The sequence below is a fragment of the Hyla sarda genome, chromosome 5 (assembly GCF_029499605.1).
Source record: "Hyla sarda isolate aHylSar1 chromosome 5, aHylSar1.hap1, whole genome shotgun sequence".
In the NCBI taxonomy this organism is placed as follows: domain Eukaryota; kingdom Metazoa; phylum Chordata; class Amphibia; order Anura; family Hylidae; genus Hyla; species Hyla sarda.
In genome coordinates, this window is record NC_079193.1 from 268,120,058 (window position 1) to 268,408,415 (window position 288,358).

General features: G+C 44.1%; 2 protein-coding genes, 1 long non-coding RNA gene and 1 pseudogene across 11 annotated transcripts in view; 2 read left to right on the top strand and 2 right to left on the bottom strand.

The window, feature by feature from the left end:
* Window positions 1–25,771: 25,771 nt before the first annotated feature.
* ROCK1 (Rho associated coiled-coil containing protein kinase 1) lies at window positions 25,772–178,784 on the bottom strand. 3 transcript variants are annotated; one of them, XM_056521689.1, is made up of 33 exons: window positions 178,286–178,782; window positions 127,450–127,531; window positions 123,726–123,826; window positions 122,297–122,434; window positions 119,881–120,056; window positions 119,001–119,085; window positions 116,863–117,007; window positions 115,801–115,939; window positions 101,907–101,998; window positions 100,596–100,755; window positions 100,416–100,482; window positions 90,128–90,216; window positions 82,025–82,073; window positions 81,706–81,841; window positions 80,924–81,015; window positions 80,085–80,331; window positions 79,320–79,426; window positions 68,846–68,996; window positions 67,782–67,942; window positions 64,915–65,099; window positions 58,980–59,049; window positions 58,060–58,163; window positions 56,142–56,307; window positions 53,300–53,393; window positions 51,976–52,061; window positions 46,731–46,919; window positions 44,845–45,010; window positions 37,642–37,718; window positions 36,860–36,948; window positions 36,596–36,674; window positions 29,790–30,051; window positions 28,722–28,926; window positions 25,772–27,609 (listed from the first exon to the last, which is right to left on the bottom strand). In XM_056521689.1, exons 1-33 carry the CDS (start codon window positions 178,376–178,378, stop codon window positions 27,606–27,608), a joined length of 4,086 nt encoding a protein of 1,361 aa, XP_056377664.1. In that variant the 5' UTR covers window positions 178,379–178,782; the 3' UTR covers window positions 25,772–27,605. The 3 variants fall into 3 exon arrangements, 1 of the variants encoding a protein (XP_056377664.1); XR_008844196.1 differs by lacking the exons at window positions 25,772–27,609; window positions 28,722–28,926; window positions 29,790–30,051 and adding an exon at window positions 38,103–38,151 and having other exon boundaries at window positions 36,615–36,674; window positions 36,860–37,718; window positions 178,286–178,784; XR_008844197.1 differs by lacking the exons at window positions 25,772–27,609; window positions 28,722–28,926; window positions 29,790–30,051; window positions 36,596–36,674 and adding an exon at window positions 38,103–38,151 and having other exon boundaries at window positions 178,286–178,784.
* Window positions 94,224–94,399, bottom strand: LOC130274707 (U2 spliceosomal RNA; annotated as a pseudogene).
* Window positions 178,785–178,993: 209 nt separating the features above from the next.
* LOC130274000 (uncharacterized) lies at window positions 178,994–224,985 on the top strand. Its single transcript, XR_008844198.1, has 3 exons — window positions 178,994–179,454; window positions 189,353–189,491; window positions 224,794–224,985. It is a non-coding gene; the product is annotated as an uncharacterized LOC130274000 (long non-coding RNA).
* Window positions 224,986–275,738: 50,753 nt separating this feature from the next.
* GREB1L (GREB1 like retinoic acid receptor coactivator) overlaps window positions 275,739–288,358 on the top strand; it is a 134,748-nt gene continuing 122,128 nt past the window's right edge. For 2 of the 7 annotated variants that reach the window (XM_056521684.1, XM_056521688.1), the window contains exon 1: window positions 275,740–275,993. The gene's annotated coding sequence lies outside the window, so the exon portion shown is untranslated. Of the gene's footprint in view, window positions 275,994–284,854; window positions 285,041–288,358 lie in introns of all 7 variants that reach the window. The other 5 variants (XM_056521683.1, XM_056521682.1, XM_056521681.1 and 2 more) reach the window with 5 other exon arrangements.

Sequence of the window (288,358 nt, forward strand, 5' to 3'; positions counted from 1 at the left end):
AGACCCCGGGAGACGGCCGGAGCAAGGTGAGGGGACCTCCGGCTGCCATGCTGGATGATCGGATCGCCGCGGCAGCGCTGCGGGTGATCCGATCATCCATTCAAAGTACCGCACTGCCGCAGATGCCGTGATCTGTATTGATCACGGCATCTGAGGGGTTAATGACGGACATCCGCGCGATCGCAGATGTCGGCCATTACGGGCGGGTCCCTGGCTGCTGCTAGCAGCCGGAACCTGCAATGTATGATGCGAGCACCGTTCCAATGCTCGCGGTCATACACAGGACGTAATTGTACATCCTGGTGCGGGAAGTACTGCCAAACCAGGAAGTACATTTACGTATGTGGTCGTTAAGGGGTTAATAACAGCATAATTCTGCCACAAATACATAGACTCCAATTAAACATTCATTAGGACCTCTACTTGATCAACCAAGTCATCATCCAAACATATAGTTCTCCAATGTAAAGGCGTGTCTGCCCCGTCCTGATGCTGCTCAAATGTTGGCAGATCCGTCTTCTAAATTCTCGCATGGTTTTACCCGCAAATTTTTGGGCACCCACAGCAGGCAATGTATATGATGTTCTTAGACTTACAGTTTATAAACTGTCTGATTTAAAATTCACGATGGTCCACCGGTTTTATGAATTTCTTTATTTTGAGTAAGTATGGACAGAAACTACATTGTCCACAACTATAAGAACCAGTTGTTTGGCTTCTCAGCCAGCTTTTAGGTTCACTTTTTTGTGATAAGTGACTCCTCACAAGTAATTCTTTCAGATTGGGTCTCTGACTGAATGTGACATTTGTTTTTTTGCCTACTGCATTTATTAACTCAGGATCCCCTGAGAGCAAATGCCTGTGGCGACGTAGAATCTTCATAATGACATCTGTATGGCCATCAAAGGTGCCAATAGAGGGCGTGGCTTGGCGCCGACGGTGATGGCCGCACATTAGGAGGGCTCCTGCTCTGCTGGCCATAAAGGAGCTTTAAATCCACAAAGGTGACCCTGCTTTCAGATGGGGAAGAATTCCCGACGTGCACGAAACTCCTCCGCACCCGCCCGGCTGACTTTATCTACCTCCGGAGGCATACCACGCTACTTTCAGCCGTCCCCGGCCTCAGCTTCTTCCTCCCTCACCGCCATTACGGGACCTGCGCTGGGCCTGCGCTCCCGTTCCGGCGCTCACCCAGTGCTACCCACGGAGGATCTCTCTGCTTACCACCTGCCGAAGACACCAGGGACGCCTGTGCTCCTACTGCCGGTGACTGCAGCTGCTGTGACTGAGCCTGTGACCTCGCTTCAGCCGTCGGGGAGCAGCGCTACTGACCCTGCTCCGGATCTCCTGCCTGCTGCTGCGGCCCCTGTTGTGGGCTCTTCTCCTACTCTGGAACTGTTGCCTGTGGCGGTGAGTGCTGCTGGGGGACCTGTATTAACAGCAGATTCCCCCCCTAACCCCGCTCTGCAGCTGTCCCTGGTGGGCTCCTCTCCCTTGTCGCTGGGTGGACCTGCTGGGGCTCCATCTTGGGCCTCCTTGGTGGGGGGCCGGCCTTCTCCAGCAAGTTCTCTGCCGTGCTCAGCTACTCACTACTGCTCGGCCTCCCACTCCCCTACACAGGTGGGACCTGCCTCTGTTCCCCCGGCCCATTCTCCTATTACCCCTCTGGACCCTCTAGCTGCCTGCTATACCCCCTCACGTTCCCCTAAGCCACAGAGGTCCAGGCAAGCTGCCATGCAGACCTCCATACCAGCTTCTGGGGCACTCCATCTGTCTCCTAAGGGGACCCCTCGCTCTCAACCTGGGCCGGTAGCACCACCGGGGCCGACCCCAGCCCTCCTGTCCTGGGACTTGGCATCTGACTCTGATTTACCCTGCTCGGGCCTGTCTGTGCATTCCTCTGCTCTCCCTGATTTGAGCCAGCTCCTTTCCCAAATTCCTACTAAGGAGGACTTCCGCTCTCTTATTGCTGAGGTTAAGGAAGCCTGCCGAGCGGAGATCTCCTCTATGCGACAGGACCTCCAGCATGTCTCTGACCGAGTGGATGGATTGGAAGATGCTCATGATCACACCAGAGAGTATATCACCCAGCTCCACTCTACCATTGCTTCTCAGAAGGACTTCCTTGGGGATCTCCATGCCCATGTTGAGGATCTGGACAATAGAGGGAGGCGTAACAACATTAGGGTGCGAGGGCTGCCGGAAGCTGCACGTGAGGAGGACCTTTTTGCCACCCTGGAAACCATTTTTAACCTGATACTTGGCGAACCCCCCTCCCATAGGATCAAACTGGACAGAGCTCACAGGGCGCTTCGTCCTAAATCTGCCTCGGGCGCTCCACGGGATGTTATTTCCTGTGTGCATGATTTCCAAGTTAAAGAAGCTATAATGGCTAAGGCTAGGTCCCTGAGACATTTTGACTTCAATGGGGCTCCTCTTCAACTTTTTCAGGACTTGTCCTGGTTAACCCTCAGGAAGCGACGACTGCTCCAACCCCTCCTGGAGGTCCTACGCTCTCATCAGGTGCCGTATAGGTGGAATTTTCCATTTGGGCTCCATGCCCGCAGAGATGGACGCTCCGCTGTTTTACGCTCCTTTTCTGACCTTCAAGCCTTCTGCTCCACCTTGGAATTGCCTGTGCCTCAGTTGGAAGATTGGGACCTGATGTCTCCCCCTCCACCTTTGCCTCCTGTGTGGCAACCAGTCCGAGCTCGCCGGTCTGGTTCTCAGCGGAAGTCTTCACCACCCGCCCTGGGGGCCCCGACTCGGGCTCCCCCCTGAGTTTCTGACTGGGACGTTGTATTTTTTCCTCAATACTTTTTGCTTGGGGGTTCTTGCTGGACTCTGACTGTCCCCTGATTGACGGAGATTATCCCCTCTGAGCGGTTGACATTTGTTCTAGTTTTATATTGTCCCCATCATTATAGTACAGTTGCATTTTTTGGTCACCTGTGGTTCTTATTCATATGTGTTTTTTCTGCAATGGCCTCAGAGTTGGGCACCTACCTTTTTGGTGGTGGTTTTCCAGTTGGCTCCTTCCATTTCCCCTCCTGAGGCCATAGTTATGGATCGCTCATGCTTTGGTTCATGGTCCACATTGATGGTCCTGGCCTCCGCATTGGCTTCCTGGTCAATGGTTTATTTTACTATTATCTGTTGTACTTTATTTGTTTGTTTGTTTATCTGGTATCTGTTTGGTCTTTCGTCGGTTTGTTTGTCTTTGTGTTTTCTCTTGATTTGGTGTTGTTTTCTGTTGGTCTTCTGTTGTCTTGTGTGTCCTTTTCCCTTTTTTTCTCCCGCCTTAGATTCCCTTCTCCTGTCCGTACAGTTGCTGGTCCCTGCTCTTTTCCAGTCCCCATTGAGGTTTTGGTGCTGCCCGGTGTATCCTACCAGGTTGTTCTTGTGAGTATGCTTCTTTTTGGCTGTTTCTTTTTCTTCACTCACCCGCCATGGTCAGGTGTGTCTCCCTGAATGTTAAGGGGCTTAATTCCCCCACTAAGCGACGCCTACTTCAAAGGGAGTTGGTTGGTTTACATGCTGATATAGTTTTCCTTCAGGAGACGCACTTCGACCATTCTTGGTCCTTCCAATTTCTTCAACACCTGTTCCCCCAGTCTTACTCAGCTACCACGAGTAGGAAAACAGCGGGGGTGGCTATTCTGGTCTCTAGGTCCTGCTCGCTTCAAGTTTCTTCCTCTCTCTCTGACCCTATGGGACGATACGTAATCTTAGAGGGTACTCTGGGAGGGGTCCCCCTTTTGCTCTGTAATGTCTATGCGCCTAACACTTCGCAAATCCCTTTCCTGCATAGGGTTTTTGCTAAACTCCAGAGGTACCCCCCATCTGCATGGTTAGTGGGCGGTGACTTCAACCTCATTTTTTCCCCATCCTTGGACCGCCATTCTGTTACTAGTGCTCCCCCTGCACCTGCGCAGCTGCGCCTGGCTTCGCTTTTTCGACGTCTCATACGTAACTCCTCGCTCTACGATTTGTGGCGGATTGGCCATCCGACGGAGCGCTCTTTTAGTTTTTACTCACATCCCCACAAATTGCATACTCGTATTGATTATTTTTTTGGGAATCTCCCTATGGTGCGCATGCTCTCTGATACTTCTCTAGATCCTATCTCCTGGTCTGACCACTGTCCAGTTCTTCTCTCTTTTTCTTCTACCCCTTCCTCTCTGAGATCCTGTCATTGGAGGATGAATGACTCTCTTCTTAAAACCTTACCTTCCCGTGAATCGATTCAGCAGTGTATTTCCGACTACTTTACCACTAATGACGGCTCTGTATCCTCTCAGGCTATCCTTTGGGAAGCTCACAAATCGGTGATCCGGGGCCATTGCATTGCTCTGGGCGCCGGTCTCAAGCGGAGCGCTCTGAATCGATCTCGGGAACTTCGTATGGAGATTGCTCGACTGGAGGCTCTCTTGTTGTGTTCTCCTTCTGTTTCGACTCTGAGGGGCTTGGTGGCGGCTCGGGCACGCTTAAGCGACCTGGCTCTCCATAAAGTTGAGAGGCAATTGCTTTATGCTAGGCAGCGTTTCTATGAGAAGGGTAACAAGGCCCACACTATGCTGGCGAGACGGTTGCGTGACCGGGCTGCTGCTCAATCCCCCTCAGCCTTGAAGGACCCTGCTGGGGTACTTCATTACCACCCTGCTGATATCTCTCGTCTGTTTGTTGACTATTACACTAATCTTTACTCACTTCCTTCCCAGTTGCCATCCGACCCGGGGGAGAGAGTGGCGGCCCTAGATGCCTATCTTTCTCAATGTGGATTGCCCACTCTTTCAGGGGCAGACCGGGATGCTCTTAATGCTCCTATTACTGGAGAGGAGATCTCTGAGGTCCTTAAATCTCTCCCCTCTGGTCGCTCCCCTGGGCCGGATGGCTTCCCTTACCTGTACTATAAAACATTTTCATCTTTGTTAGTGCCTAAACTTGTCCCCCTTTTCAATTCCTTTCTAGACGGAGAAACGATCCCGCAGTCTTTCTTGCACTCCCTTATCACCCTCATACCCAAGCCTGGTAAGGATCCTCACGATTGTTCGAGTTACCGGCCCATTGCCCTCCTTAACTCTGACCTTAAGCTTTTTTCTAAGGTTTTGGCAGTTAGACTATGCTCCTTCCTCCCGGCCCTTGTTCATAAGGACCAGGTTGGATTTATCCCTTGTCGCCAGGGTGGAGACAACACTAGGAGGGTAGTGGACCTGATTGATTTGATCAATCGTAGATCTGAACAGGCATTAATTCTTAGTCTTGATGCTGAGAAGGCTTTTGATAGGCTTGGGTGGCCGTTCCTTTTTGCTACCTTACAGAAATTTGGGATTTCGGGGAAGTTTTTGACTGCACTGCGGGGTCTCTACTCCTCCCCTACAGCTTCACTTAAACTTCCTCACTCGCCATCTCCTACTTTTTCTTTGTTTAATGGGACTCGTCAGGGTTGCCCGTTATCCCCGCTGATCTTTGCACTCTGTATTGAACCCTTGGCTGCCATGATCAGGGGCGATCCGGACATAACTGGTATTTCCTTACATGATAGGGAGTTCAAGGTTTGTTTATTTGCTGATGATGTCCTTCTTACGCTTTCTCGACCTCTACTGTCTCTTCCTTCTCTCTATAGGGTCCTGCATGACTATGGGGTGGTTTCTGGCTACAAGGTAAATCTTTCTAAGTCAGAGGCTCTTCCTCTTAACCTTCCCCCTCATCTTTCTACTCTTTTACGCTCTAACTTTTCTTTTCGGTGGTCTCCCTCTGCTATTAAATACCTTGGGGTCTGGATCTCCTCTCACTATTCCTCACTATACTCTACCAACTATCTCCCCCTATTCAGGGATCTCCGTGCCCTTATGGAAAAATGGCGCTCGCAATATATTTCTTTTTTTGGCCGCATTGCCGCGGTGAAAATGACTGTTCTTCCGAAACTCCTCTACTTTTTTGAAACCCTGCCAGTTCGGGTCCCGCTGTCGGCCCTGCGCTCCCTACAGGTGGCTATTTTTCGGTTCATTTGGGACGGTAAAAGGCATCGGCTACCGATGTCCGTGATGTTGGCTGGGCGGGCGTTTGGGGGTCTGGCGGTCCCGGATGTAGTGAAGTATTACTGGGCTGCCCATTTGCGCCATCTCGCGGCGTGGTCCACCTATCATGCCTACAGCCGCTGGATGGAAATAGAGAAGCTGTGGTTAGCGCCTGTCCACCCTAACGCTCTCCTTTGGACTCTTCCTGCCTCTGCTCCTACTCTCTCCCCTCTCCTGGGTCCTATGGCAGTATCTAAATATGTGTGGAATTACTGTTCTGTCAAATTTAAATTACTGTCTCCCTCTTCCCCTCTTCAATCTTTCCTTTATCATCCTAGTTTTCCCCCTGGCCCGACCTCTCTTATGGTAAGGGAATGGGGGTCTAGAGGCCTTTTTTGCTGGGCGGATGTAGTTGACCCTTTGATGCGTACCCTCTTGCCTTCTCTCAGTTACAGTCTCGTTGGGATCTCCCCTCGTCTGAGCGTTTTCATTATTCACAGCTACAACACTTTATGTCCTCCATGCTGGGTGCGCTAGTGGTGTTTTCCCCTACGGGGTTTGAACGGCTGTGTTGTGGTGGACCTCAGACGAGGGGGCTTCTCTCCGATATTTATTCCTTGCTAAACCAACCTCAGGAGGGAGTCCTGGTATCTCATCGCTATATGTCTCGCTGGGAGGAGGCGCTTAATACTACTATCACTCTCCCTCAATGGAAGATAATATGGGAGCGGGCCTCTAGGGCATCTATATGTACGGCTTATAAGGAGACTCAATATAAACTACTTATGGGTTGGTACCATACTCCAGAGTTATTGAATAGGCTGAATCCCGATATCCCCCCCCAGTGCTGGCGTTGTGGGGTGGGTTTGGGCACACTGTTTCATGTTTTCTGGTCCTGCCCTCTTATCACGGGGTACTGGGAGTTAGTGAGTCGTTTGGTATCAGATGTTCTTGGAGTCTCGGTCCCTCCTGACCCTCAGGTCTACCTCTTGCACCTTTCACACTCTGCTCTGCCCAAGAAACTGTTTAAACTGGCTATGCATATGTTCTTGGCAGCTAAGACACTTGTTGCTAAATGCTGGAAGAGGACTCTTCCTCCCTCTGAATCGGACCTACTCTCCCAAATACGTGATATACGCTCTTTAGAATACCTCACTGCCTCTTTGAATAATACTATCCCTGCCTTTCTTTCAGTTTGGGAACCATGGGACCGTTTCTCTGACAGGCAACCTCCCTGAGGCGGTACTGACATCTTCCTCCCCCCCCCCTCCTTGTTCCCCCTCCCCCCCCCCTTTTTTTTTTTTTTTTATTTGTTGTCTGTTTGTTTGTTTGTTTTTGTTTGTTGTTTGTTCGAGGTTCTGTTGTCCTTGTCTCCTTTTTGTCTTTGTTTCTGTCTTCTCTCTTTGTCTTCGTGTTGTAGAGTCTTAGTTCTCTCTTTGAGTATTTGGCTATAAACCTATGTTCATTCACTACAGTCTTTATGGTTTATCTGGGGTTGGGGCTAGTTGTATTGGACTACAACTGTTTCTGAATGCTCTGGTTTCTATCTTAGCTTGTCATTTGCCCTGATGTGATCGCTCTGGGCATTGCCCCAGATTATGCTTTGATTGTGTTTTACTAACTTTGTTTTTTATGTGAAAATCTTTAATAAAAATTACAGTTGAAAAAAAAAACAAAGGTGCCAATAGAATGTATCTTCGGCTGATGAGATGTACTTTTCAGTCTTTGTTCTTGTTGATGTTCACCAAGAAGGTCACTTTTCTCACTAGTATCCGCACTATGATATGCTGATTTCAAATGCTTCTTCGGGTACCCTCTGTCAGAAACTTTCTGAAATGATATGTCTTCAGAGCAGTTTCGTTTGGCTCTCAAATATTGGCCGACTGGTATGCTCTTTTTCAAGGACCCCGGATGCCAGCTCTCCCAATGCATTAGAGAGTTCACTGATGTCGGTTTTCTGGAAAAATTGTTCCCTGTAGTTTGTGATTACCATCAACATATATATGGAGATCCAGAAAATTGATTGCCTCACCACCAATCTCTATCTCATTATTAAGTGCTGCTACGAACTCAGAAAATAAATACCTCTCACATCCCACAAAATGAGGACGTAATCATATATAACGTCCCTAAAATAAAACGTGCTCTGTGTAAGAACTAAGTGTCACCAAAAACGATAGTGTCCTCCCACCACCCCAAAAATAAATTAGCGTAATTAGGTGCACACGAAGCCCCCATGGAGGTGCCTTGTGTCTGGTGATAGTGCTTGCCATCAAAAATCAACACAAAATCCAAAAGTGCATAAATAAATTCATTGTGCTCCATGAAATAAGTGCTCAAAAAAATGCTTGACTGCTGTAAGACCTAGCTCGTGACGGATGTTGCTACATAAACTTTCAACATCTAGGCTGGCCAAAATCATTGAATCTGTAAAAGTGATATCCTGAATTTTCGTCAGTAGCTTTAGAGTCACATAAATGTGAGGGTAGTGAGGTGACAAAGGGTGCAAAAACCAAATACACACTTGCCCCTAAACCTAAATTCTTGTTCTGAGATCAGTGATTTCTCTCTGGCTTCACTCAATTTTCTGAATGTCTTCATGTAGATTCTTGTAGGATCTGATGACCGTACCTCATATTTTTCTCTGAGAGAAGTGTCATCACCATGTCTACATATTGTCTTCTGTCCATTACTACAACATTCCCTTTATCTGAGGGCTTGATCACTATTGAGTCATCAGCCCTCAGACTCTCTAGAGCCTGTTGTTCATCTGATGATAAATTAAACCCCTCCATGTTCTTCTTAATACGAGTGCTCTCTATAGCTCGAGTCACTAATTCCACAAACATCTCAATGTTCGGGAATTGTGAAAATTGAGGGGTCATTTGTGACCTTGATTTTAGGTCACTAAAGGGGGCTGCAAATAATAATTGATGACCTTCACTCTCCAACCAAAATTCATGAAGATTATTACGCGTTTCCCCATCCCTCTGTAGAAGGGATCGGACATCAGAGTCCCGTTGTGTAGTCATGAAGTATGACCTTCCTCGCAAACATATTCACATCTTTTTATCAAGTATATGTGTCAAATTTAAGTACTGGTGCAAAAGATAGGCCTCGACACAAGCACCATATGCCTCACAAACTCACCACCCGTGAGAAAAGATTATGTCCAGTGTGAAGTTTCCACAGTCTGTTTATTTGGGGATCCATGTCATCTGCTGGTGTTGGTCCATTGTGCTTCATTAATTCCAGGGTCAACGCATCCATCTACCAGGAGATTTTGGAGCACTTCATGCTTCCTTCCGCAGACGAGCTTTATGGTGAGGCTGACCTCATTTTCCAGCAGAACTTTGCACCTGCCTACACTACCAAAAGCACCAAAACCTTGTTCAATGACCATGGGATTACGGTGCTTGATTGGCCAGCAAACTCGCCTGATCTGAACCCCATAGAGAATCTATAGGGCATTGCCAAGAGAAAGATGAGACATGAGACCAAACAATGCAGAAGAGCTGAAGGCCGCTATGAAGCATCCTGGTCTTCCATAACACCTCAGCAGTGCCACAGGCTGATAGCTTCCGTGCCACGCCGCATTGAGGCAGCAATTACTGCAAAAGGGGCCCAAACCAAGTACTGAGTACATATGCATGCTTATACTTGTCAGAGGTCAGATATTGTTCTATGTACAATCCTTGTTTTCCTGATTGCATGTAATATTCAAATTTTCTGAGATTGTGGATTTGGGGTTTTTATGAGTTGTAAGCCATAATCGTCACAATTATGACAAATCATGGCTTGAACTATCTTGCTTTGCATGTAATGAGTCTCTCTCTTATTAGTCACATTTTAAGTTGCATTACTGAAATAAATTAACTGCATATTTTTGGTCACTTTGTATACTCTAAAAAAAATTATAAAAACTGATCAAAAAGTCCGATCAAAACAATCATTGTACCGATCAAAACTTCAGATCACGGCGCAAAAAATGAGCCCTCATACCACCCCATATACCAAAAAATTAAAAAGTTATAGGGGTCAGAAAAGGACAATTTTAAACATGCTAATTTTGGTGCATGTGGTTATAATTTTTTTTAAGCAGTAGAATAAAACCTATATAAATTGTGCATCATTGTAACCATATGGACCTACAGAATAAATATATGGTGTCATTTTTACTGAAAGGTGCACTGCATAGAATTGGAAGCACCGCAAAAGTTACAAAATGGCTTTTTTTTTTCAATTTTGCCCCACAAATATATTTTTTTTTTATGGGTTCGCCGCCAGATTCTTGTCAAGAATGTCATGCTAAATTTGCCCATTCATCTCTCCTTCAATCATGTAAAGTTTGCCAGTACCATTTGCTGAAAAGCAGCCCCACCCTATATTGTTCCCACCTCCAAACTTCCTGATTGTATGCCGTTCTTGGGGCGATGTGCAATGTCCTTTTTCCTCCAAACATAGTGGCCCTCATTTACTATCGCCAAACCGACAGCATTTGTCGGGTTTATGTTGTCGCACATTGTCTGCGCCATGGCGCAGACAATGTGCGACATGTTGCGACACTAATTCCCAAACCACCAGACTCGGCTTGCTGAAAAGCCTAAAAAGGGGCGTTCCCCGACAAAAACCTTACTTTCACACACATTTACCAATTTTCCCGACCACATTACTCGGGTTTTGTGTTGTTTTTTGACCGACAGCTGCAAGCTGTTGCAGAAAACGTGTTCAAGTTTGTGCAAACTATTTCCCAACCAGGGTGCCTCCAGTTGTTGCAAAACTACACCTCTCACCATGCCCGAACCGGCAAAGGCTGTCCGGGCATGCTGGGAGCAGTAGTTTCAAAACAGCTGGAGGCACCCTGCTTGAAAAACAATGAGCAAAGTGTGCAGGGAGAAAAATAAAACATAAAAATTTTGCTCACCTAGTCCCGGTCCCTGCAGATTCGTCTCCGTGTGTTCTGGAGTTTCCTCTATTCTTGGTACAGTAGGACCTTTCCCTTTTCAGCCAATCACTGGCCGCAGTGGTGTCACGTGTCAAGCCAGTGATTGGCTGATGGGGAGAGGTCTTGTTCTGCAGCAATACACTAGGTTTCCCAGGTCCCGTGGAAGATTTGAAATCCGCCCGGGAATTAAACCCAGTGTATTACTACAGTACAAGAATGTGACAGGAGGGGGAGAGGAATGTGACAGGAGGGGAATGTGACAAGGGGGGAAATGTGACAGGACGGAGGGGGGAGAGGGGAATGTGACAAGGGGGAAATGTGACAGGACGGAGGGGGGAGAGGGGAATGTGACAGGACGGAGGGGGGAGAGGGGAAGTGACAAGGGGGGAATGTGACAGGACGGAGGGGGGAGAGGGGAATGTGACAAGGGGGAAATGTGACAGGACGGAGGGGGGAGAGGGGAATGTGACAAGGGGGAAATGTGACAGGACGGAGAGGGGAATGTGACAGGACGGAGGGGAGAGAGGGGAAGTGACAAGGGGGAATGTGACAGGACGGAGGGGGGAGAGGGGAATGTGACAAGGGGGGAAGTGTGACAGGACGGAGGGGGGAGAGGGGAATGTGACAGGACGGAGGGGGGAGAGGGGAATGTGACAAAGGGGGAATGTGACAGGACGGAGGGGGGAGAGGGGAATGTGACAAGGGGGGAAATGTGACAGGACGGAGGGGAGAGAGGGGAAGTGACAAGGGGGAATGTGACAGGACGGAGGGGGGAGAGGGGAATGTGACAAGGGGGGAAATGTGACAGGACGGAGGGGGGAGAGGGGAATGTGACAGGACGGAGGGGGGAGAGGGGAATGTGACAAGGGGGGAATGTGACAGGACGGAGGGGGGAGAGGGGAATGTGACAAGGGGGGAATGTGACAGGACGGAGGGGGTTTGGGAATGTGCTTTCTGTTTGCTGCAGCCATAATCTCCAGCAAACAGAAAGCAGTTCTTTTCTCACACTCCAGCGCTTCTGAGTGGAATGAATTCTGACAGGAATCTTGTCAGAATCCGAGAGGGATTCTGCTGCGACACTATAACTCATATGCGACATTGTGCGGCACTCACATGCGACACATTAGTAAATATGTGTGAAAAGCCCTAGCTATCAGTGGGAAAAAAGAAAAAATACAACCCGGAAAACTTAATAAATGAGGGCCAGTGTGTATTTTGGAGTCCAAAAAGTTCTCCCATTTTTCAAATGTTGTGCAGCAAACTTTAACCCCTTAAGGACGCAGGGTTTTTCCACTTCCGTTTTTTCCTCATCACCTTCTTAAAATCATAACGCTTTCAATTTTGCACCTACAGACCCATATGAGGGCTTTCTTTTGCGCCTCCATTTGTACTTTATAATGACATCAATCATGTCACCACAATTTTAGGCGAATCCAGATAAAAAAATATTTGTGGGACAAAATTGTGGAAAACAAAAAATGCCATTTTGTAAGTTTTGGGGGCCTCCCGATTCTATGCAGAGCACTTTTCGGTAAAAATGACACCATCTCTTTATTCTGTAGATCCATACGGTTACAAGTATACCTAATTTATATAGGTTTTATTTTACTACTAAAAAAATCATAACTACATGCACCAAAATTAGTATGTGTAAAATTGTCATCTTCTGACCCCTATAATTTTTTTTTTCCCATACAGGGATGTATGAGGGCTAATTTTTTGAGCCGTGATATGAAGTTTTTATCAGTACCATTTTTTGTTTTGATGGGACTTTTTAATCGCTTTTCACCGATCAGAGCTCCAGTCTCCAGGTGGTGAGGATTATGAATTGTGAGCAACATATACAGAAGCCTGGAGCCGGCGGCAGTGAAGCCGCATGTGCCACCGGCTTTTTCAGTTAATAAATGTGGATCGCAGCGGGTCTCTAGAGAATGACCTGTTGCGATCTGTCCTTCAGTCACAGGACTACAACTCCCATCATGGAGAGAGTCTGTCCTTGATGGGAGTAGTAGTCCTAACAGTCCCAACAGAGTCCCTCAGCACTGCGGTACAACTACTCCCGTCATGGGACACAATGTCCCATGATGGGAGTATTAGTCCAAAGGCAGAGGGACAGATCGCAGGGGGTCTCACTCTTGAGACCCCCTGCACTTTTACTACTCCGCCCAAGTGATTACATCAGGGGGCAGAGCTGCACAGTTCAGGTGTGAAGCCAGGGTGGTAATAATGGCTCTTTCTAGCAGTATGTTCCCAAATAGGGAGACTCCAGTTGTTGTTTGAGTACAGCCCCCATAATGGGAGATATAGTTAAGCAACAAATGGAGGCTCCCTGTTTAGGAACACACTGCATTGTGTGCACTCTCCCATTAACTCATTTTTCGTGTTTTTCTTTTCTTCTCATTTCAGATACGTGAATGCGGAGGACTATATCAGATTCGGTGGACTGCAATGATGACCAGCGTTTTTTTTTAATATCAATAAAAGTTAACGAGGGCTGTGGGGGAATGTTTTTTTTTTTTTCAATGTATTTTATATAATTGAATTTTCAGGCTTAGTAGTAGAAGTCGTCTTGTAGACTGAATCCATTACTAAGCTGGCCTTCACGTTAGCCCCAAAAACTGCTAGCGCTAACCCCCAATTATTACCCTGGTGCCCAGGAAGAGCCGGTACCAACAGGCCCGGAGCGTCAAAAATAGCACTACTGGGCCAAGGTGCTAACAGGCTGGCGTTATTTAGGCTGGAGAGGGCCAGTAACAATGGTCCTCGCGCCCACCCTGGTAACGTCAGGCTATTGCTGCTGGGTTGGTATCTGGCCGAGAATGAAAATATGGGGAACCCTATGAGTTTTTCTTTTTAAATAAATAAATGAATTAAGTGTGCGGTTCCCCATTTTTTCAGTACCATTCAGACACCAACCAAGCATGAACAGCCTGACGTTACCAGGGTGGGCGAGAACTAGGAATCGACCGATTATCGGCCTATAATCACGATTTTGGGCATTATCAGTATCGGCAATTACCTTGCCGATAATGCCCCGCCCCCCGCACCGCGACCGACCCACCGCACCGCGTCACACCCCTCACCGTAGTGCTGCGCGGTATACCGGTATGAACCGGATACCAGTTTTTTTTTTTCTCCCACGGTATTGATTTTTGCCCATACCGCTATACCGGTCGGGCCCCTCCCCCACCCTCCGAGTCAATAAATAAAAAATAACTTTCCCGTAATGGTGGTGGTCCGGGTAATTCATCCTTCCTGTAGTGTCCGGCGGCATTCCGGGTGGAGGGTGAACCGGTCCGGGCTGTCCTTCGGGGGTCATCTTCTCCACTCCGGGCAGGCTTCGGCCTAGTATGCTGCCGCTACGCCGTGACGTCAGGTGCGTCGCTGCGTACGGGCGTCACTGCGCAGCGTCGTCTATGCTGCGTTACTAGGCCGGAGCCTGTCCGGAGTGGAGAAGAGGACCCCGGAGAAGAAGTACAGCCCGGACTGGTTTACCCTCCACCCGGAATGCCGCCAGACACTACAGGAAGGATGGATGGCCCGGACCACCCTGACAGGTAGGGGGAGAGAAGCGGGTGGTGGAGGCGGCCTATGGCACAGCAAAAGCCACTGCAGTGCATTGACTTAAAGCGCCCGCTTTAAATCAATGATCTGCAGCGGTGTTGCGGGGGAATAAATAGCCGATAACTTATACTGATATTCCGGTATAAGTTATCGGCTATCGGCCCTAACCTCCACCGATTATCGGTATTGTCCCTAAAAAAACGATATCGGTCAATCCCTAGCGACAACCATTGTTACTGGCCCTCTCCAGCCTAAATAATGCCAGCCTGTTACTGCCTAGGCCCAGGAGCGCTATTTTTGATGCGCCAAGCCTATTGGTACTGACTCTTCCTGGCACTCCCCCCCCCCCCCCAGCCCTCATTTCTTTACTTAAAAAAAAAAAAACGCTGGTCATAGTCGCATTCCACCGAATTTGACATGGTCCTCCACATTCAAGAAAAAAAAAAAAAGTTAGGACATTTTTGGCACTCTCCCCTGGGGAGTGCGCCCATACTGCAGTGTGTAACAGGGAGCCTCAAACTGTTGATGTCTGCCTACTGTATCCTGTATTTACAGACATTTATAGATGGTTGTATATACAGGATAGCACACAAAGAACTGCCCAGAACTGCTCAGCAGCAGCGTGGGTTAACTCTTTACTTGCTGGGCTCCTGTATAGTATACATGGGTACACTATGCACCCCAGTATACTATACAGCCGGTGGAGGTAAGTAGTGATGCTCTGCACCCTGTATATGTATACGCTATACATCCCTCCTTACGTCCTTACACTGTGGGCCGGGCGCTCTGCATCTGACCCACAGAGCAGTACCTGAAGGTAGTGAAAGAAAAAAATAAATAATAATCACCACAGGGTACAAAAATGATTGTTTCGACACACCAGCAAAAATGCAAGAAAAAAAAACAAACAAGAAAAACTGCCAAAATGTAGGAAAAAGCTGTGACAGTTTTTCTGGCGTTTTTGCTGGTGGACAAAAAAACCTCAATGGAATCCGAGCCTCATAGCAATAGAACAAGATCCGTGTGTCCACTTTTCCTGTGAGGTGTGGATCAAGAGTACAAATAAAAATGTGTGGAGATTTAGGCTCTGCATACATATCCTCCTGTATAATGTATAGATGTGGCTGGCCGCTCTTCTATGGTCCCCTGCACTGATGTATATATACACCCATTCATATTTCCCACAGAGAGCTGTGATTGGCTGGAACAATCTGGCCAATCACAGCTCTCTGCGGGAAATTTGAATAGGTGTATATATACGGCAGTGCAGGGGACCATAGAAGAGCGTCCGGCCGCATCTATACATTATACAGGAGGATCGCAACAGGTGATCTGTCAATTAGTACAGGTACTACTACTCCCATCATGGAACAGTGAGTTCCATGCTGGGAGTATTAGTACTACCTAAAAAAATAAGAAAAAAAGTGAAAAACACACTACAATTTTATTATTTTTGGCTACATTTTTAGGTCCCCGCCCGCTCGCATAAATTGATCTCGGTTTTAAAAATAATTTTTTAATAAAAAAAAGATACATTTCGTTAGATACAATTTTTTCCATCACTATTGTATCTTTTTTTTTTAATGGTACCCTACGAAATTTTATTTAAAAAAAAAAAAAAAGGTTTCTCCATCACTTTTTTGGATCGCTAAAGTCCAAAAGAGAATAAAAACTTAGCCTTAAAACTTTGCACAAAATTTATCATCATGTGCCTTGCACAAGTATGGTATATTTGGTGCAATTGCACCAAATTTAGACCAACCAAATTGATCTACTAAAAACTTCTACCTACTCTAACATTGATACATGTCCCCCCATGGTCTTTCCACTTTCACACTATGGCCATGATTTATCGTTGCCTTTACACAATTTTTTGTGTCTAGAAAAGGCACAAAAAAGGCGCAAGCAGGGTTTATTTGTGCCTTTTGGTTTCTGCTGATTATGAGTTGCAATCCACAGATTTTGGCAATACACATGATATGGAAGGGATTTATGAACTGCGCCTTTTTGTGACAAGTTGCAAAAAAGGCGCAAAGCCACTGAAAAGTCTCTAAAACTACACCAGCCCAGACTTAGCTTAGCTTTTTGGTGTATGGGAGTAATTTCAGAAAACGTGACCTGCACAAAATTTATCAAATGCTCTGTGACCATTTAATAAATGTGGTGCTCCTACACATTACCAGCATATATAAAAAAATGTGTAGAAAAATGCTTCACTTACACCTACAATGATAAATGCTGTCCTGTGACTCCAACAGTGCACACTGGAACATTTGTAGGTCATCAGTTGGGACTGAACCATCTGATATGACATGGGTCTGGATTGCTTTTTAATTACTGATCGATTCTTTGTATGTATGAATTACTAGGGTTGTTATTTTAGGTCCATTTAATGTCAATAGCATGTTTGGAAAAATGTATAGTGAGAAAAATGGCGACATGTTTAACCCACAGTAAGTGTATATACCCATGATCTTTTTACCTACATTACTCTACAGAATCCATCTACACTCCCCCATCTTGCCCGATTTGCTGTATGAATTTCTATTCTTTCTCTAGGGGCCGGCGGCTGTTGCAGAGGCACTGGATTGAGAAAGTCATGCAGAACCTACAGAACCTGTGTAGAAGTAGAAAAGGAAAGGCACCTTGTGCATTACCCTAATAAAGCATTATTAAAGGGGTACTCCAGTGAAAATATATATATATTTTTTTTTAAATCAACTGGTGCCAGAAAGTTAAACATATTTATAAATTACTTCTATTAAAAAATCTTTACCCTTTAAGTACTTATTAGCAGCTGTATATTACAGAAGAACTTTTCTGTCTTTCCACAGTGCTCTCTGCCGACACCTGATGCCCGTATCAGGAACTGCCCAGATGAGAAAATCCCCATAGCAAACCTATGCTGCTCTGGACAGTTCATTGACATGGACAGAGGTGTCAGAAGAGAGCACTGTGGACAAGACAAAGAAATTCAAAAAGAAAATAAATTGCCTCTGTATTATATAGCAGCTAATAAGTACTGAAAGGATTAAGATTTTTAAATAGAAGTAAATTTACTAATCTGTTTAACTTTCTGGCACCAGTTCATAAAAAATTAAAAGTTTTCCACCGGAGTAACCCTTTAAAGTTGACCCCACAGAGTAGTGGATGAAGAGAGGACTCTATAAATTGGCCAGTAACCTTAAAGGGAACCAATCATCAGATTTTACCCTGTATAACTCTTGGTAAAGCGTTATATAGGGTAAAATCATAATTTTCACCATTCCCGGGGAAACTCCTGCCCCCAGGGATGGTGAAGATATGAAGTTATAAACTAGTCACCGCCGCAAGTAGTCACCTGGGCAGGGAGCTCTTCTCACCAACTCCCATTCTTCGGCCAGGAGCGACGCCCCCTCCGCTTGATTGACGGGCCGCGTCATCACTCTGCTCCATCTGTTCAGTGAGCGGAACGATGACGCTGCCCATCAATCAAGCGGAGGGGGCGTCGCTGCCGGCCGGAGAACGGGAGTAGGGGAGAAGAGCTCACCGCCCAGGTGACTACTTACCGCGGCGGCGGTGACTAGTTTATAACTTCATATCTTCACCATCCCTGGGGGCAGCAGCATCCCCCGGGAATGACGAAAATAAAGATTTTACCCTATATAACGCTTTGCCAAGCGTTATATAGGGTAAAATCTGATTGGTTCCCTTTAAACATTTAGGAAATACGCATGTAACCTCATACAGAGGTGCAATAGTAGTAAATCCCGTGCAGGCCTAGAGGTCTCAGGAAGAATCCAAAGGAAGTACTGAGGTCGAACTTGTTAGGAAGGGGAAAATGACTAGGGATCGTCCGATTATCAGTTTGGCAGATATCGGCAGATATTCACGATCTTGGACGTTATCGGCAATTACCTTGCCGATAATCCGCTAATGCCCCCCCCTCCCACCACCGCTGCCCCATTGCCTCCCCTTCCACGGTTTTATAATTATCTGTTCCCGGGGCCCGTGCTACTTCTGGCTCCTGCGGCGTCCTGTGCGCTGCGCAATGACGAGTGACGTCCTCAACGGGACTTCACAGTCAGTGCGCAGAGTGACAGCTCCGGACACCGTCGGAGGCAGAAGTAGAGCAGACCCCGGGAACAGGTAATAAAAAAACGGGGATGAGGGAGGCAATGGGGAAGCAGCGGTGGTTGGACTAAGGACCGGCAGGGGGAGAGAAGCGACGGCGGCAGTCTCTGGCCACAGGATGGGGGGGGGTGTTGGACTCAGGAGGACCCCAGGACAGGCAGGCAGGGGGAGAGTATGCTCACTGATAAACAAAAATGGTGGTAGGGTCAGGGGCCAAAGTTGCACAGAGAAGACAATGGGGGAAATAGAAGTATAAAATCGCAAACATACATATGAGAGACATGAGGTATATTAAAATGCTTTACTTCAGTAGGAGAAAAGAAAAATGCACATACAAGTAAACAAAAATCACAGAAACTGCAATAATTAGATTCCATCTCCATCCAGAGTAGCTGAGATGGAGGCTTGGTGCACACACACTGACAAAACCTCTGTGCACTCCACGGAGTGTAAACAAAGCGTGCCGCAGCATATGAAAAGCCCACTTGTTTGTGCTACTGTATATACCTGTCAATCTGAAGGAGTTGTTTCACCCTGAAAAGTTATTATTGCTGCTTCCAATAAAACAAGAAACTTGAATTCCACTTCCATGACCTGGTTGTGATACTTTCCTGGATCTTCAAGCGCCTTGTGTTGAGGCCATTTTCCCCTGCCTAACAAATGCACTCTACAGAGACATGAGCACCTTCAGCAGCAGCTATACTCAATTTCTTACACAGATGAGCTGTGTGACGATTAATAATACTGATGCCCATGCACTGATCTATGTGAAGGAGCCTCTGATTCCGAGAAGTGTAATCCCCACACTGCTGACATATTTTTAAACAGTTATCGGCAGCAGCATCTGCAGGGGGCAGGATGATTGTTATAGGTCACTTAATCCTTTCTGCACCCTGGGCACCTGGTCTTACAGTACTGATGAGCAAGGGGAACAAGCCTAGAACCGATTGGTCCAGGCTAAGGCTGGGTTCACACCACGTTTTTGCAATACAGTTCCTGTATCAGGTTTTTGATGAAAAACGGATTCCTCAAAACCTGACTAAACTGTATTAAAACGTGTGTACAAATTTAAACCTGTTTACGGTTTGAAAAATGATGTCCGGTTGCATCCGTTTTTTTAAAGAAAAAAAAACGGTAAACGTATAACTCCATTATGAATAAAGTTTCACTTGTTTGATTGAAATTCTAAGAAAAAAAAAACTCAGTGTGCACTGCACAGGTGCAAAGTCAAAAAACCGTATGGTGCAAACCAGATGGAACTGTATGCACATACGGTTCCCATCGTCTCCCATGTTAAAAAAAAAACCTGTATACAGTTTCAATACGGTTTTACACCCGGATCGAAAACCGTGGTAGATGCAAAACGGACACAGCTGGATCCATCATTTGGCAAACGGTTTTCAATGGAGAGTCAATGCATACTGTTTTCATATTGAAAACGTATGCAGGAACTGTATGGCAAATACGTGGTGTGAACCCAGCCTAAGCCAACCACCTTTGTCATCCAGCTTTTCCGCTCAGCAGCTGCTGGCTAGTTCCCAGTGATTTGCAGTTTGCCACTTATCAGCCCTTTGCGAGTCCTGAGACATTGACAGCAACACCTGCCTCGCTTTTCTTGTCATGTTACAGCCCTGCTTGGAAAAACCTAGCGCTGATTGTTGTTCACATTGTATCACTTTTTTCCTACTCTGCCACATGTTCCATCTAGTGTACATGCTCTGCAGAATAGGGCAAGCAGGAGAGACAATAGTGGAGATTTATCCAAACCTCTGAAAAAGAAAAATTGCCCAACGCAACCAGATAGTTTCTTTAATTTTCTTAAAAGCCTCTGAAAATAAAAGAAGCACTCTGATTGGTTGCAGTGGGCAACTGCCCAACGTTTCCTCTGCACAGGTTTTAATAATTCTTCCCAAATATGTAAGTCGAGCAGGCCTATAGTGCCAGGTGCACTTAGAACCAAAAGCCCCTGCAAAGTGAAGAATAAGGATCTGTGAAAGCCTGCTATTAGATGTCCACATCTAAGGGGGTAAAGAAGAAAGCGGACACTACTGGGCTTCTGGCTGGGTCTGGTATCCTTGTAGCTGTTGCGTTACACCCTACATTGTCTGTGAACCACAAAGTACATTGCAGAGGATACATTTTGAGTACCTCACCTGGGTTTGAACCCTGCAGACAGCCAACTATTGAAACACGCCTTCGCAAACAGTGGTCTGTGGGTTATATTCAGGAATCTAGGAAAGACTTGAACAAAGCAGAAGATTCTACCACAAACTACAATAAGCGCTCCCCTAGTCCAGCTGACCAACACCAAGTATTGGAACACTTGTGTGAAACGGTGCTTATGCTTTAATTTTACTACCATGCGTCTGATCTCCACTTCTCACATCAGGGCTGCCCAACTTCCAACCCAGATGATACTATATCAGGCTGTGCCCCAGGAAATCTTCACAAAAACCATCAGTGTAGCTAGTTGGAGCAGCCCACAGAGCACGGGATAACTGGCAGAGCCTTTGAGGCACCTATGACTGGCTGTTCCAGCAATAACTTCATATCTTAACATAAAATTGAAACGCTTTGGGGAAGATTTATCAAAACCGGTACAGAAGAAAATCTGACCAGTTGTCCATAGCAACCTGATTACTGCTTTCATTTTTGAAAAGGCCTCTAAAAATGAAAGAAGCGATCTGATTGGTTGCTATGGGCAACTGGTCAACTTTTCCTCTGGACAGGCTGATAAATCTCTCCCTTTTTATTTATAATACTAATTAAAATCATGGGGGAGATATTTATCAAAACCTGTACAGAGGAAAAGCTGTTCATAGCAACCAATCAGATTGCTTCTTTCATTCTTAACCCCTTAAGGACGCAGGACGTTAATGTACGTCCTGGTGAGGTGGTACTTAACGCACCAGGACGTACATTTACGTCCTGTGCATAACCGCGGGCATCGGAGCGATGCCCGTGTCATGCGCGGCTGATCCCGGCTGCTGATCGCAGCCAGGGACCCGCCGGCAATGGCCGACGCCCGCGATCTCGCGGGCGTCCGCCATTAACCCCTCAGGTGCCGGGATCAATACAGATCCCGGCATCTGCGGCAGTGCGCGATTTGAATGAATGATCGGATCGCCCGCAGCGCTGCTGCGGGGATCCGATCATTCAGAACGCCGCACGGAGGTCCCCTCTCCTGCCTCCGTCCGGCTCCCGGCGTCTCCTGCTCTGGTCTGAGATCGAGCAGACCAGAGCAGAAGATCACCGAAAACACTGATCTGTTCTGTGTCCTATACATAGAACAGATCAGTATTAGCAATCATGGTATTGCTATGAATAGTCCCCTATGGGGACTATTCAAGTGTAAAAAAAAAATGTAAAAAAATTTAAAAGTAAAAAAAAAAAAGTGAAAAATCCCCTCCCCCAATAAAAAAGTAAAACGTCCGTTTTTTCCTATTTTACCCCCAAAAAGCGTAAAAATTTTTTTATAGACATATTTGGTATCGCCGCGTGCGTAAATGTCCGAACTATTAAAATAAAATGTTAATGATCCCGTACGGTGAACGGCGTGAACAAAAAAAAAAAGTCCAAAATTCCTACTTTTTTTATTTTTTATTACATTTTATTAAAAAAATTTTATAAAAAATGTATTAAAAGTTTTTTATATGCAAATGTGGTATCAAAAAAAAGTACAGATCATGGCGCAAAAAATTAGCCCCATACCGCCGCTTATACGGAAAAATAAAAAAGTTAGAGGTCATCAAAATAAAGGGATTATAAACGTACTAATTTGGTTAAAAAGTTTGTGAATTTTTTTAAGCGCAACAATAATATAAAAGTATGTAATAATGGGTATCATTTTAATTGTATTGACCCTCAGAATAAAGAACACACGTCATTTTTACCATAAATTGTACGGCGTGAAAACGAAACCTTCCAAAATTAGCAAAATTGCGTTTTTCATTTTAATTTCCCCACAAAAATAGTGTTTTTTGGTTGCGCCATACATTTTATGATATAATGAGTGATGTCATTACGACAACTGGTCGCGCAAAAAACAAGCCCTCATACTAGTCTGTGGATGAAAATATAAAAGAGTTATGATTTTTAGAAGGCGAGGATGAAAAAATGAAAACGTAAAAATTAAATTGTCTTAGTCCTTAAGGCCAAAATGGGCTGAGTCCTTAAGGGGTTAAAAAGGCCTCTGAAAAAATGAAAGAAGGGATCTGATTAGTTGCTATGGGCAACTCAGCAACTTTCCCTCTGGAAAGTTTTTGAGATATCTCCCAGATGGTGTGCACAGCATTTGCACTGGAGCAATGTATTTCTTCCTTCAGTGAGTTATCTGATAACTGGATCAGTACCTCCACCCACTGAAATGATGTAGGCACATAGCAGAAGGTCCAGACAGCCTTCAGGCTCTGTCCAACAATTTCCCAAAATGACAAAATGCAAACCATGACTCCTACAAATGGATGATGTATCATTGTCACTGGTATTCTAGTTACACCAAAATTCTGACATTAGGCGCCAGTGAATCCATGGAAACAGGTCTTTGACAACTGTAAAAGCAAATACTTAAAATCTTGATCAGATAGAATAGTATGAATTAAAGAAAGCAGTCCTGTATTACTAGCTCACATTATGTAAAAGGAGTGGTTACCCTGAACCTTATTTAAGCAGTTTTTAAAATGATGAAGCTAAATAGTGTTGTGTACTTTTAGAACCTGACAGTTATTGGGATATGGAACTTCAGCATTTTTTGTGTCAAAATGAAGGTTTATATTTAAGACTACTAAAGAACTTGTAATCTGCAGAGGTTGCACTACAGCCTTACCAGGACCATTCACACATGGATGTCAGTGTTTGGCATGTGGCTGCATGAGGCGAACAAAAACATTGCATGTTGACTGGCAAAGTTACCAAGTTCAGAATATTAACCAGGTCACTAGCAGCCTCATCATCAGGACCTTCACTATGACACTGGTTGCTAAGGAGTTACAAAGAAGGAGAAATATATTTACCAAACAACTGAACTCTAAACAGAAAGACCTTTTAATCTACTGTACAACTCAAAAGTACCAGGAAGTTTATTGTTTGGTAATTAGCAGCGCCACTTGCTTTCCTATCAACACACAGGAAGCAAATGCTTAGTCCAGTGGTCTCAAATGGTGGCCCTTCCAGATGTTGCCAAACTTGAACTCCCACGATGCCTGCAGCCAACAGCATGCTGGGAGTTGAAGTTTTGCCACATCTGGAGGGCCACAGTTTGAGACCACTGGCTTAGCCAATCACTGGTAGAGGCAGGTCACTGCTGAGGTCAGCGATTGGTGAACTTCCTGCATGTGAATAGGAAAATGCACAAAGTGCTGTTCAACTTTGATTTCTTTTATGATGTTAGGAAACTTCTACTTTAAGCACCAATTTTTTACATTTTCCAAAACAGATTTTAAATTGGTGCATAAAATAAAAATATTAGTGTCTTTAATAAGCCTATATATTAAAAACCCTTCACAAATCCCACCATTTAAAAACTGTACCTTTTTAAAGATGGCATTTAGGAAGTTTGTTATTCCTTTAGATGTTTCATAGAAATAAAGACCACATGGAAGAATTAAAAATGCCATTCTATTTTAATGCATGTTTTCCAGGAACACGAGGTGTTTTACTAAATACATCAGCCATCCTCCCTGGTCTGCGCCTCTTTCCCCTTTACTTCAGAACGGTCTGTGCCTCAGATGATATACAGGAACACAGCACTGCCCAAACAACTCAATCAGATGTAACACAGGCTGGCACATGCCAGCACGTTTCCCCATCATGTTATTTGGCTGTGTATGTGCGCCCTGCTTCTGCTTAAAGGAGTACTCTGCCCCTAGACCCTCTTATCCCCTATCCAAAGGATGTTCAGTGCCAGATGACTGGCGATGCGGAGGCTTGTGACATCACGGTCACACCCGGCTCGTGACGTCACGGTCACACCCCGCTCGTGACATCACGGCCATGCCTCCTCAATGCAAGTCTATGGGAGGGGGCGTGACGGATGTCACGCCCCCTACCCTAGACTTGCATTGAGGGGGCATGGCCGTGACGTCACGAGCCTCTGGTGCTGCACCCGATGTTCTAAATGAACGCCGGGAGCAGCAGGGAGACCGCGGGGCTCACCAGCGGCAGGACCCCCGTGATCACACATCTTATCCCCTAAGGGATAAGATGTCAATGGGTGGGGTACCCCTTTAAGTGCATGTAATGGGCTAATAACTAACAAAGCAGGGATAATGGCTGACGTCAAACCCATTCCCTGCCATGAGGCAATATGTCCTACTGTGTGTTTGATAGGAGGAGCCCTATTTGGCATGAATTTTGCTAGAATGTTTTTTTATTTCAGGCAACATATACATTTGCTGAGGCCCTGTGATGCCAGTATAAAGAACATTTCCAACAGTCTAATTTATAAAATGAACCCCTCGAGAAATTCATCAAGAGGTGTTGTGAGCATTTTAACTTCACCTGTCTGTCATGGCTTTTTTTTATCGCAGACCTGTGAAAATGAAAGGATTAATTTCTTCCAACAATATGAAGATCTTGTTTAATCATCACAAGCAACCCAGAAATTTGAAGTACTCCTTTAGGGTGCGTTCCCACAGGGCGTATACACAGCGCATTTGACGCTGCGCAAATTTTACGGCAGCAGCGGGAAATACGCTGCGTATCCCTTGCTCATTATACACACAGGGCTTTCCGGCGGCAGCCCTATGCGTGTAGCGAGTTTTGGAGGCGGGGCCATGTGTCGGCGTGTCTGACACGCGGCCCCACCTCCAAAACTCACTACACACATAGGGCTGCCGCCGGAAAGCCCTGTGTGTATAGTGAGCAAGGGATACGCAGCGTATTTCCCGCTGCTGCCGTAAAATTTACGCAGCGTCAAATACGCTGCGTATACGCCCTGTGGGAACGCACCCTAACTGAGAATGGCTTGAGTTGGGGTGTTGAGTGAGGCACGCTTCTTTCTGACTCAAAAAAAATAAAAATAAAATAAAAAAGGGTAGGACTCCTTGATGCATCAAACTTCCCAGATAAATACCTGAAGATGGGTGGAACAGTAGCAGCATATTCCACAAGAATAAATAGAAAACTAAAGTTCTATAAATAATTTTTTATTTCTTTTCAAAATGATCACACAGTCATTAGCATATTAATAACAGATATGTTTATTATTACATATCCATCAGTGCGGATTCAATACCACTTGTAACATGCAAGTCACCTTCAGACAAACTAGGGTTCCAGTGCTTTTTTTTTTTCTATTTTTGTTTAAGAAATGAAACTGCAAAGCCATTATAAATTATTGAGGAGGTATTTGGTAAAAAAAAAAAAAAAAAAAAATACAAATAAACCATTATTGCCCATATCTTAATCTGTTTCTGCTAATAAGCAGAAACATTTACATTAGAATCCATATATTATCAAGAGTTTATAAAAACGTGAAACACTATTTTAATGCTTTCAAGCTTGTATGCTCAGCATATTTTAAAACAAACCATAGCAGGTAGTTTAGCTCAGTGATTGTTCAGAAACCACATGATATGTCTTCTCAAAAACCAAGAAAGAAAGCAGACTAAAGAATAGCAGAAAATATCTTCCAAGCAATAACGTTCAATGATTGTAATTGTAAGGAATGGGCAGGTCAATGGAACCAGCTGCAACTCCTTGTGTACCTGCTCAAGGCCTGGCCTTTAAGGTCTATTGCTGGACAGCAACAGGATAGTCCTGACACATTACTAGATGGTTGCTGGCTAAAATATTGATTAGCTCCAATATGGAGCTAACCAGAGCTTTAAAACCCTAGAAATAATGGGTTAATCTACTAGGAATGTAAAACGGACATCTAAAAATAAAATAAAAATAAAATTAAAATCAACATTTGTATCTAAACCCATTTGCAAATGGCATTTCTATCTCCCTCCATTAAAAGCAGTGTGAAATGACACTGATGAAACCTGTTAACTGGAAAGGGTATTTTTTCAGTATATACGTTTTGTGCCCATAAAATGAAGAGAAAACATGGCAGTAAAATAAATGACATAAGGCACTAAAAAGGGAAAACAAAAGCAATACCCAATAAAGTGTTCTAACAAATAATTTACAAGTCCACACAGTGCATACATATTTTATATGTCCGTTAACTTAACGTTCTTTATCTTTAAAAAGTGTAAGGCAAAAAAAAACAATACAAAATGAACAAAAACAATGTATTCAAAACACACATAAAACTTGGATTGTACTGTTAGTTTCTAATGCCTCTATGTATTAAACACATTTCAATATGGCTTGGCAAAAAAAACAAAATAATAAAAGAAATAAAATGCATAGATAAAATTATAGGTTGACCTTTCACTTTGATGAACGGCTGTGATATATACGCAAAGCACATAACAGACGCCGTCCTCCTGCGAGTGCTTTTGCCATAAGGCTACCAACAGCCTAAAAGTGAAGGCACTAAAGTTCAAGTGGTCACTTTTTGCAAGAATTTGTAGTCTTCAGGAAGATGGAGATAATATACAGGAACATCTGTACTCATTGAGACATATTCCTCTGCTATACACGTGTGGCGAAGTTGCTCCAATCCTCAACTGTGCATACGCTTGCTTTCCATTATAACCAACAGGCTTTCATAGATATCCAAAGAACATCTTTACATTGATTTGAATAATATAAATATATATATGAAAATAAACATAGCTAAGCTTTAACAACTGGCATTACATAGTAATAATCCATCTATTCTATCTTTAGACAAGCCCACAAGAAAAGACCCTCATTCACACTTTCTGTGCTTTAGCAATGGGAAGAGGAAGAAAAAGTCACCCTGAAAGCCTGTTACTCTGTTGCTGATATATATACTGTAGCAGCTTCTTTGCACCAGTCTGTAATGTGGAAGACCAGCTTCATGAATGCACAGTAACCATCTAAGATTAGCTGGAAGAGAGAAGTCGTGAAAAAAAATTACATAACGGATTTTATTTAGACAGTTTTAGCAAATATGTATTGTACATATCACCTCTCTAGGACCTTTCACGCAGTTTAGCAGTTCACTGGGGTTTGAATCAAAATAAACTCATGCTACGTGTCTGAGAGGTAGGAAAAAACTTGGACGGTCCAGGCCCGGAAACCAAGCAGCCTTCTACATCATGAACCTCAAGAGGACAAATACATCCTGCTTTTTAATTAAAAAGTTTGAAAACTCTGTATAACAATGGGCTGAATGGATCTCACCTCCTGTGCTTAAAAGAGTACCTGCCATCATGTTACCTACCTATTTTTAGTCTCCTCCTAGGTCCCTCTCTTGCTTACATGTCTCCCATATTCTTTTTTTTGTCCAATTTTAAGTACTTTTTTTTTAAGCTTGCTTACTCCCTGTAAGCTTTGGCTAGCTTGAGGGGGCGTTACCCAGCAGGCACCTGCCGGATAAGACTTCCGCCCTTCACACAGCAGGCAGACTGATTCCTCCCAGACTTTTGGGCTTGTGCCAGTCCAGCACAAGTACAAAGCCTGTGCGGAGAGTGCAAGCGGGCGTAGAAGTTTGACGCCTAGTTGTCAAAAATTCAAATGCGGATAAATCATAAAAAAGTGGGTTTTGAAACCGAACATACATTAGAAAGATTAGTAGTTTCACACCAGGAACATCATATTAAAAGTTTTCTTTGATGACAGATACTCTTAAAAGGTGTGCTAAAGTCCTTTCTACAGTAACATACTGGAGCATGAAATGGAATTCCTTTGATACTGTGGAAAACCCAAAGTTGTGGCAAGTGCCACTGATCATTTCCTACAACTTCAGAAAATATACAGAATGAAGATGGGCCATAGACTGGAATCTCAATCAAGGCCATCTTAATTCTCGGAAAAGCAGGCTGTAGTGGATGGAGTACAGCAGTAGAAAGGACCTTGCAGTCTTTTTAATGACCTGTCACAAGTTTTATGAAATTATAGAACTGAAGCATTTACAAATAGTCCTGTACAGGAAATCAACGTGAACATAGTAATGCACATAGTTTATGCACAACATCTAGTTTTACAGAAACACTTACCTAGCTTTTCCTGAACCAGTTTTTGTAGGCTTCCGGAAGGACTGGTTTGTTGACCTAGTAGACATACTCCTTGGGGAGACACGAACAAAATTTGATGGTGGCGTTTTGGGTATTTTCTTCAGTAAATGAGTGACCCATTTTTTCTGTTCATCCTGAGTGCATGCCAACAGCAGCATATCTCTTGCACTTGTAACATCATAACTCACTATGAAATTCAGAAGAGGAGATCATTTAGGAAAAATAAACATAAGTACATTTGTGAATACAGGAAGTTCATAGCTCTCTGAGTTACAGAAATAGTGTGGGCCTCAAAGGGCTACACAAATTGCATAATTTTTATTTTTTGCTCACTGACCATCCAAGGTCACTGCTAACATACCAAAAGGTGGCTGAGGCTCATAGGCAAACACAATTAACAAAAGTGAATGCAACTCTAAAGACTAGTGCAGATTGTAAAGCACCAACAACAACTACGTTACAATTAAGACAATAAAGTATAGACTTAAGGCAGTTCCCTTATGCTTTAATAAACTGGCCACTGCACTTTGCCTGTAAATCTTCTGCAGCACAGCATTTTCAAAATAACCAACTAACTCCTAGTGCCCAGTAAGTAGGCAGGGGTCTGGAGCTGCAGCGGCATGTAGTCATACTGTAACCACCCTCCTACTAGCCACTGAGGCTTGATTGATAACCGAGTGCTGGAAACTGCATGGAAACCATCACTTAGGGCAGTGATTCCCAACCAAGGTGCCTCCGGATGTTGCAAAACTACAACTCCCTACATGCCTGGACAGTCAAAGGCTGTTCAGGCATGCTAGGAGTTGTAGTTTTCCAACACCTGGAATCACCCCGGTTGGGAATCACTGACTTAGGGTGTCAATTAAGCCTGAGTGGCTGGGAGGAAGGTAGAGGCAGTGTAACTAAATGTCACTGGAACCGCGCTCCCATGCCTACGTTAATTATTTTTAAAATGCTGCATGAGACTCACGGACACAGCATCTGAATTCTGTAGCTGATTGGTCCCCTTAAAAAAATAAATAAAAAAAAATAAAATAAAACTCTACTGACCTTTACATGGGGCTATGAGCTCCTCCTTTTTATCCAGGTGGTCCCTATGGCACTTAACATGGCACCTTCTGCATTCCAGTGCTGGAGGCGGTTTGAAAACATGCCACAAAGGTTTAGAGCAAGCTTCACAATTTGCTGGGAAATGATAGAGTGTAGGGATAAACTCATGCCCTTTGTGGTTGAGGAAACTGGTCTTCTCCACTTGCTGCACTGGATCCAATTCCAAATCTTTCCTGCACTCTCCTTCATTGGCATAAAGTATCTGACAGGATGAAGAATATATAATGTAAACTTATATTAAAGGGAACATATCACCAATTTTTTTCTGATTAGGAGACGGAAACAGGTTCTTTTTTCTAATCTGTTTCTGTTTTCTAATAGTATTTTTTTTTTTATTTCATATATTTTACATTATTACAGAGGTTGCCTGAGCTGTTTTTAACAGTATTTTGAGATCGGTTTAACAGCAGAACCCATGGACCATAGACAAAAATAGACAGGACCTGCCCAATTCACATGAATTCTATAAGGTTGGCTAAAACTTTAAACTAGACTATCAGTGCTTTTTATGTTCAATATATCAAATCACATAAGGAAACCTCCAAGTACCAATAGATAATTGTCCTAAAAGCCTCCTATCAGGTCAACAGTGGGTAATTTCTTAAGGGAACAACTCTTATATTGAGTGCAAAACATTAAATTGAAAGTAAGTAACAAGATGAAAAAGAGGCAGATAAAAGTAGATTTTTTATGCTTACCGTAAAATCTCTTTCTCGGAGGAACCGTGGGTTTATCTTGCTGACAGTAGGCAACATTCAAAAAAGAAGTCAGCCCCTCCTGGTAGGATATAGGAGAGGACCGAAAGGAGAAACAAAAGGTTGTCTGAGGGATCCCACAACTAAAAAAACAACCCCATGAAACCCCCCGACAGACAACCGAACCGAAGTCAATGACAACAAATGGGTGGGTGCTGTGTCTCCCAATGGATCGTCCGAGAAAGATTTTATGGCAAGCATAAAAAAAAAAATCTACTTTTCTCAGTCGGCTCCATTGGGGGACACAGGAACCGTGGGATGTACCAAAGCAGGTCATGGTGCGGGATAGAACCCAAACCAAAAGAGTCAGGCGGAAGGCTGAGCAACCGCCACCTGCAACACCTTGTGACCCAAACTGGCGTCAGCAGATGCAACTGTGCGCACCTGGTAGAACTTTGTAAACATGTGCAAGGCCGACCACGTGGCAGCCTTACAGACTTGCAAGGCTGAGGCACTGTCAGAGAGCCCAGGAGGCCCCAATGGAACAAGTAGAATGAGCTGTGACCCGAAAGGGTGGAGTCTTCCCTTTGCAGCGGTAGGCTTCTGAGATGGCAGAACATATCCACCGCGAGATGGTCGCTTTGCGACGACCCTCCGGAAGAACAAAGAAGGAGTCATACTGACGGAAAGATGAGGTGACAAAGGAAAGTCCGAACAGACCAAACCACATCAAGACAATGGAGCGAGCGCTCCTTAGGATGGGACGGAGCTGGGAAAAAGAGGGAAGAACAATAAGATTGTTCAGGTGAAAGGAGGAGACCACCTTGGACAAAAAGGAAGGAACTGGCCGGAAAACGACCTTTTCCTGATGCAGAACCATATAGGGGGAATGGCAGGAGAGAGCTGCCAACTCAGAAACCCTCCGGATGGAAGTGACCGCAATGAGGAAAGCCACTTTCCAGGAAAGGATGCGAAGAGGAATGCCCCGGAGAAGTTCAAAAGGAGCCCCCTGTAAAGGCAACAAGTGCAAGGTTCAGATCCCATGGTGGAGTGGGGGGACCTCTACGGCGGAGACTCATAAGCTCCGCCCCGCAGAAAGGTGCAGATGTAAGAGTTGGATGCCAGGGGGCGCTGGAAGAGGATGGAAAGAGCCGACACTTGACCCTTAAGAGAACTGAGGGCCAAACGCTGTTCAAGGCCAGACTGCTAAAAGGAAAGAGGACGCGGAAGGGAAAAAACGACTGATGAGAATGACAGACTCACACCATAGAAAAAAAAAAAGACTCCTCCCCAACTGCCGAGGCTCGCATCTGTTGTGATGAGTGGAGCCACCAGAGGAGAGACTGGCAAAGACTGGTGGGGGTAGAAGAATCCTGTGGTCAAGGGAAAGCAGAGACTTGTCCCACTGTGACAGAAGGGCCAGCTGAAGAAGTTGACAATGAAACTGGGCGAAGGGGACGGCTTCCATGGCCGCCACCATCCAACCCAGGACTTCCATGCATGAGCAAATGGGAATCAGAGCAGGATGGCGGAGAAAAAAAAGATGCCTGGTGGGTGACAGATTGGACTTCTCCCAGTTGATCACCCAGCCAAAACGGGACAAGGTTTGCATTGTGAGATGGAGACTCCTAATTCTGGGCACGGGATGGAGCCTTGACCAGGAGATCGGCCAGGTATGGGATCACTGACACACTCCGAGCACAAAGGATGGCAATCACCGACGCCATGACCTTGGTGAAAACCCTGGGGGCTGTGGCCAGGCCGAAGGGAAGAGCCACAAACTGAAAATGGCCCTCGGTACAGCGAAGCGGAAATACCGCCGATGAGCCAGAAAAATGGGGATGTAAAAATATGCGTCCCAGATATCTACGGAGGAAAGATACTCCCCCCTGATCCATGGACGCCAGAATGGAGAGACTCCAATGTGAAATGCAGCAGGAGCAAGTGGCGGTTGAGGAGCTTCAGATCCAGGATAGGGCGGACAGAGCCCCCCTTCTTGGGGACAAGGAAAAGATTTGAGTAGAACCCTGAAAAATGCTCCTTGGGAGGAACTGGGATTATCACTCCCTGAGCGAGAAGGGTCTGCAATGCGACCCGAAAGGCTGCCGCAAAAGAGGGGGAACAAGGAGGGTGGGATCGAAAGAAGCGATCCCGAGGATCCGATAACCGTCTGAAACAATGTCTCGGACCCAGGAATTCTGTATCTGAGCTAACCAAATGTCCTGGGAACAGGAACAGACGACCTTCCATCCAAGAAGAAGGTACGGGTGGGGTCATCCCTTCAGGTGGAGGGAGGTTTGCAGTTACCAAACTTTGCTGCGAAGCGGCCGGGATGGCCATCCGACTTTCAGGAAGGGCGCACCTTAAAGTAAGGAGCCTTCCAATCTTGTGAGGTCGCCGGCTTGACTGAACGACCTGAGGCAAAGGACCAAAAGGAGGTTAACTTTCGTCAGGAATCGGTGTGGCGAGGTCTATTTGGTGGCAGCTCTTACCTTCAGTAGCCTCTGAGATAATCTCATCCAGGCGTTTCCCGAAGAGCTGGGTACCGGAGAAGGGTAGTTCCAGAAAAGACTTCTTCGAAGCGGCATCAGCATCCCAGGCTTTCAGCCACATGGAGCAACGAATCGCCACCAGGTCACTGGTATTAAAGGCTACACAGCGGACGGATTCCAGGGAAGCAGAGCATAGGTCGTCTCCAGCGTTGGAGAGTTGAAGTGCGAGATCTGACAAATGTTCAGGAGGGGCACCAGACAAAATGCCCTGGCGGAGTTGGGAAGCCCAAACAGATAAAGCCTTGGATACCCAAGCAGAAGCAAAGGCAGGGAGCAAAGATGAGCCTGCTGCTTCAAAGGCGAATTTGGCCTGTACGTTGCAAGTAGTAGAGAATATCTTGCGAGGAGGGGGGGGGGGGGGGGGGGAGGAGGAACTCTTCCCTCCCCCACAAGGTCATATGCCCAGTATAATATGAGTGGAACTAAGGATATTATCAGTGAGAGGGGACTTTGATCGATGAGGCCCTTTTATCTCTCAAGGCTTGCGCCAACATCCTACCGACTTTGTTCAGATTTTCAATCTTCTTGTCCCCAGGATCCTTAAAGGACACCGTATCCGCCAATGCTAGAGTAGTAGATTTCGACAAGCTGGAAAACGGAGGATCTACGGCAGGTGGCATTGTCCACTCCAATAAAGTCTTGAGAAAACGGAAACTGCACCTGAATTTTCTTGGTCCCCTGGAAGCACTTGCAAGGTGCTTCCAAGCTGCATCCAGTAAGGAATCAAATTCAGTATGAGAACTGAAAACCTTGGGAGAGCAGCGGGGGGAAACTACCGGAGATGGGTCCGACGTTCCGGGGGTCCTCTAGGCGAAAGGTGTCCCTGATGGCTGACACCAAGCTGTCCACCATGTCAGACACGCTGGCCCAGTCCTCTGGATCAGAGGCAGAATCAGACACCACATCCTGCAGTTCCCCAGGAAATTGGGAACATGCGGAGGTAGCCTTAGACGTAGGCGAGGTGGATCTGGACGGAGAGCCGGAGACCTTGGACAGCAACCTGGAGAGCGGCCACTAGAGTGAGGACGCTGCTGAGGGGCTGGAGAAGAGGAGCAAGGCCCATGAGGGGGAGGGGGCATCCAGAGCTCAGGACTTCGGCGAAGAGCCAGAGGGCAACACTTAGGGTGCTTGTGAGAGCGCTTTAAAGGGTGATCAGGTGAGACTGAGTGAGCCTCCCTGGAGAGCAGACGTAAGGAAGACCGTTCCAAGGCAGTAACCACGGATTGGGAGACCTGTGCCAGATCGGAAATAGACTGTGAAAGGAAGGAGGCCCACTCCGGAGGGGGAGCAGAAACCCCACGATCCGGGGGAACATCCTGAGTGTGCACAGAAAGACTGGGGCATGCGGAGAGCAGGCGGGACAGGTGGACTAAGCAGAACCACCAGGCATTTTGGTTTTCCTGCCCCTGCAAGAGTAATAAGGGACTAGGGCTGCGGTCATGTGTCGGGGTGGGGGGTGGCTGGGGCGGGGGCGGTTCAGTGAGAGTTGGGTCTGGGGTCAGACAAAGGAATAAATAAATAAAAAATAAAATAAAAAAGAAGTCAGCAGAGAAAATGGAGCAATCTCACCCAGGTCCTGTGTCCCGCAGATGGAGAGGAGAGACAAGCTGCAGCTGTGAGGAGCAAGGACTCGGTCCAGGCAGAGAGGAAGAGAGAGGAGCTGGTCCACACATAAGAAGGGGAGTGTAGCTACATGAGCAGCATGGCCACCCAAGACGCCTATTGGAGGAGAAGGTGGAGGCACCTGGTACCCCCCCACCCCCAAGCGCGCTCATAGGAGAAACAGTGACCCCTGATGCACCAGCTAACATGTCACAGGCCAGTGGGGGAGAAGGGGACAGGAGTGCCATCAGAATGCCCAACAGACAGGGAGTGGGCGGAGCTAAAGTCCAGCGAGTAGGCCAAAGCCGTAGCACCATGCTCCTGAACCCCCACCTGAAAACAGAAACAAAAGGGAGGAAAAAACCTACATAGACGGCCCTAGCTAGAAAACAAAAAAGCAAAAGACCAGTCTGGAGAACTCCAGACCTGTGTCTGCCTCCTACTAACACTAGGCTAAAACGGATTAGCTCACGGTCAGAAGGCAAGGTATATCCTGTCAGGAGGGGCCGACTTTTGTTTATGTTGTTTAGTGTCAGCCTCCTAGGGGCAGCAAGATATACCCGACCGAGAAAAAAAAAGGTCTTAGTGATACAGTGTAAACTTAGACTAGGTCAATGTATAACTGTGGCTCAGAATTTGTCACATCATTAGACTGTGCAGTGTATTAGTTTTGCTTATTTATTAGTTTTGCTTATTTCTTTACCAAGAACGTGCACAAAATTTGATGCATTTTTGTTTAAAGGGGTACTCCGGTGGAAAACTTTTTATTTTTATTTTTTTTTAAATCAACTTGTGCCAGAAAATTAAACAGATTTGTAAATTACTTTATTAAAAAAATCTTAATCCTTCCAGCACTTATTAGCTGCTGAATACTACAGAGGAAATTATTTTCTTTTTGGAACACAGAGCTCTCTGCTGATATCTCTGTCCATTTTAAGAACTGTCCAGAGTAGGAGAAAATCCCCATAGCAAACATATGCTGCTCTGGACAGTTACTAAAATGAACAGAGATGTCAGCAGAGAGCACTGTGTTCTAAAAAGAAAAGAATATCCTCTGTAGTATTCAGCAGCTAATAAGTACTGGAAGAATTAAGATTTTTTAATATAAGTAATTTACAAATCTGTTTAACTTTCTGGCACCAGTTGATTTTTATAAAAATAAAATAGTTTTCCACCGGAGTACCCTCAGGAGGAGAACTCCAGAATAGAAAAATTGTCATCCATACTGCCGGCAGTAAAAAAAATAGATACATACCTTCCTGCGCTCTACAGGTGCCAATCACCGGCCGCAGCGAAGTCCCGTCTCGGCCGGCGATAGGCTGAGCGGCAATGTGACGTTTTCGGCCTCGGCAGAAAATGTCACACTGCCGCTCAGCCTATCGCCGACTGAGTCGGGACTTCGCTGAGGCCGGTGATTGACTGAGTGCAGTATGACTCGCTGACCACCAGCAAAAAGAGGATTGCGGCGGAGACCGAAGTGGGTTACCGGAGGAGCGAAGGTAGGTATGTATCTATTTTTTTACTGCCGGCAGTATGGAGGACAATTTTTCTATTCTGGAGTTCTCCTTTAAGGTGGCTCACTCAGTCCATATCCCTGCCCTGTGCAAATGTGTCTACTTTAAACTAAGCCCCACCTCCTTATAACGTTATGCAACCAGACATATTTTTGGCACAAAGTTTTACTTATCTCTGCTGTAGTGTTTTTTATATATTTACTAGGCCCACAAAAAATACTTGCTGGGCAATGTGTGGTTGCCCAGGCTACTGTGCTGTGTAACATGCAGATCTGTATTTTAGTTGATGTCAGATCCAGTGAGAAAGTATATCTCTTGAGGCATAAGATCATGATAGTGTCATACTATTACAGTCTCCAGGAAGTGTTAAATGAGAAACTTACCTGGAATATCTTCGGGATCTCTTCGGTATTGGCTCGATAAACATCTCCTTGTGTAACTGGGCGGACGTGGAAGAGCTTACTATATATAAAAAAAAATATTTAAAAAAAAACATGTTATTACTGTAAATTCTCTAGATGCAGTTTAGCTTTTGTGACATTCTATAGGATATAATACAATTGGTCATCTTCAAATAACATTTGGGTAAACCTTTAACATTTATTAATGAATGTAAGGGAAAAGAAAACTAGTTGTGTAATACTTACTCTATATCTAGTACCATGGATGGGTTGGACTGTTCCTTATTCAGCTCATCATTGTAAAACAGTATCTTCTTACTGCTAACCACAACATACTGTATGGAAGAGTGAACATTTCGTAATTAAATGTATTTGATGTGGAAAAAAAATTTACTACCTCACGAGTGAAATTTGTTTTGTTTTTTTTACGAATGAAATGCACAACTACATAATTTTGTCCTCATAATAGTATGAGGAAACCAGAAATAAAAACTTGGTTGTCTGTGGAATGTTTTAATTTAGAATTGCCTTCAGACTGCTTAATAAAATATTAGAAAAAGTTTAACCCGCCTTCCTTCGATTCCTCGTAGCTTTGGTATCAGGACGTTGGGTCTCTGCTGACAGTCTGCTTCACTGGTCAGAGCTGTAAACATGACATCACAGTGCCGCAGCATATCACCACGGCTGGTGATTGGCGAACAGCACTGTCAAAACCCCCCAAGCTCTAAACAATACGCTCTGCAGCTTAAAAGGAAATAAGTGTCACTGGCTAAGAACATTGTACTATGATACAGGAGCCACAGGACAGGAAGGTTAAAATGTTGACATGTGAACTGTGGGTGTAGGAAAAAAGTACTGCTTCTTTAATCTAAACATTTAATTCAAAATCCTGTACTTTGAAAAAGCAGTGCATCCACTGTTTGGGGAAAAAAAGGGATAAACCTGATCACAAGAAGTTTCTGAATGTGACTACATCAAAATGTGCCTACAGTTCTCCACTGCTAAACGCTCCATATAAGTGTTTATACCTGTTTCTTCCAGCCATGTCTTTTAATATTCCCTCTGTTTGGAATGGAAAGCCAGCCTTCAATTCTTGATTCGGATTCTGAAATGGGGGCAAACATGAAATAAAGCTATCTGTACTAATAAATCACCAGTTACAGAACAGCGCAAGACATGGAAACATGCAGCACGAAAATGCACGGCAGGAAAGGGAGCCAAAAATGAAGACTCAGCTGTCAACACTTCATGCCTACAAAACAGAAATATAACTTGCAGTACCAAACGCAAGTTGAACATGAAGAGTATATAACAAGATCAAGACAAACATGGAAATGAAAAACAAGAATGAAAATAGCATAATACAAAATGAAGGCGGCTTTATCAAGGACTCCAAGACGAGAAATCATATAGGAAAGATAAAGTGCAATAAACTAACTGAAAACAATGGCCACCAATAACAGGCAGATGTGTGTTCCCATTTACTCACAGAAGACAAGAATAGGAGAGAAAGAAATAAGGAATGCAGGTAGACTCGACTAAATGGAGAATAAAAGACAAACATTTTATTTAGTGGGAAGAAGAGACTCAAGCCATTTGAAATTTGTTCTGTGCCAGAGCCAAGCATATAAACCATTTATTATTAACAATATGCCTAGTTCTGCCACTAGCTTATTCCCATAAATATTCTTAAAAGCTTCAAGAAAATAGATTAACTGCACGAAAACAAACGTTATTCATCTGCTAAATTCCCCATCACTTTAACAGTGATGCTCTGGAGTTCCCAACAGTCTTTATTTCCCCGAGGCACTGCTATACATTCACATGACTTCTGCTGCCACTGATTTCAGTGTCTTGTGCCGTACATGCTAGTATCACCACTGAAGCCAATGACTGACTGCTACAGTCAGGTAAATTTAAGTCACCTCATTGCTGCAGCAGGAAAATAAAGATGTGCAGGGACCAGCCAGGTATCAGTGCTGAAGGTGTGGAGAGGTTTAACAGGATTTTTCCCCTTTTAGAAGATTTTCAGCTGCTAGTTTAATTTCTTAAACTTTTCAACAACCCCATTAAAGGCTACGGACACCTTTGCACCAATTAAATTTTTACTGAATGGAAGGTGAAACAACTTTCTATATAGCCTTCATTAAAAATGCCCTACTATTTACCTACAACTCAGAGAAAGATATTAAGTCTGTCAGACCAACTTTCTGCTTTCTCAATGTTTGAGCTGATGTGTAACCCCCTCCCTGCTGGGGGAGGGAGGGAATACTTGGAGGGGCAGAGAATACGAACAAGTATTCTCCCACAGGCTGGAGAGAGATAAAAGAGCACCCAAAAGGCAGCTTGCAGGGGAGAATTACTTACATTGTGTACCAGTATAGAGATAAAAAAAAAAGCTTATACAGCACATTGCAAAGGCTGTAGAAGCAAAATTAAGCTAAATGTTCTGTATTTATCTATGGAAAAAATGTTTTACAACCATAATAAGAACAAAACAAGAATATAAAAGCTTTTTATAAAAGGTGTTCATAGCCTTTAACTGCTTCTTCCCAAGGTACAATAGACACACTGCAATGACACACACACCTACGAAATGATGATCCACCAACAGCACTGAATGCTAGCAAAACGAAATACATTATTTCGGCATACTTGTAACAATAATATGACAAAACATATATTGCTAACATTCGCATCAATGTACCACAATTAATGCTGTTGGCTTACAATATACACATCTTTGATATGTTTATATATGCATTAGCATTAAAGTTCATGTATCACCTGTATTTAGTTTTTTTCTCTAATCAAACATTCACATTTTTTCCCCCCAAATGTAAATTTTTTTTGACGTTCGTTTAAAAAAACATAAATAAATAATTAAAATACAAACTTATGCAGCCATCCTGCCTGATGAGCAGATCTGGCATGTTAACAGAAGTGCAGAGATAGGCTTTACAGAAGCTCCATTGGCTATAAGAAGCTGGTGCCAAGAGCATGCTCTGAGACCTGTGCAGAAGTCACTGTGCAGAAAGTGGGTAAGATGTCACCACCTATTATTCTATGGTCACCCTATGTTATCTACCCTCAGCTTTATAACAGAATTTTACTATTGATTGCAATACTGCCTGTGATAATAATGATCGGACAGTGGAAAAGTTCTCTCTACAGAACAGGAAAAGGCAGATTATTATTAAACTAAGTAAAGTAAAAAAGGGAAAACTGCAAGATTTTAGGATTTTTTTTTAATTACTTTTATATATAGATATTGACATGCAGAATTAAAAACAAGATTATTTTCTGAGGACACATCCTTTTTAGGGTATATTCACATGGTTGGATGTTTTGTGAATTTTAACTGCATCATTTTCCACAATAGATTATGCAGTAGAATATGCTGCAGACTTTCTGCGGTGGAAACGTGTTGTGGCTGAAAATGTCATGAAAATGCAAAGGGTGACATTTCAGTTAACCTTTATCAAGCACGATCACCTATAAATGGGTGCACAGAGGGAGGTCTAAAAGCAAAAAGTTTGACACACCCCGTAAATCTGAAGGTTTGGTGTGTGGTGGACTTACAGAAAGATTTATTCAGAGGTTGAAAAGCCAGTCTAACTTGGGCACCGACCACATAAATTTCTGTGCGTGGAACCACTCTATACCATATACTGTGGATATGCTATGAATATCCAGAAGATAAGTGTCACCGGCTGCTCCCGTCCCTGTATCGCCCAGTTTGCTCTGTGCAGTAATGACAGCATGGTGCTGCAGCTGAGATCCCAGGGTCCTCAGCGGCGGGACCCTCGCGACCAGCCATCTTATCCCCTATCCTTTGGATATGTCTAGGGAAGGAGTACCCCTTTAAGGACCAGGCCAATTTTATTTTTGCATTTTCATATTCCTCCGCACCTTCTAAAAATCATAAATTTTATATTTTTATCCACAGACTAGTATGAGGGCTTGTTTTTTGCACGACCAGTTGTCCTGCTTAATGACATCACTCATTTTACCATAAAATGTTAGGTTTCATATTTTTATACTTAGGATATTTCTTGGTCTCTCAGACCATTTGGTGGTGTTTGGCACCCCCTTGAGGCAAATACTTGGATTGCAATTTTATTTCTATTGCAGCGTTAACCGGCCTTATCTTTTCTAATCCGGCATTGTGGCTCCCTGTCGTGGCACATATGAACACCGCTGTGGCGGGTTGTTACCAGGGTTTCAAGTCTCCTTGGAACCTGGGGGTCATTTTCCAGCACTATGTTCCCTTCTACCACTGAGTGCCATACTATGAGCAAGTTCTTTTGCGTTTCTGCCAGACGCTCAGGTTTAAGATTCCTCATCTGTCTGGTCTGAAGGCCATCCATCTTAGGGGGGTTTTCTTGGCATGTCATGCTATGGGATTCCCTTCTCCACTGGCTATTGCATCCGCGGATAGTTCTACGGATCCCCTCATCCTGCGCACGGCCCTCGGGAATATTCCTGTGTGGGCATGGATTAGGACTGACATTATTATGCCAGACAGTAGTCTCTCCTGTAACTCATTTCATGGCGGCCGCGGCTCACACTCGGTACCCCAATGCTAGTGCGAGGTGCCCAATGGTGTGACCCATAGTATACTATGGACCCTTACCAGTAAACCACACTGTCTGCATGGTTTCTCACTACAGTCAGGCACACATCACAGGGTTGACGTATCTGCGACTGGAGTCCGGTACTTCACTACTCTCTGAGGTTCCCAATAGAGTGTCCCGTTGTCTCCTAGGGACCCATACCAGTAAGCCAGACAGTGGTCCGCGTGGTTGCCTACACCGCCTGTCATACATCAAGCGGCTGATGTATCTACAGCTGGTTTCCGGTACCTCACTACTGTGCGAGGTGTCCGACGAGATGAATTGTTGTCTACTTGGACCCATACCAGTAAGCCAGAGAGTGGTCTGCATGGTTGCCTACACCGCCTGTCATACCTCAAGCGACTGATGTATCTACGGCTGGAGTTCAGGTACCTCACTGCTGTGCGAGGGCCGACGATATGACTCATTGTCTTCTATGGACCCATACCAGTAAGCCAGACAGTGGTCTGCATCGTTTCCTACACCACCTGTCACACGTCTCATGGCTGATGTATCTGCAACTGGACTTCCACTACCTCACTACCGTGCGAGGTGCAGACGAAATGACTCTGTCCAGTATGGATCCATACCAGTAAGCCAGACAACGGTCTGTATGGTTTACTACACTGCCGTCACACATCTCATGGCTGTTGTGTCTGCGGCTGGAGTTCCGGTGCCTCACCGCTGTGCAGGGTGCCGACTGTGTGACTCGCTGTCCACTGTGGATCCATGCCGGTAAACCAGACAGTTGTCTGCATGTTTTCTTCTGCCGCCTGTCACACATCGTACGGCTGATGTATTTGGGGCTGGAGTTCCGGTACCCCACTGTTGTGTCCGGTATACGTAGAACTGATCCAGCGTGACCCACAGACACTATACGAGATGTCAGGGATGCATTCCACGGCTCCTCTGCCTCCCTCTATCTAGCAGAGAGTGGGGTTTCTTGGCCTCCACAGGGGCACAGTTATCGCCAGTCCGACTTCCAAACACCTGGGGGTGTTCTTGTTCAGCCAGACTGTTGTCTACACTGTTTCCGCTGCCATCAGTCCCTGAACTCTAGGCTGCCACGGACATAGTCAGGTTTCCTGTACCCCACAGCTAGGTGAGGGATCTGAAGTAGGGTCCCTACAGGTATACGGGATTGATACCAGTCGGACAATCCTTCTGTTGGGGTTTTTCTACTCCACCAGGTTGCCCGTTTGATAGGCTGCACTCTAGTAGCCCGCTTCCTGTGGGAGGTTGAATGGAGTGACCCTGGGTGCTCAGGAATCCTATGCCTGCCGGCTAGACGGTTTTCCGCATGGCTTACTACTATGTCAGGTCAACTACCATACACTTTCACTTCGTGGACGGTAGTTCAGGTTACCCACTGCAACACATACTGGTTTACAGGGATACCTTCTTGGCCAGGTCCCTCTCTGCATGCCTTCTACTCTGTCTACAGGCTGGTATCTCACTTCACTGTGTCTTCCGTATGCGGGACTCGGCGTGTCCACGGCCCTTTGCCATATGGCTAGACTGTGTCTGCATGGTGTTCTAATTCATCTGGTCGCCTTCCCATTTTTTTGCCGAGGCTGTGGCTGCAGTCTCGTGTCTCTCTCTTCCAGGTGCAGTTCCGCAGTGTGTGTACCTGTGTGTTCTAGGGACCCTTTCTACCTGTAAGTCACACTGTCTACATTTTACCTGCTCCACATTCGTTCTTCATCTCCTGAGTCTGCTTCTGCAGCCTTGGTGTCTGGCACCATTAGGAGAAGGGGTGTGGGCTTTTTTTCTGCAGGTCCCAGGGACTTTCTCAGCAACAGCAGCATTACTCTGTTCTCATTTCTTAGGTTAAACTGTTGGTCTGCTAGGGTGCTCATGTCTGTGTTCCAACGTATGCTAAGACCGCTCCGTAGGTGTAGAACCCACCTTTCCCTTTGTTCGGTGGGGTGAGCCTCGAGGCTTCTGGTGATTTTGTTGCCACAGTTCTGCGGTGGTTGAGAACTTCTGTTCTGACATGGGGCCTGCTGTGGCAACGGTCAGTTCAGCTCTTCTCTATGCTTGCTGCTCCTTCTTCCTTCGGGGTCCATGTCTTCCCAGGTTGGAGGGCGTTCAGGTTCTCTGCATTACACCAGTACGGCTATTGTCGCCTTCTGGGTGTTCATGGTGGGCCCCTGGGACAAGGGTCTTTGGGTCTACGACTGTGCAGGTCTTCGCTCTCATGCACCGGACCCATCCCCCCCCCCCCCATAGCAGAATTCCATCTTTTTTCCGGTGGTGTCTTGGGTCTCTACAGAGGATGGCCCTTTCCTTTGGCGTCCTAGTCTATCTCCTTGGACAGGAGATCTTCTGGGAGCTCAATTTCTGGGTTTAGTGTGTCGCCAACCTTGGGGCTCGTCAGCAGGTCTTGTACACACATGAGTTCAGTCTCGGGACTGATGCCTTTTCTCTGGTGATTGTTTTTCCTACCCTAGGGGACTGCTTTGGTACGTCCCATCTGTAAGGAGTCCCCCAATGAAGAAGCGACCGAGATATGTACTCTCCGTAAAATCTCTTTCTCGTAGCCTTCATTGGGGGACACAGCACCCACCCATGTCTTCGTCTTTTTCGGACTGTTTTTCCGGTTCTTGGATTGTTTATCTGGGATTCCTTTCTAGGGTCCTTTGGACTTATGTCTTTGTTGGCTTCTCCTACTGCTATGTGACAAAACTGATTGTGACTTTTTTTTCCCCTAGTGTCAGCGCATATACCCATCTGTAAGGTGTCCCCCAATGAAGGCTACGAGAAAGATCTGTACTTTTTATTGATACCACATTTGTGTATATTAAAAACTTTTAAAAAACTTTTAAATAAAATCTGACAACAAAGCTGAAATTTGGGATTTTTTTTTTTTTTTTTTAATGTTCACACCATTCACCGTACGGGATCATTAGCATTATATTTTAATAGTCCAGACATTTTCGCACACTGCAATACCAAATATGTTTATTAATTCATTTTTTTCCACTTTTTGGGGGTAAAATGGGAAAAAGGGACATTTTACATTTTTATTGGGGGAGGGGCTTTTCACATTTTTCCATTTTTTTTTTACACTTATGTCCCCTTAGGGGACTATTTACAGAAATCATTGCATGCTTGCTAATACTGTTCATTGCTATGCATAGGGCACAGCACTGATCAGTGTTATCAGCTATCTTCTGCTGTGGTCTGCTTGATCTCAGACCAGAGCAGAAGCAGCCGGGAAGGTGGCGGAGGCAGGTGAGGGGACCTCTCCATGTTAGCTGATCTGATCCCTGCTGCCGTGCCGCGGGCAATCAGATCAGCAAAAAATTTATCTGAAGGGTTAATGGCAGACACCCGCACAATTCCATTACTGGCGGGTCACTGGCTGCTATCAGCAACCGGGACCTGCCGCACATGACCCGATCATGGCTCCGATGCTCGCGGTTACGTACAGGACGTATATGTACGTCCTGGTGCGCTAAGTACCGCTGCACCAGGACATACATTTATGTCCTTGGTCGTTAAGGGGTTAATAGAGTCAAAGTACCCAAAATTTGGGCCACCATAAACAAATTGATTTGGAGTTTATCAAATTATTATGGCAATCTAGACAAATGTCTAATACATTCTTACCACCAATCGTTCCATCTGCTTCATCTGGCTGCAGACTGGCAACACTTGTAGAGTCCATACGTAGCTGCAACTCTGCCAGCCTGGCACGCAGTTGCTCAATATCACTTTCTTTACTGGCCAGTTGCATCTGAAGTTCATTCCTGGTATTGCTTTCTTCAGTTAATTGCTAAAAAAAAAAAATCAAACAAACACAGTCAAATCTCTAACAGCTTAACCCCTTCACGATCCAGCTAGTTTTGGCCTTCATGACCCAGTCCATTTTTTTAAATCTGACATGTGTCTCTTTAAGTGGTAATAACTTTGAACAGCTTTTACCTGGCAAAGTGATTCAGAGATTGTTTTTTCGAGACATATTGTACTTTATATAGTGGTACATTTTTGTTGATACATGAAGCGATTTTTGTAAAAAAAACTCTAAAATATTGTGAAAAATTGGAAACATTTGCATTTCTCTATGTTTCAACTATGTCTATGTCTCTACTTGTAAGAGAAATAGTAATGCCAAATAAATTTTGTTATTAATTCACATCCTCAACATGTCTACTTTATGCTGGCAACATTTGTTAAATATTCTTTTACTTTTTTACGACATTAGAAGGCTTATATTATGAGCATTTTCTAAAATTTTCAACAAAAGTTCAAAATCATATTTTTTTGGGGAACAACAACATGTCTGTGGGGAACACACACACACATAAATATAATATATACACACACACACAAATATAATATATACACACACAATATATACACACATAAATATAATATATACATACACACACACAAATATATACACACACTAGGGATCGACCGATATCGTTTTTTTTAGGGCCGATACCGATACTCTGTGGAGGTTAGGGCCTATAGCCGATAACCTACCAATATTCCGGTATAAGTTAATGGCTATTTATCCCCCATCCCCTCCCCCGGCGACACCGCTGCAGATCATTGCTTTAAAGCGGGCGCTTTAAATCAATGAACTGCGCAGCGGCTTTTGGGGTGCCAGAGACCGCCACCGCCACCCACTTCTCTCACCCGGGGTAGGCAATGGGGCAGCGGCGGCGATCTCTTGCCGGGGCGGTGGGGGGGTGCGGCGCGGTGGTGATGGGTGCGGTGGTGGGGGGTGTGGTGGGGGCGGGGCATTATCGGATTATCGGCAAGGTAATTGTGAATATCGAACGATAATATCGGCCAAACCGATAATCGGTCGATCCCTAATACACACACAAATATAATATATATAAAAAAAAAATATATATATATATATATATATATATATATACACACATACATACACATATATACACACACACACACACACACACAAAACCTTCCCAGTCATGACGTACATGTATGTCATGGGTCGAGAAAGGGTTAAAGGGGTACTCCGGTGCTTAGACATCTTATCCCCTATCCAAAGGAAAGGAGATAAGATGCCTGATTGTGGGAGTCCCGCTGCTGGGGACCCCCGTGATCTTGCATGCGGCACCCCGTTTGTAATCAGTCCCCGGAGCCTGTTCGCTCAGGAACTGATTACCGGCGACTACAGGGCGGGCGGCGTGTGACGTCACGCCCCCGCCCCCGTGTGATGTCACGCTCCGCCCCTCAATGCAAGCCTACGGGAGGGGGCGTGACAGCTAAGCTTCAAAAACATTCTGAGTGAATGATGCCAAAATGTAGCAGTTAGCACACAAGCTATTTACCTTTATGAGTGCTGCTACACTGGAGGGAATGACTATTTTCACTTCAATAATGTAAAGAAATCATAGTAACAAAATATAAAAAAAAAAATAATAAGTTCAGACTAATGCACAATATCTAGCAGTTTATCTTGCTTCTTAGGAACTAAGAATACAATTTGTCGCTTTTTTTTACTCAACACTTACCATTAACATATCTTCCATCTCTTTCTGAAATTTGGTAACCATCTGGTTATATTTCTCCTTCTCCTGGTTAAGATCCAACTGAAGCTTTCGGTTTTCCTTTTCTTTCTTTCTCAAGTCTTGCGTGTTAGCTTTCTTCCTGTCCAATTTGAAATCTTTCCTATTCATAATCTCAGCCAGTTTGTTCACAGCCTAGTTGAAAGACATAGCAAAAAGGATTTTTTTTTTGTGCTCACTGTAAAAGGCAGGATTAACAAAAATCATTAAATTTGGTGACTTTCTTTTCAATGAATTACACCATGCGAGATAATTAATGTCATCATTTTATAACCAAATACTTCTGTTTCTTTTTCTAATTCCTTCCATTTATGGAAAGAATAGGAAAAGGAGATTTTTTGTACTCACCGTAAAATCTCTCTCCCGTAGCCTTCATTGGGGGACACCTATACTAATGGGTATATGCTCTTGCCACTAGGAGGCGCTGATTCTATCCTGGAAAGAAGGTAGAAAACCGACACCCAGAAACACAGAACCGGACAGAGGGCCAGCCCGGTTAGAAAATAAAAATAGAAAGGGGTCCGACAAGAGAACCCTAGCCAGAGAATCAACCAATTCAAGAAAGCATGGCGAAAAATGCCAGGGAGAGTAGCGCACGCCTGAGAAGAAGGAAAGCACAGTAAAGGTGGAGACCAGAGTCTCAGGAAAAAAAAGGGACGGAAACCGGCTCTAGAAAGGCACGATGCATAAGATCGATGACCCGAACTTGAAAATCTGCAGGCTCCAAAACCAAAGTCCCAGGGGAACGCCACGAGCACCTGGGCGGAAACGGACAGAGTCTGACACAGTGCCAGAACAGCGGTAAACAGCGAGACGAGAAAAGCACGTCCACGTAGATGCCAAATTGGCCCGATCCGGCTGACCGGAACGCACTCCCAGGAATACATGGACCCCAAAGGAGGAGACGGAAGGTAACAAACGGCCTAAAAAAGTAATGGAAGGCCCTGAGAAGGAGCAGCTCGGAATACCAGTGCGGCCAACATAGGAACAGAAGTTCCAGAGTCTCCTAGAAGAATTGCAAACTCAGCACAGCGAAACGCTCCAGGAGACATATCTGGGCAGGAATGCTACCACGCCCGAGACTGCAACCATCACTAAGGCCCTAAGAACTAGAAGGGCCAAGCTAGATAATCAGGCCAACCACAGCAGCCTAAGAGGTCACCCAATACAAGGAGACTCCCCAGTACTCGAAGAGGGAATGGTCATGGAAAACCAGCCTTGAACCCCCTGGTCTGAGCGGACCAGAGTATTCCAAAGCAACAAGCCGTCAGGATGGGAACAGAGAGGGAAACAAAGTGAACCCAGTCGGGACTCTCAGGATCTGAGTACATGAAGGTTACTCCAGAAGACTGTTGTGTCAGTAGAGCAACTGACACTGTCAAAGGGAAGGATGAACACTGGCAGAGCAATGGCAGGGCCCAAACAACAGACGGTGGCTAGACTGGCTTACGCTGAGCCATACATGATTGCATTAACTCCACCAACAGAGGAGAGTGTGTGAGCAGTAGGAAAAACCTAGAAACAGGAAGAAAGCCAGGTTGCAACAGTGGGCAGTAAGCACACAGGCATAGCTGGTGCAAAGCTCTTCAAATACTCTCAGCAAAACCAAGGGCCCAGCCAGGTACCCCACCTATGTAGGGGGAAAGAAGAAGATGACTCCACATGGCCAGTAGAAGCGCTCAGCGAAACCGTCCCCCAGGTGGAGGGGAAAACAAGGGGTGGTGAGAGGAAACTCAGGTACTGACCGTGCTGAGCTCCCTGATCCCCACACCCCCTGCAGAAGGAAATAGCCAAAGTACGAAAGGTACTGTAGGAACAGGGAACACAGCCCTGCAGCAACGGGTCAAAGTACTGCAACATAGCGAGGCATGGAGGAGCCATGTGTGTCCCTGGAGAGATCTGAATCCAGAACACTGGTGCTGGGTACAGAGAATGCAAGTAAGAAGCACACGTAGCAACCAATAGTGTGTGTGAGGAACCTCCATTGGGATGAAACCCTGGTCCCTGCAAAAAAAAGAGGAGGGGACAGACTGTGTGATCACAGAGCCAATCTGGTTGCTGACTAAGGCAGTAGAGCAGACGACTGAGCCACCGTGAAAACTGGAACCCAGGAGAGATACCTGGAGGCATAGGGGGGCTGTTGAAAAGTCTGTGTTGCCCTATCAGGCCCAATGTTAGAACAGATGTGCTCAACCACAGCAGACCTGTGGAAACAAGATCACAGAAAGGCCCGAGATACACCCCCCACTGAAAGGGAGGGGAGGTGAGCTCTATAAGTGCAGAGCATCCATAGCATATGTAGGGACACAGACATTGTTACCGCACGATAGTAGTGGGGCACCAAGACAGAAGCCACGAAGAAACCGCAGACATCCAGATTGCCGGCAGTATGGAAAACAGGCGCAGCACCTAACGGTGTGTCCTAACCATGCCTGTAGCAGACCGACGTAGGGGGAACAGAGAGTGTGCTGTAGCTGCAAAGGTCCATGGAATCTGCAGGAAAAGCCTACACCCCGTCTACGAATGGTGATAGACACAGGTATAAGGAAGAGAGAATATCCAATGAAACCACAGTCACGTTTTTGGAAACTCACAATGAAAGTGAGTCACCAGAATGCAGCTGCAGAAGCGGCAGAAAGGAGGGAGGTGACCTGGTGGATTAGAAACCCATGCAGACACAGTCTGGCTAATGGGCACAGGGACCATAGAACACGCCAGAAAACCGCATTCAGAACCACACACTGAAATTGGGTTGCCAGCCGTCAGCTGCTAGTGTGGCAGGCATGTGGACAGGGACCCGGTAGAATAGGGAACCCTGCAAACCACATGTGGTGCATGGTATAGGGCCCATGGAATGACCTGGGCTCACTCATTCAGAACCTCGCCTGGCAGTGGGTTACTGAACTTCCACCACAGTGCGGGATGTATGGCAGGTGACCCGACACAGTAGGAAACCATACAGACAACCATCTGGATGACTGCCATAGGATCTTTGAATGTGCAGGGTCACTCCTTCAAAGTCCCCCCATAGAAGTGGGGTACTGGAGTGAGGCCGATCTGATGGGACCTGGTGGTGTAAAAGACTATGCACGAATGTCTGGCTGACTGGCATCAGTCCCTAGCACCTGCAGGGGCCGTGCATGCGGCAGTCCTGTGATAGGAGACCAACAGCAGTGGAAACCCTGCAGACCACAGTCAGGCTTAAAAGGGACACCTCCAGGTGCTGGCCTGCGGCGATAAGGAGACAACAGCACTGTTAGGAGAGCACTGTGCCCCTTTGATGCATGCGGGAGGGAAAGGAAGCCCAGGAGCCACGGATAGTATCCCCGCCATTCCGGAGATCGGGGGGAGGCGGAGGAGCCGTGGATTGTATCCCTGTTGCCCCATATAGGGTCCATAGGACACGCCGGGTCACAGATACATCACTGTGCGATGAGTGACAGGCAGAGGAGGAACCACGCAGACCACTGTCTGGCTTGCTGGTATAGGGTCCACCCTGGATCACTTCTTCGGACACCGCACACTAGTAGTGAGGTACCAGAACTCCAGCGGCAGATATATCACTGTGTGATGAGTGACAGGTGGCGGAAAAGCCACGCAGACCACTGTCCGGCTTACTGGCATAGGGTCCATAGTATACATTGGGTCATTCCTCCGAACACCTCGCACTAGTAGTGGGGTAACGGAATTCCAGCTGCGGATACAGCAGCACTGAGATGAATGACAGGCGGTAGAGGAAACCATGCCGACCATCGTGACCCCTCAATGTACAAGTCCAATAGATGTCCCCGCAGGGCTACATCCGTGGAACCCTCACACACACTAAAGATGGGAATCTGGATCTCCATCTGCAGATGCAGAAGACTTGAGAGGAGAAGAAAAACAGGCAGATGACTGTCTAGCTTACTGGTATAGGGACTATTGCACACGCAGGGTCATTCCTCCGGCAACCCCCTAGTTATGGGGAAAAATACGGCTACATTAGACAGGTGACCGGCGGTGGAGGAAACCACAGCAGATAGGTTTCCAAATGCCCTCCCGGGAATGAAAGGCCACGTGGCGGACTTTGGAATCGTCCATTGGCGAGGCAAACAGGACCTGGCAACAGTCAGCAGGGGAAACCGCATAACGTGTATCCCCAGGATTATGTAAGGAAATATGCATCCTCAGTAATGACCAGCCAGAGCTGGTCTCATAAGTCCTGTGTGAAGGGCTGAGATGGAGTGACTGCAGGGATGTAGGCCAGAAGGTTGCCATCAGAGGGAGCTTGTTGGTAAGCATACAACCAAGAGCAAAGATTCAGCAAACGGACACAAGGGGGGGCCTGGGGGTGGCAACGTGTGTAACACCTGATTTAATTTATTTATTCATAAGTGTATTTTTTATTTTTTTAAAGATGGACTCTATAGCCACCAGGTCAAAGGGAGGGAGGAGGATCCGTGCTGGACGACTCCTCCCCTAAGCACTCCCCACTCGCCCCGCAACTGAAGAGTGCGTGACGGGGCTGAGACCCTGTAGCGCACGCACAACTGCAAGAGTACCAGCGGGGGACAGAAAAGAGTCCCCGAATCCGCGCTGCGGAAGAAGGAAGGGGGTGGAGCTGTGTACCTAATCCCCCTCAGCCATTTTAAATGCCCGCCGGCTGGGAGGGGGAAAAGGAAGAAGCTTCCCCGGGCTGCTGAAGCGGGGGAGCAGGGCGGACCCCAGCAAGAAAGAGGCCGCCGGCTTGCAGCGCAAGCTGTGGCGTCAGAGACAGCGTGGAAAAAAGAACAATAATGTCCCCAGCTGCCGAAGTGGGGGAGGAGGGCAGAGCTAAGCCCTGACTCCCCCGGGTGAAATAAAGAGACCGTCGGCTTACAGCGTAAGCTATATAAGATAAGTCCAGAGTCTGCATCACAGCGACTCTCCTGGTGCGAAGAAGTACCATGAGAGTAGCTGGGACCTTGGTAAAGACCCTTGGAGCTATGGCCAAATGAAAGGCTAGGAAGACACGCTGAAAATGCTGAGAACCCACCCACCACAAAGCGAAAGAAACATGGTAAAGTTTCTATTATCTGACACCTACAAGCCAGATGGCAGCTATGCCAGGTTGCTGGATATATAGGAACACAACCTTATGAATCAAAATAATTAGAAAAATTCTCAAATAACCTGAAAAACAGACACCCAAGATAGCGGATCACTTGATTACCTGAGTTTTGAGCGTCCTTTCAGTATTTATATTCTTCTCATATGTGATTTTCAGATTACTAATTTCTTCTTGTTTCAATTTAAACTCTGCAAAAGCCAGATATAGTTATTACCGTTTAAGTAAAATAAGTGCAAACATCATTGACAGTCTTGTGTGTGGTTGCCTGGGCTTCCTCCCCGGTATTATGGGCCTTATTTGTGCCCTACAGTCCAATATCATCTCTGTACCTGTGATGTAAATGGTGTTTGAGGTGGTTAACCTAGATTCCATAAAGTTTGCTTGCCATTTGGCCCAGATGTCCAACATTGTGGTTTATAATTTTGTTTATCTTTGTTATTTTCTTATGTTTGATTTTGTTCTCATTTGTTTTCAAGACAAAAAAAATCAAAGCCTTTAAAAAGGAAAAAAACTAAAAAGCAAAACAAAAAAAAAAAACAACACGCTAAGGCTGGGTTCGCACCACGTTTTTTGCAATACAGTTCCCGTATTAAGTTTTGGATGAAAAACAGATTCTTCAGAACCGGACTAAACTGTATCAAAACGTGTGTACAAATTTTAACCCGTATACAGTTGAAAACCGTATACAGTTTGAAAAAGTGATGTCCGGTTGCATCCAGTTTTATAAGAAAAAAAAAACGTAGAAGTTTTTAACTTTTCACTCCATTATGAATAAAGTTTCACTTGTTTGATTGAAATTCCAAGAAAAAAAACTTTCCATGTGCACTGCGCATGTGCAAAGTCAAAAACCGTATGATGCAAACCAGATGGAATCGTACACACAGACGGTTCTGTACGGTAAAACCTATATGGTTTCAATACGGTTTTTCACCTGGACCAAACACAGTGGCAGGCTACAGATTTGGGCACGGGGGGAAAAAAAAAAAAACTTAACAGAACCGTACAAGATGCAAAACGGACACAACCGGATGTATCGTTTGGCATACGGTTTTCAATGGAGTCAATGCATACGGTTTTCAATAAGGTTCCATACCATTTTCAAATTGAAAACGTATGCTGGAACTGTATTGCAAAAACATGGTGTGAACCCAGCCTAACACACTGACAGTTAGGCTGTATTCACATCACATTTTGCCCCTACAGCTGTCGAGTACGGCTGGGAAATTTCAAAACCAGGTGCTCACATATCCCAGCCGGACCGGCGCCAAATCTTATTCCCTAAAATGAGATAGTGACTTTGGTCGGCTCATTTCTGCCCCATATCCGGTTTTGTGACCGGACTTAAAACAGTAGTATACACCATTCAGACCTGAAACACAGGTTCAATTCCTACTAATAATTTTTATATTTTATAAAGGAGAGATACCTTCTTCCAGAGCATTAATCTTTTCATTCCTTTCTGTATTTTCTTTGGTTAATTCTTGAACATCTTTGGTCAATGTATGGTTTGCTTCTTCCAACTGCCAAAATAATTTTGTAAAGTGGAAAACTTAATTTAAAGAATTAATGTAATTCTTAAGGAAAAAAAAAAAAACTTAAATCAGTGTAGTAATGTGCCCTGAGACCTGTATGCATATTAATATGAATGTGTTATTCTGTAAAATACCTTTTGATCTATGTAATACTGTGATGAGTCTTTCTGAATTTCTCAGGGAGGCTGAGGGTGTTTCCCCTGGAGTATGATGAGCTCCTTTCCTCCCCCTCCCCCTCTCCTGTCATGAGGTCTGCCCAAACATTTCTACATTTGCAAAACTTTCTACCTAAGTGCATGCTCTATATAACTGTAATGCAGCCATGTAAAACTATGTGGTGCAAGGACAGAAGAAAACCTGCATTTTGTGCAAAAAAGAAAGATTTTTACATTTTCACAGCTTTGTAACCCAAAATGTATGCTTTTTCTAACCCTAAAGCAGCCATGTGGAACCTAAATATGTTGCAAATACACAAGAAATAAGTTCATAAAATGACCAAAGAGAAACCATTTTGCATATAAATCATAGTTTAGCACCTTGTATTGCTAGTCACTGTGCATGGAAATGCTCTTCTTTAAGACTGCAATTTGTCTGCATCCTGTCTGTGCTCTGTGGCTCAGAATGTAGATAACCACACCTCTCTCTCCCCTCAGATATTTTGGTCCTTTTTTTAACCCCTTAAAGGACCAAGCCCATTTTGGCCTTAAAGACTGGGAAAATTTTCATTTTTTTCCCTCTTTTAAAATACATAATTCTTTATTTTTTCACCTACATCTTTCTTTTAACCATCAAATGTACAGCGCAACCAAAAAATATTTTTTGCAGGCAGAAATTTATAAGAATAGGTTAATTAAATTTTTTGTAAAATAGGAAAATAAGGGAGACTTGACTTTTTTTATTAGGGGAGGTTTTTTTTTTTATATAATTCTGGAAACTTTATTTCATTTTACACTTTTCCCCCATAGAGGACTTTTATATGCAATCATTAGATTGCATTTGCTGTATAATGCTGTGACTATAATAATAGGTTAATGTGATTAAAACAATACTCAATTTATACAGTTTTACTATTGTACCATTTAAAAAAAAATTGTTAACTTTTTTTTTAAACAATTGAAAATGCATAAAATTGTAAATTTGACCCCTATAACTTTTTTACAGCTAATTTTTTGCACCGTGATCTGTAGTTTTTATCTGTACAATTTTTGTTTTGATGGGACTTTTTGATTGCTTTTTATTAATTTTTTCCAATACACGTTGTGATTAAAAAAATCTGTATTTTTTGAGTTTGGTATTTTTCTACGTTTACCATCCAATGTTCCATCCAAGTGAATCCTTCTTTCATTTGTAAAATAGGAAAATAAGGGGGGGGGGGGGGATGGATTTTCTATTAGGGGGCGGGGTTTTATGTAATTTTAGAAACACTTTTTTTATTTAACATCTTCAAGTCTCCATAGAGGACTTTTATATGCAATCAAGATTGCATTTACTGTGTAATGCTGTGCCTATGGCTACATCACTGAATTGGAGATCGTGCAGTAGGAGGCAGGTAAGGGGACCCTCCTCCGCCATTTTGGCTAACAAAGTTGGCTAACTTTTTGGATCACATCACAGGGGTTCCGTGAACTCCACTTAACTGCTGGCATCTTTCTTTTTTTTAATCAAATATTTTTATTAAACATTTTACAGTTTACAAACGACAAAACAAAACTATAAACCCCAACCCCCCATCCACATAAGGCACCCCCCCCCCCCCCCCCCAGCCCCAAGTCCCGTGTCACACCCTCATAGAAGAATAAAATATAAAACTCCAAAATATAAAAATAGCGCAGTATCTGTCCATTGGGTGCATATATTCAATACAATCCGAACAGAAGAGGAAGAAAAAGGGTAGGGAAAAAAGTGGAGACACAAAGGCAAAGGGAGGTGCTGGCATCTTTCACTTTAGACTCCATTGCCCCATGACCTCTGAGGACATCACGTTTAGTGATGAAACATGTTAAGGGGGGCATTGTGATTGTTTTTTTAAGTTCAGCACAAGCACTTATTCTAGGCACACACTGCAGGTGATAAGGTATGCTAAAAATTGACCAAGTACAAGAAGTATACTAATGTGCTGGATTTTTTACTTTCACTTTTTTTGCTAACTATTATCAGTTTGAATTAAAAGTTAAGTTTTAACATTCATTCTTAGTGAGGGATATAAGGACCTTTTAACTCTCTTCATGGCTTATTTGGTTTGCAAGGGACATAGTTTTACCTATGCATAAATCATTAGTCAGTCAACACATGGAGTATTGTGTACAATTTAGGGCACCTGTATATAAGAAGGACATGGCTGAACTGGAGAAGGTGCAGAGGAGGGCAACAAAGATTATTAATGGTATGGGTGAATTAGAGTACCAAAACAGGTTAACAGGCTTGGGGTTATTTCGTTTGGAGAAAAGACGTCTTAGGGGGCGATCTGATCACAATGTACAAATATATGAATAAACAGTACAGAGATCTTTCTAGTTATCTTTTTATACCTAGGCCAGTAACCATGACAACGAGGCATCCTCTACGTGTAGAGGAAAGAAGGTTTCACCATCATCATAATGTTGTTATGTCTGACAAACAAGTTTTTCCTCTGTCATGGGGCAATTGGCATCTGCCTCAAAGGGGTTTTTGCCTTCCTCTAATCTTACAAACTAAGTAACCTGTTGACTGAAACAGTGACAAAATTAGATATTCTACCTTGCGGATGGTATGATCCTTGTCTACAACGTCTTGTCTGGTTCTTGTGGACAGCTTTTTATTCTCTTGGGTCAATTCAAAGCATTGCTCTTCCAGGAGTGCTCTAGCCAGCTGTTCCGATTCTGCTTTCGTCACAGCCAGATCCAACTGTGCAGCTAGAGTTTCTCTGTAAAATTATGGTTATAGCTTAGTTACTGCCAGCACACACACGTCAATATTTTAATTTATTTCTTTATTATTTTTAAAAGGAAAAAGGTCACCCGTTCACCCACACTTAACACAATAAACCAGGTTATAGTGCGGGTGAACAGGAGACCAATGAGGGCTCTCTGACTAATATACATAATACCTGCAGTCCAGCACCCGGTCCCTCTGGAGATCAGCTTCTTTCAACACTGAAATGCGTGCTGGAGGCGGGCCTGCCAACTGGATTTGAATATTCTCAGTCTCTGGTCACGTTAGCGCTCAGTAGACACAAGTGCTCACGTGACCAGCGACCATGAATATTCAAATCCAGCCGGCGGGCCCATCTCCAGAGTGCAATTCAGCCAGCTCAGTCTCCTGTTGACCTACACTATAACCCAGTGTATTGGGTTTAGTGTGGCCGTTTTTCTTTAAATATGAACTTATTTCATATAAGGTGGTGAAAATTGGCTTATTTACATACTCCCACATTATAAATAGCCACCCAAAGCACATGTTAAGAGCCTCTATCTAGAAGTAGATTAGGATTCATGACAGCAAGAATAGTGCTGCATTTATCACTTTTTTACCTGTCACTAAAGATTAAATACCACCAGATACCATTAAAAGTCAATGAGAAAGCAATGAACAAGGCAAATTTTCAATAAATGATTACATCTTATGGCTTAAAATGTTTATGCCAATAGCCTAATATATGGCGCAGTATGCATGCTATCCACATAACATAATAGGATGTTGCATGCCCAACTCCATGTGACTGTGAAATCAATTTCCTGCAATGGACAAGTAATACCCATCTATAGGTTTGGTAATAAATATAGACTGGGAGCCCTTCCCATCACAAGACCGGGGTTCTGAGTCCCCTGTTCCTTCTCATAGCATGATTGCAGTAAAGAGATGAGGTAAAGCCTGAATAGAGTGATGGGCATGCATGTGGGCTACCATTTTATTTAAAATCTATAAGACTGGAGGAAACATTAATTGCTATAGATGATCCTATAGACCCCCAAAAGACTCAGCACTGAGAATGCTCAACCAGTGCTCCTCTTAAAGTCCTCTTTACTGCAGTTAGGGATAGCTGTTCCAGTGATCAGTGGATCCCAATGTGGGAAAATCCAGTTTAAGAGTATCTGTCACCAGTGTCACTCATACTAACCTGTATGTACAAGCAAATCGTTTATTCCAATGTTATTGAGAAGAAAAAAAATAAATAAGGGCACTGTATCAAAGTTATGCATGAAAATGTTAATATGTAAATGAGCTGCTTTGGTGCACTGGAGGGGTGTTGACAGCCCCTTGGTTCACTACTATTTCCCCCTAGCTCATCCTTGTACAACACCCCACTATTATTTGTTGTTTTTTTATCTATTTTAATCATCTCTAGTAAAAGCTATGTTTTAACAAGGCACCTCTGTCCAAGATTGGACATTAGTTTTTTCCTAAAAGCACAGAGCCAATAAATGCTTTGAGAGCTCCTGCCGCTTTCACTCAACTCCCGGAATCTGTGAGCAGAGCGATTTTACAACAGATTAGGGTAAATGGAAAGCTGTGTTTGAATTCTAGTCCGCAGACATAAGGGAATCTGTGATTGCGTTTTTTTATGGACAATCTACCCTGGTGTGAATGAAATCTTAGGCACATGAACCATATAAAATGAACAAGAGAACAGACATTCACACAACATTATGTCAGTATTGCAAGTAAAGAAACAAACCTTTCATTGTGCAGTTCATGTAATTTCTTATCCAGTTCTTGGCTTATCTTTGTCTTCTCCTCAACTTCTTCTTTAAGTTCTTTAACCTGAGTTTTGTATAGTGTCTGGAGGACAATAATAAAGAGGTTAGGCTGATGGAAACTGATGGGCAAATTTATTTGGAGTTGTAATGATAGCGCTGAGTGACGGGGATTTATCAAAACCTGTCCAGAGGCAAGTTGCCCAGTTGCCCATAGCAACCAATCAGTTTGCTTCTTTAATTTTGCAGAGGCCTTGTTAAAAATGAAAGCAGCGATCTGATGAGCAACTTTTCCTCTGCACAGGTTTTGATAAATCTGCCACAGTGTGACTAACACAAACCAAATGCTTGAAAAATACCAGAACCAGCTTGTAATCTCCTGTGTAGGGCCCTGGCTTATTATCCCTCCTGAGCACACTCCTGCCAACAACTTCCTGGTTGAGCGAATGACGGCCTTCTCACCCTAACACCGGCTGTGGAGGGTATGGATAGCTTTAGCCAATCGATTGTAGACTGTCATGTGTAAAGAAATTGCCTGTGCTTTTTTCATGAACACATACTAAAGCATGTTTTCAGAAAGAAAGTTATTCTTTCAACCAGTGTCACTGATTATATATGGCCAGTCTGAACAACTGAAAGGGACAACGTGGAATAAAATGTCTACAGATGCCTTTGCAAAGCAAATGGCCACCAGACAACTGTTCACTTAATGGTTGTTTAGCCTACTTTTAGCTAACATGTATGGTCACCTTACCATAAAGTATGGTGTAAATAAAGGAAGGCTGTATATGTCCACAACAAGCATGAAATATTCCATTTTTAAATAAATACATAAAGAAAAGAAAAAGGAAGAGCTGTCTTCCCCCTGTTCATTGCCAGTCATCCATGAAACATAACTTACTGAAAAGTACTGCTCAGCTTCAAGTTGATCCTGAAGTTCCCTCATTTGCCCCTCATTGCCTCTGTACTGCCTGATGGGGCAAAAAAAAAAAAAGGTGAAGATTAAAACCAGCTTATTTTTAAGGATTGTCCAAACATAATCACACTGTGCAGCCTTCACGACTAAAGAGGTACCACAGCACAATTCACTCTCAGTTCAAGTAAAAAGCTGTATTAAGTCACGAGAACCAACAAACATCTGCAATAATTAAATTAGTTGGTAGATAACACCAAAAACACAATCTAAATCAAGCTAATGGTTACCATACCTATACAGTGGTCTGCTGACAATGTTTTTTTAATTTTTTTCTGTTTTCTAAAGCCACCTAGATTAGAGCTAACAGATAGGAAAACTGCCACCTATGCACATTAGACGAAAATCTCAGGTTGTGAAAAACAAAAAGGGAATCTGTCAGTCACCCCCGTTAATACTAAATGATCTGGAAGAGGGTCATAGTACGATACTCTAGTACTGCACCCGCTAAAAAGCACCATGCTTTCATTGGAGACTATTTAAAAGCACACACCAGAGGATAATCATGGTGGCATTATATAGACAATCACTCAGACTTGCCAACATTTGGCTCTGTAAACAACAAGTTTGAGCATTCAGTTAGCTATACTGAGAGACATACAGGGCCATAAATTGCCCAAAAAGGTGGGTAAGCCATCTCCACCTCCGTTATGCACATCGGAGCAATAGGAAGGAATAAACACCCATAACTACTACAGCGATTAATGTAAGTACCCTCTCTTTTTAAAGCTGTTCACCTGGACTATAACCCATTATATTGGGTTTATTGTGGGTGAAAAGGCTACTAGTTTCTTCACTCTGCCCTGGACACTTTCCACTAACAATTGGGAAGAAAAGGTTTTTTTTTTGAAAAGGGTTTCATATCTGAAGCTCTACTTTGGTGCCGCACATATTAAAAGCATTACTAAAGTGTAACTTGATGTGTGCTGGCCAATCAAACAGATAAGATTAAGGAGAATGAGCGCTGAAAAACAAGAATTAGGAAGACTGGCATATCTTTAACATTTTGCCAAGAACACCCATTTCTACTGAGGTACAAACCAAGTAAGCAGAATATAGTGCATGCCAAGAATGCAGAGAATTATTGGAGCTGTACAGCTCTCTGCACGAGTTTACATTTCCAGCATGGAGAATGAAAGCTAACTGCAATAGAAAATACTAAAACCAAGGCCATCTTAGGCTGCCAAACACAATTGATTGGGACTATTCTGGGGTTCTCGTGACTTTTTGATATTTACTTAATTTTTTGTGGAAGTATCAATAGAAATATCAATTCTGCCATTGTTTTTCATTTTTATGGTGTTCTCTGTGCGGTATACATTACATTCAACTTCATGCTGTGGGTTGGTATTGCAATACCGAATTTTATTAAATTTTTTTCATGGTTTACTACTTTTACATAGTAAAAACAATTACCGTATTTAGCAGCGTATAACACGCACTTTTTAGGCTAAAATTTTTAGCCTAAAGTCTATGTGCGCGTTATACGCCGATACACCCCCAGGAAAGGCAGGGGGAGAGAGGCCGTTGCTGCCCGCTTCTCTCCCCCTGCCTTTCCTGGGAGTCTAGAGCCCTTCTGCCGGCCCTTCTCTCGCCCCTGGCTAACGGCGCCGCTGCCCGTTCTGTCCCCCTGATGTGCCGATAGCCAGGGGGAGAGAAGCGGCGCCGACAGCCAGGGGGAGAGAAGGGACAGCGGCACCCACTGCCGGCGCCGCTGCCTCATTGCCTCCCCGGTGGCATAATTACCTGGGTCGGGTCCACGCTGCTGCAGGCCTCCGGCGTGCGTCCCCGGCGTCGTTGCTATGCGCTGCACGGCGCGGCGCCGTGCATAGCAACGTCAGTGCGCCGCGCCGTGCATAGCAACGACGCAGGGGACGCGCGCCGGAGGCCTGCAGCAGCGCGGACCCAGGTAATTATGCCACCGGGGATGGGGGGAGGCAACGGGGCAGCGGCGCCACTGCCCCTTCTCTCCCCCTGGCTGTCGGCGCCGCTTCTCTCCCCCTGGCTATCGGCGCCGGCACCGATAGTCAGGGGGACAGAACGGGCAGCGGCGCCGATAGCCAGGGGAGAGAGAAGGGCCGGCAGCAGGGGGAGAGAAGCGGGCAGCGACGGCCTCTCTCCCCCTGCCTTTCCTGGGGATGTATCGGGGTATACACGCGCACACACGCAACCTCATTTTACCATGGATATTTGGGTAAAAAACTTTTTTTTACCCAAATATCCTTGGTAAAATGAGGGTGCGTGTTATAGGCCGGTGCGTGGTATACCCCGATAAATACGGTATCTGTAATTAAAAAAATTAATTTAATCATTTTGGGTGTCGCCGTACCGAGTCATAATGAGTCATTATTCCCCAACAAAGTTGTGTAAGGGCTTTTTTTTTTTTTTTTTGAGTTGATGTTTTTAGTAGTACCATTTTTGACATATGATATTTTTAGCACTTTTTGTTTTTATGGCAGTAAAGTTAACAAAAAAAAAACAGTAATTTGCTTGACTTTTTAATCACTTTTTGTTTAGTTTTTATATGGGTAGGATTAACGAAAATCATTAAATTTTGTGACTTTCTTTTTGATGAATTACACCATGTGAGAAATAATATCATTTTATAACCAAATACATATGTTTCTTTTTCCAAACATGTATTTTTTTCTAAATACGTATGTTGTTTTTACGTGTCCCCCCTCGTAGCTAGAGATGAGCGAACTTACAGTAAATTCAATTCGTCACGAACTTCTCAGCTCGGCGGTTGCTTACTTTTCCTGCATAAATTAGTTCAGCTTTCCGGTTCTCCGGTGGGCTGGAAAAGGTGGATACAGTCCTAAGAAAGTCTCCTAGGACTGTATCCACCTTTTCCAGCCCACGGGAGCACCTGAAGGCTGAACTAATTTATGCAGGAAAAGTCATCAACCGCCGAGCCGAGAAGTTCGTGATGAATCAAATTTACTGTAAGTTCGCTCATCTCTACTCATAGCCTTCACTGGGGGACACCTCTGTCCATGTCAGGAACTGTCCAGAGTAGGAGTAAATCCCCATAGCAAACCTCTCCACTCTGGACAGTTCTTGACATGGACAGAGGTGTCAGCAGAGACCACTGTGGTCAGACAGAAAAGAAATTCAAAAAGAAAATAATCTGTGGAGCATACAGCAGCTGATAAGTACTGGAAGGATTAAGATTTTTAAATAGAAGTAATTTACAAATCTGTTTAACTTTCTGGAACCAGTTGATTCAATGGGAAAAGGAGATTTTTTTTTTGTACTCACCGTAAAATCTCTCTCTCATATCCTTCACTGGAGGACACAGATAATAATGGGTATATGCTCTTGCCACTAGGAGGCACTGACACTAGGAAACAAAAGTCAGCTCCTCCCTGGCAGGATATACCCACCCACTGGATGTGGGGTAATTAGTTTTCTCACAAAGCAGTAGGAGAAGCCAATAAAGAAATATGTCCTAAGGACCCGAGAAAAGAATCCCGGATAAAAAGCCAAAGAACCGGAAAAGATTATCCGGACAAAAAATAAATAAAGAAATGGGTGGGTGCGGTGTTCCCCAATGAAGGCTACGAGAAAGAGATTTTATGGTGAGTATAAAAAAGAAAAAAAAATCTACTTTTCCCAGTCGCAATGCCCCCATTGCACAGATAATACACTGCAGTACAGATCTGTACTGCAGTATATTATGTCTGTCGGATTTACTGGTCTTACTCGGCATCAGACAGATCCTAAACTGCTTCTGTTACTGGAGACCAGAGGCAGTTTTGAGGCCTCAGGCTGTCATCAGTACACCGTGATCACACCACAGTGTGCCAATATGGGATAGAGTGAGCCCACTACCTCTGTTGACCACCTAAATTCACATGATCAATATTGGCTATGGGATTTTAGGGGTTAAAAGGCTTGGAATTAAGGAAGAGTCAGTCTTGGCCAATGCAGTCAACTTCCTGCTGCTCCTGTGCTTCTGAGGTGCTAACAACGCTGGAGGTGGGACCAAGGGATCAGGAAGGGGTTAAATCAGCATTAGATAATCAGCACTGTGGCCCACTATTCTCAGGATTGGCCAGAGGTCAGACCACCACAGCTTAATGAACTCAGAGTGAGGGGAGGGGGGACTCCTCTGTCTGGCTGGGTTCACATTTTTCCCCCTACAGGGTTTTTCCCCATACGGCTGGGGGGGAACTAGAAACTTGCGCTCCCGTATCCCTGCCATTTGCTGCCCCGTATGTAATTAATTTCAATGAGCCAACCGGAGTGAACCGGTCGGCTCATTTTTCACCGTACGCGGTTTTCTACCGGACTTAAAACCGTAGTCAACCACGGTTTTAGGTCCGGTAGAAAACCGTATACGGGGAAAAATGAGCCGACCGGTTCACTCCGGTTGGCTCATTGAAATGAATTACATACGGGCGGCATAGGGCAGGGATACGGGAGCGCAAGTTTTTAGCTCCCCCCAGCCGTATGCACTCCCGTATGGGGAAAAACGTTATGTGAACCCAGCCTAACACCTTTAATGCCTTAGTCACTGTCAAGATCAGAGTTCTCTAATCTAAAGAGTTCCTTAAAGGGTTACTCCGGTGGAAAACTTTTTTTTTTTTTTCCAAATCAACTGGTGCCAGAAAATTAAACATATTTGTTAATTACTTCTTAATCCTTCCAGTATTTATCAGATTCTGTATGCTTCACAGGAAGTTGTACAGTTATTTTCTGTCTGACCACATTGCTCTCTGTCCACATTGCTGACACGTCTGTCCATGCCAGAGACTGTCCAGAGTAGGAGTAAATCCCCATAGCAAACCTCTCCACTCTGGACAGTTCCTGACATGGACAGAGGTGTGAGCAGAGAGCACTGTGGTCAGACAGAAAAGAAATTCTAAAACAAAAGAATCTGTGGAGCATACAGCACCTGAAAAGTACTGGAAGGATTAAGATTTTTAAATAGAAGTAATTTACCAATCTGTTTAACTTTCTGGAACCAGTTGATTTAAAAAAAAATATATAAAAAAAATAAAAAAATAATTATATATTATAATTATATATATATATATATATATATATATATATATATATATATATATATTCCACTGGAGTACCCCTTTAAGCAAAAGCACAGCTGAGTATAAAAGCTGCGCACAAGGCCGATCTCACAGGTACAGTGACAGTGTCAGTGTCAACAAGAACACTGTAAGGTATACAGCTATCACATTGTAAAGAGGCACTCACCTATGATGGATATGTATATCTGACAAAGTTAATGGCCTGATTTACTACTGTGAACACGACCTACTTTTGCCTGGTTGTGCACCACAAAAATGTGTCTGCAACAGAATCTGTGACTCAATGGGGGAGATTTATCAAAACCTGTCAAGAGGAAAAGGGGTGCAGTTGCCCATAGCAACCAGATTGCTTCTTTCATTTTTAAATAGGCCTGGGAAACGAAAGAAGCAATCTAATTGGTTGCTATGGGCAACTGCACCACTCTTCCTCTAGACCGGTTTTGATACATCACCCCCCAATGTGGCAAAATAAATCTTCAAAAGGAAGAACGGCACAGGTGGCAAGAAATGGTGTGGACTGCTGGGAAAAGGGGCGTCTTCTCACAACCAACATATTTACCATTAAATTCACACACAATCATGTGAATAAATGGCTAGAAATTCCCACCAATAAAAACTGGCCAATGTTTTCTGTGTCCCCAATCGTGTGGAATCATGCAACACTGGTAGTAAACAAGCCACTGTGTTATTTAGAATATGAACCTTCTGTTCCAGAATCACAGTTATCTACAACTCCCTGGTACACATTTATCATATAATCATAGATTATAGAAATCCTTCCGAAAGCATTAACATACACAATATATACCTACTTTGTTAACTGCACCAGCTCAAACTCCAACAACCTTTTTGCTTCCAACAATGTATTTATTTCCTGCTTCAGATGTTTTTCAGATCCCTTCAGGTTATCTGCCTCAAAGGCGTGCACCTTCAGTTCATTCTGCACAACTATTCTCTTCTTTGTCTCATGCTCCAGCTGCAGTGTCAGCTGTTTCACCTATACAACACAAACATGGTTGGTTTTTGTGTTATTCTTAATAAGGGAAGCATTAACAATTCAGGAGTAACAGCAAATCAACCAAAGTCAATAAAAAATATATAATATCCCCTTAAACCCATTACTTTTTATAGTGCATAATTGAATCTTTAAACTTACTAAAATTTACACATTAAGGTAAATTTTATGGAAGATCTATCTTTTCACTACAGTGGACACATGTAATAATTCACAACTTTAAATGATTGCTGTGGCTAGACTGTAAGGCTATGTTCACATCTCCAAACGGAAAATCTGGACAAAGTTCATTCTCACTGCAGACATGAAAACCGGGATTTCTGTGCCAGAAACATCTATCGCGGATATTCTGCTGTGTGCACAGTGCAGCAAAATTCTGTTGAATTCCAAGGGACTCTGCTGCAGCCCAGGCTTGAAATGCTCCTGTGCATTGCATTACTCCAATAAAGCTTTCCATTATCCTTATCTACAATTGACTTAGGGTCATCATCTGGGTGAGGAAGCGCAGCCGGAGAAATTTTAGTTTTTCTCTTTTTTCCCATTGCGAATATTTTAAAGTAATCCTTTAATCTTGCCGTTTTTTATTACTAAGCCTAATAAAAATCTGACCTGTTCTGTAGAGAAAAGCAGATGCGATCACTCCATCAGCCCCTGTACTACTAACCCCAACATGAAACAGACTGTTCCATGATGGGAGTAGTAGTACAAGCGCTAATTTAGTCTCCACAGCCACCCACAGTCATGGGAACTACTACTCCTATGATGAAAAATAGTTTTTTCCATGATCAGAGGAGTAGTAGTACCGCAGCATTGCAAGATTCCCAGGTGGCTGCGGAATAAAATGTAAAAAAATTAAAAAGTACAGAACAGTGCACAAAAGCGTGATAGACTATGATTTTGCGCACAGAAGAAGATAAATAAAATATCTATACACATACACAAACTTACACAACCGGATACATCTAGTTGTATGAGTTTTTGTATGGTAGATTAATGTGTACTTTTTTTCTACATGGTTGCATACGGTTTTCAAAATGAAAACATACTGCAACCGTATAGCAAAATCGTGATGTGAATGCATACTTACTCAGCCGACCAAAATTTTTAGACACTTGTACAAGATTTGGCTAATAATCCCCCTATGTAAATAGGGCCTTATCAATAATTAGCATCTTAACATTTCATTCCTTCAACAACTAAGTGCATCAGTTGACTCTACTGTGACTTTACTGGCATCTGGATCACAGAGATTTTTTGGTCTCTTGAATTCTGATAAATAAGTGAACACATGCAAGCAGTCATATTGACAAGCATGAAGTTTGAACATCTTGTATTAAGGAGGTATTGTACATCTCAAACTCTGGTGGTCCTATTACTAGCAAGTCAAAAGTTAGACCCACAAGTTTATTTAATAATAAATTATGTTTTATTTACTTACAGTGGCCATTTTTTTACATTTTAAAAATACGATGTGCTGTCATAGTAGTTGCCTTTTTTATTTAGCTTCTAAAACTGACAGTGCTTTTTACTGAGAAGCCAATAAAAAAAGGTAAATGTAAAAATAAAACAAACTATACAGTGTGTACGGCAACATTAATTAAGGGTAAGCATACACTAGATCATTGCTGTGAAATTGTGTGGGGAAGCTATAACACTGTAGGATCCAGACAATGTAAGAATAGGGACCTTTTTTGTTGCCTAGTGTAAGCCGCCTCGTGGTAGAGCATATACCCATGGTCTGTGTCCCCCAATAAAGTGGCAGAGAAAGGGTTTTTCCTTTAACTCACCTGGTATGACAACAATTTAATTTGAGATTTATGCTGCGTCCACAAAAGCTGCCAAAAGCATGCAACCGAAACGATGCCAGTGTGCATTGTCCTATGGCTGTGCAATGTTGCCAGGGATTATCGGCAATATGGTAGGGATCGACCGATATTTTTTTAGGGCAGATACCGATAATCGGTAGAGGTTAGGGCCGATAGCCAATAACTTATACCGATATTCCGGTATAAGTTATCGGCTATTTATCCCCCCTCGACACCGCTGCAGAGCATTGATTTAAAGCGGGAGCTTTAAATCAATGCGGGCTGTCCTTCTCCGGGGGTCTTCTTCTCCACTCCGGGCAGGCTCCGGCCTAGTACTCCGCATAGACGCCGCTGCGCAGTGACGCCCGTGCGCAGCGACGCACCTGACGTCACGGCATAGCGGCGTCTATGCAGCATACTAGGCCGGAGCCTGCCCGGAGTGGAGAAGATGACCCCAGGAGAAGGACAGCCCAAACCGGTTCATCCTCCGGAGGGTGGGGGAGGGGCCCGACCGGTATAGCGGTATGGGCAAAAATCCATACCGGTATACCGCCCAGCACTACGGGGGGAGGGGCGGTCGCGGTGCGGTGGGGGCGGTGCGGGGGGCGAGGCATTATCGGCTTATCGGCAAGGTAATTGCCGATACCGATAATGCCCAAAATCGTAATTATCGACCGATAATATCGGCCATACCAATAATCGGTCGATCCCTACAATATGGAACAGTTACTGGCCACTACATGCTGACATGCTGTGGCCAGTGGATATCTATAGTTGGCAGCTTGCGTGGAAGGCAGCCACACAGTTACTTTATGTGCAGTTAATCACTGATTGAATGTCATCCTCTTAACACTCATACCTCCTCTTCCAGCCTCTCTTTTTGCTGAAACAAGTGCTCTAATTTCTGATGTGACTGTTTGAGGTCAAAATCCAGCATTGAACACTGCTTCTCTATCTCCATCCTCCGACTCTCTGCTTTCTCCTTCGCTGCCCTTTCTGCTTTCACTTTCAATTCCATTTCTAAGACGAAATACAATATTGTAAGTGGCATATAACATCCAGTGACAAGAATAGTGTTGTGATTTCTAGTAACACACTGCAGCATTAGAAAGGTCTTTATTTACCTTATACTTTTTCAGGGACATTACTCTGTCTTATATAGCATCACACATACATTCAAGTAAGAATGGGCTCAGACATGTTCATAGTGGAGATACCATCGAGTCCCAGTCCTGAAACCTGCTGCAATCACAAGTCACAGCTGGATGAAGTGCGCGGCAGTGCTCGCCTCACTTCCTGGCTCTAAATCAAACCAGACTCTTTTACTGCATAAGTATATGGAATGAAAAGGCCGGGTTTGCTGGCCATCAAGTGAAGTGCGCACTTCACCGGCTTCTAAAACTCAATCCCAGCGGGTCTCAAAACTAGTGCAACTTTAACTTTTGACATGTATGAGCAATATGTCAAACGTTTTTCTAAACGACAATGACACTTCAAAAAGGTATTATTCCAAAAAATCATTCTCAAAGTAAAACCAACAGAGATGATGTTGCTAGGTGTCCTAAATTTGCAGGACTCCCAAGGAGTCAGCAATGTATCTCCAGGTCCAGTGTGTCTTCCTCCCCGCCACCAACAATCTTATATTGCCCTAAAACAGGTAGAATACAAAAAAAACTGACAGATAATATGGCTGCAGGCTGCACCTATATTTAAATGGGCACTGTCATTAAATCTATAATTTGATATTTTGTTTCTCTTCTAATAATTTGAGATAAGGTAAAAAAAAAAAAATTAAGAAAAAAAAATAATTGAGGAAGGAGGGGGATGAATATGGAGAGAGGGGGTTAAAAATGTTGATAATGACAGGTACTCTGCAGATTATGTCAGGACTATCAGCTTTTAGAAAAAACAGAGAATACTCACCACACATAGCAACTGACTTTTCTTCCTCAAATGACTGGTGTTTGTCACTCAGTCTTGCCTTTGTCACCTTATGTTCATTGATCTCTAGATCCAACCGCTGTTGCAAAGATTTTAGCTGATAGTCCAGCTCAATTTCTACATTGTTTTTTTCCTAGTTCAAGTAAAAACGTTAAGGTTAAAAATGAATAAAAATTCACAAAAAGCTACCTTACACTTCTAGACAGCGGGGGAGATTTATCAAAACCTGTGTAGAGGAAAAGTTGACCAGTTGCTCATAGCAACCAATCAGATCACTTTTTTCATTTTTCAGGCCTTTTCAATAATGAAAGAAGCGATCTCATTGGGTGCTATGGGCAACTGGTCAACTTTTGATAAATCTCCCCCGGTATTTTTTTTTATTTGTTTATTTTTTTTTACTAGCACCATTTGCAGGCTGTGTCCAACCTATACACACTGACCGATGCTAGTAAAGTGGATCAGTGGACTCCTGGAATAGTAAATCCCTTTATTACCCATAAAAAAATTTTTTTTTTAAACTATGAAACATGCTTTCTTATAGTTCTGTGTTGTGCCATTTATTAACCTGTTGGGGACGAAGGGCGTATCCATACGCCCGTGGGAATTTCGGTCCCCGCCGCGTGCAAATGCCCAGGAGGGTCATTAGACACCCCCCCCCCATGTCGGCGATCGGCGCAAATGACAAGTGAATTTCCACTTGCGATTTGCGCCGATTCGGGGACATAGGGGTCTATGGTGACCCGGAATATAAGGGGGATTGCGGTTGTCTAAGACACCTACGATCCCCCTGAAGGGATAGGAGTGAGGTGGCTCCTATCCCTGCTATTGATCGCCAGAAGCGACGTCCAATAGCCGATCAGGGGCGGGGGGGGGGGGGAGGGGAGTTATAATTTTCATTTTCCCCGTCCTGCCCACCCACAATAGGTGGGGCAGAACGGGGAACCAAGGGGGACCGGGTGCCGAAGATCCACTTGCCCATCCGGAGGCTGCGGGCGACGGAGATTGGCGGGCGGCGATGTCGTACTGAAGAAGAGGACGGCTCCCTGGAACCTAAGTAAGCCGGTAAGTTGCCTAGCAACATCTGGAGGGGTACAGTCTGAGACCACTATACAGTGGTCTCTAAACTGTATCCCTCCAGATCATGCAAAACTACAACTCCTAGCATGCCCAAACAGTTCTTTGCTGTCTGGGCATGCTGGGATATGTAGTTTTGCAACATCTGGAGGGTCACAGTTTGGAGATCACTTTGCAGTGTTCTCTAAAACTGTAGCCCTCCAGATGTTGCAAAACTGCAAATCCCAGCATGGTGTAACAGCAAACAGCTGTCTCGGCATGCTGGGAGTTGTAGTTGCGTAGCCTCCATATGTTGCATAACTACATCTCCCAGAATGCCCTTCGGCGATCAGTACAAGCTGGGAGTTGTAGTTTTGCAACAGCTGGAGGCACACTGGTTGGAAAATACTGAGTTAGGTAACAGAACCTAACTGAAGTTTTTCCAACCAGTGTGCCTCCAGCTGTTGCAAAAGTAAAACTCTGACAGTACATGCTGGGAGTTGTAGTTTTGAAACAGCTGCAGTTTTGCACCCCCCCCCCCCCCCATGTGAATGTACAGGGTACATTCACACAGGCAGGTTTACAGTAAGTTTACTGCTTCAAGTTTGGGCTGCGGCGCAAACTCCTAGCGGGAAACTCACCGTAACACGCCAGTGCGAATGTACCCTAAAAATGTACACTACACTAACACAAAATAAAAGGGTAAAACATTACATATACACCCCCTTACACTGCCCCCCCCCCCCCCCAATAAAAATGAAAAACGTATTGTACGGTAGTGTTTCCTAAAACGGAGCCTCCAGCTGTTGCAAAACAACAATTCCCAGCATTTCTGGACAGCCACTGACTGTCCAGGCATGCTGGGAGTTTAGCAACAGCTGGAGGCACCCTGTTTGGGAATCACTGGCGTAGAATACCCCTATATCCACCCCTATGCAATCCCTAATTTTGTCCTCAAATGCGCATGGCGCTCTCTCGTTTCGGAGCCCTGTCGTATTTCAAGGAAACAGTTTAGTACCACAAATGGGGTATTTCCATAATCAGGAGAAATTGTGTTACAAGTTGTGGGGGGGGGGGCTTTTTCTCCTTTTACCCCTTATGAAAAGGAAAATTTGTGGGCTACACCAGCCTGTTAGTGTAAACATTTTTATTTTTTTACACTAACAGGCTGGTGTTGCCCCATACTTTTTATTTTCACAAGCAGTAAAAAGAGAATTTGTAACGCAATTTCTCCTGAGTACGGAAATAAAATGCTCTGCGGGCGCACAACAAGGCTCACGAGTGAGAGCGCACCATGTACATTTGAGGCCTAAATTGGTGATTTTACAGCGGTTCTGACATAAACGCAAAAACATAAATACCCACATATGACCCCATTTTGGAAACTACACCCCCCACGGAACGTAACAAGGGGTATAGTGAGCTTTAACACCCCACAGGTGTTTGACAAATTTTCATTAAAGTTGGATGGGAAAATGAAAAAAAAAAAAATGTTTCCACAAAAATGCTGGGGGTACCCTAAATTTTTCATTTTCACAAGGGAAAATAGGGAAAAAAAGCCCCACAAAAATTGTAACCCCATTTCTTCTGAGAACATACCCCATATGTGGATGTAAAGTGCTCTGCTGGCGCACTACAATGCTAAGAAGAGAAGGAGCGCCATTGGGATTTTGAAGAGAAAATTTGACCGGAATTGAAGGCCACATGGGTTTACAAAGCCCCCATAGTGCCAGAACAATGGACCCCCCCCCCACGTGACCCCATTTTAGAAACTACATCCCTCATGTAATGTATTAAGGGGTGCAGTGAGCATTTACGCCCCACAGGTGTCTGACAGATTTTTGGAACAGTGGTCCGTGAAAATGTAAAATTTTATTTTTCATTTGCACAGTCCACTGTTCCGAAGATCTGTCCAATGCCAGTGGGGTGCAAATACTCCCTGCACCCCTTATTAAATTCTGTGAGGGGTGTAGTTTCCAAAATGGGGTCACATGTGTGTGTGTGTGGGGGGGTCCACTGTTCTGGCACCACAGGGGGCTTTGTAAACGCACATGGCCCCTGACTACCATTCCAAACGAATTCCCTTTCCAAAAGCTCAATGGCGCTCCTTCTCTTCTGAGCATTGTAGTTCGCCCGCAGAGCATTTTACGTCCTAACATGGAGTATTTCCATACTCAGAAGAGATGGGGTTACAAATTTTGGGGGGCATTTTCAACCATTACGCTTTGTGAAAATGGTAAATTTGGGGAAAAAACTGCACTTTTAACGAAAAGTCGTCAAACACCTGTGGGGTGTTAAGGCTCACTGGACCCCTTGTTACGTGCCTTGAGGGGTGTAGTTTCCAAAATGGTATGCCATGTGGGGTTTTCTGCTGTTCTGGCACCATAGGGGCTTTCTAAATGTGACATGCCCCCCAAAAACCATTTCCGCAAAATTCACTCTCCAAAATCCCATTGTTGCTCCTCCCTTCTGAGTCCTCTACTGCGCCCGCCGAACACTTGACATACACGAGGTATTTCCTTACTCGAGACAAATTGGGTTAGAAATTTTGGGGGGCTTTTTCTCCTATTACCACTTGTAAAAATTCAAAAACTTGGTCTACAAGAACATGCGAGTGTAAAAAAATGAAGATTTTGAATTTTCTCCTTCACTTTGCTGCTATTCCTGTGAAACACCTAAAGGGTTAACAAACTTACTGAATGTCATTTTGGATACTTTGAGAGGTGCAGTTTTTATAATTGGGTCATTTGTGGGGTATTTCTCATTTGAAGGCCCTTCAAATCCCCTTCAAAACTGAACTGGTCTCTGAAAAACTCTGATTTTGAAAATTGTGTGAAAAATTGGAAAATTGCTGCTGAACTTTGAAGCCATCTGATGTCTTCCAAAAGTAAAAACATGTCAACTTTATGATGCAAATATAAAGTAGACATATTGTATATGTGAATCAATATATAATTTATTTGGAATTTCTATTTTCCTTACAAGCAGAGAGCTTCAAATTTCGAAAAATGCTAAATTTTCAAATTTTTCAAATTTTTCATTTTTCACCAAGAAATTATGCAAGTATAGACGAAAATTTACCATTACCATAAAGTAGAATATGTCACGAAAAAACAATCTCTGAATCAAATTTATAAGTAAAAGCATCCCAGAGTTATTAATGCTTAAAGTGACAGTGGTCAGATTTGCAAAAAATGCTCCCATCCTTTGGGTCATAATGGGCTCCGTCCCCAAGGGGTTAAATATCCTTACTAGAAATTTATGGCTAAATAACCAACTGAGTGTTACTTGTTGGGGACTAGCCAATCTGACACTCCCCCTTTCCCAAATGATACTACCCGGATGGTTATTTAGTCCGATTTTTAGTAAGACTAAGGTTAGGTTCAAAACCAAATGTTTCGTTAGGATATTGAAAAGGAGATTTTTTGTACTCACCGTAAAATCTTTCATTGGGGGACATGGGTATTATGCTGCTGTCCACTGGCAGGCTGACACTAGGCAAAAAAAAAAAAGTTGGCTCCTCCCAGCAGAATCTACCCGCCCACAAGCACTGAGCTAATCAGTTGTGTCACAAAGCAGTAGGAGAAGCCAAACCACAAAAGGAGAAAATGTCCGAAGGACATCAAAAGTGATTAACAGGCAACAAACAACCTAACCAGGTAACCGTAAATGAGTGGCTGCTGTGTAACCCAATGAAGGCTATGAGAAAGAAAAGAAAGTACAAAAAAAAAATCTCCTTTTCTCAGATGCCTCATTGGGGCGACACAGAGACCATGGGACGTACCAAAGCAGTCCCTGGGTTGGGAAAACCAACTGCCAGAGAAGGGAAGGTCAGGCCAAAGACTGAGTCACAACCAGTCGCCCAAGACAGTGGACAAGGTCCAAAGGAAACCGGAACCCGGCAACCAAACACCCGTAAGCCCCCGCAAAACATGAGGGGCGAGGCAGGGCCCAAAAGGAAGGAGCTGTGCAGAGACTGGGGTCCAACAGCCGACCAAATAAGACAACAAATTGTCACCTTGGAGGCCTGCCAGGCCAAACCCATCCTGGCAGGAGAGCAGAAAACCCTTCCGATAAAAAGACATAAGACACAAGACCACCGAGACCTGGCCCAAACATGGTAGAGAGGTAAGAGAACCCCTAAATGCAGAGATTCGTCTAAGCAAGGCAAACATGGTGAGGAAACACCGCTTCCTGAAGAGAACATGGTGGGGAGGCATGAAAGGAGAGTCCTGACAGGAGGCCAACAGCAACCATAGGACAGAGGGAGAGAGAATGGCAGTAGAAAAGCAGCTGAGCATGCTCAGCAAGAAGCAAGACTCGGAACGTGGATACCAGAGCCACTAGAATGGGACGAAGAGAGAAACCAAGAACACCACATGTACAGTCCCGAGCGCATGAAGAAACTGGACAGGAAGGCGACCAGCGCAAGCAGCACCCGCCGACCACCCAAACTGAGAGGTCCAGACATAAATCCTCAATCCTAAAGCCCCCCTGTGAAAAACTGGGTTGAAGATAACCCAAGAGTACGCCACATAGCCAAGAGAGCGGGGAAAAACATGCAACAAGGCAGACTACGCCTGTTGAAGACACATGAAATGGCCAGGCTGGGCAACCTGAACGACCGGAAGGCCCACACCCTAAAACCCTACTATCCAAAATGCAGCCAGGCACAATGTGTGGCAAGGGGATATAGGCCAGGGGGGGTGGGGTGGGGTGGGAGAGAACCACCAAACCGTACACTCCATGTGGCGCAGAGGCCATGAGGGGACCGGCCAGCACAGCCACGTGTAATGGAGGCTGTGCACAATAGAGAAGGGGGACCCCTGGGATTAGCACAAGGGAGAGAGGGGGAGGGAGAGGAAGTTCATACTCACCCTCGGACTACCATCTTCCAATATTCACCCAGAATAACAAAGGGAAAAAAGAAAAAACTAACTAGACATCCCTAGCTAGAAAATTAACAGAAAAGACCAGGTCTGGAGAGAGCTCCAGACCTGCGTCTGCCTCCTACTGACACTAAATTAAAACTGATTAGGTCAGTGCCTGTGGGTGGGTATATCCTGCTGGGAGGAGCCGGCTTCTTTTTTTGCCTTGTGTCAGCCTTCTAGTGGACAGCAGAATAATACCCATGGTCTCTGTGTCCCCCAATGAGGCGTCCGAGACAGGTCCTTTTTGTCTCTTAAAGGGGTAGTTCAGTGGATAACTTTTTTTTTCGCTTTGCCAAAATCAACTGGTTCAAGAAAGTTAAGATTTGTAAATTACTTCTATTAAAAAAAATCTTAGTCCTTCCAGTACTTATCAGCGGATGAATGTTCCAGAGGAAGTTGAGTTGTTCATTTCTGTCTGACGAATGTGCTCTCTGCTTACACCTCTGTCCGTGTCAGAAACGGTCAAGAACAAAAGAGGTTTGCTATGGGGATTTGCTCCTGCGCAGGACAGTTCCTGACATTAACAGAGGTGTCAGCAGAGAGCACTGTGGTCAGAATGAAATTAACAAATCAGCTTCCTCTGTAGTATACAGCAGCTGATACTGGAAGGATTAAGAATTTTTTAATAGAAGTTATTTACAAATCTGTTTAACTTTCTGGAACCAGTTGATATGGAAAAAAAAAATTATAGTTTTCCACCAGAGAACCCCTTTTAAGCAAATTTACCAATGGCAACAGGATAGTACCTTTTTAAATCTTGGAAAATGAACAGCACCTTTCAAAAGGAGACAAAAGCATTGTGTTAAAGGGCCTAACAGTGGAGCAGCACAACATTATACAAATAGATGTTCCAGATTTATTTAATAAAAATATTAACCCCCTGGGGACGGAGCCCATTAAGACCCTAAGGATGGGAGAATTTCTCTCAAATCTGACCACTGTCACTTCATGCATTAACAACTATGGGATGCTTTTACTTATAAATTTGATTTCGAGATAGTTTTTTCGTGACATATTCTACTTTATGTTAGTGGTAAATTTTCGTCGATACTTGCATAATTTCTTGGTGAATTTTGCATTTTTCTAACTTTGAAGCTCTCTGCTTGTAAGAAAAAGGGACATGTGAAATAAATTACACATTTATTCACATATACAATATGTTAACTTTATGTCTGCATCATAAAGTTGACACGTTTTTACCAATTTTCCACAAAAATTTCTAAATCAGAATTTTTAAGGAACCAGTTAAGTTTAGAAGTGTATTTGAGGGTCTTTATGTTGCAAATTCCCTATGATGGACCCAATTATGAAAACTGCACCCCTCAAAGTACTCAAAATGACATTCAAAAAGTTTGTTAACCCTTTAGGTGTTTCACAGGAATAGCAGCAAAATGGAGGACAAAAATCTAAATCTCCATTTTTTACACTAACATGTTATTGTAGCCCCATTTTTTTCATTTTAACAAGGGGTAAAAGGTAAAAAGGCCCCCCCCCAAACTTGTAATTCATTCTCTCTCGAGTAAGGAAATACCTCATATGTGGATGTAAAGTGCTCTGTGTGCACAGTAGAGGGCTCAGAAGGGAAGGAGCGACAATGGCATTTTGGAGAGCGAATTTTGCTGAAATGGTTTTTGGGGGGCATGTCGCATTTAGGAAGCCACTAGTATTGATTCAAACACAAATTTGGACCTAGGTGTGCACATAAAGGGTGGCTTCCCAATGTCTGTCTCAGGGCTCCATCACCTGAGCATATTCAACCGTATTAATCACAAAAAAGACATAGCCGGGAATTGCACTTTAAAGTTCCTTTTTATCTCAATTTTCATTCTATACAAAAATGTAGTGAGAATTAGAACTTATTCACCCATAGAAACTGTCCAGAGATCTATCATACGGTGTCTTCAGAACTATCCATCCGGAGCTTGCTGTCTGTAGGACGGTATGTTCCTGGCCGCATGACCGCTGATTCTGAGGGGGTGAAGACAAGCAAGCAAACTCTGGATGGATAGTTCTGAAGACACCGTATGATCGATCTCTGGACAGTTTCTATGGGTGAATATGTTCTAATTCTCACTACATTTTTGTATTGAATGAAAAGTGAGATAAAAAGGAACTTTTAAGTGTAATTCCCGGCTATATGTCTTTTTTGTGATTAATACGGTTGCATTTAGGAAGCCCTCATGATGCCAGAACAGTAAAAAAAAAAAACTCCCCACATGGCACAGTATTTTGGAAACTACACCCCTCAAAGAAAGTAACAAGGGGCAAATTGAGTCTTTATACCCCAAAGTTGATTGACGAACTTTCGTTAAAATGGGACGTGAAAATGAAAAATTAGATTTTTAAAACACTAAAATGCTGGTATTACCCCAAACTTTTCACTTTCACGAGGAGTAATAGGAGAAAATGACCCCCAAAATGTGTAACCCCATTTCTCTTGAGTAAGGAAATACTTCATGTGTGGATGTAAAGTGCTCTGTGGGTGCACTAGGCCTCAGAAGGGAAGGAGCGACATTGGGCTTTTGGAGAGCGAATTTTGCGTAAATAGTTTTTGGGCGGCATATCGCATTTAGGAAGCCCCCATGATGCTAGAACAGTAAAAAAAAAAAAAAACAACACATGGCACACCATTTTGGAAACTACACCCCTTCAAGGAATGTAACAAGGGGTAAAGTGAGCCTTAACACCTCACAGGTGATTGACGAACTTTCGTTAAAGTGGGACGTAAAAATAAAGAAATTATTTTTTTCAATAAAATGCTGGTGTTACCCTTTGTGAAAATGTAAAAATTTGGGGTTATAGGGGAAAAAAAAGCCCCCCAAAAACACAATTTCTTCTGAGTATGGAAATACCTCATATGTGGATATAAAGTGCTCTGCGGGCGAACTACAATGCTTAGTGCTCTGCGGGCGAACTACAATGCTCAGAAGAGAAGAAACGCCATTGGGCTTTTGGAGAGAGAATTTGGTTGGAATGGAAGTCGGGGGCCATGTGCGTTTACAAAGCCCCCATGGTGCCAAAACAGTGGACCTCCCCCCGCCCACATGTGACCCCATTTTGGAAACTACACCCCTCACGGAATGTAACAAGGCATACTGTGAAGATTTACACCCCTCTGGCGTTTGACAGATCTTTGCAACAGTGTGCTGTGCAAACAAAAAAACAACATTTTTCATTTTTACGGACGACTGTTTAAAAAAAGCTGTTGGCCACCTGTGGGGTGTAAATGCTCACTGTACCCCTTATTACATTACATGAGGGGTGTAGTTTCCAAAATGCGGTCACATGTGGGGAGGGTCCACTGTTCTGGCACTATGGGGGCACATGGCCTTCAATTCCAGTCTAATTCTTTCTCAAAGCCCAAAGGCCCTCCTTTCTCTTCTGAGCATTGTAGCTCGCCCGCAGAGCACTTTACATCCACATATAGGGCTACAAATTTTGGGAGGCTTTTTTCCTATTACCCCTTGTGAAAATGAAAGAATTGGGGTAACACCAGCATTTCAGTGTATGTTAAATTTTCACGTCCAACTTTTATGAATATTTGTCAAAGACCTGTAGGGTGTTACAGCTCACTATAACGCTTGTTACATTCCTTGAGGGGTGTAGTTTCCAAAATAGAGTCACATGTTCATGTTTTTTTTTGCGTTTATGTCAGAACTGCTGTAACCAGCAGCCACCCCAGGACAAATTACCAATTTAGGCCTCAAATGTACATGGCTCTCTCTCACTCCTGAGCCCAATTGTGCACCTGCAGAGGATTTTACATCCACATATGGGGTATTTCCGTACTCAGGAGAAATTGCATTACAAATTTTTGGGATCTTTTTTTCCTTTTACCTCTTGTGAAAATGAAAAGTATGGAGCAACACCAGCATATTAGAGTAAAAAAAATTTACACTAACATGCTGGTGTAGAGCTGGGGAAGAACAGTTTGGAGACCGCTAAGTAGTGGTTTCCAAACTGTAGCCCTCCAGATGTTGCACAACTACAACTCCAAGCATGCCCAGTCTGCCAAGGCATACTGGGAATTGTACTTCTGCAACATCTGAAGGGACAGATATTGCTGAACTACACTGCCCAGCATCCCTGACTGTCTGGGCATGCTGGGAATTGTAGTTTTACAACATCTGGAGTGCTTCAGTTTGGAGACCCCCATATAGTGGTCTCCAAACTGTTTCACTTCAGAGGTTGCAAAACTACAACTCCCAGCATGCCCAGACGAGAGGCGGTGATTGGAAATAAGGAGAGCGTACACATACGCCTTCTGTCTTTAAGTATCAGGACGAGAGGACGTACCTGTACGCCCTCTGTCCCCAACAGATTAAAATAGGCCAGGAGGGGCAACAGGCCCTCTTTAAAAATAATCCTGTCCATTATAAGAGGTTTTACTGTTTTCCTCACACTTCAATTTCCAACAGGTATATACTTTTTTCACTTTAAATTATTTTATCAGGGGTTGAGTAGTTGCTCACTTTTTCCGACTTGTTCAGAAGATCCAATGCCTCTTTTCTGTCCATTTCTGCCCTTTCAAGGTTATGTTTGAGATGCTTCAATTCTTCTTGCAAAGAGGACATTCTTGCTGTTTCAAGACATTAGAGTGTAAAAGTCAAACTACTTGACATCAGAATTGTATTTACAGCAAATAAATATTTATATAATATTTACCAGAATATCACCTAATACTTATAAGGAATCTATGATTTTTATAGGTTAACAGTGTTTTGTATGTTTTCTTTCCATCTTGAGTTTTTTTTTAATTAAATGAAAGCTGCTTTAGACAGTACATAAGTGTTCCTACCCAATGTGTATCCTAGTAACATACCCCCCCAAAAACTAAGGAACATGAGTGGTGAACAATGATCTGTTTGATGCCAATACCACGAGCTACCCATAAGACTGCAGTTAACAGTGCCTCTGAGTAGATGTTACACATTTAGTTTTCATCTACTGCAGTGAATTATACAATGACTGGTTTTCTGTCTTTCCTTTATTCAGCTTCATCATATTTGTGAAATGCAAGAAAGACTGAAAGTCCGCTCCTTGCATTCTAGACAAGTACCCTATTGCAGAACGTCATTCAAGGTTATCATTTGCAGCTATTTTATTTTGCCATTGCCTAAGATCTAATGTTACAGAGGCATTAAAGTCATTTTATCTTATACGTATTCTTAAGAAGAAAAAAAATAAAAATAAAAAAACATGTGTTGACAAAGTAGTATAACCACACAATAGTTCACCTTGTAAATCCCCAATAAGTTCTGATCCTTGACTCCTGTCCCTCCTCTCTGAATCCAAGGCCACCTGTAACTGAAATAAATCCTTTTCCACTTGCAATTTGGCACTTTCCAATAGCCGACACCTATCTTGCAATTCCCGATTAAGTGCTTCCAATTGTGAAATAGTTTTGCTCATCTCATTTTGACTTTTCCTCAATCTTACAGCAGTGTCTGACTCCGATCTTAAGAAGTCATTGGCTTCCTCCAACTAGAAAGAAGAGAGATTTTTCATCAATCCTATAAGCCATATTTATAAGAATAATGATAAGTTGAGAATCTACAGTAAGATTTGCCTAACCCAAACCCAACAAATCAACCATTGTTTCATTTAGTCTTGTAAATGCTGCTTACTCTGTTCAAGTATTCTGATTCCCCAGAGAAGTCTGGAATGAGACAGTCTAGAGTAGCATTCCAAACATATCCTGGGAATCGCAACACTTTGAAGGATGAATCATTTTAACAAGACTAAACAAAGCAGTGGATTCATTAGATTTGCTCAACTATAAAGATGAATATGAGAAAAATAATTAAAAGAAATATCTATTTGACTAGAAAGGATTGACAGGTGATCACAACTCTGATCAGGAGTCAATAAAGTGACAAGAAGAAAGAGACCTTTAAAAGATGTATAGAGCACTTATAAACCCTCAAAATGTTATCTGGGAATAGCAAAGTCTGATGATTTTTTTTGTTTGTTTCAATTGGTCTTTCATGGGCCAAACAAGTAGAGAGTTGAGGGGGAAAACAAAAAAAGATTAAACGATTGACAAGTATCTACACAGAGTAAAGGGAATACTTACTTGCTTTTGTAACTGTGCTATTTTTTCATTAGTCAACTGAGAATTCTGACTTATTTTCCTTAAGTCTTCCAACTGGTCTTTTAATGTTGATACTGTAAAAAGTAAAAATAAACATATTGACTGCAATTCTTCACTCTAAAACACTACTGGCTATTCAAAAGGGTATGTCAAGATTCATCTTTGTCAATGTAAACAGTTTTGGTTAGCCTCTTTTGCAAGCACAGCTTCATTTCCGCTTAAACTATATACATAATAGTGTGGCAATTTGCCATAGCATATCATGATCATTTAAACAGCAAGGCAAAAACAGTAATAAAGCAACTAAAATGTCCTAAGGAACAGTTTTATTCCAGTCAATTCTCCACTACCAAAAACTATCTATGTCTATGGGCAAAAATATCAGTACCCATAGTCAATAGTTCAGCACAGAACATATGTAATACTTTAATTCCAATGATTACTGATTACTGGTGGATGAGGAGGGAAGACACAACCATACATGCATCCCTTATGCTAAGTAAAAAACAATTTGGAATTTCATATCCTGTCCTATAAAAATCTTGCATTCCGGGTAATCTACGATCAGTCTTCATTGATGTACTGGAGATTAAAATGACTGGTTGAACTTTGACTTTTTTAAGCCGTAATCAAGTCTAAATTGGATTACACAATACCTCCATCCACTATATTAACTCCAAGGTGCCAAATCCAAAACACACATTCCCAAGGTGGACCACATGCCCACCGACATTAGGCTGAGGAACAATCGACCGTTAACTTGCCTTCGTTTTCTACATTCCTACGTTTTTCACTCTCTTGCTCTGCCTTTCTTTGGTACTCATTCATTCGGTGCTGTAACATCATCTTTTCCTTCTCAATTTGAGACACGACCGATTCCAAGTTTTTTCTTTGATTGCCCTGAAGTGATAAAGTGTGAATGATAGCCCCTTACATCCTTTTTTTTTTTTTTTTTTTTTTCTTTTTGCTGGTTTAAGTATATTTCTGCAACTTCCAGTCAGAAGAACAATGAAAAACATGAAAATAACATAGCTGTGCATGTTAAGTTTTAAACATTCAAAAAAATAAAATAAAAAATCTTACTTCTTCATCCAGTTCCTTCATAATCTTGTCTAGTTTAATGTTGGACATTCTTCATCATTGGGGGGGGAAAAAAATGTATATAAATATAAAGCATTCTATGTAAGAAATCTGTATACAATTGTTTATTCAACTAAGCACGCATGTGATCTCTAGCTAGCTAGATAAATAACTAGCTGACTACACGGTGCTGCCCGGTTTTTCCTTCCAAATCCTTGTGGGTGAGGGAAAGCAACAAAGGTGGAAGCTTTTGTCCCCCCATATCCCGACCTCAGGTGGGGCTGAGTTGTGATAAAGAGATTGTAGGCCGAAGTTAGAAGGAGGCATGACTTGCAAGCTAGACCAATGCACAAAAAAGGGTAGGAAAAAGGGGTGTGGCTTAAATGGTGGGTGTAGCTTTGAGAGATGGTATGTGGCATGCAGGAGGGGTGTGGCCGTACTACCGCACTCCCCAGGAGATGCAGAGCGGAGCCTGTGGAGTAAGGTACTGGAAGACCTATGTACTTGCATGAGACTAAAGACAAAACCTCCATGCACAAAAGGTGGTAGGTAAGGGTTAATTTAATTATCATATTTATTTGATATAAAAGTTACATGTGTACTAAGTTTCATCAAAATATCTCCAACCATTTGGAAGTTATGCTTCAACATATACTTCCCATAGAATTGCATGGGACTTTAAACGAAAACACCGACCCTTGCAAATGGGGGTGGGTTAGGGTTAATTTATGTAATTATGTTTGTAGTTGACATATTAGTAACATATGTACCAAGTTTTATCGAAATATCTTCAGCTATTTGCAAGTGATGCTGGAACATACTCACATACATACATACAGTTTTATATATATAGATGGAGAGAAAGCCACTGTCAGACTCCACACCAAACGATCATGCCCCTGAATGAAGCAGCAAGAACACTCTCAGAAGTCCCTTGATCCCCTGCTATGTAGTGCTACAGTCCGCTATCTTCAGGATTTCCATAGTAAGTTAATGTGGTTAATGATACACACCACCATTCCTATTCAGGGATCCCTATTTTTGTGATCTAAGCGGGCTCCAGCGGCCAGACCCCTACAATCAGACACTAATTTTTGATACTGTAAATAAGCAATAAGTTTTAATCTTGGGATATATGGTACTTTGAACCTGTTTGAATATCTAAGGTTGAACCGTATACCTCAAGAGAATGCATAGAACCCCACCTAATTTGTCTTGGCTTAGCCATGAATAATTAAAATTTTTTATCAAATCTATAATCTATGTAAAAAGGGTATAGGTATTTAATGCACAAAGTGGAAATGCTGTGGATTTTCCATGTGGAATTTCTAAGCAAATTACAATACCATGCATATGAATGGGATTTTACAAAGTTCATCTACACGTAGCAGATGTTTTTCTGCACAGAAATTGACCTGTGGTTCAGATTCTTTAATCTGCAGTATGTCAATTCCTGTTGCAGATTTTCACTGCAGATTTTACTCTTTTCAACCTTCGTAAATCTACACGATTACACCTGGATTCTGCTGTGTATTCACAGCACAATCAGCGGCTGATCTTTGAGTATGTGCACCGACCTTAATAATAAACAAAAGAAAAGCAAGACAAACTTCAATGGCTTTATGTAACAAGACTAAAAAATATTAGACAATCCATGATTTAACTCATCTCAACTTCGTGTCTTCAGAGGACTAAGCACATAGGGGGAGATTTATCAAAACCTGTGCAGAGGAAACGTTGCTGAGTTGCCCATAGCAACCAATCAGATCTCTTCTTTCACTTTTCACAGGCCTTTTTAAAAGTGAAAGAAGCAATCTGATTGGTTGCTATGGGCAACTCGGCAACTTTTCCTCATGACAGCTCTTGATAAATCTCCCCCATAGTCCTTAACACCCCTTAAGGGAACTGCCCATTTGGGCCAATTTTATTTTTGCATTTTCATTTTTTCCTCCTCTCCTTCTACAAATCATAACAGTTATATTTTTATCCACAGACCAATATGAGGGCTTGTTTTCTGCATGACCAATTGTTCTTTGTAATGACAGCACTCATTTTACCATAAAATATTAAAAAAAAAAAAAAAAAAAAAAAAAAAAATATTTCTGTGGGGAAATTTTAAAGAAAACCGCAATTTTGCTAAATTTGGAAGGTTTTGTTTTCATACTGTATACTTTACGGTAAAAGTAACATTTTCTTTATTCTGTGGGTCAATACGATTGAAATGATACCCATGGTTACATGCTTTGCCATTACTGAAATGCTTAAAAAAAACACTAACAAAATTAGTATGTTTAAAATCACTATTTTGACCACCTATAACTTTCCAATTTTTCCGTTTATGGGGTAATATGAGGGCTCATTTTTTGCAATGTGTTCTGTATTTTTTATCGGTACCACTTTTGCATGTATGTCACTTTTAAATCGCTTTTTCAAAAAAAAATTTTAAATGGGATGTTCCCAAAAAGCAGTAATTTTATTTATTTATTTACACGTTTACGCCGTTCATCGTACCGGGATCATTAACATTATATTTTGATAGTTTGGACATTTACGTACGAGGAGACACTAAATGTTTATTATTTTTCTTTACACTTTCGTCATAAAATGGGGAGATTTCACTATACATATATATTTTTTTCCTCATGTCCCCATAGGGGACTATTTATAGCGATCAATATTATCGGCGATCTTCTCCGGTCTGCTCGATATCAGACCAAAGGAGAGAACCCCGGGATAAGGGGACCTCTGGCCGCCATGTTGGATGATCGGATCCCAGCGGCAGCGCCAGTCTATTCGATTATCAATTCAAACGTCTGCAATGCTGCTGAAACCGTGATCTGTACTGATCACAGCATCTGAGGGGTTAATGCCGAACATCAGAGCGATCGCTGATGTCCGCTATTACCATCAGGTCCCTAGCAGCTGTTAGCAGCGGGGACCTGCCGTGCACGATGCGAGCACCACTCTGGTGCTTGCGTCATGTACAGGACGTAAACGTACACCATGGTGCGTTAAGAACCAGGACATACATTTACGTCCTATGTTACAGTAAAACTGACATGTTCTCTATTTTGTAGATTTTTGTTTTGATGGGACATTTTGATCACTATTTATAAAAAAAATTTTTTGACTTATGTGACCAAAAATCAGCACTTTAAAATATTTTTTTTATGTTTACGCCATCCATCATGTAAGATCATAAACATTGTATTTTAATAGTTTAGACATTTCTGCATCCGACAGTACAATTTTTTTTATAAAATTTTTTTTTAAATACATTTTAGAAAACACAGGCTGCCATTGGCACGCATTAGAAACATCCCCCCAACTCCCCTCTGGCCCCTCCATCGCAATGTGGGTATCCCTATTAACATCTGACATTTTCTCTATAGATCGGATGCCCAGATACTGGACAAATGTAAATTGAAAACAACAGACTAAAATATGTGGTCTAGGGGGCGCATGCGCGCGGCTCACTGAGACAGACGCAGCTCATGTGAGCTCCGTGCCGGCTGTGCATTAATCGCCACTATCAGCGCCGAATTTCGGCTCCTTTGCTCAGGAATTCCTGCTGGACCTACTATGAATACTCCCCGCTCCTCTAGGAGAAAGATCCAACTACTAACTCAAGGTTTTTCACAGTCCATTCCAGACTTGTTCCGGACCGGGCCTAAATCAAAGATGGCCGCCGCGAGCTCACGCAGATCGGAGGACAACTCAGAGGCTGAAGCTCCGCTGAATAAGGAGGATCTTACCCCGGCGGCTATGTTCCGCAACATCCAGTCACTCTTTCGTGACCACGTTTACCTCGCAGATCCAGGAACTTACTCAGAGGGTGTCGGATAATGAGGCCAAACTTGATGAGTTGGAGAACGCTATGGACTCAGACAGGCGGGTAAGGTGGCGGCCCTGGAACTCAAGCTAGAGGACCTCGAAAATAGATCGCGGAGGGCGAACCTACGCCTAAGAGGTCTGCCGGAGTCCTTCACCGACCTGAACAAGGTACTTACGGATCTTTTTTATGAACTGGCCCCTCATTTGGAGCCGGAGATGCTTAGATTTGACCGCATACATAGGGCCTTGGCTAGGCCTAAAAATAAGGAGCTCCCGAGGGACGTTGTCCTTAAATTACATTACGCGGAGGTCCGTGATGTTCTTTTGCTTGCTGCCCGTGATCTACCAGCCCTGCCCCCCTCCGCAAAGCTGTACTCAGATGTGGCTCCTACTACCCTGGCCAGACGCAGGGAGTTCAGGCCCATCACGCTAGCCCTCATCCAGCAAAAAGTGAAATATAGATGGGGCTTCCCATTTTCTTTATCTTTTACACTCCATGGCCATACTTACCTTGTCCGCACTCTGAAGGAGGCTCTGGAGGCTATGAAAGCAGAAAAGCTGGCACCGGTTGATCTGCTGCCGCAGAGAGTGAGTCGTCCGCAACGTACGTGGACGACTGTGTCTCACCGGGATAAAGCGCAGAACCGTACCTGAACTTGATGACTGTTTCGGTGGTCTGTCTGCCTATGTTACCGAGATGACTGTTCTCCGACTGAACTGTTTCCTACTGGCCAGCATATTCCTGTATGCATTATTTCGGGGTGCTACTGATTTGTGACTATGCCAATGATTCCTTGTCCTGATTGGAACACACAATGTCTTCTGACTGGCGATGCACTGCCCAGATTAGTGTGTCCTCACTTCCCAGAAGGGGATAGGGAAGAATGATGGGTTTTGGAGGAAGCCGAGCCGTCTTTCCTTACTTGGATTGCTATTTTGTGTTTTTTGTTTTTGGTGTGTTTTGTTGTTTCCTATTTTTTTTCTGTTTCGTGTTCCTACAGGTCATCATTGACTGCTAGCTCCTTTGCAGTGGACTTTCCATGTTCAGTCTAGTGTAGTATTATACCGTTCATCTATGTTGCACTCCCCCTACCGTTATTGCTTAATTGCAGCTTGTGTGAAGTAATAACATGTGTAAGCTATTGTCTCATAATGTGAGGGGCTTTAACTCCCCCCTCAAAAGGAGTAAATCGTTCAGGGATTATGCCAAACAGCACCCTGACATCATCTGTATACAGGAGTCCCATTTCACCCCCCCGTCTCACCCTAAATTTTTTCATAGGTTATATAGGCATTTTTATTTTTCTACATATGGTTCTAAAAGTAGAGGGGTTTTGACGCTTTTGCATGATTCTTTCCCTTTTTCTGTAGAACATACCCTGATAGCCGCTATGTTATATTGGTGGGGATGTTGCATGATAAAACACTTTGTATACTTAACTCTTATGCACCAACCGATGCTCCGCTTTCCTTTTCTACCAGTCTATGCTCGAAACTGGCCTCCCTCACCTACGATTGGTTGATTTGGGCTGGAGACTTTAATTTTGTTTATCATAGCGAATTGGATCGGTCTCATCCCGCCCCACTTCTTAGATCTGGGACCCAGCAACGTAAGGTACAGGGGTTATTTAAGGATTGTAATGTAGCTGATGTGTGGTGAGAGCATAATGGTCATACTAGGGGGTATACTTACTTCTCTCCGTCACAGCGCACATACTCACGTATTGATTGGATATTGGCTAACACGGTCATGCTTCCGTTTCTCCTCTACGCCCGCCACGTGCCATGTGTGTGGTCGGATCATGATATGGTATTGGCTGCATTCCACCTAGCTAGGCATACTGTGATTCCCTTTCGTTGGAGATTGAACGAGTCACTGCTCACAATCCCACGCATACGTTCTCAACTGGAATCGGATCTATCTGAATATTTTCTTCACAACACTACCAGTAGCTCACCGTGTTGGCTGTGGCTAGCCCATAAGTCGTACCTGAGTCGGACGGATTATATCTCTGGCCTCTGGTGTCAAGAGGGATCGCCCAGCCACCAAGGTTGCGTTGGAAGCCAAATTGATCCGCCTTACTGTAGCTCATCAACAAAAGCAGTCTGTGTACCTTTATAGTGAGGTCAGACGTACTAGACTTCAATTGGATGCGTTGCTGTCCACGGAGGTTGAGAAGGCGGTCCGCCTCCTAGCTAATATGCTCCGCAATACCACCTCATATAATAAGGTACATACCATCCAACTGCGACCCGGTGTACTTACCTCTAACCCTGACCACATTTACACAGCCTTTCATACCTATTATTCTTCTCTCTATGCTGCCCCGCCCCAGAATTCTCCCTCATCCTTGTCTATATCCTCTTTTTTCTCATCCCTACACCTACCTACTCTTGACTGAGGCTCTGGAGGCACTGAATGACCCGTTTACAGAGGATGAGGTAACAGAGGCAATTAAGAGACTTAAAAAACGGCAAATCCCCAGGGCCAGACGGCTTCTCTGCCGCGTACTATAAAAAGTTTGCTTCCCTTCTGGTCCCACATCTGACGTCCTTGTTTAATGCCCTTAACGACTGCTGACCCTCTCCCCAGTGAATTTTTGGATGCCCACATAACAGTGATCCCGAAACCTAATAAAGATCATTTGCACCCGGCTAATTATTGCCCTATCACATTGCTAAATATTGACACTAAATTGCTCACCTCTATACTTGCAGTCCGCCTTAATCGTTCACTTCCCTCCCTGGTGCAGGCGGATCAGGCAGGATTCGTTCCTGGCCGACAAGTTCCCGACAATGTGCGGAAAATACTTAACCTTATCCAATGGTCCAATACTACAAATACCCCCATGTTAGCGTTGGCAGTCGATATAGAAAAAGCTTTTGATAGTGTTACCTGGCCGTATAGGTTTGCGGTATTGCGCGAATTTGGTTTTGGGGGCTCTTTTATGACGATATTGCACCATCTGTACTCTACTCCCAGGGCTTTCCTTAAGCTGTCCTCCACCACACCAGTGCCCCTGAACATCATGCGAGGGACTAGACAGGGCTGCCCTTTGTCGCCGGCCTTGTTTGCTCTTGTCATGGAGCCCTTGGTGGCTTTAATTAGGTGTGATGCAAATATTAGGGGAGTCGGTGTGGGGAATCGGGAATATAAGTGCAATTTGTTTGTGGATGATTTTTTATTAACGATCACTAAGCCGCTTACTTCCCTCCCTAATTTGCTTAGGGTTTTAGGGACCTTTGAGCATATGTCCGGGCTGCGAGTTAACACTAATAAATCTGAGGTCCTCTACTGTAATGTCCCGGATAAGATACAGCAACTTGTAGCCCTAAATTTTGGATACAGGGAGTCTTCCAGGGGTCTTCCTTACCTGGGGGTCCAGTTGACCCCGTCATTGGATTCTTTGTACCAGGCCAATTATGTGCCTATGTATAGATCCTTGAGAGCCGACCTAGTGAAGTGGGACTATCCTTATATCTCGTGGGAGAGTTAATGTAGTCAGAATGGTGATCCTGCCGCGTTTTCTGTACCTATTTAGGACTCTACCCATACCCATTTTAAAGGGCGAACTGCTCGCCTTTCAGAAATATATATTTAGGTACATCTGGTCTAAAAAACCTCCGAGAATTAACAGAACCCTTATGTATTATCATAAAAGGCTGGGAGGGGTATCTGTACCAAATTTATTAAAATATTATTACGATGCTCGTATAGCACATTTAGCCCAGGTCAACATCCGCAAGGGGGCCCCTAGGTGGGTTGAGCTGGAGGGGTCCTTGACTTCTCCCTATTCCCTGACTTCGCTAATGTGGACCACGTCACCCATTGCTGCCCTGTTACCCTCCTCCGCTCGAGTGACGCTATATGCACTCTCCTTGAGGCGCCAAGTTCGCTTTAAGTTTCTCTTGCAGTCAGTGCCTTCTCCTCTTTTACCCTTTTTCCTTAATCCTTCTTTTTCCTAACAATTGCACATGGGAGGAGAGAGCATTCAATTTCCATGTCTCACCGTTTACATATGTATCCTCTGCTGCCCATGGAAAGCTTTATGATGCACTGCAAACATGTAAGTGATCTTTGTTTTCTACATGACTAAATTGTGACCTGACTGTTTTTGATTCCAGTTGGTCTTCGGATCGAATGTTTCTGTTCTTTATGCTGTTATTGTATGCTACCTTTTTTTATGGATCAATAAAGCTTCCTTGTTTGACGGTTAAAATATGTGGTCTAAACTATAGGTAAAAGGTTTCAAACAAGAAATAGATGTTTACCTGCACTTCTGTTCCATCTCATCCTTTAACTGCATCTCATTGTGTAACTGCTCCTCCAGCTGATATATGCTCTTCTGCAAGTTCTCCACCTAAGCAGAAACCAATGTTTATCAGTAACAATATATCAAAAACTGTAGGCAGAGAATTCTTGCTGACAACAGGAGTAGGAACTAAAAAAAAAAAAAAACAGACTGTACAAGGACATCCTAACTTTACACTCAAAAAAAGGAGATTTTTTTGTACTCACCGTAAACTCTCTCTCTCTCGGAGCCTTCATTGGAGGACACAGGAGACCATGGGTATTAAGCTGCTATCCACTAGGAGGCTGACAATAGGCAAAAAAAAAAAGAAGTCTGCTCCTCCCAGCAGCATATACCCGCCCACAGGCACTGAGCTAATCAGTTGTGTCACAAAGCAGTAGGAGAAGCCAAACCACAAAAGGAGAAAACGTCCGGAGGACATCAAAAGTAAGAACAGGCAACAAACAACCTGACAAGGTAACAGTAAACGGGTGTGTGCTGTGTCCCCTTAATGAAGTCTACGAGAAAGATTTTACGGCAAGTACAAAAAAAAAATATTCTCACGGTCGCCTTATTGGCGGGACACAGACCATGGGACGTCCCAAAGCAGTCCCTGGGGTGGGAGAACCAACCGCCAGAGAAGGGAAGGTCAGGCCAGAGACAGAGCCATAACCATTCGCCCAAGAAAGTGGACAAAGCTAAGGAGGAAACCAGAATACGGCAACCAACAACCCGAAAGCACCAGCAAAACATGAGGGGTGAGCCAGGACCCAAAAGGAAGGAACTAAGCTGAGACTGGAGCCCGACAGCTGACCAAAAAGAACCCGTCCAGTCAGGAGAGTAGAAAACACCTCTGAGGAAAAGACAGAAGTCTCAGGACCATCGAGGCCTGGCCAAAACGCAGAAGCAAGAGATAAGAGAACCCCTAATGCAGGGATCCGTCCAAGCAAGGTAAAAAGGGTGAGGAAACGCCACTCCCAGAAGAAAAACTCATGGAAGCATAGCCCTTACAGGAGTCCAACCCCAACCACAGGACAGAGGCTGAGGAGAGAGAACGACAAGAAAAAACACTGGAGGGAGAAGAAGAAATGCAAACAGGCTGGAGAGGAAAGCAGAGCCATCAGGAACACCAACGCCCCTTTCCAGAGAAACAGAGATTCCCAGATCCAGGAAGAACTGGAGGGACCCTGTAGTCTGAAGCCAGGAGATGCAGAGAACCTCTACTTGGAGGGAACACTCCAAGCTGGCGAGCACCTAGGTCGGGGCAGAACATGGAGCGGCGAAGACCACCTCTCGTAGGGAAAAAGACTGAGAAGAGCGGGACCGGAACCCTGCCAAGGCTAGAGACAAGAATCCCCGTAAGGGTGGAAGCAACAGTAAAACCACCGCGGAGAACAAGGCACAGAGAGGCCACATGGAAGAAAGCCCAAGGCAAGAAGGGCCTGAAAGGCAGAATTACGAGGGAGAGGGACATTAACGAACCGGGGGCTGCCAGGAAAGAATGAAATTACCCAAGGGGAAAATAGCGGCCAAGATAATTAGGCACCGCTACGCCAGAGGCCACCATGCTGCCCAGCACTCGCAGACAAAAGAAACCAGTGGATAGACAAGGCTGATCAAGCAGGGGATCCCAATGGTCTGAATGGACTAGATGACAGAATAAAATCCCAGAAAGCCCAGTCACCGAGAGGAAGACAAAGGGGACCCAGAGAAATGTAAACCCAGCTGAAGCCACAAGGCGAGATAGCAGAAGACATGACCAGGGCGCAGGAGGGCGCCCACCCAGCCTGGCGGCAAACACGGTGCAAATGACACACTCCAGAAAAGGAGGGGTGACTTGCCACAGCCGAGACTGTCGAGGAACCCCAGGGAGCCAAGGCAGCCCGAACAGAAGGGCCACCAGAGGAAGGACGAGAGACAATCCAAGCTGAAAGACCGCTGGAGAGTAAGAGCAGAGAACAACAGAGAGCCTTTACATCCAGAAGGAAGTACACGGACTGCCAGGATGACTGCAAAGCAAGACATACCCCAACAGGGAGAGAGGGCAGCACAAGGAGCTGGAGAAGTCAAAAAGGGAGAGAATGAGGGCAGGAACGAACAAAGAAACCCTCCAAGACTGGGAGGCTAAAAGGACAACGGCTGCAAAAGGCAGGAGCCGTACAAGGACCACAGAGTCCTATAGTAGACCCCCACTAAGCTCTCCAAAGCTGGGAGCGGAAGGGGGTCAACGAGATGGCTTAACCATCCACAGGGAAAAATATAGAAAACTGACAGCACTTTGCCTAGAAGAAGAGAAATACAAATTCGCCCCAACTCCGGCGCGAGCCAAGACTACATGAGCAATGATAGGTATCCAATAGTAGGCAACAGTTGTGAGAAGCTGGACCACTAATACTCCCTTTCCATAGAAGGAAGAAGGAGATGGATAAGATAGCCAGAGCAGAAGATCTGCCAAGCCCACCAAGCGCCTCCCCGGGGGAGGGAAAAGTAAATCTTGGACGAGTCAGAGTATGAACCAACCAAACCCTGACATGAGTGTAAGGCTGGGTTCACACTACGTTTTCTCCCATACGGGAGCGCATACGGCAGGGGGGAGCTAAAACCTCGCGCTCCCGTATGCGCTCCCGTATGTAATTCATTTCAATGAGCCGGCCGGAGTGAAACGTTCGGTCCGGTCGGCTCATTTTTGCACCGTATGCGCTTTTACGACCGGACCTCAAACCGTGGTTGACCACAGTTTTAGGTCCGGTTGTAAAAGCGCATACGGCGCAAAAATTAGCCGACCGGACCGAACGTTTCACTCCGGCCGGCTCATTGAAATGAATGACATACGGGAGCGCATACGAAGGCATACGGGAGCGCGAGGTTTTAGCTCCCCCCTGCCGTATGCGCTCCCATATGGGAGAAAACGTAGTGTGAACCCAGCCTTACACAACAAAGGCAGAGACACTGCAAACAACTCCCCCATGAAAGAGGGAAGGCAACAGCTGTACTGGCCAGAGTTGGCTCCCCACCACGACCCCTCGAATAGGGATAATGTGCTGGGTAAACTACAGTAGGGAACACACAAATCACTGGCACTGGAAGGACATAGATCAACACAACCCCCCCATATTTGTAGGGGGGGGGAGGGAAGTGGATGCCACCACCATCGAGCGCCCTAGGAATGCGCAGGGTCGACCACTGGCTCCCTCACACTAGAGGCCCATACCACTTCACATCAATGGGACATCACCCATGTAAGTGACTATACACGCAGACACAATGTTTTGTTGCCTTCGACCGGGTAGCAGGGGTCCGTAATTCAGTTACAGATGTGGCAGAGCACGCCCCCATGGACGTTGGGGAAAACTGTGCATGGAGGGACACCCTCCCGGCAACACCCACATGCCGTGATGCACCAGGGCTGCAGCCGTGAGCGTGGTAGACAAAGGCATTGCAGAGGTCCAAGAACAACAGGCAACTTTGACATAGCAAGGTACCAGAGTCACAGACGTCACAACCTCCATGGATTGAGTAGAGAGCCCATGGTACACCGGTCAACTCTCACCCACAGTGGAGTACTGGAATAGTAGCTGTGGCAGATGGCACGTCCTTCATGGGCGGTGGCCACTTCACAGAACCACCCACGAGGAGGCTGCACAGAGTCCATTACCCACACAGGTGCACCCCTTCGGTCATTTCACACAGTAAGTGTGGCACTGGGACTGCAGTAGCGGACACAGCGGACTATGTAAGGGTAGGTAGTAGGTGGTGAAGGAAACACGCAGGAAAGGGCAGTGTGGCGAGCAATGCTGGTTACTACACAATAGAAAAGCTTGCACTGAACAAAAAGTGCCATAATAAAAAACAACATGAAAAATCTGTATATAAGTAGACAACGCTGGTTACTGTCCCGAAGACTGAACTTCTGGCAAAACTGCATAGTTCAGAAAAAGTGACCAATGGGGAGCAAGGAAAGCAAAGGAACAGGGACTAAAAGCACCTAGTGGGGACTCTAGGTCTGCGGCATATGTGAGCATAATGGAACAATGCACATGGGCTTGTGTCTGACCAAAAGTTAAGCATTCCAAAATGTGGGATGCACCGAACCAGCAGAACTGCCCTATCAGTGCAACGCTTAGGGCGACAGAAGCAAGCTTCAAAATCGCCCCCCCGTTCTGAAAAACCCAATCAACATATGGTTCTCGAATAGGGAACGTATAGGATAGTAACTGATAGGAACATATACTACACCAACAGGCCGAAAAATCTATAAGAATGCCCTAAAGGCATACTAGGAAGGCAGGGGACCTGAGGGGAAAAAACTCCCAACTAGGAAGGGCCAAAGAAAAAACTATGTAGCTGTAATAACTACTTTAGACCACTAGAGGGGAGCCTTACACACTCAAAGAGAAAACAGTGCTGACAACAATGCAGTATTCAGCCATTGGAGGGTGCAGAGTACCTGAGAGAAGCCATGTATTTTATTTTATCACACTACTTTCCCCTCAGAGCGCACGGCTCCCGGAAGAAAACACGCGTTATAGAAAACACGCCCCCAATGACGCCCTAAAGTAAATGATGAAGCCGCACGGACGGGGGAATGGCCACGCGAATGGAGCACCGGCCGCCTGGAAAAATTAAGGCGCGCCTCTCCCCAGCAGCTGCTTCAGAGACCAGGCCGGGGACGGATGTATGCTGCGGCCGGTCTCGTCCCCCATTGCTGCCCGGCCCAGCCACGCGGGAGCGAAGACCCTCTGCTAAAGAGGGTCCGCCAAAAGGTAAAAACACTTTGCCAGCTCACTGAGCCTGGCCGTAATATGGTCTGACAGGTGCAGCATGAGAGGGGGTGTTGGGGAGTAATTGTAGATAACCCCCCTGGCGTATACAACTAGCCAGCCAGGATCGCGTCAGACACACGGGGGAGCGGAGACCCGCTGCCCTATAGACCCTGGGGCAGCAGACAAAGTCTTTGGTCAGCAAATAAGAAACACGCTGACAGGACACTGAGCCTGGCCGCAAAACAAGTGCAGAAAGGGTTAGATTAACAGACCACAGGACTGTCCCCTTCACGTGGTGGCAGAAGCCATGAGAGGACCGGCCCAGCACAGCCACGTGTAATGACTGATAAGGAGCTGTGCACTATAAGAAGGGGGGACCCCTGGGATGAGCACAAGGGAGAAGGGGGGGGGGGGAATGAAGTTCATACTCACCCACGGATTCCATCTTCCAATACTCACCCAAAAATCTTCAGTCAGCTAAGGCCGCGCTGCATCACGCCAAGTTGCTATAGCAAAGCGGGCAGGGGCAAGTGGGGGACCCGGCGTGCTACCGTCAGGTGCTGACCGCTTGAGAGAAGGGGTTGACGGCCCATACTTCTATGCACCGTGCCCTTTTGTCACATGTGGAAAAAAAACTCAACTAGACATCCCTAGCAAGAAAATAAACAGAAAAGACCAGGTATGGAGAGAGCTCCAGACCTGTGTCTACCTCCTATTGACAATAAGCTAAAACTGATTAGCCCTGTGCCTGTGGGAAGGTATATCCTGCTGGGAAGAGCCACCTTCTTTTTTTGCCTTGTGTCAGCAGCATATACCCATGGTCTGTGTCCCCCAATAAGGCACCCAAGAAATAGCTTTGAGTTTAGAAAGTTCTGTGGCATCATTCAGTGTAAAACCCTTTTTCTACTCCTCCTCCCAGCTGAAGCTTTATCAGTCATCTTTTACAAGGAACACAACAAGAGGACAATGCACAGTAGTATTGTCATTACAAGCAGAATAAGGGGTCAGGTCACATTCTTCAACCGTCCAGGAAAACAATGTTCGATTACCACCAACACAGACACTGATAGGGAATCGCACTGTAAAACTACTGCTTTTGTAATCTCCCTAAAGATTAATACATACAAAATTAAGAATAAACCTGACCAATTAATGACCAGACTAATCTTCATTTTGTAGTTTTTATAACTGCTAGAGATGAGTGAACTTACAGTAAATTCGATTCGTCACGAACTTCTCGGCTTGGCAATTGATGACTTATCCTGCATAAATTAGCTCAGCTTTCAGGTGCTCCGGTGGGCTGGAAAAGGTGGATACAGTCTTAGGAAAGATTCTCCTAGGACTGTATACCACCTTTTCCAGCCCACCGGAGCACCTGAAAGCTGAGCTAATTTATGCAGGATAAGTCATCAAATGCCAAGCCGAGAAGTTAGTGACAAAATCGAATTTACTGTAAGTTCGCTCATCTCTAATAACTGCATAAGACTGGAGTTACCAGGTTCAACACAATAGTAAACAGAAAATTGCAACACAGCAAGCTGATGAAATCCATAGTGGCGATTTATTCCATGATGTAGAGACCAAACAATTGTGTACACACACATATACAACCATGGCCGTAAATGTTGGCACCCCTGAAATTTTTCTAGAAAATGAAGTATTTCTCACAGAAAAGGATTGCAGTAACATGTTTTGCTATACACATGTTTATTCCCTTTGTGTGTATTGGAACTAAACCAAAAAAGGGTGGGAAAAAAAAAAAAGTAAATTGGACATAATGTCACACCAAACTCCAAAAATGGGCTGGACAAAAGTATTGGCACCCTTAACTTAACCGGTTGCCAACTTAGGGTGCTTTCACACTGTAAAACAAGTTCCGTTATGAACGCCCGTTATGAAATCTGCAGTAATACGGCCGGTACTAAATCACTAACGGCCGTTAGAAAATCCATTTATAGTCTATGGGATTTTTCTAATAGCTGTTTTAACCTGTTATCACCCGTTATTAATAACGGCTGTTAATTTGTGACGGGCGAATGAACGGGAGAAATAGTGCATGCAATAATTCTTCCGTTACTATCGTCCGTCACAAACTAAAGGCCGTTATTAATAACGGTCGATAACAGGTTAAAAAGGTTATTAGAAAAATCCCATAGACTATAATGGGATTTTCAAACGGCCGTTAGTGATTTAGTACCGGCCGTATAACTGCAGATTTCATAACGGGCGTTCATAACAGAACTTGTCTTACAGTGTGAAAGCACTCTAAGGATGAGACGGCTCGTTCTGAGGCGGCAAGCGGTGTATGACACGAGCTCTCGATTCATGCCCGCGCCCTACCCAGCTGGCCTCTGTATCTAGGGGCCGGCATTAATAGCAGACATGCGGTGATCGACACGGCCGGCTATTAACCCTTTAGATCTAAAAAGTGCCTTTCTCTCGTCTCTGGTGGTCGCGGGGAGGCGATCCACTTCTGATGTAGCCTGGGGGTTTACCTCTCCTTCACTGCCAGCTCCTGCGCTGAGAATGATAAAGCCTGAGAGCAGACAGATCAATGTGGTTCTATAAAACCACATTGACCTGTATGGGGAAATAAAATAAAACCCCTAAAAAGGGGACTAAAAGTGTAAAAAAAAAGTTGAAGTAAAAAAATTTAAAAAAAACACCCATTAACTCCTTCCTTATTAAAAGTTTAAAATCACCCCCCTTTTCCAAAATTCCATATAAAAAAATATGTAGCCATAATAAAAACAAACATGTGGTATCGCCGCGTGCGTAAATGTCCGAACTATAAAAATAGATCATTAATTAAACCACACGGTCAATGTCATACGTGCAAAAAAAGTTACAAAGTCCAAAATAGCATACTTTTGGTCACTTTTTAGATCATGAAAAAATGAATAAAAAGCAATCAAAAAGTCCGATCAATACAAAAATTTTACCGATAAAAACTTCAGATCACGGCGCAAAAAGTGAATGCTCATACCGCCCCGTACGCGGAAAAATAAAGTTATAGGGGTAAACATAAATTTTTGTGCATGTTATGATTTTTTTTTCAGACGACAAAATCAAGCCTATGGTATATAAGTAGGGTATAATTTTAATCATATGGACCTACAGAATAAAGGTGTAATTTTTACTTAAAATTGTACTGCGTAGAAACGGAAGCCCCCAAAATTTAAAATGGTGTTTTCTACAGTTTTGTCGCACAATGATTTTTTTTTTTTTTTTTTGTTTCGCCGTAGATTTTTGGATAAAATGTCTGATGTCATTACAAAGTATAATCGGTGGCGCAAAAAATAAGCCATCATATGGATTTTTAGGTGCAAAATTGAAAGGGTTATAATTTTTAAAAAGTAAAGAGGAAAAATCAAAAGTGCAAAAATGGAAAAACCTTGCGTCCTTAAGGGGTTAATATTTGGTTGCACATCCTTTGGAAGGGCGTCTTTTCCTAACGGCAATTTTAATATCTCTCCACAGGTGTTCAATGGGATTAAGATCTGTACCGATTGCCGACCACTTCAGAACTCTCCGGCTCTTTGTAGCCATCCATTACTGGGTGCTTTTTTTTTTACTTATGTTTGGGGTCATTGTCCTGCTGGAAGACCCAAGATTTCCAACACTGGGCTGTACAGTGCGACCCAAAATCCATTGGTAATCCTCAAATTTCATGACGCCTTGCACACATTCAAAGCACCCCGTGCCAGAGTCAGCAAAACAGCCCCAAATCATTATTGAACCTCCCCCATATTTCACTGTAGGTACTGTGTTCTTTTCTTTGTAGGCCTCATTCCTTTTTCACACTGACACAGATGTTCCCTGAGCCTGCAGGACAGCTTGAATAACTTTGGAACTTGTTTGGGGCTGCTTATCCACCATCTGGACTATCCCGCGTTGGACACCTTTCATAAATTTTTCTCTTCCACCCACGCTCAGGGAGAGTAGCTACAGTGCCATGGGTTGCAAACTTCTTGATAATGTTGCGCACTGTGGACAAAGGCAAATCTAGTACTCTGGAGATGGACTTGTAACCTTGAGATTGTTTATATTTTTCCACAATTTTGGTTCTCAAGTCCTCAGACAGTTCTCTTCTCTTTCTGTTGTCCATGTTTAGTGTGGTGCACACAGACACACAATGCAAAGACTAAGTGAACTTCTCTCTTTTTATCTGCTTTCAGATGTGATTTTTATATTGGCCACACCTGTTACTTGCCTCAGGTTAGTTTAAAGGAGCATCACATACTTGAAACAATCTTATTTTTCCACAATTTTGAAAGGGTGCCAATAATTTTGTCCAGTCCATTTTTGCAGTTTGGTGTGACATTATGTCCAATTTGCTTTTTTCCCCTCCTTTTTTGGTTTAGTTCCCATACACACAAAGGTAATAAACATGTGTATAACAAAACATGTATTACTGCAATCCTTTTCTGTGAGAAATATTTCATTTTCTAGAAAAATATCAGGGGTGCCAACATTTACGGCCATGATTGTGCATATGTATGTTTATATATTATATACATGTGTGTGGGATAAACACCACATTTTAATTGTTCAGTCATTTCCACAAGCAGAGATACCAATTATGTTTTCCATTACATTTTTTTTATCCCCATCAAGGACTTGCCTTTGTTTTTGTGATTGCTTTTATAGTACATTTAATACATATTTAGTGCTGTAGATTTTCCTTTCATAGTTACCACAGGGAATTTTAGAAGGCAATCTAAGACAAACTGGATAATTCCTCAGTACGAGAGCATACAAGTCCAGGTTAGATGCAAAAATTGCTTATACAGTGGGCTCCAAACTATTATGCAAAGTATTAATAGGATTTCAGTAAAATACACTTAGTTTTTCAAATAGTGTGTTTTTTTCTCATATGTTCTTAGTTAACTGGTATCAATCTCAGACATATTTCTTAATTGGTTTGCCTGGTAACCCTGATGAGTACAATATGTTTAGTTCCTAAAAGCATTTTTGACCATAGTATAAAAAGAAGAAGTGTGTCATCAGTGTACCTCAAAACAGTAGTACTAGGAGGCAAAACTGGCACCCTTAAAGAAAATAGAAGTATCAACTATGCATGGACTGACAGGTTCGATGGATAAGAGAGTAGTAAAAGCCATCTCAAAGAGGGGCTCACACATCAATATAAATATTTTTTATTTAAATTGTATTTTAAATATTTTCCGAAACTGTATTCTGCATAATAATTTGGAACAAAAGCTTTTTCTAAAGACTAACACTTTAATCTTAGAAATAATCATATGTAGAGATTAAACCACCCAGCAACTAGACATGCTGGAAAAAAAAGCTAAGTGTGGAAAACTGGGTATGCTTATTAAAATCTGCATTAACGTTGCAAGAAGAATTTCTGTTCAGGACTTCTACACTTACAGTCTATTTTCGGTATGCTTTAAAGTGAACATTGCTAAAAACAGAACATGCCAACATGATGAAGTAGCAATTCTATCTGGAGGTCACTCACATACAAGTATAAAGACATACCAGGTTTTTATCAACTTTGGAACTGGATCTATTGTCATCAGCATTTGAAGCAGGGTCAGATAAATACCTGAAAAACAAAAGCAACAATGTGCTGACACTAAAAAGGATGGAAACTTTACATATGTCTCCAGAGGTATTTTATTTCACACAAATTCTGCCAGAAGGGCAATATTAACTTACTGTCTGTTACTGTAATATGTGAATCCTACAAATGGAAGCTGGTTCCCCACAAATGCTTTCGGTATTGGGAATGTTTCTTCCTCTCCTTTATCTTCCTCCAGATCATCAAAATTACTTGTATCAATGTCACTTGTTAAATCCGGTACTACAGGGGCTACAGCTATAAAAAAAAAAAAAAAAAAAAAAAAAAAAAAACAGAAATCAGAATGGGCACTGTGGCTAAGGAAATGGACATTGCTTTATATTACAGAAATGTATGACCCCTGCAACCTCTTGAAAATTGTGGTCCCCGGGTCCTCTGTGCATTAGTGTGACTGCCGCTCCATTCACAGGCGACCGCCATTCTTGAGGTGGCTGGAAGTCATGGAGGTTGGACCCAGCACACTCACACATTTATAACCCATCATGTGGATAGGTGAAATAATTTTAGTGGAAAAATCTGTCTAATTTTGCTTTCTCAAGTTGATAAAGGCCTCTGTATTCTTTCTAGCATCCAATAATTTTCCATGTTTGGCACCTTACAAGCAACAACATTTTGTTTCCCTTTCTTTTCTGAGTTGCTATTTCTGTATACAAGTACGTCCTGAAGTTAGGCCCTGCTCACATTAGTATTAGAAACACAACATTGTGACATTGTTAAACAGGAGAGCCAGAATATAATCAGCAAAACTGCATTTCATACAACTCTCTGGGGAAGTGGAACACCCATGACTCCGGTTCTGGGATGTTAGGCAAGGTCCACATTGACGTTCGCTTCTGATCGTTTTTTTCAATCTTATTTTTTTTTATAGCCAATCGAACTCTAAAACAGGTCGGATGCAAACTGCTATTATCGGGTCCCAACGGAACCCATTCACTTGTATGGGGTACGTCGTGCTTCAGTAATTTTACAGGTATTTTACAGGAAGCTGAGAAAGAAAAATAGGGCTTACACTATTTTTTTTTCTCCACTAAACTCCCGTCCTTCTGGCCGGATTGCTGATTAAACTCTGAATAGCGGAGTCCGACGTCAATATTAATGAGGCCTTACAGCTACATTATATTCAATATATATACAGTTACTGCTATAAATAAGGACATTTTAAAGGATTAGAATATTTAACAAAAACTACTTGAGAACACATGGAAACATTTTCTGGCATCTCTTCATCTGGTAAGAGGGATAAAAAAGGAAACAAATACAATGAGTAAGGCTAGCCACACAGACAGCTGTCAGCTTAACACCCAATCGGCCACTAGTTATTTTACCCATAAACACACACATGCTCAGGTGAGCATGCATGCAATATTTTTAAAGATAAAAGAACTTACTGTCTCTAAGAGTCTCCCATGCCCATTGGTCATTTTTGAAGAAAAGATGTCTCTTAATTTCTTCAACCCCATTCCGCCCCAACCGGACTTCCCTGGTAAGGGAAAAAATTAAAACAAAAACAATCCATGTCAATGTTAAATGATCTAATTTAAAACAGTCCATAACATTATTAATGAACAAAATATAGTTTGAAAACAGAATCTAAGTCTGAAGGAGTAGACAACACGTGGATTAAATTAGGCTAGGGCTCAATTATTACTACTTTGGGGACATGCCCCTCAGGGACCACCCTAAACTAGAGACTCCCCAAAACAAAAATAAAACTTAACTTTTATTCCCACTGTAGTTAAAAAAAAAAAAAAAATAATTGTTGTTTATCAGTGCTTATTTAAACCACAATGTGGCAGAAGAGTTTTAAAAATATGTACACTATGTATATTCCTCCTTTGACAAAGCCAGGGAACTGTCGAAACGTTAGGGAGGGTAGTGTTTAAGTTTCAGGTCTTATTTACAATTGGTCACTACCGTGACCACTAGAATCCTCAATTTACCAACCACTTAATAGTAAAACTTAACTTTTAGTGCCTCTCCGTGCTCTGTATACGGTGCAAGATGTCAACTTGCTACATTACTGTAATTTCATTGAGGTGGCGTGGCTGCAGCCCGCACACTACCTATCTATATTGAGAGCATTGGTGGAGATATTAAAATCATTGACGCAAGTACCTGTCCAACATTTCACGACATCAGTGGCTTTGTCAAGGACTAAGGCCACTGTTTAAAACATTTCTGCCACATTGTGGTTTAAATAAACACTGCTAACTATAGTGGGAATTAAAGCAAAGTTTAATTTTTGTTATGGGGAGTCTTTAGTTTAGGGTATTCCCTGAGGGGAATGTCCCCAAAGTAGTACTGATTTCATGTTTGTCCTGAGACTTCTAGGCAATTTTTTTGTGATAGGGCTCAATTATGACTAAATAATAGACCTACATGTAGTAAGTTAGACTGACAGGTGCACAAGAGCCAAAAATGCTATCAGGCAATGCACCTCCAAAAGAATAATGGAAGTGACTACAAAACAGCAATATCCACGAGCCAAAGGGTACTCATGTAAATGGAAATACATTTAACTTCACTAAACAAATTTCAGAAGCAGAAAAATGTATATACCATAGAAGTATGTATTTCATTGTTCCACGGTAAAACAACAACAGGGATATAAATGTGTAGGAGGTAAAGTGAACACGCAATTGTAAAACTGGTTGGTCGTACAGAATCAAACAAATTTTAAATAAGCACTGTCACCAACCCTTTTTTGATATGTTGTAGCACTTGTGTACTGCAACATATCTCTAATATATATCCATTTTTATTTTTTGTTTAAAATATTTTATTTTACATTTGAAAACCGGCCAATAGGGGGTCGCCTGATGTGACGTCACGACTGAATTAGGATCGAAGCCGGCCAGACAATCTGTCCTAATTCAGTCAGCCTGCGCTCGCTCCCTGCCTGTCAATCAGACAGGCGGGAGCGAGCCCTGTGAACGCCAGTGCTGCGCGCATTGGCTCACTAGCCTCACGCGCAGCCTGTCGCCCCGTCACTCGCCCCCGGCAGGGATATCTTGCACGGCAGGTTGGTGATTCTTCTATACTCCTCCTCCCTGGGTAGCACATGATCTGCTAAACAGGGAGGAGAAGATCCCGGAGCAGCCTGCCGTGCTATTGGCCGCTCATCTATGCGGGCTCCCAACAGGAGCGCAGCATAGATTAGGGTGGAAGTCGGCGCCCAGCAGGCGTCAGTGACGTCACGCCTGCTGGGGAAGTCTGCTTCCGGCAGAGCTACAGCCGGCAGCAGAAGACAAGACATTTTTTAAAAGGCATGGAGGGGGTTAGGGATATATTAGCAATAGGTAGGGACAAAAAAAAAAATTTAAGATGGTGGGAGCTACTCTTTAAAAGGGTAGTCCAGTGCTGAAAAACTCATCCCCTATCCTAAGGATAGGGGATAAGTTTCAGATGGCAGGGGTCCGAACACTGGGGCCCCCCGTGATCTCCTGTACGGGGCCCCGACACGCTGACCAGATAGTGGGTGTCGACCACCGCACGAAGCAGCGGCTGACACGCCCCATCAATAAAACTCTATGGCAGAGCCGGAGATTTCCGAAGGCATCGCTCCGTCTCTGCCATAGAGTTGTATTGAGGGAGCTTGTCAGCAGTCGCTTCGTGTGGTGGTCAACACGCCCCCTTCCCGCGGCCGGGGGCCCCATACAGGAGATCGCGGGGGCCCCAGCGGACGGACCCCCAACGATCTTAGACTTATCCCCTATCCTTAGTTTTTCAGCACTGGATATCTCCTTTAAGGCTAATTTATAACATATATATGTTATCTATGAAGAGTGTTGTGTCACAATATCTTATCACAGGTCACTGGCACCCAATATTTAACCATTTCTGGGCTTGACACATCATAACGTAAACTGTCAAGAATGAGTAGTAGGAAAAAGAACTGGAAACAAAACACGGTTGGATAGGTGGGGACTACTGGGGCCTCCATCAATAAAGAAAATCGGGGTCCCAGAACCTCCCACGGTTGAAAGAAGTGTCAAGGACAACTATCTTCAAGAAGGGAGTGACAGTGCTTTAATAAAAAATTTTATACTCTATGATTTTATCCTATTTGCCACCATCTGCATGAGTTATAGTAAACCATTTTGGACATTAAAATTACCCACAAACAAATGTTCAATTAACCAGCAGTTATCCCTCCATACACAAAGTTTGGCTCGGCTGATCGTTAACGTGTTCTGGATGGAGAGAGGAGGGGAAAGCAGTGGTTAGACTACTCTTGGCGGTGGTTTCTTTCTTTAAACAAAAGGATCAGGCAGATTAATTTCAACATGCTGATCCTTCTCTCATCAGACGCCTTCTGCGTATGGTGGCCTCCTGACTCTCCCCAATAGATAACCAGAAGGTGTTTGTGTATGGGGCAGTTATGTATGAGAAAGACCTAACAGGAGGTAAATAAAAGAGTAAGGAGCAGAAAATAGGAATTAGTGTAGCGCTGGATTCGGTCCAAAAGGAGATGACTTGCAGCATCAGACAGTACATAACTTTATTTATTAAAGGCACAACGCATTTCTGGCTCGGATCGGGCCCTTCCTCAGGATAAGAGTGCATAATAAAAAGGTTTACAGTTATATACTTTCTGACGGCACAAGTAATTTCATCTTGGACTGGATCCAGCGCTACACTAGTTCCTATTTTTTGCTCCTTACTCTTATCTACCATACTAGGCCAGGTGATTCTGGGACCGGGTGGAACGTAGCTGCAGGACTTGACACGATATTATTCCATATACTCACAGACGTTGTGCTCTTAGCGCAACTTGGCAGGGCGAGTGTACCTATCATGTATCCATTTTATTGGTGTAATTTACGTATTTCACTAGGGGCGCATGCCTTTTTGTTTTTTCTTTCCTTCGTTTAACAGGAGGTAAAGGCGGTTCACAAAGGAGGAACCAGAGTGCTGAGATCAGTCCCAACTAAGATTGGGGTTACTTTATTTGCAAGATATCTTAGTGGTGACCTATTTTCCAAGTATAGGTAAGTTCACACATACAGAATCCTGAGCAGATTTGATGCGAAGAAGCAGAAAATCCTATGCATCAAATCTGCGTACATGTGAACGTACCCTTTATGTTTAATTCATGCCCTTTTATATACTCAGAACTATAAATGTAATAACATAACTATGTCTAGAGTAGGGGGATGTAAAATTCTGGTCCTATGGAACTCAAAGCAGTTAATGGATTATATTCAGAGACTGTCATTTTAGGAGACACCTCTAAAGATAAGAAAAATTAGCTAAAAGCATCTTGTGATAAAAAGACCTGTCTTTTTCCACTCATGTTACAAAATCTTTAAGCAGAATATAACAAAAAAAATGTTTTATATATATATATATATATATATATATATATATATATATATATATAAAAATATACACACACACACAAATATATATACAAACATATATAGCTTGACAAGACTGAGATCCATTTGCCTTTTCCACAGACCAGTCTGGAATGATACTAGCGAAAGTGACATATATACAAACTGCACACAAAGAATCTACGATACAGTGAAGAAACAGGCCAGACTTTGTAGTTCTTCAGTTCCATTCATTTCCTTCTGCACTGATTAATTCAATGAAATTCCATCACATAACCCTTTTTCATACACAACCGTGGTCTGCAAACATTTCCTTACAAAGGCACTTGTCAGATCTTTCTCATCGCTTACATATACTCACAACTTTCTTTATTTAGATAAAAAATGACAGAACAAGGCCGTGATTTCCAATGCATTCAATGTTGCTTGCAAACCCAAGTATATATATGATTTTATCTGCCTCCTGAAGTCATCGGCCTGCTGCCTTATAAGGCTTTCCATTACAGTACTAGGAACACTGATGATTTCTATATTTCATTTCCTAGAATTGGTAATTTAGGGCTTCAAGAACAACTAAGGGTTTATCCCGGGACATGTTTATTATTCAACAAATAATTTTCTTTTTATTCTTACGTTCTCAAAGACCTCTTTTATGCAGCAAAAAAACTGCTAAAACTTTTACACACAGACCCAAAGGGACCAGATACACCACATACTGCTGTTTGTGTTTTACAGTTTACATCAGTGTTTCTCAACCAGTGTGCCTCCAGCTGTTGCAAAACTACAACTCCCAACATGCCCGGACAGCCAAAGGCCGTTTAGCAGTATAGAGTTCAGCATAGGAAAACTATCCTCAGGCTACTAGATTGATTTACAAGCTGTTCTGCAGCAAAACTACCCCTAAAAGAGTGAACAACTCCTGCTTAGTTTGCTACAATTCTGCACATACCCAGAAAATGCTGAAATGTGTATTCTGCTTACTGGAGACCCTGTATGCCTTGTCTATATGCTAGGAAGAGTACATAGAATAGTATACCTCCTGTCAGAAACTTTGTGAACAGCCCTCACAAAAGAAAGAAAATCCTCCACCAGGACAGACCATAGATGTGCTAAGAAATACCAGCCTAGTCCAAGGCCTGTGGGTCCTTTTAAATCAACAATTAGATTAGGATGATTAGATATTCTTGCCAGAACACATAACCGCACCCTGAACAGATGTTTGAGTGACTACATTTTTTTCTTAGGGCATCTATAGATGAAGGAGAGATAGGTAAACACATACAATTCATTAGTTCAACTAATCTCTGATGACAATGATCTGATGCTGTAATAAAATAATTAGGATCATGACCATGATTCTTTAACCCCTTTGTGACCCATGCTAGCTCTAACCCACTGTAAAGTTATCTAGAGGTTTACCTCACCTTCCATTACTGCCCGAAATATCCTATTGAGCAGATTACACAGATCAATGTAGTTTAAGTAAAGTGAATTGATCTGTATGAGAAACCTAATGATTCCTCCTAAATGTCCCCTTTAACCCCTTAACGACCACGGATGTATATTTACATCGGTGTCCGACTCCCGATCTGTGAAGCGTGCTCAGAAGCTTTCAGCCACCAGGACCCGCGGCTAATACCAGACATCACTGATCGGGCTGATGTTCGGTATTAACCCTTTAGATGCAGCGATCAAAGCTGATTGCGGCATCTAAAACGGGAGAAACCCATACAGGCTAGCTCAGCGGACCTGTTCGGGACCGCCACAGTCAAATCGCGGCATTTGATTGCTCCAAGCCTGAAATCCAGCCTTGAGCAACCAAGCGCAGAAAACACTGATCAATGGATTCCTATGGCAATGCATTGAACAGTGCCTGCAATCATTGTATGCAATGTTACAGTCCCTAGAGGGGGCTGTAACACTGAAAAAAAAAAGGGAATACATTTTATTTAACCCCTTCCCTAATAAAAAATCACCCCCCCCCCTTTTCCCCCATTTAAAAAAAAAAAAATGTGTAAATAGAAACAAACATGTGGTATCGCCGCATGCGTAAATGTCCAAACCATAAAAATATATAGTTAATTAAACCGCACGGTCAATGGCGTACGTGCAAAAAAAAAGCGATCAAAAAGTCCCATAAAAAAAAAATGGTACAGATAAAAACTTCAGATCACGGCGCAAAAAAAGTGAGCCCTCATACCGCCCCATACGTGGAAAAATAAAAAAAAGTTATAGGTGTCTGAAGAGATTAAACGTATACATTTTCCTGTATGTAGTTATGATTTTTTCCAGAAGTATGACAAAATCAAACCTATATAAGTAGGGTATCATTTTAACCATATGGACCTAATAAAGATAAGGTGTCATTTTTACTGAAAAATGCACTGTGTAGAAACCATAACATAGTTACAAAATTGCGTTTTTTCTTCAATTTTGTCGCACAATGATTTATTTCCCTTTTCGCCGTAGATTTTGAGGTAAAATCACTGATGTCATTACAAAGTAAAATTTGTGGCACAAAAAAAATAAAAAAAAGCAATCATTTGGATTTTTAGGTGCAAAATTCAAAGGGTTATGATTTTTAAAGTGTAAGGGGGAAAAAACGAAAGTGCAAATACTGAAAACCGCTTGCTCCTTAAGGGGTTAAAGGGGACTAAAAGTGTAAAAAAGTTTAATAAAACGTACATCAAACACTTTCATATTAAAAGTTTAAAATACAGAGCAGATGAGTCATCACAGTGAGGGAGAGAGATGGACATGCCCCCTTCATAAGGCAAGCACAAAAAAGAAAGTGAGCAACATATAAATGTTATTTGTTATATAGGTCCTGGACACAAATGTGATATGTACATGATCAGGATTAGATGCTGAGTAACCTATCACTTTTTTTTTTTTTTTTTTTGCAGTATGACAGGTACGCTTTAAGTCTAGATCAATACCCCCAATGGTATTGATAAAAATGGGCCCTTATAGACCTCAGTATACAAAGAAATAAAGTTAAAGGGGTTCGACAGTGGCAATTAAAAAAAAAGTATTATAGTAATTACATGTAAAGCATGACAAAAACGATACAAATTTAGTATTGTGTTAATTGCGTTGAGCTAAAGTATCAAAGTAAGCGGCATAGTAAATAGCGTAAAAAAAAGAAACCTAACCTAAATAAGCTTTTTTTTTATTTCACCTCACAGTGTAAATTTTTATTAGTTTCGGAGCATATGTTAAGGCAAAATAAAGGAAGTACTTACAAAGTACAATCAATCCCGCAAAAAAACAAGCCATATTTTTTAAACAAAATAAGTATGCTTAAAATTGCTAGAATTATTTTTGTTTTTATGGGGCTTTTGGATCACTTTTTACTTACCGTATATACGAGTATAAGCCGGCCCAAATATAAGCCGAGGCACCTATTTTAACCATAAGAAACTGGGAAAACATGTTGACTTGAGTATAAACCTAGAGTGGGAAATGCAGACATAGGCTATACCAGGGGATTCTGGGTGTTGCAGTTACTAACTACAATGCCCAGCATGCCCTGATACAGCTGACCCAAATGGTTTGAGTCAGCTGCATGGGCTGAATCAGGGCATGCTGGGCATTGTAGTTACTGACTGCAACACCCAGCATTTCCTGATACAGCCTATGGCTCTGCAGCTGACATGTTACAATGCCTAACATGTTGCACTATATAGTATTACAGAATAGGTTATGGTGCAACATGCTGGGAGTTGTAGTTTTGGGTCACCTGCAGAGCTATAGGCTGTATTAGGGCATGCTGGGCATTGCAGTTTCTAACTACAACGCCCAGCATGCCCTGATACAGCCTATGCAGTTGGCCCAAACCTGTAAATCACGTTGTGAATAACCAGAGGACCGGCTCAATACACCTCATGTGAGCCGTACAGTGTATCAATCCTCTATTTACATCAGAGATTTAATGAAGGGCAATCGTGCTTAATTGTGCATACTTCAGAGTGACTCCAAGGAGGTTATTGAACTTGTACGGACATTGCTATAAATTACCATCGCTCCAAAGACAGTTTTTTGCGTATTTGCACAGGAACTTTTATTTGCACACAATTAAATGTGCTATTAATTATCTATTGTACCTAATTCCTTATGGTTTATTTGAATGTAATATTTTATACTATTTTATTTTATCAGCTATTTGCAAGTGCCCTGCTGGTGCATACGAGTTCTGCTACTATTGGATCTTTTAATACATTTTGTTTATCAATGTATGTGATTTGTCCCGTATCTATTAGATCTTGGGCACTAGTTTTTTTTCCTTATACACGAGTATATACAGTATTTTTATTCTGATGAGACCAGATATTAGCATTTCTGGCACTTTTTTTTTTTTTACTTTTACACTATTCCCCATGCAAGATCATAAGCATTATAATTTAAACTGGTTCTGGACAATTCCGCCAGCAGTGATAAATATATTTAATTTTTATTAGGGGAAGGGTTTGTATAATGATAATTTCTTTATTATAAATGTTAAGTGACTATTATATGCAATCAATTGATTGCATTCACTGTACAATGCTATGATTGCATTGTACAGGGAGTTCAGCTGTATGACATATGTAATGATCTGGCAGAAGTAGGATCCATCAGAGACCGGTTGCTACCCTTTTAACTGATCAGAACACCACAATAACGCTGCAGGGGTCCAATACGCATAATGAACTCACTGGCACATGTCTTGTCTTTATTTAGAATTAGTTCTTGGCCTTAATCACGGTGTCCAAGGGGTAAATGACAGACATTTATGGGATCACCTATGTCCGTCATTATTCCCTTTACTCAACAGCCTGTTTTGACCTTCATGACCACTTAATGACCTTAATGTTCAAAATCTGACATGCATCCACTTATTTGGTAATAACTTTGGAACGCTTATGCAAGCGATTCTGAGACTGTTTTTTCGTGACATACTGTACTTTACATTGGTGGTAAATTTTGACTGATATATTTAGCAATTTTTGTAAAAATTTGCATTTTTCAAGATATTATATTTTCTGCTCGTACGATAAATAGCCATGCCGCACAAAATTAATGATTAATTCACATCTACAATATGTCTACTTTATGTTCCCATTATTTAACATTCTTTTACTTTTTATTTAGAATGTTAGAGGGTTTATAAGTTTAGTAGAAATTTTCCAGATTTTCAAAAAAAAATTGCAAAATCAGATTTTTCAGGGACCAGATCACCCCATTTTATAAACTGCACCCCTTAAAGTAGTCAGACTGACATTAAAGAAGTGTATTAACCCTTCAGGCATTTCACAGAAATAAAAGCAGAGTGGAGGAAGAACTTTAAAATTTCATTTTTATGGAGATTTTTCAATCAATTTTTTCCCCCTGTAACACAGTAGGTGTTGACAAAGAAATAAAACTCAAGATGTATTCCCCGAATTCTGAGATACTTAGAAATATCCCATATCTGGCCTTCGTGCGTTACGTGTATCTCACACAGGCCTTAGACATGAAGGCGTGCTGTGTGGATTCTGGGGCATCCTTTTAGTTTAGGATATTTTCTTGGCATCATATAAAACTACAGGGGCCTTGGGGTGCAAAAATATTTTTGGGAAACAAGTTGTCGCTTTCATTTGTACCATTCTGGGGTACATGTGATGCGGATTGTTTTTTATTTTATTTTTTATGAGGCAGTATATTCAGTGGTTGATTTTTATTTCAATTTTTTAGGTTATCCGTCATGCGGTGTAAATGACATTAACGTTACACTGCAGGTTGATACGATTACAGCGATACCAAATTTATATATTTTTTTATATTTTAGTTCATTTATGGGATAAAAACTATTTAAAAAAAAAAATCATGTCCGTAAGTCGCCGTATTCTGTTAGTTGTAACTTTTTGATTTTTTCAATGACGCAATTGTGTGAGGACTCTTTTTGCAGGCAGCGGGACATGTTGATTTATTTGGGGGGACTATATTTGGGGGTGTATTATACACTTACATAATTTATTTTACTATTTTCTATATTTTTATCACTTTTTTTATAGTTCCACTTTTTCTTTTACTATTATACACAATTCAATGGAGTACACATCTGTACTCCACTGAATTATGCCACTGTGTCAGTACTGACAGGCATAGGATCAGTCCCTACCTTAGGCCACTGTCAGTCCTCTGGTTGCCATGGCAACCATCGGTGCTCTGCTTTCACTTCGCAGTGCGCCGATAAGTGACCGAGGGAGCTCCTTCCCGCTGTTGACCTAATAGACGTTGCGGTCTTCGTGACCACAGCGTCTACAGGGTTAACCATGGATCAGAGTGCAGCTCTGATCCTGAGTGCCCGCGGGTGGCCTCCTCCAATGGGTCCCCCACTCACCACCGATAGTTTCACACAGTGAAGCAACGGAGGAGAGGGGGAAGGAGGAGACCCACACCAGATCCCTGCTTATGTTTAGTTTGTACGGACGGGCCAATAGCAGCGCTTGCCAGCTGGGGAACACTGCGATTGGTCCCTGGCCGGCTTCAGGAAGGCTCGGCTGTGCAGCACAGCCGAGCTCAAGAAACGGTCACAGCACCCGACGGCTCTGTGACAGTTTAATCTCATCAGGTACATGTACATGGCGTTGCGGGAAGTTGTCCCTAATCACCACACACATGTACCCGATTTTGCGGGAAGGGGTTAAAGGAGTATCGAACTGCAGAAAGAAGCCATCATTCACTGCCTATGAAGTAAATGCAGCTTCTGCACTCTTCGTAGACCCTAAACGCAGCAGGGCAGACAAGCATGCCCAGTGTCTTCTAGAGGTTAAATCAAGAAGCTCAAGCAAGCTCACGTAATTTTTTCCCCTTACATCTCAGGTATATATATCACCATAGTGTCAAAAAAGATGTCAACATAAACCATAGTATACTGACAGTGGCCCCATTTATTTAGATGTCTGGAAATAGTCAACTAGTGACTACATTTGTGGGACTTAAAAGCGTGGTCTGTGGAAAACACATTTACTACACCAATTGATCACAGCATTAACACCTAATAATGGGCTGGTACAACTTTTTTAGTGTCAAAAGAAACACCACCACAGACTGCAAGGAAAATGCTCACCCAAACGATAAATAATGGTAAAGACATTCTATGTATTTATTGAAAAAGCCATCGCATATAAAACAAACATTTAAAAGTATCCCATAAGAGAGGACAACAAAAACAAACTTGGGGGGGGGGGGGGGGGTTGACACTCTCCCTCCTGGAGCACTGGAATATAACAATCCAAAGCCACAATATACACTGTTCATGTAGTAACCACACTTCTATATGTGGGAAAAGATTACAATATACAATATCTAGCACATCCTAAAACATAACATGAATAAGTGAAGCATACAATATGCAAAGTGTCTGATGCCTAGTGCAAAAAGCAGGTAAAAATGTAACAACAAAGTAACCTTCCTACATAGCAGCCATCAATGATCCCTAAACCTGCACAGAGCGGCAAGTAATCGTAAGTCTGTGCCCCACAAGACCCCACGTGTTCCGTTGCTCTGGGCAACTTCTCCAGGGGAGTGATCATTACTTGCAGACATCAAGGAACAAATTCCACTAGGTGGCAAACATTCTCCATACTCAATCTTATGCCCCCTGTTGGTGCACATGTTATAGAAGGAATAGGAGCAATTCTCACAGCCTGCTCAGCATATCACAACACTTTCAATGGTGTTACAGTGCCATAAGTTTGTGAGCCAAGATAGTGTGGAGAATTCATAGTAATGTTCCTCCAGCCACCCCCTAGTGATCTGAGCCTGATGGCAGAGAGCCCCGTTCTGTTGAAAGATAGCCTGTGGTCTAGGAATACTTCAGCAAGTAATGGGACTGGCCACTCCAGATGACCTTATGGCAGGTGTCTAAGGTCCAGTGATTTCTTTCCTTCGCCACGCAATGAAGCTGGGTTGTCAAGGGAAGTCGTCTGTCATTAGCTACTGAACCACAAGCTAACCAAGGCACGGTTATGGACGGTTGTCTTAACCACTTAAGGACGCAGGGAGTAGTTGTACGCCCAGTGCCCACGATATAACGCGTCATATCAGGTCGGTCACAGCGGCAAACGGTAGCCAGGACCCGGGGCTAATACCGGACATCACCGATCGAGGTGATGTCTGGTATTAACCCTTTAGACGTGGCATTAGAGTTGGCTGCCACGTCTAAAGTAAAAGAAAAAACACATTCCTGACTGCTCAGTTGGGCTGATCAGGACCAACGCGGTGTCCCGATCAGCTAGGACGCACGAGGAGGGTCCCTTACCTGCCTCCTCCACGTCCAATCGATGATTGCTCCAAGCCTGAGATCCAGGTTTGAGCAATCCACCACCGATAACACTGATCAATGAAATGCTATGGCATAGCATTGATCGGTGTGAGAGATCAGTGTATTGCATGTTATAGCCCCCTATGGGGTCTATAACATTGCAAAAAAAAAAAAAAAAAAGTGTTCAAAAAAAGTTGATAAATGTGATTTAACCCCTTCCCTAATAAAAGTTTGAATCAACCCCCTTTCCCCATAAAAAAACAACTATTTAAATAATATAAAAATATGTGGTATCGCCGCGTAAGTAAAATGCCCGTACTATAAAAATATATAATTTATTAAACCGCACAAGTCCAAAATAGAGTATTTTTAGTCAATTTTTATACCATAAAAAAAATGTACAAAAACGGTACCGACAAAAACTTCAGATCAAGGCGCAAAAAATTAGCCCTCATACATCCCTGTATATGCAAAAAGTTATAGGGCTCAGAAGAGGACATTTTTAAACACATTCATTTTCCGTGCATGTAGTTAAAATCAAACGTATAAGTAGGGTATAATTTTAATCGTATAGACCTACAGAAGATAAGGTGTCATTTTTACTGTAAAATGTACTGCGTAGAAACGGAAGCCACCAAAATTTACAAAACGACGTGTTTGTTTTCCCCCCCCCCAATTTTGTCGCACAATTTTTTTTGTTTTGCCGTAGAACTTTGGGTAAAATGACTGATGTCATTATTAGCTTCGGAATACTACAGAGTATTCTTTTCTTTTTGGAACACAGAGCTCTCTGCTGACATCATGACCACAGTGCTCTCTGCTGACATCTCTGTCCATTTTAAGAACTGTCCAGAGTAGGAGAAAATCCCCATAGCAAACATATGCTGCTCTGGATAGTTCCTAAAATGGACAGAGGTGTCAGCAGAGAGCACTGTGCTCGTGATGTCAGCAAAGAGCACTGTGTTCCAAAAAGAAAATAATTTCCTCTGTAGCATTTAGCAGCTAAGCACTGGAAGGATTAAGATTTTTTAATAGAAGTAATTTACAAATATGTTTCACTTTGTGGCACCTGTTGATTTAAAAATAAATAAATAAATAAATAAAACAAGTTTTCCACCAGATGAACCCCTTTAAAGGGGTTGATTGCCCATGGCTGTACTGCTGGATCAGTTGGTCCACTGTGTTATACTCGTTGCTTGCCTCCGATCAACCACACGTGGCCTGCTACTGTGTTATCTTCTGTCAGATGTCTGTCCACGGTTCATCTAGTCTTGGTACACTTTCGATAAGGTGATTCAGAAACAGCCAATAAATACAGATGTTTATTAAAAGACCAGCCTAAATAATCCACCTGTGGCCACAGACACTCTAACCCCTACATTTACCCACCACTGAAAATTGTTGCCTTAAGCTGTGCATAAGAGAGGTCAACACATTATCAGAGTGGATCATGATGCTGCCACCAACTGCTATCAAACTAAAAGGTCGGGCACTTAGTGTTTTTAATACACTGAACAATTACTGTATACATTAGCATGAAACGCCATGATAGCAATGGCTCCATGTCCAATGGTCTGACTATTCCTTCCCTATTTGGAAATATAGGCTCTGGGAAAATTACATTTTACAAAACATTAATTAAGAAAACATTACCTGTCTGTGAGGAATGCACATATCAAGTTTTTTGCCTCTTTTGAAATGTCACTGTCTTCTGGGAATGTAAGAGAGTTTTTGTGATTCATAATCTTGCTATATGTACCAACCAGAGAGTCTGCATAGAAGGGAGTGTCTCCTGCAAAAGAGAAAACATGCTACACTGTTAAATGCACCTAAGCAGAAACAATACAAAGACTTTGGGCTTGTTCACATTAACGTCTGTCCCTGTTAATTCATGCCTGTTCTCAAACCCCCCGACCCCTGCTGCACATTTCCAAGGGCAATCACAGTCAGGTACGGGGATGAGCAGTGGGGAATGGAGTGCTTTGTCCCCGCTGTGATTGCGTTCGGAGATGCGGAGCGGGTGTTGGGTACAGGATGAGCAGCAGTGAGGAAAGAAGTAAAATGTCACTGCTGCAAAAAATTGCCCTCGGATATGTGGGGCGAGGGTAGGGGAAAATGAAATGAGTACAAGCACTACTGTAGTCTCCCCAGCCGTCCGTAAACTCCCGCAGCCGGGGGAACTACTACTTCCATCATGGAAATTAGTCTTTTTCCATGATGGAAGTAGTAATACTGCTGCGGGAGTCTGTAGGCAGCTGACTTTTCATAGTAACAGAGGAAAAATGGATGCAAAAGGATAAGTATCCCTATGCATCCATTAGTAGTATGGTCCGTTTATGCAGGGGCATTCTCATCAAAAGTTCTGTCCACAGGAGAAGGTGAAAACGGCAGATTGGTGGAGATTCCCAACTGTTCTCCAAATTAATGGAGTGGCAGCACATATGCTGAACATTGCTGAGCACCATCAATGCCCATGTATGGAAGGACCAAGTGGAAGTAAGCATGTTAGACAAGACTGGACTACCTTTTTTTATCTTAATTTTTTTTAGATGTTTTTAACTTTGTATGACATTTTAAGCCAAAGCAAAAGGTAAATGACATTCTTAACATATTATGAAAAAAATACATGCCATGTGCATTCTAAGTAATTTAACCAAATTACCCAATAGCCACTGTTATCTGCATACCTTTTTCTGATATTATAAAGCAACTTACCTACAAGCATTTCATAAAGGAACACTCCGACAGACCACCAATCACATTCTCGTCCATAGTAACCATCACCTCCCTGTGATTTTAATACTTCAGGGGAAATGTAGTCAGGAGTTCCTACAGCAGTGTCACATCGTACCATTCCTTCCTATAAGCCAGAGATCAAACATTTTACTGGATCATAACAAAACCCAAAATAACCATTTAGATTAGTTGAATCACATTTAGTTTCCCCCCCCCCCCCCCCTGAAGTTAATTAAGAAAAAATGCAACAAATCTGTGGCAAATTTAAAGAGCAGTCCAGTGCTGAAAAACCTATCCCTATCCTAAGTATAGGGGATAAGTTTCAGATCGCGGGGGTCCGACCGCTGGGACCCCCGCAATCTTCTGTACGGGGACCCGACAGCCCGCGGGAAGGGGGCGTGTTGACCACAGCATGAAGCAGTGGCTGACACGCCCTCTCAATGCAACTCTATGGCAGAGCCAGAGCGCTGCCTTCAGCAATCTCCGGCTCTGCCATAGAGTTGTATTGAGGGGGCGTGTCGGCCACCACTTCGTGTCGGCCACCACTATCTGGCCAGCGGGCCCCGTACAGGAGATCGCGGGGGGCCCCAGCGGTCGGACCCCCACGATCTGAAACTTATCCCCTATCCTTAGGATAGGGGGATAAGGTTTTCACCACTGGACTACCTCTTTAACCCCTTATTTTTGTACTTTTGTTTTTCCTCCTCACCTTTTAATAGTCATTGGGAGACATCATTGCATTTAGAGCTGTTTTGTTTATTTTTGGACACATTGGCCAACATTTATCATTGTCTTTAGACTGTTTGCAATCCACTAAGTTGCAATCCACTGATTTTGGCAATACACATGATATGGAAGGGTTTTATGAACGGTGCCTTTTTGTGTAAAGGCGCAAAGCCACTGAAAAGTCTCTAAAACTACACCAGCCCAGACTTAGCTTAGCTTTTTGGTGTATATGAAGAGAGAAATTCCTGAAAATGTGACCTGCACAAAATTTATCAAATGCTCTGCGACAATTAAATACATTTGGTGTTCCTACACATTACAAAACACAAACAAAAAAAAAAAAAGGTGCAGAAAAATGCTTCCCTTAAACCTACAATGATAAATGCCAGCCATTTTTATTTATTTTTTTATAACTTTTTTGCAACTTCTCAAATAGACATTCTTCACAATGTTGACTTGCAGTACACCCTTTATGCTTTTCACTATGCAGTGGTCATGTACACTGCTCAAAAAAAATTAAGGGAACACTAAGATAACACATCCTAGATCTAAATGAATGAACTAATCGTATGAAATACTTTCGTCCTTACATAGTTGAATGTGCTGACAAAAAAAAATAAAAAAATCACACAATTATCAATGGAAATCAAATTTATCAACTCATGGGGGCCTGAATATAGAGTCACACTCCAAATCAAAGTGGAAAACCACTCTACAGGCTGATCCAACTTTGATGTAATGTCCTTAAAACAAGTCAAAATGAGGCTCAGTAGTGTGTGTGGCCTCCATGTGCCCGTATGACCTCCCTACAATGCCTGGGCATGCTCCTGATGAGGTGGCGGATGGTCTCCTGAGGGATGTCCTCCCAGACCTGGACTAAAGCATCCGCCAACTCCTGGACAGTCTATGGTGCAATGTGGCGTTGGTGGCTAGAGCGAGCCATGATGTCCCAGATGTGCCAAAAAGGGCTGTTTGCTCAACAAAGAGCAGTGCCTAGTAAGTTTCTCAGCTCCCATCGCAAGTAGTACACAGTGTACAGACAGACAATACATGAATCCATACACCACTTATGTTGCTCTAAAACAGTATTTTCCAACCAGGGTGCCTCCAGCTGTTGCAAAACTACAACTCCCAGAATGCCCGGACAGCCAATGGCTGTCTGGGCATGCTGGGAGTTGTAGTTTTGCAACAGCTGGAGGCACCCTGGTTGGGAAATACTGCTGTAAAAGAAGGGGCAAAGGAAATAGGGAACAATATATGCGCTACTGTTCCTTCATTTTATAAATAGTCTCCCCACCAATCGAAATGTCTGATACGTCAACATGGATAGGTATCCTTTAAAGTAGAACAGATATACATTCACCTTGAGCATGTCTCATTGGCTGACTTACCGCGTTCATCTTCATACAAGTACCAAAATCTGCAAGTTTTAAATGACCAGATTTGTCAAGCAGCATATTGTCAGGCTTCACATCCCTGCAAGACAATAATCCTTCATGAACAATCTTTAAATAATACAAAATCATTTTTTTTTCTTCAAGTTTTGGAACATAAAATAACAAACATTACTAACCTCTTCAATCCCCCACAAAACCAACACTGATGCTACAGAGGTCCCTGCCAGTCCTTGAGGTCATTAATTGGCTAAAGCGGCTGAGGCCGCAAACAAGGCCGGAGGAAGTATGGCCCAGATTTATCAAACTGAGTTAAAAAAAAAAAAGTGGAGTGATCTTTCCATAGCTCAGCTTTCACTTTACCAGAGCTTGTTAGCTGAGCTGTGATTGGTCGCTGTGGGGAAATCACTCCACTTTTTCTCTCTCAGTTTAAAAAATCTCATCTTATGTCTCTACATACGAAACAGCTATTGCCTCTGAGTCAGTGGCGTTCTTCTACTCTCCCAATGTGATTTGGTTATCGCTCTCATGCAGTACTACTAGTATTAAGGTTTAGTACTGAACGCTGATGCTAGTGGTACAATACATGATCACTGGAGCTACTGACTGTTCACTAGCTGCCAGAACATTACTACTGCAGCATTAGCATATGATGCAAATACAATTTTTAGTCTTTTATTGTATAACATGGATGGCTCCTTTTTTATCTGTTTAGAAAACTGGATGCTTACAGCCAAGCTCAAGTGTACCAGCAGTAGCCTCTCACTAAAAATACTTTCCACTCTAACTTATATGTACAGTAAGCTACATAGTTTTACATTTCCTAATTCTTATGTAGTACCCTCAATGCGACAGTGCAGAGCTTACAAAAACTTACCTATGAATGAAGCCCATTGAATGAATGGCGTCTAAGGATAAAACTACTTCAGCTGTATAGAAACGTGCCCATTTCTCAGGTACGTCATAGTTGCTCATTAAATTTACTAAGTCTCCTCCCGGCATGTACTCCATCACCATGTAAAGATACCGATCATCTTGAAAAGCATAGAATAGCTGCATACAGAACAAAATAAGGGTTATCTTCTTACTATAGAAGCTTAGGGGAAAAAGTCCAGAAGGTGCAGATACTTAACATATGCAGTCAAAACAAACTAAACTTAAAAAATACATTCTGATCCCATTTGTCTATAGACCTGGATTAACAAGTGGTAACAAACCGAAAAGACAAATCAATTAAGTGGATTTCAATTGAAGGTAGAATTACGTTGTAGACAAAATTGGACCACTGTGCAGCACCTTGCCCACAATATGACAAATTTGTTTAAAAAATTAGGTTAGGCTTCTGTAGCATGCCAGTCACAAGGTTACATGTAGTGCGCCACGCTGGTTTACTGCCTGTTACTCATACTATTAAATCGTAAAAGGCGGCGCAGCACATTATAAGTGCAGCCACAAAGTGCTCCTCCAACGACAAAGATATTGTATACCGTATTTATCGGTGTATAACACAAATTTTTTATGCTAAAATTTTTAGCCTAAGGTCTATCTGCGTGTTATACACCGATAGACTGTTTGTGACCATGCAAAAGCCGCTGCAGTTCAATGATTTAAAGCGGGCACTTTAAATCATTGAACTGCAGCAGTTTCTGCCTGGCCATAGTCCCACTGCCACTGCCTGGTTCTCTCCCCGTCCCCGGTTTTATAGTTACATGTGCCCTGGGAACTGCGGTCCTTCATGCTCCAGCGGTCTCCTGATCTGTCACTGTGCGCTGCGTAATGACGAGTGACGTCCTCAACACGACGTCAGTCAGTGCGCAGCGCTCAGTGACAGATCAGGAGACCGCTGGAGCATGAAGGACCGCAGTCCCCAGGGCACATGTAACTATAAAACCAGGGACAGGGAGGGAATTGGGCCGATATACTACAGATACTGGAAGCCTGTGCTAGCATTTCTCCTGCGGTGTTGCTATTAGTGTGTGAAGAGTGGGAGAAGAGGGTTGCATTGACAATCCAACACAATGGGCCGCACATTGAACACATTTTATAAGTGGTCAGAAACTTGTAAATAACTCATGAAAGAATAAAGTTATGTTAAAACCAAGCACATCATTGTTTTTCTTGTGAAATTCCCAATAAGTTTGATGTGTCACATGACCCTCTTCCTATTGAAAAAACAAAAGTTGGATTAAAAATGACCGACTTCAAAATGGCCGCCATGTTCAACAGCCATCTTGAAAAGTTTCCCCCCTCACATATACTAATGTGCCAAAAACAGGAAGTTAATATCACCAACTATTCCCATTTTATTAAGGTGTATCCATATAAATGGCCCACCGTGTGTGTGTGTATATGTGTATATATATATATGGCAGAAGAAGAATCAAGAACAAAAGGACAACGTTTCAGCTGCTAGCAAGCAGCTGTTCTCCTTGCTTGCTAACAGCTGAAACGTCGCCTTCTTTTCTTGATTGAATAAATGATACCCACAATCTTTGAAGTGCCTATGTTAACTTGGAACTTTGTGACCTGGGAACCTCTACTAATTTGCACCCAACTGCAACTTGTACTTATTAGGTGTGCTTTTACCTTTTTTCATACATATTAGAATTTTTTTTTTATTGCCATTTTTTATAAGTTCAGATTTTTTTATTTATTTAGTTAAACATGACGGAAACTATACAAATCTGGTATTGCCAAAATAACATGTTCGCTCAGTTACAAGGTAAATGACGTAGAAAAGAAAACCACCAAATTTGCTAAATTATCATTTACTATTACAATTTGACTTCACCGATAATATAAAAAAAATATATATATAAAAAAAATATATATATAAAAAAAAAATATATATATATTTATTTATTTATATAATATTTTTTTAGGGTTCAGAGAATAAGTTATTGAAAAATTAAAAGGTATCATAGTAGTAAGTTATGCTATTATAGGGCGAGGAGGAAAAAACGAGTGTAAAAGCGAAAATTGGCGGGGGCAAGTGGATCGTCATGAGGGACAAGTAGATTTTGCTCCCGTTTAGTTCCATGGAAAAGTAGGTTTTTTTAAAAATAAATTTCCACAACCCTGTGTGTGTGTGTGTGTGTATGTATGTATGTATATGTGTGTGTGTGTGTGTGTATGTTTATGTGTGTGTGTGTGTGTGTTTGTATGTATGTATGTGTGTATGTGTGCGTGCGTGCTTATATAATATACACACACACACACACACACACACACACACACACACATACACACACACACACCCCTATACATATGCAAAATAAAATTCTCCAACATACCTGCACAACCCAAGGACTGTTGGCAAAGGCCATAATATCTCTTTCTTCCCAGAAGAATGCAGAGTCTGACCTCTTTATCATCTCCAGCTTACTTAGAAGCTTCATGGCATACACCTTTCTGGAAGATTTGTGCCTTACCTTTTAAAACAAAGTGGCATTCCATCAAGAACCAATTACATTGATTTACTTTTCTAAATAAACTCTTTACAACAAGTATAACAAAGATCATGGTAACTGGACAGAAAAGTAGCTACTAGACTTGGAGCAGCTTCTGTTTGTGGCATAAATACCACAGGTATTCAAACAAGTGTCCTATAACTATACATGAGATATGTTAACCATACATGCATATTTTACAGCAAAAACAAATTATCAGCAATCCGTCTTGCTACTGGTGGAAAGTCACCAAAACACCCAACATATGATACACATTCATAGTTCCTTGCAGGAATACTCTAAACCTTGATCTAAAATCCTGGCTTTGTTTAAAGACAAATTTCATAATTACAGGAAAGCACTTCTCAGAGAAGGCGACCGCTGGGACTCCTTGCCATCTCAAGAATGGGGATCCAAGTCTTCTGTGAGAAAGAAGCAGAGGGAAACATGTATATTGCTGCTCAATTCATTCTCTATTGGAGCCATGGAGAAAGCTGAATCCTGCTCTCCAATCTGACACAAAACTGGGGTCCCCATTCTTAAGAGTGTGGGGTCCCAACAGTAGAAAAAAAAAATTTCCTTAAAAGGCTGGGTTCAAAAGTTAAAGCTAAAAGGCAACAGAATACCAAGCAACTATGAACTGCACAGCAAATTTAAGAGAAGCATTTAGCTGTAGTGCTTTACCTGTAGCTGATGCAAAACAAACATTTAATAAAACAAATCCACTACCTCACCAGAGCCTAAATGTGTAAAGCCAGCTCTAAAAGGGATGTCCAAGAACTGCGAAACAAGACTGAATTTTTTCTTTAGCAGCACAACAGTAACCTCGCTATATTTAGGTGAATGAGCTGAAATGCAATACTACACAAAACATGTAGATAGGTGTGGGGCTATTTGTGGAGGGAAGAAGCCTCAATCTTCCTGCTTTCGAGACAAGTGTTTGTTGCAGGAGATGCAACAAGGGCTGGTCTTGGAAGGAGGAAGAAGAAATCAGAGGGGGGAACAATGCAAAACGGAAACTGTGTGTGGTTGACTATGGTTTGAAGTGCTGCATAGGGGAGGGAAGAAACAATACATTCGGAAAATGTGCGAAATGTAGTCACTAGAATAAAGCATTCAGGTCCTTGACCTTATTAAGACATTGTGGCACAAGTCAACATACTTTGTTTGTAAGCATCCTCATGTATACAAGCAATGTATGTCCAGAACACATGATATGAATGGGGCCCAAAACAAATACCATTTTTCTATATTGCAGACTTAAGCAACCTACCAGCTGGACTTCACCAAAAGCTCCTCTGCCAATGACCTTAACTACTTCGTAATCTTCAGCTTTCATTCGCAAATCACGAATTTTACTTATTGTGTCTTTATCTAGAATCATAAAAAGGAAAAAAAAAAAACAAGAAAAAGGTTCAGTCACTACACGTTATTAAAGAGGATGACGACAACAACGCTGGAAGAAGGACATAGAATTGGCAAAGTATGCCTCTTTTTATGACTGAATCCTAGGCTCTAATGTACAACATGCAATGGGAATAACTAATTATTTGTATAAACCTGTCACTCTATAAACCAGAATCCACGTACAGAATCCCAGTGGGCAGATATTTCAGCTCCAAATTTGGTCATGGCTGAAAAAGGCTATTTTAATCCACTGGGGTCAACACTGGCATGAGATTGCATGGAAAAAGTTCAGAACGTTAGTGTTCACCAAACAGAGCACTATTAAACTGAACCGCTGGAGCTTTAGAAAATATGAACATCACTATTCATATCCAGGGATTTTATTTTTAACAAAAATATGCTACCTCTCAGAATTGTAAGGACTTGCTCCATCAACTCAGTCTTGCAAAGTGTTCGAGGAATTCTCAGTATCTGCCAAAGCAACACATTAAAGCTGATCTGTTTCTGCAGTTATGATGGGAGTGAGTTAAAGGGGTATACCCAGCATATAAAGTAATGTCATATGGCACCAAGTTATAACTGGAAGGGGTCTGACCTCTTGGACACCCAGTGATCCAGAGAATTAAAGGGGTACTCCAGCGTTTAGACATCTTATCCCCTATGGGAGGGGGCGTGATAGCTGTCACGCCCCCTCCCATAGGCTTGCATTGAGGGGCGGAGCGTGATGTCACACGAGGGCAGAGGCGTGACGTCACATGCCGCCGGCCCTGTGGTCGCCGGTAATCAGAATCGGAGCGAATGTGTTCCGGGGAATGATTTTAACTGGGCAGCTGCGTGCAAGATCACTGGGGTCCCCAGTGGCGGGAGCCCCGCGATCAGGCATCTTATCCCCCTATCCTTTGGATGCTGCGCACTAGTAGTGGGGTACCAGAACTCCAGCCACAGAGACATCAAGCATGTGAGAAATGACAGGCGGCGGAGGAACCATGCAGACCACTGTCTGGCTTACTGGTATGGGTCCATAGTATGCAACAGGTCACTCCATCGGACACCTCGCACTAGCCGTTGGGTACCGGAATGTCAACCGCGGATGCGGCAGATATGAGATTGGTGACCTGTGGAGGAGGGAATCATAGTATATACACACGCCAATAACCCTCCCCTGATGAAAGACCATCGGAGGAAGAACCCTGAAAAGGCCCTAGGCGTCCGCCAGGAACGCAAAAGCTCTGTAAGGCACCGGACTAGAGGGGTGCCCTGATAGGGAGGGATTAGGACCGGCCTGTGGGCACAGTAAACCATGCATGGTACGCAGCATAAGGGGAAACCAGGCACTAAATGAATCCCCGGGATCTCCAGGGACCGCCTAACGGCCCGTGTAACGGTTCGCATATGCTTTCTCATAGAGAGAGAACTCTGCAGAATTAGGTATGGCAGAGGCATAAGGCAAAAAACATTGTGCCGATAGAGCTATCTGGAAAAAAAGGTGGACCCCATATACAGTCCCTGAAAAGGACCCAGCAGATATTAATCAGATAAAAAACAATATTACGGGCAAAAAACTAATAGCTATGAGCTGCCACAGAAGGAGCCACAAAAAACAATACCATTAACAGCCGCTAGAGGGAGTTTTCCAGGAAAAAAGACCAGACGAAGACAATTTATTTATTTTTTTAATTAAAAAGCTGCGACACTGTGCCGGTGCCTAAGTAGTAAATGGCACGCCCCGGCAAGTCACCGCTCAGCTGCACTAAGCCAGCAGCTGTATACAGCGGTGATTGTGAGTGCAGGTAGCCACAAACTAAACAGGAGTTGTGATGCAGCGTGCTGTAGGAGCGCTTGCCGCTCCTTGGCTTGGGGGGGGGGGGGGGGGGGGTTAGGGGGTTTAGACAGTGGTGCCCGGCTAGGCAGGCTTCTGCTGAGCTGGAGGAGAAATGGCCCTGAACCAGGGAGTCAGGAGGGAGACAGCCTCTGACATCCCTGGTAGCGTGAACAACTACTGCAGCGCCCTAAGCCTGGAGGGATCGCTGCGGGAGGAGGGGCGTAGCTATGCTCCATTCATGCGAGGCGCTGAAAGGCGCTAGGCTTTTCCTTTACGGCGCGTCCAAGAGAGCGCCGAGAGGGGGAGAAAGTCTTCCTTTAGTTAGTCTCCAGATTCCTGTGCATGGGGAGAAGGGGGGCGGAGCTACCTGCCGCCATTATGGGTCCCGCTGGCCAGCAAGCACCAGAGGTGATCCGACCAACTGAAGTAAAGAAAATCAGCGGTCGCTGAAAGTACAGGGAGCCGCTGCAAAAGCCGTCGGCTGCCCTGAGACAGAAATGGCTGCTGTAACTTTGAGACCACTGGCGGGCAGGTGGAGGGAATGATATACCCACCCAAACTGCTTCAACCAGCTTATGGCCACACTGCATCATACCAGGCTAAGATAGCAGGGCGAGCAGGAGCATTGGGGGACCCGGACCCAGAGAACAACCTCCAGGCGCTGGCGAGAAGGGGTTAACAGTACATACTCTATGTATGTGCCCCTTTGTCGTATATGAGGGAACAGGTAGCGCCATGCTCCTAAACCCCCACCTGAAAATGAGAAACAAAAGGGAGGAATAAAGCTAACTAAACAGCCCTTACTAAAAAATAATAATAAAAAAAAAGACCATGTCTGGGGAGCTCCAAGACCTGTGTCTTTCCCTCCTACTGACACTAGCTAAAACAGATTACCTCACTTCCAGTGGGCGGGTATATCCTGCCAGGGAGGAGCAGACTTTTTTCCCCCAGTGTCAGCACCTCCTAGTGGCAAGAGCATATACCATGTTCTCTGTGTCCCCCAATGAAGAGCGACCGAGAAACAAGCCCTCACATGGGTCTGTGGATGTAAATATAAAAGAGTTATGATTTTTAGAAGATGAGGAAGAAAAAAAACGCAAAAATAAAATTGGCTGTGTCCTTAAGGGGTTACTAAACTATTAGATTTTTTTAAGGTTACATGTTTTTATTTGTAAACCATTTTGATTTGTTGTTTTAATATCATGCGCACTATACAGGCCTATGATTCTAGTCCCACCTTATCCATGATTAAGGCCCGGTAGGGCGGAAACTAGTCAGAGTGGTGTGGTGTCTGTCGGTCATCTGTTTGCACCAAGTTAGGCTTTACCTGTATGATTTTACTTGGAGATTTAAAAAAGTCAAGTTTTAAAGGATAGTGTGTCATATTCTTAAATTTTTCTAACATTTTATAAAGAGCCACACTTATACCCCCATTTGAAAGCCTGAACTAGACTGAAGTGAAGCTAGTGAAGAGTTAACACAGTTTCCGAGACGTGTCATTTATCTTCAGTGTATTTACCTAGTTACTCATGAATTACCACACCTTAAGCAACACTAGAAGGCCAGCTTTACCTAGGGAGCAATATCCACAAGTTGGTGTTTTATCTATTCCGTAAGAGAAAGATATACATATTTTATACGTATATACACACACACAAATGGAATTATACACATATACACAAAAAGAATGGAATTATTCTGCAAGGCACTATAAAGAGCTCTGTAAACCCGGTCTCCTCTCACAAAGTCACAACTTGAAAATTCTTACATCGATTTAAGAAGTTGTCAATGTTCTTGTTTTTCCTCATCGCGGGGAAGTCCAAATCATACACCATTGCGTCCAAGCCATCCTGCAAGACAAAAAAATAACAAAAGATTAGGAGATACTGTAATGATATTGTCAGAAAATGTGAAACTCTTCAGGGTATGATGGTAAAGAGGATAGCCTTCATTTGCTTAGGGCAGAGTTTGTTAAACCAGGGTGCCTCCAGCTGTTGCAAAACTACAACTCCCAGCATGCCCGGACAGCCGTTGGCTGTCTGGGCATGCTGGGAATTGTAGTTTTTCAACAGCTGGAGGCACATTGGTTGAACAACACTGGCTTAGGGCTTACAAACTATACTTCACCAAACACATAGCATGGCTCCAACTAGGTTTCTTTTCATAGGAAGTAACCAATACGCACTTGGATATAAAAGAAAATCTTCATTTCCAATGGAGTGGAGAGTATGAAAAAAAAAAAATCTAATTTGTACCACCACCCCATGCCCATGAGCAAACCAAAGGGAATCGGTCAGCTGCATTTGCTGCTAAGAGCTTCAGACAGAGCTGAAAAGAGTCTGATCACACTCAGAATTTTCTACAGCAAAAATTATCCAGAAGCGGCACGCGGAGATCAGTCTCTGTTTGGCATGCAGATAGCGGGAGATTTAAATCTCATGGCGATGTCAAGTAGCAGCCAGAGCTGAAATGGGAGCGATTGCAGAATCTCTACCACCATCATCTTGCGCTGGGCCTCCTCTGGAGGATTCTGCCTGAAAATCAAACATGTCAATCTTTCAGCAGAATTCTATTTTGTACTGGAAGTTCCACTAAAGAACTTCTGTAGTGTGAACTTCACAATGGAAATTCATTGCAAAAATTCTGTAGTGTGAATAGGCTTTTGGGGTTAACAAAAGTCTTGCTCCCCGATGCCAGGACCGGTCAGGCATTGCCAGTCATTATAGCCTGCAATGCATTTTGCCAAAAGAATAAACCTCATTCTTCTGGCGCGTAATTCCAGCAGCGGAAAGCTCCACCTCTGAAATTCTGTTGTGTGCGCTTTGCAGTGGAAATCCATTGTAATTAAGTGTGGCTCACCCCCGGGTGTCTGTCCTGCTACTCCCTTAACAAGTATAACATTTTAAATAAATATAACAACTCAGGACGACTCCTCTAGACACTACAATATAAGATGATAAATGTGTATATGGATATAAATATATAGAATCGGGTTTGAAGTAAAAAAAATAAAAAATAAAAAAAGGGAGGAAGAGGAAACAAAACGAGATATATCTCCTTTTTTTTCTCTTTGCCTTTTCTTCCCTCTTTTTTTTAAATACAGCTTTTGCCTCTATACAGACTTAACCAACACCTGCTATATGATTAAAGCACAAATGTCTATCAAATTAAAATACAGTGAAATAATTAGCTTTGCATGGGATCCCTATGCATATGCTTAAATAGTGATCATATACTTCATAAAATAATAGGTGAATAGTAAAACTGGAAACACTAGAAACCGCATTTCAACATTTAAAAACAGGCAAAACCGCATAGAGTCATAGCCATAAATGTTGGCACCCCTGAAATTTTTCTAGAAAATGAAGTATTTCTCACAGAAAATTATTGCAGTAACACATGTTTTGCTATACATATGTTTATTCCCGTTGTGTGTATTGGAACTAAACCAAAAAAGGGAGGAAAAAAAGCAAATTAGACAATGTCACACCAAACTCCAAAAATGGGCTGGACAAAATTATATCCAGAATATAAAAATTGTCCCCCATACTGTCGGCAGCAAAAAAATAAACAGGTACATACCTTCCTCCGCTCCCCCGGTAACCGGCTCCGGTCTCCGACAGGATTCTCTTCCTGGTTGCCGGTGGTCGGCGAGTCATACTGCACTCAGCCAATCACCGGCCGCAGTGAAGTCTCGACTCGGCCGGCGAGCGGCAGTGTGAGAACGCTTCAGGACACAAAATTCTTCACTACACCGGCACCTGCTGTCAGGACTTCGCTGCGGGCAGTGATTGGCTGAGTGCAGTATGACTCGCCGACCACCAGCAACCTGGAAGAGGATCGTGGCGGCGATCGTAGCCGGTTACCGGAGGAAGGTATGTACATTAGGGATCGGCAGATAATCACGATTTTGGGCATTATCGGTATCGGCAATTACCTTGCCGATAAGCCGATAATGCACCGCACCGCCCCCCCACCCCCCCCCCGACCCACCGCACCGCGACCGCCCCGCCCCTCCCCCACCCCCCCCCCCCACCCACCGTGTCGCACCCCCCACCGTAGCGCTGGGCGGTATACCGGTATGGATTTTTGTCCATACCGCTATACCGGTCGGGCCCCTCCCCCACCCTCAGAGTCAATAAAAAATAAAAAAAATAAACTTACCCGTAATGGGGGTGGTCCGGGCCATCAATCCTTCCTGTAGTGTCCGACACCATTCCGGGTGGAGGGTGAACCGGTCCGGGCTGTCCTTCTCCGGGGGTCCTCTTCTCCACTCCGGGCAGGCTCCGGCCTAGTACGCTGCATAGACGCCGCTACGCCGTGACGTCAGGTGCGTCGCTGCGCACGGGCGTCACTGCGCAGCGGCGTCTATGCAGCGCTACTAGGCCGGAGCCTGCCCGGAGTGGAGAAGAGGACCCCCGGAGAAGAAGGACAGCCCGGACCGGTGCACCCTCCACCCGGAATGCCGCCGGACACTACAGGAAGGATGGATGGATGGCCCGGACCACCCTGACAGGTAGGAGAGAGAAGCGGGTGGTGGCAGCGGCGGCCTATGGCACCGCAAAAGCCACTGCAGTGCATTGATTTAAAGCGCCCGCTTTAAATCAATGCTCTGCAGCGGTGTTGAGGGGGGATAAATAGCCGATAACTTATACCGGAATATCGGTATAAGTTATCGGCTATTGGCCCTAACCTCCACCGATTATCGGTATCGGCCCTAAAAAAACGATCTCGGCCCTAAAAAAACGATATCGGTCGATCCCTAATGTACATCCATTTTTGGGGGACAATTTTTATATTCTGGAGTTCTCCTTTAACTTAATATTTGGTTGCACACCCTTTGGAAAAAAATCACTGAAATCAGACGCTTCCTATAACCATCAATAAGCTTCTTACACCTCTCAGCCGGAATGTTGGACATTTCTTCCTTTGCAAACTGCTTAAGGTCTGTCTTATTGGAAGGCGCCTTTTCCCAAACAGATATTTTAAGATCTCTCCACAGGTGTTCAATGGGATTTAGATCTGGACTCCTTGCTGGCCACTTCAGAACTCTCCAGCGCTTTGTTGCCATCCATTTCTGGGGGCTTTTTGACATATATTTGGGGTCATTGTCCTGCTGGAAGACCCAAGATCTCGTACACAAACCCAGCTTTCTGACACTGGGCTGTACAGTGCAACACAAAATCCGTTGGTAATCCTCAGATTTCATGATGCCTTGCACACATTCAAGGCACCCAGTGCCAGAGACAGCAAAACAGCCCCAAAACATCATTGAACCTCCGCCATATTTCACTGTAGGTACTGTGTTCTTTTCTTTGTAAGCCTCATTCCATTTTCGGTAAACAGTAGAATGATGTGCTTTACCATAAAAGCTCTATCTTGGTCTCATCTGTCCACAAGACGTTTTCCCAGAAGGATTTTGGCTTACCCAAGTTCATTTTGGCAAAATGTAGTCTTGCTTTTTTATGTGTCTGTCAGCAGTGGGGTCCTCCTGGGTCTCCTGCCATAGCATTTCATTTTCAGTTAGAAATTTTTACCAGAATATCGATAAGTTATCGGCTATGGGTCTGAAAGTTAACAGATTATCCGAATCGGCCCTAAAAAAAAAAATCAGTATCGGTCGATCCCTAGTCTCTGTAGATGGAAATATAAAAGTTATGGATTTTAGAAGGCGGAGGAGGAAAAAAAAATGAGGAAAAATTGGCTTGGTCCTTAAATGGTAACTCTCATTAAAACTAAAATTTTGCTATTGCACTCATTATGGTAAATAAAAAATATTTCTAATATACTTTGTTTAAAAAATAAAAAATAAATGAAATTTTCTATGTTTTATTTGTGCTTAACCCCTTGGGGATGGAGGGTTTTCCAGTTTTTGCACTTTCATTTTTTCCTCCTTACCTAAAATCATAACCCTTTCAATTTTGCAGCTAAAAATCCATATGAGGGCTTAATTTTTGCGCCACCAATTCTACTTTGCAGTGACAGTCATTTTACCCAAAAATCTACAGCAAAATGGAAAAAAAAAACATTGTGCGACAAAATTGAAGAACAACGCCATTTTGTAAATGTTGGGGCTTCCGTTTCTACGCAGTACACTGTTCGGTAAAAATTGCACCTTATCTTTCCTCTGTAGGTCCATACGATTAAAATGGTACCCTACTTATATAGGTTTGATTTTGGCGTTCTGGAAAAAAATCTTTTCATGCAGGAAAATGTATACATTTAAAATTGTCATCTACTGATCCCTATAATTTTTTTTTATTTTTCCGAGTACGGGGTGGTAACTGTATGAGGGCTAATTTTTTGTGCCGTGATCTGCAGTTTTTAGCGTTACCATTTATGTATTAATCTGACTTTTTGATCACTTATTTTTCATGATCTAAATAGTGACCAAAAATACGCTATTTTGGACTTTGGAATTTTTTGGAGATAACACCACTGACCGTGCGTTTTAATTAACAATATATTTTTACAATTCGGACATTTCCGCACACAGCGATACCACATGTTTATTTTTAATTTACACAGTTTTTTTTTTTTTTTTATGGGGAAAAGGGGGGGTGATTCAAACTTATTAGGGAAGGGGTTAAATAATCCTTTTTCACTTTTTTTTGCAGTGTTACAGCTCCCAAAGGGACCTAGAACACTGCACACACTGATCAATGTTTTTTTCATAGGAAACCACTGATCAATGATTCTGCCGCTTGACTGCTCATGCCTGGATCTCAGGCACTGAGCAGTCATTCGACGATCGGACAGCATGGAGGAAGGTAAGCTGTTCGGGATGCCGCGATTTCCCCACAGCGATCCCGAACAGCTCCCTGAGCTAACCGGCAGTGCTTTACTTTCACTTTAGATGCTGCGTTCAACTTTAAACGCTGCGTCTAAATGGTTAATAGCGTACGGCACCGTGATCAGTGCCGCACGCCATTAGCCACGGGTTATTAGCCAGCCGTTGTTAGAGGCCGGGCCCGACCCACTATGATGCAGGACCATGGCGTGGCCCCGCGTTATAGAAAGGGAGTGGGCTGAGGGCGTATAGGTACGCCCTCCGTCCCCAAGGAGTTAAAGCTCAATCGCACATTTTCCCCCATCTCATACACAGACTTTGGACCAAAGCCCGAACACAGGAAGTGCAGCCTGGAGTGATGGGGGGGGGGGGGGGTGTCCAACCAACAGCATATGGCAGTTAAGTGTGAGAGGAGCTATGATTGGATGAGGATGGACACAACCCCCTCAGCACTCCAGGCTGCACTTCCTGTGTTTGGTCTTCGGTCCAAAGTCTCTGTATGAGATGGGGGAAAATGTGCTTTGAGCTTTTTTAAGCACAAATAAAACATAGAAAACTTCATTTTTTTTTAAACTAAGTATATTAGAAATATTTTTTATTTAACATAAAGGAGTGCAATAGCAAAAACATTTAACGAGAGAGACCATTTTAGGTCAAAATGGGCTTGGTCCTTAAAGGGTTAAGATAGTTTGATATTATTCATGCTCTTGTGTAAATAAGACTGACTCCTGCTGGCTTGGCGGTAATTGATACAAATGTTTGTAAATCTGCATGCTCTGCATTGGTGATAATCATGCAGCACTTTGTGGTGTACCACTTGTGTGGTTTGATGTTTTTCTTGGACCTCTTTAGGATCCAGTTTTCGTGATCATTAATAAATGTTATCTTTTAGTGTTTCAGTGATTTTGTTAGACAGTACACTATTGTTTTTGCATCTTTGGATGTTGATTTGCCAGTTATGGCTTTGCAGCAAAAATCCCAAATGGACACCAATTTCTTGATGACTGGCTGTCTGACAGCACAGCTTCAGAAGCAGGGTAGACAAATTTGTCCTTTTTAACCCCTTAAGGACTTAGGTAATTTTGTCCTTAACTCAGGAAATTTTGATTTTTGCATTGATGTTTTTTTCCTCCTTTCCTTTTAAAATTCATAATTTTTTCTTTTTTCACCTACAGACCCATATGAGGGCTTTTTTTTGCATGATCATTTGTACTTTGTAATGACACCTTACATTTTAACATTAAATCTACTGCAAAACCAAATTAATATTATTTGTGGGTGGAAATTTATAAGAAAAATTGGTATTCATAAAATTGCCCTTTCCTGACTCCTGTAACTCCCCCAAACTCCCCCCACAAAAAAATAATTTTTTTTAGTGAGGAAATTTAAATGAAAATCACAATTTTTCACATTTTGGAGGGGTTTCATTTTCAAACTGTAAAATGTATGGTAGAAATTACATGTGTTCTTTATTCTGTGGGTCAATCCGATTAAAATGATACCCATGGCCAGATACTTTTATATTTTTGTACCGCTTAAAAAAAAAAAAATCTAAAAAACTTTTTGTACAAAATTAGTAACCTAAAATCGCCCTATTTTGACCACCTATATAACTTTTTCACACAAGCCAGGCTTTGTAACTGTAACCGCTCACCATGACTGTACGGCCAGTTAGGGCCGGTAGCAATATAACTTGGCTGAAATCAGCACTGCATGCTGTTGTTCTCCTGACCCGTCAGGTCACAGGGTCTGTGTATGATGCCCTAGTGACAAGACAGACTCCCTTTAATCTGGAGGATCTACTTATACAACTCTGTAATATATTCTTTAAAAGTAGCTTAGACGTAAAGTCACAACTTCAAACAAGGCACAAGTTGGTGTGGCAGGAATCACATATGCATTGTGATATACAGTAAGAGCATAAAAGAATTGCTCAAAAATTATCAAAAAGGTGAAAGCTCTCACTTCATAACATGCAGGTGCTAACATTTCCATTACTGTGTATAAAAACACGGTGCCTGGTCCCAAATGTCTTTTACAGACATCAATCGCAGCAGGGACTGTAGCAAGCTAAAAATAGGTGAGGTGCTCCATTATGGGAAAAATACATTCTTGGAAGGCACACAATATTAAAATGAAGTAAATGTACACAACAATAAAGGTTACCTGTGACAATAAGAAGACAATAGAGTTCCTTTATCTGGGGAACAATCAATATGCACATGGGGTGGATAAACCCACGAATATTTTTACATCTATAAACTGCTTTTACTCTGAAATTCGAGAAAGGTTTCTGGACTTCCAAAGAAAACAAAATTCCTACAAGTGAAGGATTGCAGTAAAGAGCTGAATGTTGCACCAAGTATGCATCAATTCTTCTCTGCTAAAAAAAAAAAAAAAAAAGGAGGAAAAAAAATCCTGCAAAGCTAGAAACTAAGCAAGAGGGGCCTCTGAAAACGCCACCACATTATGTAATGGTAGTCATACATGAACAGCCTGTGACTAAGAATACAGATCTGCCATAGGACACCTACAAGGAATTGTTGTACATTTCTTTTATCTCTATATTGTTATTAGAAGCAGGCATTCTATACTGTAAGGATTTGATAGACACGGCACCATAACAAAAGACATGGTCGCATGTTGATCTATTGCTACTACATCTGATTCAGTAGCTTAAAATAGCATAGTGCCGGATGGCAACCACCACCGAGGAAAATCCCAGTGGTCTGTAAGCTCCACTACTAGCCCGCAGTGATACAACGTATGACAGATAACCAACATTGCCTGTGATTGACTGGAACCATATTGTATGTTATAATGGGAATAGGAATCAAAATGGGCCCACGAAAGCAAAGAGCACTAACAATACTACCAAACTTAGAGCAGCTGTCACTTCGGTGACTCTTCAGGATAGGCTGTCCTGGGTATCTGCATGAAGAGTAGCACTATTTCTGGCCATTATATAACATGTATATGGCTTTTTTTTAACCAGTTTAGCCCTTTTTAGTCCCATTCATGACAGACTGGGGCCCCGTTGTGGAGGTCAAATAGATCCTGTGGATACGTAATTTTAACAGTGAATACCCCTTTATCCCTGAAAATGTCTGTTGCCAATAGCAACAACAGTGCAGCATTTTATGTGAAATGGAGCTCTGATTACTCTCTGATTGCTCTGGTTACTATGGCAACCAAGACAGTTACAAATTCTGTTAATTTTCTAAGATTTATCAAAATGATCTAGCAGTGCGGCACTGTTAAAGAAGTCACTGTGGCAGTGGACTGTTAGAGGGTTCAGTGATGCAGCTTCATGTCTGCTCAGTACTCTGAACGCCATTGCCTTATCTTATCTCCTTCGCCTGCTGATACGACAGGTGTATTTACTGTCCCATTTGATTTTTTTTTTGGGGGGGGTCCAGCTTAAATGTAATGGAATTTGTCCTGAGGATAATAAAGCCACAAGGACTTTCAACACAGAGTTGAAGATCTTTTGTAACATTGTGATGAACATTAGTAAAACAGTTTAACCACTCCGTATTTATTTGTAAACTCACCATTGTTCAGCCGAGTGTCTTGGCAGCGCACCATTGTTTCCAGAAACCACTTTAATGCAGCTATCTCTTAGGCTGGGTTCACACCACGTTTTTGCAATATAGTTTTTTTTATCAGGTTTTTGATTTAAAAAAAAAAAAAAAAGCAATTCCTCAAAACCTGACTAAACTGTGTAAAAAACGTGTGTACAAAGTTTTATCTGTATACGGTTGACAACCGTATACAGTTTGAAAAATGATGTCCGGTTGCATCCGTTTTTAAAGGAAAAAAAAGGTATAAGTTTTGAACTTTTCACTCCATTAGGAATAAAGTTTCACTTGTTTGATTGAAATTCCAAGAAAAAAACTGTGCAAAGTCAAAAACCGTATGGTGAAAACTGGATGGAAAAGTATACACATACAGGTCTGTAGGGTTCCCATTGACTCCCATGTTAAAAAAAAAACCATATACGGGTCAATACGGTTTTTCACCTGGACCAAAAACCGTGGTAGGCCACAGTTTTCTGGCCAGTAAAAAAAAAGTTAAAAACTGTGTGGTGTGATAAACGGAGACAACCGTATACAATATGGTACATACGGTTTTGAATGGAAAGTCTATGGCCACGGTTTGCTGTACGGTTGCATACGGTTTAAAAAAAAAAAAAAAACTATAGAAAATCATGGTGTGAACCCACACTTAAAGGTGTACTCCGGTGAAAAACATTTATTTATTTTTTTTAAATCAACTGGTGCCAGAAAGTTAAACAGATTTGTAAATTACTTCTATTAAAAAAATCTTTACCCTTCCAGCACTTTTTAGCAGCTGTATGCTACAGAGGAAATTCTTTTAATTTCTTTTTTGAGTTGTCCACAGTGCTCTCTGCTGACACCTGATGCCCGTATCAGGAACTGCAGAACAGGAGAAAATCCCATAGCAAACCTATGCTGCTCTGGACAGTTCCTGACAAGGACAAAGGTGTCAACAGAGAGCACTGTGGTCAAGACAAAAAAGAAATTAAGAAAAGAAAAGAATTTCCTCTGTAGCATACAGCTGCTAAAAATTACTGGAAGGGTAAAGATTTTTTTTTTTAATAGAAGTCATTTACAAATCTGTTTAAAAGAGGATATCCAGGAAAAAACTTTTTTGTTATACAGCAACTGGCTCCACAAAGTTAAACAGATTTTTAAATTACTTCTATTAAAAAATCTTAATCCTAACAGTACTTATGAGCTTCTGAAGTTAAGGTTGTTCTTTTCTGTCTAAGTGCTCTCTGATGAGACATGCTAAGTTTAGAAGAGGTTTGCTATGGGGATTTGCTTCAAAACTGGGCAGTTCCCAAGACACGTGTCATCAGAGAACACTTAGACAGAAAAGAACAACCTTAACTTCAGAAGCTCATAAGTACTGAAAGGATTAAGATTTTTTTTAATAGAAGTAATTTACAAATTTGTTTAACTCTCTGGAGCCAGTTGATATATAAAAATAAAAAAGTTTTTTCCTGGATAACCCCTTTAAGCTAAGTGGGTTAAGGGAAGGAAAGGCTCTATTTTTTTCTCCACACAACTCCCGTCCATCCAGCAGCATTCAGCAGTTTGGCACCGCCTCCAGGACACCTTAGCCAGGTGTGTAATCCATTTGTTTTGAGTTGCCACAAATCCATCAACCAAGACACAGCTATCTTTTCATAAGAAGAAGCTGGCAGATTCAACACATTTTAAGGGTAGATAAATGCATAAGGTGATACAAATTGCCCTCCATTATCTGTCCAAGCATGGACGATGGTGGTTGCTACTTGGGTGCCTTTATTTCTCAGCCAAGTGTTAAGGAAATGGAGACTAGCTGCTCAAGTGCCACAGTCTGGCACACCTCCTCACTCACCCTCACCTCCTGCACCTACTTTTATGTTAGTCAAGAGGGATCTGGAAGGTGAGGAGGCATGCCAGACCTCCTTAGACCTCCTTACAACTTGGTTGAGATTTCATAAGTATAACAACCACCATTGGCTACAGGAAAAAGAAGAGCTGAAAGACTTCCTTTAAATACATCAAAGAAACTCTACATGTGCATAATATGCCATAGTGTGAATCGTGTTTTTCCCCACGAACCAATAAAATGTTTGGGTGTACCTAGAAACAGGGTTTTGTGCCTTTTAAATATTTTACCAAGTGTTGGTTAATTCCACATATTTTATCAATTTAGGGCTTTGTAGTTTTAGTAGCATTCCACCTAATCCCTATAAGCGGTTGAATCATTTATAACATTGCAGGCTGGAAAGCGTTCCAAAGCAATGTATCCAATTCCTGAAATTCCATAATGTAAGGTTTTCAAGTTTAAAAAGAATCATAAAACCACAAAGAGGAGTTCTGCTACGTTACATGGATTCAGCACCATTTAGTGATGAAAATAAAGGTTTAACATAAAATTCTGCTGCTCTTGGTGACCAGGGCAGTACTGATCCTGCTACCCATAAAACCCAGTGACCACCATAAGCACTTAAAGGGAGGACCAGTCAGCTCTCCTTGTAGATGGTTTAGTAAATACTTATATCCAACTAAATAATTGTAAAGAATCTTACAGCTGTAGATCAGTTATTCCTCCAATAAACATGTCAATTAATTTACAGTCAATTTTTTTATGTTCTGATAAATAGCAAAGAAGAAGCTTAAGTATAGGAATTTTTTTTTCCACCCCATAGAATTAGGGTGCTACACAAGTTCTGAGATTAATTTCCACAAAAAAGTTCAGCACAGATTCTGCTTGCAGAAGCTCCTATTGGGAGTCTACTTCACACAGCAGAATTTGTTACAAAACGTCCACGGTTGACCAGTTTTCGCAAGCAAAGTCAAAATAATCAATAAGCTAGTTCTGCCTCTATATTTTGGCTGCAAATTTAGCATAGAAAAAAAAATTTGAATAACGTAGATCCACTGGGGAAATTTAGCAATAAATATCAAAGGTGATCATATGTTTTACTGCATATTAGTAAGTATATACAGTATATGAACATTAACAACTTCCAATAACGCCTGTGCCATTTATTCCATTCTGCTATGGTCAGTGAAGCAGAACAGGAGATTTATATTTATATCTGATAAAACAAGCAATCTGATTGGAAGCTATGGCCAACTCAGCAAATCTCCCCCTTTGTTCATATCGGTGTTGTTCAAATCAGTAATGATGTGTCCATTATTGACACTTAACTGAGGTTGTTCCTAATGGATATGAATCTGATTACAGAAGTCAAATATTTTGTAAAACTTGCATATAAAATAACGGACCGTTAACAACATCATGTCCATCACCAATTACTTCTATTAAAAAATCTTACTCCTTCCAATAATTATCAGCTGCTGAAGTTGAGTTGCTCTTTTCTGTCTGGCAACGGTGCTCTCTGCTGACATCTCTGCTTGTCTCAGAAACTGCACAGAGTAGAAGAGGTTTGCTATGGGGATTTGCTTCTACTCTGGACAGTTCCCAAGACACGTTTCATCAGGGAGCACTTAGACAAAAGAACAACTCAACTTCAGCAGCTCATAAGTACTGAAAAGATTAAGATTTTTTTTAATAGAAGTTGATATATAAAAAAAATATAAGTTTTTTCCTGGATAACCCCTTTAAATTACTACATCTGTTAAGTTATGATGGGAAAAAAATCCTGCATGCACGTCTATTTTTCATTTCTGTTGCTCGTTTCAATTATGGAGATGAGCAATGAAAATGAGAAGATCTCCGTGTGTGTTTTGATTATATATATATATATATATATATATATATATATATATATATATAAATAAATATAAAAAAAAACACAGGTGGATATACTCATATAGATCTTCTCATCTTCATTGCTCATCTCCGTAATTGAAATGAGCAACAGAAAAGAAAAATAAAGACGTGCATGCAGGATTTTTTTTCCCCATCATAGTTAACAGATGTAATAATGGATGTAGTAATTTAAAGGGGTACTCCGGTGAAAACTTTTTTTCTTTTAAATCAACTGGTGGCAGAAAGTTAAACATATTTGTAAATTACTTCTATTAAAAAATCTTAATCCTTCCAGTACTTATTAGCTGCTGAATGCTACAGAGTAAATTCCTTTCTTTTTGTAACACTAATGACATCACGAGCACAGTGCTCTCTGCTGACATCTCTGTCCATTTTAGCAACCATGCATAGCAGATGCATATCAGATGTATGCTATGGGCAGCATGGTGGCTTAGTGGTTAGCACTGCTGCCTTGCAGTGCTGGGGACTTGGGTTCAAATCCCACTAAGGACAATAAATAAAGCATTGTCATTATTATTATAATAACGTCAGCAGAGAGAACTGTGCTCGTGATGTCATCAGAGAGCATTCCAAAAAGAAAAGAATTTCCTCTGTAGTATTCAGCAGCTAATAAGTACAGGAAGGATTAAGATTTTTTTAATAGAAGTCATTTACAAATATGTTTAACTTTCTGCCACCAGTTGATTTAAAAGAAAAAAGGTTTTCACCGGAGTACCCCTTTAACCCCTTAAGGACGCAGGACGTAAATGTACGTCCTGGTGAGGTGGTACTTAACGCACCAGGACGTACATTTACGTCCTAAGCATAACCGCGGGCATCGGAGCGATGCCCGTGTCATGCGCGGCTGATCCCGGCTGCTGATCGCAGCCAGGAACCCGCCGGCAATGGCCGACGCCCGCGATCTCGCGGGCGTCCGCCATTAACCCCTCAGGTGCCAGGATCAATGCAGATCCTGGCATCTGCGGCAGTTCGCGATTTAAATGAACGATCGGATCGCCCGCAGCGCTGCTCCGATCATTCATTACGCCGCACGGAGGTCCCCTCACCTTCCGGCTCCCGGCGTCTCCTGCTCTGGTCTGAGATCGAGCAGACCAGAGCAGGAGATGACCGATAATACTGATCTGTTCTATGTCCTATACATAGAACAGATCAGTATTAGCAATCATGGTATTGCTATGAATAGTCCCCTATGGGGACTATTCAAGTGTAAAAAAAAAAATGTAAAAAAATGTAAAAGTAAAAAAAAAGTGAAAAATCCCCTCCCCCAATAAAAAAGTAAAACGTCCGTTTTTTCCTATTTTACCCCCAAAAAGCGTAAAAAACATTTTTTATAGACATATTTGGTATCGCCGCATGCGTAAAAGTCCGAACTATAAAAATAAAATGTTAATGATCCCGTACGGTGAACTGCGTGAACGAAAAAAAATAAAAAAAAGTCCAAAATTCCTACTTTTTTAATACATTTTATTAAAAAAAAATTATTAAAAATGTATTAAAAGTTTTTTATATGCAAATGTGGTATAAAAAAAAAGTACAGATCATGGCGCAAAAAATGAGCCCCCATACCACCACTTATACGGAAAAATAAAAAAGTTAGAGGTCATCAAAATTAGGGATTAGGGATTATAAACGTACTAATTTGGTTAAAAAGTTTGTGATTTTTTTTAAGCGCAACAATAATATAAAAGTATATAATAATGGGTATCATTTTAATCGTATTGACCCTCAGAATAAAGAACACATGTCATTTTTACCATAAATTGTACGGCGTGAAAACAAAACCTTCCAAAATTAGCAAAATTGCGTTTTTCGTTTTAATTTCCCCACAAAAATAGTGTTTTTTGGTTGCGCCATACATTTTATGATATAATGAGTGATGTCATTACAAAGGACAACTGGTCGCGCAAAAAACAAGCCCTCATACTAGTCTGTGGATGAAAATATAAAAGAGTTATGATTTTTAGAAGGCGAGGAGGAAAAAATGAAAACGTAAAAATTAAATTGTCTGAGTCCTTAAGGCCAAAAAGGGCTGAGTCCTTAAGGGGTTAACATTGAAGTCTATGGTGACACAAGCTACTATGTTATCCATTATTTTTAGCAGTTTTTGCTACTGCGCACAATAAAAAGAAAAGGGTACAAAATAACTGACATTAACGGACATAAAAGGATGTTAATGGTCCGTTATTTTATATGCAAGTTTATCAAAATATTTGACTTCTGTAATCAGATTCATATCCATTAGGAGTGACCTCAGTTAAGTGTCAATAATGGACACATCATTACTGATTTGAACACTGATATGAACATAGGGGGAGATTTGCTGAGTTGGTCATAGCTTCCAATCAGATTGCTTGTTTTATCAGAAATGATAGAGGCTATAAAGCAACTTTTCCTCTAGACAGGTTTTGATAAATCTCCCCCATATTCTTATATAGCTTTTAGCATTTACGGCAGCATGATCAACAATTTTGTTCTGTATTTGACAGAACTTGTGAGGGAGGCTCCTAATGGAGGAATTGCTGCAGGTAAGAACTCCACCACAACTAGAAGTGTGTGTTTGTCTCTTTAAAGGAGCAACTAGTATGTGGTTACAACATTACAGGAAGTTGATACATAAATCCTGGTAAAGCTGGTACTCCCTACCAACCCCACAACGCACCAATATATTGTACAGTATATCATGGGGAAGATTTATCAAAATCTATCCAGAGGAAAGTTGCTGAGTTGCCCATAGCAACCAGTCAGACAGCTTTCATTTTTTGAAAAGGCCTCTTAAAAATCAAAGCGGCGATCTGATTGGTTGCTATGGGCAACTCAGCAACATTTCTTCTGGGCAGATTTTGCCAAGTCTCCCCCTATACCTTTACAAGTATGGAGAACTAAAGGAAAACAATATTTTCCAAACCTAGTTAATGTATAAGCTAAATGCTGTTACTGAAGTATCTAATGCAGTTTTCTGCGGCCCTGCCGGAACAAATAATGCAACTAGTAGTTAAAGAGGAGTTCAAAAACAAATAAAATAAGAACACCAGCGCTTACAATGAACAAAAACTTTGTGAGATGGTTTATTTTACATAAGCACTTCTGTCACATCGGTTATGGGAAGAACCGCCTGCTGCTCAGGAGCTTCAAAAGGATAACTACCCCTTATTACCTCCATTATATTGTTTTTATGTACATATAACAGACTATGACAACACCTCAGCTTTCTGTCACAAGCTTCTTTATCGCTGTACTGGGCTCCTCACATGGTGACAACAAACAAAATTGGCCCCAATTAACATTATCCTCCATGTGTAGGACCATCTAAACAACTATAAACAGTCAACACAGGGAAAATCTTTAACCCCTTAACGACAATGGACGTAAATGTACATCATGGTGACGTGGTACATTTACGCGCCGCCATGATCGCGAGCACCGGAGCGGTGCTTGCGTCTTGCCCGGCAGGTCCCGGCTGCCATCAGCAGCCTAGGACCCGCCGGTAATGGCGGACATCCGCGATCGCGCGGATGTCCGCCATTAACCCCTCAGATGCTGTGATCAATACAGATCACGGTATCTGCGGCAGTGCAGTTTTTTGAATAAATGATCGGATCGCCCGCAGTGCTGCCGCAAGGATCCGATCATCCAGCATGGCGGCCGGAGGTCCCCTCACCTGTGGTCTTGCTGGGAGTTGTAGTTTTGCAACATCTGGAGGTCCGCAGGTTGGTGACCACTGCTGTACGCTGTATCCCTATGCCTGGGCTCCAAAAGTTAAAATAAACTTTTCCTCACCTTCCCCGTTGGTCAGGACCAGCTACCTGAAGACGGGAACGTCGGACAGCCATCAGCCTATCACCGGCCGCAGCACTGTTCAGCCTAGGCTGGTGATAGGTTGACGTCTCTCCGACGTTCCCATCCCCAGCGTAAGGCCGATGTAGGAACATGCGTTAGTTTATTTTGTTTACCTTTTGCAGCTCGGCATAGGGATACCGCACAGTATAAAAGGTCAGAGCCGGCGGCCTCAACAAACAGGACGAGGAGGGCATCGCTTGCAGTTGATATGTGAGTATTTACCTCGATGGGGACATCGCAGTGTCGGGCTAGATTTTGGGAATGCCATTATATACCGTGGAACCGCCATAAGACACATAAATACCGTGATACACATATTTGGTCATACCGCCCAGCGCTAACATGAATGGGATTTTTTGAAGGCCGTAGTAGGGCTTTGACATGGTAGTTAATGCCGGGAGTTTTTGCAGGGTGACAACTGTAGTGTGAAAGGGGCCTAACACTCACAGCCATTTCCTATAGTTCAATCCAAATGTTGTGGCACTTATCTTCATCAGAAACGCCGTGGAGGAGTCTGAACAACTCAATGACACGTGCCACAAACAAATAAATGGCACTATAAGGCCCTGAGCAGTATATACACTGCCCTAGGATAAGCTGAAAGTGGTTTATATATGTCTCTCATATTAGATGTTGCTTACTCCCTTTGTATATTCTAGCAACATTTTAATCCCTTAAAGGGGTACTCCGCCCCTAGACATCTTATCCCCTATCCAAAGGATAGGGGATAAGATGTCAGATCACCGGGGTCCTGCTGCTGGGGACCCCCGGGATCGCCGCTGCGGCACCGCACTCTCATTACTGCACAGAGCGGATTCGCTCTGTGCGTAATGACGGGTGATACAGGGGTCGGAGCAGCATGACGCCATGGCTCCGCCCCTCGTGACATCACAGCCTGCCCCGTTAATGCAAGTCTATGGCAGGGGGGCGCGACGACCGCACGCCACCTCCCATAGACTTGTATTGAGGGGGCGGGCCGTGACGTTCCAAGAGGTGGTGCCGTGATGTAACGATGCTCCGACCCCTGTATTGTCATTACGCGCACAGCGAACTCGATCTGTGCAGTAATGATAGCGCGGTGCCGCAGCGGCAATCACGGGGGTCCCCAGCAGCTGGATTGCGGCTTATCTGACATCTTATCCCCCCCATCCTTTGGACCAAGCATTTTTTTATTTTTGCAGTTTTGATTTTTTCTCCAAACATTTAAAAAATCATTGAGGATTTTTTTTTGCACCACCAATTCTACCTTGTAATGACATCAGTCATTTTACCCAAAAATCTACGGAGAAATGGGAAAAAAAATACTTGTGTGACAAAAATGAAGAAAAAGAAAAACGCCATTTTGCAAGTTTTGTGGGCTTCCGTTTCTACGCAGTAAATTTTTTCAGAAAAATGACACCTTATCTTTATTCTGTAGGTCCATACGATTAAAATGATACCCTACTTATATGGGTTTGATTTTGTCGTACTTCTGAAAAAAATCATAACTACATGCACAAAAATTAATGTTTAAAATTGTCATTTTAGGACTCCTATTTAGGGATGTCCTGATACCGATACTGGTAACGGGGCCGATACTAGCCATTTGCATGGTATCGGGGACTCGTTTAATGTCCCCGATACCATGCCCGATACCTGATGCCGCTCCGCAGTCCCGTTCTTCCATCCTCCTGTCCGCATCATAGTGATCCATGGAGGAGCATGTGACTCACGTCACTCCGCCTCCTCCCCTGCGCCCAGCGTAACGCTACGCAGGAAGCAGAGTGACTTATATGTCACAGGCTCCTCCATAGGACGACATGATGCGGACGGGAGAACGGGGCAGCAGAGCGGCAGCACCAGCACCCGACCCGAGGAGGTTAGCTGCCTGCAAGGAGGGGGCTGCTGCTGTTTAAAGGGGGGGGGGGAGGCTAATGCTGTTTAAATGGGGGCCCACTGTCTACAGGGGGGGCTGTGGTCTACAAGAGGGACTGCTGTCTACAAGGGGGGGGGGGGCTGCTACAAATGACTGCCAGGGGGCTGCTGCTAATGTCTGCAGGGGGATACTACCTACTATTAAAGGCAATCTTACAGTCACCTGCACTAACTTGAATTTATGGGTAGATAGTGCAGGCGACCCGGTTTCTACCGCTGTTTAACATGTGAACGTCAACGCAATCGTGCTGAAGACATCGGTCTCACCGCCAATCCAAATTCCCAGTTCTGTCCAATGTAGAAGAGAGAAATCTTGGCTCATACTACAGCAGCCGCCTCAATTGTACACAACAAGGAACCACATATCAGCACGGTAAGCAGCGCCAGAAACCGCGTCACCCTGCTGTCAGATTACCTATAAAAATATAAGTACTCGTACTTGGTATCGGCAAGTACTAGAATTAAAGTATCGGTGCTCGTACTCTGTCTTAATACATTTTTAATAGGGACATCCCTAGTCCTATTACTTTTATTTTTCCACTAACGGGGCTGTATGAGGGCTAATTTTTTGCGCCGTGATCTGAAGTTTTTATCGGTACCATTTTTTTTTTGATCAGACTTTAATTGCTTTTTATCGTATAAAAAGTGACCAAAAATACGCCATTTTGGATTTTTTTTGCTTGTATCCTATTAACCATTGGCTATTGGGGTCCTCCTGAGTCCAACCAACACCGCCACCGGGGTCCACGCTACTTCTGGCTCCGGCGGCATCCTGAGCTGTCACTGTGCGCACTGACTGTGACGTCGCGTTGAGGACGTCACTCATCATTACATAGCAATAACGCAGGATGGCGCAGGAGCCAGAAGTAGCGCAGACCCCGGGAACAGTTAATTATAAAACCAGGGATGGGGGAGGCAATGGGGCAGCAGCGGCGGCTGTCTCTGGCCGTGGCGCTGCATTGTCAGCATATCGGCAAGGTAATTGCCGATACCGATAACGTCCAAAATCGTGAATATCGGCTAAACCGATAATCGGTCGATCCCTAGTTCGGACATTTAAGCACGCGGCGATACCACGCTTGTTTTTATTTGTGAAGGCATAAGAAAAAAGAAAACTGCACTCACCCTTCAGTGATTAAAAATTTCTTTACTGTAGTCAGTAAGGCATGAACAGTACGAAAGTGACTGCAAGGAGGGGGCTGCTACTAATGTCTATACCGGGGGCATACAGAACTGTTTCGCACGCTAAGCGTGCTTCCACTAGCCGACACAGAGGTCAGCACATACAAGTGATCGTCTAATTATCGCCATGCTGAGTCAGTGCCGGTTCATTCATTTCTTCTTGTGAACTTGTTTTTATTTTTATTTACACACTTTTTTAAATGGGAAAAGGGGGATGATTCTGATTTTTTAATTTTTTTTATTTTATTAGGGAAGGGGTTATATCACATTTTTTACGCAGTGTTTTAGCCCCCTCTAGGCACTGTTCAATGCATTGCCAAAGGATTGCATTGATCAGTTTTTTTTCTGTGCTTGATTGCTCAAGCCTGGATTTCAGGCTTTGAGCAATCAAATGCCGATCGGACAGCCGGGAAGAAGGTAAGACACCTCCCGCTGTCCACTCAGGTGTTCGGGACACCACGATTTCACCGCGGTGGTCCCCAACAGCTCCACTGAGTTTATGGGCAGTATATTCTCCCATTTTAGACACCGCAATCAACTTTGATTGTGGCGTCTCAAGGGTTCATACCGGACATAAGCCAATCGACGATGTCCGGTATTAGCAGTGGGTCCTGGTTGCTGATAGCAACCGGGACCCCGCAGATATGAAGCAGATCAGGAGCCAGCCACAGATGTAAATATACGTCCGTGGTCGTTAAGGGGTTAAAGAGTTTAATAAAGTTTTATTAGCAGCATTTAAGGTCCCGTGTGTTGACTTTTTTTTATTTGCACAGGTAGAAAAAAAGATAGGTCCACTGGAATTGGAAATATAAGGTGCTGTAACAATATACATCCTAATAGGCTTAGTAAGCCACTAGGAAGTGTGTAAAAAGGAGTTATTCACAGGGGGGATAGTTATCAAAATCTGTGTAGAGGAATAGTGGTGCAGTTGCCCATAGACAGCTTTTAATTTTCACAGGCCTCTTTAGAAATGAAAGCAGCAATCTAATTGGTTGCTATGGAGCAACTGCACCACTCTTCGTCCACACAGGTTTTAATACATCTCCCCCATGGATCCTCGCAGCGTTAAGCTCTGTTCTGCCCATGCAAGGAGGGAATATTGTGGTTATCAGGGATTTTTCTTCCTGGCTAGAAACAATGCCTTTCATAATGTTAAAAAACTCTCTCTCTCTCTATCCATCCAAAATCTACTTTATATAACCTCTGCAGGATCAGAGAATTTTTATACATTTGATCCTGCAGAGGTTTTATTTTGTTTGTGATCCAGATAAGGCTAATGCTACACAATGACTTTCTGCACAACACTGGTCACACGGCCAATGATAGTCAGATCACGCTGCTGCATCACAGCTAAAGAAAGTGACCGCAACCTGACAGTGATAGTGGTGGGTGCGTTCACTGGTACCCCTGCAATCTCCATAATGGGGCCCCGCTGTGGATTGCACGCGCATCATTCATTGGTATGGGAATTTCAGAGATGCCCTATTGCTGTATTCTGGCCTCTCTGGCGCTCCATTAAAATTGGATTTCCAGAGATCAGATACTTATAACCTATTCTGTGGATAGGAGATATGTTTTGTTGGAGAACCCCTTTAATCTAATACCCTAGTATATAGCAAGGGGGAGGTAAAGCAAATCTGTCACCAGTTTTGCACAGCAGGTGGTGGCAGCACTAAATAGCCATCGGGAAGGGGAAGGCAGACGTACCTTTGAATGTCCCAGCCGCAGCTACTGAACAGTCGGAGAGGCCGACTCTTCTCCCGAGCTCACAGAGGATTGGCAGCTGTAAATGTGAGACACAGTGTCGGAAACACTTCCATTACAGAGAATAGTGAATGTGTGGAACCATGTGCTTGGAAGTACATATGAGAATCAAAATATTTTGATTTACCAGAAAGACATACTAAACGAACTGCTATAAGATCACAAATAAATATGGAGGCAAAACACATATGTGCTTTATTATCACCACTTGCAAAATCTGTTCGCAATACATGAAATTGTAAGATACGTTAGGCAGCTATGTTCACATGCAGATACATTCATCAACACACTGTAAAGGGGGGGGGGGGGTAACCCACTGTAAAGTCTGGAAAAAAAATATATAAGATTTTCTATATAAAACCCTCACCGCTCATACAATCTGCAGTAGATTTTTCTTCAACTGCATGTAAATAGGGTTTAATAATCTGATTAGCTGTACTGTGTAAAAAACACAAACATGCCACATGTGAACACAGCTTTAAAGGGGTACTCCGGTGAAAACCTTTTTTCTTTTAAATCAACTGGTGTCAGAAAGTTAAACATATTTGTAAATTACTTCTATTAAAAAAAATCTTAATCCTTCCAGTACTTAATAGCTGTTGAATGCTACAAAGGAAATTCCTTTCTTTTTGGAACACTGATGACATCACGAGCACAGTGCTCTCTGCTGACCTCTCTGTCCATTTTAGCAAACATGCATAGCAGATGTATGCTAAGGGCAGCATGGTGGCTCAGTGGTTAGCACTGCTGCCTCACAGTGCTGGGGACTTGGGTTCAAATCCCACTAAGGACAACAATAAATAAAGCGTTATTATAATAACGTCAGCAGAGAACTGTGCTCGTGATGTCATCAGAGAGCATTCCAAAAAGAAAAGAATTTCCTCTGTAGTATTCAGCTGCTAATAAGTACAGGAAGGATGAAGATTTTTTTTTAATAAAAGTAATTTACAAATATGTTTAACTTTCTGCCACCAGTTGATTTAAAAGAAAAAAGGGTTTCACCGGAGTACCCCTTTAAAGGGGAACTCCGGCCCCAAGACATCTTACTCTCTATCCAAAGGACAGGGGATAATATGTCTTATTGCAGGGGTCCCACCACTGGAGACCTCCACAATCTCTCATGCAGCACCCACCTAAGTCAGCTGCACAGAGTGATGATCGCTCCGTGTCTGAAGGGTCACGACTGCAGGGCCAGAGTATCATGACGTCACGACCCCCCCCCCCCCCCCCCCCCCACCTCAAAGCAAGCCTATGGGAGGGGGTGCAATGGCCAGTGACATCACAAGGGGGCGGAGTTTTGACGTCACAATACTCCGGCCCCATAGTCGTGACCCTTCAGCTGCACGAGAGATTGCGGTGGTCCCCAGCGATCAGACATCTTATCCCCTGTCCTTTGGATAAGGGATAAGATGTCTTAGGACTGGAGTACCCCTTTGAAGTCATTGTGCCATAAGACATTTTTTGGTATACTCACAGGCGATAATATAAGTGTCCAATAGGTGGGGATCTTCAATTGAGGCACCTTACCTATTAACTTTGCAAGTTTTGGAGACTACTAGAATGTCTATAGCGCAGAAACCCCTACCCCTGTACAGCAGCATATAGTTTCATACTATAGACTGCAGAACAGTCGCATCTGATTACTATAACACTTACTGCCCATGGCTTCGAGAGTACAACTGCTTGCTGACTGCAGACTTCAAAGTGTCAAATGGGTGTAATTGTTTAGGTGCAAAGTCCTTATTATAGCAAATCGGGCAGATCCTTAAATTGTAGGACCTTATCCATGAACAGACTTGCAACAATTGTGCTGATTCACAAAGGTTGACAAAGTCTACAGCTATGGAAAGTACTGTCAGATGATTTGACAGACAGACCTCAAAGGGTATGGGGCTCTGAGTGTTCTTCAGCCTAAGGCATGACATTTCTATAATTCCTACAAAAGGTGAGAAATTACATGAGACAGATTTTCCCACAAATCTCCAACTGGTATATCTCTGGTTCTATCTGACCAAAAATGTAGATTTTTAGACAAGCAAAACAACACATTTCAGTATCTTAAAACGTGAAAGCTGGAATGTGCCTCATCAGTTTCATACAAAGTTTGGAAAAAGGTATTTTATGCTAAAAGATACCAACCTAAATGATGCACATGCATGCCTGCCATTAACTTATATGGTAAACTTAACGGCAAAGAGGCAGTCGCACAATTAAACATTACAACATATAATTTATTCCATGCTATGGCTACTTATCTATTTAGAGAAAAAAATGTACGAACATTTGAGTACCTGGCGGGCGTTAGGGCCTCTCAGAAATGCTCCATCTCATAGACAGCAATGCATTTCCTTGCAGTACTGCAGAAAGAATAGAGTGGTCTATGCTTTTTGTGGCCCCAGAATATTAATTTTTGCACAAGAAACATCTGGGATGGAATATCTGCCGTGTAAACTGTGCAGCAGAAATCCATTGAAATCAATAGGACTCTGCTGTTTATTAATAATCCACCCAGACATTCTGCAGTGTAAACATATCCTAAAGGTATTTCACATTACACAACTCTGGTTCACTTAAACAGAGTGAAGGATTTCAGAAATTGTTTATGTAAATAGTAATAACTATAAAATAAAAAAATAAAGTGACCCGATACATTGTCTTACACTTCATAATCTATGAACAAACACTAAAATCTGATTTCATGCACACTGTGAAGTTTATAACTTCTCGTCCATCAGCCACATCCTGTGCCGTCATACCCTGTTAGCAAATCAAAAGAGGTTTCTTCATATACCACCCATACATTAACCCTTAAGGACTCAGCCCATTTGGGCCTTAAGGACTCAGACAATTTTATTTTTACATTTTCGCTTTTTTTCCTCCTCGCCTTCAAAAAATCATAACTCTTTTATATTTTCATCCACAGACTAGTCTGAGGGCTTCTTTTTTGCACAACCAGTAGTCCATTGTAATGCCATCACTCACTTTACCATAAAATGTATGGCGCAACCAAAAAAATACTATTTGTGTGGGGAAATTAAAAAGAAAACCGCAATTTTGCAAATTTTGGAAGGTTTTGTTTTTACGCAATACAATTTACGGTAAAAATGACATGTGTTCTTTATTCTTTGGGTCAATAAGATTAAAATGATACCCATGATAACATACTTTTCTATTACTGTTGAACTTAAATAAATAAAAAATTTCGCAAACTTTTTAACCAAATTAGTACGTTTAAAATTCCCCTATTTTGAAGACCTATAACTTTTTCATTTTTGTACTTTTTATTGATACCATATGATACCACTGCTGCCCTGGATGTCGCCCTTCATTGCTGTCGTCGGTCCCCGTGGTGTCCCCGCCGCTCCGGACCGTCTCTGCTGCCTTGGATTGTCGCTCTCCATCGCAGTCATCACGTCGCTGCGCACGTGATGACGAAGGAGAGTGACGGCGATGCAGGGGATCCTAAAGAGAACGGTCCGGAGCGCCAGGGACAGGTGAGTGACCATCACCAGAGCAAACGGGGGACCTTAAACGGCTATCCAATTTCTAATACTGTTCAGTGCCATTTTTGTGACCGTGATGCTGCAGATGCCGTGATCTGTATTGATCACGGCATCTGATGGGTTAATGGCTGACAAATTGCACTGAACAAGCATGAACTTTTAGGCTAATTATTTACGCAGCCCACTACTATAGATCCTAACACACGTGTTTTTTGCAAGGTGCATTGTGGCCAGAAACAGCAGGGCAGCAAGGAAAAGATTACCCTAAGTACTAAATAGGTTGGCACTGTGCTTGGGTCTATTTAAACACTACACTACGTTAGATGGCATGTGAAGATGGAAGGGGTTATTGATGCATTGGGTTTGTCAAGTGCTATAAGCAGAAAAGAAATAACAGCAAAGCAATAAAAGGATTACACCAAGTACTGCTGCTGGGATGAGAGGGAAGCCTTGATTTACTTTGCATGGACAGCACAGAGATGTAGGTACACAGTACTCTCTCCAGCACATAATGGAAACCCTTCAGTGGCTAAGACTTTAGAGCAGTTTAACTGGGGTATTTTAGTCATTTTTACAAATATGTTAGGAATCACATGGGCCATCACAAGGAGTGAATTTGTTTGAAACTACATGCATTTAGTGGCAGATTTGTGCCCAAAGGTCTAGACATAAGCACAATAGGTAAATCTCCAGCTCCAAATTCAACTTACACCCCAGATGACAGGCTGTTTCTGCAGCGGCTCTCCATTACCACCAAGAGAAGTTGGTCAGACACATTCAGAGTGGCAGACATTAGTCGCCAAAGTTGAAAAGTGGAGAAAGTACTTTGAAGCTGAACACAGTCAGAAAGCTTCCACCCAGCAAATCAAAAGACACAACCTGTCTGAACACAACCTTACACCAAACAATTACCAGATACTAGCAGATTACACGTTGTCCACACTCACTGACTCTATGGCTGTGTCTGCTTGCAGGACAATGTAAGAAAACAAATATCAACCAGATGTAATTCATGCAATTCCCATTATGTTATTAATAACCCCATACAAGTCTCTAGAGAGGGCTTACTGTTCTTGGCAAGCGGACCTTAGAAGCTGGCCATTTAACTCCTTAAGACACTTTAGTCATGGAAACAGCATATCTAGTCAACAAGCCTTTTCTGCTCCTGATAAAACATACTTGTGCATGCAATAATGAATTATTCTTGCCACCGACAAGCCTTCTGGAAGAAGATAAGCCCATTACATAAGCACCATACCACTGCCAAGTAAGATAGAATCACTTTCATGCCCCAGAAAGGGCACAGTGGAGCCAGGCACTGACGTTGGCGCAAAATGGGAGAGCTAAGGGGTTAATCTAGTAACAATATGGGATGACAGCCATGCAGCTCAGGACTGGAATGAGAAGCAGCTATTTTGAGCATGGCATGTGGGAGAGACACTTCATGTTGTCATGGTTACAGGCCACATATGAAGCTGAAGATCTGCCTTGTGCAGCTGTATACAGAGCACTAGGTGTTCTAACACATGATCACTCCAAGGATCAAGGTCTAGTCAGGGACTAATAATACAGAACATAATAGTCTCTCCATCTTACTATACATATACCTCAGGCATCTATGGGGAGTACCTGGGCACAGGAAATGCTGACCAGTTGCCAATAGCAACCAGATTGCTTAAATTTTAAAAGGCCTCTGAATAATAAAAAAAAAAAAAAAAGCAACATGATCGGTTGCTGTTGGCAACTGCTCGACAAATCCTATGCACAGGTTTTTATAAATAGTAGGTAGGGTAAGGCATGTCATCCCAGTATTCTATTGCAGGGACGTGGAATTTCGATCACCCGACGCCCGGGACTAGCAGTTTTGGGCAACGGGCAGGTGAATTTGTCCGGCCCTTAGCCCAGCTTCGGGCAAGCAGGGCCGGACCTGACAAGTGTGGTCGCGATCTGCAGTCTGTATGGAGCGGGCTGCCGACTCCTGCCTGCTCCATACTCTGCAGCATGTGTCCTCCGAAGCACAGCAAGGGAGATGAGTAGCTGTGTATTTGTCTTCTTTCCCCTGCTCTGCAGACGTGCGGGGGGAGATGAGGGGGCGTGGCTTCTTGCTCTGCAGACATGCGGGGGGAGATGAGGGGGCGTGGCTTCTTGCTCTGCAGACGTGCGGGGGGGGGGAGATGAGGGGGCGTGGCTTCTTGCTCTGCAGATGTGCGGGGGGAGATGAGGGGGTGTGGCTTCTTGCTCCCCGTGTAGACCTGCGTCCTCTGCCTTCACTCCCCCCAGCTGTAGCTTCGGAGAGCTGAGGGGAGGAGGCGCGTCTGTATGGGGAGACGCATGCAGCGCTCACAGGGGAGTATGAAGCGGGCTCGGGATTACTGCCCGCTCCATACTCTGCAGCCCCCGGCTGTTCTCAGTAGCCGGGGGCCGCCGCTAATAGCCAGCATGCGGCGATCGCCGCGGCTGGCTATTAACCCTTTAGATCACCGCTGTCAAAGCTGACAGCGGCATCTAAAAGGGGCATGTGAATGCTCCCTGGTAGGCTAGTGGCGCAGCGCGATAGCGGGGGGCGATCCACTATGGAGGTAGCCGGAGGGCTTACCTCTGTTCCCTGCTGTCCCGCTCTGTCATTGATAGAGCCTGGCTGGACCAGGCTCTATCAATGGATCACAGAGCACACAGATTAGTTGAGTTCAATAGAACTCTATTCATCTGTCTGAGGAATCTAATGATTCCTCCTATAAGTGTAATAAAGTGTAAAAAAAAAAAGTTTTAATAAAAGTTTGAAAGACACATTAACCCAGTGGTCTTCAAACTGTGCCCCTCCAGATGTTACAAAACTACAATTCTCAGCATGCCAGGACAGCTGTTGGCTGTCCGGGCATGCCGGGAGTTGTAGTTTTGCAACATCTGGAGGGCCACAGTTTGAAGACCGCTGCATTAACCGCTTCCATGTTAAAAGTTCAAATCACCCCCTTTTCCTATATAAAAACATGCAAACATAATAAAAATAAACATATTTGGTATCGCTTCATGCGTAATTGTACAACCTATTAAAATATAACATTATGTATCCCGTACGGTAAATGTAAAAAAATACCAAACCACATAATTGCAATTTTTATAATATCCCAGGAAAAAAGTTTTAAAGCGATTAAAAAGTCAGATCAATACCAAAATGGTGCCGATACAAAAAAACAGATTATGGTGCAAAAAATTAGCCCTAATAGAGCCTGGTATATTAAAAAAAAATAAAGCTACAGGGGTTAAAAAATGGCAATTAAAAAAATTAGAAAAAGTTCAGAATTAGTAAAACATGATGAAAACGATACAAATCTGGTATCGCTGTAATCAGCCGCCTAAAGTATAAAACTAACATGTTACCTCAACCACAAGGTAAATGGCGCAGAAAAGAAAAACACCAAATCTGCAAAATTATCTTACTATTTCAATTTCACTTCCCTTAATATAAATATATATTTATTTTATTTATTTTTCTTTTTTTTGGTTCAGAGAATATGTTCTTGAAAAATTAAAAGGTATCCTTATAGTAGGTAGTTATGGCTATTATAGGGCAAGGAGGAAAAAAATTAGAGCGTAAAAGCGAAAATTGGCCCAGACAATTGGATCGTCATGAGTGACAAGTAGATTTTGCTCCATTTTAGCCCCGTGGACAAGTTTTTTATAAAATTTCCACACCCCTGTATTGTCATGTCTACCTAGAGCCCATTAAAAGCCACAAATATTGTTTGACAGCATACACAACATTTCCTACAAGGAGACATTATTATTATACAGTATCAATTGATCAGAGTAGTAGAGAAGTCAGTGGCACTCACTAACCTGTAAAATATAGGCTTTGTTTTCATTTATACGAGTGTATAAGGTGTGCTATACATGGACTGTGCCTGGCTTTTCAGTTTTATTTTTGCATTTATTTTTGCTATTTTAGTTTGTCGGGGGGGGGGGGGGGGGGGAGTCAAACATCTCAAATTGATCAGCAGGGGGGTGGCTGAAGGGAGTTTGGGGGGGGAAATTCTCCTTTTGGGGTAATTTTTGCAACTTTTTAACAAAAAAGTTGTATATCTTGAAATATATAAAGCACATTTGGCAAAAAAGGCAGAAGTTAAAAAGTCACTGTTTTTGTGCAAATTGCAACAAATGTACACAGAAAAGTTGTGTAAATACAATGATATGTGTGTAGGTTTCTGGAGAGTGGAGTTCTTTTCTGAATGATAAATGGTAGTTATTGTGAAGAGCCCGCCCACCAAAAGGGCCCCGGCTGGAAGTTGTGGTTACCAGTGCCGGTATGTCACCATGTACTGAATTCACGTGCACAGCACATCAGTATCAGAAGCTTTAGAGCCAGACATGGCCAGCGCTCTCCCCCCACACTAACTCAATCCTTCCCTGGTCACAGTTTACTCGCATGGAGGCAGCACCAAGAAGCATGGGAGCAAAAAAAAAAAAAGAAATGCCGTAAAAAGCCATGTGGGTGAAGCACTGGCATTTTTCCACATTTCTTCAGTATAAAACCCTTAAGTCACAAGATGAAAGAATCACAAACTTATGATAAAGATGCGGGGTCAAAAAATTGCCAGAAAAAAAAAAAGAAAAAGGCTGTTTGGAGAGGAAACTTACATCTTCAAGGAGCCCCACTCACATGGTACCAATCTGGGCTACCTGAAGCCCAGATCTATTTGCTAGGATGTAATGGGTGACAACTCCTCAGGCTCCCTATCCATAGGAATGGGTGTGGAAAGGGAAAGTCTTTGTTTTATCTTCTCAAGTTTCCTGTCCAGCAGTGGGATTACCTCTCCAGGGGTAAACCAGAGGTGGGTGTGGAGAGGAAACTAAAAAAGACACAACCCACACACACCTATTTTGTTCTACATATTTTACAGGCAGTGGTACATATTTTTTGCACCCAAAAATGCTTTTGCAGGAGAGGTTTGCTATGGGCACATGCTTGTACTCTGGACAGTTTCTGACACAGACAGAGGTGTCAGCAGAGAGCACTGTGGTCAAACTGGAAACGTCACAACTTCCTCTGGAGCATACAGCAGCTGATAAGTACTGGAAGGATTGAGAAGTTTTTAATAGAAGTCATTTACAAATCTGTCTAACTTTTTGGCACCAAGTGATTTGAAAATATTTGTTTTCCACCAGAGTACCCCTTTACAATGGACACAGATAAAAATACGCTACCCCATATGCTGTCAGGAGCACAACTAGTAGCAAGTTTTCTAACATTTTATAAGCTCTTGTGTTTCAAAATTATGAAATCCACCTCATTTGAGAAAAACCTTATAGGTAATACTATAAAAAAATATTGTACTAGAAAAGAAAAACTTCAGAGAACTCCTTACGTCTATATGGCTTTACTATAAGCAACCTCTGTCACCTAAAACTACACAATCACAGACACCCAGTTTTATCACTACAATTATAGTCCCAAACATTATTCCCACAAATAGCCACCCTCTGCTTCCACCACTTGTAAGACTGACTGCTGAATGGTCGCTGCTTATCTCTATTGTACAGAGCATACAGAAACTTTCCACTGAGAACATTTCCAGGTCCCGCTTATCAAACAAGGTTTGTAAACTGCTAAGGATTTTTTTTTTTTTAACTCTGCATGCACTAATAGTATCCCAGAAGCACAGTGTGGCAATACATTAAAGGGGTTCTCCCTTGTTTATACTGTTTTTTGTTATGTTTGTGTGTTATGTGTGTATAAGTATGTGTTTTTTTATGTGTGTTGTGAATATGTATATATGCATTTTCTTACCTTTTGTGAAGATCCTGAAGCTGGCCCCTTTTTCTTCCAGTGGGTTCCTGTGTACCTCGGCCTCCGCCATGTTGTGTTCGGTAAGTAGGATGTCGGGGGGTGTGTTCTTGCTTCTGTCCTTCCTATCTTCTGATGTCCGAGGCAAATCTTTTCTTCCTGTTTCTTGCGTGGCTCAGCGACGAATCTGCGGCCTCTTCCAGGCATTGCGCAGGTATTTTTTTTTTTTTTTTACCAATGTATTTTTTGTCTAATTGACAAACTGTCTGTGCATGCACGAGTACGCAAGTGCTACGCTAACAGCGTAGCGTACGTTAGGTGTACGCTAATAGCGTAGCTTCACGCAAGCGCAGATAATTTGTCAATTAGACAAAAAAAACTTTATTGGTAAAAAAAAAAAAAAACTACCTGTGCATGCGCCGGAAGAGGTCGCAGATTCGTCGCTGAGCCACGGAGGAAACAGGAAGAAAAGATTTGCCTCGGACGTCAGAAGATAGGAAGGACAGAAGCAAGAACACCCCCCCCCCCCCCCGACATCCCACTTACCGAACACAACATGGCAGAGGCCAAGGTACACAGCAAGCCGCTGGAAGATAAAGGGGCCAGCTTCAGGATCTTCACAAAAAGTAAGAAAATACATATATACATAATCACAACACACATAAAAAAACACATACTTATACACACACAACACACAAAAATAATCACACATACACAAAAAACAGTATAAACAACGGAGAACCCCTTTAAAGCTGCAGTTACCCAGCACAGCCACTACACAATGTACCGGGCAGTTCAAACTGGTGCGGTGCTATGTGGCAACCATTGCTGCCCCGGCGCAGTGTCTGTGGGGAGGTGTGGCCTGGGGACTGGTTTGAGTGGCATTGGGGCTGCTCTGCCAGTGGGTCATTCCCCCTGTGGGCACTGGTGTTCGGGTGGTTGTTGTCACCACTTAGTGCTGCTCCATTCTATGCTAGGGATGTTGGGGACCCATTACTTACAGGTGGCCGTGACGTGGCTAGCGGGCTTGCACTTCATGATCATAAAGTTAGTGTAATAATTGTTGCTGAAAAGCATTAGATCATAGGTGCATGTTGTGGATGTGCGACCAGGTCTGTTTATTTTTCTCTAGTTGAATAAACAATGTACCGAGCAGTCTGCTACTGAGTATTCACCACAACTATGGTTCCTCAATGCAACGATATAGGTGACACATCATAACAATAGGTCCTCAATAAATTTATCCCAGGAGTAACGTAGGTGGTGGGGGTTGACAATTGGGTAGATTCAATACCGCTTACCAGATCAGGTTGTGCAACTACATACACAACAATGGGAAAGGTGTGTAGTAAAATAAATTCCGTCTGCAGCCTTCCTGAGCACATAAAGAGTAAAATCAAAAGGAAGCTTTGTTTGGAGCAGGATAGTGGCGCTGACCGGAACAGAGGATCAAGCGCATTTCGCTGCACATGCGCAGCTTCTTCAGGCATGCTTCTTCCCATGCCTGAAGAAGCTGCGCATGCGCAGCGAAACGCGTTGCATTATTGGAAATAAACCAGATGGATTTTATCCTGGCTCCTTGATCCTCTGTTCCGGTCAGCGCCACTAGCCTGCACCAAACGAAGCTTCCTTTTGATTGTACTCTATCTGGACTTTTATAAGCTTAGACAACCCATTTAATTACTTTATGATGTTTACTCCTGACTGAAAAGGGTGAAACTATAGTAAACATTAGAAAATTTCACACAGTGCCTAACACTTAGATTAGGTTTCCACTGTTTTATTTTCTGGCACATTTATTTTTTTCACCAAAAACCCCAGAAAAACTGCCACAGATTTTCCCTGTGTTTTTCCCTTTGAGTGGAAATTGCATTTTTTGCCCCTTTTTCAAAATTTGTTCAGTACAAAAAAAAAAGCCGGATGGTGGCAGCCAATCCCCGCTCTCTGAGTAAAATATGAATGGTGAGTGGCCGGCCGGAGTACAGAGCAGAGATGCGAGCGCAGGAGAAAGCCGCTCTGCATCCCAGGGATTAAGGATGATTGCAGCGGGTATCAGTAGTGACATACACTGTGATCTGTCCTTAACTGCAGGTACTACTGCTGCCAACATGAAACACACTCTGCTCCATGATGGGAGCTGTAGTACCTGCAATAATAAACAGATCACAGCGAGTGTCACTCCTGAAACCCGCTGTGATCCTACTGTATAATGTATAGATGCAGGCGGCCGCTCTTCTATGGTCCCCTGCACTGCCATATATACACATATTACTATTTCCCACAGAGCGCTGTGATTGGCTGGAACCATCTGGCCAATCACAGCTCTCTGCGGGAAATATGAATAGGTGTATATATACGGCAGTGCAGGGGACCAAAGAAGAGCAGCCGGAAGCATCTATACATTATACTGAAGGATCGCAACGGGTGTCACAGGAAATCTGTCAATTAGTACAGATACTACTACTCATCATTGAACAGTGTGTTGCATGCTGTGACTAGTAGTACTACCTAAAAAAAAAGAAAACTAAAAAAGTGAAAGACACACAAACACACTACATTTTTATTATTGTCGGCTACATTTTTAGTTCCCTGCCCGCACACACAAATGGATCCCTGTTTAAAAATTAACCCCTTAAGGACACAGCTCATTTTCACCTTAAGAACGCAGGCCTTTTTTGCAAATCTGAACACTGTCACTTTAAACATTAATAACTCTGGAATGCTTTTACTTATCATTCTGATTCCGAGACAGTTTTTTCATGACATATTCTACTTTAACATAGTGGTATAATTTTGTGGTAACTTGCATCCTTTCTTGGTGAAAAAAATCAAAAAATTTGATGAAAAAAATGAAAATTTTGCATTTTTCTAACTTTGAAGCTCTCTGCTTGTAAGGAAAATGGATATTCAAAATAAATTATATTTTTTTATTCACATATACAATATGTCTACTTTATGTTTGCATCATAAAATGTATGAGTTTTTACTTTTGGAAGACACCAGAGGGCTTCAACGTTCAGCAGCAATTTTCCACAAAATTTTCAAACTCGATATTTTTCAGGGACCAGTTCAGTTTTGAAGTGGATTTGAAGGGTCTTCATATTAGAAATACCCCATAAATGACCCCATTATAAAATCTACACCCCCCAAAGTATTCAAAATGACATTCAGTCAGCGTTTTAACCCTTTAGGTGTTTCACAGGAATAGCAGCAAAGTGAAGGAGAAAATTCAAAATCTTCATTTTTTACACTCTCATGTTCTTGTAGACCCAATTTTAGAATTTTTGCAAGTGGTAAAAGGAAAGAAATGTTACTTGTATTTGTAGCCCAATTTCTCTCGAGTAAGCACATACCTCATATGTCTGTCTATGTTAAGTGTTCGGCGAGCGCAGTAGAGGGCTCAGAAGCGACAAGGGGATTTTGGAGAGAACATTTTTCTGAGATGGTTTTTGGGGGGCATGTCACCTTTAAGAAGCCCCTAGGGTGTCAAAACAGCAAAAAATAAATAAAAATAAATAATAAACACACATGGCATATCATTTTGGAAACTAGACCCCTCGGGGAATGTAACATGGGATAAAGTGAGCATTAATACCCCACAGGTGTTTCATGACTTTTGCAAAAGTATAAAAAAAAAAATGTTTTACCTAAAATGCTTGTTTTACCAAAAAGGTTAAATTTTTAAAAAGGGTAATAGCAGAAAATACCCCCCAAAATTTGAAGCCCAATTTCTCCCGATTCAGAAAACACCCCATATGGGGGTGAAAAGTGCTCTGCTGGCGCACTACAGGTCTCAGAAGAGGAGTAGTCACATTTGGCTTTTTGGAAGCAAATTTTGCTCTGGGGGCATGCCGCATTTAGGAAGCCCCTATGGTGCTAGGACAGCAAAAAAAAAAAAACACATGGCATCACATTTTGGAAACTAGACCCCTTGGGGAACGTAACAAGGGGTAAAGTGAACCTTAATACCCCACAGGGGTTTCACGACTTTTGCATATGTAAAAAAAATAATAATAATAATAAAAAAATGCTTCGTTTCCCACAAATTTTACATTTTTACAAAGGGTTAAAGCAGAAAATACCCCCCATAATTTGAAGCCCAATTTCATAGGTGGATGTTAAGTGCTCTGCTGGTGCACTACAGGTCTCAGAAGAGAAGGAGCAAAATTTGGCTTTGTGAAATTGTTTTGGGGGGCATGTTGCATTTAGCATGTCCCCAGGGTGCCAGAACAGCAAAAAACCCAACATGGCATAATATTTTGGAAACTAGACCCCTCAATGAACATAACAAGGGGTATAGTGAGACTTAACTCCTCACAGGTGTTTGACGACTTTGTGTTGAAGTTGGAAATGACAAATTTGATTTTTAAACACTAAAATGATAATGTTACCCCCAATTTTCATTTTTGACAGGAGGTAATAGGTGGAAATGGACCCCAAAATTTGAAGCCCAATTTCTCCTGCTTAAGAAAACACCCAATAGGTGGACATTTAGTGCTCTGCTGGCGCACTTCATGTCTCCGAACAGAAGGATATATAGAAAATAATTTGTGGCACACTACCAAATAAATGGTTTTGTGGTACAATGAAAAAAATTTGCAGCACACTGTACCACATTTTGCTGGAATGGTTTTGGGGTAAAAAGAAAAATAATAAGTGGCACACTAGGCCACAGATTCTAATAAAATGGGGGGGGGGGGGGGGGGAGTAAAATTAAGAAAAAACAGTGGCATGTGATGCGATACACGGGGGCTAAGATGGATCAAATTAAAATTGCAGGGATGTGCGATACATTTTAAAACATGGGATGCACAGTCCCGGCTGAGTGGGGCAGGTCTCGCACTGGTACGTAGTGTCCCGGTGGATCCCTCTTTTATAGCAGACCCTGCACTTCTTTTGGGTCCTCCCCTTCTTCCCAGTGTGGGGGATTTCACTGGGGAAATGCTGCTCTGGCACAATCCGTAAGGACTCGGAAGTGCTGGGGCCTGCACCTTCCTGGTCCCCAAATATCAGGTTCCTTATGACCACCTCCTGAAACTCCAAGAACGTCCCACTCTGGCTGGCATGTCGGTACAGGACAAAGGCGTTATATAAGGCCATTTGTACCATATACACAGCCAGTTTCTTATACCACACCCTTGTCTTTCTCATGGCGCTGTATGGCTTTAGCACCTGGTCAGACAAGTCCACCCCTCCCATGAACTTATTTTAAGCCAGGATGCAGTCTGGCTTATGGATTTCTGTAGGGGCCCCACGTACAGAAACAGGGGTGGTGGCGTGACCATGTATTGTGGCGAGAACAAGGACCTATGATCCAACTGCGGACCAATATATGGAGGGTTATTTAAACCAATTCACCAAAAGATCACCGAAGTGATCCACTAAATCCCTATATTTCCCATATATTTGTTGAAAGGTATAATCTTTATTAATTTCAAAACACCAACAAAAAAGGAGTTAAAATTGCAGTGTATCTCTCCTCCTGAATTATTAATTATCTGTGCCAGCCAGGCATCACTTATCTACCTGTGTGTACCTGCAGTGTACACACGGTTAGTGGAGGAGTCTACACTGTATATTAAAAAAACCTATCCTATGCCCCCCTCGACATGTTTCGCCGCAAGACGCGGCTTTGTCAGTGCCCCTAAGCCTCTTGACAAAGCCGCGTCTTGCGGCGAAACATGTCGAGGGGGGCATAGGATAGGTTTTTTAATATACAGTGTAGACTCCTCCACTAACCGTGTGTACACTGCAGGTACACACAGGTAGATAATAAGTGATGCCTGGCTGGCACAGATAATTAATAATACAGGAGGAGAGATACACTGCAATTTTAACTCCTTTTTTGTTGGTGTTTTGAAATTAATAAAGATTATACCTTTCAACAAATATATGGGAAATATAGGGATTTAGTGGATCACTTCGGTGATCTTTTGGTGAATTGAGAACAAGGACCTCTCTCTTGTCCTTGTATCTGACACAAAGTATGCGATCGCTGCACAGTGGAGCAGCAGAGGTTTGGGATTCTCTGTTTTTTACGGACAGTGCCACATGCTACTGTCCCACATGCAGTGAGGCACTTGAATAGGGGGACGCTGGTGTAGAAATTGTCCAGGTAGATGTGGTATCCCTGGTCTAGTATGGGGTGCACCAAATCCCATACTATCTTGCCTGTAAATCCCAGGACAGGGGGGCACAATTGACGAGTCTTTCCCCTCATATACACGAAACTGGTACATGTATCCTGATGCACTTTCACAGAGCTTGTACATCTTTACCCCATACCGTGCCCTTTTGCTGGGCAGGTACTGGCGGAATTGTAGCCTGCCCTTGAAGTGCACCAGGGACTCGTCAATTGATATTTCCCTTTCTGGGACATATGCCGCCTGGAACACGGCATTTAGGTGGTCTATAAGCGGACAAATTTTATATAGCCGGTCATAGCTAGGGTGGTCTCTAGGTGGACAAGTGGCATTATCATTATAATGCAGAAACCTCATTATCTGCTCAAAACGTGTCCTGCTCATCGCCATGTGGTATATATTGGTTGGCGTAGAGGTTTGTTTGCGCAACCAAATGCTCTGGCAGCTCATCGATGAAAAAGAGCTTAAAGTATTTTTCTGCCAACCCAGCAAATGGGAATTGCATCCCTGCATTCCCTGTAAACCCAGGAACTCGCCCCTTGTCCTCCTGTGGTGTAACCTGGTCTGGGTCTACCCATGTGGAGTCAGAGGGCTCCGAAAGCCCAGATGGGCCTGGTAACCCAGCGGGCGCTGCAGTGGCCTGCCTGCGTCACCTCCTTGGGGGTGGCACGTCCGAGTCGGATGAGGATGAAAACGAGGATGAGATTAGGAATGTAGGGTCCCCATCATCGCTCACAGACTCCATCTCTGAGGCCAAAAATTCATAGGCCTCCTCCAGCTAATACATCCGCTGTGATGTGCCTGACATGTTGTACACTTAGGTATACATAACACAAAAAACAGGGGGTGACAGGAAAGGTTTTGTTTATTTTTTAACTTCTATAACAAAGGGATGACAACAGGATCAGTGACAAAGGGCGACGATCACAGGTGACAGCAGACAGAAAACACAGGTGACACAGGGGCGACGGACGGTGATAGTGGACGGCTGATTTATATTGAAAAATACTAATCAGCATGCCACAGCTACCACCGGGGACAGGGGGAGACTGTCTCAGGGGGTGATCACTGGAGGGTGATCAAAGGACAGGTGAATGGGTGGTTTCAAGCTCTTTTTTTGACTTTTTAATTTATTTTTTTTTACTTTTTGGAACAGTGACAAGGGGCGACGAACGGTGATAGCGGACGGCTGATTTATATTGAAAAATAATAATCAGCATGCCACAGCTACCACAGGGGACAGGGGGCGACGGTCTCTGGTGACAATGGGGCGACGATCACAGGGGGACAAGGGGGCGAAGATCTCAGGGGGTAATGAGGGGCGAAGAGAGCTGATGAGGGGCTGATGAGGGGGGTGAGCACAGGTGGGGGGGTACTTTATGGTGATGGAAGGGGAGGTGGTGTGCTGAGGGGGATAATGTGTGTGTGTTTTACTGAAAACGGCAGATCAGACCGCAGCACGTCCTGACTCCTCGCTCTTCTCTGACAGACTGACTGTCAGAAGCGCGATCACAGAGCCAGAAACAGTCCGGTCACGTGATCTGCGCTCTGATTGGCCAGTCTGTCAGTGAACAGCCAATCAGAGCGATCACACAGCGGGACCACTCTGATTGGTCCCTGTATATGTCATAGTGATCTCCGCTGCTGATAGCAGCGGAGATCACCGGCAGCTTCACTATGCAGAGCCACACAGTGAAGCCAGGCTCTGATCGCAGAGAGTGTCAGGGAAAAAGCCAGTCAGAGCGATCGCACAGCGGGATCGCACTGACTGGTCCCTGAACATGTCACAGTGATCCCCTGCTGCCGATAGCATCGGAGATCGCCGGCGGCTTCACCGGGCAGAGCCGCACAGTGAAGCTATTAATACAGGACGTATGCATACGTCCAGTTGCACAAACCTGTCAGCAGCTGGGACGTATGCATATGTCCTGTAGCAGGAAGGGGTTAAAGGGGTATTCCAGGAAATAACTTTTTTTTTTATATCAACTGGCTCCAGAAAGTTAAAAAGATTTGTAAATTACTTCTATTAAAAATCTTAATCCTTTCAATAATAAATGAAGTTAAGTTGTTTTCTGTCTGGCAACAGTGCTCTCTGCTGACAACTCTGCTTGTCTCGGGAACTGCACAAAGTAGAAGAGGTTTGCTATGGGGATTTGCTTCTAAACTGGGCGGTTCCTGAGACACGTGTCATCAGAGAGCACTTAGACAGAAAAGAACAACTTAAACTTCTTCAGCTCATAAGTAATTAAAGGATTAAAAAAAATTGAATAGAAATAATTTACAAATTACTGTATTACTTTCTGGAGCCAGTTGATCTATATAAAAAAATATTTTTTTTTTTAAATAGGTTTTTCCTGGATAACCCCTTTAATAAAAATTTTGTTCTAAAATTTTTTTTCGTTCAATACAATTTTTTCCCATCACTACTATCTTTTATTTTTTAATGGTACAATACAAAATTTTAATAAAAAGGGTATCTCCATCACTTTTTTGGATCGCTTAAGTCCAAAAAAAGAATAAAATCGCATGCAGAAATGCCAAAGTTAAAACTCACATGGCATTTTTCTTGGCATTTTTCCCTCCCATAGAATTCTATGGGAGGAAAATGCCAAGATTTTCACGAAAAAAATGCCAAAGTCTCAACAAGACGTCGTTTTGGAAAAACGACCCAAAATAGCAGAAAACACCAAAAGGATTAAAATAACGTCAAACTGAAAAACGCCAAGTGGATATGGCATTTTGCAGTTCCCTATTGACTTGCAGCTAACATCTGCCATGCGGCACAATGGGTGTTTTTATTGGCGTTTTTGACAACAACAAAAAACAAGAGAAAACCTAGCCTTAGGGTCTATTCACACGACAGAATTTCCACATGCAGAATTCCGCACAGATTCCACCTCAAATTAAATTCCAATAGACTTCTATGGGATTCCGCACTCCCATTCACACTTATGAATTTCGGCATGTGGATTCCGCACCAATTCCGCACAAGCCAGAAACCACCCAAATGAATGCGAAAGCGGAATTGGTGCAGATGTGCGGAAATTCTGCCTTGTGAATAGACCCTAAAAGTGATAAACCAGATTACTCCTAGATCATGTCAACATCTTAAAGGGAAGCAAGCATTAGATTTTACCATATATAAATGCTTGGCAAAGCATTACATATGGTGACATTTTTATCCTCACCTTCTCCGGGAGACGTTTTCACCCTGAGAGATGGTGAGTGAGGATATGAAGTTTTTAAGTCCACCCTGCTGCCCCGTAAGTAGCCTTAGCTAGATGAATATCACAGATCACAGCAGTGGCTGATGTTAATTCATATGTCTTTGCCTGGAAATGCTTTCCTTGTCTTCCTTGCTGACCCAGCATGTGGTTTAAAGGGGTTCTCCGGTGCTTAGACATCTTATCCCCTATCCAATAGGATAGGGGATAAGATGCCTGATCGCGGGAGTCCCGCCGCTGGCAACCCCTGTGATCTTTCACGCGGCACCCCGTTTATAATCAGTCTGATTACCGGCGACCACAGGGTCGACGGCGTGTGACCTCACGCCTTCGCCCCCGTGTGACGTCACACTCCACCCCTCAATGCAAGCCTATGGGAGGGGGCGTGATAGCTGTCACACCCCCTCCCATAGGCTTGCATTGAGGGGTGGAGCGTGACGTCACACGGGGGCGGAGGTGTGACGTCACACGCCGTCGGCCCTGTTGTTGCCGGTAATCAGTTCCGGAGCGAACACGCTACGGGGACTGATTACAAACGGGGTGCCGCGTGCAAGATCACGAGGTCCCCAGCAGCGGGACTCCAGCGATCAGGCATCTTGTCCCCTATCCTTTGGATAGGGGATAAGATGTCTAAGCACCAGAGAACCCCTTTAATCATGGTCTACCTATGCCAAGAAGCACATTTTATACAGCAATTTGTATAACTCCAGATAAAACCAAAAACAAGATTTGTTATGGCCACAAAAATAAATAAAAATTTGATCAATTTCTGCCCACATCTCAGACACAAAAGACAGGACAGAGTGACTGAAGACAGGTATCTGCAAAAAAGCTCAAGTCGATGTTTAGCTGTCAGGTAAAGACCTCGCCAAATGACAGAACTGCATTCCATCAATAAAAACCCAGACCAGGCCACCGAGCACAGCAGAAATAGACTGCGCGTATTCATTTTCAGTAAAGAAAGGAAATAAAGAGGCGTGTTCCTAGTGTAATACTGTTGGTAATTATGATGAGCAAGTGCAAGTTAAGTGGCAACTAAGTGGCTGCCTCTGAGTCCTTAACCGTGACTGGCAGGTCCGGTAAAACATAAGTGGACTTTGTAGAAAATTTGGACGAGACACGGCGCCTTCTTGTAGTAGATGGGTGGAAATAAAAGATGGATGGCTGGACTGGATATTTTAATTTGCCGCCACCTCTGTTTGTAATTCACTTGCCTGATGAAGAACCCGGTCCAGGTTCGAAACTTTTAAGTTGCACCCTGAATAAAAATAGCCTTTTTGGTATTACCTGGGCTAGTTTTAATCTTTTATTTCCACCCATCAACTACAAGAAGGCGCCGTGTCTCGTCCAAATTTTCTACAAAGTCCACTTATTCATTTTCAAGCCTAAAGCCAGTGTCTTGGTGGGAGCAGAGGATTGGCATGTTAGATTCTAACCACAAAAAGGTGTCTGCCACAAATTACCCTTTCCTCCCTCCATTCAGTGCACATGAATTCTTGGCCCACCATTCAAGTGTACTAAGGGATCAGGAGAGAAAGCTATATCCAAAACAAACATGTAGCTACTTTTACAGATCTGTGCTGCTGTTTAAAAGGGGTTATGCAGGTTTTATTAACTTTGTACTATTGTGCCCGTGATGCCAAGTTATGTCTTCAGTACATTAACTTGCCTTCCATGTTTGAAATGGATCAACCCAATTTTTGTGATTTCATGGTCCACCCAGGTTCCTCTGCTGTCTGGGTGACTTCTGTCTCAAACCTTTCCCAGAATTCTGTTCGGCTTGAGACAACAGCTGATCACAGGGGCGGTGGCACATACAGCTGGACCATACACGTCATCAAGAGGCTGGCTTGTCAGGGAAGACAAAAAGAAGCCAACACATGTAAGGCAAGAAAAGCACTTAAGACATAACTTGGCATCACAGGCACAAATGAAAAGTTAAAACTTGGATAACCCATTTAAGGCATTTTCGGACTGAAAATTTCTGTGCAAATTTCTGCGGACGCTAGGACCGCACAAAAATGTGCCATCTCAGACAGCAATGCATTTCTGTGCGGACTCTGCAGAAAAGAATTTACATGACTACTCTTTCTGGGGATGCCAGAATCTGAATTTACACGTCAGAAACATCTGGCCTGAAAATTCTGCCATGTGAACTGTAAAGCAGAATGCTACTGAAATGAATGGGGCTAATGTGGAATGTCCGTGCAGAACTTTGCTGCGGGATTCCGCACAGAAATTCCATTGTGTGAACAAAGCCTAACAGGTGCTTGCAGTGCTGTAAAGGGCTTGATCCAGTGGTCTTCAAACTGTGGCCCTCCAGATGTTGCAAAATTACAATTCCCTGCATGCCCGGACAGCCAACGGCTGTCCGGGCATGCTGGGAGTTGTAGTTTTGCAACATCTGGAGGGCCACAGTTTTAAGACCACTGGCTTAATCTGTCCAGTTTTTCCCAACCAGGGTGCCTCCAGCTGTTGAAAAACTACAACTCCCAGCATGCCTGGACAGCCTTCAGCTGTCCAGGCATGCTGGGCGTTGCATTTTTGCAACAGTTGGAGGCATTCTGGTTGGGAAACACTGGTGTAGTCACTGATTAATTTCTCATTAGAAAATGGTTTGGCAGGGTTGAACAGAACTACATTAAAGGGGTATTCCAGGAATTTGACTATGCTACAGGGGCTGTAAAGTTAGTGTAGTTCATAATATAGTGTCTGTACCTGTGTGTGACGGCTTTCTCACAATTCTTATGTGATTTTCACTCCAATATTTATTTTTACCAGCATACAAAATGACTGCTGTCTCGGATTTTTCCCAGATTGCAATGCGGTCGAGACCTGACTCACTAGTCAGCTGATGACAGGGCACCTGTCTGCTTCAATGGGTAGAGAGAGCAATCTGCAAGTAATGCAACAGCTGGAGTTATCCTGATTGAAAACCACAGGTCTGCAGCTCATTTATGTTTCAATGGGTGGGGTAGCTGATGTGTGGGATGGAGGAAAATGGTATCATGGGCTTTGTAGGCCAACAAGAAAACTGAAAACAGGAAATACAACTGCACAGAAAGCTAGCCACAGTATTATGGTAACTTCACAGCATAGCCATTTAGCCCAAGACAAGCACAGATCCTTCCTAAGCATGTCCATTACTGTCTGCCAGGTACATACTAAAATCACCTTATGGTGGATAACCCCTTTAATACTAAGGCATATAAAAGTTTGGGACCATGTAGTAGATCACATCCTATGTTCCAATGCATACCCCATCACAGAAAACCTCAAGTGGAGAGGACAGTGACATTAAAAAGCACCAGGATGAGGTGAATTGGCACAGCTCTGCTGTACATACAAGCCCTGAGAAGAGGAAAGTGTCATGGCTGCAATGTTTCTTCATGTCACTGCAGCCAGCACAGGACCCGCTGTGTCAGCCAGTGTAAGGTTTCTCCAAACTGCAGCCCAGATCTCACCTAGTTCACTGCTTCAAAAAATAGGACATTTGATGTTGTCTGCAGGGCTTGGCTTCTTAAGAATCCAGTGTTAGCTTAAATCTATCAAACCCACTATGAAACGTCCCAAATATTTTCTAGTTACTTAGCAATGCCTCACACGCCCCGCAGTCTGAAGTGGAGCTGCCATTTGTTTCTATAATAATGAGCCTGGGAATGTGACTCTCCCAACAAGGTCTCATTCTGGTGTAGTAAGTGATAGTAGGGCCCGAGCACAAGAACAAGTTTTTTCAGATGGCTGTGGGTGGTGGAAATCAAACTTTAACATTTTCCCTTTCACACTAATCTACTTCCTTTTTTCTTAGGACAGACACTTCATTGTTGGGTTTCTTCAAGATATTTTACTCTACATATTAATGAGCCTTAAAGACAATAAACAAAGCATTATAAAAGCAATATTCTGAGGCAGGGCTTTACGTGGGACTGCATATTAGCATATCACAAGCAGCCTGAGAGAGGAGACCTTCCCAGGAGCCAGTGCAACCTGTAGTAGAACTGCACTCCCAACATATGACAACATATAACCGGCTGGGATTCCCAGGTTTACTGGATTATTAACACACTGTTTTTCTAATCCTTGACTCCTTGCACTTTTGGTGCAGCGCAGGAGGAGCGGAGATTTACCTCATTGAGCAGGAGGTTCTGTTTGCGAACCTTTCATCACCAGGTAAACAATTCCTAGTCCGATAAGAAATGGAAGTCTTTCCAGCTCTGAAAAGCTAGATAACCCTTCACTAACACACACACACATTGGATATATATATCTGCGTACATTCATGTACAGTGATCCCTCAACTTACAATGGCCTCAACATACAATGGTCTTTTCTGGACCATTGCAACTTGAAACCAGACTCAACATACAATGCTATGGAATCTGCGAAAAGTGTCAAGGGCTGGAAGAACCGACCAATCAGAATGGACATTTCACTGATAAAACCCCTGTATTCCTAAAGTACATGCACTGACTGGTGTCTGGTAGCGCCTCCCTACAGTACAGGGAGGTATTACATGTTCCAGTGCCACATTGGCTTCTCCTTTGGACATCAGGTGGGGGCGGCTCCATTTTTTTTTTGGGATATTGCGTGTTCTGTACAGGACCCTGAAGAAGCTTCTTTCCTCTACATAGACCAGTGTCTCCCAAAGAGGGTGCCTCCAGCTGTTGCAAAACTACAACTCCCAGTATGCCCGGACAGCCGAAGGCTGTCCGGGCATGCTGGGAGTTGTAGTTTTGCAACAGCTGGAGGCACCCTCTTTGGGAAACACTGAAATAGACAGTGATTTACAGCTCCCAGCAGCTCTTTCTTACTTTTATATTTAAGGATTTGCTTTATCTATATTAGTTATCTACTTAGTTATCTTTAATCCTCACTTATTCCTATTTTTGGATGACATTTTGGTGGCTTCAGAACCAATTACCAGGTTTCCATAGAGTTATGGTCTCAACAAACAATGGTCTCAACATATAATGGTCGTCCTGGAACCAATTAATATTTTAACTTGAGGGACCACTGTATATTGTATTGGGCTTCTTCTTGAACATTGAATTCAGTCCCATTACCACATGGGTAAAAAAAATCCAGCACCTACCAAAGCAATCGCTTTTACAAACATGTGAGGGAATGGATCGTTCTGAAGAGATCACTGAACTCCAGCATAGAAAAGTGAAAGGGTATGTTTATACAGGCGGAACATCCACACAGAATATTCCACACGGACATTCCGTTGCAGCAGAGTCCTATCGATTTCAATAGGATTTTGCTGCACTGCTCACATAGCAGAATTTCCGCACCAGATGTTTCCGCCACGGAAATTCTGATCTCGGCACCCACATAAAGAATGGACAAGTCTATTCTTTCTGCAGAGTCCGCAAGGAAATGCACTGCCATCTGCGAGAAGGCACATTTCCCAGTAGTCCTAGAGCCCGTCGGATTAGTCAAATGTGTGGAACGTCCACACGTTTCTTTCTTTTTGGACATTCGTCACATTTTCCGAACGTGTGAACCCGGCCAAAGGGTTTAGGGAATTACAACAACTAAGCCACAAAGTGGAGACCACGTAAAGTTACAGAGCAGGGTCGCCGAGTGCAGAGGATAAAGGAAGGTTTTTCAAAGCCTGTGCAAAGGAAAAGTGGTGCAGATGCCAATAGCAACCAACCAGATTCCAACTTCAATTTTCAGAGGCCGTTTTGAACATATAACAAATAATCTGGTTGCTATTGGCAACTACTCCACTTTTCCTCTGCACAGGTTTTGATAATTCTTCCCAACAATGAATAAGCGTCATCAACACTGGTATTAAAATCAGCACAAATTTTTTTTTTTAAATGTGCAGCTGCATCAAGCGCAACATCAAGCGCAACATCAAGCGCAACATCAAGCGCAACATCAAGCGCAACATCAAGCGCAACATCAAGCGCAACATCAAGCGCAACATCAAGCGCAACATCAAGCGCAGGGTGCAGTTGTGTAAAGCAGCAGCTGAATAGTGAAAGTTTTCTATGGAGTGAGGAATCACACTAGAGCTGGACAATCCATTGCACGATGGACCCAGCCACCTCCATTTCTTATGTTTTGCAGGACTTGAGTGGGGAAAAAGAAACTGATCTGCAGCATTTTTTTTCTCTGTTCACATCCCACTATTATGACGGATTCAGTAAACTGAGCTCCAGCACTGATGTGAACAAGGCCTTACCCTTTGTAGTTTAACTTGTGACTCGCACAAGATAGTTGTCAGCCGACAGTTTTCACTCCGAGCTGTCCCATAAACATTAACTGACATATTGGGCAGGCATATAGGTTTATGCCGACATCGGACTATGACCAGCATGCTGATTCCAGACAATTTTCTAAAAATCCCTCCTGAAAAACCCTTTAAAGGGGTACCCCACCGCAAAACATCTTATCTTCTATCCAAAGGATAGGGGGAAAAGATGTCTTATCACAGGGGATGCAGCCGCTGGGACCCACCGCGATCTGAGGGCCAGCGCCATGGCGTTCTGAACATGGAAGCTTGGAGTTTCCGTGTTTGTGACGCCACCTCTATTCATGTCTATAGGAGGGGGTGGGACGGCTAGTACATAGTGACGGTGGTGGTTGTCTGTCATGCGGAATGGAGCTGAGTTCCCTCCATGAACTGTACACTGTACACCGAGGGCAAGCGGGGCACACTGATCAGTGGTACAGTGAACGCCGACATGGCGCTGCTGCATTTAGACGTGAGGTCACCCCCATGGTGACGTGACCTCACGTCTAAGCACAGCAGCGCCACACCGGAGTTCAAAGCGCCTCTCCCAGGCAGCCACTGCGGTTCTCTTACAGGGCTACCGTGGCTGTGTGGGAGATGCAAAAAAGCAGGGCCCGGGTGTCGCGGGCAAGATGCATTATCGGCAAGGTTAGATGCCGATACCGATAACAAAATCGCGAATATCGGCCGATAATAATATTGGTCAAACCGATAATCCGTCGATCCCTAATGTGGCCCTACAATTCTGACTGGGATTTCAAACAAATTTACTTGTTGTGTTTTCAGCCCATCTGTACTGACGGGGCATTCCCAAATAATTTACAACCCTAAAAGGATTGCTTATTCAGGGCCCAGAAGATTTAACAGCAGTTCTATATGACTATTTTAGCTCTGATGGAACATGTAACACGCTTTGCAAGTTGCAGCCCCTCAGGGAACTATTCCCTACTACCCGTGATATAAATCTTTCGGAAACAGCAGGAAGCACAACCTGCAGGGCTGAGGCCACAGGGACACCGAGTACCTACAAATATCCCCATTCCTATCTGAGTAACTGCTCTTAGCTGGAAGATAGGATCATTCTTAGTTACATCTCCTGTATACATGATTAGTTCATGACCCAACCACTGTATCCCCGATGCTCCCTAGAACTAAGGTGTTCCGAAAGGTGTGGAGTACGTATGTGGAAAAATCCTTCTGAACTATACACAGAGACCCTTCATGCATGGTGACACATATATATTCTTACCACCCATGAGAGAAAAAGTGAGGGGCTACAACCTAAACTACACATCCGATGGATGGCACAAGAGTTGTTCATAGGCAAGATGCCAACGTTTACAGTGCCACAATCTCGCCGCGATGTCTGATGTGGGGTGGGAGGCCTAAAACCTATGATGTTCAGACAGGTGTACACTTGTTTTTCTCTTTGTTGCTCTCCGATCAACAGATCATGTTGGATTCTACAGATTTCTGAGGCTGAACACTGCCAATAGTTGTCACCAGTTCCATCTTAATCCACTTTTTACTTAAATAGTAGCTCCCACCATCTTTTTTTCTGTCCCTGCCTATAGCCCATCTGTCCCCAACCCCCTTACTGCCTTTAAATTTTTATTTACTATCTGAGAAATGCCCTTTAGTCTGCCTGGTAGTGCGCTCACTTACCAGGCAGACTTCCCCAGCAGGCGCGATGTCACTGATGCCTGCTGGAGGGCCAACTTCTGACCTTATCTCATCTACACAGGGTGCCTCCAGTTGTTTCATCACTAAAACTCCCAGCTAGCCCTGACATTTATTGGGGCTGTCAGGGCATGCTGGGAGCTGTAGTGGTGAAACAACTGGAGGCACCCTGGGTTGAAAGCAATAGCTTTGTTATGGCCATGGCGCTACCCCGAATCCCGCTCTCCCCCTCCCCCCGAAAAAGACATACCCAAGTGCAGGGCAGACATGAGGCGGCAGCAGCAGCGTATATGCCAGGAGGCAGGGCTGGCATGTGAGGGAGCCAATACGCACATCCTCGGTGTTCTCAGCGCTTGCTCCTGCCTGTCTGATTGACAGGCAAGGAGCGAGCGCAGGCTGACTGAATTAGGGCCAATTGCCCGGCTGGCATTGGTCCTAATTCAGTCATGACATCACGGCAGGCTGCAGCCGGTTTTCAAATATAAAATACAATTGGTTGGAGACAGTGTCCATTTAAATTTAGAACTTTTTTTGCTAAATTTAATTCATTGCAATAAACACCTATCAATCTGCTATCGATGCCTCAGTCCACTAGAATGAGGAAAATAAGAGAGCGCACACACAGCCTGGTGCTATGACTGGCACTAGGAAGCTACGGTATAACCTGCAATCTAAGTGTACGCTAGACTGACTTCAAAGGAACGCCATTTCGTGTGTAAGCATTCTAGTGGAGCGTGGCACCTCCTCTCTGTCATAGACGGGTGTACACCATAAAGGTGAGAGGCACAGTTCTTCCTGTTCAGCATCTGTCAGTTACTACTGTGCCCAGCGGACATACAGGGCTTCTCTGGGGATACAGAAATAACTGAGCAGCTGACGTGCAGTAACCTGCAGGCTCCATACACGACACTGGTCTCTGGGGCAAGGGAGAAGGCTGAGCATTTCTACAGAAGCTAATGAAAGAATAAGTCAGCAGTGCAGTACTAGGACTAGGACTGTATATCAGTGGTCTCCGAACTGTAAACCTCAAGATTTAGCAAAACTACAACTCCCAGCATGCCTGTACTGCCGCTGGAAATTGTAGTTTTGCAATATCTGGAGGCCCACAGTTTGGAGACCACTGCTGTATATTGTTCCATTGGCTGACACTTCTCGGGGCAGCAGACAGAACATACTTTCCACCTGGCAACTTGTCAGGATTGCTATATCCAGGCAGCAGAACCTGCCCAGACAATGCCACCTACCATAATAATTATCCCCTGCCCGCACACACTTCCCTCTCTATGCACCAACTATTTCATCATCACTTAAAGGGGAAATCCGGTTCTATGAGAAAAGCTCTACCTGTCCCCGGATGACAACTGATATGGGGGCTCTGGTCAGCATCAAAACATACAATATACTTTAGGGTTTGCCAGACTCCAGCTGTTGAAAAACTACAACTCCCAGCATGTCCAGACAGCCTTTGGCTGTCCGGGCACGCTGGGAATTGTAGTTTTGCAACAGCTGGAGTCGGCCTGTTTGGAAAACACTGATCTAGTTAATCTTCCGCTTCCATCAACTAATTCTCGCGGAAATGGCTGAAAAACCCTTCACTTATTTCTCTCCCCCCCCCCCCCATTTCCGTGCACAATTCCACGCAAATTTAGTGTGAAAATAAAATTATTTTTTCCCGCCCCTAAATTTTTCGCCGAAAATTACTCTTGATTTACTCAGTGTGAATATACCCTTAAAGGGGTACTTTTTTTTTTATCAACGGGTGCCAGAAAGTTAAACAGAATTGTAAATTACTTCTATTAAAAAATCTTAATCCTTCCAGTACTTATTAGCTGCTGAATACTCCAGAGGAAGTTATTTTCTTTTTGGAAGACCGTGCTCTCTGCTGACATCTCTGTCCAGAGTAGAAGAAAATCCCCATAGAAAACATATGCTGCTCTGGACAGTTCCTAAAATGGACATAGATGTCAGCAGAGAGCACTGTGCTCATGATGTCAGCAGAGAGCACTGTGTTCCAAAAAGAAAATTATTTCCTCTGTAGTATTCAGCAGCTAATAAGTACTGGAAGGATTAAGATTATTTAAATAAACAGAATTGTAAATGACTTCTAACTTCCTGACACCAGTTGATTTAAAAAAAAAAGGTTTTCCACCGGAGTACCCCTTTAACGAGAGGTCTGTCTGTGACCTGATGTAATTTAGGTTACATGGTGACTGATCACATGACCGTACCTCAACATGACTGTCAATATGGTCACACTGCAACGCGCGAAACAACGTCCCCCGAAGTCAATTTCAAGGGCGACGTCTAGGTCTTTGATTACGTCACACAACGCGACTCTGCAGCAAAGGATTGTCACTGACGCGACAGTCGCACAAAACCCAACTTCGATCTAAGGCTGCAAGTCACATGACCTTAACGCACGTCACATGCGACTCGCTTGTGACTTCTTTGCAATTTGGCTTTTTTATTTATTTACTGCCACATGATAACTAATAAAAAGCTGGTTGTGCAACGTAGATGGGATATGCTGTTGCATGGCGAGTCGCCTTACGGTTGCTGCTCACGCACGATTCGCCACCGCCGACCTCAACGCCCGTCACGTGTAACTGAAATCTGCTTGTGACTTTTCTGTAACCTGGATTTTTTTTCCCCCTTTTTTGCCGCACTGCGACTGTAACAAAGGCGCACAACATCACATCACAGAAAAGCCGCACAATTATATTGGTCGTACGACCGGTGTTGGGGGAAAAAAAAAGTCGCTAAGAGGACACAATCACATTCAACTTACATTGAAGTCAATTGGGGTAAACCTTGATGCCACTTACAAGCAAAAAATTTATCGAATTCAGATTTTATGCGCCCGTCATGACCCGTTTTCTTAGGTGCTGAGACAAGTTCTCTAACCGTGAGTGAAATGTGACAAGGGCATGCTGGGAGTTGTAGTATATTACACTAGGGGAGTGGTCTCCATACTATGGACCATCAGCTCTTGCAAAACTACAACTCCCAGCATGCCCGGACAGCCTTCGGCTGTCCGGGCATGCTGGGAGTTGTAGTTTTGCAACAGCTGGAGGGTCAAAGTTAGGAGACCACCGCACTAGGAGTTCCATTAGATTGTAATGAGAAATTAGGATGGCGAGGGCAGTAAGTTGTTACCCGCCAAGCCCATCCCAGGACATGTCACCCCGCTGTCACCTCCTATCGCGATATGCCGTACTCACCAGCAGACAGTCCGTGTTCACCTCAGACTTTGGGTCCCGTAGGAGGACGTCTATCTTGGCGAAGCGGGAGTCGAAGCTCTCCCCGGTAGACATGGCTGCGGGCGGGGAGGTGCTGCTGAGGCGGATGCAGTGCTCGTCTCCCGGGCCTCACAGGAGGAGGAGGAAGCCGTGTATCTCAGCTCCGTGCTCCGTCACCGGCTCCTGCAGCGTAACGGCCCCCGGCATCCTCCCCAGGGGCCCCGGCCGGACACATACACACAGGCCCGGGGCACGGGTTAGCGGGGCCCGAGTGACAGCTTTTAGTAGGAGGCGGCCGGCTCTCGGTACGTTCCCCGTGCTGCTTCACTCCCCGGCCCGCACGGTCATTACTTCGCTCGGCGCTGTCCTTCCTTCCTCCGCCCGAGGGCACACAGGGCTGGTCTCCCTCTTGCGGTTCGCGGATGATGATGATGCCGCAAGCTCCTCCTGACTCACAGGCGCTCCACAAACATGTCCGCCTTCCTGTTCAAACAGACAGACGGCCGGGGGAGAGAGAGAAAAGGGGGGGAAGGCTGCGCATGCGCTGAGGGGTTCGGGGAGGGCGACTCACACCGAAGATGAGGGGCGGGGCTACGTGCGGCTTCACTGTGCCCCTTATTTACTAACAACCCCCGGCTGTCACCTGCTGACGGGCTCCACAGCCAAGCCGAGGAGGAAAGGGGGGCCCTGAGGCGTGGCTACAGCTCATGGGCGTGGCCTAATCATGGATGGGGGGACTATGTTATCTGGTCACGTGCACGTCGGTAGATGTTGCAGCTTGTAGTGTGATTAGGACGTCCACAGCTGCCTTTTTTAGGAGGGCCCTCTTTTGGCTTTGGTCCCGAAATTTTATTAAAAACCACTATGGCAGCCTACACCCAGCCAGGGCTGGATTGAGAGCATCATGGAGGAGATTTATCAAAATCTATCCAGAGGAAAAGTTGCTGAGTTGCCCAAAGCAACCAATCAGATCGCTTCTTTCATTTTTAACAAGGCCTCTGTAAAATTAAAGAAGCAATATGATTGGTTGCTATGGGCAACTTTTCCTCTGGACAGGTTTTGATAAATCTCTCCTCATGGGCCTGGTGCTGAGAATTTTGATGGGCCTATAAGTGTCCGTGACGCCAACAGCTGGGTTGTTCGCTAACTAGGTACGTAGACAGGTAGGTAGCTAATTCTGTTGTTTGCTAGTTGAGTAGGTAGATAGCCAGATAGCTAAATAAGTATGTAGCTAAATAGTGCATTTCCTGCAGACAATGCCCAGACCTGGCTGCCCCATGTATAACTGTAGGCCCGCTACCACCTGATGCCATCCCCCAGGTGACAGGGCTGGCTGTAGTGTGGGGGGGGGGGGGCACTAGGAAGGCTCCAATCCTTCCTTCCACGCTGTTGGCCACTTCCCCCCAGTGCTGCCTGGGTCCTAAAGGACTCGGGATGCAGGGCGTATGCATACGCCCGGTGTCCTGAAGAGGTTAAATAGACTAGCAACACTTGGGGCCCCTGGACCAAATAAAGCAAGGGCCCCCTGCGAGACTCCAGCTGTACACAGGATCTGTATACCATATAAGTTATTATATACAGACCTATATACAGGTATATACCAGCTATGCTCATAATCTGTATACTATATAAGTGAGGACACCTGCAAAATGACACTACAGCCAGGAGTAATAAAGAAGTAACAAATTTTATTGGATAACATACATATATAAAGAATATTAAAAAGGAGCAGCAAATAGTCACACTGCAAAATTGACTGACAGACTACCTTGATGAAATTTAGGTAAGAGGTCTGTCTGCTCCTGCAGGGGTGAGAAGAATAGTGGAGATACACGGTTTGGGTAATTTTCCCTCTGTGTTTATTCCCTGTCTCTCTCCCCACCATTCACCTCCATTCATCTTTTGGTACTCACGCCATCTTTCCCTTTTCCCCTCTTACTACCTCAGTATTGATTGTAGGAATCCTGTGTGTAATTATCCTTCAGCGGTCACAGGTTTGTCCTAAGGGAGGTAGTCCCTCCTCAATATACAAATACAACCTTAGGTAGGTAGATCGACCACATCCCCTCCCCCCCCCCCCAAAGTTGATAAATATGATGGTAGGTAAATAGCCTGTCACGGTTCGGCTGGCTGGAGGTGGATCCTCTATGCCAGAGAGGGATTGGCGTGGACCGTGTTGGTGGACCGGTTCTAAGTTGCTACTGGTATTCACCAGAGCCCGCCGCAAAGCGGGATGGTCTTGCAGCGGCGGTAGCAACCAGGTCGTATCCACCAGCAACGGCTCAACCTCTCTGACTGCTGAAGATAAGCGCGGTACAAGGGAGTAGACAAGAGCAAGCTCGGACGTAGCAGAAGGTCAGGGCAGGCAGCAAGGATCGTAGTCAGGGGCAACGGCAGGAGGTCTGGAACACAGGCTAGGAACACACAAGGAAACGCTTTCACTGGCACAATGGCAACAAGATCCGGCCAGGGAGTGCAGGGGAAGTGAGGTATAAATAGGGAGTGCACAGGTGAACACACTGATTAGGCCTGCTGCGCCAATCAGTGGCGCAGTGGCCCATTAAATTGCAGAGACCCGGCGCGCGCGCGCCCTAGGGAGCGGGGCCGCGCGTGCCGGGACAAGACAGACGGGGAAAGGGTCAGGTACGGGAGCCGGGATGCGCATCGCGAGCGGGCGCCTCATGCGTCGCGAATCGCATCCCAGCTGGGAGTGATATTGCAGCGCACCCGGTCAGCAGGTCTGACCGGGGCGCTGCGAATGAGAGGATGCTGCGAGCGCTCCGGGGCGGAGCGGGGACCCGGAGCGCTCGGCGTAACAGTACCCCCCCCCCCCCCTTGGGTCTCTCCCTCTTCTTGGAGCCTGAGAACCTGAGGATAAGACTTTTGTCTAGGATGTTGTCCTCAGGTTCCCAGGATCTCTCCTCTGGGCCACAGTTTTCCCAATCTACCAAAAAATAATCTTTTACCTCTGACAATCTTTGAGGCCAGAATCTCCTTCACAGAGAAGACGTCAGACAAACCGGAAACAGGAGTGGGAGAAACAACTTTGGGAGAGAAGCGGTTAAGGATGAGTGGTTTAAGGAGAGAGACATGGAAGGCATTGGGAATACGGAGAGAAGGAGGAAGAAGGAGTTTGTAAGAGACAGGAGCAGTGGCCCTTTAAATTGCAGAGACCCGGCGCGCGCGCGCGCGCGCGCCATAGGGAGCGGGGCCGCGCGCGCCGGGACAAGACAGACGGGGAACGGGTCAGGTACGGGAGCCGGGATGCGCATCGCGAGCGGGCGCCTCCTGCGTCGCGAATCGCATCCCGGCTGGGAGTGATATTGCAGCGCACCCGGTCAGCAGGTCTGACCGGGGCGCTGCGAATGAGAGGATGCTGCGAGCGCTCGGCGTAACATAGCCAGGTAGGTAGGTAGGTTGCTAGCTAGGTAGCTAGCTAGGTGGATAGGTTGTTAGGTAGGTAGGTAGATAGATAGCTAGGTTGTTAACTATGTAGGTAGGTTGCTAGCTAGGCATGTTCTTAGCTAAGTAGGTAGGTAGCTATGTAGGTTAGCTAGGTAGATGGACAGGGAGTTAGCAAGGTAGGTAGCTATGAAGCAAGTTAGGTAGCCAGAAAGGTAGCTTGCTAGGTAGGTAGACAGCCAGGTTAGGTAGGGGAGGTAGTTAGACAGCCAGATGGGTGAGTGGTTGGGGATGTAGTTAGACAGCTTGGGGAGGTAATTAGATGGCCAGGTTGGTAGGTGAAGGGGTAGTTTGACAGGTGGTTGGGGGGGCAGTTAGAAAGCCAGGTGGGCTTGTGGGTACTTAGGTAGTTAGACTGCAAGGTGGATGGGTGGGTTTAGAGGTAGACAGCTAGGTGGGTCAGTGTAGAGATAGGTAGACAGCCAGGTGGGTGGCTGGTTGGCGAAGTAGTTAGACAGGTTGAGGTAGACAGCTTGGTGGGTTACTGGTGCAAGTTAGTTAGACAGATGGGTGGGGCTAGTTAGTTAGACAGCCAGGTGGGTGGGTGGACGGATTGGGAGGTAGACAGACAGCGAGGTTGGGGTGGAGGATGGCCAGGCCTATTTTCAGGTAGGGGCCTGGAGCGGCAGTTCCATCCGCCCCTTTGTTAATCCGGCCCAGCACCTAGCCATAAAGCTTCTTTTTTATCCCAAACCCTTAGGCAGTTCTGTACATATTGGACTCTGTCCACATAACAATCTGTGGTTGCATTTACATGATAAGATGGTCAATGCACGTATTCTACACATAGGCTACCATTGGATTTTATGTATACCAAAGGAGGATCCTTTTGCATATCATACGACTTTCATGCAATGTAAAAAGGGGCACTTTTTTGCTGTGATTATTTTGCTTACCACCACCCCAAACCATGCCCAGTAACTGCCCAGTTACTAGGACCCAAGCAAGTACCCTTAAGACTGTTTACTGGGGTACTTCGGGAAGTGTCTGATTGCGGGGGTCTGACCGCTGGGACCCCCTCAATCTTCTGTATAGGTCCCACTGCCTACCTGTCCTCAGCGCACACCCTCCCACCCTCGGAGATGAGTGAATGTGACAGCCCACTGATGATGGGTAGGAAGCCAACCCTGTACAAAAGATTGCAGAGGTCCCAGCGGTAAAACCCCCTGCGATCAAACACTTATACCCTATCCCATGCATAGGGTATAAGTTTCAGTTCCCTGAAGTGCCCCTTTAAGTGATTTAAGTGCAGTTACATCCTGTGACTACAGGTGACATCTTCTCTGATCATTCTCTTTCCTTTTGTTCTCCATCTGACCCAGACCACCAAGAAACGTATTTTCTAGTCGCAACTCATATTTCTAGAATTTGCTAGACAAACATTTTATGCTTCTCGCTTTTCCATCATCCTTCCCATCTCTATACAAACTCCCCATCTCTAGTGCCCTAAGCAGCAGCAATGCCATCTTGACACCCTACACAGTTATAATACTTCATTTTTGTGTTCCACAGAGTTATAGTGTTACTAAATCGTTATATTGATTTTTATCGTCTTTAATAGTTAATTACACTCTGGAGTGAGTACAGTACAGTATTCTGTCATTTAGAAAGATTTTTGAGCCTTTTTTCCCAAATATGGGCACTGTGAGTGATCGCCATTGGGAGATTCTACTGTATCTCTTTTAATAATGACCCCCTCTAAGCCTTCACTCTCCGATCCTGCTTTACTGCACAATCCCACAGACTTGAAGAGTACCTCTCATTAACTTGATAAATTTTATAATCCTCGCAGTTCACTGCCCTCATCATGATAAACCACCCCCTGCCTGTGTTTTTATTATTTTTTAAGTTTTCTACCTTGATATTGCTCTGTATTTTCTGCTCAGTCGCAGTCAGATTCACAAACTGAGAGGGGTGTTACCCAGCAGATGTGACATCATCTGAAGCCATACAGGGGAGAACTTCCTCCCTTATTCTGCAATCAACAGCAAACGGTAGTTAAGTGTGAGAGGAGCTATGATTGGAAAAGGCTGGACATACCCACCTCAGCACTCCAGACTGCATTTCCTGTGTTTGGACTTCTGCCAGGCCAGCAGGAGTCCAAAGTCTGTGCACAAGATGTGGGGAAATGTGCTCTGGACAAGTAGGGAGACACCTAGTGGCAGCTTTTTTAAACACAAATAAAACATAGAAAACTTTTTCTTTTAACAAAGTATAATAGAAAGTTTTTTTTATTTACCATAAGGAGTGATATAGCAAAAATTAGTTTTAATGAGAGTGCCTATTTAAAATGATTCTGCAGGGCGGAGATTGCTGTAAGCCAGGGAGTAAAGTGTATAACCATGCCCTTTTCCTGATTCATTCTCCTGTTCAATGGGAGTCTCAGGACCGAAACCCCCCCTGATCAAAACTTTTTACATGTCCCTGTGGCATGTTTTCTTTTATTTCCATTTTTTTATTTTTTATTTTTTTTTTAAACGTCAGCTAGACTTTAAAGGAAATCTGTCACCAGTGTCACCTGCACTAATCTGTCAGTACCAACAGATAGTGTAGGTGACACTGATGACAACGGTACTCACCTTGTCCTGTTCCGTGGTGGGGATCTTCGGTAATCTTCTCCGTTAGCTCGGCTCCAGGCACCGGCTTTGGGCATGGGTGGAGCTTAGTGACGTCACCGCTGCTGTTCTCTCACAGCGGGACCCAGCAGGGAGCAGCAGCGGTGATGTCACTAAGCTCCGCCCATGCCCCAAATCGCTGCGGCTCTCTGCTGGGTCTCATTGTGAGAGAACAGCAGCAGTGATGTCACTAAGCTCCGCCCGTGCCCCAAGCAGGGTGCCCGGAGCAGAGCTAATGGAGGAGATTACCGAAGATCCCCACCACGGAACGGGACAAGGTAAGTACCATTGTCATCTGTGTCACCTGCACTATCTGTCGTTACCGACAGGTTAGTGCAGGTGAATCTGGTAACAGATTTCCTTTAAAGCGCAACTGTCATGAGGTTTGGGGCATATAACCTAACCACAGTGTGTGTATGGTGTGTAGAATATGTCTCCAGCCTTACTTGTATCCCTCTTATTACAGCTTTTATTATCTCAAAAAACACTTTTTCTATGCAGCCACTGACAGTCGGATAGGCGTGGCCAGGGGTTCCCTATGCCCCGTGGCTGCCACGCCTATCCCCTGTACATCAGCTCTGGGACCACTGTGTGCTTGACACACAGGTCCCAGCGCATGCGCCCCATATCTTTCACATGCCCGTCCTTCTCCTCTTTCTTCTACTCTGTGCAGGAGACGCGTTGGGCGCTTCTGCATTCACTAGAGAGAGAGCGCTCACTCTCTGCCTCTAGTATTGCCCGGGCACATGGAGGTGTCAGACTCGCTCTGTAAAGTAATGTCTGGCAGCGCTCACATATGAAAAATAAGGAGCGCATGCGCTGGGACCTGTGTGTCAATCACACAGTGGTCCTAGAGCTGGTGTACAGGGGATAGGTGTGGCGGCCGCGGGGCATAGAAAACCCCTGGCCACATTTATCCAACTCTCAGTGGCTGCATAGAAAAGTGTTTTTTGAGATAATGAAAGCCGTAATAAGAGGGATACAAGTAAGGCTGGAGACATTCTACACGCCATATACACACACTGTGGTTAGGTTATATGACCCAAACCTCATGACAGTTGTGCTTTAAGGAGACACTTGCTGGCACTAAAAGGAAGATTAACATTGTGTAGTGGGACAAGGTTTTTGGGATGTGGCCGACATCTAAAGGCAGCACTTAAGTTGGTGGCCGTATCTAACGCTATGCCCATAGTAAATATGGGAGTGCCCTGCCTCCAGAATGACTTGTTGCTAGGAAATGACCCAAACATATCTGGGCCCTGCTAAGGTGATACAACTCATGAATAAAATATTCACCAGGTATTTGCACTGAAAACGTACATCTTTTTTCAGCATGCCACCAATGTTACTATGTTGCTTTAGGGCTATGAGCCATATTTAGTACATTGCACTAGATTTATCACTTTTTACCAGACCACCCTATACTATCAAACTTCACCATAATCTCATTATCAAACAAATGGACTTTTTATTTGTGGCTTTATTTTTACCAGGAAGCACTTTGTACATTTATGTGAAAGGTTACATCTTCTGGAGGGATATGCTAGCAGGACACTTTGTTGCATGCTGATATGGGGCCAGCTGGATGAATGAATGCATTATTTGTATGTTAGGCTTCACAACACAGAAGGGAAGTTGGGCTCCTACTTGGGGAGATTTCTATTCTCTCTCACTACATGTACATTTTTTTTACATATTTTTTCCCCCTAAATTATTAAATGACATGTAGGGAAATAAAAACATAAATGGATGTAAGGATGAAATTACATCTGGTAGATATTGCTGCAATGCATTTTCTATTGCTGCCTATAATGGACACTTGCTAAAGTAAGGAGCCGAGTCTTATGGATTCTCCAACCACTAAGAAGCATTAGACCTCTGCACAGTAAGTATACAACCATGGCCGTAAATGTTGGCACCCCTCAAATTTTTCTAGAAAATGAAGTATTTCTCACAGAAAAAGATTGCAGTAACACATGTTTTGCTATACACATATTTATTCACTTTGTGTGTATTGGAACTAAACCAAAAAAGGGAGAAAAAAAAGCTAATTGGACACAATGTCACACCAAACTCCAAAAATGGGCTGGACAAAATTATTGGCACCCTTTCAAAATTGTGGATAAATAAGATTGTTGATGTGATGTGATGCTCCTTTAAACTCACCTGGGGCAAGTAACAGGTGTGGGCAATATAAAAATCACACCTGAAAGCAGTTAAAAAGGAGAGAAGTTCACTTTATCTTTGCATTCTGTGTCTGTGTGTGCCACACTAAGCATGGACAACAGAAAGAGGAGAAGAGAACTGTCTGAGGATTTGAGAACCAAAATTGGGGAAAAATATCAACAATCTCAAGGTTACAAGTCCATCTCCAGAGATCTAGATTTGCCTTTGTCCACAGTGTGCAACATTATCAAGAAGTTTGCAACCCATGGCACTGTAGCTAATCTCCCTGGGCGTGGACGTAAGAGAAAAATTGTTGAAAGGTGTCAACGCAGGATAGTCCGAATGGAGGATAAGCAGCCCCAAACAAGTTCCAAAGATATTCAAGCTTTCCTGCAGGCTAAGGGAGCATAATTGTCAGCGCAAACTATTCGTTGACATTTAAATGAAATGAAATGCTATAGCAGGGGACCAGGGAAGACCCCACTGCTGACACAGAAACATAAAAAAGCAAGACTACATTTTGCCAAAATGAACTTGAGTAAGCCAAAATCCTTCTGGGAAAAGCACATCATTCTACAGTTTACTGAAAATGGAATGAGGCCTACAAAATAAAAAGAACACAGTACCTACAGTGAAATATGGTGGAGGTTCAATGATGTTTTGGGGTTGTTTTGCTGTCTCTGGCACTGGGTGCCTTGAATGTGTGCAAAGCATCATGAAATCTGAGGATTACCAACGGATTTTGTGTTGCACTTTACTGCCCAGTGTCAGAAAGCTGGGTTTGCGTCCGAGATCTTGGGTCTTGCAGCAGGACAATGACCCCAAACATACATCAAAAAGCACCCAGATATGGATAGCAACAAAGCGCTGGAGAGTTCTGAAGTGGCCAGCAATGAGTCCAGATCTAAATCCCATTGAACACCTTTGGAGAGACCTCAAAATTGCTGTTGGGAAAAGGCGCCCTTCCAATAAAAGAGACCTGGAGCAGTTTGCAAAGGAAGAGTGGTCCAATATTCCGGCTGAGAGGTGTAAGAAGCTTATTGATGGTTATAGGAAACAACTGATATCAGTAATTTTTTCCAAAGGATGTGCAACCAAATATTAAGTTAAGGGTGCCAATAATTTTGTCCAGCCCATTTTTGGAGTTTGGTGTGACATTATGTCCAATTTGCTTTTTTGGTTTAGTTCCAATACACACAAAGGGAATAAACATGTGTATAGCAAAACATGTGTTACTTCAATCCTTTTCTGTGAGAAATACTTTTCAGGGGTGCCAACATTTACGGCCATGACTGTAGATATGATGTACAGCAGTGGCGTACCTATAGAGGTCGCAATCGCTACCGGGTCCCATAGCCTGCGGGCCCCGCTAGGGGTCAGAAGATGACAATTTTAAACGTATACATTTTCCTGCATGTAGTTATGATTTTTTCCAGAAGTACAACAAAATCAAACCTATATATGTTGGGTATCATTTTTATTGCAAGGACCTAAAGGTTAAAGATAAAGTGTAATTTTTAACAAAAACTGTACTGCGTAGAAACGGAAGCCCCCAAAATTTTTTCTTGCCAGGAGGAGGACGGGGTGGGGGCTGGGAGACTGGGATTGCAATGATGATGATGAGGAGGGGGGGGGGGTGCTGGGGGGGTGCAATGTTGAGGAGACTGAGGGTGGGGTGGGGGGGATGCAATGATGATGAGGAGGAGGAAGGGGGCTGGGATTGCAATGATAATAATGAGGAGACTGAGGATGGGGTGTGGGGGCGTTTGCAATGATAAAGAGAAGGAAGGGGGTGCTGGGAGGGGGGTGGATTGATGAGGAGACTGAGGATGGGGGGAGGGATCAGGGGGTGCAATGATGATGATGAGAAGAACCAGGATGGGGTGTGGGAAGGCAATGATGATGAGGCATGTGTGCGGGAGGATTGTGGTGCAACAGGGGGGAGGGTGCAAGGATGATGATGAGGAGTCTGAGGATGGGGTGCGGGGGGGGGGGGAGGGGGTGCAATGATGAGACCAAGGATGGGGGGGGGGAATAATATAGAATACAGGGTTGAACAGCCAAGGATGGGTGGGGGGGGGGGGGGGTTTGATGATGGGACTGAGGGTGGGGTGTATGGGATGATGACAATACCGAGTATGGAGCGGAGGGGAGGGGGCATTGGGGTTATAAGCTGACCAAGCATGGGGTGGGGGGGTTGATAAGACAGAGGATGGGGTGAGGGGTATGCGGTGTATGGCAGTATTATGTTCAGGGGGTACAGTGTGGGGCAGTATTATATTCAGAGGTTACAGTGTGTGGCAGTATTATATGCAGGGGGGTACAGTTTGTAGCAGTATATTCAGAGGGTACAATGTGGAGCAGTATTATATTCAGAGGGTACAGTGCGTGGCAGTATTATATTCAGGGGGTACAGTATGTGGCAGCATTATATTCAGAGGGTACAATGTGTGGCGGTATTATGTTCAGGGGGTACAGTGTATGGCAGTATTATATTCAGGGGTACAGTGTGTGGCAATATTATATTCAGGGGGTATAGTGAGTGGCCATAATATATTTAGAGGGTACGGTGCATGGCAGTATTATATTCAGGGGGTACAGTGTATGGCAGTATTATATTCGGGGGATACAGCGTATGGCAGTATTATATTCGGGGGATACAGATTGTGACAGTATTATATTCAGGGGGTACAGTGTGTTGCAATAATATATCTAGAGGGTACAGTGCGTGGCAGTATTATATTCAGGTTTTACAGTATTTGGCAGAATTATAATGTGTTATAATTAATATTTTCTTTATACACAGGATTTGGATCTGCTAACAAATTAAGGAGCCTATGATGTCCGGGTATCAGACTCTGCAGAGAAGATGGAGCTGGAAGACGCCCTGGTATCTGAACCAGATAAAGAAGGAAAGGAAAGACAACAGGGAAGATGTCACTCAGGTCAGTGATATCATTGTGTATTCTCCTGACTGTCCCATCAGCTGGAGTCACTTGTAAGTTCCACAGTGATGATGGGTGACACTGTACTACATTCTGTGGCTCTCCAGCTGTTTCAAAATGGCAACTTCCTTAACCCCTACAGGACCCATGACGTAACGGTACGTCCCGACATCCTGGGTCTTAAGGACCAGGGACGTACATTTACGTCATGGGCAGATTTAGTCCCCGCAGTGCGCCGGGCGGGGATCGGAGCGGGATGCCTGCTGAAATCATTCACCAGGCATCCCGTGCAAATGCCCAGGGGGGTCATCAGACCCCCCCATGTCGGCGATCGCGGCAAATCGCAAGTGAATTCACACTTGCGATTTGCGCGATTCCGGGTCATTACGGGTCTATAGTGACCCGGTGATCCGGAATGTAAGGGGGATCGCGGGTGTCTAAGACACCCGCGATCCCCCTGAAGCGATAGGAGTGAGGTGGCACGGGTACCACCCCTCCTATCCCTGCTATTGGTGGTCTAGACGCGACCACCAATAGCAGATCGGGGGCGGGGGGGTTTACTTTCGTTTTCCCCGTCCTGCACACCCACAATAGGCGGGGCAGGACGGGAAATGACGGGGACCGGCGCCGAAATCCACTTACCGATCCGGGCGGGCGTCGGAGGCTGCAGGCGACGGAGATCGGCGGGCGGCGATGACGTGCGGCTGGATCCGACGGAAGCCGGTGAGTTGCCTAGCAACATCTGGAGGGTACAGTTTGAGACCATTATACAGTGGTCTCTAACTGTAGCCCTCCAGATGTTGCAAAACTACAACTCCCAGCATGCCCAGACAGCTGTTTGGGCATGCTGGAATATGTAGTTTTGCAACAGCTGGAGGGCTACAGTTTGAGACCACTATATAGTGGTCCCTAAACTGTAGCCCTCCAGATCTTGCAAAACTACAACTCCTAGCATGCTCAAACAGCTGTTTGCTGTCAGGGCATGCTGGGAATTGTAGTTTTGCAACAGCTGGAGGACCACAGTTTGGAGATCACTTTGCAGTGTTCTCTAAAACTGTAGCCCTCCAGATGCAAAACTGCAAATCCCAGCATGTCCAAACAGCAATCAGCTGTCTCGGCATGCTGGGAGTTGTAGTTGCGTACCTCCAGCTATTGCATAACTACATCTCCCAGCATGCCCTTCGGCGATCAGTACATGCTGGGAGTTGTAGTTTTGCAACAGCTGGAGGCACACTGGTTAGAAAATACTGAGTTAGGTAACAGAACCTAACTGAAGGTTTTCCAACCAGTGTGCCTCCAGCTGTTGCAAAAGTACAACTCCCAGCATGCACGGTCTGTCAGTACATGCTGGGAGTTGTAGTTTTGAAACAGCTGGAGGTTTGCCCCCCCATGTGAACGTACAGGGTACATTCACACGGGCAGGCTTACAGTAAGTTTCCTGCTTCAAGTTTGGGCTGCGGCAAATTTTTTGCCGCAGCTCAAACTTCTAGCGAGAAACTCACCGTAACCCGCCAGTGCGAATGTACCCTAAAAACACTACACTACACTAACACATAATAAAGGGTAAAACACTACATATACACCCCCTTACACTTTCCCCCCAATAAAAATGAAAAACGTATTGTATGGCAGTATTTCCAAAATGGAGCCTCCAGCTGTTGCAAAACAACAACTCCCAGCATTTCCGGACAGCCACTGACTGTCCAGGCATGCTGGGAATTTAGCAACAGCTGGAGGCACCCTGTTTGGGAATCACTGGCGTACAATACCCCTTCTGGCCCCAAAGTTGGGGCTACACCAGCTTGTTAGTGTAAAAAAATAAAAAAAATTACACTAACATGCCGGTGTTGCCCTTTACTTTTTATTTTCACAAGTGTTAAAAGGAAAAAAAGACCCACAAAATTTGTAACGCAATTTCTCCTGAGTACAGAAATACCCCATATGTGGGCGTAAAATGCTCTGCGGGTGCACAACAAGGCTCAGGAGTGAGAGCGCACCATTTACATTTGAGGTCTAAATTGGTGATTTGCACAGGGGTGGCTGATTTTACAGCGGTTCTGACATAAACCCCCCCCCAAAAAAATACCCACATGTGACCCCATTTATGAAACTACACCCCTCACGGAATGTAATAAGGGGTACAGTGAGCATTTACGCCCCACAGGTGTCTGACAGATTTTTGGAACAGTGGTCCGTGAAAATTAAAAATTGTATTTTTCATTTGCACAGCCCACTGTTCCAAAGATCTGTCAAATGCCAGTGGGGTGTAAATACTCACTGCACCCCTTATTAAATTCTGTGAGGGGTGTAGTTTCCAAAATAGGGTCACATGTGGGGGGTTCCACTGTTCTGGCACCACGGGGGGCTTTGTAAACGCACATGGCCCCTAACTTCCATTCCAAACACATGTCCACACATGGGGTATTTCCATACTCAGAAGAGATGGGGTTACAAATTTTGGGGGGTCTTTTCTGCTATTAACCCTTGCAAAAATGTGAAATTTGGGGGAAAACACACATTTTAGTGAAAATTTTTATTTTTTTTTTACATATGCAAAAGTCGTGAAACCCCTGTGGGGTATTAAGGCTCGCTTTATTCCTTGTTACGTTCCTCAAGGGGTCTAGTTTCCAAAATGGTATGCCATGTGTTTTTTTTTTTTGCTGTTCTGGCACCATAGGGGCTTCCTAAATGCAACATGCCCCCCGAGCAAAATTTGCTCTCAAAATGCCAAATATGACTCCTTCTCTTCTGAGCATTGTAGTTCACCCGTAGTGCACTTCAGGTCAACTTATGGGGTACCTCCATACTCAGAAGAGATGGGGTTACAAATTTTGGGGGGTCTTTTCTGCTATTAACCCTTGCAAAAATGTGAAATTTGGGGGGAAACACACATTTTAGTGAAAAAATAATTTTTTTTTTTTACATATGCAAAAGTCGTGAAACACCTGTGGGGTATTAAGGCTCGCTTTATTCCTTCTTACGTTCCTCAAGGGGTCTAGTTTCCAAAATGGTATGGCATGTGGTTTTGTTTTGCTGTTCTGGCACCATAGGGGCTTCCTAAATGCAACATGCCCCCCCAAAAACCATTTCAGAAAAACGTACTCTCCAAAATCCCCTTGTCGCTCCTTCGCTTCTGAGCCCTCTACTGCGCCCGCCGAACAATTTACTTAGACATATGAGGTATGTGTTTACTCGAGAGAAATTGGGCTACAAATATAAGTATACATTTTCTATTTTTACCCCTTGTAAAAATAAAAAAAATTGGGTCTACAAGAACATGCGAGTGTAAAAAATGAAGATTGTGAATTTTCTCCTTCACTTTGCTGCTATTCCTGTGAAACACCTAAAGGGTTAAAACGCTGACTGAATGTCATTTTGAATACTTTGGGGGGTGCAGTTTTTATAATGGGGTCATTTGTGGGGTATTTCTAATATGAAGACCCTTCAAATCCACTTCAAACCTGAACTGGTCCCTGAAAAATAGTCAGTTTGAAAATTTTGTGAAAAATTGGAAAATTGCTGCTGAACTTTGAAGCCCTCTGGTGTCTTCCAAAAGTAAAAACACGTCAATTTTATGATGCAAACATAAAGTAGACATATTGTATATGTGAATCAAAATTTTTTTTATTTGGAATATCCATTTTCCTTACAAGCAGAGAGCTTCAAAGTTAGAAAAATGCAAATTTTTCCAATTTTTCATAAAATTTTGGGATTTTTCACCAAGAAAGTATGCAAGTTACCATAAAATTTTACCACTATGTTAAAGTAGAATATGTCACAAAAAAACAGTCTCGGAATCAGAATGATAACTAAAAGCATTCCAGAGTTATTAATGTTTAAAGTGACAGTGGTCAGATGTGCAAAAAACGCTCTGGTCCTGAGGTATAAAATGGCCTGGTCCTTAAGGGGTTAAAGGAGTACTCCGGTGCACACTTTTTTTCATTTTATCCTGTCCGGGCTGCAAAATAAAAGAAAACACACTTTATCTCACCTGCCAACGAGCCCCCGGAGCTCCGGTACAGGTGTTCGGTCCCCGGGCTGTATTCTTCTTACTTCCTGTTAGCCCGGCACGTCACTCACACAGAGCTTCAGCCTATCACTGGCCGAGGCGGGACATCGCTGCGGCCAGTGATAGGCTGAAGCTCTGTGTGACGTGCCGGGCTAACAGGAAGTAAGAAGAATACAGCCCAGGGACCGAACACCTGTACCGGAGCTCCGGGGGCTCGTTGGCAGGTAAGATAAAGTGTGTTTTCTTTTATTTTGCAGCCCGGACGGGAAAAAAGGAAAAAAGTGTGCACCGGACTACTCCTTTAATTCCTGAGGCTCTACAGACATGATGGGAGTTGCAGCTTTGCAACAGCTGGAGAGCCACTTGAACCGAGGTGATTGGTGGGGGTCCCAGCAGTCTGACCCCCACCATAAAAATGGGCTGCTTATTTTAAAATGCCTGGGTCTATTTTTGGTCCCAGTCCAGCCCTGCCTGTAAGTCACTCAAATCACTGTGTATTCTCCTGACTGTGTCCCATCAGTGCTATAGTTAGGCTGGGTTCACACCACGTTTTCAGACATACAGCACCACATACGGCTGGGGGAGCTAAAACTGGGGGCTCCTGTATCCCTGCCGTATGCCACCCGTATGTAATTAATTTCAATGAGCCGACCAGAATGAAACGCTGCCTCTGGTCGGCTCATTTTTGCCCCATATGCGGTTTTCCCACCGGACCTAAAACCATGGTGGACCCATATGTCTGAAAACTGATATCTGATATCTTTGTGCGGCCGAGTAAGGGGTCGTCAAGGATTGGAAAAGCAGGTCGTCAGGGGGTAGGGGGGCCCAGGACAATTTTTTGCACGGGGCCCTGTGGTTTCTAGCTACGCCCCTGATGTACAGGTATAGATATGATCAGTGACTGCATGTTAGCTGCATTATCTACTGCTGTGAGGTACTTTATTTCCTTCCTCCCAGTGGTTCAGGCTGTTTCTTCACTGTGCTTTACACTGCAAGTCTGCTGGTTGAGATTGCCTGCTGTTTATAAGCCTACTATGAGCTTACAGTTAGTTGATGTATAGAGATCTGATTTAATTTGTAGTGAGTTTGTAATGCTACTATTTATATTTGTATATTGTACAGTGGTCCCTCAACATACGATGGTAATTCAATGCAAATGAACGATCGTTAGTTGAAACCATCGTATGTTGAGGAATCCGTGCAATGTAAAGTATAGGACAGTGGTCGCCAACCTGCGGACCTCCAGATGTTGCAAAACTACAGCTCCCAGCATGCCTGGACAACCAACGGCTGTCCGGGCATGCTGGGAGTTGTAGTTTTGCAGCATCTGGAGGTCCGCAGGTTGAAGACCACTGGTATAGGAGGTTATTACTCACCTGTCTCCGCCGCTCATCGCTGCCCTGAAAGTCGCTCTCCATCGCTGTTGCCGCATCCCCGTACCGTCTCTGCTGCGTCTGTTCATCGCTGTCATCGCGTTGCTGCGCACGCCGCTCCTATTGGATGACAGGACGGAATGTGTGATGACGTGATGACGACGATGGAGAGCGCCAGCGATGCAGAGGATCCCGAAGAGGACGGTCCGGAGGGCTGGTACAGGTGAGTGACACCCACTGGACCACACGGGGCACCTTAACCGGCTATCCGGCAGCAGCTGAAGCAGTCTGCGCTGCCGGATAGCCGTTTATGCGATGGCCCCAACATAAAAAAGCATTGTATGTTGATGCTGCCTTCAACATGCGATGGCCTCTGAGAGGCCATCGTATGTTGAAATGATCGTATGTCGGGGCCATCGTAGGTCGGGGGGTCACTGTATATTGTAAGTGAACTACCGTAGATACAGAGAGACATTGACAGATTAGGTAAAGGGCTTCAGAAAGCCACCATTAGGAAGGTTTGAATGGTAAACTAAACGCATGTTGGGTGTACTTGAGCACTGGAGTCGAGAAATATTAGTATAAATGAATTATACCAATGTATTTTCTACAAAGTACATAATATAACAAACATATGGCTTCAGTGGTGAGTCTCTATTGCCCCCTAGTGGTCATAAATAAGGGTTTTCATAGCAGGCATTGTTCTACCAACAAACAAGTGCAAAGTGATAGCACTATAAAATAAATGTAAAGGCCAGCTTTGTAAATTACTTCTATTAAAAAATCTTAATCCTTCCAGTACTTATTAGCTGCTGTATGCTCCAGAGGAAGTTGAGTATTTATTTTCAGTCTGCCCAGATTGCTCTCTGCTGACACTTCTGTTCATGTCGGGAACTGTCCAGAGCAGGAGAGGTTTGCTATGGGGATTTGCTCCTGCTCTGACAGTTCCTGACACAGACCGAGGTGTCAATAGAGAGCACTGTGGTCACACTGATTATAACTTTACAACTTCCTCTGTAGTATACAGCAGTTGATAAGTACTGGAAGGGTTAAGATTTCTAATAGAAGGAATTTAAAATTCGGAAAATTGTTTTCACTGGAGTACCCCTTTAACCCCTTAAATATACTTTCACTTTCGCTTTAGAAGCGGCGGTCAGCTTTGACCGCCGCTTCTAAAGGGTTAATACCACACATCGCCGCGATCGGCGATGTGTGGTATTAGCCGCGGGTCCCGGCCGTTGATGAGCGCTGGGACCGACGCGATGTGATGCGGGGTCGCAGCGCTGCCCCGCTTCATATAGCGGGAGCCGGCGCAGAACGTAAATATACGTCCTGCGTAGTTAAAGGGGTATTACAGGAAAAAAAAAAATTATATATCAACTGGCTCCAGAAAGTTAAACAGATTTGTAAATTACTTCTATTAAAAAAAATCTTAATCCTTTCAATAATTATCAACTGCTGAAGTTGAGTTGTTGTTTTCTGCCTGGCAACAGTGCTCTCTGCTGACATCTCTGCTTGTCTCGGTAAAAGAGGTTTGCTATGGGGATTTGCTTCTAAACAGAGCGGCTCCCGAGACATGTGTCATCAGAGAGCACTTAGAAAATAACATCTCAACTTCATCAGCTCATAAGTACTGAAAGGATTAAGATTTTTTAATAGAAGTAAATTACAAATCTGTTTAACTTTCTGGAGCCAATGGTTATATAAAAAAAAGTTTTTTTACTGGATAACCACTTTAACGACGCAGGACGTATATTTACATCCTGCGCCGGCTCCCGTGATTTGAAGCGGGATCGCGCCGCGATCCCGCATCATATCGCGTCGGTCCCGGCGCTCATCAACGCCGGGACCCGCGGCTAATACCACACATCGCCGATCGCGGCGATGTGCGGTATTAACCCTTTAGAAGCGGCGGTCAAAGCTGACCGCTCTTCTAAAGTGAAAGTGACCTGGCTGCTCAGTCGGGCTGTTCGGGACCGCCGCGGTGAAATTGCGGCGTCCCGAACAGCTGACAGGACACCGGGAGGGCCCCTACCTGCCTCCTCGGTGTCCGATCGGCGAATGACTGCTCCGTGCCTGAGATCCAGGCAGGAGCAGTCAAGCAACGATAACGCTGATCACAGGCGTGTTAATACAAGCCAGTGATCAGCATAGGAGATCAGTGTGTGCAGTGTTATAGGTCCCTATGGTAATAAAGGTCATTTAACCCCTTCCCTAATAAAAGTTTGAATCACCCCCCTTTTCCCATAAAAAAAATAAAATAGTGTAAAAAAAAAAAAAAATAAACATATGTGGTATCGCCGCGTGCGTAAATGTCCGAACTATAAAAATACATCATTAATTAAATCGCACGGTCAATGGCGTACGCCCCAAAAAATTCCTGCATTTTTGGTCACTTTTTATACCATTAAAAAATGAATAAAAAGTGATCAAAAAGTCTGATCAAAACAAAAATCATACCGATAAAAACTTCAGATCACGGCGCAAAAAATGAGTCCACAAACCACCCTGTACGTGGAAAAATAAAAAAGTTAAAGGGGTCAGAAGATGACATTTTTAAATGTATAAATTTTCCTGCATGTAGTTATGATTTTTTCCAGAAGTGCGACAAAATCAAACCTATATAAGTAGGGTATCATTTTAACCGTATGGATCTACAGAATAATTATAAGGTGTAATTTTTACCGAAATATGCACTGCGTAGAAACGGAAGCCCCCAAAAGTTACAAAATGGCGTTTTTCTTCGATTTTGTCGCACAATGATTTTCTTTTCCGTTTCGCCGTGCATTTTTGGGTAAAATGACTAATGTCACTGCAAAGTAGAATTGGCGACGCAAAAAATAAGCCATAATATGGATTTTTAGGTGGAAAATTGAAAGGGTTATGATTTTTAAAAGATAAGGAGGAAAAAACGAAAGTGCAAAAACGGGTTAAGGGGTTAAGGACCAGGCCATTTTACACCTCAGGACCAGAGCGTTTTTTGCACATCTGACCACTGTCTCTTTAAACATTAATAACTCTGGAATGCTTTTAGTTATCATTCTGATTCCGAGATTGTTTTTTCGTGACATATTCTACTTTAACATAGTGGTAAATTTTTATGGTAACTTGCATCCTTTCTTGGTGAAAAATCCCAAAATTTGATGAAAAAATTGAAAATTTTGTATTTTTCTAACTTTGAAGCTCTCTGCTTGTAAGGTAAATGGATATTCCAAATAAAAAAAAAAAATATTCACATTTCCAATATGTCTACTTTATGTTTGCATCATAAAATTGGCGTGTTTTTACTTTTGGAAGACATCAGAGGGCTTCAAAGTTCAGCAGCAATTTTCCGATTTTTCACAAAATTTTTAAACTCACTATTTTTCAGGGACCAGTTCAGGTTTGAAGTGGATTTGAAGGGTCTTCATATTAGAAATACCCCACAAATGACCCCATTATAAAAACTGCACCCCCCAAAGTATTCAAAATGACATTCAGTCAGCGTTTTAACCCTTTAGGTGTTTCACAGGAATAGCAGCAAAGTGAAGGAGAAAATTCACAATCTTCATTTTTTACACTCGCATGTTCTTGTAGACCCAATTTTTGAATTTTTACAAGGGGTAAAAGGAGAAAATTTATACTTGTATTTGTAGCCCAATTTCTCTCGAGTAAGCACATACCTCATATGTCTATGTAAAGTGTTCGGCGGGCGCAGTAGAGGGCTCAGAAGCGAAGGAGCGACAAGGGGATTTTGGAGAGTACGTTTTTCTGAAATGGTTTTTGGGGGGCATGTCGCATTTAGGAAGCCCCTATGGGGCCAGAACAGCAAAAAAAAAAAAAAAAACGAATGGCATACCATTTTGGAAACTAGACCCCTTGAGGAACGTAACAAGGAATAAAGTGCCTTAATACCCCACAGGGGTTTCACGACTTTTACATATGTAAAAAAATATATATTTTTTTCACTAAAATGTGGGTTTCCCCCCAAATTTCACATTTTTGCAAGGGTTAATAGCAGAAAATACCCAACAAAATTTGAAACCCCATCTCTTCTGAGTATGGAGGTACCCCATAAGTTGACCTGAAGTGCACTATGGGCGAACTACAATGCTCAGAAGAGAAGGAGTCATATTTGGCTTTTTGAGAGCAAATTTTGCTCGGGGGGCATGTCGCATTTAGGGAGCCCCTATGGTGCCAGAACAGCAAAAAAAAAAAAACACATGGCATACCATTTTGGAAACTAGACCCCTTGAGGAACATAACAAGGAATAAAGTGAGCTTTAATGCCCCACAGGGGTTTCACAACTTTTGCATATGTAAAAAAAAAAAAAATTTTCACTAAAATGTGTGTTTCCCCCCAAATTTCACATTTTTGCAAGGGTTAATAGCAGAAAATACCCCCCAAAATTTGTAACCCCATCTCTTCTGAATATGGAGGTACCCCATAAGTTGACCTGAAGTGCACTATGGGCGAACTACAATGCTCAGAATAGAAGGAGTCATATTTGGCTTTTTGAGAGCAAATTTTGCTCGGGGGGCATGTCGCATTTAGGGAACCCCTATGGTGCCAGAACAGCAAAAAAAAAAAACACATGGCATACCATTTTGGAAACTAGACCCCTTGAGGAACGTAACAAGGAATAAAGTGAGCCTTAATACCCCACAGGGGTAAAAAAAAATAATAATTAGTTTTCACTAAAATGTGTTTCCCCCCCAAATTTCACATTTTTGCAAGGGTTAATAGCAGAAAATACCCCCCAAAATTTGTAACCCATCTATTCTGAGTATGGAAGTACCCCATAAGTGGACGTCAAATGCACTACGGGAGCGCTACAATGCTCAGAAGAGGAGTCACATTTGCAAATTTTGCTGAAATGGGGGGGACATGTCGCATTTAGGAAGCCCCTATGGTGCCAGGACAGCAAAAAATAAACACATGGCATACTATTTTGGAAACTGCACCCCTCAAGGAACATAACAAGGAGTACAGAGAGCCTTAACACCCCACAGGTGTTTGATAAATATTCATGAAGCGGGATGTGAAAATGAAAAATGTGATTTTTTTTTACACTAAAATGCTAGGGTTACCCCAAATTTTTCATTTTCACAAGTGGTAAAAGGAAAAAATGTCATTGTAAATGTGTAAATACATTTCTTTGGAGTAAGTACATACCTCAAGTCTGGGCGTAAACAGCGTGCACACCGATCTCAGAGGTGCCGGAGATCAGTCAGGGTCCTTGAGCTTTGGCTTTCTCCTATGGAGCCAGAACAGTGGGACCCCCCCTCAAGGGGCATTACATGGGGTAAATAACTGGGGTACACTAAGTAACTAAAATGGGGTACAGTGGGACATAAAATTATAAAACAGATTATGTTCCCAGAATGATGACCCAGAGCACAGCCAAAACCAAAAAATATGCCCGCCCCAAACCCTATGCTCTGAATCATCATTCTGGAATGTGATATGTGTGGCCGTCCCTAACTTGTTGCCTAAAATGCGCACCCGCTCAGGTGGAGAGAGAGCGCTGCGCATTTGAGGCAACATAAAAAGTCCCCGATGATAGTGACTCAGTGACCCATGACCCATTTTTTATAAAAAAAATACCCCCAGAGGTCTTATCAGTTTTTTGTTTTTTTATGGATTAAATATTTTTTGGGGCAATTTATTGGTTTTATGGGGTTAAAACTTGGAATGTACTCTGGACTTGGTACATTTGGGTTAAATTGTGGAAAATTAAAATGAAGAGGGAAAATTTAGAACTCCATGGAAGTGTGATACTCCCTGAAGCAATCCTTAATGCAGAGGCCCGGATTATCTGGGCAAGTGTCACATTGAGTGGTGGTGTTCTTCCTTATCCCCCTCTTGAAACACACTCTGCATCTTTTGTGGGCTCGTCCCTTCTTTCCAGTGTGGGGGACCTCACCTGGAAAGTGTTGGCCTGGGACGATCCTGGCACCTATTACTTCAGTTCCTTGGGAAGTCCGGCCTGCTCTTTCCCGGTCGCCAAAGATCAGGACCTTCAGGACTTCTTCTTGGAACTGGAGGAATGTCCCTGTGTTGCCAGCGTACTGGGACAGTACAAAAGAGTTGTACATGGCAACCTGTACCATGTAGACTGCAACTTTCTTGTACCATACCTGTGTTTTCCGCATGGCGTTATATGGCTTGAGGACTTGATCAGAAAGATCAACTTCCCCCATATACCGATTGTAGTCCAGAATACAATCGGGCTTGAGGACCGGTGTTGTGGTACCTCGCACAGGGACAGGTGAGCTGCCGTTGCCATGAATAGTAGTCAGCATAAGGACATCCCTCTTATACTTGACCAGCAACAGGTTTTCATGGGCAAGGGCACGGGACTCACCCTTGGGAATAGGTGTCTTAACAAAATTTAGAGGGAGGCCTCTCTGATTTTTCCGCACGGTCTCACAAGTGGACGTGGATCTGGCGGCAAGGGATGTGAAGAGAGGGATGCTGGTATAAAAGTTGTGCACGTACACGTGGTAACCCTTATCCAGCAATGGGTGCACAAGCTCCCAAACGATTTTCCCGCTAACACCCAGAGTGGGGGAACAATCTGGGGGTTCAATACGGGAATCTCGTCCCTCATACACTCTAAACTTTAGAGTGTATCCGGAGGTACTCTCACAAAGTTTATAGAGCTTCACGCCATACCGCGCCCGCTTCAAGGGAATAGTTAGTGTGTGTGTGTGTGGGGGGGGGGGTTATGTACTGTGTGTGTGCTTGGTGTATACTATATTAACGGTGTGTGATTAGAAATCACACACCGTTATATGGGGGGGAAAAAATGCTGCAGCCCAAAAAAAAATGGGGGGGGGGGGGTGGGGCTAATGCAGCGCCCTGAACCCCTAATAGGGCCCAGGTCACACTGAAAAACTGCAGAAGACCCTTGGGGACCTATTATGGGGTCAGGGGGGGGTGAATTTTTTTTTTTTACTTTTTTTAACTTTATTTTTTACTATTTACCCTGCCTTTCCCTGGGCTGTATGCATTCCCTGATCTATGGGGGGGCTTCTTTTCTTCTCTGGGGGCTCCAATCTTGGCAGAGGGGGGGTCCCGGTCTTCCTCCAGCAGCTCTGACTGAACTCAGCCAGCGGCGGGAGCTGCGGGAAGATGCTGTTAACCCCTCCCCTGCCGGCTGCTATTGGCTGGACGATCGTCCAGCCAATAGCAGCGATCCTGGGGGGGTGGCGAAATAGCCACCTCCCCATAGATACAGTGGGTGATAGGGGGTGTATCATACACCCCCGATCACCTTGTGTCTCCGGGTCAGCGGGTCGCACGTGACCCGCATCGCCGGAATAGCCGCAAATCGCATGTGTGAATGACCCTCCTGGGCATTTGCACGGGATGCCTGCTGAATGATTTCAGCAGGCATCCCGGTCCGATCCCCGCCCGGCGCACGGCGGGGACCAGAACTGCCCATGACGTAAATGTACGTCCTTGGTCCTTAAGACCCAGGGTGTCGGGACGTACCGTTACGTCATGGGTCCTGTAGGGGTTAAGTGCATGGCTAACCTCAGGGCAGTGAAGAAAAGTATGAAACATAGCTCTATTCTAAAGAAAACTGCCTCTCTATTGCCATCTATAGGTGGCTAGCCTTTAAATCAGTGTCTGAGACATTAATAAGCCAGGAGGTGGAGTTGAGAAGATGAAAGCTTTATTCTGAGATTCAGTGCATGAATTTTAGTAAACACGCATACACCTTCAGTATACAGATGTGTCCTTTCTTATCTTTCCTGTTGGTTCGAGATATACTATGATCAGTGACGCAAGATAACCAACTATATGAAGAAAATGCTGTGGTATTCTATCGGAAGGGCAGTGTAACTCAGAATCATGTGTTTTTTTCTAATAGTTGGTCATAGTTTACCAGTCATGTCAGGATATCCCGAACCAACACGAAAGGTAAGGAAGGACACATCTATATTTCACATTATAAATGATAGAATTCATTATAAACTATTATACTTAACTTTTTATTATCATCATCTACGATATTATGTACATCCCTTTTAGTCTAGTTTTTGCAGTGTGGTATGTATAAGCAGTTTCTCATCTGGACACAGGTCAAGAATGAACAGATATAGTGGAATATATATTCCATCAGAGTCTGTATGAGATCATAGAATTCTGTTCCATAGTGTGAGCAGCTGGCCAAAAATTCCTATCTATCTGGACTATTTGCCTGACTGGCTGTATGGGAACTTGCAAAAGAAGAACAATTATAATAATGAATATGGATTGTCTGGCATTCTCTTAGGGAACATCCACATATACCATATCTGCTGCATAAACACAGCAGCAAATCTGCAGCTGATACGGTACATGTGAATAGATAGGAGAAATTGCAGCACAAACATAATACTTTCACCTAAAAATCATGATGCCCACAACCAATCTACTTTAAGCTTTCTGCATGGTCACATGGCAGGATAAGCTTTAATTGGTTTCAGATTGTGCCTTTCCCGCCTTCTGGTCCTTGGTTACAGTGGGCACCTTTCACACAAATTCTGTTCCTGTGTTACAGATGCCATTCCTATCCCAATGCACATAGTACCCAGTCATCTAGAACATTATCAGCAACTAGGATTCAATGACCGGCATTTATTATTGTAGGTGTAAGTGAAGCATTTATCATTGTAGGTGTAAGTGAAGCATTTATCATTGTAGGTGTAAGTGAAGCATTTTTCTACACCTTTTTTTGTGTGCTGGTAATGTGTAGGAACACCAAATGTATTAAATGGTCACAGAGCCTTTGATAAATTTTGTGCAGGTCACATTTTCTGAAATTTCTCTCTTCACATACACCAAAAAGCTAAGCTAAGTCTGGACTGGTGTCGTTTTAAAGAATTTTCAGTGGCTTTGCGCCTTTTTTGCACCTTTTCACAATAAGGCGCAGTTCATAAAACCCTTCCATATCATGTGTATTGCCAAAATCAGTGGATTGCAACTCAAAATCAGCAGAAATGTGTAAACCAAAAGGCGCAGAAAAGGCGCAAATAAACCCTGCTTGCGCCTTTTTTGCTCCTTTTGTAGACACAAAAAACTTGCTAAAGACAAAGATGAATGTCAGCCAGTGTTCACATAGTCTCACTGTTCCACCAGAGTACCAAACGTCCCTGTCTCTTACAAAGTAATGGACACTAATGCTGACATTTATCATTGTCTTTAGAATGTTTTTTGTCCCTACAAAAGGCGCAAAAAAGGCACAAGCAGGGTTTATTTGCGCCATTTTTGCGCCATTTGGTTTACACATTTCTGCTGATTTTGAGTTACAATCCACTGATTTTGGCAATACACCTGATATGGAAGGGTTTTATGAACTGCCTTTTTTTTGTGAAAAGGAGCAAAAAAAAAGGTGCAAAACCACTGAAAAGTCTCTAAAACTACACCAGCCCAGACTGGTGTAGTACCTGCACGAAATTTATTAAATGCTCTGTGACCATTTAATAAATTTGGTGATCCTACACATTACCAGCACACAAAAAAAAAGGTGTAGAAAAATGCTTTACAATGATAAATGCCGGCCTAAAGATCCAGCAAATTCTGTTTCTCTAAATGCGACTCTGATTAGCTGCCCACTCTGCTTCCCAACCCTGCCCCAATATAATGTGCTGCTTTATAGGTGTTTTATCCATAAAATAAAAAGGATAGATCCACCCAGTAAATCAGCAATGCCTGCAATCTACAGGGTGGGCCATTTATATGGATACACCTTAATAAAATGGGAATGGTTGGTGATATTAACTTCCTGTTTCTGGCACATTAGTATATGTGAGGGGGGAAACTTTTCAATATGGGTGGTGACTATGGCGGCCATTGTGAAGTTGGCCATTTTGAATCCAACTTTTGTTTTTTCAATAGGAAGAGGGTCATGTGACACATCAAACTTATTGGGAATTTCACAAGAAAAACAATGATGTGCTTGGTTTTAACGTAACTTTATTCTTTCATGAGTTATTTACAAGTTTCTGACCACTTATAAAATGTGTTCAATGTGCTGCCATTGTGTTGGATTGTCAATGCAACCCTCTTCTCCCACTCTTCACACACTGATAGCAACACCGCAGGAGAAATGCTAGCACAGGCTTCCAGTGTCCGTAGTTTCAGGTGCTGCACATCTCGTATCTTCACAGCATTGCCTTCAGATGACCCCAAAGATAAAAGTCTAACGGGGTCAGATTGGTAGACTTGGGGGCCATTCAACTGGCCCACGACGACCAATCCACTTTCCAGGAAACTGTTCATCTAGGAATGCTCGGACCTGACACCCATAATGTGGTGGTGCACCATCTTGCTGGAAAAACTCAGGGAACGTGCCAGCTTCAGTGCATAAAGAGGGAAACACATCATCATGTAGCAATTTCACATATCCAGTGGCCTTGAGGTTCCCATTGATGAAGAATGGCCCCACTATCTTTGTACCCCATATACCACACCATACCATCAATTTTTGTGTTCCAACAGTCTTGGAGGGATCTATCCAATGTGGGTTAGTGTCAGACCAACAGCGGTGGATTTGTTTGTTAACTTCACTATTCACATAAAAGTTTGCCTCATCACTGAACAAAATCTTCTGCGTAAACTGAGGGTCCTGTTCCAATTTATGTTTTGCCCATTCTGCAGCACCTGAAACTACGGATACTGGAAGCCTGTGCTAGCATTTCTCCTGCGGTGTTGCTATCAGTGTGTGAAGAGTGGGAGAAGAGGGTTGCATTGACAATCCAACACAATGGGCAGCACATTGAACACATTTTATAAGTGTTCAGAAACTTGTAAATAACTCATGAAAGAATAAAGTTACGTTAAAACCAAGCACATCATTGTTTTTCTTGTGAAATTCTCAATAAGTTTGATATGTCACATGACCCTCTTCCTATTGAAAAAACAAAAGTTGGATTCAAAATGGCCCCTCACATATACTAATGTGCCACAAACAGGAAGTTAATATCACCAACCATTTCCATTTTATTAAGGTGTATCCATATAAATGGCCCACCCTGTAATGTGAACGAGTGTTTGGGTTTTGATGGCCCATGCAAGACCATTGTAAGCTGGAATTATTGTACCTTGTGGCTACTGTAACCTGAACTATCAATTTATATATTTTTACTGATAAATATACAGATGTTTATTCCAGAATTGCTAATGTACTTTTTTTTTTTTTTGCTTCCTGTATTCTATAAGTTTTGGCCACACAAAGATATCTTATCTAATATGAAGTGAATGGCTGTGGCTAAAAAGATGACTGCATGTTGTGATTACAGAAAACAGATTTCCAGAGATTCAGTTTGTGCTGTTTACAAAAGTTTTGTCAGATTACTGCTGCCATTTCTGATGTGAAAATATTTTACTATACTACTGCAGAGCATTAAAGGGGTACTCTTACGTCAGGTTAAAAACATAAAATTGCTGCAGAAACTTACCAGTCTAAGGGTGGGTTCACACTACGTTTTGTCCCATACGGGAGCGCATACGGCAGGAGGGAGCTAAAAGCTCGCGCTCCCGTATGTAACCGTATGCGCTCCCGTATGCCATTCACTTCAATGAGCCGACCGGAGTGAAACGTTCGGTCCGGTCGGCTCATTTTTGCGCCGTATGCGCTTTTACAACCGGACCTAAAACCGTGGTTGACCACGGTTTTAGGTCCGGTTGTAAAAGCGCATACGGCGCAAAAATGAGCCGACCGGACCGAACGTTTCACTCCGGTCGGCTCATTGAAGTGAATGGCATACGGGAGCGCATACGGTTACATACGGGAGCGCGAGGTTTTAGCTCCCCCCTGCCGTATGCGCTCCCGTATGGGACAAAACGTAGTGTGAACCCAGCCTGACTCAGTCTTACAATCAGTGATGTTGCAGCACCTGCTGTATTTATTCCATGTCTGCTTCTCTGCCTGTGGTATTTTTCAGCACAAGGCAGCATGCTCACTTTCCCTAAAGCTTTGGTCACACGTTGCAGTTTTACCAAGTCTTTACCATGTTTCTACGATGATTTCCTAAAGTAAAACATAGCTCCAATTTCAATGCTTCCACCAGTCACATAGTTTCATCAGGGAATTAAACAGATAATTCTTTCTGCAAATTATTGTACAGAAAAATTGTGAACCATGGTACACAAAATGATAGTGGGCAACAGGTAACAACAATAATGTCTCCATTTAATACTGGTCAGTGTTATTGTCAATTGACTCAATGCCCATAGCAACCAATCAGATTGCTTCTTTCATTTTGCAGAGGCAATGTTAAAAATGAAAGAAGCAAGCTGATTGGTTGCTATGGGCAACTTTTACTCTGGACAGGTTTTGATAAATCCCCCCCCCCCCCCCCATATCAAAGGAAGATAGGGATAATCAGAATATCCTCATTGGTAATTCACATGTTCTCTTCTCTAAGGTGGTGTCTAGGTCATTTCATGGTTATAAGGATTCTACAGTGATCCCTCAACATACGCTGGTAATTCGTTCCAAATGGACCATCGTCTATTGAAACCATCGTATGTTGAGGGATCCGTGCAATGGAAAGTATAGGACAGTGGTCTACAACCTGCGGACCTCTAGATTTTGCATAACTAAAACACCCAGCATGCCCGGACAGCAAACGGCTGTCCGGGCATGCTGGGAGTTGTAGTTTTGCAACATCTGGAGGTCCGCAGGTTGAAGACCACTGTCCTATACTTTACATTGCACGGATCCCTCAACATACGATGGTTTCAACAGACGATGGTCCATTTGGAACAAATTACCATCGTATGTTGAGGGATCACTGTAGAATCCTTATAACCATGAGATGAGTATTGGAGGTTATACTCACGTGTCCCCGATACTCCGGACTGTCACCGCTCGTCACCGCTGCCCTGGATGTCGCCTTCCATTGCTGTCGCCGCGTCCCTGGGGTGTCCCCGACGCTCCAGCAAGGCCTCTGCTTCAACGGCATCCTCGCTCTCCGTTTCCGCCATCACGTTGCTACGCACGCCGCTCCTATTGGATGACGGGACGGCGTGCGCAGCGACGTGATGACGATGATGGAGAGCACCGACGATGCAGGGGATCCCGAAGAGGACGCGCCGTAGCCCCGAGGACAGGTAAGTGATCGTCAGCGGACCACACGGGGCACCGTAAACGGCTATCCTGCGGCAGCTGAAGCAGTCAGCGCTGCCGGATTGCCATTTATGCGATGGCCCTGACATACAAAAGCATCATATGTTGATGCTGGCTTCAACATACGATGGCCTCTGAGAGACCATCGTATGTTGAAATGACCGTGTGTCGGGGCCATCGTAGGTCGGGAGGGTCACTGTATTGGAAAAATACCCTGTGTGAACTTACCCAATCTCCTCCACCCTCTCTCCACATCTTATACACATGTGACTATAGTTAATAAACTGTGATTTTAAATGGGTATTTTGGTATTTTTTTATTTGGCAGGTAAATACTAAAGTCACCCAATGTTGGATAACCCCTTTAATAAAACCATTACCTATTGAAAAGTAAGTGCTACACTCCATTTAAGATTCCACTGCAAATGTGTCTTGCCATGTTGCATAATACGTCCAGAAAACTTCTTAAAGGGCTACTCCACTGAAAAACTTTTTATTTTTTAGATTTTTATTTTTTTTATAAACTGGTGCCATAAAGATAAACAGATTTGTAAATGACTTCTATTAAAAAATCGTAATCCTTCCAGTACTTATCAGCTGCTGTTATGATCCACAGGAAGTTCTTTACTTTTTGAATTTCCTTTCTGCCTGACCACAGTGCTCTCTGCTGACACCTCTGTCCATTTTAGGAACTGTCCAGAGTAGGAGCAAGTCCCCATAGAAAACCTATCCTGCTCTGGACAGTTCCTAAAATGGACAGAGGTGTCAGCAGAGAGCACTGTGGTCAGGCAGAAAGGAAATTCAAAAAGTAAAGAACTTCCCGTGGATCATAACAGCAGCTGATAATTACTGGAAGGATTAAGATGTATTTATTTTTTCTCATTAAAGAATTTTATTGAAAAAAAATTGAACAGGAAATCACTCCACAAGACAACAGCAGGTACAAGAACGCGAGTACAGCGTCAATCAAAAAATGGCATTATCTTAGAAACCAAGGCATTAATACTCATATCACAATGCAATCGTATGGGAAAGGTACATATATCTGAATGAGGCCGTTCGCTACCTATCAATAGCCATAGCAATGTTACTAAATGAGAATTCTGGCAATTGAAGAATTATGGAGTAGGGACAAACATAACAAAAAAGAACTCCAGAAAAGTAGAAAGGAAAGAGGTGGGAAGGGAGGAGCATACGGGGGGAGGGATGGAACATAGGAAAAAAAGGAAGGAAGGAGGGAAGCTAGTGAACTAATGAACAGGTATTTACTATTCCGGTGACCCTGCCCCCTCCAAAAGTGAGGTACAGAACGACTATCGCAGCCTCCAGAGTCCGCACCAATATCACCCAATCAGCTAGGTAAACAAATGAACAGGTGGAAACAGAGAAGAGGTCCACTAAGAAGAGGAGATGTCAGTCGTTCTAAAAAGAGGGGAGTCAACAAAATCCAGCCAGGGCTGCCAAACCTTCAAATATTTCTCCTGTCTACCGGAGGAATCCGCCATGAGTTCCACCATACGACAAAGGAATAAGACCTCTTTGTACCATTCTGAAATGGACGGTGGGGTAGGGTCTCTCCAGTGTCTGGGGATCACTGTCCTAGCCGCCATTAGGAGAAAATTTGCCAGAGCCCTGGAGGGAGATTGTCTGGTGATCGCCAGTACTGACAACAGGAGTGACTTGGGACCGCTCTGCAGGGTGACTCCAGAGATGGAGGATATACAATCCAGAACCACTGTCCAAAAGTCTGTCAGGGCGGGGCAGGACCACCATATGTGTGACATCGTGCCCCCAGTACTCCCACACCTCCAGCATTGGTCAGGGACAGTTGGGAACATCTTGTGCAAGAGTGAGGGAACTCGGTACCACCTTGACAACAACTTATAATTGGTCTCTTGGGCTTTACAGGATATCGACAACTGAAGACACATGGTGAATGCAGCTGACCAGTCAGTCGGTGAGATAGTGATCTGCAGTTCCTATTCCCACGCCCCCACAAAACGAGGAGGGGTTTGCGCTGCCACATCACGAAGCAGGCCATAAATCTGTGAAACTGGTTTGATCGGGGGGGAATCGGAAGTGCACATCTTCTCGAAGGACAGTAAGGATCTGGCCAAGGAGAGGTCTCGACCTTTGGAACGAATAAAATGGGTCAACTGCATGTATTGCATGTGTAGAAGAGGCGTCTGCAAATGGGCAGGGACAATCTCATGGTAAGGTTTCAGCTGCGTGCCATCCAGGAAGTCAGCAAGTGTGAGCAGTGGGGTGCCCACTCTCCCGAGAAAGGAACCCACCCACTCCAGGTGGGAAGAGGGGGGTTATCCAGAATAGGGGTCAGGGGGCCATGAGGCTCAATCAGTCCCGAACCCTGAACATACCTTCTGAACGTATTCGTCAGTTCTTTAGAGACCCAGGGTAAAGTCGGCCAAGGGGCCGGCGTGGCCAACCAAGGAAGCTGGACAGTCGTCAGGGTCATGTTAAGCCTCTCTACACCCACCCACCTCTTAGAAACTCCCCCATGTAGAAGGTCAAGAAAGCTTGTCAGTGCGGCAGCGACATAGTAGGCCCTACAGTCTGGGATCGCCAAGCCCCCCTCCCCCTTTTGCCTCGCCATGATCTGTCTGGCAATCCTCGCCTGCCCATATAAACTTCCTAAACATTCCGTCCAGTCTCTTGAAAAAGGAAACAGGGAGAGTGATTGGAACCGTTTGAAAGAGATACAAGAGTCTGGGTAAAACGTTCATTTTGAGGATGTTCTTCCTCCCCAACCATGAGAAAGCACAAGCAGCCCATCTCGTGAGGTCAGAGTCAATTGTCGTCAGCAGGGGCTGAAAATTATGCCGGAAACAATCGTCAAGGTTGGAGGGGACCTGAACTCCTAGGTACTTAATGGATGTAGGGTTCCAGCGGAAAGGATGATCCCGTTTAAGCTGATCAACTTCCGTACCCGAGAGAGTGACATTAAGGGCCACACTTTTAGAGAGGTTAACCTTATGGTTGCTAAAGTAGGAGTATTGTTGGATGACTCTCGAGATAGCCGGAAGGGAAGTTGTGGATGAGGACACATAGAGGAGCAGGTCGTCCGCAAAGGCCGAACAAAGGTGGCTCTCCTCCCCCTGACGGAAACCCAAAATATCAGGGTCCGATCTAAGAGCAATTAACAAGTATTCCATGCAGAGAACATAAAGCAGGGGGGAGAGAGGGCACCCCTGCCTTGTGCCATTCCGGATCGGGACTGGAGCGGAGAGGGATCAATTGACTCGCACCCTAGCCTGCGGGTCTCTGTAAAGCGCCATCACCCTCCCCAGCATAGTGGAACCCAAGCCTATTTGCTCTAATGAAGCTCTCAGAAACCCCCAGTCCACCCGATCAAATGCCTTTTCGGCATCAAGGGACAGGAGCATCTGTGATTGTTTGTTTAATTTGGCTTGGTGAAAAATGGAGAAAGCTTGAACAGTGTTGTCGCGTCTCCCTAGATTTAATGAAACCAGACTGATCCAGGTGGACTAGGGGGCCAAGAACACGTGTTAAACGATCCGCCAGCAACTTCGCGAAGAGTTTGGTGTCAACGTTCAGTAACGAAATCGGGCGGTAGCTGGCGCAAAGGTTGGGGTCCCTCCCCTCCTTGGGAATCACAGGGATGTGTGCACTCAGGGATTCAGGAGGGAAACCCGAACTATAAGATTTTTTAATAGAAGTAATTAAAAAATTTGTTTAACTTTCTGTCACCAGTTGATTAAAAAAATGTGTTGCAGTGGAGTAACCCTTTAAAGTGTAGGAGCAGAACTTTGAACACATACAGTGGGTCAAAAAAGTATTTAGTCAGCCACCAATTATGCAAGTTCTCCCACAATTTTCATCATAGGTATACCTCAACTATGAGAGACATAATGAGAAAAGAAAATCCATAAAATCACATTGTCTGATTTTAAACGATTTATTTGCAAATTATGGTGGAAAATAAGTATTTGGTCAATAACAAAAGTTCATCTCAATACTTTGTTATATACCTTTTGTTGGCAATCACAGAGGTCAAGCATTTTCTGTAAGTCTTCACAAGGTTTTCACACACTATTGCTGGTATTTTGGCCATTTCTCCATGCAGATCTCCTCTAGAGCAGTGATGTTTTGGGGCTGTCTCTGGGCAACACGAACTTTCAACTCCCTCCAAAGGTTTTCTATGGGGTTGAGATCTGGAGACTGGCTAGGCCACTCCAGGACCTTGAAATGCTTCTTACAAAGCCACTCCTTTGTTGCCCGGGCGGTGTGTTTGGGATCATTTTCATGCTGAAAGACCCAGCCTTGTTTCATCTTCAATGCCCTTGCTGATGGAAAAAGGTTTTCACTCAAAATCTCACGATACATGGCCCCATTCATTCTTTCCTTTACATGGATCAGTCGTCCTGATCCCTTTGCTGAAAAACAGCCCCAAATGATGTTTCCACCCCCATGCTTCACAGTAGGTATGGTGTTCTTTGGATGCAACTCAGCATTCTTTTTCCTTCAAACACGATGAGTTGAGTTTTTACCAAAAAGTTCTACTTTGGTTTCATCTGACCCTATCACATTCTCCCAATACTCTTCTGGTTCATCCGAATGCTCTCTAGCAAACTTCAGACTGGCCTGGACATGTACTGGCTTAAGCAGGGGGACACGTAACACGACAGTGGTCGGACCCTGCCCGATCAGACACTTATCCTTTATCCACATGATTCTATGGATAGGGGATAAGTACTCATGTTCCAGAGTTCCCCTTCAATACCAAGGGGGAGTGGTTCTAACCCCAATACAATTAAAACACATACACACATTCTTCCTTAGTATTACAAGACCATGTGGGGTTCTATTTCCTAATGTGAATTGTTTAATAATTTGCATTTTTTTGGGGTGTATTGTACTGGACTTCCACCAGTTTAGCATGTTCCTGCCGTTTTGTAATATGCTGGCAGTCTTGGAATATTACATTGTAAAGGTAAATATTTTTTTATTTTTTACTTTTGTTTTTTTGTTTTTATTCCAGTACTTTTATTTACTATGTAAATGAGTTTTCCTAGTGTAAATGGTTGATAGCCTATCCTCAAAATAGTCTGGGTACCTGTTCAGGAGAACCCCAGCATCCCATACTACTTAGTGAACAGGATTGGAATGTGCCATTAATTGTGTAGCGGTAGGGCTGAGCTCCTGAGGCTCAGCTCTCATACATTTTAATAGGAGTTGTGATGCAGCGACAACCACCATGCTAATAAACACAAAACACAAAGCTTCCATCCCCATGTACTGTGTAGTGCGAAGTGCCAATGCTCCCCTAAACACCTGAGCAATCAGCAACCTGCTGATCATCGATTGGTGGCTTATCCTAATGACAGACCATCAATCACTTAAATGGGCACTGTCATGAAGTACAAAAAGTGATATGTTGTAGTACTTAAGTACTACAACATATCTCTAATATACTTTAATTTAAAAAAGTGATTTTAAACAAGTTTAAAATCACTTTTAAATTCGGCCACTAGAGGTCGCCCTCCTAGTGGCCGAATGCATTCAGCAGTGACGTCACCACTGAATTTCGACTCATTTCAGCCTGGCAATGAGTCGAAATTCAGGCACTGCTGTGCTCGCTACCGCCTGTCAATCAAACAGGCAAGAGCGAGCACGCTGATAGCTGGGGCTGCGCGCATTGGCCAGCAACACTGGCCTTGCGCGCGGCCCCGCCCGCCCACCCCCGTTACCCTGTCCGGAGGCAGCGTGAGCACTCATTGCTGCGCTGATCCTCCGGATGGGTAAGTCTGATCTGAGGTCTTATATTAGCCGGTGTGAGGTGGACGCATGGATCTACGGGGGCGCAAAAAACCACCTCACACCGGCAGTAATATTGTGCACGGCAGGCCGGCGTTGCTCCTCTACTCCTCCTCCCTGGATAGCGCATGCACAGCTAAACAGGGAGGAGGAGACCCCGGAGCTGCCTGCCGTGCTATTGGCAGATCATCTATGCGCGCTCCTGACAGGAGCCCTGCATAGACGATCAGAGGGCGGAAGCAAGCGCCCGGCAAGGCATCAGTGACGTTGTGCCTGCTGGGAAGCGCTGCTTCCTGCCCTGCTTGATAGAGCAGATTTAGAAGCACTAAATCTGCTCTATTAAAGCGATTTAAAATGTTTTTAAAGCCAGGTAGGGGGTTAGGGCTAGATTACTAATAGGTAGGGACATATTAGATTATATATAACTTGGTGGGAGCTACACTTTAAGCCTTAAAATCCCTTTCACTAAATGAACCTATAATAAAACTTTTTTTATTATACCCTCTAAGGGTATGTTTACTTCTGTATTGGAGCCTATGTGAAAACAGTTCTACATGCAGAAATATATGTTATGCATGTATATTAAATTTACACATGTATTATAGTATATTTGTAAATTTGCATATTTTGTATAGATGAGTTGATGAAAGGTATTTAAATGTATCTACGTGTCCCTAGACATGGACATGGCAACCAGAAAGAAAATACCTTTTGTTTACACTACTGATTGCATTTAAAGAACGGGAAGCAGTGGGGGAAAAAAAGGAACAAGCTTTATGTTACAAAGTCACTTCTTTTCTCAGTTCATGACTGGACAAAGGCTCTGGGTTTCTCAAAAAAAAAAAAAAAAAAATATTAGTTTAGACATAGGATTCCTTTAAAGCAGTTCTGTAGTGAAAGATAACTTATAGATTGCATGGGGTCTGACCGCACATGAAGGGGGTGTGTCAGCCACGGCTTCCTGCTGGGGCCGGAACGGCCGCTACCAGCAGACTGCCGGGGCCTTGTCCAGGAGATCGCGGGGGGTTCCAGCATTCGGACCCCCCGTGATCTATAACTTATGCCCTATCTTTTGGATAGGGGAAATGTTATTTTTCACTGCACTACTCCTTTAAAGGGCTGTCCTTATTAAAGCAATTATTTTTTTCAGTGGAAGCAGACTAGGCAACCAGCTGATCACTCCACATCTGCCATTTCTAATCCGTGGCATTCAGTTGATACAGATGATTGAAGAATAGCTATCCTCTGTATACTCTATATCAACCATTAGCATTTTTACAAGGATCACACTTTATGCCATATGCACTGCTAAGGTATATAGTCAATGATTTTCTATTAATAAACTGACAATTTTTTATCATTTTTAGAACTAGTTATTACAATTCTCTTTATCATAGGGCTGCGGCCCTATGCTGTCTGACAGGGACCATTTCTGACTTTAACAGATGGAAAGTTTGTTTAAATGGTCACTCGCGTTTCAAGCAACTTTACTCCCTTGGGTAGATAATGTCATAAATATCATATTTGTAAATCACGTCAATTTGCAATGAAATTACTCCTTAAATAGCCCTAAATTCTTGACCACTAGTTGTCTCACTTATCAGAAAATGGCTGTTCTCTGCCTGTTGTTTGGGGAATTCCATCTCTAGCAGCAGAGACACCAAGACAAAACACAGAAGTAGGGAGCATACCATTATTGCATCTGTTTGGACCTGTTATTGTAATATAGCCGCAGAGCTGTTGAGAGATACAGCTCCTATATAGCAAACATATCACAGGACATCCGTTTGACAGCTCTTACATATCGAGCGTCTCACAAGACATTCGTTCAACATACTTATGAACTGAATTGTTTGGTGCATGTTCACACTGTTGTGACTTTTTAGCTTATCAGACAGCTTTTATAAGTTTGTATGTATTATTTTAAAACAAGTGCACCAGTGGTTACAGATGGTTTAATACATTTTTTTTATTGTGTGACCATTGTGGAGTGACTATAGGGATTTTTGAGTGTCATTTCATTTTATTTTTATTACTAGACTTATTTTTATGTGTGGCCTGGAGGAGTCATTGCCCTTTCTTTGGTATAACATGTAGAGATCCATTACTAAGCACTTGGAAAAGACACTGGAATGGGTAGTACCTTTTTGCAAAACCATTCAGTGGCACAGTTGCCTTCATGCACCAAGTATTGCCACCACATGGGAACTCAGAATAGACAACGTCTTGTTTGGTGTGGGCTGGCTCTGTAATTGTGAAATAGGAATAACTGGAATATGCACCATGTAAAAGACAGAAGCTGTACATGATAAACAATAGTACATTATAATATAGGCATTTTTTTTTAGAAGCTTTAAAGGGAATCTGGCATCAGTGTCAACCCCACTAACCTGTTGGTACAGGTAGGTAGTGTGAGTGACACTGATGATAAACTGATGATAACGATACTTACCTATGGGATCCATGGTCCCTTTCGGCTAATATCTTTCTTATTCTGATGGCAGGAGCATGTTGACATTACTAGTGCTGCTTCTATCCTGCGCCCTGCTGTGAACAGCAAGCTACCCATAGTATGATCTACCACTGGGCCCAGGCTCTGAAAAAGTGAATTCACAGGGTACAATAGCGTAAATGCTCAAAAAATATGTATACTTACTTTTCTCACACCCCTATCACCACCACTCTCATGTCATGAATCAGAGTCGCAAAAGGACCTTTCTACTGAGCCAATCAATAGCTAAGGCGGGACTTCGCTGTTACCACTGACTGGCTGAGTGGGCATGTCATTGTGCCAACACCGATACAAGGTAGTGGTTTGTAACAAGGACTGAACATATGACAGTGGCAGCAGCAGGGGAGCAAGGAATGTAAGTATATAGTTTCATTTCTATTTACCTGTGCTCTGAGCACAATTAGATGAACAATTCTCCAGAATGCCCTTTTAAAGGCTTTGTCTCAGACATATGAGCATTGTAGAAGGGGTGTGGAATGCCTGCTCTAGACCCATCCTTATTAGGAAGGGATAAGAGCCATTGAAAAGATTTGCTCTACCTCATGTGGAAAAATCTAGTAAGGTTGACCATTTACTTGAAGTAATGTGCAGGAAGTGGCAAGTTAAGTGCAGGCAGGGGCACCTTCTCTTGAGGATGACAACTAACAATGTGGGTCTTGGCAGCTGCACTGCCTGCAGTTAGCTGGTCATCAGGGAGGCTTTGTTTGAGAAAGTCTTTACACAGGCTAGACTGCTGACAGCTGCATACTGTGTTCACTTAACCCTACAGGACCCATGACGTAACAGTACGTCCCGACACCCTGGGTCTTAAGGACCAGGGACGTACATTTACGTCATGGGCAGTTCTAGTCCCCGCCGTGCGCCTGGCGGGGATCGGAGCGGGATGCCTGCTGAAATCATTCAGCAGGCATCCCGTGCAAATGCCCAGGGGGGTCATCAGACCTCCCCATGTCGGCGATCGCGGCAAATTGCAAGTGAATTCACACTTGCGATTTGCGCGATTCCGGGTCATTACGGGTCTATAGTGACCCGGTGACCCGGAATGTAAGGGGGATCGCGGGTGTCTAAGACACCCAGGATCCCCCTGAAGCGATAGGAGTGAGGTGGCAGGGTTGCCACCCCTCCTATCCCTGCTATTTGTGGTCTAGACGCGACCACCAATAGCAGATCGTCGGCGGGGGGGTTTACTTTCGTTTTCCCCGTCCTGCCCTCCCACAATAGGCGGGGCAGGACGGGGAAACGACGGGGACCGGCGCCGAAGATCCACTTACCGATCCGGGCAGGAGACGGAGGCTGCGGGCGACGGAGATCGGCGGGCGGTGATGACGTGCGGCTGGATCCGACGGAAGCCGGTGAGTTGCCTAGCAACATCTGGAGGTACAGTTTGAGACCATTATACAGTGGTCTCTAACTGTAGCCCTCCAGATGTTACAAAACTACAACTCCCAGCATGCCCAGACAGCTGTTTGGGCATGCTGGAATATGTAGTTTTGCAACAGCTGGAGGGCTACAGTTTGAGACCACTATATAGTGGTCCCTAAACTGTAGCCCTCCAGATCTTGCAAAACTACAACTCCTAGCATTCTCAAACAACTGTTTGCTATCAGGGCATGCTGGGAATTGTAGTTTTGCAACAGCTGGAGGACCATAGTTTGGAGATCACTTTGCAGTGTTCTCTAAAACTGTAGCCCTCCAGATGTTGCAAAACTGCAAATCCCAGCATGTCCAAACAGCAATCAGCTGTCTCGGCATGCTGGGAATTGTAGTTGCGTACCTCCAGCTATTGCATAACTACATCTCCCAGCATGCCCTTCGGTGATCAGTACATGCTGGGAGTTGTAGTTTTGCAACAGCTGGAGGCACACTGGTTAGAAAATACTGAGTTAGGTAACAGAACCTAACTGAAGGTTTTCCAACCAGTGTGTCTCCAGCTGTTGCAAAAGTACAACTCCAAGCATGCACGGTCTGTCAGTACATGCTGGGAGTTGTAGTTTTGAAACAGCTGGAGGTTTGCCCCCCATGTGAACGTACAGGGTACATTCACACAGGCAGGCTTACAGTAAGTTTCCTGCTTCAAGTTTGGGCTGCGGCAAATTTTTCACCGCAGCTCAAACTTCTAGCGAGAAACTCACCGTAACACGCCAGTGCGAATGTACCCTAAAAACACTACACTAACACATAATAAAGGGTAAAACACTACATATACACCCCCGTACACTGTCCCCCCCAATAAAAATGAAAAACGTATTGTATGGCAGTGTTTCCAAAACGGAGCCTCCAGCTGTTGCAAAACAACAACTCCCAGCATTTCCGGACAGCCACTGACTGTCCAGGCATGCTGGGAATTTAGCAACAGCTGGAGGCACCCTGTTTGGGAATCACTGGCATAGAATACCCCTATGTCCACCCCTATGCAATCCCTAATTTAGTCCTCAAATGCGCATGGCGCTCTCTCACTTCGGAGCCCTGTCGTATTTCAAGGAAACAGTTTAGGGCCACATATGGGGTATCTCCGTACTCGGAAGAAATTGCACTACAAATTTTGGGGGGCTTTTTCTCCTTTTACCCCTTATGAAAAGGAAAAGTTGGGGCTACACTAGCTTGTTAGTGTAAAAAAATAAAACAATTTACACTAACATGCTGGTGTTGCCCTTTACTTTTTATTTTCACAAGCATTAAAAGGAAAAAAAGACCCCCTAAATTTGTAACGCAATTTCTCCTGAGTACAGAAATACCCCATATGTGGGCATAAAATGCTCTGCGGGCGCACAACAAGGCTCAGGAGTGAGAGCACACCATGTACATTTGAGGTCTAAATTGGTGATTTGCACAGGGGTGGCTGATTTTACAGCGGTTCTGACATAAAGGCAAAAAAATAAATACCCACATGTGATCCCATTTTGGAAACTACACCCCTCACGTAATGTAATAAGGGGTACAGTGAGCATTTACGCCCCACAGGTGTCTGACAGATTTTTGGAACAGTGGTCCGTGAAAATGAAAAATTTTATTTTTCATTTGCACAGCCCACTGTTCCAAAGATCTGTCAAACGCCAGTGGGGTGTAAATACTCACTGCACCCCTTATTAAATTCTGTGAGGGGTGTAGTTTCCAAAATAGGGTCACATGTGGGGGGTTCCACTGTTCTGGCACCACGGGGGGCTTTGCAAACGCACATGGCCCCTGACTTCCATTCCAAACTCTTCCTTCTCTTCTGAGCATTGAAGTGCGCCAGCAGAGCACTTGACGTCCACACATGGGGTATTTCCATACTCAGAAGAGATGGGGTTACAAATTTTGGGGGGTCTTTTCTGCTATTAATCCTTGCAAAAATGTGAAATTTGGGGGACACACACATTTTTGTGAAAATTTTTTTTTTTTATTTTTTTTACATATGCAAAAGTCGTGAAACCCCTGTGGGGTATTAAGGCTCACTTTATTCCTTGTTACGTTCCTCAAGGGGTCTAGTTTCCAAAATGGTATGCCATGTGTTTTTTTTTTTTTTGCTGTTCTGGCACCATAGGGGCTTCCTAAATGCGACATGCCCCCGAGCAAAATTTGCTCTCAAAAAGCCAAATAGGACTCCTTTTCTTCTGAGCATTGTAATTCGCCCGTAGTGCACTTCAGGTCAACTTATGGGGTACCTCCATACTCAGAAGAGATGGGGTTACAAATTTTGAGGTGTCTTTTCTGCTATTAACCCTTGCAAAAATGTGAAATTTGGGGGGGGGAACACACATTTTAGTGAAAAAAAAGTTTTTTTACATATGCTAAAGTCGTGAAACACCTGTGGGGTATTAAGGCTCACTTAATTCCTTGTTACGTTCCTCAAGGGGTCTAGTTTCCAAAATGGTATGGCATGTGTTTTTTTTTTTTGCTGTTCTGGCACCATAGGGGCTTCCTAAATGCAACATGCCTCCCCAAAACCATTTCAGAAAAACGTACTCTCCAAAATCCCCTTGTCGCTCCTTCGCTTCTGAGCCCTCTACTGCGCCCGCCGAACAATTTACATAGACGTATGAGGTATGTGCTTACTCGAGAGAAATTGGGCTACAAATATAAGTATACATTTTCTCCTTTTACCCCTTGTAAAAATAAAAAAATTGGGTCTACAAGAACATGCGAGTGTAAAAAATGAAGATTGTGAATTTTCTCCTTCACTTTGCTGCTATTCCTGTGAAACACCTAAAGGGTTAAAACACTGACTGAATGTCATTTTGAATACTTTGGGGGATGCAGTTTTTATAATGGGATCATTTGTGGGGTATTTCTAATATGAAGACCCTTCAAATCCACTTCAAACCTTAACTGGTCCCTGAAAAATAGTGAGTTTGAAAATTTTGTGAAAAATTGGAAAACTGCTGCTGAACTTTGAAGCCCTCTGATGTCTTCCAAAAGTAAAAACACGTCAATTTTATGATGCAAACATAAAGTAGACATATTGTATATGTGAATCAAAAAATTTTTTATTTGGAATATCCATTTTCCTTACAAGCAGAGAGCTTCAAAGTTGGAAAAATGCTAAATTTTCAAATTTTTCATCAAATTTTGGGATTTTTCACCAAGAAAGGATGCAAGTTACCATAAAATTTTACCACTATGTTAAAGTAGAATATGTCACGAAAAACAATCTCGGAATCAGAATGATAACTAAAAGCATTCCAGAGTTATTAATGTTTAAAGTGACAGTGGTCAGATGTGCAAAAAACGCTCTGGTCCTAAGGTGTAAAATGGCCTGGTCCTTAAGGGGTTAAAAGGGGTATTCCAGGAAAAAAACTTTTTTTTTTATATCAACTGGCTCCAGAAAGTTAAACAGATTTGTAAATTATTTCTATTAAAAATATCTTAATCCTTTCAATAATTATCAGCTGCTGAAGTTGAGTTGTTGTTTTCTGTCTGGCAACAGTACTCTCTGTTGACATCTCTGCTTGTCTCGGTAGAAGAGGTTTGCTATGGGGATTTGCTTCTAAACTGGGCGGTTCCTGAGACACGTGTCATCAGAGAGCACTTAGACAGGAAAGAACAACTTCATCAGCTCATAAGTACTGAAAGGATTAAGATTTTTTAATAGAAGTAATTTGCAAATCTGTTTAACTTTCTGGAGCCAGTTGAGATATATATATATATATATATATATATATATATATATATATATATATATATATAAAGTTTTATTTTCCATAAAAAGTTTTATTTTCCTGGATAGCCCCTTTAATGCACTTTCCCCCTATCTTAATGGATTTGGAAGGTTTGAGAAATGCAATCTTACGAGAAATCTTTGCAGTTTTGCAAAATTATGTTTCACTTTTTAAAACTGTACTGACAATAACCAAATCCTAAACAGGTCATGTTAAAAAAATGAAAGTCATTTTGCAATGTGATTTTTAAAGGAAATCTGCCACTAGTGTCACCTGCACTAACCTGTCGGTACCGTCAGGTAGTGCAGGTGTCACTCATGACAACGGTACTTACCTCGCTCTGGGCACCGGCTTGGGGCACGGGCGGAGCTTAATAACGTAACCGCTGCTGTTCCCAGGACCCAGCAGAGAGCAGCAGCAGTAACGTCACTAAGCTCCACCCATGCCCCAAACCACTGCTGCTTTCTGCAGGGTCCCGGGCAACAGCGGTTACGTCATTAAGCTCCGCCCGTGCCCCAAGCCCGTGCTCGGAGTGAAGATATTGGAGAAGACCAGGACAAGGTAAGTACCGTTGTGATCAGTGTCACCTGCACTACCTGTCAGTACCATCAGGTTACTTTAGGTGACACTGGTGACAGATTTCCTTTAACTCTGACTTTCAGAACAGAATAGAAATGTGTGTAAAAAGAATACTGGCCCACATTTATCATTGTAGTGCAAGTGAAGCATTTTTTTACACCTTTTTTTTGTGTGCTGATAATGTGTAGGAGCACCAAATTTATTAAAATGTAAAAGAGCTTTGATAAATTTTGTGCAGGTCACATTTTCTGAAATTTCTGTCTACACATACACCAAAAAGCTACACCATGTCTGCGCTGGTGTAGTTTTAGAGACTTTTCAGTGGCTTTGCGCCTTTTTTTGCTCCTTTTTACAAAAAGGGGCAATGATAAATCCCTTCCATATCATGTCTATTGCCAAAATCAGTGGATTGCAATTCAAAATCAGCAGAAATGTGTAAAAAAAAAGGGGCAAAAAAAGGCGCAAAAAAACCTGCTTGCGCCTTTTTTGCCCCTTTTTTAGACACAAAAAACAGTCTAAAGACCATGATAAATGTGGGCCACTGTGTGCACCAAAGCTTACAGAATTTTAGCAATGAGCAAGATTCCAGGATTTGTGATGGAAGTGATGACAAACAAATCCAATCTGTTTAAGGAATTCTGTATGTTACAGACTTTTAATAAGTTTCTAAATATACATTTATATATATTTAGAGAGAGTGAGAGAGAGAGATCTGACTCGGAACCAGAATTTCTGTATGCTCACATAAATGTAATGATATACCGTTACCACCAGAGTGCGCTAGATGACTGAAACTGATGCAGTTGACAATTCATAACAACTTGTAAGAACAGGGGACTTTTATCTAGTATAGTCTTTAATGAATTATTATAAAGCTGGAGCTGTACAAGTTATTATTATTGCTATAATTATCATACAATTACAGTTTGCAGTAAATGTAGCTGATGCGCTCATAGTTTTCTAAGCATGAAAACTTGAAGGTAAGTAAGCTATAGACAAGTGTTTCCAAACCAGTGTGCATCCTGCTGTTTCATAGCACTGCACAGTATTAACAATCTTATGATTGCTATAGATAGTCCCCTATGGGGACATAAAAAGTGTAAAAAAAAATGTGAAAATGCCCCTCCCCAATAAAAATTTCAATCGCACCTTTTTCCTATTTTACTAAAATAAAGCATAAAAAATGTATATATATATATATATATATTTGGTATTGGCGCGTGCATAAATGTCCAAACTATCAAAATATAATGCTGTATGCTGTTAAAAATAGCCATTTTATAAAAATAAATCAGCAGCGTTATAGTGAAATCACAACACAGCCATGCTGACGTTGTTTTGAACGGGATGTCTGCTGAAATTGACCCCCATGTCGACGATCGCCACAATTCACCAGTCAATCCTGACCAGCGAATTGCGGCGATTTCGGTGACCCTATACACACCACCAATCACCCTCTGTACCTAGGTGGGAGGTGGAGGTGATACCACCTCTAGGAGTGCTGTTATTGGTCAGACGGAACGTTGTGGGGCATTAACCCTCCTACTCCAATTAACACTCCCACAACATTCCCAGATAAGCACGGCTGGCACAAGGGGGGAGTCTCTGCTTCACTAGCTCCGCTCTGCTTAGTGGGTGTGCAGAGCAGAGCTAGTGAAGCAGAGACCCCCCCTTGTGCCATCCATGCCAATCTGGTACTTGTTAGTGCAGGGATAGACTTAAAATTGTTAGGGAAAGGTAGGTGTTAAAAAAAAATATATATATATTTTTTGGGCTGCTGACCCCATGGTAGGTGCCTGAGGGGTCACAGAAACTTTTGTTGCATGACCCGGGCCCTATTAGGGCACTGCAGTCTGCCCCCCACATTTTTGGGGGGCACACACCATTTCTTGTCTGCTAACAGATATCTTGGTAGATAGTCACCACAAAGGCAAAAAACCCACTAATCCTTTTGGAGCCACTAAACCTAACTGGGGTTGCCATCCGTGTGGTCAATCCGTGTGCTTGCCCAAACATATGTTCAGATTCTATGTTTTCTAATTACAATGGTACTCGTTCCTTTCAGATCAGACACACAATCTCATGCAATACCTCTGGGGTAACATACCATGCTACCTGCCCTTGCACTCGTGAACTTAAAGGGGTACTCAGGCGCTAAGATGTCTTATCCCCTATCCAAAGGATCACATGGAGGGAGGAGCCGTGATGTCACAATACTCCAGCCCCGTGATCTGCAGTAATCAGACCCCGAGCGAACATGCTGATGGTAACGGGGTGCTGCGTGAAAGATCACAGGGGTCCCCAGTTGCGGGACCCCCGCGATCAGGCATCTTATCCCCTATCCTTTGGATAGGGGATAAGATGTCTTAGCGTCAGAGTACCCCTTTAAGAAGAGAACCAGAGAACATGTCCTTGGAATCACAGCAGCGAAACATGAAATGGATCTTACGCACCTGACGACGGTTCCTCAACATTTTAAAACATTCCATGACTGTGATCCGCAAGGCCTTCAGGTGAGAGTCATTGATGGTATTTTTCCTGGCAATAGGGGAGGCAATTGGAAAATAAAACTTGCTTAATTGGAAACAAAATGGATTTACGAAATAAAAACACTACAACCCAGGGGTTCTAATGACCATGCTAGTTTTGCACTGTTTACATTGTGGGACTTCAGTTCTTGGTCTGTTGTTTATAATCCTCCTGTTCGTGGGTCATTATTGTTTTATTTTATTTTATTGTATTTTGTTTAAATTTTTAACCCTCTCTTTTGTTCTTTTCTCTTGTTTTTAGGTTGGCCAGCCATCCTTATCCTGCGATATTATTCATCTGTATACTCTTATTGTATTTTTTAGATCCTGCCATGCATCCTGCCTACTGCCATTTTTTAAAATGTATTAACCTGTGGTATTTTATTTTTTGCCTCCCATAGGCACCTATCACTTTACTGTATAATGTGCTGCCAATATGCTAGCACATATGCACTTTTTTTAAATGTGCTTGTTACGCCTAGCGCTCCGGGTCCCCGCTCCTCCCCGGAGCGCTCACGGCGTCTTTCTCCCTGCAGCTCCCCGGTCAGTCCCGCTGACCGGGAGCGCTGCACTGTCATGGCCGTTGGGGATGCGATTCGCACAGCGGGACGCGCCCGCTCGCGAATCGCATCCCAGGTCACTTACCCGTTCCCGTCCCCTGCTGTCATGTGCTGGCGCGCGCGGCTCCGCTCTCTAGGGCGCGCGCGCGCCAGCTCCCTGAGACTTAAAGGGCCAGTGCACCAATGATTGGTGCCTGGCCCAATTAGCTTAATTGGCTTCAACCTGCTCCCTGGCTATATCTGGTCTCCTCCCTTGCACTCCCCTGCCGGATCTTGTTGCACTTGTGCCTAGTGAAAGCGTTCCCTTGTTTGTTCCTAGCCCGTGTTCCAGACCTCCTGCCGTTGCCCCTGACTACGATCCTTGCTGCCTGCCCCGACCTTCTGCTACGTCCGACCTTGCTTCTGTCTACTCCCTTGTACCACGCCTATCTTCAGCAGTCAGAGAGGTGAGCCGTTGCTAGTGGATACGACCTGGTCACTACCGCCGCAGCAAGACCATCCCGCTTTGCGGCGGGCTCTGGTGAAAACCAGTAGTGACTTAGAACCGGTCCACTAGCACGGTCCACGCCAATCCCTCTCTGGCACAGAGGATCCACTACCTGCCAGCCGGCATCGTGACAGTAGATCCGGCCATGGATCCCGCTGAGGTCCCTCTGCCTTATATCTCGGATATCACCACGGTGATCGCCCAGCAATCCCGACAGATCGCCCATCTAACCCACCAGCTGTCGGAAGTGTCCACCATTGTGCACCAACTTCAGCAGCAATCATCTCCTCTGCCAGCTCCTGCACCCCTTCCGCAGCGAGTGGCCACTCCTAGCCTCCGCCTGTCCTTGCCGGACAAATTTAATGGGGACTCTAAGTTTTGCCGTGGCTTTCTTTCGCAATGTTCCCTGCACATGGAGATGATGTCGGACCAGTTTCCTACTGAAAGGTCTAAGGTGGCTTTCGTAGTCAGCCTTCTGTCTGGAAAAGCCCTGTCATGGGCCACACCGCTCTGGGACCGCAATGACCCCGTCACTGCCTCTGTACACTCCTTCTTCTCGGAAATTCGAAGTGTCTTTGAGGAACCTGCCCGAGCCTCTTCTGCTGAGACTGCCCTGCTGAACCTGGTCCAGGGTAATTCTTCCGTTGGCGAGTACGCCATACAATTCCGTACTCTTGCTTCTGAACTATCCTGGAATAATGAGGCCCTCTGCGCGACCTTTAAAAAAGGCCTATCCAGCAACATTAAAGATGTTCTGGCCGCACGAGAAACTCCTGCTAACCTGCATGAACTCATTCATCTAGCCACTCGCATTGACATGCGTTTTTCTGAGAGACATCAAGAGCTCCGCCAGGAAAAAGACTTAGATCTCTGGACACCTCTCCCACAGTCTCCACTGCAATCTGCGCCTAGGCCTCCCGCCGAGGAAGCCATGCAAGTGGATCGGTCTCGCCTGACCCTGGAAGAGAGGAATCGCCGTAAGGAAGAGAATCTTTGTCTGTACTGTGCCAGTACCGAACATTTTTTGGTGGATTGCCCTATCCGTCCTCCACGTCTGGGAAACGCACGCTCGCACCCAGCTCTCGTGGGTGTGGCGTCTCTTGATGCTAAGTCGGCTTCTCCACGTCTCACGGTGCCTGTACGGATTTCTACTTCAGCCAGCTCTTCCCTCTCAGCCGTGGCCTGCCTGGACTCTGGTGCCTCTGGGAATTTTATTCGGGAGTCCTTGGTGAATAAATTCCGCATTCCGGTGACCCGTCTTGTCAAGCCACTCCACATTTCCGCGGTCAACGGTGCCAGGTTGGATTGCACCGTGCGTTACCGCACGGAGCCCCTCCTAATGTGCATCGGACCTCATCACGAGAAAGTTGAATTTTTGGTCCTTCCCAATTGCACTTCCGAAATTCTCCTTGGACTACCTTGGCTTCAACACCATTCCCCAACCCTGGACTGGTCCACTGGGGAGATCAAGAGTTGGGGTCCCTCTTGTTCCAAGGACTGCCTTAAACCGGTTCCCAGTACTCCCTGCCGTGACCCTGTGGTTCCTCCTGTATCCGGTCCCCCTAAGGTCGTTAGGGACTCTGCCTGCCACAGGAAATGCCTCTCCCCCCCTCCCAGTCCCATCAGGCAAGCCTCTGTGTCCCCTCACGGCTCCCGTCCTTGTGTCTCCCTGCCCCGTGCCAAGCTTCACCCTCTGCCCTCCCTCCCCATTCCTACTCCTGCTGTACTGCCTGCCATTGAGGAAACCATCCATTCCTTCCCGGTGTCCTCATCCCAGGGGAGGCAGTCACCGGACAAAAAAAAGGGGAGACCTAAGGGGGGGGTACTGTTACGCCTAGCGCTCCGGGTCCCCGCTCCTCCCCGGAGCGCTCACGGCGTCTTTCTCCCTGCAGCGGGACTGACCGGGAGCGCTGCACTGTCATGGCCGTTGGGGATGCGATTCGCACAGCGGGACGCGCCCGCTCGCGAATCGCATCCCAGGTCACTTACCCGTTCCCGTCCCCTGCTGTCATGTGCTGGCGCGCGCGGCTCCGCTCTCTAGGGCGCGCGCGCGCCAGCTCCCTGAGACTTAAAGGGCCAGTGCACCAATGATTGGTGCCTGGCCCAATTAGCTTAATTGGCTTCAACCTGCTCCCTGGCTATATCTGGTCTCCTCCCTTGCACTCCCCTGCCGGATCTTGTTGCACTTGTGCCTAGTGAAAGCGTTCCCTTGTTTGTTCCTAGCCCGTGTTCCAGACCTCCTGCCGTTGCCCCTGACTACGATCCTTGCTGCCTGCCCCGACCTTCTGCTACGTCCGACCTTGCTTCTGTCTACTCCCTTGTACCACGCCTATCTTCAGCAGTCAGAGAGGTGAGCCGTTGCTAGTGGATACGACCTGGTCACTACCGCCGCAGCAAGACCATCCCGCTTTGCGGCGGGCTCTGGTGAAAACCAGTAGTGACTTAGAACCGGTCCACTAGCACGGTCCACGCCAATCCCTCTCTGGCACAGAGGATCCACTACCTGCCAGCCGGCATCGTGACAGTGCTTTTCAGGTTTTAACCTGCTTTTCATATTTTAGATACCGTATTTATCGGGGTATACCACGCACCGGCCTATAACACGCACCCTCATTTTACCAAGGATATTTGGGTAAAAAAAGTTTTTTACCCAAATATCCATGTATCACTGGGGAATTACTCTTCAATAAGAACACCCCTTTCCCCATGAGACTTCTCACTATCAGGGTGTATTGATAAAGGTGCCCTTGGAGAGAGAAATTATGCTATTTATATGAAGTTAAGGAACATCCAATAAGGCAGTGAGGAAAAAATAATATATAACTTTTATTCTGATTCTTTTTTAAAATAAGAGACTTAAAAAGTCCATAGCTAGCAGTATAGTTGGTCAACACAGGACCGTGCTCATGAGATGGGTATAGGGTAACAGGTGAATACCTATATCTAAATAGTCCTACCTCATCCTAGGACTATCCCTCACTACATTTAGTGTGGGTGGGGGTGGGGTTTAGTGATTTCCACTCGCAGGTGGTTAGCTAATTAATCTCTCATACTCCTGTCCAACGCGTTTCTCCCACTTGTTTTAAGGGTTCATCAGGGAACCGAGGAGGGAATAATAGGCTACCAGTATATAATCATATCACACAAGGGTACATAGAAATAGGTATATATGGACTAAATTAAGATCATTAGTTAGTCAAGATCAGTAGGTAGTTAGATACAGACCAGATAAACACTAGATTAAAGGGATGGATATGTCAGTCAGTCACTGGCAAGTTGGAACCACAGTTAATGTCCAGATTGGTAAGTTTACAGTCCGAAGTAGTCATTCAGAGTGATGTGTACACCGTCAAGAAGTCCAGAGTCAATCTGATAACCGCAAACCACCATGTCATAACTTTAAATTGAGTAATACATATAGATTATCTATATATAACACCACAGCCATATAGGGTATGTGGTGTCACATCCATGTAGATTCCAATATTGGCGATAGCACAGAGTGATTATTACTTCCACACAGGTATATAGTAACACTCAGGTTCTATGTATAGAGATGAACTTGGTTTTAAATAACCATGTATGAAAACTTGGGTGGTTGATTCTCCTATACGGACTGGTGGTGTTTATTGTACTCTGGACCATGTGATCTAATTACTGATCTTAATTTAGTCCATATATACCTATTTCTATGTACCCTTGTGTGATATGATTATATACTGGTAGCCTATTATTCCCTCCTCGGTTCCCTGATGAACCCTTAAAACAAGTGGGAGAAACGCGTTGGACAGGAGTATGAGAGATTAATTAGCTAACCACCTGCGAGTGGAAATCACTAAACCCCACCCCCACCCACACTAAATGTAGTGAGGGATAGTCCTAGGATGAGGTAGGACTATTTAGATATAGGTATTCACCTGTTACCCTATACCCATCTCATGAGCACGGCCCTGTGTTGACCAACTATACTGCTAGCTATGGACTTTTTAATTCTCTTATTTAAAAAAAGAATCAGAATAAAAGTTATATATTATTTTTTCATCACTGCCTTATTGGATGTTCCTTAACTTCACATATATACCAAATATCCATGGTAAAATGAGGGTGCGTGTGTGCGCGTGTATACCCCGATACACCCCCAGGAAAGGCAGGGGGAGAGAGGCCGTCGCTGCCCGCTTCTCTCCCCCTGCCTTTCCTGGGGTCTAGAGCCCTGCTGCCGGCCCTTCTCTCCTCCTGGTTATCGGCGCCGCTGCCCGTTCTGTCCCCCTGACTATCGGTGCCGGCGCCGATAGCCAGGGGGAGAGAAGCGGCGCCGACAGCCAGGGGGAGAGAAGGGGCAGCGGCACCCATTGCCGGCGCCGCTGCCCCGTTGCCTCCCCCCATCCCCGGTGGCATAATTACCTGGGTTGGGTCCGCGCTGCTGCAGGCCTCCGTCGTGCGTCCCCTGCATCGTTGCTATGCACGGCGCGGCGCACTGACTTCATGCGCCGTGCAGCGCATAGCAACGACGCCGGGGATGCACGCCGGAGGCCTGCGGCAGCGCGGACCCGACCCAGGTAATTATGCCACCGGGGATGGGGGGAGGCAACGGGGCAGCGGTGCCGGCAATGGGTGCCGCTGCCCCTTCTCTCCCCCTGGCTGTCGGCGCCACTTCTCTCCCCCTGGCTATCAGCGCCGGCAATGGGGCGCCGGCACCGATAGTCAGGGGGACAGAACGGGCAGCGGCGCCCATAGCTAGGGGGAGAGAAGGGCCGGCAGCAGCGCTCTAGACCCCAGGAAAGGCAGGGGGAGTGAAGCGGGCAGCGACAGCCTCTCTCCCCTGCCTTTTCTGGGGGTGTATCGGCGTATAACACGCACATAGACTTTAGGCTAAAAATTTTAGCCTAAAAAGTGCGTGTTATACGCCGATAAATATGGTATATTTGGACAATAAAATGTTTATATTATATTAACACCTCCACATTTGCACTTTATTTGTATTTATTCTTCCACTAGTTTCAGTACGAGCTCTATTACTTCTTATTAAGGTTACTAATGTTCATATACATGCACCCTATGGTTTACCAAGGGGCCACCATATCATATTGCAATTGCACTGGGGTGACGGGGTGGTGCTGGTGATAGGGTAAGGTATATTGGTGTTAAACCCTTAATTGTCGTGATGCCAGGGTGGGGTTTCCTCAATGTAATGGTCCTACCGCCAACCGTCCCACAAACAGCAGGGAAAAATAACGGAATGTCCACAGCAGATTTTATGAAGTAAACTTGAGGTAACTTTACTGTATATTTTATGCAATGGCATGTAACAGAACAGTCTTTGAGAGAGAACCGTGGTACAGGTTCCTCACAGGTTTGCTGGGACTCTGGGATCAATGAGCTTTGTTTGCTAGCCACTGTGCTACTATTTTTAGGAGATTTGAGTTTCTAGTAGTCACACAGGATTCAGTGATTTGAGCTTTAAATAACTCCTGTTTAGTGGCTGCGGATTCTTAGGCTTTGGGCCTAGCTTGAATTGATGATGCTGATGAGATGATTAGATGTGCTTGGCTTTTTAATCTGAAACTAAGAGAGAGAATTTAGTGGCAGCAGCCCCTTATATTAAGGGGGTGGGAAAAAGCTCATTCACATGAGCTGGGTATCACATGACCCAAAGGTCCTTAAACCATAATACAATTAATTTAAGGCACATGACCTCTAAGGTCCTATACAGAGGTATTCCTATATAACATATTAAATATACATATTTATACATTAAATACCATTTATATATATACCATAGAATGAGATTTGCCATAGAATGAGATGGTCCGCCTCCATCACATCCTATTGGCTCACTCTTGTCACGTGACATATTTAAACGTCACGCATCGATGCGCACAGCAGTCTCAGTTTGGCTATCACAGGGAGAGGATCTCCTCTCCCTGTGATAGCTGAAGCTGCACGGAGCTCTCATGGCCTCTGTGGCAGGACAGAAGCACACACATTTACGCAGCTCATACGGCTGGCTCATATACATTTACCCTATTATTACATGTACTGTTGATCCACAGCGCTATCGGAATCCCTATGCTCGATGGCGCTGTCATCAGTGTGCGTCCCCGCGAGCGCCCCACGTCCCCGCGAGCACCCGTTAACGCTCAGGGAGCGGGGAACAGAAAGTAGAGCATCGGGTGCAGGTAAAGTTATTTGCATAGTGCTGCGCATGCGCAGTACTACTTTACCTGCGCCCGATCCTCTACTTTCTGTTCCCCGCTCCCTGAGCGTTAACGGGACGGGGAGTAGAGCTGTGGGGGACTGGGATTAGAACTGCGGGCGTGGGGCGCTCGCGGGGAGGCACACTGATGACAGCGCCATCGGGTATAGGGATCCCGATAGCGCTGTGGATTGCTCCCTGAGCGTTAACGGGGGACGGAGAGTAGAGCTACGGGGGACGGGGAGTAGAGCTGCGGGGGATGGGGAGTAGAGCTGCGGGGGACGGGGAGTAGAGCTGCGGGCGTGGGGCGCTCGCGGGGACGCACACTGATGACAGCGTCATCGGACATAGGGATCCCGATAGCGCTGTGGATCAACAGTACATGTAATAATAGAGTAAATGTATATGAGCCAGCCGTATGAGCTGCGTAAATGTGTGCGCTTCTGTCCTGCCACAGAGGCCTTGAGAGCTCCGTGCAGCTTCAGCTATCACAGGGAGAGGAGATCCTCTCCCTGTGATAGCCAAACTGAGACTGCTGTGCGCATCGATGCATGACGTTTAAATATGTCACGTGACAAGAGTGAGCCAATAGGATGTGATGGAGGCGGACCATCTCATTCTATGGCAAATCTCATTCTATGGCAATGCACCGGCCGTGTCCTCACTAGGAAGCCACAGCATTTCGCTGCGCATCACTGCAATGCGCGGGTCGCATCAGTGGCTATGTCACCCGCCATTCGGGTGGGCTATACTTCTTCCAGTTACACAAGTAAACTTAATATCATCATTTATCGTAGGGCAGGTTGTTTGGAAAGCACCCCTATTTATTGAGCAGATTCTATGACATTCAATAGATGGCTGATTGGGATTGGCTTATGCATCACACACATATATATATATATATATATATATATATATATATACCCACCTTATTGAGGGTTATAGACACGCCCCCTGACGAAGTGCCACGCGAAACGTACCTTGGGGTTGGAGTTGGTAGATTGGCAGGATGTTCTTATGTTTTTCCTACTAATTTCTTGCTCAATGTGTGATACATTTTATGCTATTATGGTATACTTGTGACACCACTCTTCCTCCTATGTGGTCATACCACCAATCTTCTTATCTTTTCAAATAGTGTTGGTGTTGCATTTTATTTTGTGCTATAGTACCTGTATTCCATGTATTTGCTCTTCCCATACCTCCTCCACTTCTCTGGATTTGTCATTTCAGTGCCTGCATTGTACTTTTCCCCACTACATTTTAAATGTATGTCTATATTGAATATATGTTTAATACAGTTGTTACTTTAGCATAACTGGTTCTTTTGTGTTGGTGTTTATCTCTGGAGTGAACCAGTTGTGGCTTTTTTCTGTTTAGCCAGCTACGTTGTTGCAGATATAATGTTGCCTCAAATACACAGAGCTTTCTACCCACCTGAGCAGTGTGCGCATTTGCAGGCAACAGATTAGGGACGGGCCACACAGAAAACATTCCCAGAATGATGATTCAGATCATAGGTTTGGGACAGGCACAATTTTGGCTATGCACTTGGCCATCATTCTGGGAATAGATTTTGTCATATCAGTAGGAAAAATTCCCCAAACTACACTTCATCCATTCTTGGAAAATAAATTTAGGAAACACCCATGCATTCAAAATGTCCACTTTACCTCTATACACATTCCTCAGGGAGGGTACTGTCTGTAATGGGGTCACATAGGTGTTCCTTTTTTTTTTTTTTTTCCTCTGAATGAACGTAATCGTCGGCTACTGATATATCATAGGCCTCAAATGCAAACAGACTTCTATGACTCTTGAGCCCTGTTGTGCGTCTGCACAGAATGTTATGTGGTGGCAGGGTGTGTGGTGCAGGGCAGATGCTGTTACCCTAGGGGCAGATGGCATTAACCCCTTGTATTCATGACGCCAGGGCATGGTTTAGCCTATAACCACCCGAAGGTATACTGCTGGATCCTGGGCTAGGCACGAGAGCAATAAAGACTCCAACGCCAAAGACTTGCCTGATGTCTAAACTCCCCCAATCCATCTGCCGCTCTCCTGCATAGACCGAAGCGGTCGTTACATCACCTGGTCTCCAAATAGACCAAAATGGTCCTGTAATCACCTGGTCGTGTTTGCCGACAACCGGAATGGTGAGCGCTCCGCACTCTTCTTTTCCTCTTTGATGTGTTTCTTGATATCATATACTGCTGTTCCCTGTGGGTGTAGCGCTCCCGGTGGTTTCCTAGCTTTGCAGCACCTGTATCACCTGCAGTTATTACCTGTCTAGCCGCGGTAGGATATACACACACAGACACTACAGTGGTGCCGACTGCTTTTTTGTCTCTAGAGTTACATATAGACTTCTATGACTCTTGAACCCTGTTGTGCGTCTGCACAGAATGTTATGTGGTGGCGGGGTGTGTGGTGCAGGGTAGATGCTGTTACCCTAGGGGCAGATGGTATTAACCCCTTGTATTCATGACGCCAGGGCATGGTTTAGCCTATAACCACCCGAAGGTATACCGCTGGATCCTGGGCTAGGCACGAGAGAAATAAAGACTCCGACGCCAAGTTGCAGACAACGGTAGACATTTGGTTAAGTCTATACAGTTCAGCCAGGACCCACGGAGGTGACCAGTGACGCAGAGACCTTAAGGGCTTGCTGGGACTTGTAGTAGGACTGGACAATTGAATGCAGACCAGGCTGACTTGACAGATCACAGGGACTGACTTGACTTGACTCATAAAGCTGTGACTTTTGCTTACTTGAATTGATGGTGGCTGCAGGACTTGACTTTGAGTCTCCAACACTCTGGACACACACACTAGGCACGACTGCACTGGACCTCAGCTTAGCAGAAGAGCAGAGCTCAAAGAGAGCGAAGCTAGCTCCACCCAGGGCTTATATGGGGGAGACTAGCAGGGAGCCCATGGGTCACTCTTGGGATCATCTGGTCACTGGTACCTCCTGGATAACAATCACATGACATATCACATGGTATAACTCTTAAAGCTACATTACATTTTATAACACTTTACATGGTAAAACATATTTACAATGGGGAAACAAGTGCAAGGGGCCTTGGGAACACTGAAGGAGGCTGCCTGACAGGACAGGAGGAGCACGGGGTTACACCTCCCATACTGGGCCACCACAAACTCCCCCTCTTAATTTAAGTCGTCCTCGATGCCCAGTCCTGGAGGGTAGAGGACTGAAGTGGCCACTGAGGCCGAGTGACAGTTCCTGGGGCATTTATGCACAATGTCCTTCTAAGGTCTGGATTACGAAACAAGATAAGGAGTCCATGTGGCATGGTGAATGTCCATACATGCTCTTTAAAGATATGGGGTTAATTTGACTTTGTAACTGTTTTCTGAAGACACTCAAGGCAGCAATATACATATCAATATACATAGATTCACAGATTGGGCTGCCGGAGGCTATCTACCAAATGCTTTGGCTGCTGGGGCCCCTCGGTTCTCAATTCTTCTCTCCAGAACTCAATACAAGTTGATACACTATACAACAGTGTTACCTTTACATTTATCAATTCAGTCGCTATTATCTAGATATCAGGTGAACCCTCTGGCCAGTAGAGTACCCTGTACACGTGGACAGGAGAGAAAACATTAGACACATAACTGTATTTATTTAGAACTTGTGGACTGGGACGACAAATAATGTTACAGTCCTATCTTAACTATTTGCATATGTGTGGGCTACTTTTACCATATGTTAACTATGTGTGGTACATAACTTTACAATATGAGTTAATCTCTGTACCTGGCGGGAATTTGTCATGGCGGTGAGGTAGTGGCTAAGCTTCTCCTGACTGGGTCAGGATACCTCCCATATAGATCGCCATGAATAAACGACACTATACCCTTAGACATCCTTGTACAAACATTATACACATTTTATTACAGCACACCATAACCATTATAGAACACCAATATAAGTATTTACTTGTGCAAAGGTAATGAGCAAAAATACATTACTCTAACGGTATATACATATTTTCATTGTACCGCTCCACAGTCCTGGTACATTTTAGAGTTCTTAGTAAATAATCACGGCTAGAAGCCGGGTACGTACACTTACGTAATTGATTACAAATTAACTTCTCTTCTCCTGTTTGGCAGGCACTTTTCTTAAACAAATCACTGAAAGTAATAAAAGAGCGGAAAAAGGGATACATTTATCAGGGATCGTTTGGACTTTGAAAACCATCAGGTTTTCACTTGGCGCAACACCATAAGAACCGCCAATAGAAAAAAACACAATCAGAAAAAGCAGGAGTAAGGACTACTGGACCACAGACTCAGAGTCCAGCTCATCCGAAAACCAACCTTCTGCACCTCAGGGCAACCGACCCCCCCCCCCCCCCCCCCCCCCCGTAAAGATAATAATAAAAAAAAACTTTAAAAAAAAATCATTAGAAATAAAAAGTAAAGAAAAGGACCACAATACACCCCATAGAGTCACACTTTAGGAGGAGGACCAGAAGAGGCGGACGAAGATTCCGTCTCCACAATAGCAAGCGTGAAACGCAAAAAGAAGGTCACCTGGAAGGAGCAATAATGGAGGAACAAAAAAATGTGGTGGTCAACCTCTCGAGGGTGCCTCTAGACAAAGATTGCATTGCACTCTTAGAAAAGGCTTACATTTTTGCATGACGGAGGATTTCAATTGGACAGAGTTTGAAATAGACCTGTTCAAAGGAGTGAGAAAAATGGGTCTAAAAAAGTTTTTTCACCATAAAAACATAAACCCATCAGCGGAAAAAGAACGAGGGAGAAATGCCAGCAATTTTAGGCACTCTTGGATTCAGCACCCATTTTGCTGATGATTCAAGAGATACCAAAGACCTAGAGTTGCTTCTCAGCCTACAGGATCCCAACATCACCACGAGCACAGCGGACATGACAAAAAGTGGACAAACTTTCAAAGGGGGAAGAAAATAAGCGTTTAATCCTCTCATTGTCCCAGGAAGTAGTCAGGACCATTTTACTACTGCTGTCCTACGAGATGTCAAAGCGCTCATCTATCCCACAGCATAACCCAACCTCACCATAAAAGAGAAAAAGGCATTAACATGGCTAAAGAATAGGCCTGACCTCGTGATAAAGAAGGCGGATAAAGGCAATAATGCCGTGATAATGTCCGCCACGTATTATCAAAAAGAGGCTAATCGCCAGCTCTCTGATATACACACCTATAAAAAACTCAAACAGGACCCTACCTCTAAAGTCATGTCACAATTGCAAACCTTTCTCCGGCAACAAGTAGAAATCCATGTCCTGTCACAAAGCACAGCACAGAAATTATTTCCTGATTGCCCAACCAAACCCCAGTGGTACTTTTTGCCGAAAGTACATAAATCCCTCACTGACCCACCGGGAAGGCCAATCATTTCGGGGACTGGTTGGGCCACAGAATATTTGTCTCAATATCTCGACTGGCTTTTGAGACCAGTATTAAGAGACACACCTTCATATATTAAGGACACTGATGATTTCCTAGAATGCCTGGCGGAACTCCACCTAGACCCGGATGACAGCTTAGGGTCGGTGGATGTCGAATCCCTCTACACCAGAATTCCACATGAATTAGGCATAGAAGCAGTAAGACAAGTCTTACTAGCCGCCAAAAAATCTGAAACCTTCATAAACTTTGTGACAAAAGCACTAGAAATGGTCCTCAACAATAACTATTTTCAGTTCAATGGTGTATGGCACAAGAAGGTGACAGGGACCGCGATGGGGATGCCAATATCGTGCACCTATGCAAAATTTTTTTATCTTGGTTAGAAGCAAAAATGATCTATACCAAGAAGAATCCTTTTTTGAGACACATCAAGATATATAAACGATACGTGGATGATGTGTTTATAGTGTGGTCGGGACATCAGGACAGCTTTAATAAATTTGTCACCTACCTGAATGACAAAAACAATATGAACATGTCTTTTACCTCCACCTACAGCAAAACCGAACTTACCTTCTTGGATGTCGCTGTGCACGTGTGTTATGGATCCATTGAAACAAGAGGATATAGGAAACCCTCCTCCTCAATGTTATATTTACATTACAAATTTTACCATCCTGAACATACCAAACAGGCGTTACCATATAGCCAATACTTAAGGTTGAATATTGGCTAAATATTCCAGGATCATGCAGTAGAACTAACAAAACACTTAACCGCACGGGGATACCCTCAGTCCTGCCTCCAAGCAGCACTTCAAAAAACTGAAAAAGTAACCCGCAACTCACTCATCAAAAAGGAGTACAGCCAAAGCGTGAAGAACACTTTGGAAAGATTCACCTTCTCATTTCAGCATTGGCCCATGATAGACAATATTCACAGAACCATACAACGTCACTGGCATCTCGTAGAGGAAGACCCAATCCTGCATGATATTGCAGTCCATAAGCCCTTAATTGCCCATAAACGCACAAAAACCCTGAAAAATGTACTAGTGCACAGCACATTCCTCAGTGAAAAAGATGGAAAGAAGAACTGGCTAGAAGAAAATCGCCCACATGGGAACCACAAATGTGGACACTGCTCTTTCTGCCCACAACTGGAGAAAGGCAGAAATTACCATATAGGAAGCACAAATGTGCATGTACCAGACTTTATCACTTGCAGGACTCAATTTGTGATCTATTGCATCACATGCCCTTGCAATTTTTTCTACATCGGCTCTACCACCAGACAGATGTTAGTGAGATTCAGAGAGCATCTAAGACTCTCTCGGATGGGAATAGGAGTTCCAAGACTAGCCAGTCACCTACATGACAGCCATGAAGGAAAACCCGAAGTGCTGACGTTTTTTGGAATCGAACACGTCAATCAAGCGGATCCAGGCTCAAGCAAACAAACTACGCTATTAAAGAAAGAAGTTATCTGGTTTTCCAAATTGGAAGCCACAGGACCACTTGGATTTAATGAGCAAAATGAACTCAATATCTTCCTTTGAACTATTAATCTAGCCATATATCACGGACTGAAGCAGGATAGCCACTACTCCTGGTGCCGATTGACTATGATCTTGCATCTCCAATTGTTCCCCTTATATATGCACTTTCCCTTGTCTTCTGCTATCCTCCCCTAACACTTTCCTTTTCTTCCACAGGAATTAATGTGTTTTACCTGTTCTTGCAGCTTCCCGGCACAGCACAATACTTGTCCGTCACTCAGCGCGCAAGCGCAGTGACTAGTCCAGCCGCAGCGTCATGTTGCTTAGCGACGAGACGCAGCATCAGCTGTTTGCTGCGATGTACGGTAGGGTATTTAAACCCTGTACATGTGCAGTATTGGTGGGTGTGACCAAGCGGTGTTTGACCACGAAACGGAACCATCGGACCACGAGCACCACGGAGCTCCTTTCTCCTCCCTCCCGCACTGCTTTTTGTACCCTGTAATGGAATAAAGCCTTCTTTACACTTCTAAGAACAGATGAGTGCATTCCTTGCAATCTCTCCTATTTTTTTCACTGCAGGTAATTACGATAGCTTGATCCTGATCGAGCTATATGGACTAGGTTTTCACAGAAGGTTAATAGTTAGCTCGCTTAAAACTTAACTTTTAATAGTATTTAGTAATATGATAAATAGTCCTCAAAATACAAAAATAATTGTAAATAAGTATAGGTGAAGATGAGCTCAGATAATTGGTATATGGCTCAAAACTTCCCCTATTAGAACACAAACTCCTACAAAGAGTAAACTATGTAAATATACACAAAAATACAATGTTATTAATCCCGACGCATTTTCCCCCCTCCAAAATAGATAGTGTGGAGTAATGCGGGGCTCATCAGGGGATAGATATGTAGGAAAAAAAGTTAACAAAGATATGCAGCTGTGATACAAAAAAACGCCAGTTAGTGTGGAATATAGGATGTAAGGTCCAATAGGGACCACTCACTCAGACCCTCAAGTACCGTCCTTGTAAAGGGATGAATGCCCTGGGTGGCCGTATGATGACGGCTAGTCCCCTCCTGGCAGCAGCAGCCAAGGAGGGGACTAGCCGTCCTCATACGGCCACCCAGGGCATTCATCCCTTTACAAGGACCATACTTGAGGGTCTGAGAGAGTGGTCCCTATTGGACCTTACATCCTATATTTTACACTAACTGGCGTTTTTTTGTATCACAGCTGCATATCTTTGTTAACTTTCTTTTCTACATATCTATCCCCTGATGAACCCCTCATTACTTTTCTTAAACATTGCATAACCTGTGGAGAACAAAAGTACTTCACAAAGAAAGTTAATGATATATATCAGAATTATCATGGGTAGACTTCCCTAAATTGGGAACTTGCCATCCCAGCCTCTCCGGTCGGACTGCTTTCGAGGCAGGGACATGTAACCGGGTCCACGGGACTGTGCCCCCTCTAATGGACTGACTCGGGTGTTCCAGTTCACCCGGGACAACGTTGACTCTGTAATGGTGGGGCTGATGGTGACCACCATTTGCACTGCAGCAGCTTGCGCCACTGGGGAAACAACGGTTGGTGCCTGTTGGGCCAGCCAAACCTCCTCTGCTGGAGTATGCTGAGGCACTTCAGTTGGTGCCCGCTGGTTAGACCAAACCTCCTCGACCACATGAGTAGGCCTGGGCACTTCTGTAGATGACTGGACTGTCGGAACTGAGGGATGGGGCTTCCCTGGCAGGGGAAGAAGGTGCTCCCTCATATATTGTATCAGTCCAGGCTCATCGCCAAACAACCACTTAGGTAATGGTGGTGACCGGGGACATACAGAAGACTTCTGGACCTGGGGGGTTTGCTCTGGGCTAGGGGTAGAAGGAGGGGTAGAGAAAGTGTTCTCAGCCGGGGTACTCACTTCTGACTCCTCGGTGTGGATTTCGGTCCAGGACCCCCAGGTCCGGTGGTGAGGGTACAAGCCTCACCGGTGATGATCCTCTTGAAGATCTCGGTGTACCCTCCGCCGGGGATGTCGGTCAGTTTCCATCATCCTCAGGCAGCGGGACTTGGTAGTAGGCCTCCTCGGCCCCGATTGAGATCCTCTGGGTACGGTCAACTAACTCTTGAAACATGTGCGCTGCGGCGACTTTCCAGGCCTCCTGCGTTTCTGGACTCTCTGCACATTTGCTTGCCTGTTTCGCCATGCTGCTCTTCTCACTGACTGCCAACAAACTGAGAGGTTTCGGCTGCTCCTTTTATGCAGGGCTTTGGGAAAATGGTCACCGGCTGGAAGTGCCTCAGTGGTGCAGCGCTGACTTCCACTCCCCCGGTAACAAGGGGCAGATCTTCACTTCCACTTCGGCATTGATACAACAACATGGTTTCCATGCCCAGGGGTGGGACGCTGACCAGCGCGGGACATTTTTGCATGCTTCTCTGTCACATCTTTAACCCTTGCAGGTACAGACAATACTTGGCAACGTAACATAGTTTCTGATCTGATCTTGCACATGGTTTTCACGACTTCCATACTGTTCCAAATAGCAGGCAACAAACTTTTCTTCACCTCCCCCTCTATTTCACAAGCGCCTCAGGTAAAACACATTTCATAGAAAAAAGTACACTTTTTGGCGTAAACTTAAATTGCATCGGCATGCGGTTTTTGCAGACAATATTGGACACAGTTCAGACTAGGGAGGAGAACTTGTGGCATAAGGCACACACCCTTATCCTGATTGTGATGCCAAAAGTTGTGGTGGCGGGGTGTGGGGTGCAGGGCAGATGTTGCTACCCTAGGGGCAGATGGCATTAACCCCTTGTATTTGTGATGCCAGGGCGTGGTTTAGCCTATAACCACCCGAAGGTATACCGCTGGATCCTGGGCTAGGCCCGAGGGCAATATAGACTCTGACACTAAGTTACGGACAATGGTAGCTTTACTGAGGGTAGACAGTTGGTAGACAGCCAGGGCCCAAGGAGGTGACCAGTGATGCAAAGACCTTAAGGGTTTGCTGGGACTTGTAGTAGGACTGGACAATTGAATGCAGACCACGCTGACTTGACAGATCACAGGGACTGACTTGACTTGACTCATGAAGCTGTGACTTTAGCTTACTTGAATTGATGGTGGCTGCAGGGCTTGACTTTGAGTCTCCAACACTCCTGGGTAACAATCATATGACATGGTATAACTCTTAAAGCAACATTACATTTTATAACACTTTACATGGTAAAACATATTTACAATGGGGAAACAAGTGCAGGGTCCTTTGGGACACTGAAGGAGGCTGCCTGACAGGACAGCAGGTAACACCTCCCGTACTGGGCTACCTCAGTTACATCCACATATGGGGTATTTCCATACTGGAAATACTGGCACCATAGGGGCTTTCAAAATGCGACAGCCCCCCCAAAATTCATTTCAGCAAAATCCGCTCTGCAAAAGCCAAATTTAGCTCCTTCTCTTCTGAGCATTGTAGTGTGCCCACAGAACACTTTACTTCCACATATGGGGTATTTCCATACTCAGAAGAAATGGAGTTACAGATTACGGGGGGCATTTTCTTCTATTACCTTTTGGGGAAAAATTGGGGAAAACACAGCATTTTAGTGAAATTTTTTTTTTTTCTTTTTCATGTCCCACTTTAACCCCTTAAGGACCGGAGGATTTTCCGTTTTTGCATTCTCGTTTTTTGCTCCTTGCCTTTAAAAAATCATAACTCTTTCAAATTTACACCTAAAAATCCATATGATGGCTTTATTTTTGCGCCACCAATTCTACTTTGTAATGACGTCAGTCATTTTGCCCAAAAATCTATGGTGAAGCGGAAAAAAAAATCATTGTGCGACAAAATCGAAAAAAAACCGCTGTTTTTGTACTTCCGTTTCTACGTAGTACATTTTTCGGTAAAAATGACACCTGATATGTATTCTGTAGGTCCATACGATTAAAATGATACCCTACTTATATAGGTTTGATTTTGTCGGACTTCTGGAAAAAATCATAACTACATGCAGGAAAATTAATACGTTTAAAATTGTCATCTTCTGACCCCTATAACTTTTTTATTTTTCCGTGTATGGGGCGGTATGAGCACTCATTTTTTGCGCTGTGATCTGAAGTTTTTAACGGTACCATTTTTGCATTGATAGGACTTATTGATCACTTTTTATTCATTTTTAAATGATATAAAAAGTGACCAAAAATGCACTATTTTGGACTTTGGAATTTTTTTGCGCGCACGCCATTGACCGAGCGGTTTAATTAATGATATATTTTTATAATTCGGACATTTCCGCACGCGGTGATACCACATATGTTTATTTTTATTTTTATTTACACTGTGTTTTTTTTTTTATTGGAAAAGGGGGGTGATTCAAACTTTTAATAGGGGAGGAGTTAAATGATCTTTATTCACTTTTTTTTTTCACTTTTTTTTTGCAGTGTTATAGGTCCCATAGGGACCTATAACACTGCACACACTGATCTCCTATGTTGATCACTGGTTTCTCATAAGAAACCAGTGATCAACGATTCTGCTGGATGACTGCTCATGCCTGGATCTCAGGCACTGAGCAGTCATTCGGCGATCGGACAGCGAGGAGGCAGGAAGGGGCCCTCCCGCTGTCCTGTCAGCTGTTCGAGATGCCGCGATTAGCCGCGGCTATCCCGAACAGCCCGACTGAGCTAGCCGGGAACTTTCACTTTCAGCCACGATCGGCGCTGCGCGCTATTAGAGGCGGGTCCCGGCTTCACTATGACGCCGGGCCCGCCATGATATGACGCGGGGTTACTGTGTAACTCCGCGTTATATCAGAAGAGCAGGACCAAGGACGTACCGGTACGTTCTTGGTCCTTAAGGGGTTAATGAAAGTTTGTTAAGTACCTGTGAGGTGCTAAAGCTCGCTTTACCCCTTGTTACGTTCCTTGAGGGGTGTAGTTTCCCAAATTGTGTGCCGTTTGTTTTGTTTTTTTGTTTTTTGCTGTTCTGGCACCATGGGGGCTTCCTGAATGGAACATGCCCCCCAAAAACCATTTCAGCAAAATTTGCTCACCAAAATCCATTGTTGCTCCTTCCCTTCTGAGCCCTCTTGTGCACCCACAGAGCACTTAACATCCATATATGGGGTAATTCCTTATTCAAGAGAAATTGGGTTACAAATATTATGGGGCTTTTTCTCATTTTATCCCTTGTAAAAAAAAAAAAAAATAAAAAAAAAAAAAGGAAGCCATAAGAACATGTTAGTGTAAAAAATTGAGATTTTGGATTTTCTCCTCCACTTTGCTGCTATTCCTGGGAAACACCTAAAGAGTTAACAAACTTTGTAAAATGTAATTTTGAATACTTTGAAGAGTGCAGTTTTCATAATGTGGTCCATTATAGGGGATTGCAAACATAAAGTTCCTCAAATTCACTTTAAAACTGAACTGGCCCCTGAAAAATTCGAATTTAGAAATTTTCGTGAAAAATTTGAAAATTGCTTCTAAACTTTGAAGCCCTCTGATGTCTTCAAAAAGTAAAAACATGTCGTAGACTTGCATTGAGGGGGCGGGGCGTGACATCACAAGGGGACGGGACCGTGACATCATGATACTTCGGCCACTGTATCATCTGTCATCAGACCCAGAGCGAACTTCATTCCGTGCAGCTGATGACAGGGGGTGCTGCAGGAAAGATTGCGGGGGTCTCCAGCAGCGGGACCCCCGTGATCAGACATCTTATCTCCTATCCTTTGGATAGGGGATAAGATGTCTAGGCATGGAGTACCCCTTTAAGGGAATAAATATGAAAACCACAACATTAACACAAGAGGGAAATAAAACTAAACAAATAATTGTGATAACATGGTCAAGAAAAGACAATTTTTTTTCAGTCAGAGGCAAGTGTATGCAAACACTAAACAAGCACTAATGTAACTAATACCATTATATAGTGATCATATAACGATCAGATACCAGTTTTACCAATGTAGTCTACAGAGTATTATAATGCTGCTAATTATACAAGAGATATAGAGAATATACTATAGTACTGACCAGCCACAGTCACAGGACTAATACTCTCTATTGAAACAGGACATTTTGCCTCTCCTGGCCTGTTTTAATAAATACTTATATTTCCAGTAAAATAAAAACTCTAGAACACTTTTTCTTAAAACTCCAGAGTGAAGCAGAAATTAAACAAGTAATGACATATTTGACACCTACACAACAGTATCTATTGGAAAACATGAAAGGTGGTTTGGGCCTGCTACTGATGATCTAAGAAAAGGAAATCTTCATGCTGACCTCTGGTGTCCATTTTAGGAACTGTCAAGAGCAGCATATGTTTGCTATCAGGATTTTCTCCTGCTCTGGACAGTTCCTAAAATGGACAGCAGAGGTCAGCAGAGAGCACTGTCAGTGTTTTAGTCAGTATTTTGATCAGTGGAACCAAAACTATAATGAAAAGATTTACATATGTGTTTTGGACCTACTCCTGGTCTTGGTAAAAATACTGACCAAAATGAAGCTCAGAAAAAAAGGAAATACTGTTGACACTACACACATGGGAGATTTATCAAAAACTGTAGAGGAAAAGTTGCCCAGTTGCCCATAGCAACCAATCAGATTGCTTCTATTATTTTCAGAGACCTTTTCAAAAATGAAAGAAGCGACCTGATTGGCTGCTATGGGCAACTGGTCAAAGTTCCTCTGCACATATTTTGATTAATCTCCCCCATAGTCCTTATGTTGGCAGCGTCAGATTGTTATGTGTGCTACTGCACCCTATATCAGGATACTGGAATCCCAGAGATGAATAAGAGCCTGGTAGTGTTAAGAATATGGTGGACTGATGAAAGGGGGCAATTGCACCCATCACCCCCTCTAATTCCACATTTGATACCATAAGGTTAATATGTAGGACTTTATAAAACACAGCAGTAAGAAAGTTAATGAAATTCTTATGCCAAAGTAATCAGCTCCATTCTTTCATGCAACTATCTGTACCAATAACTCACAGTAATCTTCCAGTGACTTCTTCAGAAACTGACTGGTCTTTATGTTTTATCGCTATTTACTGTCATAAATTAGTATTTTACTAACTGACATGGCAGTGTATGCAAGTGGGGCCCTTGGAGAAAGGGGGCCCATCCCTTGTACTACTGTATGCAAACAAGGGGATGTGGAATGGCCCAAGAGCAAAAGAAAGAGAACATGGCAAAAACACTTAACCTGATCAGCAAACACTCAGTGCTACAATAGAGTCATTTTTTTTAATTTATTTTGCTATGAGACCCTCATCTCTTTTCTTTATCCTTCTTGGGCTGTTTGTGATCAGTCAATTAAGAAAGGTATTAAAGAATGATGTATCATAAAAAGATAAAAAGTAATGTGTTCTAAAGTTGGCCATACACACTAAAGTCAATTTCATTGGGACTGCTAACCATATAATGTGTATGGGGACCTCCTGACCCTCCCCCAGTGGCAGATGTCAAGGGAGAGAAGAATGGAGTATGGTGGATTTCAGGATGCCAGATCCTTTTGTTCTGGGTCATATAAGCCACTACTGGAAGTGTCTGGCAGTGGATTTTTACCCTTTCTAGACTCAAAATACATGTTGAAAACTATCTGAAACAAATGGCTAGCTTTCGTCCCAAAGACCTGTCACAACAGTTTTTTGCTGTTTTGCTCCCATTACGGAGCAGAACAAAAATAATGGTGCTGTGAACCTAGCATAACGGTTGGATCCAGGCTTGTGACCCATAAAAGCAGTTTTTATTACCTAGTATAAAATCTTCTGGTGAACAATATTTACATAATGAATAGAAAATGAATTTGTTCCATGTCAGAGGATATGTAGGTACAATATATATATATATATATATATATATATATATATATATATATATACACACACACTCACAAACAAAAGAGCGACTGCAGCACACAGGAGTGTCAACTGTGCAGGTAACTTTTATTCCATGAACAAACAAGTGCAACGTTTCGGTGTTGTCAGGATCCGGGTACTGAGAGGATACTGGTGGTGGATCCTCTGTGTCAGTGGGGTGATGACGTGGGCCGTACTAGGGGAACGGAGTCTAAGGGATTACTGGTATTCACCAGAGCCCGCCGCAAAGCGGGATGGACTTGCTGCGGCAGGTAACCCCCAGGTCGTTCCACCCGATAGCGACTCAACCCCGAATGACTGCTGAGATAGGCGCGGTACAAGGGATTAGGCAAGAGCAAGGTCGGACGTAGCAGAAGGTCAGGGCAGGCAGCAAGGATCGTAGTCAGGGGCAACAGCAGGAGGTCTGGAACACTGGCTTGGGACATACAAGGAACGCTTTCACTGGCACAATGGCAACAAGATCCGGCAATACAGGGAAGGGGAAGTGAGGTAATATAGACCAGTGCACAGGTGAAATCACTAATTTGGGCCAGGCGCCAATCAGCGGCGCACTGGCCCTTTAAATCGCAGAGAGCCGGCGCGCACGCGCCCTAGGGAGCGGGGCCGCGCGCCCGGGACTGGACAGATGGAGGACGGGTCTGGTAAGCAGGCTGGGATGCGATCCGCGAGCGGGCGCTCCCGCATCACGGATCGCATCCCTGCTAGAGACACTATTGCAGCGCTCCCGGTCAGCGGGACTGACCAGGGCGCTGCGAGCAGGTAAACGCTGCGAGCGCTCCGGGGAGGAGCGGGGACCCGGAGCGCTCGGCGTAACAGGTGTTCTCAGAGCACCATTATCAAGCCACTCCACACTTGAGAACCATGCTGCTCCTTCCTGTTGTTCTGTCTATATACAATAGAATCTCCCAATAGCATACACTCATGGGGAATAAAAAAGTGTCCGCTATTTAGAGATGTCCCAAAAAAAACCTTTCCAAATGATCGCATACTGTACTTTACTCACTCCAGAGTGTAATTACCTATAAAGCATGATAAAAAGCATTATTACAGTAGAATCTCCTTATGCCATTTAATCACCCCTTATCCCTCCTCCATATTTCATTCCCCCATTTATACCCTGTACCACCTTATTCCCCCATGCCTTGTGGCAAATTATCCCCCCCTTACCCCCTGTACCACATAATTTTCCCTTAAAGGAGTACTCTGGCGGGGAAAAAAAACATATCCCCTATCCACAGAATATTGGTCTGACACTAACCCACATTGGATAGATCCCTCCAAGACTGTTGGAACACAAAAATAGATGGTATGGTGTGGTATATGGGGTACAAAGATAGAGGGGCCATTCTTCATCAATGGAAACCTCAAGGTCACTAGATAGGCGAAATTGCTACATGATGATGTGTTTCCCTCTTTATGCACTGAAGCTGGCACGTTCCCTGAGTTTTTCCAGTAAGATGGTGCACCACCACATTATGGGTGTCAGGTCCGAGCATTCATAGATGAACAGTTTCCTGGAAAGTGGATTGGTCGTCGTGGGCCAGCTGAATGGCCCCCAAGGTCTCCTGATATGACCCCCTTAGACTTTTATCTTTGGGGTCATCTGAAGGCAATTGTCTATGCTGTGAAGATACGAGATGTGCAGCACCTGAAACTACGGATACTGGAAGCCGGTGCTAGCATTTCTCCTGCGGTGTTGCTATCAGTGTGTGAAGAGTGGGAGAAGAGGGTTGCATTGACAATCCAACACAATGGGCAGCACATTCAACACATTTTATAAGTGGTCAGAAACTTGTAAATAACTCATGAAAGAATAAAGTTACGTTAAAACCAAGCACATCATTGTTTTTCTTGTGAAATTCCCAATAAGTTTGATGTGTCACATGACCCTCTTCCTATTGAAAAAACTAAAGTTGGATTCAAAATGGCCGACCACCACCCATCTTGAAAAGTTTCCCCCCTCACATATACTAATGTGCCACAAACAGGAAGTTAATATCAGCAACCATTCCCATTTTATTAAGGTGTATCCATATAAATGGCTCACCCTGTATATAAAACTCAATGGGGGAGATTTATCATTGCTTTTAGAGCATTTTTAGGTCTATGTTTTGGCGCAGTTCAGGCGCAAGCAGCATATTTAGCGACTTTTATGCGTCTTTTGATATAGACAGTTTTACTCTTTTTGCCTACCCGTAGAACTTTTTCTTTTTGACCATGCAGTAGTCACGTATTTATTATTTGCGACTTTTGTCAAAAGTCCCTTTTTTGCGCGCAAAGGTACACCATCTACCAGTAGGCGTGAGAATCACTTCTACCTTCCACAATTCAACCTTTAACCTCTTGTGTACGACTTAGTCCCACTCCCCTTCTATGACACTTGCTCAGGAGCTGAGGGTGGGCCATAGCTGGGTGGTCCTGGCGGCTATCTGCCACCAGGACCGCATCTAATGCCAAACATCACTGATCACGGTGATGCTCGACTTTAACTCCTTAGTCACCGTGTCTATAGCATCTAAAATGCAAGTAAAAATGTCCCGGCAGCTCTGTGAAAGTAAGTAACAGCACCTAACCTTCCAAATTCAGGACCCGGGAAAGTGTCTACTTCCCTCCCTCACAAGCGTCTAGAAAAAGTGTATGTGGTAGAGCTTTTCCCACCACAGCAGAGCTGCGCAAAATTCATCATCCTGCTGCACCTTCTTGATCAATAAGATGCACGCTAGTCAAACCCACCACCCAAATAAAACATGGCAAAATAGCTCTACCATAGACATCTATATATATAAAACTCAACATGTGTATGTATGTATGTATGTGTGTGTGTATGTTCCAGCATCACTTCCAAACGGCTAAAGATATTAACATGAAACTTGGCACACATGTTACTTATATGTCAACAACAAACATAGGATAGGTGATTTAACCCTTACTCACCCCCATTTGCCAGGGACGGGGCTTATGTTTAAAGTCCCATACAAGTCAATGGGAAATATATGTTACTGCATAACTTCCAAACGTCTGGAGATATTCCGATAATACTTGGTTACATGTTACTTATATGTCCACTTAAAATATAGGATAGTTAATTTAACCCTTAACTACCCCCATTTGTGAAGGTCGGGGTTTTTGTTTAAAGTCCCATGCAAATCAATGGGAAATGTATTTTCCCATATAATTTCCCTACGGCTGGAGATATTTCAATAACTGGTCACATATTACGGGTCGGGATAGGGGGTCAGGAAGGGAGGTTGGGATAGGAGGTCGGGATAGGAGGATGGGATAGGAGGACGGGATAGGAGGACGGGATAGGAGGTCGGGATAGGACGGGATAGGAGGTTGGGATAGGAGGTTGGTATAGGAGGTTGGGATAGGAGGTCGGGATAGGAGGACGGGATAGGAGGTCGGGATAGGAGGACGAGATAGGAGGTCGGGATAGGAGGTCGGGATAGGAGGACGGGATAGGAGGTTGAGATAGGAGGACGGGATAGGAGGTCGGGATAGGAGGTCGGGATAGGAGGTCAGGATAGGAGGACGGGATAGGAGGACAGGATAGGAGGTCAGGATAGGAGGTCGGGATAGGAGGACGGGATAGGAGAGTGGGATAGCAGGCCGGGATAGGAGGATGGTATAGGAGGTCGGGACAGGAGGTCGAGATAGAAGGAGGGGATAGGAGGTCGGGATGTGGGGTTGGGATATGACAACAATATATGGGGACGGGATATGAAGTCAAAAGCTTCCTCCTTTGTTTATTTTTTTCCCCAACAAGGATTAGGAAGGAAAAACCGGGCAACGCCGGGTACTCAGCTAGTTCTTTGATAAATCTGGGCCAATGTGGGTATGTATGTTCCAGCATCACGTCCAAACGGCTAAAGATATTAACATGAAACTTGGCACACATGTTACTTATATGTCAACAACAAACATAGGATAGGTAATTTAACCCTTACTCAACCCCCATTTGCCAGGGTCGGGGTTTTTGTTTAAAGTATATTTAAATGTTTGTTACTGTATAACTTCCAAACAGCTGGAGATATTTCGATAATACTTGGTCACATGTTACTTATATGTCCACTTAAAATATAGGATAGTTAATTTAACTCTTAACTACACCCATTTGTCAGGGTCAGGGTTTTTGTTTAAAGTCCCATGCAAATCAATGGGAAATGTATATTCCCACATAACTTCCGTTTGGCTGGAGATATTTCAATAATACCTGGTACACATATTACTTATTTGTCAGATAAAAATATATAATAGTTAAATTAACCCTTACCTACACCCTTATATAAAAGATGGGTTTTTGTTTTTAATCCCATGCAAGTATATGGGACCAGTACCTTACTCCACAAGCTCCGCTCTGCATCTCCTGGTGAATGTGTCGGTCCGGCTTGAGAGCCACACCCCATCTCACAAAGACGGGATGGGATATGGGGACGGGATATGAGGTTGGGATATGAGGTCGGGATATGAGGTCGGGATATGAGGTCAGGATATGAGGTCGGGATATGAGGATGGAATATGAGGTCGGGATATCAGGTCGAGATAGGAGGACAGGATAGGAGGTCGGGATATGAGGACGGGATATGAAGATGGGATATGAGGTCAAGATATGATGACGGGATAGGACATCGGGATAGGAGGTTGGGATAGGAGGTCGAGATATGAGGACGAGATATGAGGATGGGATTTGAGGACAGGCTATTGTCAGGGTCCGGACTAGCGGCTGGTGAAGACACTGGAGGTGGATCCCCTGTACCAGAGAGGGGATGACGCGGGCCGTACTGGGGAATCGGTTCTAAGCAGTTACTGGTGTTCACCAGAGCCTGCCGCAAAGCAGGATGGACTTGCTGCGGCAGTAACTACGAGGTCGTGTTCCCCAGTAGCGACTCGACCTCTCTGGCAGCTGAGACTGGCGCGGTACACAAGGACTAGATAGAGGTCAGACGTAGCAGAAGGTCAGGGCAGGCAGCGAGGTTCGTAGTCAGGGGCAACAGCAGAAGGTCAAGGTACACAGGCTTGGGACACACTAAACGCATTCTCAGGGCACAAGGCAACAAGATCCGGCAAGGAGAGGAAGGGGAAGTGGGTTTTTATAGGTTAGGGAGTGATAGGAAGTGATTGGGCCAGGCACCAATTAGTGGTGCACCGGCCCTTTAAATTTAAGCAAGTCGGGAGCGGGGCCGCGCGTGCCGGGAGGAAGCAGAAGGGGGCGAGAGGTGAGTGAGACGGGGCGCGACCCGAGGGCGGACACGAGCCATGCCTTGGATCGCGTCCCCTCCGGGGACCAGAGAGCAGCACTCGCGGTCAGCAATGCCGACCGGAGCGCTGCAGACAGAGGGACGCCACGAGCGCTCCGGGGAGGCAGCGGGACCCGGAGCGCTCGGCGTGACAGTACCCCCCCCCCCCCTTGGGTCTCCCCCTCTTCTTGGAACCGAGGAATCTGTAGATGAGTTCTTTGTCTAGAATATTGTCCTCTGGCTCCCAAGACCTCTCTTTGGGGCCACAATTCTCCCAATCAACAAGAATTTTTTTTTTACCTCTGACAATCTTTGAAGCGAGAATTTCTTTAACCGAGAAGATGTCAGAGGAGCCCGAGACAGGAGCAGGAACGGTGACCTTGGGAGAAAAGCGGTTAAGAATGAGAGGCTTGGGAAGGGAAACATGAAAGGAGTTAGGAATACGAAGAGAAGGAGGAAGATGAAGCTTGTAAGAGACAGGGTTGATTTGACTTTTGACCCTAAATGGCCCGAGGTAACGTGGACCCAGCTTGTAGCTAGGGACACGGAACCGAATATATTTGGCAGAGAGCCACACTTTGTCACCAGGGGCAAAGACAGGAGGAATTCTTCTCTTCTTGTCCGCATGTTTCTTCATACGAGAGGAGGCCAGCGAGAGCGACCTTTGAGTCTTCTTCCAAATAGAGGAAAAGTCCCAGGTCAAATCATCTACGGCAGGGACTCCAGATGAAGTGGGGATAGGGAGGGGGGGAAGTGGGTGACGGCCGTACACCACAAAGAATGGAGACTTGGTGGATGACTCAGAGTTTTTGAAATTGTACGAGAATTGGGCCCAGGGTAACAGGTCAACCCAATCATCTTGGCGGGAGGAGACAAAATGTCGCAGGTAGTCACCAAGGATTTGGTTTACTCTCTCCACTTGTCCATTAGATTGCGGGTGGTAGGAGGAGGAAAAATTCAATTTAATCTTTAATTGGGTGCAGAGTGCTCTCCAGAATTTCGAGATTAATTGAACGCCTCTATCGGAGACGATATGCGTAGGCAGTCCGTGGAGACGAAAAATGTGCAAAAAAAAATGCTTCGCCAATTGTGGCGCAGAAGGGAGGCCAGGGAGTGGAACGAAATGGGCCATTTTGGAGAATCGATCAACGACCACCCAAATGACAGTGTTGCCATGGGATACAGGAAGGACAGTGACGAAGTCCATCGCTATGTGTGACTAAGGCTGTTCGGGTACTGGCAGAGGAAGAAGAAGACCCACGGGCTTTTGGCGAGGAATTTTATCACATGCGCAGACAGTACAGGAGCGTACGAAGTCAGTTACATCTTTTTCAAGGGAAGGCCACCAATAGTGTCTGGCAATCAACTGAGTGGATTTTTTTATTCCAGCGTGACTCGCCAGGTGGGAGGAGTGACCCCATTTGAGAGTCCGGAGGCGAAGACGTGGAGGGACAAAGGTTTTTCCTGGAGGAACTGGTGCCAGGGAAGCCGGAGCAGCAGATATCAGACACTCAGGGGGAACTGTTACGCCGAGCGCTCCGGGTCCCCGCTCCTCCCCGGAGCGCTCACAGCGTTCCCCTGTTCACAGCGCCCCGGTCAGATCTGCTGACCGGGTGCGCTGCGATAATGTCCCCAGCCGGGATGCGATTCGCGATGCGGGACGCGCCCGCTCGCGATGCGCATCCCGACCCGCTTACCAGACTCGTTCCCCGTCTGTGCTGTCCCGGCGCGCGCGGCCCCGCTCCCTAGGGCGCGGGCGCGCCGGGTCTTTGCGATTTAAAGGGCCGGTGCGCCACTGATTGGCGCATGGCTTTTAATCAGTACCTTCACCTGTGCACTTCCCTATTAATACCTCACTTCCCCTGCACTTCCTTGCCGGATCTTGTTGCCATTGTGCCAGTGAAAGCGTTTCCTTGTGTGTTCCTAGCCTGTGTTCCAGACCTCCTGCTGTTGCCCCTGACTACGATCCTTGCTGCCTGCCCTGACCTTCTGCTACGTCCGACCCTGCTCTTGTCTACTCCCTTGTATCGCGCCTATCTCAGCAGTCAGAGAGGTTGAGCCGTTGCCGGTGGATACGACCTGGTTGCTTCCGCCGCTGCAAGACCATCCCGCTTTGCGGCGGGCTCTGGTGAAAACCAGTAGCAACTTAGAACCGGTCCACCGACACGGTCCACGCCAATCCCTCTCTGGCACAGAGGATCCACCTCCAGCCTGCCGAATCGTGACAGTAGATCCGGCCATGGATCCCGCTGAGGTCCCGCTGTCAGTTGTCGCTGACCTCACCACGGTGGTCGCCCAGCAGTCGCAACAGATAGCGCAACAAGGCCACCAGCTGTCTCAACTGACCGTGATGCTACAGCAGCTTCTATCACAGCTTCAGCAACCATCTCCTCCGCCAGCTCCTGCACCTCCTCCGCAGCGAGGGGCCGCATCCAGCCTCCGTTTATCTTTGCCGGACAAATTTGATAGGGACTCTAAATTTTGCCGTGGTTTTCTCTCACAATGTTCCCTGCATTTGGAGATGATGTCGGACCAATTTCCAACTGAAAGGTCAATGGTGGCTTTCGTGATCAGCCTTCTGTCTGGGAAAGCCCTGTCATGGGCCACACCGCTCTGGGACCGCAATGATCCTGTCACTGCCTCTGTACACTCTTTCTTCACGGAGATTCGAAGTGTCTTCGAGGAACCAGCCCGAGCCTCTTCTGCCGAGACTGCCCTGCTGAACCTGGTCCAGGGTAATTCTTCTGTTGGCGAGTACGCCATCCAATTCCGTACTCTTGCCTCTGAATTGTCCTGGAATAACGAGGCCCTCTGCGCGACCTTCAAAAAAGGCCTATCCAGTAACATCAAAGATGTGCTGGCCGCACGAGAAATCCCTGCTAACCTGCATGAACTTATTCATCTGGCCACCCGCATTGACATGCGTTTTTCCGAAAGGCGTCAGGAGCTCCGCCAGGATATGGACTTTGTTCGCACGAGGCGGTTTCACTCCCCAGCTCCTCTCTCCTCTGGTCCTCTGCAATCCGTTCCTGTGCCTTCCGCCGTGGAGGCTATGCAAGTTGACCGGTCTCGCCTGACACCTCAAGAGAGGACACGCCGCTGCATTGAGAACCTTTGCCTGTACTGTGCCAGTACCGAACACTTCTTGAAGGATTGTCCTATCCGACCTCCACGTCAGGAAAGACGCACTCCGACTCCGCACAAAGGTGAGACAGCTCTTGGTGTGAACTCTGCCTCTCCACGTCTTACTGTGCCTGTGCGGATTTCTTCTTCTACCTTCTCCTTCTCAGCTGTGGCCTTCTTGGATTCCGGATCTGCAGGAAATTTTTTTTTGGCCTCTTTCGTCAACAGGTTCAACATCCCGGTGACCAGTCTCGCCAGACCCCTCTACATCGCCTCTGTTAATAATGAAAGATAGGACTGTACTGTGCGCTACCGCACGGAACCCCTCTTAATGTGCATTGGACCCCATCACGAAAAGATTGAATTTCTGGTCCTCTCTAACTGCACTTCGGAAATTCTTCTTGGACTACCTTGGCTTCAACGCCATTCCCCAACCCTCGATTGGACCACCGGGGAGATCAAGAACTGGGGTACTACTTGCCACAAGAACTGTCTTATGTCTGCTCCCAGTACTGTCAGTCAAAACCCTATGGCTCCTCTGATACCAGGTCTCCCCAAGGCCTATCTGGACTATGCTGATGTTTTTTGCAAAAAACAAGCAGAGACTTTGCCTCCTCACAGGCCTTATGACTGCCCTATTGACCTCCTCCCTGGTACTACTCCACCCCGGGGCAGAATCTATCCTCTGTCCGCTCCGGAAACACAAGCCATGTCGGAGTACATCCAAGAGAATTTAAAAAGGGGGTTTATTCGCAAGTCTTCCTCCCCTGCCGGAGCTGGATTTTTCTTTGTCTCCAAAAAAGACGGCTCCTTACGACCTTGCATTGATTACCACGGTCTTAATAAAATCACTATAAAAAACCGCTATCCCCTACCTCTTATCTCGGAACTCTTTGACCGCCTACGTGGCGCCAACATCTTTACCAAATTGGACTTAAGAGGTGCATATAATCTCATCCGCATCAGGGAAGGGGACGAGTGGAAGACCGCGTTTAACACCAGAGATGGACACTTTGAATATCTGGTTATGCCTTTTGGGCTTTGCAACGCCCCTGACGTTTTCCAAGACTTTGTAAATTAAATTTTTCGTGATCTTCTATATACCTGTGTTGTGGTCTACCTGGACGATATTTAGATTTTTTCTTCTAACCTAGAAGAACACCGCCGGCATGTCCGCATGGTTCTTCAGAGACTTCGGGACAATCAATTATATGCCAAAATGGAAAAATGTCTCTTTGAATGTCAATCTCTTCCCTTCCTAGGATACCAAATGGACCCGGACAAACTATCAGCCGTATTGGATTGGCCACGCCCCTCCGGACTCCGTGCTATCCAACGTTTCTTGGGGTTTGCCAATTATTACAGACAATTTATTCCACATTTTTCCACTATTGTGGCCCCAATCGTGGCCCTAACCAAGAAAAACGCCAACCCTAAGTCCTGGCCTCCTCAAGCGGAAGAGGCGTTCAAACATCTCAAAACTGCCTTTTCTTCTGCTCCCGTACTCTCCAGACCTGATCCATCTAAACCCTTCTCACTGGAGGTAGACGCCTCCTCGGTGGGAGCTGGAGCGGTACTGCTACAGAAAAATTCTTCCGGACATGCTGTTACTTGTGGTTTCTTTTCTAGGACCTTCTCTCCGGCGGAGAAAAACTACTCCATTGGTGATCGAGAACTACTGGCCATAAAATTGGCGCTTGAGGAATGGAGGCACCTGCTGGAGGGATCCAAATACCCAGTTATTATATACACTGATCACAAGAATCTCTCTTATCTTCAGTCTGCCCAATGGCTGAACCCTCGCCAGGCTAGGTGGTAGTTGTTCTTTGCCCGTTTTAACTTTGAAATTCATTTTCGCCCCGCTGACAAGAACGTTAGGGCTCGTTCATCGGATGCCTCTGAAATGGAAGCTTCCCCGCAACACATTATTCCTCCAGACTGTCTGATCTCCACTTCTCCAGCTTCCATCAGACAAACTCCTCCAGGGAAGACCTTCGTCTCTCCACGCCAGCGCCTCAGGATTCTCAGGTGGGGACACTCCTCACACATCGCAGACCATGCTGGCATCAAAAAATCCGTTCAGCTCATCTCTCGTTTTTATTGGTGGCCTACCCTGGAAGCTGATGTTGCTGATTTTGTTCGGGCTTGTACAGTCTGTGCCCGGGACAAGACCCCTCGCCAGAAGCCTGCTGGTCTCCTCCATCCTCTGCCTGTTCCTGAGCGACCATGGTCTCAGATTGGTATGGACTTTATTACTGACTTACCTTTATCCCATGGCAATACAGTTATTTGGGTGGTCGTTGATCGGTTCTCCAAGATGTCACATTTTATCCCTCTTCCAGGTCTTCCTTCTGCGCCTCAGTTGGCGAAACAATTTTTTGTGCACATTTTTCGCCTTCACGGGCTTCCCACGCATATCGTCTCGGATAGAGGCGTTCAATTTGTGTCGAAATTCTGGAGGGCCCTCTGTAATCAACTTAAAATCAAATTAAACTTCTCGTCTTCTTATCATCCCCAATCCAATTGGCAAGTGGAAAGAATTAATCAGGTTCTTGGTGACTATTTGCGACATTTTGTTTCCTCCCGCCAGGATGACTGGGCCGATCTTCTACCATGGGCCGAATTCTCGTACAATTTCAGAGTCTCTGAGTCTTCCGCTAAATCCCCATTTTTTGTGGTGTACGGCCGTCACCCTCTTCCCCCCCTTCCCACTGCCATGCCTTCTGGTTTGCCCGCTGTTGATGAGGTGACTCGGGACTTCTCCACCATCTGGAAAGAGACTCAAAAATCTCTCCTACAGGCCTCATCCCGGATGAAGAGACATGCCGACAAAAAGAGAAGAACTCCCCCTGTTTTTTTTCCCGGAGACAAAGTATGGCTCTCCGCCAAGTATGTCCGCTTTCGTGTCCCCAGTTATAAACTGGGACCACGTTATCTTGGTCCTTTTAAAGTCAAATGCCAAATCAACCCTGTCTCCTACAAACTCCTTCTTCCTCCTTCTCTCCGTATTCCCAATGCTTTTCATGTCTCTCTCCTTAAACCACTCATCCTTAACCGCTTCTCTCCCAAGGTTGTTGCTCCTACTCCTGTTTCCGGGTCCTCTGACATCTTCTCGGTTAAAGAAATTCTGGCATCCAAGACGGTCAGAGGTAAAAAAAAAAATTCTTGTAGATTGGGAGAATTGCGGCCCAGAGGAGAGGTCATGGGAACCCGGGGACAACATCCTTGACAAGAACCTTATCCACAAATTCTCAGGTTCTAAAAAGAGGGGGAGACCCAAGGGGGGGGGGGGTACTGTTACGCCGAGCGCTCCGGGTCCCTGCTCCTCCCCGTAGCGCTCACAGCGTTCCCCTGTTCGCAGCGCCCCGGTCAGATCTGCTGACCGGGTGCGCTGCGATAATGTCCCCAGCCGGGATGCGATTCGCGATGCGGGACGCGCCCGCTCGCGATGCGCAGCCCGACCCGATTACCAGGCTCGTTCCCCTTCTGTGCTGTCCCGGCGCGCGCGTCCCCGCTCCCTAGGGCGCGTGCGCGCCGGGTCTTTGCGATTTAAAGGGCCGGTGCGCCACTGATTGGCGCATGGGTTTTAATCAGTACCTTCACCTGTGCACTTCCCTATTAAAACCTCACTTCCCCTGCACTTCCTTGCCGGATCTTGTTGCCATTGTGCCAGTGAAAGCGTTTCCCTGTGTGTTCCTAGCCTGTGTTCCAGACCTCCTTGCCGTTGCCCCTGACTACGATCCTTGCTGCCTGCCCTGACCTTCTGCTACGTCCGACCCTGCTCTTGTCTACTCCCTTGTACCCTTGTACCTATCTCAGCAGTCAGAGAGGTTGAGCCGTTGCCGGTGGATACGACCTGGTTGCTACCGCCGCTGCAAGACCATCCCGCTTTCCGGCGGGCTCTGGTGAAATCCAGTAGCAACTTAGAACCGGTCCACCGACACGGTCCACGCCAATCCCTCTCTGGCACAGAGGATCCACCTCCAGCCTGCCGAATCGTGACAGGAACGATGTTTTGGGGAGAGGTTTCTGCCTCCGTGGCATCAGTGGAACGAGAAAGGGCATCCGCCCTGACATTCTTGTCTGCAGGACGAAAATGTATCTGGAAGTTAAAGCGAGTGAAGAACAATGACCACCTGGCCTGGCGAGGATTTAAGCGCTGAGCAGACTGTAGGTATGCCAGATTTTTGTGGTCATTGTAGATGGTGATCGGGTGGAGAGACCCTTCCAGGAGATGCCTCCACTCCTCGAGTGCCATTTTAATGGCCAGCAATTCTCGGTCACCAATAGCGTAATTTTTTTCAGGAGGGGAAAATGTTTTAGAGAAAAAACCGCAAGTGACGTTTTTTCCTTTAGCATTTTTCTGAAGAAGAACCGCCCCGGCTCCAACTGAAGAGGCATCCACCTCGAGGAAGAATGACTTCAGTGGATCAGGCCTAGACAAGACTGGTGTGCAGGCGAAGGCGGCCTTAAGGCGAGTAAAAGCTTCTTCCGCTTGGGGAGGCCAGGATCTCGGATTTGCATCTTTCTTGGTCAGAGCCACAATGGGAGCCACGATAGTGGAGAAGTGGGGGATAAACTGACGGTAGTAATTAGCGAATCCGAGGAAGCGCCGGATAGAGCGAAGTCCAGAGGGGCGTGGCCAATCCAAGACTGCGGAGAGCTTATCGGGGTCCATTTGAAGGCCCTGTCCTGAGACCAGATATTCTAGGAAAGGAAGACCATGGAGGCGGTGTTACTCTAGGTTGGAGGAGAAGATTGGAATGTCATCGAGATAGACCACCACGCAAGTATCCAACAAGTCCCGGAAGATCTCATTGACAAAGTCTTGGAAGACTGCGGGGGCGTTGCAAAGACCGAATGGCATGACCAGGTATTCGAAGTGACCATCTCTAGTGTTAAAAGCAGTTTTCCACTCATCTCCTTCACGAATTCTAATGAGATTGTACTCGCCCCTGAGGTCAAACTTGGTAAAAATCCTTGCTCCGCGCAGCCGGTCAAAGAGTTCCGAGATGAGTGGCAGAGGGTAGCGGTTCTTTATAGTGATCTTATTGAGGCCGCGGTAGTCAATACAAGGGCGTAGAGACTCATCCTTCTTGGCAACAAAGAAGAATCCTGCTCCAGCAGGAGAAGAAGACTTCCTGATGAAACCTTTTTTGAGATTCTCCTGAATATATTCCGTCATGGCCTCAGTTTCCGGAGCGGAGAGAGGGTAAATCCTGCCACGGGGCGGCGTGGTCCCAGGGAGCAAGTCAATAGGGCAGTCGTAGGGCCTATGTGGTGGTAAGACCTCTGCCTGTTTCTTGCAAAAGACGTCAGAAAAGTCTTGATAGGCCTTTGGAAGGCCGAGCAAAGGAGAAGCAATAGAGACTTGGCTGGTGGGAAGCGACTTAAGGCAGCGTGAGTGGCAGGAAGAGCCCCAGGATTTTATGTCCCCCGTGGTCCAGTCGAGGGTAGGAGAATGCCGCTGGAGCCAGGGTAAGCCAAGAAGGATGTCTGAGGTGCAGTTAGGCAGGACAAAGAACTCAATCCTTTCTTGATGGAGAACCCCCACGGTCATGCATACAGGGGCCGTGCGGTAACGCACGGTAGAATTCAGGTGTTCTCCGTTAACTGAGGAAATGTAGAAGGGCTTGACTAGACGGATAACAGGGATTTTAAACCGGTTGATGAAGGAGGCTTTTATGAAGTTTCCTGTTGAACCAGAGTCCAAGAATTCCTCCGCAGAGAAGGAGGCTTTATCAGCTGGAGAAATCCGCACTGGAATAGTCAGGCGTGGAGAGGAAGAATTTACACCCAGTGACGCCTCTCCCACGATCACTAGGTGTGAGCGTTTCCCTGATGCTGAGGACGAAGAGGACAATCCTTTAGGAAATGTTCAGAGCTGGCACAGTATAGGCATAAGTTCTCGTTCCTCCGGCAAGTCCTCTCTTGCTGGGTCAGGCGAGACCGGTCCACTTGCATGGCCTCCTCAGCGGGAGGCACAGTAACAGACTGCAAAGGATGCTGGAAGAGAGGAGCCAGGCGCGGGTATCGCCTGGTGCGAACGAGATCTTTCTCCTGGCGGAGCTCCTGACGTCTTTCAATGTAGCGCATATCAATGCGGGTAGCCAGGTGGATTAGTTCAGTCAGGGAGGAGGGTATCTCTCGTGCGGCCAGACAATCCTTATTATGGCTGGATAAACCTTTTTTAAAGGTTGCGCAGAGAGCCTCATTGTTCCAGGCCAACTCAGAGGCCAAAGTCCAGAATTGTATGACGTATGCGCCCACGGTAGAGTCTCCTTGGACAAGGTTCAGTAAGGCAGTTTTCGCGGATGAGGCACGGGCAGGTTCCTCAAAGACACTGCGGACTTCAGAAAAGAAGGACTGGACTGAGGCAGTGGAAAGGATCGTTGCGGTCCCAAAGCGGCGTGGCCCAGGCCAAGGCCTTCCCAGAAAGTAGACTGATGACGAACGCCACCTTAGACCGTTCAGTGGGGAATTGGTCCGACAACATCTCTAAATGCAGGGAGCATTGGGACAGGAATCCCCGGCAATTTTTAGAGTCCCCGTCAAACTTATCTGGCAGAGACAGGCGGACTCTAGCAGAAGAAGCAGCAGCTCGGAGAGGAGGAGATGCTGGAGCTGGCAGTTGAGGCTGTGGTGGCAGGAGCTGTTGAATCATGGCGGTCAACTGCGACAGCTGTTGTCCTTGTTGAGCAATTTGCTGGGACTGCTGGGCAACCACGGAGGTGAGATCAGCGAGGCTTGGCAGCGGTATCTCAGCGGGATCCATGGCCGGATCTACTCTCAGGGTCCGGACTAGCGGCTGGTGAAGACACTGGAGGTGGATCGCCTGTACCAAAGAGGCGATGACGCGGGCCGTACTGGGGAATCGGTTCTAAGCAGTTACTGGTGTTCACCAGAGCCCGCCGCAAAGCAGGATGGACTTGCTGCGGCAGTAACTACCAGGTCGTGTTCCCCAGTAGCGACTCGACCTCTCTGGCAGCTGAGACTGGCGCGGTACACAAGGACTAGACAGAGGCGAGGTCAGACGTAGCAGAAGGTCAGGGCAGGCAGCGAGGTTCGTAGTCAGGGGCAACAGCAGAAAGTCAAGGTACACAGGCTTGGGACACACTAAACACTTTCTCAGGGCACAAGGCAACAAGATCCGGCAAGGAGAGGAAGGGGAAGTGGGTTTTTATAGGTTAGGGAGTGATAGGAAGTGATTGGGCCAGGCACCAATTAGTGGTGCACTGGCCCTTTAAATTTAAGCAAGTCGGCGCGCGCGCCCTAGGGAGCGAGGCCGCGCGCGCCGGGAGGAAGCAGACGGGGGCGAGAGGTGAACGAGACGGGGCGCGACCCGAGGGCGGACACGAGCCGTGCCTCGGATCGTGTCCCCTCCGGGGACCAGAGAGCAGCGCTCGCGGTCAGCAATGCCGACCGGAGCGCTGCAGACAGAGGAACGCCGTGAGCGCTCCGGGGAGGCAGCGGGACCCGGAGCGCTCGGCGTGACAGCTATTAAGACAGTATATGAGGTTAAGATAGGAGGACGGGATAGGAGGTCGGGATATGAGGACGGGATATGAGGTGGAAATTGGAGGTCGGGATATGAGGATGGGATAGGAGGTCGGGATATGAGGATGGGATAGGAGGTCGGGATATGAGGATGGGCTAGGAGGTCAGGATATGAGGTCGAGATATGAGGACGGGTTATAAGGACGGGATATGAGGTGGGGATATGAGGTTGAGATATGAGGACGGGATATGGGGAGTGCAGCATGTAATTAAGAGGCAAATTTGCCATTGTTTTTTTAACCGCCCTATATTATTATTAAGCTTTCCTTAGTTTAGTCAATGACCAGTTCTATTCTATACACATCATAAAAGCATAAAAAGTGTATTGTTGCAAACCAAGAAAAGATCTCAAAAAAACAAATACTGTACAAATATCTATGAAAATAAAGTGTTTATTGAAGAGCCACTGTTATCTTTCTGTAACCTTTGTGTACGTTATAAGGAAAAACAATGTTGCCTTTTTGTGGTATTGCAAGCACATAACACATTGTTAAGTTATTGATCTACTACAGGAAATACTTTTAACTAGTATCACACATATCTGTAGAATAATAGAAAGATTTATAATAGATAGAACAGAAGCTTTGCCTGGTAGTAAAGTGGATACAATCAGATGTGTTCACTACTGAGTGAAAAGGTAACAGGGCCACAAAGGGGTCCTTCATGGAAAAGAAAGGTTTTCATTTTATGTTTTTATTGGCTTTTTTCTTTTTTTTTTTAAACTTATACTGCCCTCTTTGTGTGCAGTCTTCACTATTGTGTTATTGCCCTTGACCTAACTTTACATCCCCTACTTTTCACCCTAGGTCAACAATTAGGAACACGCAGCAGTTGTAAACATCTCTCACTTTCTGGCGGCTCTACTACTTTACTCAGTTACATTATATGACATTTCTATATTCATTAATCCTCCAATAGAGATATTTCATATGTTTTCATTTCAAAGTTGGTTTTCATAACTATTGACTTACACAGTGCTATTATATCCACTTGACTTAGTAAATGTACAGCACTGGATACATATAACAACTATACAATTTAAAGTTTGCAACGTTAAATTTCCCTTAAACTATATACTGTAAGTAAAAATGTGTGTTGGAGTTTCTAAACCTTTTCAAGATGTCTGCTTGCTGTCAGTGAATTGAAATATTCTTGTTTACATGCAGAGTCAGAAAACCTGTCCGGATTACGTCTGACATAGAAGTGCAGCGTAGTATGTGAATAAACACACTGTAACAAATTAGGCATTTAAGCATTTTATCTAGAAAAGTAAAAAATATATATATTAATCTATTTAGGTATTTATTTTATACAATAATTATGCCTTACTTATTTAATACACACTGTAAATAAAAACAAAACTCATTTGGGCACAGCTGCTGATATCAGACAACACCCTTCTTAGGGCACATTCATGTTTTGGGGATAGGCCAGCTGGGGAGAATTTAAAGGGGTATTCCAGGAAAAAACTTTTTTTTTATATATCAACTGGCTCCAGAAAGTTAAACAGATTTGTAAATTACTTCTATTAAAAGCGGAGATCACGAACCAGTTACCGAGGTTTTTTGATTTATGGTCTAGGTGGTTATCTTATAAGCCCTTGACTGTTGAGCTAAGGTTTACTAATTAATAAATATATTTACTAGATAAATAGTGGTGGTGGTCTCCCAAAAAGAAATTAAACTCAACTTTGGTACAAATGAAAAGAACGAATAAATGTAATTGTATTGCAGGAAATATGAACTATGTTATATCTTGAGGATATTTTGACCTCTTTGCCCTCTTATATATCTTATATATCTTATTTAGGTATTTAGGTAGGTTATAAACCTTATTTATGTTTTGGTGTTTGTTAATGTATTATAGTTTGTTATGTTTTGTTCAAAAATAAAATAAAAAGAAGCGGAAAAAAAAGTCTTAATCCTTTCAGTTCTTATGAGCTTCTGAAGTTAAGGTTGTTCTTTTCTGTCTAAGTGCTCTCTGATGACAAGTGTCTCGGGAACCGCCAAGTTTAGAAGAGGTTTGCTATGGGGATTTGCTTCTAAACTGGGCGGTTCCCGAGACAGGTGTCATCAGAGAGCACTTAGACAGAAAAGAACAACCTTAACTTCAGAAGCTCATAAGTACTGAAAGGATTAAGATTTTTTTAATAGAAGTAATTTACAAATCTGTTTAACTTTCTGGAGCCAGTTGATATATAAAAAAAAAGTTTTTCCCTGGATAACCCTTTTAAAGGGGTACTCCAGCGAAATAATTTTTTAAAATCTACCGGTGCCAGTAAGTTAAACAGATTTTTTAATTACTTCTATTTAAAAATCTTAATCCTTCCAGTACTTATCAGCTGCTGTATGCTCCCCAAGAAGTTATTTTTGCATTTAATTTTCTGTCTGACCACAGTGCTCTCTGCTGACACCTCTGTCCATGTCAGGAACTGTCAAGAGCAGAAGCAAATCCCCATAGCAAACCTCTCCTGCTCTAGACAGTTCCTGACATAGACAGAGGTGTCAGCATAGAGCACTGTGGTCAGACAGAAAATAAATTCAAAAAGAAATAGTGTAGTATAGTACAGTGTAGTAGTATACAGCAGCTGATAAGTACTGAAAGGATTAAGAATTTTCTATTTTAAATAAAAGTAATTTACAAATATGTTTAACTTTCTGTCGTCCTCTGCTATATCTCTGCCGGACCCATGCCACACCCCGTTCATTTGAATGAGCCCGAAGGAGTCAGCTCGTGACTCGGCTCATTTTCGGACCGTATGCGGTTTTGTTGCTGGACTGAAAACCGTGGTCTACCCACAAAACCAGATACGGTCCATAAATGAGTTGACCAGAGTCACTAGCTTTGTCTGGCTCATTCAAATTAATGGAGTTTCAAATTCTCCTGTCGAATCTCCAAAATGTGATGTGAATGCACCCTTACACTTAGGAAAGTGTCCGGGCATGCTGGGAGTTGTAGTCTTGCAACAGCTATAGACACACTGTTTGGAAAACACTGACCTAGGATCTAGACACCTTTTCAAAATCCTGTGTAGAGAACGACGAGTGGCACAGTTGTCCATATCAACCAGTCAGATTGCTTCTTTCATGTTTCAGAGAGCTTTTAAAAAATAAAGGAAGCAATCTGATTGGTTGCTATGGGCAACTGTGCCACTCTTCCTCTTTTGATAAATCTCCCTACTTGCGTATCCACTCTTGTTGCGCTACTTATGTGGTGCTCAGCACAATGAAGGAAAGAGTCTCTTATACAAATATGACTAGTGCATACAAAGTATACGGCACTCACCAGAACAGTAATTAAAGAGTACCTGTCATGATCTTGTTAAATTTTATAATCCTCCCAGTTTAATGCCCCCATAATGATAAGCCACCCCCTGCCTTTATTTTTATTATTGTTAAGTTTTTTACCTTGACATTGCTCTGTATTTTCTGCTCAGTCTCAGACAGATTCACAGACTAGGTAGGGGCATTAGCCAGCAGGCGTGACATCATCTGAAGCCATACAGGGGAGAACTTCCTCCCTCACTCTGTTACACACAGCCCAGAGCAGTCCAGTGTGTGAGATGAGCTCTGATTAGCTAAGGCTGCACACACCCCTAAGCATTTCCTGATTTTGGACTTCTTCTGGGCCAGCAGGAGTCCAAAGTCTGTGCAAAAGATGGGGGAAAATGTGCTCTGGACAAGTAGGGAGACACCTAGTGGCAGCCTTTTTTAGACAAAAATAAAACAGAAAACTTCAATACATTAGAAATATTTTTTAGTTACCATAAGAAGTGCAATAATAAAAATGTTTTTAATGAAAGTGCCCATTTAAATAAATGTCAGCTAATAATACAGTTTTATAACATTTTACTGTACTCAAATGAGTATATTTGAAAATAAACATTGTATATGAAGAACATGTAACACCAAGAGAGGGATTTTTTTTGCTAGTAATGTGAATGCTTTATCTGTTTATCCCTGTAAATAAAGTCTTCACATATTTGTCAGTTCTGGGAAAACAGATCTTCTGGTTTCTCTTGTCAGGTGTGATTGCTGGAGATAAGAAAAACACATTCCAGGGCTCACAAAAGTAGTGATCAAAACATTGCCATAGATGACCCCTTTGTCCTGGTATACGAGCACAGAGTTCAAGGGTGAAAGTTGAATTGTAACTGTTCCTAGGGATTAAGGGGTCAGCTCATCCGGACTTTACATTGTACAATATAGTTGTTTTTTTTGTTGTTGTTTTTTTACCCCTGTTTTAGTTTGGTTCCCACAATTCAATCCTGTTGTATAGGGCAATAATAAACAGTTATACTCTATTAATCTCTTTATGTAGCCTTAAATAAATATTGACTTTTATTTCCCTATTGATAGATATAAATAAGGAAATATTATATTGATTTTTTTCTACATATGTGAAAATCTTATTCTTTAGTATCATTTGGTTTGTGCAATCCTCTTTGTGCAGTTCTCTAAGTTATAGGAAATAACAAGTGCAATTTATTTATAAAATAATTGATATAAATATATATATATAGAAAATATGATAATACCACTCTATTAATAAGCGACAGATCGCAGGGCCCTTGCGATTTTCCCACTACACAATGTATATAAGAGTGCATGCACACCGCGTTTTCACTGTACAGGTGCCGGATCCGGCTGGGGGAGGGGAAAACTGTGCACTCCCGTACCCGGTGATGAAATCCATTGACTTTAATGAGCCAACCGGATTCACCGTTTTACTCCGGTCAGCTAATTTTTGACCCGTATGCGGTTTTCTGACCGAACCTCAAAACGTAGTATACTACGTTTTATGACCTGTGAATGTAGCTTCAAGTAGAATTTCCATGTGGAAATTGTGCCTGGAATCCTTTTGGAATTAAATCCCTATTGATGTCAATAGAAAGTCCTACGAGGATTCCAGGCAGAATTTGGGATGTGGACATTCTGTTTGAGGCCATGTTCACACAACAAAATTTCCAAATGGAATCCAGTGGGAAAATGTTATTTGGAAACTTGGAGTCCCCTTGCTTTCAATGGGATTCTGCTAAACCGTGCACATGGCAGAATTTCAACAGCGGAAAGATCTGCTGCGGAGATCCTAATTTCGAGGGAATTGACATGTCTTTTCTTTTGGCAGAATCCACCTGGAAATGCATTGCTGTCTATACAGATACATTTTTGAGCGTTTCTAGTGTCGGCATGTTCTGCCGGCGTCCGCTATTTGCAGAATGTCCGCCTGTGTTTTCCGGGTGGACAAGCTGCAAATATTCCACCATGTTGACAGAGCCTAAATCTGCCTATATACATTGGAAGGGGGTTGTGGTCTGCCTATAAACATGGGGTGGAGGATTGGGGTCTGCCTAAATACATGGGGTGGGGGAAAAGGTTGGGGTCTGCCCAAGGATAGACAGATCAGTTGGTTACTTCGGACCTGGTCCAGGTGTTGGCCATGGAAGGGGTCCGTCTGTCGTCCGTACACTGCACAGTTAATTGTTGGAAATCCTGAAATATATGTAAGTAGTCTACTTAAAGTAAATTGCTCACATGACGTGATGTTGTGTCTTGCAGCGTTCCTCCTGCAGGGACCAGGCAGTCAAATCTTTTTAAGCAGAAGGATCTTTTTCCTTTCTGACGTTATTTGCCTCATTCCTCCTAGGAGCACAGCAGTGTGAGCTAGCAAGTAACAACCTTTTCCTGCCCCTAGATTCTACCTATACATATGGGAGGGGGATCGGGGGTCTGCCAATATACATGAGACGGAGAGGGGATTGAAGTCTGTCTATATACATGGGAAGGGGGTCGGGGATCTGCATAAACACATGGAGTGGGGGAGGGTTGTGGTCTGCCTATATATACATGGAGTTAGGGGTTGTTATGCTTTGCCTATATAAATGAGGTGGGGGGTCGGGGAGGGGAGTTCTACCTACATACATGTGGTGTGTGGTCTGCCTATATACATATACATTAAGGGGGTCTGGCTATATACATGGGGGGTCTTCCCATATAAATGGTGTGCTATATGGGTTTCAACTGCCATATGGGGTACGTACATGGAGGACAGAGGAAGCCTAACTACTACATGAGACACAGTGGAGCCTTCTATATAGTGACACAGAGAGGGCCCTACTTTATGGCAGAAGAAAGTGGACACTAGGTCAATACAGATGGAGTTTGAATAGAGGTGGGGTTGGTGCTGGAGAAAGGAGCCTACAATGTTTGTCTGGAAGATTCCATAAGTGATAGTCTTGGCCAAATAGAGAAGAAAAGAAAATTTGAACTTCGATCAGAGAAAACATCACTTGTGATTGACTCAGAAAAGATGTCACGTGTGAGAGCTTTAGCTGTATACTGGGGTCTGATACTGGGGTCTGTATTATGCGGGGGGGGGGGGGGGGTTATACTGGAGTCTATATTATAAAGGGGGGGGGGTTTAAACTGGGGTCTGTATTATTCTGGGGGAGGGTAATACTGGGGTCTGTGTTATGCTTGGGGCCTGATACTGAGGTCTTATTTTGGGGTCTGTATTATGAAGGTCTGGATTGAACTTGTTATCCATGGCTGTTGTAGGTGATAGAGTAGTCAAGATGATTTGTTTTATTTGAATCTAATATATGCTTTATAATGCTTTATGTAATCTAGTGATTTCTGAACTCATAACCTTAAATATAGTTAGTAACAAAGAGACTTGACCTCACCTTAGATCTAACTATCTGCATAGAAAGAAGATATAGATCTATTTCCTGTTGAGAAACTGAAAACCATTGGATAGACACAAGGTGCCCGGACAATGTTGTGGTTTTCAGTTTGTTGTTAACCTGAAGGAGATTGGGGGTGAACGCTCAACCTTCTATAGAGACATAGATAACTTTTAAATGTTTTTTGTACTTTAACTTTCTAATTGTAATCAACCTATATATCCCGCTACGTATGCCTTATATATATGACATAAGCACGTGTAATAAAAGGAGCTTCAGAGAACTTTAACCCAGTGTTATGTGGTTGATTCCTTTCTGTCTTTCAGCTGAATTCACTTTCACCACTCAGATCACAACAAAGCAGCCTACTCTATCATAGGCAATCTCCTCCCTCTCCTTACAGAAGGTCCTTACAGTGAGGTCAATATTTTAGGAAATCTCCCCCCCCCCCCAAAAAAAAAAACCCGACCCACAATAAAGCACACCCATAATAAGAACACCCCACGGCTGGGGCAGAGGTGGGGCCCTGGGTGGAGTCTTGCCGGGGGTCCTTGCTTTATTGATCCTGGGGCCCTAAGTATTGTCAGTCCGTCCTGGTATGGCTTTTGTAAAGCACCATATTCTTCCCTGGTCCAAATGTTCATCATGGGATAACACTTACGAAGTAACTTTGTGTAACAGTATGGGGACAATCTTTAATATTAAAGGGGTATTCCAGGATTTTTTTTTATTTTACTGTGCTACAGGGGCTGTAAAGTTAGTTTAGTTTATAATATAGTGTCTGTACCTGTGTGTGACGGTTTTCTCACAATTCTTCTGTGATTTTCACTCCAATATTTATTTTTACCAGCATACAAAATGACTGTAGTCTCAGATTTTTCCCAGCTTGCAATGCGGCAGAGACCTGACTCACTAGTCAGCTGATGACAGGGAGCCTTTCTGCTTCAATGGGTGGAACGATCGCTTGGTGAGAGAGAGATCAATCTGCAACTAATGCAACAACTGTGGGCACCCTGGTCTTTTGAATGGATGCAGCTCATTTATGTTTCAATGGGTGGGGTGGCTGATGTGTGGGAGGGAGGAAAATGGAATTGTGGGATTTGTAGTCAAAAAAAGAAAAGTCAAACAGGAAATACAAGTTCACAAAAAGCTAGTGTTATGGTAATCTCACAACATAGCCATTTAGCCCCAAGACAAGTGCAGATCCTTCCTAGGCATGTCCATTACTGTCTGCCAGGTACGTACTAAAATCACCTTATGCTGGATAACCCCTTTAATAATACAAATCAACAGCAAAAACAAGAGATCAGACATAGAGATGATGGAAAAAAAATGATAGTACTGCTATACTCTTAATCTAACCACTAGGTGGCACACTTTCTATAATATCTAAACAAGTACAGGGCAGATAGAACAAGCTCAGCTCTCAATAGTTCTTGAGCTTGGCTACACCTAGACTTTCTATTTATCGCTGTGATATTGCTGTTCCTAGGGATACATTGAGTAATTTACTTCTTGCTGGGATTTTATATAGTAGTAACTTATTTTTCCTTCCTAGAGGATCATAAAAATCACTTGGAAATATCTGGAAAACTGCTTAAAAAATTATAGAAAAGTCAAGAATTGTAGGTGTAGCCCTAGAATTAAATTGGAAATACAGATAAAATTTTATTGTGCGGACACCCAAAGGGCAATATGTATTTTTCTGCTAAGATCTAGTATAATGGTCTAAGACAGTGTTTCCTAACAAGTTTGTCTCCAGCTGTTGCAAAAGTACAACTCCCACCATGCCAAAGGCTGTCCGGGCATGCTGGGAGTTGTAGTTTTGCAACAGCTGGCGGCACACTGTTTGGGGGAACCCTGGTCTAACACAATATTTTGTATTATTACTGTACTGTGTACTTTAGTTTTACATTTAGGTCACAATCTTTAATACCCTATTTAATACCCTATCAAAATACGTAAAACCTTAACTCCAAGCTTTCCCAGGTGTAGCTCGACAGCTGGAAAGCCGCAGATTGCAGAATACTGGTCTTACAAGACAGACATAGCTTAGGGGTAACTGGTAATACTGGTTCTAAAATCATGGTTTGGTGATGCTGGGTGTGCACTTTGGGCTAGCACTCAGGTATCTCTGGCGTTCCCATAGACAATGCATTGAGGGGCTCCCAGCAGTCGGACCCATACAATCAGATGCTTATTTCACAAACTTATTATGTTTTTGAGCTGGATAACCCCTTAAATGGGTACTCTCATTAAAATACATTTTTTTAATTAAATAGTTTATGCCTTAATAAATTTCTTTGTAATATATGTTAATTAAAAAAAATCACTGTCTATTTTACTTTTGAAAACCTGGCCACTAGGTGTCACCCTGTGTGGTCCAGGAGCTGGACTATGGTGCGTTATCTATCGTGGATGCCACTAAGTTGGGGCTACCCCTGACTTGTACGTCTACAGGCACTGCATAACGCAGTATAAAAGGAGCCTTACCTTTAAAAATTGGAAAGAAAATCTCACTTTTAGCATCATTGCACAGTTAGTATAGGATCATATGGACAAAATATTTGCCAATGTGAACTGCTGCTCCCCTGCTTTTTCTGAGCTGAGGGCAGCATGGGTGGTGAACCGGCCGAAGTTCCCATTGAGTTTGACGGAAGCCTAAGGGCTTCAAGTCCTGGGGAAAAAAAAGTGTGGGAACTCATCCAAGATTTCCACTCAAGGGCTGGTCATGCAGGTCCTGCTAATGGGAACGGTGTTCCTGCTGTGAAAAAAGTGCAGGAACTCAGTTCCCATGTGTTCCTGCAGGACTTGAGCTCTGCCTAAGGGTAGGTTCACATTGCGGAATTCCACCAAAACTCTGGCAGAATTTCTGTTGGAATTCTTCCATGAAATTCCACATGGAAATTCCACCGTGTAGCGTAGCTTGTAGTTGTTAGGCCCTGATGCAAAATCGGCAACAGGGCCCCATATGCCAAATATAATACTGGTCTCTTATGGGGCTGTTGTGCTTTGGGGACCCCTTAGACACCAGGGCCCTGGTGCGACTGCTACCTCTATAGCTATGCCCCTGCCCTAAGAACGTAACAGCGTAGAAAAGACATGTCCCTTCCTTTCTGCAGACTTCTCTTTTTCCCATTGAAGACAATAGGGGAGATTTATCAAAACCTGTGTAGAGAAAAACTTGACCAGTTTCCTATAGCAACCAATCAGATTGCTTTTTTATTTTGAAAAGGGCTTTTAAGAAACATAAGAAGCAATCTGATTGGTTGTTATGGGCACCTCAAGGCCAGCCCTTCAATGGGTCCCACTGGGTCCATTGGACCCAAGCGGCACCTCCACAGGGGTGGCAAATTTCCACCCTGAGAAGATTTTTGAACCCTTTGCGAGCCATGTTCATGAACCTAGTCTGTCATGGTGCCGCTCAGGGTGTATGAAGCGGGCTCCTGACTCAAGCCCACTCCATTCCCAGTGGCCTGTAGCTGGAGGCCACCGCTAATAGCCAGCATGGGGCAGTGGGGGTAGGGGTGGGGGAAGGCGAACCACTGTAGAGGTGGCCAAGGGGGCTTACCTCTCCTTCTGTCCCAGTCCCAGCTCTGCATTTGATAAAGCCTGGCTCGACCAGTCTCTACCAAATGAGCAAAGAGCACACAGATCTGTGAAGTTCTATGGAACTTCATTAATCTGTATGAGTAATCTACTGATTTCTCCTAAAAGTCCCCTAAGGTACCAATAAAGTGTTAAAAAAAAGCTTAATAACCATTTTCCATATAAAAAATATTTAAACATAATAAAAATAAACTTATTAACCGCGTGAATAATTGTCCAAATTATTAAAATATAACATTATTAATCCTGTACGGTTAATGGTGTAATAGTAAAAAAAATACAAAACTCCAATCATTTCAATCCTGGACCCAGGCAGCACAATATCTTGGGCCGACCCTGGGGCAACTGCTTCAATTTCCTCTGCACTGGTTTTGATAAATCTCCCGCAATGATGCTGCATATTTTTTTGACGCAGAAATTGTCACAACTCAAAAACATAGTTGAGCATGAGTCCCGCACAGACAGCATATATGTTTGCGAAATGGACTGCTGGCGGTGACAATTAAGCTACATTCGGCCAATTGAAGTCTATGGGCTGGAGGAAACACACCAGGCTGTATGTTGGCCAGGGCTGTAGCTCCCATGAGGCGAGTGAGGTGATCGCCTCAGGTGCGCTGTTGTAAGAGTGCGCAGCTTCCAGGTCTGCATTGGCCCTGGCCGCTGCATCTGCTTGCACAGGGAGTCCAGCACACGTTACACTGAGGCAATGATTCCCAAGCGGGGTGCCAGGACACTCTGGTGGGAAATATGGCGCTAATATTTTTTGATTTTCCTGCCCAGGCCTGTGCACCTGTGAGTCACAGGCATGCAGGCCGGGCGGGAGGGAAGTCTGTGTGCAGTGCCGGGACGGGTGATGCTGCAGCTCCAATCCTTGTGTATCCTGCCTCGCCTGTGGAGCAGCTCTGGACTCTGGATTCTTCCTGGTCCCTCAGCAGAATGATGGGGATGGAGGGAAGGAGCAGGGGCGGCGCTGACAGAGGCCTACTCAGCTTCAGGTACTGAACCCCCTCCCTTCTGTCACCCCTCTACACCCCTGTTATACCTTTATACCCCTGTTACCCCTCTACACCCCTCTGTCACCCATGTACACCCCTCTACACCTCTGCCTTCCTTTCCATCCTCTATCACATCTCTACACCCCTCTGACACCCATGTGCACCCCATCTGTTTCCAGGGCAGTAGCTTCCATAAGGCAACTGAGGCGATCGCCTCAGGTGTGCTGCTGCAAGGGGACACATCTGCTAAGGATGTCTGGCACAAGGAGTCCAGCACACATTACATTTGCCAGTGATACCCAACCAGGGTGCCCCGACAGGGGTGCCAGGACACTCCAGTGGAAAAGATGACACAAAAATGTTGTTGAATTTTCCATCCCAGCCTGGGCCTGCAGTGCTGTGAGTGAGTCACAGATGTGCAGGCCGGGTGGAAGAGACGTCTGTGTGCACTCCCGGGATGGGGGATGCGGCAGCTCTGATCCTCGTGTATCCTCCTTCTCCTGTGAAGCAGCTCTGGACTCTGGATTCTCCCTGGTCCCTCAGCAGAATGATGTGGATGGAGAGAAGGAGCAGGCGTGGCGCTGACAGAGGCCTACTCAGCTTCGGGTAGTGCACCCCACCCTTCTTTCCCTCCTCTACACCTCTCTGTCACGCCTCGTAACCTCTCTGTAACCCCTGGACACCCTCTGTTATCCCGTACACCCCTCTGTCACCCCTCTACACCCTTATGTCACCCCTCTAAACCCCTCTGTCACCCCTGTACACCCCACGGTTACCCTGGACACCCCTATACACCCCTCTGTCACCCATGTACACCCCTGTGCGGGGAACACTGTGTGGGGGTAAGGCTAGAGGCATTGTGTGTGGGTAAGGCTGGAGGAATATGGGTAAGGCTGGAGGCATTGTGTGTGCTTGTGGGGGGGGGGGGGGTCTGAAGGCATTTGAGTGAGGCTGGAAACATTGGGGGTAATTTATTTAAACCAGTGCAAGTTGCCCAGTTGCCCATAGCAACCAATCAGGTTGCTTATTTCATTTTACAGAGGCCTCATTAAAAATGAAAGAAGCAATCTGACTGGTTGCAATGGGCAACTGGGCAACTTTCCCTCTGCACTGATTTTGATAAATACCCCCCCCCCCCCCCCCTTTGCGTTGTCGGAAGGCTGGTGGCATTGTGTTTGGAGGAGGCTGGAGTCATTTGTAGGGAAAAGGGGAGGATAATGCTGGAAAATTGCAGAGCCTAATCCTAATATGTTTATGTTGCAGGTTCTGCCCTGAAGAGTTTTGGCTGGAACAGATTATCATGATGTTCTGGGCCAGATGGGGAAGAAAAAACGAGAATGACTCTGATCAGTGAATATGTCGTTTGTGAGTCGCTACATAAAACTGTACTGTAATCTACATAAGAAACATATTTAAAAAATTATTTGGTAGGTGTAGCCTGCAAATTTTTTTTGGGGGGGACTGAAGTTTGCCCCGAGTCCAAATGGGGGGAGGGAGTGATATCTTTTGTTCTTGCCTCAGGCCAAACCTAACTACAGCTCTGATGTTGGCATTCCATTTAGACATTGTCCTGAAGTACAATCTTATGGAAGTGCCAAAAACGTGAACTGCACTTAACAATGGCGGCCCCCCTGCCTCCTTCCCACCAGCAGTGAGGATCCTAATGGAAATATATCCAGAAGGTCCTCCCTGAGCCACTTTTTGTACCACTGTTGTTCGCAGGTGGATTTTAGGGTTGTTCCATATGAAGTCTTGGCACCATAACAATATGGCTTATTGTTTATCTTTGCTAATGCTCAGATCTGGATGACTGTGTCACATTTCACAGCAGCCCCATGCACAGGAAAGCAGCAATGTTGATTGATCACAGTGGATGTGACAGTCCGTACACCATGGGACAGATGCTTTAAGAAGTTGCCTCCTCCCCAGGCCCCGCCCCCACCTGGCCAGGCGCTGCTTGCAGGCAGTGTGGTAGAGTGCAGTGCGGGGAGAGCAGCACATCCTGCCCAGCAGGGTCATCCAGCCCCGGGGGAAGCGGACTTCTGTGTTATCCATAGGGTGGAGGGCACACACCGGCCCCGCTTTACCCGTGCATCACGGAGAGGACGTGACGGAATATAAGACGCTGTGTACGGATGAGCCCCGGACCGCTCTGTGGTCGCACCTGCGGCGCGCTGAGGTAAAGATGCTGAGGCGTCCCCAGCTGTATGTATGTGCTCTACAGTGTACGTGCGCGGTGGGGACTTTATATACCGGCGTTTCCCAACCAGGGCGCCTCCAGCTGTTGCAAAACTACAACTCCCAGCATGCCCGGACAGCCTTTGGCTGTCCGGGCATGCTGGGAGTTGTAGTTTTGCAATAGCTGGAGGCACCCTGGTTGGGAAACGCCGGTATATACGTTCAAGTGTGCGGTGTGAAGTGTACGGACGCTCCGGCTGACTAGGATCCGTCTGCTGCACTGGATGGTCGCAACGCCAGCACTTTACGTACGACTATTATATGGAATTATTGGGGTGGAGGGGAGAAGTTTATATTGGGGGGTTATAGGTTGGATGGAATTATTGGGGGGTGGAGGGGAGAAGTTTATTTTGGGGTGTTATAAGTTAGATGGAATTATTGGGGGTGGAGGGGAGAAGGTTATATTGGGGGGTTATAGGTTGGATGGAATTATTGGGGGTGGAGGGGAGAAGTTTATATTGGGGGGTTATAGGTTGGATGGAATTATTGGGGGTGGAGGGGAGAAGTTTATATTGGGGGGGTTATAGGTTGGATGGAATTATTGGGGGTGGAGGGGAGAAGTTTATATTGGGGGGTTATAGGTTGGATGGAATTATTGGGGGGTGGAGGGGAGAAGTTTATTTTGGGGTGTTATAAGTTAGATGGAATTATTGGGGGTGGAGGGGAGAAGGTTATATTGGGGGGTTATAGGTTGGATGGAATTATTGGGGGTGGAGGGGAGAAGTTTATATTGGGGGGTTATAGGTTGGATGGAATTATTGGGGGTGGAGGGGAGAAGTTTATATTGGGGGGGTTATAGGTTGGATGGAATTATTGGGGGTGGAGGGGAGAAGTTTATATTGGGGGGTTATAGGTTGGATGGAATTATTGGGGGTGGAGGGGAGAAGTTTATATTGGGGGGTTATAGGTTGGATGGAATTATTGGGGGTGGAGGGGAGAAGTTTATATTGGGGGGTTATAGGTTGGATGGAATTATTGGGGGTGGAGGGGAGAAGGTTATATTGGGGGGTTATAGGTTGGATGGAATTATTGGGGGTGGAGGGGAGAAGTTTATATTGGGGGGTTATAGGTTGGATGGAATTATTGGGGGTGGAGGGGAGAAGTTTATATTGGGGGGTTATAGGTTGGATGGAATTATTATGGGTGGAGGGGAGAAGTTTATATTGGGGGGTTATAGGTTGGATGGAATTATTGGGGGTGGAGGGGAGACGTTTATATTGGGGGGTTATAGGTTGGATGGAATTATTGGGGGTGGAGGGGAGACGTTTATATTGGGGGGTTATAGGTTGGATGGAATTATTGGGGGTGGAGGGGAGAAGTTTATATTGGGGGGTTATAGGTTGGATGGAATTATTATGGGTGGAGGGGAGAAGTTTATATTGGGGGGTTATAGGTTGGATGGAATTATTGGGGGTGGAGGGGAGAAGTTTATATTGGGGGGTTATAGGTTGGATGGAATTATTATGGGTGGAGGGGAGAAGTTTATATTGGGGGGTTATAGGTTGGATGGAATTATTGGGGGTGGAGGGGAGAAGTTTATATTGGGGGGTTATAGGTTGGATGGAATTATTGGGGGTGGAGGGGAGAAGTTTATATTGGGGGGTTATAGGTTGGATGGAATTATTGGGGGTGGAGGGGAGAAGTTTATATTGGGGGGTTATAGGTTGGATGGAATTATTATGGGTGGAGGGGAGAAGTTTATATTGGGGGGTTATAGGTTGGATGGAATTATTGGGGGTGGAGGGGAGACGTTTATATTGGGGGGTTATAGGTTGGATGGAATTATTGGGGGTGGAGGGGAGACGTTTATATTGGGGGGTTATAGGTTGGATGGAATTATTGGGGGTGGAGGGGAGAAGTTTATATTGGGGGGTTATAGGTTGGATGGAATTATTATGGGTGGAGGGGAGAAGTTTATATTGGGGGGTTATAGGTTGGATGGAATTATTGGGGGTGGAGGGGAGAAGTTTATATTGGGGGGTTATAGGTTGGATGGAATTATTATGGGTGGAGGGGAGAAGTTTATATTGGGGGGTTATAGGTTGGATGGAATTATTGGGGGTGGAGGGGAGAAGTTTATATTGGGGGGTTATAGGTTGGATGGAATTATTGGGGGTGGAGGGGAGAAGTTTATATTGGGGGGTTATAGGTTGGATGGAATTATTGGGGGTGGAGGGGAGAAGTTTATATTGGGGGGTTATAGGTTGGATGGAATCATTGGGGGTGGAGGGGAGAAGTTTATATTGGGGGGTTATAGGTTGGATGGAATCATTGGGGGTGGAGGGGAGAAGTTTATATTGGGGGGTTATAGGTTGGATGGAATTATTGGGGGTGGAGGGGAGAAGTTTATATTGGGGGGTTATAGGTTGGATGGAATTATTGGGGGTGGAGGGGAGAAGTTTATATTGGGGGGTTATAGGTTGGATGGAATTATTGGGGGTGGAGGGGAGAAGTTTATATTGGGGGGTTATAGGTTGGATGGAATTATTGGGGGTGGAGGGGAGAAGTTTATATTGGGGGGTTATAGGTTGGATGGAATTATTGGGGGTGGAGGGGAGACGTTTATATTGGGGGGTTATAGGTTGGATGGAATTATTGGGGGTGGAGGGGAGACGTTTATATTGGGGGGTTATAGGTTGGATGGAATTATTGGGGGTGAAGGGGAGAAGTTTATATTGGGGGGTTATAGGTTGGATGGAATTATTGGGGGTGGAGGGGAGAAGTTTATATTGGGGGGTTATAGGTTGGATGGAATTATTGGGGGTGGAGGGGAGAAGTTTATATTGGGGGGTTATAGGTTGGATGGAATCATTGGGGGTGGAGGGGAGAAGTTTATATTGGGGGGTTATAGGTTGGATGGAATCATTGGGGGTGGAGGGGAGAAGTTTATATTGGGGGGTTATAGGTTGGATGGAATTATTGGGGGGGGAGGGGAGAAGTTTATATTGGGGGGGTTATAGGTTGGATGGAATTATTGGGGGGGGAGGGGAGAAGTTTATATTGGGGGGTTATAGGTTGGATGGAATTATTGGGGGTGGAGGGGAGAAGTTTATATTGGGGGGTTATAGGTTGGATGGAATTATTGGGGGTGGAGGGGAGAAGTTTATATTGGGGGGTTATAGGTTGGATGGAATTATTGGGGGTGGAGGGGAGAAGTTTATATTGGGGGGTTATAGGTTGGATGGAATTATTGGGGGTGGAGGGGAGAAGGTTATATTGGGGGGTTATAGGTTGGATGGAATTATTGGGGGTGGAGGGGAGAAGGTTATATTGGGGGGTTATAGGTTGGATGGAATTATTGGGGGTGGAGGGGAGAAGGTTATATTGGGGGGTTATAGGTTGGATGGAATTATTGGGGGTGGAGGGGAGAAGGTTATATTGGGGGGTTATAGGTTGGATGGAATTATTGGGGGTGGAGGGGAGAAGGTTATATTGATGGGTTATAGGTTGGATGGAATTATTGGGGGTGGAGGGGAGAAGGTTATATTGGGGGGTTATAGGTTGGATGGAATTATTGGGGGTGGAGGGGAGAAGGTTATATTGGGGGGTTATAGGTTGGATGGAATTATTGGGGGTGGAGGGGAGAAGTTTATATTGGGGGTTATAGATTGGATGGAATTATTGGGGCTGGAGGGGAGAAGGTTATATTGGGGGGTTATAGATTGGATGGCATTATTGGGGGTGGAGGGGAGAAGCTTATATTGGGGTGTTATATATTGTGTGATGTAATAGAGATGGCATGTATTGTATGGGGGTTATTGGTACAAGGCAGTTTTTTATTTGGTTTTCAGATAGGTATGATACCATATTTAAAGTGTTGTAAATGAAAAAGCATATAACAATACAAGTAATCCTATTATTTAACATATGAAACTAGTAAATAAGAAAGAAATATACAAAGAAGTTTTATGGGGTTATTGGGGTGTATGGAGTGTGGTATGTATTGTATGGCGTTATTGCGGTGTATGGGGGGTTGTATGTATTGTGGCCTTATTGGGGTGTATGGGGGGGTTGTATGTATTGTGTAGAGTTATAGGGGTGTATGGGGGGGTTGTATGTATTGTGTGCCATTATTGGGGTGTATGGGGGGGGGTTGTATGTATTGTGTGGCCTTATTGGGGTGTATGGGGGGTTGTATGTATTGTGTGGCCTTATTGGGGTGTATGGGGGGTTGTATGTATTGTGTGGCCTTATTGGGGGGCTGTATGTATTGTGTGGCGTTATGGGGGGGGGGATGGTATGTATAGTGTGGTGTTATTTGGGTGTATGGGGGGTGGTATGTATTTTGTGGTGTTACTGGGGTGTATGGGGGGTTGGTATATATTGTGTGGCGTTATTGGGGTTGGTATGTATTGTATGGCGTTGTTGGGGGTGGTATGTATTGTATAGCGTTATTGGGGGGGAATGGGGGTGGTATGTATTGTATAGCGTTATTGGGGTGTATGGGGGGTGGTGGTATGTATTGTGTGGCGTTATTGGGTTGTATGGGGGGGTGGTATGTGTTGCGTTATTGGGGTGTATGGGGGGTGGGTGGTATCTATTGTATAGCATTATTGGGGGTGGTATGTATTGTATGGTGTTATTGGGGTGTTTGGGGGGGGTGGTAGGTATTACGTTTTTGGGGTGTATCTAGGAGCCAGCAAAAAAGAAGGTTCGGTGCCAGGATGCCACACCTCACGAAAAGTTATGTTATTAGTGTCCCCTCATCCTCCCCATGTGTCACAGTCATTAGTGTCCCCTCTTCTCCCTGTGTGTCAGTTTTTACTGTCCCCTCGTCTCCCTTGACAAAAACAGTAAGTCTACTTGTAACCTTATGTAAAAGGATGATTGGGACTGAAATGCTTTGTGTTCTACTGATGTTTTGGTCATGACTAATGTTTCAGGATACCTGTGGTACGGCTGCCACAAATGCTTTGGACAAGCGGGATGTTTTCATATGTAGACTGTTACCAGTGTTGTTTAGGTTGATAGTAACGTAATGTTGAAAATTCTCTGTAAAATCCAAAACTGTCTCAAATCCATTTATTTCAAAATTTAGTTCACAAATTGAGAATTTGCTCCTGAAATTATCTGCAGCAAATCTGACTCTCATTGACTTGCTGTAAGGCTAATTTTATACATAATACAGCGAATGTTTGCTTCCGTTTTACAGTCCGACACCTGTCAGTTTGGGCCATCAGACCCGCAGTCAGGCTGGGACATGTGGCTTTAATTCAATTTTACCTAAGTTCTTCTGTAGGTCTGCCGCTACATTATATATTTGTTTTTGTGTTTTGATTTTTATCTTGGTAAGAATTTTTTTCCCCTAGTCAATATTTAAAGGGTAGCTCCCACCATCCTATTTTTTTTTTTTTGCTAGCCCGTTCCCTCCTCCCCCCCCCCCCCACGCCCCCGCATACCCCGTTCCCTCATTACACTTGCAGTTACTGCAGAGTCCGGCAGCGGGCGTGCAGGGACAGCAGCGGCAACGAGGTGGCGGCGATGTGCGGGAGGAGTGGCTGGGGAGCCAATGCGCTCGCTCACGCCTGTCTGATTGACAGGCAGGGAGCGAGTGCAGCCTAACTGAAAAAGGACTGATTGCCACTCCAAAATCAGTCCTTTTTCAGTAGCCGGTTTTTAAATGTAAATTAAACCTTTTTAATGAAAAAAAATAAAATAAAAGTACATTAGAGATATGTTGTAGTACATAAGTACAACATATCAAAAAATAAAGTTGGTGACAGTGCCCATTTAAGTTATCAATTAGATTAAGTTTTCATGCTATAAAATAGTTTGAACATTTGTCAGGCTGTACATACAGGTTAAAGGGGTATTCAGGGAAAAAACTTTTTTTTATATATATCAACTGGCTCCAGAAAGTTAAACAGATTTGTAAATTACTTCTATTTAAAAAAAATCTTAATCCTTTCAGTACTTATGAGCTTCTGAAGTTAAGGTTGTTCTTTTCTGTCTTAATCCTCTCTGATGACACGTGTCTCAGGAAACGCCCATTTTAGAAGCAAATCCCCATAGCAAACCTCTTCTAAACTGGGCGTTTCCCGAGACAGGTGTCATCAGAGAGGATTTAGACAGAAAAGTACAACCTTAACTTCAGAAGCTCATAAGTACTGAAAGGATTAAGATTTTTTAATAGAAGTAATTTAAAAATCTGTTTAACTTTCTGGAGACAGTTAATATATATCAAAAAGTTTTTTCCTGGAATACCCCTTTAATTATTTCTTTGGGTATTCCATTGAGAATGAAGAATAAACTTTAATATATTATACATTGTGTATCAGTCAGTTTGATGTAAATCATCTTGTTACTTTCATGACTAAGAACTTGTCAATTGAACAAGGATTTTTAACACAAATGTTCACATTTAGAATGATGATAGGTTATACTGTACTCATTTTCAGTGTTTTTTTAATTTTTTTAATGAAGTTAGGGTTGAGAACTTTTCGGACGACATTCTCCTTCACTATGTACACAGCGAAATTTCCGCGGCAGACGTTTCTGCTGTGGCAATCCCGATTCCAAAATCCGTAGAAAGAATAGACATGTCTATTTTATGTGCGGAGTCTGCACGGAAATGCATTGCCGTCTATGGGATGGCACATTTCCTAGTGGTCCTAGCGCATGTTCTTCCAGGGGAATGTTTGCACAGAATTTTATTTTAGTAGTTGTGAGTGTGCCACTGTAGGGGCAGATTGTTGTGAACTTTCCTTACTGGAACGATTTAGGTGTATACTTTGGTCACTAGCCCAAGGAACTCAAAACTACCTTGCTGTGGAAAAGGTTTCTAGGATTGAGGCAAAAGTTAAGGAGGATATAACTACTACTGTCATCTATAAAAAGTGAAGTAAGTATAACCATTAGGAGGCCCACTTTTTCCTATAATCCTATAAGTCTGCAAATATCCAATACTCAAGTAGGGTAACCAAAAGGTTTATAAAGGTGTTACTTGTATGGGCATTACTATTTGCACTATTTTATTTAGCTTAATAGAAGGGGCACTCATGAAATATTTTGCTGTGTATTTTCATACCCATTGAAGTCAATGGGTAGCAAAATTGGCGCTGTATTTTGCTACCCATTGACTTTGGGGAAAAAAAGGAAAATATTGAGCAACAAATACACAGCAAAATATTGCACAACAAAATACTACCCTAAAACATTATGATTGTGATGTTCTTTTATTTTATTTTTTTATAGCTCTTTTATAAGAGGATAGTAGTGAACTACATTAAGTTGTCTTTCTTATAGTAAAATGCATTTTGCCTCCCCCCCCCCCCCCCCCCTCCCCGCTGACAATAGTATCTGTCCTTGACCTGATAAGGGAATCTTTTGAGCCATTATTATGTTATCTCTTCTTAGATATTTTTAATTTACTTAGATTTATCAATGTGTTTTTTTCACTTTGTATACTTTCCACATCGCTTCTCCCTTTGACTTTTATTTTTATCTTGTCTCTGCAGCTTTTGTTTGCCTAATGTTAATAGAAAACACATTTTCATGGGGAGTTCCAACTTTTAGAAGCTTGTGAAATTCAGCTGGAGACTAATATGAAAGTGTTTATTGTATCTATTAAAAGTAAAGTTTAGGTCTGTTGTGTAACCTTCTGTTAAAGTTGATGCCATTGGCAAAAATTTCAGTTATTTACTACAGGTTTCCTTTTACGGTATTAAAGGCCTTGGGGGTGGGGGAGAAATTGGGGACTGCTCCTATGACTTGTTGTTCGGGCAGGATGAAAAGTTCCCATTTTAAAGAGGACCTGCAGCTTCTCCTGTCAGCCCTATAGCTTCTCCTGTCGGCCCTGTTTTGATGAATACTTGTATTCATCTTAAAATTTTTTTGCCCCTGTCCCCATTGAGGCTTACAATCTAAATGCACCTATCAGTATGTTTTTGAAAGGCTCTATGTTGTGCCGTTTCTCTTTTATTGCTTCTAAAAAATATGACTGAATAGCCAACTGTGTGTTAAAAGTTGAGGGCGTGTCTCTTCACTGTCTGACACTATCCAATCACAGCTGACAGTGTAGGGTCACACACCCAAATGGTAACATCTGATTGGCTATTTAGTCATACATTTCCAGTTATAATAACAAAGGAATGGCACAATAGACAGCTGTGAGGAAAGATGTTCCAAAATTTTTATTTTATGGGGTTTTCAAATATTTACTAAATCTGACAGAGCAGGAAAGGCCATGGGTCTTCATAGGTCATTTTTGCAGCTTGGTTTGCTCGTGACGTCATAGCCCCACCCCCCTCATGACATCATGCCCCTCCCCTCAATTCAAGTCTATGGTAAGGGGCGTGATAGCAGTCATGCCCCCTCCCATAGACTTGCATCGAGGGGGTGGGGTGTGACGTCATGAGCTCCCGGCACCTGCTTCAGCGTTCGGAACAGTTTGTTCCCAACACTGAGCAGCGGAGTACCCCTTTAAGTTAGCTGTACACATTGGATTATATTGAGGAGAAAAAAATTGTCCCTGCTAATACTTGCCAATTTCAGCAGGACTAGCGGGCTAATGTGTATAATGACCTCCCTACAGATGATGTCCCAGAAAAGGGTGGGACAGTTGGATTCCAAAACTTATAGTTATCAGGGTTGATAAGCTGATAGCGGAGGTGTCTGGCAGCAGCGGACCACCCTATTCACATTTAACATCTCTAACATTTAACATTTCGCATCTCTAAATATGAAGTGGAGAGAGAACGGCCAGCTATCTAAGCAATATGACTTAAGGTTGAATGGTTTAAAGTTTCTATTTAGCATTAAGTTGCCCTAGACGCATTAAAACAACAAATGATTACTCATCAGTGACTTGTCATACTCCTAACACTGTGTGGTGGTGCCAGGAGAACAGCACGTGACCACTGAGGCCATCGGATTCCAGACTCTGCCGTAAGAACGAACATGTTGCAATCTCCACGCAGAATATCTCCGGACAGAGATTCCTTAATGTGAATGAGCCCTTAAGACCAGGCTGCTGACCAGAGGTGATCTGTGAGTAACAATATTTCTGGCTTAAGGCATTTTGGGTATATATATATATATATATATATATATATATATATATATACAGTGATTCCTCAACTTACAATGGCCTCAACATACAATAGTTTCAACATACAATGGTCTTTTCTGGACCATTGTAAGTTGAAACCAGACTCAACATACAATGCTACGAACAGACCAGATCTGTGAAACGTGTCAATGAACTGACCAATCAGAATGGGCATTCACTGGTAAAACCCCTGTATTACTGAAGTGTATGCACTGACTGGTGTCTGGTAGCATCCCCTACAGTACAGGGAGGTATTACATGTTCTGTACTACTCTTTGGGCCAGGGTTACCTGCTCCTTTTGACACCAGGTGAGGGCGGCTCCATGTTATTTTTAGGACATTGCGTGTTCTGTACAGGACCCTGAAGAAGCTCCTGTCCTCTACATAGACCAGTGCTTCCCAAGCAGAGTGCCCCCAGCTGTTGCAAAACTACAACTCCCAGCATGCCCGGACAGCCTTTGGCTGTCCGGGCATGCTGGGAGTTGTAGTTTAGCAACAGCTGGAGGCTCCCTGCTTGGAAAACACTGACATAGACAGTGATTTACAGCTCCCAGCAGATCTTTCTTACTTTTATATGTAAGGATTTGCTCTATCTTTATTAGTTATCTACTTATTTATCTTTAATCCTCACTTTTTCCTATTTTTGGATGACATTTTGGTGCCTTTTGAACCAATTACCAGGTTTCCATAGAGTTATGGTCTCAACATACAATGGTCGTCCCAGAACCAATTAATATTGTAACTTGAGGGACCACTGTATATAGCCCTTTAACTATAATAGTTTTCTACCTTTTTAGAGGTTTTCCTTCCCAGGATGATGAATTTGACAATATTTTTCTTTTTTTCTGCATATTTCCTAAGGCCAGTTACTATGTTCTGTGGATCTATTTACATTACTAGGTAAACACCCCTCACTACTGAGTGTTGTTGATGGTTGTGATAGTATTTTTTCATGTATCTCAGGTGTGTATGGGGAAGAAAATTGCTGCACTCCTCTGTACACAAATGAGTTGGCTTCATTTGGTGGAGCGGTGAGGTGTCTAGATGGGAATACATAAGTGCATTTTCAGATCATGGCCCAGAAAAAGTTTTGACTATTGGTAACTGCAAATGATGTAGTGACTTGAGATTGCAGGTTCGATTTGGGCAGGAGCAATGTGAATGTTCTTTGTGTGGTCCTCTAGAACACTTAATATGTAAGCTTTACATAGAGATCGATAAAAATTTATTTGAGAATTTGTCTGACAGTTTCATTGTTTGGGTTTAGTTTGTCCTAGTACGAGTGACAAATAGATTGTGTTGACCTGAATTGAATGGTTATACAAAGCAATAAATTTTGAAAATAGCTGGGGCAGTATGACCTTGCAAGACATCTGTTGCATATGTGCATGTGCTTGGAAAAGCCACACAGTGGAAAAGGATAGTCCCTTCATTATGATGACTTTTAATGATGATGATTACTACAGTTTTTCTGCCGTCTACTGTATGTGAACACTGAACATGCTGTCCCATCTGCACAAAAACAACACAAAAAACTGGGTTTACATGTGCCAGATGTATGTAATATTCATAAGATGTTCCCTGCATCACGGTATACATGTATATCCTATTGGCAACACGCACACAAACACCTTCAGAACTGCATTTGGTGCAGATTGTATTACTCCCTTTGCTCCACTGTTATCTCTCTCCAAAAGTTAAGTGATACATTTATAATTCAGACTTGTATGGAATTCCATAAAAGAACATACAGGACCTTCCCAGTGGCACAGCTTCAGCAGTGAACTTCAACTCCAGATTTCTCCAGTTAAAGTTTTATTGTAAAAACATGCACAACAACCTGTTACTGGTTTAAAAGGTTACAGGTTTGTGCATAATGTGTAATCGAGCATGTTTTACAATAAAGGACTAATTACCAGTAGTTGAAGCCCATCACTGAATCTATGCCGCAAATCTAACCAGTTCTAACCAAACAGGAAAGGTGGCCATACATTTGCAATGTCTGTCTGCTGGACAGCTGTTTTTCCTCCCAAATAAGGGACTTTGGCCAAGCCTGCATGTGTTCTCAATTGGTAGAGGGAAATAGGTTGCTGCCAGACACTTATTTGCAGTGAGAAATCAAACTTCCACTTTTTTTCTTGATAGTAGAATTTATCCCCCATCTCTGATTGGAGAGAGGAAGGTTAAGCCGCTGCCAGACAGCTTTGGTATTGGTTTATCTCCCTGAAAACAAAAGATTCAAGCATTTGAAATCTAACATGCCTTATCCTTGTCTCCTCTGACATTATTGGTTGAGGGGGGGCTTCATACGCACTAGGCAGTTGGACAGTGTGGCTCAAAATGGTGGATTTAAAGGGGTACTCCTCCCCTAGACATCTTATCCCCTATCCAATCCAGATGTCTGATTGCAGGGGGTATGGTTGCTGGGATCCCCCATGATCTCAGACCTTGCCCCCCAGCATTCTGAACATTTATGTTCAGAATGCTGGGTTCAGGTGGTCGTGACATCAGGCCCCCTCCATTCATGTCTACCGGAGGGGGAATGATGGCTTTGGTCGCAGAGGGTCTGGCCACTGGTGTGCCGGGCTGGAGATCGATGGGTGTCCTTTGGATAGAAGATATGATGTTTAGGGGCGTAGTACCCCTTTAACTGACTTTTCATTAATGTGTATGGAGCCTCTGTTAGCTTCTTAACATCTACATTTTTGTTTCTGTCATACATGGAAATAACATTCTCTGGTATCATCCATCATTGCAAAATGTCATAAATCAGTTAACTATTCGTTATTTTGATGGGTAAAATAACTTTTACATGTAGTGCATAAAAGCAAAATGTAAACAGAACCTAGAGTTGTGCAAACACATGACCATACACATTTTATTCCATTTGCCATTACAATTGTTCAATTTGGCCATATGTGGTCAGTGACCCTGAACAAAGAATGAACGATTTTTCTGATATCATTCTTTCATTAGTCTTTTAGATGAAAAGTCCAAACACTGTTGACAATATTCCAAACTCTACTCGTCATTGGTCAGCTAATACAATCATTCATTGTTAAATTATTATTGATAGACCACCATTTTGGTTGGAATTATCAGTTTTTATCCACTTTAAGCTAATGTGTATGGGTCCACTCAGATCATCGAGCTCTAATGGTAGTGGATCAATTTTACTTTATTAGGTTTGGATGGAATAATTGAAATGTATACTGGTGGTAACTAAGCTGATAATATTGATGCTTATTGAGTTTTCT

Bases quoted from the DNA above. Each gene is read 5' to 3' on its own strand.
- ROCK1 (XM_056521689.1), bottom strand. From the start codon at position 178,378: ATGTCTACCGGGGAGAGCTTCGACTCCCGCTTCGCCAAGATAGACGTC. The intron at 123,827-127,449 runs GTAAGAATTTTC...TTATGATTCTAG, and splicing joins TGACAACTTCTTAAATCGAT to ATAAAGACACAATAAGTAAA. The intron at 101,999-115,800 runs GTAATGTTTTCT...TTCCCTTACCAG, and splicing joins TGTGCATTCCTCACAGACAG to GGAAGTCCGGTTGGGGCGGA.